Here is a 212,591-nt window from a genome sequence, read left to right on the forward strand (position 1 = left end):
GAACCTGTCTAGCCACATTCACAGAGATCACTTACCCTTGACTTATATATGACACATTAAACTTACCTCAGGAAAAGGTTATAATTCTCGCTTTTTGTCTCATTTCCAATGTTCCCTGTTTAGAAATTCTCTAGAGTGGGTAGAAGTCATGATGACAAGGCCACAGTTACTACCCAACGCCTACTCTTAGGAGTTTAGCGCTCAGTGGGGAAAAGCAGCTGCCAGGAAAGACTGACCACCTGAGTTTGATCCCCAGAGCCCATGTGGAGGGAGAGAACCCACCAATTCCACCATGTTGCCTCTAACCACCACAAATGCACAGCCAGGCACAATCCCATCACACACACATGCAATCAAGATAAATAAAATGCTTACATTTTAATTTGAAAAATAGTTTATGGCAATGGGCTGTTGAGACAGCTCAGCGTGTAAAACTGCTTCCTACCAGACCTGACAATCTGTGTTCAAACACTGGAACCCACAGGATGGAAGGAGAGAACTGACTCCCCCATAAGTTGCACTCTGACCTTGATATACAAGTGGAGAGCAACAACACGCCAGTTTGTGTACATGTGTGCATGCACACACGCAAATAAATAAATAAATACATACATACATGAAAAAGAAGGGTTAGCCGGGTGGTGGTGGTGGCACATGCCTTTAATCCCAGCACTCGGGAGGCAGAGGCAGGCAGACCTTTGTGAGTTTGAGGCCAGCCTGGTCTACAAGAACGAATTCCAGGACAGCCTCCAAAACAATACAGAGAAATCCTGTCTTGAAAAACCAAAAGAAAGCCGGGCATTGTTGCGCACGCCTTTAATCCCAGCACTCGGGAGGCAGAGGCAGGTGGATCTCTGTGAGTTCGAGGCCAGCCTGGTCTACAGAGCGAGGTCCAGGACAGCCTCCAAAGCCACAGAGAAACCCTGTCTCAAAAAACCAAAAAAAAAAAAAAAAAAAAAAAAAAAAAGAAAAACCAAAAGAAAAAGAAAGAAAGAAACCCAACAGTCTAAACTCTTATTTTCTAAAGAATACACTGTTATGGAATAATCTTTTTGTATATGGTGAAGATGTGTCTTTGCCAAAGTGCCTTCTCATTAGTTTTATAATAAAAGAGACAAAGAGCTAACTGGATGATTGTCGTAGAATATCTTTAATGTGTGTTGCTTTTGTTTATGCAGCATCAGTTTAACTCTTGAGAATCTCAAACATTCTTGTGCCAGGAAACACCCATGAAGTTATTCCAATAACAGCACAATTGATGTGACCCCAAATTGGAAAGCGTCCAGCTATTCTTCAGCAAGGTATGGATGAATGGGTTATAACAAGCAAAATAAATGACCTGCCTCTGTGTGCACCGACATGGCTGTTTTAGTCAGAGTTTCTATTGCTCTGATAAAACACCATGACCAAAAAGCAAGTTGGGGAGAAAAGGGTTTATTTGGCTTACACTTCAGCATTGCTGTTCATCACTGAAGGAAGTCAGGACAGGAACTCAAACAGGGCAGGATCCAGGAGGCAGAAGCTGCTTATTATTGGCTTGCTTCCCCTGGCTTGCTTTTGGTTTTTCAAGATAGGGGATAGGGTTTCTCTGTGACTTTGGAGGCTCTCCTGGAACTAGCTCTTGTAGACCAGGCTGGTCTCGAACTCACAGAGATCCAACTGCCTCTGCCTCCCGAGTGCTGGGATTAAAGGCGTGCGCCACCACCGCCTGGCAACCCACCTTCTTATAGAGACCCAGGATCACCATCCCAAGGATGGCATCACCCACCATGGGCTGGGGGCTGGGCCCTCCCCCATTGATCACCAACTGAGAAAATGCCTTACAGCTGGATCTTTTTTTTTTTAAAGGTTTGTTTATTTGTCTGCATGTGTCCTTGTGGGCCAGAAGAAGGCACCAGATCTGATGACAGATGGTTGTGAGCCACCACGTGGCTGCTGGGAATTGAACTCAGGACCTCTGGAAGAGCAGCCAGTGCTCTTACCCTCTGAGCCATCTCTCCAGCCCTACAGCTGGATCTTTTTTTTTAAGATTTATTTATTATGTATACAACATTCTGCCCCCCTGTACGTCTGCACACCAGAAGAGGGCACTAGATGGCTGTGAGCCACCATGTGGTTGCTGGGAATTGAACTCAGGACCTCTGGAAGAGCAGTCAGTCCTCTCTTAACCTCTGAGCCATCTCTCCAGCTCCTACAGCTGGATTTTATTGAGGCGTTTCCTCAACTGAGGTTCCTTCCTCTAAAGACTCTAACTTGTGTAAAGTCGACACATAAAACCACCAAGTATGATGGCTGACTCTTACAAGCAGAATGGAGAGCAGAAGACAGTAGAAAACAAGATTCTGCTTCATCCCTGGAATTCCAGTACTCAGGCTGAGGCAGAAGGATTACCTTGGTGGTGTATGTCTGTAATCCCAAAACTCAGGAGGCAGAGGCAGGTGGATCTTTGTGAGTTAAAGACTCGCCTAGCCTACAAAGCAAGTTCCAGGACAGCCAGAGCTGTTTTTTACACAGAGAAACCCTGTCTCAAAACACAAACAAGCAAGCAAACAAAGAAGACAAGGATTTTTTGAGTTTCTGGCCAGTCTAAACTACAGTGTAAAATCCTGTCTCAATGCACCACCCCCAACCAAAAAAGAGAAGTATTTACTGAGTACTACCAGGGTACAGGCAATTATTCTACAATGCATAGAGTGACAGCCCAGATAAGAAATGACTGTACGATGTGACTTTTTACTTGTTCAGGGAAGACGTATAGAGGATGCTAATTAGCACATGAGAAGATGCTCAGCGTCTCTACTCAGAGAAAACAAACACCAACAACAGTGGAGCCAGGCATGATGGCACATGCCTGTGATCCCAGCACTTAGGAAATAGAGGCAGAAGGATTGTGAATTCAAAGATACCCTGAACTCCTTAGACAAGTCGTATTTCAAAGACCAAACAAACCACAGCCCCTCGAGCCACCACAATAAGGTTCTGTAGGGTCCACCTTTCTATATCTGAAAGACAAGACTCTCCTTTCTTCTTCTAATCTGCCTTTTTCTCTCTTTGCTTATTATAGTTTGAGATAGGGTCTCTTTATATAGTACTGAGTGTCCTAGAGCTCCCTATGTAGACCAGGCTGGCCTCAAACACATAGAGATCTGCCTGCCTCTTCCTCCCAAATGCTGGGATTAAAGGTGTGTGTCACCATGCCTGGATTTTACCTTTGTCTTTTAGGTGCCAGCCAGAGTTTAAGTATGATCTCTGTGGTACTTCTGGGCTTTTCACTTCCTCTAAAGTTCCTCTCTCTGCCTTGTGGCTCTCTGTCCACTGTGTGACTATCCTCCATGCCATCTTAACTCAAAGGGCATGACTTTTTCTTTATCTCTCTACCTCCCTCCTTTTGGCAGCTGCTGACACTGACAGTTGCCTGCCCTGGTTTTTCTTTAAAACTCGAATGAAACTGTCCCCGATGTGAAAAAAAGAAAAAGAAAAAAATCTCGATAACAATGAATGAAATAGTAAAGTTGCTAACTCTAGTGCTGGAGAGATGACTCAGTGGTTAAGAGCCCCGGCTGCTCTTCTAGGGGACAAGTGTTCAATTCCCAGTACCCACATGGCAGCTTACAACTGCCTGTAACTCCAGTTCCAGGGCTTCTGATGCCCTGTTCTGGCCTCTGTGGGCAATAGGCATACACAAGCAAGCAGAAACACCTATACACATAAAGTAAAATAGCTTCATTGAGATGTAATTAATGTATGGTAAACTGCACACAGGCCTTGGAGTACAATAGTGCCCCGGAGATGGGGGCTGAGGATCTACCAGCTCAATGCCTACCTGGGATAGACAGAGTTACAAGGCCAGTCTGTGAAATTTCGCACCCTGTCTCAAAAACACAATGTGCACATAACCCAGTTGATAGACTGCTTCCTAGCATGCCCCAAATCCTGGGTTTGCTCTCTGACAACACATGAACTTGGTGTGGCAGTACAAACCTGTAATCCCAGCATTCAGAAAGTGGCAGCCAGGATGGGCAAGTCTATCTTGAGTTACACAAGGAATTCAAGAACAGGCTAGTATATATGATACCCTCACTAACTGAATCATCAATCAATCAATAAAACAAAATTACTAAAAAACGGGACTAGGAACAGATAGGCTAATGGCAGAGTGCTTTCTAGCCTGCACAAGGCCCCAGGTTCGATCTCTAGGACTAAGAAAAGGAAAACAAACAAAACAACAACAACAACAACAACAAAACTGACAAGCAAGCAAAACCCAAGCTGAACTGCACAGATGTCATTTGTGGAATTCAGTGAGTTTTACCACATGTGAACAGCCAGGAACCCATTAGCACCGCCAGGCTACATACATTGCGACTGGACCATGCCTGGATTTTGGGGATCCAAGCAGAGCCTCCTGCTTGGCAAGCACTTTACCGACTGAGCTATTTCTACAATCATTAGTCCACTTTCTCTCTCTCTCTGTCTCTGTCTCTCTCTCCATCTCTTGGTGGTTCTGAATCTATGGGAAAGGTTTTGTCAGAACAGAAATAGACTTGCTATTAGCAAACAAATAGTTCAGTAAATGTGTGAAATTGAAAGCTAAACCTATCCTACTCTCCATTGTATTCTCATGCAAATCCTCCCCTGAGGGCTCCATTATTTTTTTGTTATGTCGCAGGTGGAACACATACTTTACAGTACCCTAGTGCGCTTGGCCCAGGATCACGCGGTTAGAATATGACAGAAGCGAAGATCTGCCCAAGCACTCTGACTCCAAGTCCAAAATTCTCTCTCCTTTCTGATGGGACCTGGAGCGCATAAGCCTTATGCCTACTTGGAATTTTGCCTCCAATTCTCATTTTCTTGGCTGCCTTGTCGGAGAGGCTTTCCACGTGGCGACTGGGGAGAGAAGCAAGCTGCATGGAACAGTGGTCACTCTGGAGCGCCACCGCCCTGCAGTCGCCGTCCACGCGCTCAACACTTGTCCGACCGGTGGGCAGCATGGCCACGCACGCGCATGTGCACAATGGGCAGGTTCGCCCAGGATCCTAACACCGCCTGGGGGAGGGGAGGGGCCGGAAGTCAAACTATGTCTGTGTGTTGCTAAGAGACCGGGCTGCCACAAGCCTGGAGGAGGCGTTCTCCTGCCTCTTTTCGCTTTCTGGATCCGCTTCAGCATCTCCAAAAGTCGGGTGATCATGTCCGACGGCGAAGCTGATACCTTGCGAAGCACCTTTCCCTCTTACATGGCAGAGGGCGAGAGGTTGTATCTGTGCGGGGAGTATTCTAAGGCCGCCCAGAGCTTCAGCAACGTGAGTCGCGCTTGAACCTATCACTGCTTCGCCTTCTTCCTTCCTCATCCTCCTCTTCTCTCTGCCTCCTCCCCTTTTCCTCTCTTCCTCCTCCTATTCTTTTCTTTCTCCTCTGCCTCCTCTTACTCCTCCTCCTCCACCCTTTTTTTCTCTTCTTCCCCCTCTTCCTCCTCCCTCCCCTCCACTTTTGAGATAGGGTCTTGTTCTGTAGACCAGGGTGGTCCCAAACTTGCAACAGTCTTCTGCCTGCGTGATGATTGCGGGTGTGTGCCACCTTAGGAAGTTGGTACCCTTGTATACTCCAAAGGCCAACTCCTTATCGAGCAGTTGACCTATGGAGTGCTGGAATCCCACTACCTGGCTCAATACCTTTAAAAAAAGATTTGTGTGTGTGTGTGTGTGTGTGTGTGTGTGTGTGTGTGTGTGTGTTTGTGTGTGTGTGTGTGTGTGAGAGAGAGAGAGAGAGAGAGAGAGAGAGAGAACGCCAGTATATGCATATTTGTTTGTATGTATGCATATTACATGCATGCCTGGTGCCTGTGGAAGCCAGAAGAGGGCATTGAATTCCCTGGAACTGGAGTTACAGACCATTGTGTGCTATCATATAACTGCTGGGATCCAGACATGGGTCCTCTGCAAGAGTAGTAAGTGCTATTAACCATCACCATTTTAAAATATTTTTATGTGTATGGGTGTTTTGCCTGTATATATATGCATACATTGCTCTTGGAGGTCAGAAGAGGACATCACATCCTCTGGAACTAGAGTTATGGAGGGGCTGTGAGCTGCCATGTGGGTGCTGGGACTCGAACCTAGGTCCTCTGGAAGACAGCTAGTGTTCCTAACTGCTGAAACCATCTCCTGTCCCCACCCCATCACCATTTTCATCACCAGCAGTGTGAAGTACTGATGATGTCTGATACCCCATTTTGTGTCTAATATTCCTGGTTCCTGTGATACACCACTGTCATAAAAACCCTGAACTTTGCACTTTTTCCCATTTGTCACTTATGTCTGCCAGTTAGTGGCACTTAAATGTTTCATGATTACCTCTCTTGATAAACTCAGTTTCCCATCCGTAGCTGCAGATTGCTTGAGAGACTACATGTCAAGGCCACAAAGTCTCCGGCATAGGCTTCCTTGTAAGAAAGTACTCAGTGAAGTTAGTATATTGTGGTAATCTTACTAAAAATTGCACCATAGCACCCTAAAGGGATGGGAGTTGTTCTAGAATACTAGACAAACTGCTAAACGCAGTGCCCGTCTGTGTGTGTGTGGGGGGGGTTACTGTTGTCTCTCTGCTCTACTTTATAGATGAGGAAGTTGATATAGAAGTTAGGTAATACGCCCAAGGTCACTGCACTAAGCTAGCAGGTTGGGGGGGGGAATCCTCTGAGTGGAACATTCAGACTCCAGTTGCCTGAGGTGCCAACCTCCACGTTGTAAAATGTTCTTACAACCTTTTCCTTTTGCTGGAGACGTAGTTTAGTTGGCAAAGTGTTTACCTCCTATGCATGAAGCCCTGGTTTTGATCCTGCTTAAAACTGAGCACCTGTGGGCTGGGGAGATGCTCTTCCAGAGGTCCCAGATTCAATTCCCAGCTCCCAGAATCTCACAACTATCTGTAACTCCAGTTCCAGGGGATCCGACACCCTCACACAGACATACATGCAGACCAAACACCAATGCACATAAAAAATTAAAACAAAACAAAACAGAAAAACAAAAAACCAAAGCACCTGGCAGGCAGAGACAGGAAAAACAGAGATTTAAGGTCATCCATGGCTACTTAGCAAGTTCAAGGCCAGCCTAGAATACCAGAGACCCTGGCTCAAAAACAAATTAGCAAAATAACAATTTCCTTTGCTAGAAAGCATATACAGGCTGTGGTACCTGAACTCAAACCCTTCCACATGCTAGGCAACATGACCAGCCCATAACTTGTATCTAATTTCTTTTTGTTTGTTTTTCAAGAGAGGGTTTCTCTGTGTAGTCCTGGCCATCCTGGAACTTGCTCTGTAGACCAGGTTACCTCAAACTCAGAAATCCACTTGACTCTGCCTTCAGAGTGCTAGGATTAAAGGTGTGTGCCACCATACCTAACTCTACTTATTTTAAATGGCATAGCAGTAGGACATGGTGGTACTTGTCGTCTCAATACTCAGGAGACAGAGACAGGAGAATTTCAAGTTTGGAGCCAGCCTAGGCTACATAATGAATTCAAGACAAGCCTGGGCTAAATAGCAAAACTGTTTCAAAAGAACCAAATTAAAAAAAAACAAACAAAAACAAAGCAACCGCCAGGCAGTGGTAGCACACATCTTTAATCCTAGCACGTGGGAGGCAAAAGCAGGAGGAGCTCTGTGAATTCAAGGTGAGGCCAGCCTGGTCTACAAAGCAAGTTCCAGAACATCGAGAGTTGTTACAACCCTATTTTGAAAAACCAGAAAAACAAACAAAAACCCTTATATGGGGGCTAGAGAGATGGCTCTGTGGTTAAGAGCACTGGCTGCTCTTCCACAGGACCTGGGTTCAGTTCCCAGCACACACATGACAGCTCACAGCTGTCTGTAACTCCAGTTGCAGGGCATCCAGCATCCTCACATAGACATACATGCAGGCAAAACACCAATGCACATAAAATGAAAACGAAAATAAATCCATAAATAAATAAAACACTTAGAGTGTCAACCTACTAACTGAACCCAAGATTTCCATGAACTTGAGCTTCTCAGCTGTTCCCCAGTCCCTGCCTCTTCCCCTTTGTCACACTCTTCAAGAGAAAAGATGACCAGATAGGCAGATTGAGTTCAGGAGTCCTAACCCAGCCCATTCCCCTCTAGCCCCAGAGTTGTCTGATCCTGGAGCAACTGAAACAGAAAGCGAAGATGACCCCAAGGGCAAGTAGCTATGGAGAGAAGCCCTACCATTCTAGGAAAAATAGCAGCAGCTTCCTCTTCCTAGAAAAAAGAAGGAAGGTCTCAGCAAGGGCAGACACCATCTGAAGCCTAGGGGATGCCTGTCTGATACCCGCCTTTCCTAGAACGGGAGGTCTTCTCATACATAGCCACCCTCCCCTCGGGGCAATGTTCTCTTTCTGTCCTGGTTACTCCAAGACCAGAAGAGATATTCCCCACAGCTGCAATGGTCTCAATCAGAAGGAGAAGGACCTAGCTGGGTGTGATGATACACACTTGTAGACCTAGCTCTTGAGGACGGCTGAGGCAGGAGGATCAGGAGTACTGGGGCAGCCTCAGCTACATAATTACTTTGAAGCCATCCTGGACCATGAGAGGCCCTGTCTCAAGAGGCAAACGAAACTGGGTTGACAAAATGGCTCAGGGGATAAAGGTGCTTTTGGCCAAGCCTGAAGAGCTGAGTTTGATCCCATACCCACCTGGTAGAAGAGAACCAAGTCTCACAGATTGTTCTCTGACCTGCACATGCACACAAATTTAATTAAAAAATAAAAATAAAAAACAAAATATGCCAGGACATGGAGAGTGAGGGAAGGTGCCCGTCCTTACACTAGGGACCCCAGATGGCTTCTGTCTCCCTCATGTTTCCATCTTAGTTCCCCCAAAAAAGTGAGGTTGCCCCCCAAAAACAGAGGGCACAAACCAGGTGTGATGGCATGCATCTATAATCCCAGTTACTCAAAAGAGGCTACAGTAAGAGAAGAGCTGGGGATGGGGCACACGCTTTTATTCCAGCACCCACAAGGTAGAAGCCGGAAGATTGCAGAGTACTTAAAGGCTGGCCAGGTGCATCTACAGAGCAAGCTCCAGGCCAGTCAAGGCTACAGTTTGAAATCATCTCTCCAAACCAAACAACAACAACAAATCAACAAATGGGGGCTGGGGGAAGAGTGGGAGAGAAGACTTGAGCTAGGAGTACAATTTAAATGTGGAGAACTTGGCCGGGTGGTGGCGCACGCCTTTAATCCCAGCACTTGGGAGGCAGAGACAGGCAGATCTCTGTGAATTCGAGACTAGCCTGGTCTACGAGAACTAGTTCCAGGACAGCCTCTAAAGCCACAGAGAAACCCCGTCTCCAAAAACAAAACAACACAACAACAACAACAACAAAAAGGTGGAGGACACCCCAAGTTTCATGAAGTCCTCTCATACAAAGGCTAGTGGGTAAATAACCCAAGTTTTAGATGGTCCTAAAATCTATTTTATTTGCATTGGACTTTGACATTTACATTGCAAATAGTACACAGCCAACTGAGCTTTGCTACTGAGCTTGGTATATACAAACCATCTTGAAGTTGTATTGCTGGAATGAACTAGAAGAATTTGGCAGATAATCGTACATCCACAGCATAGCCGATTCCCACGTCTCAGCCAGTGCCTTCCTTAAGTAACCGAGATTCAGCTTTCTCCAGTATCAGCCAGCATGCAGATAGATGTTCATGTTCACTGAGCAAAGCCTGGGTTGGACTGCTTGTGTCTGATGAGACTCAGAGGCCGGTGTACCGACCTAAAGGGTCCTCTCGAAACTGCAGGAACTGTGGGCTGTCCTATCAGGTCAGGCTGCTGTCTTGCTCTTCCTGGCATCTGCCCATCAGAGCGCTTCCTTTGCCAGGCTCTTCACCTTCAAAGCGGAGATAAGAACTGTCTGGTTGCCCGCTCAAAGTGCTACCTGAAGATGGGAGACTTGGAGAAATCCTTGAATGATGCTGAGGCCTCACTCCAGAATGACCCAACTTTCTGCAAGGTGACAGACTGACTGCTGGGTGGGAGGACTCAGCCTTGCTTTCGCCATTTCCATTACAGTAGACTCTGGTTACTGGTAGTTGAAGAACCAGCTGGATTGCTTGCTGTCTGATGCCCTTTTCTCTTCAGTACTTGCCTGGCTCCCTGCCTCTTGTAGTCCAGCCTTCACCTCCAATCTAAGACCCTTCCATTCCACCGTACGAGCCCTTTGAGGTCTTCTTGTCTCTCCATCTGGATTTGACTGTCTTTCATTCCAGGGGATTTTACAGAAGGCTGAGACTCTGTACACCATGGGAGACTTTGAGTTTGCCTTGGTGTTCTATCATCGAGGCTACAAACTGAGACCTGATCGGGAATTCAAAGTTGGAATTCAGAAAGCCCAAGAAGCCATCAACAACTCAGTGGGAAGTGAGTGAGCAAGGGGCTGTGTCCTTATCCAGGAAGGTGTAGGGAAGGTCTGAGGTGCAGTGTGCAAGCAGCTACCACACTTGGATGTGACTGTTGCTGATGCCATGGAGTGACCTTCTAGCCGTGCTAAGAGGGTGGCTCTGAAGGTGTCCTTTGCAGAACCTGAAGTCTTACGCACACTAGACTAGGATCCTGAGTTCAGCTTTCCTGAGGCTGTCTCCTCCCTCATCGTATAAGTATCAGCGGCTGGCTGGTGTTTTTTTGGTGGGTTGGTTTGGTTTTTTGAGACAGAGTTTCTCTGTAGCTTTGGAGCCTGTCCTGGAGCTAGCTCTGTAGAGAAGGGCTGGCCTCAAACTCATAAAGATTCGCTTGCCTCTGCTTCCCAAGTGCTGGGATTAAAGGTGTTGGCCACCATCAGCCCAGCTTCAAGGGCTGGTTTTAATCTTTTAGCTCCACAGCAGAGAGAAGAGGGAGGTGAGGGAGAGCTTGTCCCTATGGATAACAGAGTGTGGAAATGGCGTGTGACAGTGTCTCCCTGAATCCCGGATCTCCCTTTATTTGGAAATCTGACTGCCATGGCCTTGGGCTAGTGGGGGTGCCAAGTGTCTAAGAGAGTGTTTCACCAAACACTGCACCATTTGTGTGTTAGGGTGGCTCAGAGCCAGCTCTGCCACAGCCTCCGCCATCTCCTTGCCAGAGGCAGCCATTTCCACAGAGAAGTATGTGATAGGTCATGCCTGAGAGGGTTGGCCCAGCTGAGTTACGGCCTCTGTTCTGCAGGTCCTTCTTCAATTAAGCTGGAGAACAAAGGAGATCTCTCCTTCTTAAGCAAACAAGCTGAGGTAAGGTGCCTCGTTCTGAGGGCCCCCGTGTGCTTTCCACACCCTACTGCCCGGGAGCATTTCATTTCTGCCCCTCATGGGCTGTCGTGAGATTCTGCCCAAGCTCCAGAGGTATCTTGGGAAATCCAGCTGTGCCCAACCAAGCACTCCTCATGCCTCACGGCTCTCAGCCCGTAGAGAGTCATGAAGAAGCAGGAGGGCGGAGTCTCGGACTCCCAGTCTTGTTGAGGCCCCGTTGGATATTGCTCCGTTTTCCAGAGTAAGAGAGCCCAACAGAAGCCTCTACCTGTGAAGCAACTCATATACAGCACCAAGCGCGAAAGCAAGCGAAAGGGCTCGCTCAAGAGTGAGAAGACGGTCCGGCAGCTGCTGGGGGAGCTGTACGTGGACAAGGAGTACCTGGAGAAGCTCCTCCTGGATGAAGGTCTCAGACCCGGTGTGGCCCCCAGGGCTGGGGCAGTGGAAGTCCTGGGTGGTTGCTTATGGCACAGCCTGTCTGGGAATGCAACTGACACAGACCTGTGGCTGTGTCTCATGGTGTTCTCACCTGACTCAAGTCCATGGGACTAGGCAACAGGACGGCTCAGGACTGAACCCAAGGAGTTCACATTTGGGGCCACTGCTTTTAAGTTTGTGGGCTCCTTTGCCAACTTTCCATGACTGTGACGGAACACCCAAGATAATCAGCCTGTAAGAAGGGAAAATATGGGTCTGACACGGTGGCTCATACCTTTAATAGCAGTAGCAACAGAGGCAAAGGCAGGTGGGTCTCTGAGTTTAAGGCCAGCCTGGTCTATGCAGCAACTTCCAGAACAGCCAGGGCTTTATAGTGAGACCCTGTTTCCAAAATAAATAAATAAATCATTTTGGCTTAAGTTTCAGAGATTCCATAGTCAGGTATTCGGGTAACTCTGTTGTTTTGGGGCCTGAGGTGAGGCGGAACGCTGTAGGGGGAGCACCTAAGTAGGACAGAGGTGGCCAGGAAGTAATGACAGAGGAAAAGGCAGAGATTCCCGTGTTCAGTTCCCTGTTCAAAGGCATGTACCCAACAGCCTACCTCCTAAAGGTTCTCCCACCACGCCCCAGTAGTACACGGGCTAGGAACCAAGCCTTCAATACAGGCGACCATTGAGGGAGGAGCATTCAAGATGCAAATCATAGCCACCGCTGTACTCTCAACAGCGTAAAGGAACCTGATGGACAGGCGCTGGGATCTGAGCACATTAGTACTGCATGCTCTGAAATGCCAGGTGGCTCATCCCTCATGTCACAGATAAGGAAATAGAATTCACTGAATGTCCAAGGTGACAAACAAGCCAATGGTGGTGTCGTCCCTCGGATCCCGTCCGTTATACTTCCCATCACACTGTGCTGACAGAGCCCACAGTTACCTGCCACTAACCTGGGGTGGGGGTACTGCTGAGCACGGGCAAGCCGAGCAGGGTTCGCCTGGGAAAGGAAGGCCTTCTCTCCAGAACTGGTTTCCTAAAGTCATCTGCAGGGCTTTCCTCAGGGTTGTGGCACACGGCTTTACCGCTGGCACATCTCCTTGGTAACAGGCCTGAAGGCTTCCTGCTCTCCAGAGCACCTGCTGTGGAGGGCAAGAGTGGCCTGAGCAGTGGCCCTGCATCACTGCAATTGGCTCTAATCTCTGGCCACACAGCAGACAGGATGAAGGCACTCCCCTACAGCTCCCAGCATGCACTAGCTTACTTGGCTCCTGGCTACTCAATGAGGACTGGCAACATGGTCCAAGTTTTACATTCAGACTCCCCTTTTTTTCTGAGACACAGCTTGAAAGGAGGGACCCCCTGAGAACAGGCTTCTCAGAGAGTTGTGCAGGCGACACCTCTTGTTCCTCCTACTTTGCCATGAAAGGCTTGTCCCAAAAATGTGCCTTTGATCTCTTCCTGGCTGAGAGACCCTTTCCATCCCACCCACATACTCCCTCTCCCCTCACTGTTACACAGCAGACAGAGGCCCTCACTGGGCCCTAGAGCAGGGACTCCAGTCCTAGAAAAGATGACCCCCTTACTTACATGTGTGACCTCAGTGACGCCCCCCTCAAACTCCTTCCCCATAGACCTCATCAAAGGCACCATCAAGGGTGGCCTGACCGTGGAGGACCTCATCATGAGTGGCATCAACTACCTGGACACCCGGAGCAACTTCTGGAGGCAGCAGAAGCCCATCTATGCCAGGGAACGGGACCGGAAGCTGATGCAAGAGAAGTGGCTGAGGGACCGGAAGCGCAGCCCCTCGCAGACAGCCCACTACATCCTCAAGAGCCTGGAAGACATTGACATGTGTGGGTGGTGTCCTCAGGGCAGGGGGAGGGAGCAACACCATAACCTGAGCTCTGGCCCCTGCGGACCCGCGGATGGACATCATCTGGGAGGAGAGGGGTCAGCCCATCCACAGTGAGGAGGCCGCCCTCACCTCCATGTCACCTCCTTCTCTTCCCAGTGTTGACCAGCGGCAGTGCTGAAGGGAGCCTGCAAAAGGCCGAGAAAGTACTTAAGAAGGTTCTGGAATGGAACAAAGACGAGGTGCCAAACAAGGATGAACTTGTTGGGAACTTGTACAGCTGCATAGGTAACGCCCAGATTGAGCTGGGGCAGATGGTGGCCGCCTTGCATAGCCACAGAAAGGACCTGGAGATCGCCAAGGAATAGTGAGTCCCCTAGGATGGCCAAGGTCCCTAGGCCTCTAAGAACCTTTGCCAGGGCTGCTCATAGCCTCGTTCCCGTTTTCTGTCCTGCAGCGCAGGGCTGAAGAAAGAAAGGAAACGTACGCTGGTAGCTTTATTTTTTTTTCTTTTGCCACACACTGGGGTACAATAGCTCAAAATTCCAATGAACTCCAAGTGGTCTGTCTCTTGGGGATTTTTTTTTAATTCTTGTACCAGGCCCAAGGCATATCAGATATTTCTAGCATTGGGAACATAGCAATGAACCGATATAGGTCTGGTTATCTGACAAAAAGTGGCCTAGCCTTTAAATTGCGATTGTGACCATGTTAAAAAGCACATTGGGGGCCGGGTGTTAGTGGTACACACCTTTAATCCCAACACTCAGGAGGCAGAGGCAGGCAGATCTCTGTGAGTTCGAGACCAGCCTGTTCTTACAAGAGCAAGTTGCAGAACAGCCTCCAAAGCCACAGAGAAACCCTGTCTCGAAAAACCAAAAAAAAAAAGAATGTCCCAGTGGCCTGCTTCCCCTGGTCAGATTCTGCCTCTCTCAGCAGCCCTCCCGAAAGAACCCGTCAGGGCTCCTGATGAATCTCTCCTCTCTAGTGCCATCAAGTGGGGACCCAGCTTTAACACACCAGCCCTTTGGGGAAGCACCCCATGTTCAAATTGGACCACCCCATTTTCACTCAGTGCCTCAGTTCTTAGCCACAGCTGCTGCTCTCCCTGTTTTGGTGGGCTCTCTCTTGCCATTCCCCCAGATTTCCAGAGCCCTTTGTCTGAGGACTGTCCTTCCCTACTGACCAACAGGGAACCACCATAACAGTACGGTCAACACATCCAGAGACGGGCTCTTCCCAAAACCCAAGGCTCCCCAGGACAACAGGCCGCTGCTTTCTGGGCCATAGCACGCACTGCCCGTAGTGCAACTCACAGCCTTGTGCATACTGGTCCCTGCCCTCTCCTCACCTAGTCACACCCTCAGAGCTGTCCACTCTGGGAGATTTCTTGTGTGTCTCCAAGGACCAAGGTGGAAGATCACATATTAGCCATTCTAGAATAGAGCAAGGGGTGGGGTGGACCCAGAGCTGGAGATAGCTATGTCCTTGGTTCCAAGCTCTGTCACTTAGAGATGTGTGGGGTTGAGTTGTTCAACCCCTCAGTTTCTTCATCTGTGTTGAATGTCTAATAATCACCACCTGACGGCCAGGCGGTGTTGGCGCACGCCTTTAATCCCAGCACTCGGGAGGCAGAGGCAGGTGGATCTCTGTGAGAATGAAGCCAGCCTGGTCTACAAAGCAAGTTCCCGGACAGGTTCCAAAGCTACACAGAGAAACCTGTCTTGAAAAACCAAAATAATAATAATAATAATAATAATAATAATAATAATAATAATAATAATAATGCCACCTAACAGGGGTCAAGATGGATAAATAAGGTGTGTGTGTTCTGAGTTTTTTTTATTTTTTTTATTTTATTTTATTTTATTTTTATTTATTTTTATTTTTTTTATTTTTTAAAAAACATTTACTTATTTATTATGCCTACTTGCCAGAAGAGGGCACCAGATCTCATTATATATGGTTGTGAGCCACCATGTGGTTGCTGGAAATTGAACTCAGAAACCTCTGAGCCATCTCTCCAGCCCTTGTTCTGAGTATCTTTTTTTTTTTTTTTTTTTTTTTTTGATTTTTCGAGACAGGGTTTCTCTGTGGCTTTGGAGGCTGTCCTGGAACTCGCTTGGTAGTCCAGACTGGTCTCGAACTCACAGAGATCCGCCTGCCTCTGCCTCCCGAGTGCTGGGATTAAAGGCGTGCGCCACCAACGCCCGGCTGTTCTGAGTATCTTAATCCCAGCACTTGGGAGGCAGAGGCAGGTGGATCTCTGTGGGTTCTAATCCTCTCAGGACGACCTAGTCAGACTGTCTCCAAAAGACAAAACTGTCTTACTTTTTCCCTACAAGGCCCAGACCTACACGTTTAACAGACTCCAAGGCACTACTCTTTGAGTGTTCTGTAGCGATCCCCCATTTAACCAGTTCCAGCCAGTCCCTTGAGTCTCTCCCACACATCTTGCTCCAGGAGTCCCTACTAAGCCTTAGGTAGCCACTCCCTCAAGGATGCCCAGGAGGCTCCTGGCCTTCTGGCCTGAGGTCAGAAGTGTCCCAGCTGTGGCTCCTTCAGCAAGGTGCCCCTTTCCTCAGAGCTTGCCGTGTCAAACCACCACCACTCAGTCTTCAGCTTTTAAACGAGGCTCTCACTCTAGAAAAGCCCTGGGCATTGAGAGGGGGTAGGGATGGGGAGAAGGGTACAGAAATCCCACCCCTGTTCCTCCCTGTGCCCTGGTGTCCTATCGGCCCTCTTAGACACTGGGCTTTGGAAGAGGGTCATTCTCTTGTCATCAGACCTTGTCATGTGCTAAGTGACTGGGTACACAGCAGTGTTCTTGACAATGTCCCTTCCCTTTTTATTTTTGTGTGTTTTGAGACAGGATTTCTATACGTAGCCCAGGCCGGCCTCCATCTCCTGATCCTCCTAACTCTCTCTCCCAGGAGCTGGGATTACAATTACAAGCACAGACCACTTGGCATGGCTAGTTTCTGCCTTTTCAGCATCCACAAACAGGGCCTTAGCTGGAAACCCTAGTCTAGGTGAGTTCTGTGTGTCCCCCCCCTCATTCCAGTCAGCCGCACAGGCTAGCCAGTGACTTGTCCAAGAGGCTTCCCAGTACTGCAGCCCTCATTCGTTTCTTGGGTGGATGGAGATGTGACTTGTGTGTCTTCTTGGTGCTGGTAGTTTGTGGTTGTTTGCATTGAGCTAGGGTTTCAAGATGCCCAGGTTAGCGTGAACTCACTAGATAGCTGAGGATAATTTTGAACTCCGTAACCTCCTGACAGTTGGGATTATGAAGGTGCACCATAATGCCAGGTTTCCATGGTGGCTGGGGATCAAATGCCAGGCTTGTGTATGTCCCCAGCCCTTGCTATTAGTTTTTATTACTTTTTAAATTTTTGATGGTACATGCCTTTAATCCCAGCACTCGGGAGGCAGAGGCAGGCGGATCTCTGTGAGTTCGAGGCCAGCCTGGTCTACAGAGTGAGTTCCAGGACAGCCTCCAAAGCCACAGAGAAACCCTGTCTCGAAAAACCAAAAAAAATTTTTTTGATGGTAGAGCTGGAACCCAGGCCTCATGCATACTAGCCAAGTACTCTAACACTGAGCTATATATATTTTCAGCTCACTACTGTGGACCAGGGTCTCACTATGTAGCCCTAGCTCACCTAGAACTCATTGTATAGCCCAATCTGGCTTCAAACTCAGATATCCACTTGCCTCTGGAGTTCTGGAATTAAAGACATAAAGGTATATACCACCACTCTTGGCATCTCACGTTAATATTAAGAATAAATTAAGAAAGCACAGCGTATTTATCTATCACACCCCCTCGTTTAACTGTTTGGTGGTGCTTGCTCAGGGTTAGTTAGGAGGGCCACTCTGAAGTCATGGGTTAGAGAAGGGTTCAGTCTGCAGTGCAAGCAGACACACAACAGGGTCGTATTTTTTCTTTTGTTTTGTTTTGCTTGGTTTTGTTTTTGAGACAGGGTCTCTCGTGTAGCCCAGGCTAACCTCTAGCAGCAGTCTAGCAGCAACAACTAGCTTTGAACTCCTGATCCTGCTGCCTCTTGAGTGCTAGGATTACGTGTGTGAGCCACTGTGATGGGCAGTTTTTGGTTTTTGTTTGTTTGTTTGTTTTGTTTTTTTGAGACAGGGTTTCTCTGTGGCTTTGGAGGCTGTCCTGGAACTCCCTTGGTAGTCCAGGCTGATCTCGAATTTACAGATATCTGCCTGCCACCAACGCCCGGCCAACGACCCAGTTTTAACTGGCAAGATAATAAAGTTTCTCTCTGTCTTAAACGACCCAGTTTTAAGCCGGGCATTAGTGGTGTACACCTTTAATCCCAGCACTTGGGAGGCAGATCTCTGTGAGTTCGAGGCCAGCCTGGTCTACAAGAGCTAGTTCCAGGACAGCCTCCAAAGCCACAGAGAAACCCTGTCTCGAAAAACCAAAAAAAAAAAAAAAAGAAAGAAAAAAAAAAAGAAAAAAAAGAAAGAAAAAAAAAAGAAAAACCAACAAAACAAAAGAACCCAGTTTTAATTGGCAAGATAATGAAGTTTCTCTCTGTCTTAAACCTTACATTAAAAAAAAAAACTAACAGGAAGTAACCTGATGTTAGCCCATCTTGTTTGTTTGTTTGTTTTTCATCTCTGTGTCTCAGCATTAGATGGAAAGTAATTTGGAAATGGCCATCCCCTTCCATTCCTCTCCATCCCCCTCCACCCCCTCCATCCCCCTCCACCCCCTCCACCCCCTCCACCCCCTCCATCCCCCTCCACCCCCTCCACCCCCTCCACCCCCTCCACCCCCTCCACCCCCTCCATCCCCCTCCACCCCTCCATCCCCTCCATCCCCCTCCACCCCCTCCATCCCCCTCCACCCCCTCCACCCCCTCCACCCCCTCCACCCCTCCACCCCCTCCACCCCCTCCACCCCCTCCACCCCCTCAACCCCCTCCATCTCCCTCCATCCCCCTCCATCCCTCCATCCCCCTCCACCCCCTCCATCCCCCTCCATCCCCCTCAACCCCCTCCATCTCCCTCCATCCCCCTCCACCCCTCCATCCCCCTCCATCCCTCCATCCCCCTCCACCCCCTCCATCCCCCTCCATCCCCCTCCACCCCCTCCATCCCCCTCCATCCCCCTCCACCCCCTCCATCTCCCTCCATCCCCCTCCACCCCCTCCACCCCTCCATCCCCCTCCACCCCCTCCACCCCCCTCCATCCCCCTCCACCCCCTCCATCCCCCTCCATCTCCCTCCATCCCCCTCCACCCCCTCCACCCCCCTCCACCCCCTCCACCCCCTCCATCTCCCTCCATCCCCCTCCACCCCTCCATCCCCCTCCATCCCTCCACCCCCTCCACCCCCTCCATCCCCCTCCATCCTCTTTGCTTGCTTGTCTGTGCTTTCTTTCTTTCTTCCCTCCCCCTCCCTCATCTTTCTCTCTGTCCCTCCCTCCCTCCCTCCCTTATTTATTTTTGGAACTTGTATTTTATTCATGGCCCACCAGTCTCCTTCCTGTCCTCCTGTCCAGGAGAGTGAGGTGAGAGGGGTGGGCTTTGGGGAGAGGAGTGCGGCTAGGACAGTGCAGACTGCAGCTGCCCCTTGTGGACGTACTCCAGCGCAGTGGCAACGACACACACGTCTCGCTCGCTGCTCCGAGGCCCGTTCTCCACATCCCCATTTTCCTCCCATTCTTGGTTGAACTTCTCCACCATTCCAATCCGCTGGCCTGTCTGCTTGACAGACTGGGCAGCCTGGGCCTGAAGGGTCTTCACTTCCTGCTCCAGCTTTCTCTGGTTTGAATAGGCCTGGGCCACACCCACATTGAGGCCATCCATCAAAGCTTCCATCAGGCAGGTTGCTGTATGATAACCTCTTGCCTCCTCTTCCGTCTCTCCTTGCATTCATTCAGCTTGGCCTGGTGTTCTCTGAGCAGGCAGGACAGCATGGCCCAGTCAGGCTGAGAATGGGCAGACAGGCCCCTCCCTGGGGCTGCAGGAGCTGGGCTGCACCTTGCTCACTGTCTGTGTTTTCTCGAGCCCCTCTCTAGTCATATACCCGCTCTTTCCAGTTCACTGAAATAATTTTTCTATCTTGTGGAATGAAGCCTTGCCAGATTCTAGAACAAAAATAAAGCTAATTAAGATCTTCAAGCTAGCCGGGCGTTGGTGGCGCACGCCTTTAATCCCAGCACTTGGGAGGCAGAGGCAGGTGGATCTCTGTGAGTTTGAGGACAGCCTGGTCTACAGAGTGAGTTCCAGGACAGCCTCCAAAGCCACAGAGAAACCCTGTCTCAAAAAACCAAAAAAAAAAAAGATCTTCAAGCTAAGTTTTAATTGTTCCTTTTGATGGCGAGAGGATTTTTAAAAAATTATTTCTGTATGTATTTGTGTCTATGTGATTGCATGTGTACATGTTTGGGGGTGCGCATTGAGGCCAGTGGAGGCCAGAGGGGGTGTTGGGCACCTACTAGCATTCTTCACCTATTCCTTTGACACCGTGTCTTTTCCTAAACCTGGGGCCTACTTTTCTTAGCTAAATGTCCTCTCTCTCTCTCTGTCTCCCTCCTTCCCTCCCTCTCTCTCTCTATGTGTTTGTGTGTGTATGTGTGTAAGCATGCATGTATATTCATTCCATGGAATGACCCACATAGACATTTTTCCCCTGTTACTGGGGAAAGCTCAGGGTCTTGCACACGCTAAGCAAGCACTGCATGACTGAACTACATCCCCAGCCCCTTGACTTTTTCACTTCATCCATACATCATAGCCTTTTTTTCATAATCTTGAGGTAAATTCTAGAAGGGAAAATTGTTGGACTGAAGGGACATCTTTGTAAACTGTCAACTCTGGAAAGATTCTTATGATACCCATCTCAGGCTAAGGCCTAGAAGCCAGCCTGGACATCTTCTGCCTGAAACCCTGAGTCCCTGGAGCGGGGCCCAGTGTTTGCTGTTTTCACTGTAATGTCTGTTTTCTACTTAATGCCTATTTTTGCTTCTCTATAGTGACCTTCCAGATGCAAAATCAAGAGCCCTTGACAATATTGGCAGAGTTTTTGCCAGAGTTGGGAAATTCCAGCAAGCCATTGACACGTGAGTAGCATCGACTGCCCTTCCCTACACGGGACTGGGATTTTCCTCCCTCATACTGGGATTCCAGTCTGGGGACATAAAGTCAGGCAAACAGGCACTAGTAGACCCTGCGTGGCAGTTCATGCCAGTAATCCTAGTTACTTAGGAGCCTGAGGCAGGAGCATTACCGGGGTTCTGCGCCAGATAGAGTCACTTACATAGCAAAATCCTATCTCAAGGCCAGGCAATGGTGGCAAATGCCTTTAATCCCAGCACTCAGGAGACAGAGGCAGGTAGATCTCTGTGAGTTTGAGGTCAGGCTGGTCTACAGATCGAGTTCCAGGACAGCCTCCAAAGCTACAGAGAAACCCTGTCTTGGAAAAAAAATCCTATCTCAAAAAAGAAGGATGAAGAAGAAGAGAAATGATGATGGAAGGAAGGAGGACCAGCCAACCTAGACTCCTGCTGGGTGAGAGCTGACTGACCTAGTCTTTGTTCTGTTTGGTGCTAGGGATTAAACCCATGGTATATAGCACACCGGTACTCCATCAGCATGCTACCTTGTCAACCTCAACCTCAACAAGTTCTTTTTTCCCCCATCACTGAGCCACCCCCCATCACTGACTGGCCATTTTTTTTCAAGACAGGGTTTCTCTGTATTGTGTTTTGGAGGCTGTCCTGGAACTTGCTCTGTAGACCAGGCTGGCCTCGAACTCACAGAGATCCGCCTGCCTCTGTCTCCTGAGTGCTGGGATTAAAGACGTGCAACACCACCGCCTGGCGAAGACACTTTTTAAAAATGTTTATTTATTATTATTGTGTGTGCAAGTTGTATGTGTGATGTGGGCTGGGGAGGAGGCATGTGTGTGTCCCACTAAGTACACACGGTGGCGAGAAGACAACTTTGTGGAGTCAAATCTTTCCTTCCTTATTCAGACTTGGGTCACCAGGCTTGTGTGGCAAGACCCGTCCCCCTGGGGGCGAGTCACCAGCTAGGAACTCATTTCTAGGTGAGTCTTTTATTTTTGGAGCTGGTAGACCAAGCAATCTGTGAGGCTCTTCTGTGACTCTGTGTGACTGTATGGGGTCTCTGGGGACAGTATCTCAACTCTCCAGATGGTCAATTTGAAATCTAACCCTGGGGTTGGTTATCTGCTCAGCGGGGTGGGTGTGCACAGCCCTAGGAAACCTCAGAGATAGACCAGACCTGGCAAGCCGGCTCGTTGGGTGCAGCCACCCTTTCTGGAGAAACACCTGTCCTTCAGACCTCTGATACTTGGTCACCAAACATCCTTCCACATCACATGCTGAGAGAGGAGTATGAGAGCCTGCCCACCCTCGGTGTTTTCTTGTAATAATGTGTTTCATAATAAATACATGCTGATTGTTACAATCCTAATTTAGAGAATAAAAGTCAAGGAAGAAAATTAGAACCACCACCCAAAGATAAAGATCTATTTTGTTTCACTTTATTTATTTGTTGTGATAGAAGCCTCACGTAGCCCAGGCTGGCCTCAGATTCTCTTTGTAGTGTGGAATGACCATGAGCCTTGGATCCCGTTGCATCTCTATAGATCCCGTTTCCTGTGTGGTGAGGCTGGCTGTACACAGGGCTTCATGCATGCTAGACAAGCGTCCTACCAACTGAGCCACATCTCCAGCACTGTGACTTTTGAGACAGGCTCTCACCATGCCACCCATGCTGGTCTCGAACTCACCTTGTAGCTGAGGCAGCCTCAAGTACTGGGATTATAGGAGTGAGCTACCACCTGGCTAGTCCTTTTTTTCATTCCAAACTTCTGTCTGTGTTGCTTTGTCTCTCATAGAATTTTAGTTAGGGTTCCCTCCCCCAGTACTAGAGCTTGAACTTAGGTCTTTATACATGCTAGGCAAGTGCACTGCTACTCACACATATCCCCAGCCTTCTTTTTATTTTGAAATGCAGCTTCTCTCGGTCATTTTGTCTGCTCTTGCACTCGTAATCTCTTGCCTTCTCCTTCTCCGTCCTTGGAATTATAGGTCTGTACCCCCATGCTTAGAATTACAGATCTGTACCATTGAGCCTAACCTAGTAATTCTGAAGCATTGCTTTTGTGTTCTTTCAGTTGCTTTGATTTTTAAAGGATTTTAGATTAACTTACTTATGGATTTTTATGTACATGAATGCTCTGTCTTTCTGCTCACCAGAAGAGGGCATCAGATCCCATTACAGATATTTGTGAGTCACCATGTGGTTGCTGGGAATGGAACTCAGGACCTTTGGAAGAGCAGCCAGTATTCTTTACCTCTGAGCCATCTCTCCAGTCCTGAATGCCTTACTGTTTGGTTTTTGTGACTCTGGAATTAGTCTAGGTTCTCACATGTACCAAGCAATTGCTCTATTGCTAAACTACACGGATGTTACCAAAATAGCTTTGGCACTTTGGAAATAGGTTGGTACTTACTAATCCCACTCTGGACCAGAAAGAATGAGTTTTATCTGCACCCACAGGAAGCCTGGGTCTGCTGTGGCTGAGTGCAGAGTTGGGAGGGAACTGATCCTGTTTCTTCTTTCCCCAGGTGGGAGGAGAAGATTCCTCTAGCCAAAACCACCCTAGAGAAAACCTGGCTGTTCCATGAGATCGGACGCTGTTACCTGGAGCTGGAACAGGCATGGCAGGCCCAGAGCTATGGTGAAAAGTCTCAGCAGTATGCCGAGGAGGAAGGGGACCTGGAATGGCAGCTGAATGCCAGTGTTCTGGTGGCACAGGCCCAAGGTATGGGCTCAGACAGTCCCACCCTACCTGTTTCTTCCAGCATCAAGCCTGGCTACTGCCTGTGGATGAGAGTCCCGGGGACCGAGCCTACTGTCTGTGTTTCCACTCTTACCTTAATTTTGAAGACAAGCCACTCCATTTTTTTGTTCACTTGCTTCTCTATTGTCTTGTTTTAGTTAATTAACTAATTTTCCTTTTTCAAGACAGGGTTTTTCTGTGTAGCTCTGGCTGTCCTGGCACTCACTCTAGACCATGCTGGCCTCCAGCTCACAGCAATCTGCCTGCCTCTTCCTCGAAAGTGCTGGGACTAAAGGCGTGCACCGCCACCACTGTCCGACAAAACTCTATTTTCTTGACATCATCCATCTGGCTCTTACAGTCTGTCTTCTCCCTATTCTGTGAAGATTCTCGAGACTTGGGATGATATGGCCATCCTACTTAGGCTGAGCACATGTTATTTGTAGTGTGTTATTCTGAGCACATGTTATATGCAGTGTGTTATTCTGAGCACATGTTATATGCAGTCTGTTATTCTGAGCACACGTTATATGCAGCCCATTACCCTCTTCAGGTTGACCAGTTGTGGGTCTCTGTGTTAACTGCCATTTGCTGCAAGAGGAAGCTTCTCTGATGAGAGCTGAGAGATGTGCTGAGTCATTAGGAGTCCGTTGAAAGCTCTGCTCATTTAGATTCTCTCCTAGGGCTTTATGGTTTTTCTGGCCACAGGTTCTTGGCTCCATTAACAGTGCCAGGTATTAAGCCGGGCGTTGGTGGCGCACGCCTTTAATCCCAGCACTTGGGAGGCAGAGGCAGGTGGATCTCTGTGAGTTCGAGGCCAGCCTGGTCTACAAAGTGAGTTCCAGGACAGCCTCCAAAGCCACAGAGAAACCCTGTCTCGAAAAACCAAAAAAGGAAAAGAAAACAGTGCCAGGTATTTGATTCCATCTTGTAGATTGGGCCTTAAATGCCCACCCCCTCAAAAAAAAAAGTGGTTGGTTACTCCCATAACTTTTCTGCCACTATGTAGCAGTGGGTGTGTCTTGCTAGGTCCGTCCTTATTGTTGCTTTGGGGGCTTACAGTTCGGTACGAGTGCTGATTACTTTTTTTCCTCTGGTAGTGTGCATCTCCGCTGAGCCCCATCTCCAGGCCCCACAATAGATCTCTTTTTAAGGGCACAGACCTTTCTCCCTGTCTCCAGTGAATCTGTCCAGTCTCAGCTCCAGCACTAGCTGGCTGGGATTGCTCTGCAGACCGCTTGTTCTCCATTCTACCAGAGGAGGGAAATGGAGGTTCCAGCAGCTGTCCGCAGCACACACCCACCTCTCCACATCACCTTTCTTTTATTTATTTTTTGTTTTGTTTTGTTTTTTTGAGACAGGGTTTCTCTGTGGCTTTGGAGGTTGCCCTGGAACCAGCTCTTGTAGACCAGGCTGGCCTCGAACTCACAGAGATCCTCCTGCCTCTGCCTCCCGAGTGCTGGGATTAAAGGCATGAGCCACTAACACCTGGCTCCATGATGTCACCTTTCTTTCCAGTGGGATTATTGTTGTTGCTGTTGCGATGCGCGTGTGTGCCCATGTACATGCACCTATGCACAAACATGCAAGGTCAGAGGAAGATATATGATGTCTTCCTCTCAGGGTCTCTCAGTGAACCAGAATCTCCCCATTTCATTTAGGTTGGCTGGCCAATGAACTCCTGGGATCTACCTGTATCTGCCTCCCAATGTTGGAGCTACAGGCATATGTAGTGCCTTTTCCATAAGTACTGAGGATTTGAACTCAGGTTCTCATGCTTGCATAGCAAGTGCTTTTACCCACTGAGCCATCCCTCCATCTCCCTATTTTGTTTTGCTTGTATAAAAAACAACAACAACGCCGGGCGGTGGTGACACATGCCTTTAATCACAGCACTGGGGGTGGGGGGGGGGCAGAGGCAGGTGGATCTCTGTGAGTTCGAGACCAAGCCTGGTCTACCTATCAAGTTCCAGGACAGGCTCCAAAACAATACAGAGAAACCCTGTCTCGAAAAAAAACCAAAACCAAAAAAAACAAAAACAAGAAAAAAACAACAACAACAAAAGCCTACAAACAAACAAAAAAACCTCCGGGCGGTGGTGGCGCACGCCTTTAATCACAGCACTGGGGGTGGGGGGGGGGCAGAGGCAGTCGGATCTCTGTGAGTTCGAGGCCAGCCTGGTCTACAGAGTGAGTTCCAGGACAGCCTCCAAAACAATACAGAGAAACCCAGTCTCGAAAAACCAAAAAAAAAAAAAAAAACCTGAGACAGGGTCTTTGTGTCCCAGGCTGGTCTTGAATTTGACATAGTCAATAAAGCTCTTACACTTCCCCTGCTTCAGCCTCCCTAGTGCTGGGAGTCCGTTTATGAAGTGCTAGGAGTCAGATCCAGGGCTTCATGCATGACATGTAGGTACTCTGCCATGTCCTCAGCCTTCTGTAGTATTTTCAAAACATCTAAAAACTATCTAAGAAGTATGGATTGCCTGTCTGGGAGCCGTTTCCACAGGGGTCACATTCCTCACTTTGGAGATACATGTTGTGTGCTCTGTCCCTATCCTAAAGCCTCTCCCCTCACTGACTCCTTTGCGGGGCCTGGGATCTCCAGTCTAGTCCGTGTTCCAGTCCTTAGCGCCACACAGACCAGGAACATGCTTCAGAGAATGGGCAGGGCAGCTCGGTGGTCACCTGAGGCTGATTCCAGCTCACACAAACTTGTAGTGGGTCCTGGGAGTGCTCAGGCAGAGCAGGGGCTCTGTCAGGCTGCAGAGTGGCTCAGTTTACTCTCCGCCTTCCCCTGTTCCTCTCCAGTGAAGCTCAGAGACTTCGAGTCAGCCGTGAACAACTTTGAGAAGGCCCTGGAGAGAGCCAAGCTGGTCCACAACAACGAGGCGCAGCAGGCCATCATCAGTGTGAGCCTTTGTCACTTGCTGGCCGGGGGACATGGAGTGGCAGTGGGTGGTTGGGCCCTCAGCTCCCCTCGCCTTCTCCAGCTGCTTGTTACCCACCTGTCGTCACAGGGCACATGCTGGCAGGGTCCTGGTTTTGGTCTTTGCCACTGCTGTCCATCTCCATAGCAGCTGATCCCAGTGATTTTATTGGAAACAAGCAAAAAAAAAAAAAACCGAAAAGAAACAAAGCGTTTACTAAACGTATTCTCCTCTTCCATATACTATGCACCCGGTCCCTCAACTATTATCTTCTTATATATTAATTAATTCGTTAGCACGAGGTCTCCTTACATTGCCCAGGCTGGTTTCAACCTCATAGACTCAAGTGGTCCTCCTGCCTCAGGCTCCAGAGTAGCTGGGAATATCAGACGATATTGCACTTTACATGTGGCTTTCCGGTTCTCTTTGTTTGGTGCTGATTGACATTCCTTCCTCCTCCTTTTCGTGTTTTCCCTGTGGTGCATGTGTGTGTGTGTACGTGTACTCGTGTGTACATGAGTGTGCATGTGTAGGCCCAAGATTGACATTGGCAGTCATCCTTGATGGCTCTTCCTCTTAATCATCGAGGCCAGGCCTCCCCAGCAAACCCAGAGCTGGCTGTTAGGACTAGTCTCACTAGCTGGGAGTCTTACTCAGTAGGATCCCCCATCTGGAATCCCAGGTTCTGGAATCCAAACTAGTTCCCAGGATTGTGCAGCAAGTGTACCAATTTTAGGACTTGCAGTTTGAAAACCCCTACCTCCTCCAGGGACAGCTAGAAGCATCCTGATTCCCTTTTTCTTGCATCAGCCCTGGTCTCTGGGAGAAGGCTCTGTGGGGCCATGAAGGCCTTTGGTAACCCCCTAGAGGGTTCTCCAGCATTCCAAAGCCCAGTTCCCTTTCCACCTCTAGCCAAAGATAGCTTCTGCCTTTTCCTGAGCAGACTGTCCTGTGCCTATAATCAAATGCTTTCATCTCTGTTTAGAATTTGCTAAGTCCTCCTGGGTTCGCCAACTCTAGGAGGTTCTCAGCTGACCCTTAAGTTTTGGCTTGGAAACCCTCTTTAAGAGGACCATCTTTGTCAGGTGGTGGTGGCTTAATACCTTCAACTTTTTTTTCTTTCTTTCTTTTTTTTTTTTTTTTTAAAGATTTATTTATTTATTACATATTCAGTGTTCTGCCTACATACCAGAAGAGGGCACCAGATTGAATTGTAGATGGTTGTGAGCCACCATGTGGTTGCTGGGAATTGAACTCAGGACCTCTGGAAGAGCAGTCAGTGCTCTTAACCTCTGAGCCATTTCTCCAGCCCTTTTTTCTGTTTTTCGAAACAGGGTTTCTCTGTATTGCTTTGGAGACTGTCCTGGAACTCGATCTGTAGACCAGGCTGGTCTAGAACTCACAGAGATCCGCCTGCCTCTGCCTCCTGAGTGCTGAGATTAAAGGCGTGCACCACCACCACTCGGCCTTTTTTCTTTTTCTTTTCTTTTCTTTCTTTTTTTTTTTTTTTTTTGAGATAGTTTCTCTGTAGCTTTGGAGCCTGTCCTGTACTTGATCTGTAGACCAGGCTGACCTTGAACTCACAGAGATCCACTTGCCTCTCAAATGCTGGTCTTAAAAGTGTGTGCCACCATTGCCTGGCTGGCTCATACCTTTAATCCCAGCAGAGGCAGGTGGATCTCTGGGAGTTCCAGGCCAGCCCTGGTCTCCAGAGCTAGCTGTAGGACAGCCAGAGCTACACAGAGAAATCCTGTCTGGAAAAACAAAAAACAGGCAAACAAACAAAAAAACGAGGACCTTCTCTGACCTAGTCCTGCTCAGGAGGCAGCTGCTAGCCTACTTAGGTTAAAGTGAACTAAAATTAGTAAGATGTAGAGTTCAGCCATGTTCCCTGCATCACCGTCTCCAGACACTAAAGCTGCGGGGGCCATAGAACCGTGCTGCAGAAGAGTAGTCATGCCTGGCGGGCATCCAGCCCATACACCCTGAAGCTGCAGGTGCTGTGCCCAGTGACAGCCTCTGAGACAACTGTGACAAAGATAGAACCTCCTCAAGACCCCACAGAAAGTGGGATCTGGGGGATGCTTGTAACCCCAGCTGAGGCAGAAGACTGTGAGCTGTAGGATGACCATGATTTTGGGGCCAGCTTGGGCTACATGATGAGATACTATTTCAAAACCAACCAGCCGGGTATAGTGGTACATGCTTGTGATCCCCGCATTTGGAAAGGGGAGGCAGGAGGATCAGGAATTTGAGACCAGCCAGGGATAGAAAGTTAGGCCCTGTCTCAAAAAAATAAAATAAAAGGTTCACCAGCTCCTCTGCCTTTCACAGGCCTTGGACGACGCCAATAAGGGCATCATCGACGAACTTAAGAAAACTAACTACAGGGAGATACTCAGGGAAAAGGCGGAGAAACGTGAGTCTCTGTAACCCCGACCTCCCCTGCCCTTCCCTCACAGTGGTCCTGCCTCACTTGTTGGTCCCTCCCAAGGCCAGGTTGGCACCGCCCCCCCCAGTCTGTCCACGTAGCTGCCAGCAGCAGCTTCATCCTTTCCCTGGGCGAGGACAGGGTTCAGTTCTCCTCAGCCTGGCTTTGTCCCTGGCCCAGCTGCCCTGTGAATCCATCCAGCTCTGTCTTCGGGTCATTTATGGAGTATTTATCAAGCACTTGCCAGGTGCCTGGTAGGTGTTGGATTCTCAGAAGACGGGGTTCTGGCCTGCAGGAACTCAAGGGGACGGCCACAGAGTGGCCGGCACTGGGCTCCACATGCAAGGGCTCAGCAGAGTGGACATGCGTTGTGTGAACACACAGGCTAGGGGTGGGGCAGTCAGGGACAGCCTCAGGGAGGAAGTTGTCTGCCTGTAGCTCCCAGGGACACCAAGCAGTTTTCCTGGTGAGAGGTGTAGGAGGGAGGGGGACCATTTCCAGCAGGACACAATGAGAGCAGACACTGGCTGGATGACAGGACCACACCCAGGGCCGCTACTGCCAGTCAGGTACAGGGTGACACACCTGTCCCTCCCATTCTGTCCTTGTACTAGTACTCGCTGGGAAGCTGAGTGAGGCTGGTGACTGCCATGTCACATGCTAGGGAGTGGCGTGCTGCCTGGCCACTCTCCCGGCTGGGCTGCCTGGTGTTGCTCATCTGGGACCTCTGCATCGCCTTTTTTCTTCACTCTAGACCTCCAGGGAGCAAAGGGGACCTTGACCCTTCAGGCTCTGCTTGCCCATGGAGAAGGTCTGAGGGAAAGAGGGTCAAATTATGGGCAAGCCCGGAAGAGCTGGTTTGAGGAGAGCAGAAGCTGATCTCCACTTGGTGCCCTGGTGCCAGACATCTAGGGGTGTGGTAGGCACTATCGCCTCCTCCCACTTCCAGGAACACTGTCAGAGTGCTCAGTTTTACTAAGGGGGGCACTGAGGCAGGGGACTTGGAAGTCCAGAGTGGCTTTCAGTCTGGCCATCTAGCTTTGGATCTGGGGCCTCAAATGTGATTCCACACTGGTTTTGATGATAGACAGTTTTCTCTGTGTAGCTTTGGAGCCTGTCCTGGAACTCACTCTGTATACCAGGCTGGCCTCGAACTCACAGAGATCCGCCTGCCTCTGTCTCCCAAGTGCTGTGATTAAAGGTGTGCACCACTGTCTGGCCAATAGCCCTTTCTTATTCAGTACCTGCTGTGAGGAAGCTGCTTCCCTTTTACACCACATGGAGCAGTTAAAAAGTCACTGGAGCAATAGATGTGAAAAAAGATGGCAGGAAAACTTCAGATGCTCCAAGCAGGCCCCCACTCATCTGGGCTGGCCACATGCTGGGCAAAGGTTCTTTCTGCCTTCTCATGGCGGCACTTCCTTCTCTGGACAGTAGAGGGCAGTGTTGTTCATCCTTTTTACTTTGCTGACTTCCACCGGAACAGCTTCTAGGAAGAGCATGAAGGATAGCCAGGAGGTGGTAGTGACTTTCCTGATATTATCAGAGACAAGGAGCAAGAACGCCTTCGGTCACAAACAGCACCTCTCCAGCAGCCCCTCCTGCTTACAGCCTGCTCATGTGTTGATTGCTCTCCGGGGACAAATACAATGGTGGCAGGATGGGGACACTTCCCAACACTTCGGCCATTTTTGTTAAGGGAGGGAGGATGCCTTTTGCATCACCGTGGGGAAGCTGTGGCAGCTGTGGGAGCAGCGTGGTATGCAGGAGCCTGTGGCAGTGGCTGCTCATGCGGCGTGGACCAAGAAACAAGCACCAGGGCCATTTCTTGTAGGGAAAAGTGCCTGTGCTTTTGGGCCAGACTGTCTTGGGTTCAAATCCTGGCTTTGCTCTTGCTTGGAGGGAGATGGTGGTGAATATCCTTTGTGTCAGTCTGGGGTTCCTGGGCAATTCCGTGATAACCGAGGGGTGTAGTATGTGCAGCATCTCACTGGAAGCCAGAGCAGGGCTGGCCTCAGGCGCTGAGTCATGACCAGGTCCATCCTTTTGGAGGCCTGTGTGGTCACACCGTTTGAAAGAGCTTGTGACACAGCGGCCACTCTCAGGGTTTTGCTCTCAGAAGCCCAGACCTCGAGGGGTCTCGTCACAGCAGATTTTCACCCTGCCCCCACCCTGTTGTGTTTTTCAGAGGAGGTCACTGCACTGGTGGAGTTGCCCGTAGCTGTCCCCGAGAAGGAGCCGAGGCGAGTGCGTGAGGTGGACAATGCGGTGAAACAGTGGGAAAGGGAGAGCGAGAGAGACACCACCGACGACGACGAGGGGCAGAAGCAGGCCCTGCAGAGGACAGAGGACAGCAGAAAAGTGCTGGAGGACAGTCGGTCGTCCAACGGCAGGCTCTCGGAAGAGGAAGACTCGGACCAGACAGCCTCGGACAGTGTGAGCCTAAGGGACCTAAAACTAGAGAAGAGAATGGAAGAAGAAGCCAGAAGGGAGGATGAAGGGCTGGAGAAGTCGGAGGAAGAGGAGGACTCAAAGACTGAAACGCTTACTTAACAAACGGGAAAGGAATGAAGGCTTGCCTAATAGGACTTAGGTTCAGGACAGTGTTCCCAGGTGAGACGTTTTTGGTAGGAAAAAAAAAAACCTGGGAGTCTGCCGCCTACAAGTCATCCCACCGCCCTGTTTTCTCATTAAATGTGTGTCTTAATTTTGCAAATCCTGAGTGAGTCATTGTGCCTCCCCCCTCCCCCTCATTCTCAGTAGGGAACTGATGGGATATATAAGGGGGGGGTGGCAGGCAGGTGAGCCCCACGGAGCCCGGATCTGCTCGAAGGAGAGGAAACAAAGCCTGGAGAACAGAGGCGTTTCTGCCTGCTTCTCCGCCATTGGCTCGCTTTCCGCAGGATGTTCTATGTGGAGAGTACAAGGTGGTGCGGGTGGGGTACACAGAAACCACATTAAACACACACACACACACACACACACACACACACACACATACACACACACACACACACACCTCAGCCAGAAGCATAACTACAGACGCCAAAAAGCAAGGTTGTACATTTAGGGACTTTTCCATAATACGGACTTTGATGGATTAGGTCTTTGTTTTTGTTTTGGCAGGTGGTGCTGCCTGGTCTCATGCCCTGAATGGCATGTCCACCAAGGTTTCATTTGTATTAGTCTAGGGGCCTGTTAGAGAAATGTAAAGGATTTGACTTTGCCACACGCACGCCTTTATTTCACTCATTTCCTCCTAACCTGCCTGGGGACGCGGGAAAGGCAACTGTTTCCTGTTTTAAGAGTTAATCTTTCTCCTCTAGAAGTGACCCGGCACTTAATCCCGGCACTCCCAGACAGGCAGAGACAGGCAGATCTCTGTGAGTACCAGGCCAGCCTGGTCTGCAGAGAAAGTTCTGTCTCCGAGGGGAAAGAAGTTAATCTTTAACTTTTAAGTGACAAAGAGGTGGCCGACTCTTGTGTCAGAGAGAGTCCAGGTGCGCCTTTGGGCTCAACCAAGGCTCAGACCGCTGCTTCCCAGTACCCTGGTTTCGATTCCCCGGGAGCGCGTGCGCAGAGGCTCGGGATAACCCCGCCCCTCCGCGCCCCGCCCCCCGGGCTATGAAAGGCGCCCGGCGTGGGGGTCCCGACACCCCAAGACGCCCGTGTCCCTCGCGCAGGCGGGCGGCCCCGGAGACATAGTGCCCGCAAAGGCGGTGACGGCTGTGCGCCCACTCATCATGGTGAGCGCAGCGCACGCGTGGGGGTCTGGGCGGGAGAGAGACTATATCAGTAAGCGACAGTCTTGGGGATGCTTGGGCAAAAGTGGCTTGCAAATGAAGGCCCCAGGCTTCGGAGTTGGAAGTCCAACTTCTGGGCCCTCCGGGGCAGCGCAAAGGCAGGGGGAGTGGGGAAGCTTGGCGGTGGGAGGTGTCTCAAAGCTTCCGGAGAAGAAAATCCCTAGGCTCCCTGGCGACACCAGCTGGCAAGTGGGTCTGGGCCCCCGGGGTACACCAGAGCTCAGGGGTACTGCACAGACCGCCCTGGGAGTTGGTTCTCAGCGCAGGGCCGTAAAGAAGCCATAAGCCAGCTAAATTTTCCGGTGTACACCAAAGGCGGAAGCCAGCGGGGGAGACAGTTGAAACGTGTTGCTTTTGTCAGAGAGGTATAGCTAACACACAGCAAAGAAGGGGGGCAGAAATTTCTGAATCCAGGTGCCCTGTGCCCCCTAGTCCTACAGACCACGGAGGGGGTACCGAGAGGGCAGAGGAGGAGGTGGCTGTGAATGAGGCCCTTTGTCCAATGCTCTCCTGCCCTGCCCCCCAACAGCCCTCTGTGGCACCATTGTCCCCCACACCCAGACAAGAGAGTATTATCTGTTGATGCCATTGTTGGGTGGAGGGAGGCGGTCTTTGGGTCACCCTCCTCTGCCCTCACCCTCCTCTGCACACTCAGAGAACCAGGGCAGCCGTGGCTTTGCCCATACATAGAGCCTCAGGCCTCCAAATAGGACATCCTTAAGAGGTGCCCAGAATATATAAGTTAGGGCCGGCGGGGAGCAACAGGCATTTGCTTCCCTTGCATGCACTGCTACCAAGGTGTTTTCTCCAAGGGACAGCAGAGAGCGATCCTCGGAGCCAGGGGGATAAGAGGTTAGGTAGTGTCACTGAGGTTCCCTCTACTCACCACAGCCCTGCTGCTGAAGATACTGAAGGACCAACTGGGAGGAAAAAAGCCACCAGTCCCTGCTGGAGAAAGCACCACCACCCAAGGTGCTTTAATTTAGGCCTGGGGATTCCTGAGCTGGCAACTGGTCCCTCTTTGGGAGAACTGGGCCAAAGAGGAGGGTTTGGTGCCTGTGGGCTGACTTTTCTTCCCTCCTGACACAGAACACAAGCTTTTCCCGAAGGAGCCACACATTCCTGCCCAAGATCTTCTTCCGAAAAATGTCATCCTCAGGAGCCAAGGACAAGCCAGAGCTGCAGTTCCCCTTCCTCCAGGATGAAGACACAGTGGCCACGCTGCATGAGTGCAAGACCCTGTTCATCCTGCGTGGCCTGCCAGGCAGCGGCAAGTCCACCCTGGCTCGCCTCATCGTGGATAAGTACCACAATGGGACCAAGGTGGTATCTGCCGATACTTACAAGATCAACCCTGGTTATCGAGCAGACTTCTCCGAGGAGTACAAGCGGCTGGACGAGGACCTGGCTGCCTACTGCCGCCGGGACATCAGGGTTCTTGTGCTTGATGACACCAACCATGAGCGGGAGCGACTGGATCAGCTCTTTGAAATGGCTGATCAGTACCAGTACCAGGTGGTGCTGGTGGAGCCCAAGACAGCATGGCGACTAGACTGTGCCCAGCTCAAGGAGAAGAGTCAGTGGCAGCTGTCGGCCGAAGAGCTGAAGAAGCTGAAGCCCGGGTTGGAGAAGGACTTCCTGCCACTCTACTTTGGCTGGTTCCTGACCAAAAAGAGTTCTGAGACCCTCCGCAAAGCTGGCCAGGTCTTCCTGGAGGAGCTGGGGAATCACAAGGCTTTCAAGAAGGAGCTCCGACACTGTAGGTGTTTGTGGGGAGGGAGCAGGGCCGCTAAATCCTTCTGTCTGCCTGGGTCAGAGAGCCCTCTCCCCTCCCCCGCCTTGCCAGGCATTGGGTGCTGTTGGGCTTCAGGGATGGGGTGGGGGGTGGAGGATACAGGTGGTGGCCTCCAGGATAGCCGGAAGCAAGGCTTTAGTGGTAGAAGCAGGAGACACTATGGAGAAGGCCTGTCCAAGGCAACTTTCTTGCCACCTTCCTCCTCTCAGTCCAGCCTGGATGTAGACCACCATCCCTGTCTTGGAGGTAGGAAAACTAAGTAACTCTCAGCATAGGAAATGACACCATATGCTGTGACCTCCGAGGGAGGCCCTGGTCAAGACTGTCAAACTCATTTTTAGCAGCAGAAAACATGTTTCCAAGTAAAATATGAGATGCCTCAGCTACCAATAGTAGTAAGATCAAGCCTGTTGTGACTTCCCTGGGGCTGGTTTGCAGGCCTTTGACTCCCCATGGTGCTGCCATGGCATTCCCAGCTAGAGAACTCAGCTTCATGCCTTCCAGAACATTCTCTCCACACAAGAGCCCAGAAAGGATATGAGTTGTTACCCATACCTGGGTAAGATCCAGCAGGGTTCTCTCCTGGCAAGGGTTATTGGCTCCAGTGAACGAGTAGTTTTGGGGTAGGGAAGTCTCCTAATTTACCAGTGTCCCACAGGCTGTCATCCCCTAGCCCTTCTGTGCCTTTAAGTCTTTGTTTTTTGAGACAGTCTCCCTCTGTAGTCTTCCATGACTGGTCTGGAACTCACTACATTCATCAGCCTGGCCTCTGACTTAGAGTAATCCTCCTGCCCCTGCCTTCCCTTTACCATGCCTGGTCTCCTTTAACTCGTTGTTAGTGTCTCAATTTTTGCTGCTCTGAAAACTTGAAATAACTGTTTTGTTGTTAGATCACTCAGAGGTCCTTTGTGCCCGTGTGAGTTCTCAGAAAACTTGTTCACTCTACAAGGAGGATGCTTACTGGGAGCCAGCCCACTTCCTGTACAGAGTGAGGGGCAACCCTAAGAGCCAGGGCTTCTGGCCAGAGCTGGTGATGCTGGCTTGGGCATGCTTGCTTGCTGCCTTTGACCATAAACACCAGAATGCTCTTCTGCTCAGGGTGTGGCAGGAGGCAGCAGAGGTGATAACAAGGCATGCTCAGAGTAGAATATCCTGGAAGGGTTGAGCTTTGGGAACAAATAGGCAAAGGCTAGAGACTGAATACAGCCACAAAGCTTGGAGTGTGGAAGATCAGCTTTGACATTCTAGTCCTTAGCCAGCTCGTCCCAGAGTACCCAGGACCCTTCCTGTTCCAGACCCTTGGTATGCTCAACAAGCATGCCTGCGGGGCATTGGAGGGTAATTGGTGAAATGGTTGCTGTAATCTCAGGCCCTGAGGAATTTGGGGTTATACAACTGAAACTTGCAGTGGACTGACAGGGGTCAACCATGTGTCCCATGTGGCTAGTAAGTGGCAAGATGTGTTTCATTTTCCCGTGTACCACCCTGCCATCCAGCTTTCCATTCCAGGTATGCTGCTAGTCCTTGGCTAGAATTGCCCAGCCTATTGCATGTCTTAGAACTCAGAGACGTAAAGATCTATATGGGGTAAAACCAGCATGGTTAGAGTTTAAAGTGTTCCCCCACCCAGCATTGACTCCAAGACCCTATGCATCTAGGTGAGCATCCCAACTCCCCCCTCCCCCAAGAACTAACTGGTCCTCTTGCATCTTCTTTCCCAATGCTAGGGATTCAACTCAGGTCATTGTGCACGCTAGGTCAGCACTCTGCCGACTGAGCTAGCTATACATCTCCAGCTAGCAAATGAGCGAAGCTCAGTGGACTGCCTGAGAACATCTTAGTGAAGGCCTCTGCCCCTCTGGGCTTGCAGTTTCTGTAGGTGTTGGTAGGCCCAGCTCACTGCTGTGACCAGATCTTCTCTTCTGCAGTTATTTCCGGAGATGAACCCAAGGAGAAACTTGAACTGGTCAGCTACTTTGGGAAGAGACCCCCAGGAGTGCTGCACTGTACAACCAAATTTTGTGACTACGGGAAGGCCACTGGGGCAGAAGAATATGCCCAACAGGATGTGAGTTCTCCCCAGGGATGACCCGGTGGAGGATGGGAGGGTGAGTGGGTTCAAGTATCTTCTGGAGCCGTGGCACGGGGCAGAGACATCACAGTGGCTGGAGAAGTATGGCCTCCTATCTTTGGCTTAGTCTCTGCTCTTGTTTCCCTCTTGGGGACTTACTAGTTCATCTGTCCCCAGAACCTGCTCAGGGGTCTTTTCCCTCAAGTAGATTCATGGAGAATACCAGGCAGCTGCAGGGTCCTACTCTGGCCTCTTGAACCCATGTTAAGTCCCAGAGTCCCAGGAGTCCATTTAAGTCCTGTATTCCATCCAGAGAGCCTGTGGCACTGGGCTCTAGTCTACCTCGAGGCCTTGCCTTGCTCCAGAGTGAAGGAGTAGCTCAGGATAGTGACACACTGATTCCTGAACCCTTAGCACACAGCACACAGCCAGCACAGCCGTCCCCCACTCCAGCCATGTCGCCCAGTTCCTAACTTGCTTTACCATTGCCTTCCCAGCAGCCATTTGCTGTAGCTCCCTTACTGGCCAATCCTTTCTGTTGTCCAGTTAGCAATGCCAGCCACGCACCCGTCACACTGTCAGGTATGGCCAGAGGTATAAGCAGATGGAAACCACAGTGCATTGGGTAGTTGTGAAATAATAGTAGTAGCTGATCTGGGCTCTTCACCCACAACTGTTAATCCTGTTTCCCCAAAGGTAGGCTCTAGTGTTACCCCTCTCTCACAAGGGAATAACCAAGGCAGAGAGGCTAGCTAGCAGCACACTCAGACAGAGCCTTGTGTCTGGTGCCTGAGAGCCTTTGCCCAACATTAGCTTGAATGGCTTATGTCTGTTTGATCTGCCTTTTAAAAAGACCCCTGCATAGCCACACTCACTTTCTTCTCTGGGGGTGGTCTACCCTTGCCAGCTGTCCCTCGAACTTGAACCCCCTCTCTCCATAGGTGGTGAAGAGATCTTACAGCAAGGCCTTCAAACTGTCCATCTCGGCCCTCTTTGTGACACCCAAGACGGCTGGGGCCCAGGTGGTGTTGAATGAGCAGCAGCTGCTCTTGTGGCCAAGTGACGTGGACAAGCCATCTTCCTCTGAGAGCCTGCCCCCAGGGAGCCGAGCTCACATCACCCTGGGTTGTGCAGCTGACGTGCAACCTGTGCAGACAGGCCTTGACCTCTTAGAGATTTTGCAGCAAGAGAAGGGGGGCAGCCGAGGTGAGGAGGTGGGCGAGATCTCCCGGGGCAAGCTCTATTCCTTGGGCAAAGGGCGTTGGATGCTGACCTTGGCTAAGAAGATAGAGGTCAAGGCCATCTTCACAGGGTACTATGGGAAGGGCAAACCTGTACCCACGCATGGTGGCCGGAAGGGGGGTGCCATGCAGGTTTGCACCATCATCTGAGGATTCACACCTCTCTATCCCTTCTGCTCTCCAGAAGAGAGAGGTGGACAGGGCGACATGCCTTCCACTTGACTTTTAAGATTTTGTTTTGTTTTTTATTCGAAGCTAACCTCTCTGTAACTTTTTAAGAGTCTGTAAAGTAACTGCCCAGTCCCTTCTTGCCCACCCTCTTCCCCTTAACACCCGAGCTCGCAACACAGGCAGGTGGGTAGACGAAGACACCATTCAGGAACCTGGACCAGTGGTGATAATAAAAGGCTGGAGCCACATCTGCCCTGCGTCCAGGAGCTGGTTAGCCCTCCTTTGGCCCCTGGCCAAATGCCCATCCTGAGCTGGGCACACCTCAGAGCTGCCACATCATGCTTAGGACAGTGCTACTGCCACAGGAAAACAGTGGTAGCTCAAGGGGTCGGATCCCTCGGTGCCAGTCTTGTTTTTAATCATTATAGTGCCTAGGAAGGCTTGTGCTATTTGCTGGTGACCTTTGGTCATTCCTAAGCCCCTGTCACCTCCTTCACACCGTGACTAGGTGAAGAGTGTGATCGCTAGGGGAGAAAGTGGAATTACCAGAAGCCACGATCTCTGGCTTCCCACTGGGCTTCCCCCCTTCACAGTAGTATGTTTCTGCTGTGTAGGCAAGAGACCAAGGACATGGCCTGAGAAGCTCCAGCTTGGCTTTCCACCAAGCCCATTCTGCATCCATGGTGCCTCTGGGCCTCCTCTAAAGGAGGGTGGTGGGTACCAAGAGCCAATGGAGGGGACCCTGAACTGGCAAGAGTATGCCCAATCTCCTGCTCTGGAGAAGTTGAACAAGGCCATGTGTTGTGGTCCCTGGAATCTCTCACTCTGCCTTTGCTCAGTAACAGGACCTTGCTAATTGATTGGGTTGTCACCCAAGTATCTGGGGTTTATGTTCCTACCCTGGTTTTGCCCACCTCAGCAACTTCTAAGACTGATACCGAAATAAATCACATTAATCCCAGCTGTGTGCAGTCACTCTTGGCCTTCTATGTCCAGCTCAGTCTTCCCTGGGGCCAGGGCTGGGTACATTAACACTAGCTTTGTCCCACAGCTTGGGGCCATCGGTCCTGTCTCCCTTCTGCTGACTGGGCACAGCTGTGATGAGGCTGGGCAGCGGAACAGTGCTAGCTTTCATGAAGCAGAAGGGCAAGGCTGGCTTCAGACTCATGCACAAGGTGGGGTTGGCTGGGAGCCAGGAACTAGAGCACAAAGCCTTTATCTGAAGCTAAGGCAACCATATGCAGGTGTCCTTGGTCCAATCAGAGACCTCTCGGCAGGGCCCAGAGTTTCCAGCGTGGGCTTTGTAGGGTCTCTGGGGAAGGCCACCTTAAGTTAGTGTTCTTCAAACACAAGAGAAGACCTACAGCAGCCCCTCCAGGCTCACGGGGGCCCTACCCTAACCATTCTGCCACTTGTTAGCACCTGCAGCCTAGCTTCAAAGCCACCCGAGTCTGCCCAGAACAGTAATTTGACTGAGCAGTGTGACAAGGCTACAAGTTCCTTCTCCACTTTGCCTCCTGTTAAGCAGGAAATGAGACCAGTCACACATTTGCAGAGAGTGTAATTTCCAATAGCATGGGCCTTAAGAGCCAGCGACCGGGCTCGAGCTCTGGAGCTGCCTGGCATGCTTTAAAAGAGCCTGGAGGTCAGGAGCAGAATCTTGTTTTCATGTCCATGTCCCTCAAGCCTACAGTGACAGTAAGAAATATAGAAGCATGCCGGTGTGGTGGCTCAAGCTGTAATCTTAGTACTGCAAAGGGCTGAGGCAGGAGGACTGCCCTGAGCTCCAGGACAGCCTAAGCCTACGTTGTGAGACCATGTAAAACACAGCAAAAGCAAAGCGCGCGCGCGCACGCACACTGGGCACCTATGCTCCTGCGTGAACTTCAGGTACACAGCAGTTACCACACACAGCTAAGGACCAAAAAAATGATCAAAACATTTTATTTTCTTTTTTAATAAAGTTAAACAATACAACAAAAATTCACAAGCTGCCTCCCTGTCTACCCCTGGCTTCCCTCCCCTCCCCAGTCCTCAGCGCTGGCTCCCTTTCCTTCACCCCACTCATACAGACACAGGGCACCCAACTGAGAAAACGAAACTGCTCTAAATACACGGGGACATGATGGAGGGGGTGAACCGTCCACACTCATGGGTAAACTGAGCAAGTCTGCATTTTCTGGGTTCTCAGTAGTTGCCCTTCATTAGCCAAACTGAAAGAAGAAATTCCCTGGGCCAGATGCTGAAAGGGAAAAGAAAGGCTTGTTAGTTGCTCTGTGGATTTTCTTAGGAAAACCACGGTTGTTATAGAAGTCTTCAAGGACAGCTTAATCCAAACACAGAGACTCCAAGGGTACCAACCAAACAGTCTGAGCCATGAGGGCAAGGACTAGCATGCAAGGTGCACCCTACCACTGGGCTGGAGTGCATTTTATGTGTAGCTTCTGAACACCTTTACTCTCGTGGAGAAGGCTTGCTATTAAGGGACTTGGTGAAGCTTCTCTGACCCCACCAAGTGCACTGAGAATGGCTCCAGACAAGATAAGCCTAAGCCTCGCCTCAGCCACACTAGAGTCCATACATGTCCTACTGAACAAGGGACCAGTGCTGGCTCATCACCTGGGAGCTCTCAAGAGCAACAGGCATACCCACCTTCAAAGCTGAAGCCCCCAGGGCCACCGAAGAATGCCTTGAAGATGTTGTTTGCATCAAAATCTGGTGAGAAGCATGGAAGGGACAAAAAAGGGGAAAGTCAGAAGGGTCTGAGGAACCAGATGCAGAAGAACTCTGAGTATCACTTCCCTTCCCATCACTGCAGCCTAGATGTTAGCAAACCTCTCCCCACCCCACCCCAGGCAGAGCCTGCTGCTGACCCCAGCCAGCCCTGGCATGTTCTCTGCCCTAGAGCTCGGGGCAGGTGCAGTCCAGAAGGAAAATCTTCTCTGCTCAACATGCTCTGCCTACTGTCTCCTTACTTAGAAATGTCATCTGCACTATGCTGCCTTCCTATAACACTGGGGCTGTTACTGAGAAGGCTCAGCTATCACCTGAGTGACAACAAAATCAACACAGCAGACCTGGAGATCCCAACCCCTGGAACTAGCATGTGCTCTTTTGCTCTTTTCTTCCAGACCACAGCAGTTCTGAAGGCTCCTGTCCTAGGTCATCTCTTTTTTTTTTTGACAGCCTATTAAATAGTCTTACATCACTGGCTGACCACTTACAGACTTCCCCTCTAGAATGTCCCAGTTCAGCTGCCCAGAGGACAGAAGCCTTGGCAACAACAACAGGGCCCTTTCTGGTGGTTTTTTTTTTGGGGGGGGGGGGGGGTTTGTAGGGACCATCCTCATTCCAGGTGCCCAAACCAACTCACCGCCCATATTCATGCCCTCCTCATCCAGGTCCTGTCCACTGTCATAACGAGTCTTTTTCTTGGGGTCAGAGAGGATGGTAAAGGCCTCTCCCACTTCCTTGAACTTCTTCTCCTCCTCCTTCTGAACCTCGGCACTGGCCCCACTGTGCCGATCTGGAGGATTCAGTGAAACCAGGGTCACACAAAAACAAAGTCCGTTTATGTCCAAGTCTGGCATGTGGCACATCCCACAATGTGTAGGACAGAGAGCTCAGCACCCCCTTCCCATGAAGAGAGTCTCCCAGGTGCCCACTGCATGCACCCGTGAGTTCTTCCTGCTGCACCTTCTGCAGCGCTCACCTGGATGGTGCATCAAGGCCCGTTTCCGGTACGCTTTCTTGATCTCATCCTCAGAGGCATTCTTGTCAACCCCCAGGATCTTGTAGTAGTCTTTCCTCTTGCTCTTCTTCAGCTCCAGCTGTGCACTCTTAAGCAGCTGTTTGTGTTCTGGAGGGAGACAGGCGGCATCAACAGACACATCCAACTGCTTCCCTTGCTGGGTCCCAGCCCAGCTGCCCAGAGGGTAGACGCCTTGGTAACCACAAAAGAGGCTTTTTTGGTGTTTTCTTCTGAAGACAGAGGAAGTGAAAATGACAGGATGGAGCTAGAACCAGAATACAGGTGCCTAAGCCCCCACCCAGGAACTGTTGATTGCCTAAGTGCTATATCAAATACTCTGACGTTTACATTTAGGACCCAGAAGACCACAGCTCCCTGAATCTGATGTCCCCGTGTTTTCATACCTTTAGTTTTCTCCGTCTGATACACTTTTTCATAGTCCCGCACAGCTTCTTCATACTGCTCTGTGTCCATGTAACTGAGAAGGAAGTACAGGGTAATACAGCATTCAGAGACAAAGAGCAATGGACTATGGGACCTTCTGGGGAGAAGGCATGGCTCACGTAAGAGATACATGCTTTCAGTAGGATGTTTCATCAAACAGTAGAATCCCGTATCTAAAAAATAAATTAACTTTCAGTTCCTCAAGGCAAAGAAGCCTCATGGCCTTTGCACCCAACCAGCAATCCTCTGCTAGAAGCACGCAGTGGCTAGGGAAGAAAGCTCTTGGTGACACAGCATTGCCGCCTCAGGAAAGGTATGTGAAGGCACCTACTTGACTACCCTGGACTGAAACATGAGAAAAATTGCTGTGAAGAGCTCTGAAATCTTCAGTGCCATAAACATGCAGGGCCAGCTCCAACCCAGGGTACAAGTGGGGTTAGTTGAGTCACAAAAGGATCAAGGTCAGGGTGGAAGCTGCTGCTGATTGCTTCCACTAAGATCAATCAGTCTCAGAGGTAGATGGGAGATAGGAGGGCCTCTCAACACAGTCTTGACTTGACTTCAAAAGCACAAAAGCAAAGAGGGATTCCTGGGCCAAAATGGGAGGACTGAGAGGAAAAGGCAGTATTAGGACTTTGAAAGTGTTTGAAAGTGTTGTTTCCCACAGAACTAAGTGGTATTCTTTTTTTTTTTTTTTTTTTTGGTTTTACGAGACAGGGTTTCTCTGTATTGTTTTGGAGACTATTGGTCCAGCCTGGCCTCGAACTCACAGAGATCTGCCTGCCTCTGCCTCCCTAGTGCTGGGATTAAAGGCATGCGCCACCACCGCCCGGCACTAAGTGGTATTCTTTTCCAAAAAAAATTACTTATATTTATTTTATGTGCATTGGTGTTTTTGCCTGCATGTATGTCTATGTGAGGGGTGTCAGATCTTGGAGTTACAGTTGTAAGCTGCCATGTGGGTGCTGGGAATTGAACCAGGGTCCTCTGAAAGAGCAACCAGTGCTCTTAACCACTGAACCACTTCTCCAGCCCATTAAGTTCTTATGACCTGATGTCACCAAGTCTGTCCTCTCCACCTAACAGACACAACATCTGCTAAGAATGGGAAGAGTTCACACAGCTGCTACACACCCAAGAGTCAGTTGACACCATCATGCCATCATTCCATTATACACAACAGCTTTGGAGGCCAGGCCAGGGAGACTGATACCACTGTGGCTGGCCAAAAAGAGATTTGGCATCTAAAGCATCTCTGAATTTCTGGAAACACATTCATCTATGACATTAAAAAACAAAAAAACCACAATGCCCTACAGACAGAGGGTACTAGGAAAACAGAGAAACAATTCACAGAACAAAGTGTCAGATAATCTGAAGTAAAATAATTTAACATTCATTGCTGGGTGGTGGTGGTGCACACCTTTAATCCCAGCACTCAGGAGGCAGAGGCAGGCAGCACTTTGAGGTCAGCCTGGTCTACAGAGTGAGTTCCAAAACAGCCAGAACTATAAAGAGAAACTCTGTCTCGAGAAACAAACAACAAATTTGATGCATGAGTAACCCTGAGATGAGCTCTAGGCCTGTGCATAATCTTTCTCATTTTCTAGATGGGCCGGCCTGGAACTTACTATGTAGCCCTAGCTGGCCCTGGCCCAGTCTTAGCCTCTGCAGTACTGGGATTACAGGAGTGAGTTGCCCATCAGGATCTGTATTATTTTGTACTTTCTAAATGTCAAAAATACCCTTCCAAGTCTCTCAAATGTTGAAGAAAAGGTAGAAAAACTAGGCTTTATGGGAAAGAGGAATCACTCTAGCTTGTGGCAAGAGGTGGCAAACAATCGTCATCTGCCCAACTTCAAGGCTGAGCTGAGCCCAACTGTACAGTGCCAGGCCTGTAGGAAGGCCACAGTTAATTGCTGGCAGCTACTACATTCTCAGACAACTATGCCAAAGTATCCACTGCCCCCCAACTCAGGTGGAGTTTCAGAGGCAAAGGCTCAAGGGCAGTTCTATCCATAACACAAAACAAGGACTTGTCAGATAGAGTAGACACTACAATTGAATAGACTCTACTGTTTTGCTGTTAGAGAGGTGGATCTCTGTGAGTTTAAGGCCAGCCTGGTCTGTCTACAGAGCCAGTTCCAGGACAGCCAGGGCTGTTACACAGAGAAACCCTGTCTCAACAAACAAACAAAATACATTTACTGTGTGCACTCTTGAATATGGATGGTTATGTGTAGGTCAGAGTTAATATTTCTTGGGAGTCAGTTCTCTGCTCCCACCATGTGGGTCCTGTGGATGGAGTTCAGGTTGTCCAGTATGGTGGTAGTCTCCTTTACCCAATGAGCCATCTCTGTAGCCCAGTCTTTAACTTTGATCCTCCTGCCCCAGCCTCTTGAGTGTTGGGATATAGGCACGTGACACCAAGCCCAATTTATACAGTGCCAGGGACTGAATCCAGGGCTCTGTGCATGGTAGGCAACCCTAATGACTTCATTTTTTTGTAGGGCAAGGAGCAGGGAGACATTAAACCCAAGGCTTCACACATGAGGGCAGCTCCATTTCTGTCTGATAGTAAGGTGTGAAGAAGGAATGAATAAGAGTTTCCCAGAATCAATAATACAATTCTTACAGTTCTCTTATCTCTGTGGTTTATTATAGTCAGGAATGAAATGGGCAATGGAGGAGTGATACCCAAGAGCTTCATTTTCCTTTATGAGCTTTAAAACCTGTGCCACTGTCCCAGGCTGAGATGGGGGAAAAAAATTGTAAGGCTGAGGATGTAGCTCAACTTGTATAGTGCTTTCCGAGCATGTCTAAAATTACATAAGAATGTGATGATGCAGGCCTGCAATCCCAGTACTTAGGAGTAGTGGGGACAGGAGGATCAGAAGTCTAAAGTCATCCTTGTTATATACATAAGTTTGAGACCAGCCTAGCCAATATTAAAGAGAAAAACAAAAACCACCACCACCAACAATAATAATAAAAATAAAAACCAAACCAAACCAACAACAATCAGGTGCCAGGTGTTAAACCTAGAGCTGTGGTATGTGCATGTTTCTGTGTGAACGCAGGCTCACACTCACCAAGGAACAACTAAGTGTTGGCCCTGCCTTCCACTTTGAGACAGGGTCTCTTGTTTACCATTCTATAATATGCCAGGCCAGCTGGCCCGTGAGCTGCTGGGGATTCACCTATATTCCCCTCCATCTCATTGTAGGAGTGCTGGAATTACAGACATCTGAATTTGTGTGGGTTCTGGAGATCTGATCCAGGTCCACACTGGCTGGCATCTCCCCATCCTTGTCCTATTTGTTTGAGACAAAGTCTTACACTGTAGCTCAGCCTGGTTTGGAATTAACTATGTAGCCCAAACTGGCTTTGTACTAACAGTGACTCTCCTGCCACAACCTCACCAGTGCTACAGTTATAGGCACATGCCTCCACACCTAGGCCAGAAGAAATACTTTTGAGAGATTCTGAATAAAATTCTCTGGGGGATGGATTCCAGAGTAAAATGAAGAAAAGGGCCGGGGAACACCTTGCATTGGGGGCAATATGGGTAGGCATGATTCTTGTCACTGAGCCCACCATGCTTGGAACACTTGGCATGGACTATTTATCCTGGGTCTATCAAAAGTATCAAAAGGATTTTTTCTATAGCTGCACCACTGAGCCAAGTGAAATGGCTTTCACCTGTACTTTCTCTACCCATGACAAACAGGCAGGTACAGCTCAACAGTCTCTAAACTCTTCCTCTTTCCTCTTCCAAGCATCATCCATCCATTCAATAAAACACTTACTGGGTGAGCACTGACTTGCCAAGCACTGCGCCAAGTTAGAGCGGAAGTGAACACCACAAAATAAAATCTCCAAAGGAAATGGACCACATGTTAACAAAAGGAATTTGGGTCAGGCATCAGAGAAAACTTACTGACCGTGAGGGGCGTTAGACACAGGCATGGGAGACTGAGGGAGCGTGTGCAATCTCCTCGGCTGGAGGTCTATAAAGATAGTCTAGGGCTGGAACAATCCCACCTAGAGGCAGGGGGAAGGACCAAATGACCTCACAATATCCCTGGGTCTGTTTCGTCAACCACAACGCAATTCCCCTAGTTGACCAGTGGCAACCCCATCCCCCACCCTCCAGAGGCACTCACCACTGAGCTCTTCTCAAGTAGGCTTTTATGTAGGTGTCATCTAGCTTCACCGCATTTGTACAGTCATCTATGGCATCATCTAGTTTTCTAAGCTTCAGGAGAGAGAGAGCAATCACACTTCACATCTTCACTGACACAGGGAGTCCAGAAACTGTGAACATGGCTAGATCCCTGTCTTACTCTGTTCTTGGTCACTAGGAAAGCCAGAGGACTAAGGACACCAAATTTCAAGCTGGTTTCTTTACTACGTGATAAAAGTCACAGCTACCAAAATAGCCAACAGAAGGGTGGGAGTGGGACCAGAAAGACTGCAATTTAACCACTAGGACTCTACAGAGCAGAAGTCTCATTTTCTTATGGTGCATAGGGTCACAGGACGACCCTGTCATTCTCAGCTGTACATGATGACCACCAGTTACTTGGGAATTAAAAAAGCCTGGTCAACACTGTCAATTTCCTCTACTCACTCCCAAAGAATAGACAAGGTAATCCTTGCTCAACAGGCACAAGAAGAGACAACAGAGGAGCAACAGTAGAGACAGTCTGCCAAGCTGCCCCTCAAGTTCTAAATGCCACACAAAAAAGGTGAATTAGCTTTTCACAAGACAGGGACAGCCCTCCCTCTTTTATCTGGTTTACTCTTGCTGAGCAGATCTCCAAAGACCTCTGACAACCCAGACCAAATGCTTACCTTGGAATTAACCGTACCCCGATTACAGTAGAGTTTAGCATTTGTTTTTATGTTGTTAGGGTCTATCCCCAAGGCTTCTGTGTACAGTTCATATGCTAGCTTGTAATTTCCTTCCTTAAACGCTTTATTCCCATCTTCTTTCTTGGCTTTAAGGGCTTTGGCATTCTAGAGAAAAAAGCAAGGGATGGTCAGTTCAATCCAGAAAGCCTCAGTTCACTCAACTGTGAGGACAGTATTCTCAATTTCTTCAATCCCAACAGTCTGGTAGGACATTGTCCCCCACCACCTAGACTACTCAGGGATGCTTCCAACAAACTGACAAGTGGAGCTGTCACATTCCTTTTGATTCTCAATTCTCCCAGTCTTCTCTTTTCCCACTTAGCTACCAGGGAAGGAACCCAGGGCCATGTATCACTTAGTCTCACTCTTAACTTAAGACATGACAGGAAGTTTTATGCCCACTCTGATTCTTCCGTTCATCACCATGATGAGAACTTACTCTACAGGCAACACAAGCCTTCTCGTGGTCAGGAGCCATCCTGAGAGCCTGCACAAAAAACTGAACTGCCTTCTCAATACAATCTTCATAATAAAGGCAAAGACCCCGGACATACAGAGCATCAGCATTGGTGGAATCCATTCGTAAAATGTCACTGCAATAAAAAGGACATACTCAGCTGTGGTTTGGAATGTCCTGACCATTTCTACCATCTGTGGTCAGACTGTTCCTTGATTAAAGCTCTAATATTCAAAGTATCCACAGGTAAACAGATTACCAAACCGTGTTAAGATAAACTACCTATAGCTATCCTCAAGAAAGTTTTCTTTCCTGATTCTCCCCACCTCCAGGAATGCCAGGGATTGAACCCAGGACTTGTACATGATAGGCAGGCACCTCACTGCTGAGCCAGTCTTTCTCCCCACCATCCCCACACATTTCTTGTGTCTCACAATCTTTTCTTTTGATTTTTTTCAAAACAGGCTTTCTCTGGTTAACAGTCCTAGCTGTCCTGGAACTCCCTCTGTAGACCAGGCTGGCCTCAAACTCACAGAGATCCACCAGCCTCTGCCTCCCGAGTGCTGGGATTAAAGGCGTGCGCCACCAACGCCCGGCTTATGTCTCACATCTTTTATTGGACTACAAGAGTGGGAAAACTACTGCCCACAGGGCTAAGTACTTCCTTTTACTATGTTTTATTCCTTTTCGTCTCATATTTTGGTGACAGGTTTTGGTAACAGTGACTGAACTTAAAGGCTTAGTGCAAACTAAGCACAAGTTCTACCAAAGAGCCACACACGCCACAATTTCTGCCATTGCCCCAGCACTGGGATTGAAGCCAGGCCACGAAGCTCTCTACCACTGTGCTATATCCCTAACCCTGCCACTGAATCACGTAAATAGAGCGATTACACCAACTCAGCTATTGTCTGTGGCCACCTGTGCGCTATAAAGGCAGAGGGTAGAGCTGAGCAGGCTCCATAGAAACCTGTAATGAATAAAATAGTTACTATATGTTTGAGGGTTTTTGTTTGTTTTACCACATAGGGTTTCTCTGTGTAGCTTTAGAGGCTCTCCTGGAACTCACTCTGAAGACCAGGTTGGCCTTGAACTCACAGAGATCCACCTGCCTCTGCTTCCCAAATGCTAGGATTAAAGGCGTGCGCCACCACTGCCTGGCAATAGTTACTATATGGATAGCTGAAGAGTTTCTTGGAAGAGAAAGGACTGTATCCAAGCAAACCAACCCAGGCCAGTGAGACTGCTCACTGGCTAAGAGCATTAGTTGCCAAGCCTGACCACCTAAATTCAATCCCCAAAACCTTCCAAAGGGTGGAAGAAAAGAACCAACTCCCAAAGATATTATCTGTCTATCCTAGATATACAAGAAAGTAAAGGTTAAAACCAACTCTGAACACTGATGAAATTCTTTCACATACTGCTCAAATACCTGCTCACCACTGTATCCTTCGTACCTTGTGGGTGTTGGACCTAACCCAGGAAGGTCTAAATAAGCCTAGCTGACACCCACAGCTCCCATGTAGAGAGTAGCTAGCCAGCCATCACCTGCAGTTCTATCTGCATCTCGGTGATGGATTGGCCAAACTGCATACCTGGCCACAAACTGTGCTTCTGGGTATCGACCCAGCATTGCTAAACATTCTGCTTTGAGGATTTTGAAGCGATGGCAGGCAGGGGCAAATTCTAGGGCACGGTCCATGCAGAAAACCACCTGAGGGAAAAGGAAAGCAAATAAGCTTTTCATCTTGAACTCTAGAAATGTCTTCACTTGAGTTCGGTCACAACAACAACAGACAGACTCAATGCTCAAAGACATTACCTGGGTTCACTGCTTAGTGGTAAAGTAATATCAATGTTTATACACATTCATTCAATGAAAACAATGAAATGAGAACAGCAGAGAGTCATATAATGACAGCTAACAGTAAGTACTTTATTAGCCCACAGAATTAATAAGTGATACCATTACCTATATTTTAGTGATTCGAAGACTAAGGAATAGAGAACCAAGCAAGGTTTTAGGTCACCCAAGTTCCACCTTAAATACAGCAGGTGTTTAGACCCCAGAGCCTCTAACCTTAACCAAGCTAAGCAGCCTGCATGGAGAACCCACAGTGACCATGGTCAAAGCTCATATTCTTCTCACAAACACTGTTATTTACCACTTTCATGGTTTGTTAGGCTTAACCTGGTAAGCAAGACAAGACTGGCAAGAGTAACCTGACAAAAAAAATCAGTGTTGCACACATTTTTTTGCTGTGTTTCTTCTTTTCCTGGGACTACAGCTTCACCTATTTAAAATATGAGGGGAGAGGGATGAGCCTGGAGAAATGGCTCAGTGGTTAAGAACACTAGCTGTTCATCCAGAAGTCCTGGGCTCATTTCCCAGAACCCACATGGGAACTCACAACTGTCTATAATTTAGCCCCAAGGGATCCAATGCTCTCTTCTGGTCTACATGGGTTCTAGGTATGCATACGGTTCACAGACATATATAGAGGCAAAACATTCATATACATTTTTGAAAACACTTAAAAAGACAGTTTCTTTGTATAGCTCTAGTTGGCCTGCAACTCACCAGGTAGATCAGGTTCTGCTTCTGCCTCTTGGGTGGTGGAATTAAAGCAGTTTGCCACCACATCTTACTATCAGGTTGGCCCTTATACTTATTTCAGTATAGAAATTCCACAGTGAAAGAGCCCATCTGGAAGGGTTCTAATGGCTGTCACATTACTACTCTCAACAGGCTGCTACATGTAAGTCCCAAGCCCCGTATCTCACGCATACCTTCCAAAGCTGCAGCGAGTTCACTCTTTCAGTCACACAGGTCTCCATGAATTCATTCCCCTTTCTTTTTTCACAACTTTCTTCTCTGAGCTTTCCTTCCTTATTTAGCTGCTATATCTGGAATATTCTCACTAAATTAAATCACATTCTCCCTAAGGATAATGACTAAAGGAGAAATCTGGAATTATAGGCACCTCTACCTCTAAGACTCTGAATATGAATCTAAAAGCAAGGAAAGATAACTCTCATCAATGTAGACTGCTATAATGGCATACTTTGTAACTCTAAAGTAGAATGCACAAGTGTTCCATGTACTACCGTGGAAAGACTTCCAAGGCCTATTCAGTGGGGGTGAAGAAGTACAGAATGTGAGCAGCACACTACCTTTCATGCGATCTGTATTTGATGCATGCACAACAATATGGCACAAGAAAACGGAAGGTACATGAACAGTGGCTAGGGCTGGAGAACAGTTCAGTGGGAGAGTTCTTGTCTACCATGCTGGACACTGAGCACCACTCAGCACAGGGGACAGGGAGAAGAGAGAAGAGTAAAAACGAGGCAGACCTAGGGCCTATTTGAAGGGACACTCATCACTAAACATTTTTTTCATACTTTTTTAGCTTTTGCACCATGATTAAGACCTATTCAAGAATTGAGATCAGCCTCCAAAGCCATAGAGAAACCCTGTCTCAAAAAAACAAACAAACAAAAATTGAGATTAAAAACAAAGCAAGATGGGTGCTGTGGGAAACAGATCCCCGTGAGTTCAAGGCCAGCCTGGTCTACAAGCAAGTTCTAGGAGAGTCAGTGCTATATATTGAGACCTTGACTCAAAATAGCCAGGTGGTGGTGGCACAAGTCTTTAGTCCCAGCACTCAGGAGGCAAAGGTAAGCATATCTCAGCCTGGTCTACAGATCAGGTTCCAGGACAGCCAGGGTTACACAGAGAAACCCTGTCTCGAAAACAAACAAACAAAAAGAAAATCCACAAGCAAGAAGTAAATACTGAGACACTGAGCTGTCGACTGAAACTTTTTGCACTGCCAGCACAGCAATGGTGCTCTTAGGTGGCACAGGCCCTGGATGTTCTAAGGACATAATGACTACTGAGGCATCATGTAGGTGGAGCTGTGATACTGATTTCTTGAAATAGAGAGAGAATGAGGAGGAGAGGAAAAAGCCAGTCAACATTTCAGCAGCCACACCCTTTGGCTCAAAGGACCACGTTCTATGCAGAGCTGGCTCTGCTCATCGTGAGGAGCATCAGTTGGAGGCTCAGGGCTGCATCTCCCACCCCCTACCACTCCCCAGTAGGGACAGCTGCAGGCAAAGAAGATCTTTGTTTCTTCCAAGTTCATCTGTTTCCCCTGCCAGGATCATAATTCTTCATTTGTGACATCACCATGAGCTACAGTGGGGGGGCTGGGGTGTCAGAAACAGAGGATTCTGTCACAAACTCAGGCTCCAGAAGAGGCAAGAGAAAAGAAATCCAAAAGATTGCTTTTCAAGACAAAGCTTTTGCCTATGTGAGCCTCAGAAAAAAAAAACGTGATGGTAGTTAGAACTGCTCTCCAAACAGACACACAGACATTCACACACATGCGTGCAACAAAAGCATGAATCACACTACAAAGACATTATGATTATCAAAGGCAATGAGCAGCAGGATGACTGTAAGTGCATACTGGGACTCTGCACAAGCTACTCAGATTGCATTAATTCCTGAATAAAGGCCCTCACAGTACAAGGGTTAAGAAAACATTTACTCAACACCTGCTGTGGAAAGCCCTGAGCAAACTTCTACATAAGAGGCAACAGCTCTATCCCTTGAACTGAAATCTCTGTCAAATGGATCCTACAAAAATCTCCTGAAAAGGATTTTTGATGTCTGCTGGCTTTCCACTTCCTGTTTTGATTCTTTACTGAAACTAGCTCTCTTTACCATCTTAAAACAAAACAAACAGACAGACCTATACTTTAGGCTTAACTCCAAGACCTAGAAAGATCCTGGAACTTTCATACTTGTTCCCTATTTCAGATATATCAGGCCCTTTAACTCAGATTGTCAAAAACTACCACACACTATAATGCTTACTAAAGTCGAACAGCAAGCTGGGTTTAGTTGCAGTAAGAGCACTGCCAAGTTTCAGGCAAGCCTGGACTACACAGCAAGACCTAAAATAACATCAAAAAGGGAGTGGTGGCTCATGTTGCAACCCAGCATTTCGGAGACTGAGGCTGGGAGATTGCTGCAAAAAGGTGGTGGTAACAGATTACACACCCTCTCCAAAACATAAAGTAAGGCTTCTGCATACTCTTCTTTATAGCATCTACTCCACAGAACAAAGAGTTTAGCTCTCATAATCAGACAGCATTTAAAATAAATAAAAATAGAGCATTTAACCTCTGTATTTATTTCCAACTGGTTTTTCCTTCATTAATCAGTCCAGTTCTGAAATACCACCATACATAATCAATGGGAATAAACAAGTTGATTTTTGCTTTTTATTAAAAAGCCAAATATAATTAAGAAAATAACTTAACAAAAAGTAAAAGCAGTTTTAAGAGAGAAAAAACCAAAAGCAAAATTCAAATGACAATGTACTATGCTTGCTGTCTCTGTATTATAACAGCACCGAGGAGGTCAGGCTCTATCACTTCTACCTTACCTTCCGGAAATCTCGTTTTTTCAAAATCCGATTCTGCTATTTTCTCATACTCCATGACTGCATTAGCATTCTTGAACTACACCGGAAAAAAAAATATAGTTTAGGTTGACCAATCACAAAAGTAAGACCTTGATGAATTTGTTCTTATAAGAATATCGCTTAGTGAGGAGGCCTCAGAAATATCTGGGGCCTTGGGTAGTAGATCAGTGTTCACCATGGCATACAAATGAACTTTAGGAGCCTATTCCACAGGGAGGGATGCTCTCTCAGCCTGGACACATGGGGAAGGGCCTAGGTCCTGCCCTGGATGAAATGACAGACTCTGGAGATCCCCCCAAGGAGGGCCTCACCCTCCCTAGGGAAAGATGTGGGGATTGGGGGTGGGGGTGGTGGAGGGAGAAGGGGGGAACTGGGATTGACATTTGAAGCATACATTTTTATTTATTTATTTATTTTTGGTTTTTCGAGACAGGGTTTCTCTGTGGCTTTGGAGGCTGTCCTGGAACTAGCTCTTGTAGACCAGGCTGGCCTCGAACTCACAGAGATCCGCCTGCCTCTGCTTCCCAAGTGCTGGGATTAAAGGCGTGTGCCACCAACGCCCGGCGAAGCATGCATATTTCTAATTTAAAGAAAAAAAAAAAAAGAATATCGCTGAGGCCAATGTGGTGGGAAAATCTGTAAACCCAGCACTGGGGAGGTAGAGGTAGGTGGATCTCTTGAGTTTGAGGCCAGCCAGAGCTACATAGTGAAACTGTTCCAACAAAAGCAACAAAACAACAACAAAATCACTGAAGCTGGGCATGGTGGCAGATGCCCTTAATCCCAGCACTTGAGAGACAAGAGGCAGGGAGGTTTCTGAGAGTGCGAGGCCAGTCAGAGCTCTACAGCTGCATAGTGAAACCCTATCTCAAAAAAGAAAGGAGGAAAAAGTCACACCCAAGAACCAGGCGTGGCGGTGTCTGTCTGTAAGACCAGCCCTAGGAGCTTGAGATACACAGACCACTTCTCAACAATCCAGTTAAAGGTAGGAGAGGCATGGGATGGGGCACAGGAGAGACGGTGCAGTGGTTAGGAGCTCTTGCTGCTCTTCCGTAGTACTGAGTTCAGTCTTAGCACCCTGTAGGGCAGCTCACAATTTGTAACTCCAGTTCTAGGGGCTTTGATGACCCCTTTTGGCTTCTGTAGGCCTGAGTATACAGGTGGCATATACATATAAATTAAAAAAAACAAAACAAAAAGTGGTTTAGGGAGATGACTATGTGTAAAAAACACTTGCCATGCAAGTGTGAAGCCCTGAGATCTAATCCCAGAACCCATGTTAAACCAGACATGGCTGTGTGTGTATGTAAACCTGGTGCTGCTACGGCAAGATGGGGTGGGAACAGTAGAATTCCCTAGTAGCTGGAGTGTCAGTTAGCCTGGAGTGAGTATGTAGCAAGCAAGAGACCGTCTAGCGGGGTGTGGTAGTGCACACTTTTAATCCCAACCTTGAGAGGCAAAGGGCAGCCTGGTCTATAGAGAGCAAGCTCCAGGTCAGTTAGGCATACATAGTGAGACCCCCATCGCAAACACAAAAACTGGAGACCCTGTTCTGATGGGGAAGTCCTGTGTATTTGTCAATAAAGCACTGTTGGCCAATAGGGAATCAAGATAGGTGGGACTAGGAGTCCAAGAGGACTCTGGGAAGGAGAAACACGGGAGTCAAGATGTAACGCCATGGGGTAGGAAGCCCGGAAACCTCTCCGGTAAGAGAAATACTTAGATTAACAATTATGGGATAAATACTTAAGTCAGAGCTAGCCAGTAAGAAACAAGCAAGGCCAACAGCTTCATAATTAATATAGCCTCCTGTGTGTTTATTTGGGACTGATGCAGCTCTGGAACCAGGCTGGTGGGAAGGCTTCTCTTTACACTGTTCCAAACAAGGTGGAAGGTGAGAACTGACCTTTAAGACAACATCCCAGACCTTCAGCATCATTGCCAAAGCCAGTACAAGCCTGCCCTCATACAAACAAGAACATGTACACACATAGGTTTAAAAACAAAACAAACCTACTGATTTCTAGCACACACATACCCCAAAAAAAGGGAAGGAAATTTGGAATTAAACATTACCTTAATAAGTTGGTGACAGTGAAGACCCTCCCAGCACTTGGGGGTAGGCAAGGGAGGGCGGGAGGAGGAGTGGGAGCAAGAACTTTGGTTGGCATGTAAAATGAAACTTAAAAAAAAAAAAAAAAGACCCTCCCAGCACTGAAAAGGATGAAGCCAGTTATTCTAGGCTACATGGAACACACTTTTGTTTAAGACAAGGTCTTATGTAGCCTGAGGTAGCCTTACACTTGCTATGTAACTGGGATTCCAAGTATGCACCACCACAAATGGTTTTATTGGGAATGGGGATCAAACCCAGGGCCTCATCCATGCTAGGCAAACCCTCTGCCTGCTGAGCTACATTCCCAGGCCGAGACTCTATCTTTTAAAAGAAAATAGAAGAGGGCAAGACCCGAAATTTATGTTTAATTTGAACGTCTTGTTAGGAAGACAGGAGACAAATGAGTTACACAAAATGCAGATGATGTATGTTAGGGGTTGGGCAGTTTTAAGATGTTCACTAAAATGCATGCTACCAACTTAAGCCAGAATTGAAGACACTGATTCTTCTTGACAGCACCTAGATCTGAACCCAGGAATCAGAGCATGCTAGACAAGTGCTCTCTAACTGAGCTACATCCCAGCCTTGATTTACTCAAGTACTTTACCTTTACTCAACTTAGTTCCTGGAAGCATCTGCACAGTCACTCAGGCATCTCAGAAACCTTCCACTTGTTACAGACTCAAAACCCACTTAGGAGTTAAGGAAACAGAGTTCCAGAGACTATGACACTTGCCTAAAGTCAGCTAAGTGTCGCTGCTGGGGAAGTGGACTGTCAGTCCTGCCTTTTGGGCCACCATCCCTTCCAGACACCACCATTTCTCATAATAGCAGATCAGACCTACCTCCTGCTGTGCCTGGGCATTTCTATGATCCAGTTCTAGGGCTCTCTGGAAACTGCGACACGCTGCCATTGCATTCCCAAGTGAGAGGTGGCATTTGCCTTCTCGGAGGTGACCCTACAAGGAAGAGCACAGAGGGAAGGAAAGGAATATGACTACTGAAGCAGAAAGAAATCAACACCAACAGCAAATACTCCATAAGCCAACATGTGGTGAAAAGGCTAGGGTAGCAGTTATCAATGGGGGCACTTGCTCTTCAGGGGACAGTTGACACAATTAGGAGATGCCTGTGGCTGTCACAATGAAAAGTGGAAGTATTCTTCCTGGTGGTTAGCAGCTACAGGGCAGAGATCTGCACTGCTCAGGACTGCACCCTAGAGAATGATCCACAGGCCTGGGAAATCCTGGACTAGAGGAACACAACTACAGACACTTAGCCTTCACCAAAGAGCCACATTACATACCCGAACAAAACTGTCATCCAGTCTCACTGACTGCTGCGCATCTCCAAGAGCTTCCCGGAACCGTCCAAGCATCATCAGTGTGGCTGCTCGATTACCATAATAGCTAGCATTTTTAGGACACATATCTATAGGAAAAGTAACAGAACACAAAAAAGTTCAGCACAGAGGGCTGGAGATGGCTCAGTGAATAAGAGCACTTGTTGCTCTTATAGAGGTCCTGAGTTCAACTCCCAGCACCCACGTGGTGGCTCATAAGCACCTGTAATGCCAGTTCCAAGGGATCTGATATGATACCCTCTTCTGGTTTTTGTGGATACCATGCACACACGTAGTAAGCAAATATACATGCAAAACACCCAAACACATAAAATTTAAAAATATAAAAATATGTTTTTAAAAAAAGTTCATTTAGCCAGGCATTGGTGGTGACGCCTTTAATCCCAGCACTCAGGAGGCAGAGGCAGGTGGATCTCTATGAGTTCGAATCCAGCCTGGTCTACAGAGTGAGCTCCAGGACAGGCTCCAAAGCAATACAAAGAAACCCTGTCTCGAAAAACCAAAAAGAAAAAACACTGAAACTATTTTGAGATACCTCCTCATTCCAGTCAAAATGACTATCATTAACAAACGTTGACAATATATGTTGGAGAGAATGTGGAGAAAGAACACTTATTCAATGTTGGTGGGGGCACAAATTAATATAGCTACTGTGGAAATCAATTTGGAGATTTCTGGATAAAAGATATAATTACCATATGAACCTGCAGTTTCTCTCCTGGGCATATATATACCCAGAGAACTCCATATCCTTCAATAGAGGTATCTGCACCCTCATGTTTACTGTTTATTCACCACTGAAATAAACCTAGATGCCCATCAATAGATGGGATTCTGTTCAGTTAAGGAAGATGCAATCATAAAATGTGCTGGAAATGGAGGGACTTAGAATGTGTAATATTAAGCTAGATCACATAATTTCAGTAAGAAAAAAAAACCACATGGTCTCCCTCATATGCAAATCCTAGCCTATAACTTCTATATACATGTAAACAAATGTAAGCATAGGCATAATATAACATGCAGAAAAGACAACAGGGTTAAACATTTGGGCATGAGTAAGAACTAAATGCAGATAGTGGACATGAGTTATAAAAGAGAATATAAACCTAATTGTTTTCCTAGTTCCAATTCTGTCACGTAGTTTTTTGGTTTTGGTGGTGGATAAGTGTATTAAAAATGTATTTGACACTAAACGTGTCAAATCTAGTGTAACACTCCACAGCTTCAAACTGTAGGGCCTGGTTAATTTAGGTATGTGATGTTTTTTATTTCCAAGTTTTGTTTTGTTTTTTTTTTAACGAGACAAGGTTTCTCTGTATTATTTTGGAGGCTGTCGGTCCAGCCCGGCCTCAAACTCACAGAGATCCGCCTCGAACTCACAGAGATCCGCCTGCCTCTGCCTCCCGAGTGTTGGGATTAAAGGCGTGCACCACCACCGCCCGGCCTATTTCCAAGTTTTTTACAAGTTAATTTAGAAAACAAACAGGAGGGCTAGAGAGATGATTCAGCCATTTGGCTAGGCTAACAACCAAAAATATAACAGTTCGGTTTCCAGCACCTACAGCTGTCTCCAGCTACCTTTTTGTCTTATGCCACACCAACAGGACAACATAAATAAAAACAACAATCTTAAGGGGGGGATTAAAAAAAAAAAAAAGAAAAAGAAAACAGGAGCCGGGCGTTGGTGGCGCACGTCTTTAATCCCAGCACTCGGGAGGCAGAGGCAGGCGGATCTCTGTGAGTTTGAGACCAGCCTGGTCTACAGAGCAAGTTCCAGGACAGCCTCCAAAGCCACAGAGAAACTCTGTCTCAAAAAAACAAAAACAAAACAAAACAAAATAAAAAAAAGCCAACAACAACAAAAACAGGGTCAGACTTAGCAAATAAAGGCACCCGTCAAGCTTCATGATTCCACATGTTCCACATGGCTGAGGAACGCATCAACTCCAGCAAGTACCATGGAAGCACATATACATATACGTGTGCATACACACTGATGATGATGATGATGATGATGATAGTAGTAGTAGTAGTAACTCTGAGGGGGTGAATGGGGAGTAGAGAGCAAGTAGAAACCCTGGACTGCATGTAACCTCTTCCCATGCTAACCCACTCTAAAGGTCACAGGCAAATTTCTATTGTAGGAGTGGAGAAGAGCAATGATGCATCCAATTTTAAAAGTTATGGCTTTAGGGGCTGGGCTGGCTTGTAGTACAAAGGTAGAGCCTTGACAGAGGCATTCAGAAAGATCTGATTTCATCCCCAGAACCTCAACGTGACACAACAAAACAAGAGCTCTTGCTGTATATGTTCAAGATCATCTTCAACTATAAGCAAGTTCAATGCTGGTTACATGAAGCTGAGATAAAAATAAATGAAATATGCTGACATGTTAAAGCATGGAGATAAAACTCGATTTCATCCTCAAAGGCCATTTCCTTAGAAAAGAAAGCACCAACAATCAGATGAATGCGCTGGGTATCTCAGCTGGAAAAAGCTACTAATCTCAATATGATTAAGTCATGAGTTTACCAGTTGCTTCTTTGGTGGAACCATTTACAACAGTGTCTCGCAAATAAATCAATGTATCTGGCAAATCAATTACCAGGTCCTTCTCACCTATGGCCTTTGTGTAATAGTTATAAGCTTCGTTGTAGTCCTTCTTAGCATAGTATGCATTCCCTTGTTCCTTGAAGGATTCTGCTTCCCTGAAAAGGAAAAGGAGAGTCACATAACTACTTCAGGGATAACCTCTATAACCTCACAGGAGCAGACTTAGGTCTACAGCCAAGCTTTTTTTTTTTTTTTTTTTTTTTTTTGGTTTTTTAAAACAGGGTTTCTCTGTATTTTGGAGGCTGCCCTGGAACTTAGAGCCAAGCTTTAAGTTAGGTGATACAGGAAGTGATTTATCCATCTGTCCAACAGGCCAATGGACCCAAAGGAGTCAAGGAAATAATCCAACCCATTAACATTCTATTCAGAGACACTCAAACAAAATCAGGAGAACTCCTTTCAGCTAAGCATGGTAGCTCACACCTGAAATTCCTCAATTTGGGGAGGCCCACCCAGAAGGACTGCTTTGAATTTGAGGCCAGCCTGTGCTATACAGTAAGTCCCAGGCAGTTATAGACTAAGATTGTCTCAAAAACACAACAATACAACAAAACAAAGTACACCAGGTATGACATCAAAAGCCTGTAATCCCAGCACTTAAGATGCAGACAGAGTCAGGGGCTGGAGAGATGGCTCAGAGGTTAAAAGCACTGACTGCTCTTCCAGGGGTCCTGAGTTCAATTCCCAGCAACCACATGGTGGCTCACAACCATCTACAATTCAATCTGGGGTCCTCTTCTGGCATGTAAGCAGAACACTGTATATGTAATAAATAAATAAATTTTAAAAAAAGATGCAGAGTCAGGAGATTAGAATTTCAAAGTCAAGCCTAGTTACATATCAAGTATGACGACAGCTGCATTATCTGAGATCTACTCTCAAAAAACCAAACCAGGGGCTGGAGAGATGACACAGTGGCTAAGAACAGTTCTTGCTCTTGCTTCCAGAGTACCTGGGTTCAGTTCCCAGCATCCAAATAGTAGCTCACAGCCGGGCGTTGGTGGCGCATGCCTTTAATCCCAGCACTCGGGAGGCAGAGGCAGGCGGATCTCTGTGAGTTCGAGACCAGCCTGGACTAACAAGCGAGTTCCAGGACAGCCTCCAAAGCCACAAAGAAACCCTGTCTCGAAAAACCAAAAAAAAAAAAAAAAAAAAAAAACACATAGTAGCTCACAACCATCTATGTAACTACAGCTGCAGGAGATCCAATGGCATCTTTGGACCTCTGAAAGCACCAGAACACAAGTGGTGCACATCCATACTTGCAGGCAAAATATTCACACCCGTTAAAAAAAAAAGTAAAAAAAAAACACACACACACACCAAAACTATAACAACAACACAAACAAAACTACTTCATGCATAGTCATTCATCTTGGTTGTTATTTCAGCCACAGGAGACATATAGACATTTCCTCATACAGCCGATTTTCCTTTTCCTCTCTGCTCTTAAGAGCACAATCCTCTAGGGCCTTGCTTTGCACACCACACAAGTGCTTTCTAAGTGAACCACTGAAGCTAACACTGAATTTTTCCAGTATGTTACAATTACTGCCTCTTTGGTTTTGTTTTTGAAAGGCTGGGTTTGAGAGAGTGTCTTAACATGTAGCCAGACTATCCTTGAATTTGTAGCAATTCTGCTATAGCCTCTCAAGTGCTAGCTCACAAGCCTGTGATACTTCTATATTTGCAAACTTCTAGGAAAAACATTTTCAGGTAATTCCACTGAGGGCAACTGACTTCTCAATATGAAACAGGGCACAGTCTTAAGAATCTTAAAATTTAGCCAGCACTCGAGAGGCAGAGGCAGGCAGATCTCTGAGTTAGAGGCAAACCTGGTCTACAGAGCGAGTGCTAGCATAGGCTCCAAAGCTACACAGAGAAACCCTGTCTTGAAAAACAAACAAAAACTTAATAATTTAGTCTCCTGAAAAGTGGTTTTCCCATTTGTCACTGGAAAACCAGTGGAAAGTATGTGAGAAGGAGTGGGAAGCACACTGGTGTGTGATCCGGAGGTGTGTGAGCCGGAGGTGTGTGAGCTGGGAGGTGGAGCTGGGAGGTGTGTGAGCCGGAGGTGTGTGAGCCGGAGGTGTGTGAGCGAGGTGTGTGAGCCGGGAGGTGTGTGAGCTGGGAGGTGTGTGAGCCGGGAGGTGTGTGAGCCGGGAGGTGTGTGAGCTGGGAGGTGTGTGAGCCGGAGGTGTGTGAGCGAGGTGTGTGAGCCGGGAGGTGTGTGAGCTGGGAGGTGGAGCTGGGAGGTGTGTGAGCGGGAGGTGTGTGAGCTGGGAGGTGGAGCTGGGAGGTGTGTGAGCCAGGAGGTGTGTGAGCTGGGAAGTGGAGCTGGGAGGTGTGTGAGCTGGGAGGTGTGTGAGCTGGGAGGTGTGTGAGCTGGGAGGTGTGTGAGCTGGGAGGTGTGTGAGCTGGGAGGTGGAGCTGAGTGATCAGACTCAAACGCTGGAGGGAGCAGCGTTTGCCTCCAGCGCGCTGGTCTCCTCACACCATGCTGACCTTTTCACCTTCTACCCACCAGCTAGGTTCAAATCAAGATACAACAAACAGCATTTGAAAAGAGCAAATTAGGGCTGGAGAGATGGCCTGGCAGTTAAGAGCACTGGTTGCTCTTCCAGAAGACTCAGGTTCAAATCTCAGCATCCACACAGCAGCTCATGACTGTCTGTAACTCCAGTTTCAGAGGATCCCACACCCTCACACAGACATGCATGCTGACAAAACACTGGTGCACATGAAATACAAATAAATAAAATTATTTTAAAAACAAAGAGCAAACTAGAAACCTCAAAGTATCCCAAAGCAGCCAGGTGTGGTGGTGCACATCTTGAATCCTAGCACTCAGGAGGCAGATCTCTGAAACCTGGTCTACAGAGAGTTCCAGGACAGCCTCCAAAGCTACAGAGAACCCCTGTCTCAAAAAACAAAACAACAACTAATCTGTACTACTGGGAACAAGGCAAGGACAGTAAATAAAAATTTCTTTAAACAAAGACACAAAACAGCTCTGTCCTGAAAAATCTGTCCTAGGAGATTTCTGTCCCTGAATTCCTGGACTTAATCAAGCTAAATCTCTAACTACAGTCACAGAGAGAGAGTGGGGCTCCTGTCTCTTTAAGATGTAAGACCCAGTGAACTGGACTTTGCCTTCCCCAAAAACACATTTCAATCTAGTAAATGGTGAGTAGATTCCATTCTAGAGCAAACAAAGCAAGTAATGTAGAGTCAGCCCACAGCAAAAAGAACAAGAATTGTGTTGTGACAAGTTGCCATGTTTTTAACCTCACATTACACATCAGGCCAGAATTAGCTATTGCCACAATATCATGAAAAGGACTTATTTTCATAGAAACATAGCTGATTAGCAGCTGCCTACACAACAGACTTAGGCACTTAGTGCTTTTGGGTCAAATGCTTATCTTTTGTACCCAGGTCCTTCGTAAGTGCAGCCTATTCTTATTTTGGACCTTCCCAAACACACAAGCCATAACCAATGGGCCTGACCCTTTGAGACCAGCAGAGGAAAAGGTGGACCTTTGGAACCTACCAGGACTGTATCAGGGATAATTCCAGAGCTAAATCATTCAAGTCTTGCCTTAGGAGTCTGAGAAAAGCTGCAACTGTTGAAGCTGCCCTTACAGAAAAGTGACTGAAGGATAAGGTGTCAAAGGCGTGGGACTGGAAAAGGGGAAGAGCTCGTTAACACTGGAATTGAGGGCAATCTGAAGGTGGCACCTGCCACTATTGCCAGGGTTTAGTAATTCATTTGATAACTAAATGAGGTTTCAATATGTACCTGCTAAAACATCAGTACTGAGAAAGGAAGAGTTGAGATTTTTCTGTGGATGTAAAATTGAATTTGCAACATTCAGGAGGCAAAGGTAGGTAGATCTCTATGAGTTTGAGGCTAACCTGGTCTACACACAGGAAGTTCCAAGTCAGTCAGGACTATCTAGTGAGATCTTGGCTCAAAAAGACAAACGGCAACTAGAACCCCCAATACTAAACCCTAAAAATACTAAACCCAGAACTGGCCTGACAGTGTTATGAACAACTGTAATACATCTTGTGCTTTTCATACTCTCAAGATGTGCACAGGCCTCCTAAAGCAATGCTGGGTGATCCTTCCATCTGTCTTCCAACTGAGGAAGCAGCAGGGATGTGCAGCAGTGACAGTGATGTCCTGCAGTGGTGCAGTGATGTATCACAGTGATTGCACACAGTGGTGCAGTGATGTACTGCAGTGGTGCACACAGTGTGCAGTGATGTACTGTCTTCCAACTTCTAGAAGCCTTCGTAGGTTCATTGTTTTCATTGGCTTCGTCTGGTTTTGCCCAGGCTGACCTCAAATTCACTACACAGCCAAGAATGACCGGAACTTCTGGTCTTCCTACCTCAGCCTCCTAAAGTGAGGAACTGCACACAGGTGCTACTGTTCTCAGCTTCATTTGTGCAGAGGACTGAACTCACTCTGCTCAGCCTATAGTTTTGGGTTTTTTGTTTTGTTTGGTCTGTCTTTGAAATTTTTACTTGTTAGACATTTTACTTTTTTCCTCCTGACATAACTATATATTTATGAGGTACAACATAGCATTTCAATACATGTATATATCATGCAATGACTATAAACTGCTTTGTTTTCTTATTGGGAACTAAAATATACTTATTGGAGTCAGGATCTCACTAAATTAATTGCTCAAGGTTGTTGGCCTTGAACTCACTGTAGCTCAGGTAGGCCTTGAACTCCTAACTCAGTTGCTCAAATCGCTTGAGATTACAGACCTGCATCACAGCTGGCTATATAAAATTAGTTTATCTAATTCCCCACCCAACCCTTGGGTCAACTCCAAACATCATAAGCACAGCAGCTGTGACTCAACAAGGACGCTGGGAATGATTCTGAATCACTAACAACCAATTCTTACAAAAATAGCTACAAACAAATAGGAAACAAAACACAGGCCAGCAAGATGGCTCACTGGCTGAAGATGCTTACTGCCAAGCTTAACTACCAAGTTCAATCCACACCATACATGTGAATATCTGTGTCTGAGCCTGCAGGTATTCTCTCTCTGAATCTACTGTTTATTCACTGCTGCTACTAATTACTACCACAAGTACTGCCAAGGAATCACTTAGCATTACACAGGTCTTAGCAGGATCATGTGATCAAATCACACAACTTGGGCTTATGATCCCCAGCCAACTTTGCACATTTACAGCTCATTAATTAAAAATACATTAAAACATCATAGTTGACACTGCAACAAATCCTAACTTAGACGGCCTATAAAAACGTCCATTTCTCTCTAAATACCTCCAAGATAAACACTTAAGCAAAGGTTTCTGCCTTAGACCAAATAGTTAACTTTTTAGCAATTACAGAGGCATCAAAAACTTTAGTCAGCCTCTGTCAGCCTCTAGATTCACTGGGTGGCAATTTTTAAAAACTTCCTTAGCTTAGCAGGATAGATAGGTCAGGGAATACAGGGGATAAAGGCACTTACCCACAAGCTTGGGTTTGATCTGAGACCCACATGGTGGAAAGAGAAAACAGATTCCCCAAAGTTTCCTCTGACTTCCACATATGTGCCAGAGTGCATACACACACAAAAATGTTTACATACATTCAAGACTAAGAGTCTTTTTAATTTAACAGATTATTTTTAAACATATAAAGGTGTTTTTTTTTTAAATCTGCATGGGTATCTATGCATCATTTATGTGTCTGGTGCCTTCAGAGGCCAGAAGAGGCCTCTGTACCCCCTGTAACTGGAGTTATAGGCACTTGTGAGCTATCATCTGGGTGCTGGGGATTGAACCTGAGTCCTCTGGAAACTCAGCTAGTGCTTTTTTGTTTGTTTTTTGTTTTTCGAGACAGGGTTTCTCTGTGGCTTTGGAGGCTGTCCTGGAACTAGTTCTTGTAGACCAGGCTGGTCTTGAACTCACAGAAATCCGCCTGCCTCTGCCTCCCGAGTACTGGGATTAAAGGTGTGCACCACCAGTGCCCAGCTCAACTAGTGCTTTTTAACCATTGAGTACTCTTAACCACTGAGCCATCTCTCCAGCCCCTTGGGGTAAGACTCCCCCAACCCACACACATACACAAAGGGAAGAAGGGAGGGAATCTACTGCAGCCATTGCTTGAAAATCACTGTGCAACATCTGTAACCCAGGAAATACTGGTTAGATTTCTGCATGACAACAACTGCAACACTGCTTTTACTTCAATTGTGTGTGTGTGTGTGTGAACTAGGGTTATCTGTGAAGAAGGAACCTTAACTGAGAAAATGCCTTTATAAGATGGCCCTGCAGGCAAGTTTGTGAGTGCTGCCACTGCCAGAAAGGTGGTGTTGGTTTTATTAAAAAGCAAAAAAGCCAGCTGAGTAAGCCAGTAAGCAGCTCACCTCTGTGGTTCTGCCCAAGTTTCTGCCCTGACTTCCTTCAGTGACAGTTCTAAGATGAAATAAACTCTTCCCTTTTGAAGTCAGGTATTTATCACATCAACAGGAAACAAACTAGGACAAACATTTTTTTAATCAAGTTGAACTTTTCCAATAGTATTAATAATAATTTAGTCAAGAGAGATATGATAGTTTCAATGAGGTGGAGTTCCTCATTTTTGACCTGCTTGTTTTTTGCATTCCTTGGTGTGTTTTCTATTCTTGTTAGATAGCTGAACAGGCATTTGCAAGTTTGGAGGTCGTTGAAGATGGGCCCTCTCCCTCATGATCAGCTTTGCCTCTCTTTAAAAATCAAAATACCAGCTGGGCGATGGTGGCACAGGCCTTTAATCCCAGCACTCAGGAGGCGGAGACAGGAGGATCTCTGTGAGTTCAAGTCGTTTGGTCTACAGAGCGAGTTCCAGTCTAAAGTTACAGAGAAACCCTGTCTCAAAAAACCAAACCAATAATAAATAAATAAATAAAATACTAAGTGAAGTTATCAGGGCTTAGAAGAAACTAATTAAAGGAAAACTACTTCCCCCCAGGTCAAAATAGAATTTTTGAGCTCTATCAAGATGTGACGTTTTCCCCCCTTTTTATGGTGTGAGACAGGGTTTCTCTGTGTAAATTCTGTCTGTCTGTCTGGGAACTCAATTTGTAGATCAGGTTGGCCTCAAACTCATAAAGATCCACTTTCCTTCACCTCCTGAGTGCTGGGATTAAAGGCCTACACTACCACCCAGCTAAAACATGACATTCTAAATTCCTACATTACACTGCTGTCCCTTCCCTTAAGAGTTAATCTAGGGCTGGAGAGATGGCTCAGCACCAGCTGCTCTCCCAGAGATCCTGAGTTCAATTCCCATCAACCACATGATGGCTCACAACCATCAATAGTGAGATCTAGTGCCCCCTTCTGGTATGCAGGCAGAATACTGTATACATAATAAATAAGCCTTAAAAAAAAAAGGAAAACATGAACTGTCTTTCCTGTCTAAAAAAAAAAAAAAGTTAATCTAACAGGGACTGCCAAGAGATCACTCCTCAAGAAAGCTGATTCATTTGAGTCCCCCTTATTTAAACAGTGTTTGTACCCTGGAAAGCCCCTTGCCAGGGCACTTGGGGATCTTAACTACTAAACCTGTCTGCTTTTCCTTTCTATGCCTCCTTTGGAAACTCGTCAAGTATCCCTGCCCTCACACTTTTTGGAAGACCCTCCACCCAATGCCATGCAGCTGCTTGCCATCAGCCACTGCCAAACTTACTGGCTGTTTTTGGACCTTAATTGAAAAGGCATGGCTTTCTCTTTTGCTCTTCCCTACCTCCTTCCTCCTGGCAGCTTCAGAGATTTCTGTTATCGTTTTCTTTTTTGAGACAGCTGTCAGTCCTAGAATTACAGGAAGAGGTAGACGAGGCTAGCCTCAGACTCAAGGTGTGCTCTACCACACCTAGCTAGCTTCAGAGATAAACCTTGCCCACTCTGGGTTTTCTGCCTGACCTATGGTTTCTCTCTCAAATAAAAGCTTTCCTCTGAGTTTGTTTTAAAATTCTCTATGAGATCAAAAACCAACAAAAGGAAATTTCAATTATCTGGTAACATTCTTAAGTAGAAAAAACTCCAGATGTGCTAATACTACAACCAAGTACAAAATGTTCTAATTTTCTTAGAGCAGAGGAGTGTTCTTTAAAAGGCTTTGATTTTAGAGGATTTTTTATCAGTGGGAAAAACTTAAGGGGAAAATCTTTTTCTTCTCCGAGTGGTTGTTGGGACTGCAGTGTGCATCACATACCTGGAAAATAGGAACCTCCATGTGTTTCCATTATGTTCACTGTCTCTACAACAGACCTTGCTCTAGACTATGTATGGCACCTCATTTCTTCTATTCAGTTAAATATTACTAGCTGCTTGTTGATTTAGAAATGCCTCCACCCTACAGAATTTATGAGATCTTGGCCAGTCTCAGAGTAGAAATTCTTTCCTCCTCCCCCTTCCCCAGACCTCTTGTCCCCAATGGCATGTCACAAGGCCTGTTTCATGTTGTACTCTCTCTGACCTTCATGAGGATAGAGTAAAAGGAGCTCAATAGCCTCATGTCTATCCCATTCTGCCAACAAGTAAGTCACTCCATTTTTTCTTAAAGTCATTAAAAAATTAAATAAATTCTAACCCACAAGCAAAATTTCAGTTAAGTGAAAGCATATGACTTATAAGTAGTGGAGTTCCTTTGAGGTACTGTGAGCTGAACGCTCTCTGATCATCTAGACTCAAGGAGAGTTGTAGCCACCGAAAAGCTACTGCTACCCAGTTCCTTTCACCCAGCAGCAGTCTACTTTCCTGTTAGCACCCCGCACCCATCCCAAGGTTCTTTACTGTGCTTTCCTCTCTGTCTGGGGACTTAACCCTAGTGTCTGAAATAATACAGATTCTTTCCAGGCTCAGGCCATGCACTGGGATGGATCTCAGGTGCCAGGCAACTGCCAGTGTGGGAGGCAGCCCCATTTTCACTCTAAAGCACAGTTAAAGCCCCTCAGCTGGAATTCCAGTACTCAGAAGGCTGAAGCAGAACTACAGAGTTCAAGGTCAGTCTGGACTATATAGTGCATTCTAGACCAGCCTGGGCTATGGTGTGCAATGCTGTCTCAAAAAATAAAAACTCGGGGCTGGAGAAAATGGCTCGGCTCAGCAGTTTGTATCACGTCTGCTCCTCTAGAGAACCCAGGTTCAATTCCCAACACCCACGTGGCAACTCACAGCTCACTAACTCCAGTTCTAGGGAATCTGACACCCTGATACAGACATACATGCAGGTAAAACACCAATGCATGTAAAATAAATAGTTAAATATCCATCAAAACAAAAACAAACAACTCATCTGCTACTTCCAAAAAGAGGAAAACAAAAATGACGAAAATTCCTTACTGGATGAGTCAAAAATGGACTCTGGACATCCAAGGGGAACCCTCCCCAGGGGCAGAAGCAGAGGGCGAGTGCACTAAGGGGAGCTGTGGGTGAAGTCTACACAAGGGGAACCCTCCCCAGGGGCAGAAGCAGAGGGCGAGTGCACTAAGGGGAGCTGTGGGTGAAGTCTACACAAGCCAGCAGCACACTCTACTGCTGGAGCAGGGAAGGACACCAGACTAAGTCTCTGGGGAAGCAGGGTTGTGATGTACCAACCAATCCTACCCCAATCTTCACAGGAATCCCCTCGCTGCAGGCATAATGAGAGTCACAGAAGCAGCTACCTCAACTGTAACTTTCGTGCCTTAACTAACAGGTATCAGTGTTCTGGCATTACTTATCCTGTGCTTACCCCTGGGAAGGAGACCAGACTATAAGGCTGCTTCTGAGTAACAAGCCTCTCTGAAGCTACCTGAGAGTACACGTCATTGGCTTTTCAGGGTTAATTCGAGGCTGACGTTCATATCATGGTCCATCTTTTTGGTTCTCCTTTCTAAGACGATGCAGCAGGCATCCTCAAAAGAAAAGGTTTTTGTTTTTTTTTTGTTCTTTGAGACAAGGTTTCTCTGTATAACAGCCCTGGCTATCCTGAAACTTGATTTGTAGTCCAGGCTGGCCTCAAACTCACAGAGATCCACCTGCCTCTGCCTCCTGAGTGCTGGGATTAAAGGGGTGCACCACCACCGGCTCCACAAGGATACTCTAAAGTGGGCGCTCCTCCTTTTGGTTATCAGACTATTTAGTGATACATGGTCCCACGGATTGGAATCCCCCCAGGAATCTTATGCTGTGGGAAGGAACAGGCTAAGGCCTAGTGTCAGCCAGAGAGGAACTTGTCTCTCAGAGGTCAGACTCCTTTGTAGGGAAAACTGGCGCCCAGACAGTGCTGGGCAAACTCTGGGAAGGCCCACACCTTTCTTTATCAGGACGGTTTAGCTATGCATACCTCGTGCCCTCCAGCTAAATAACCCTCAGACCACCACCTGACAGACTGAGGAAGGAAAGGAGCCACTGAACTTCTTTATCTGTCCCTCTTCCCAATGTGGCCACACTTTCTCTGCTCTTCACTGTGACTCGTCTCTTTATTGGCATACTGAAGATGGTGGCTGAGCTTAGCTACTAGCACTGCCAAGGGTCCAGGTTTAACCCTAACAGCTCTAGTGACATCTTTCATACTGATAGAGACAGTGGCACCCCTCAACAACTTAAAACTAAGGAACTACAATTAAGAAAAGACTGCTTTCAGGGCTGGCAAGATGTCTGGTTCAATGAGTAAAGACATTTGCTGCTGATCCTGAGAACCCGAGTTCCACCGCCAAACTCGCACTGTGGAAGAACAGAACTGACTACCCCAAGTTGTTTTCTGATCTCCACTTGCACACAGGCATCAACACACAGAGGCTCCTTCCTGATGTTTGGGAGGATATGGAGGGTAGATATGGAAACCAGAGTGCCAGTATGCACTCTCGGGTCCTGAATTTAACAGGTGGCTAACTGATCAAACTGCCCAAGCAGGAACTCTCAATCAGAAAACACAGCAGACTCCTGCTTGTCCCTCACACTGTCCTCAAAAGTAACAGATTCAGAAAAGATGGTCAACACTGCCTATCTGACAACCTAGTTCCCTACAAGTCACACACCAATAAAATAGGTCTTAAAACAAAACTGGAAAAGCCATGTCCACCACACAGCAAGCACTATTCTCAAAAGCCCATCCAGGCAGAGGCGCATCATGGTATAACATAAGAACTATGGTTTCTGTCTGGTTGGGGTGAGAAAGCAACTGTCACAATGGGAGAAAGAATGGCCCTGGGAAAAACCACTCTGATCCCTGTTCCTAATGATGAAACTCAGCTTCAAAGTATACCTGGTGCGTCGTCTACGTAACTTCCACATCATTCAATACTGGAGGATGAGGAGTAAGCATCAGTGAAAAGAAAAGACAAATGGATTGTCAACGGGACTTTGTATCAGGTGACAAGGTACCTGATACAAAGGCAGCAGCCAATCATTGTTCTCTAGTCCTAGAGGAAGAAACCAAAGGCAGGTGTCCAGTACTTTTCTTTTTAAAAACTAGCTTCAATGACTAAGCTAACCCCTTATTGGCTGGAATGTACAGTAAGGTTAGGCTTCAGGCCAATCAGAATTCCTGTTGTTGGCAAGTGACTAGGCACTACAGCAACTGCCACTCACTTGGCCTGATATTTCCCTAAAATTGCTGTTTACTCAACACTGCTCAAAATGAGTCTGAACTACATTAAGGAAAAGAGACTTCCTATATACTCATTCTGTTCCATTAATGACTATTTAACAAATTTCTATGTATTATTATCAGGGTTCAACTAATTCGCTATATTCAGGATGCTTTATTCCTAAATTTATCCCCTTCCTTAGCCATAACCCATTTCTCCTACCTCCTTTTTATCTTTACCTCTGAACGAAACTTAAAGCATACCAAATTGAAGTGTTTCTCATTAATTTGACTTTAAAAGTCGCACATAATTCCCATTCTGCTTTCAGACTACTGAAATGTCCAGCTGCTTGCCTTACCACTCCATGAGAAGGTGGACAAATTTGGGTGGGGGTTCCCATCAAGTCTGGTTAAGTAAAGCTACCAGGTTCAAAAAGCCTTAAAAAGCTGTAGTAAACAAACGATAACTACTGCAAAGCCTGGATATGGACTCAGCAATGTGGACAGGGAAATAAAAGACTAATTCCTAATTCCCAGAGGAATTTAAGATCCCTAGATAATAAGAGTCTAATAGGAATGGCTCATCCAATGCCAGCACTTGGGAGGCAGAGGCAGGCAGAACTCTGAGCTGGAAGCGAGCCTCATCTACAGAGCAAGTTTAAAGCCAGTCAAGTCTACAGTAACAAGGCCTTGTTGAAGAAGGAAGAGACCGGGAGAGGAAGAAAGGAAAGGGAAGGAAAGGGGAGAAGGGAGGGGAGGGAAGGGAGGTAGGGAGGCACTTTTATGAAAAACTGGCTCAGCAGGTGAAGCAGCTTTCCCCCAAGCCTGACAGTCTTTTAAGTTTGACCACTGGAACACATGTGGTAGCAGAGAACTGACTCCCACAGATTGTCTTCTGATACTCACACTGGTGAGCGTGTACGCACACTTGTGTGCATGCAAGCACGTGCATACACACATGCACGCGCACATGCATGTCCACACACAAAGTAAATGGAAAAAGAAAGAAATATCAAATCATTAGAGCTTATTGGTCTTACAAAGGACCTGGGTTCAGTTCCTTTCACCCATATGGTGGTTCATAACTGTAACTACAGTTCCAGGGATCCAATGCTCTCATCTGGCCTTCATGGACACATAAGTATATGCATGCAAAACACTCATTCATATAAAATAATTAAATCTAAAGAAAAGAAGTATCAACTCAGGGAAGCAGGCAAGGATGTCCTAGTTTCCAATTTGTGGCTCCTGATGCTTTTGGATCTCTACATCCTTCACAGCAGATACAAAATGAAATAAAGATATGCTTCCTCTTTAGTAAACTGCTTAAAATCCACCAATATGTCATAATAAAGGCTATCTACAGAGACCAAGCTGCCCCTGGAATCAGAGACCTTTAACTCACAATAGGCATTGCATATTAGGAAAAGTGGCCAGTATCTTCCCAGGAATATAAAGGCCTTAAGTTAGATGAACTATTAAAAAGTCTGAACTTTAGCTCTTTATAAGTGGCAGACGAGCCGGGCGTTGGTGGCGCACGCCTTTAATGCCAGCACTCGGGAGGCAGAGGCTGGCGGATCTCTGTGAGTTCGAGGCCAGCCTGGTCTACAAGAGCTAGTTCCAGAACAGCCTCCAAAACAATACAGAGAAACCCTGTCTTGAAAAAACCAAAAGTGGCAGACGAAGAAAAACAGTTTTGGGACCAGTGCTCAGCAGGTGTAAAGAAAGATGCTTGACACCAGGCCTGACAACCTGAGTTCAATCCCTGTAGCCCATAATCAATTCCCACAAGTTGTCAACCTCCAAAGTTCACACACACACACACACACACACACACACACACACACACACACACACACACAGAGAGAGAGAGAGAGAGAGAGAGAGAGAGAGAGAGAGAGAGAGAGAGAGAGAGAGAGAGAGCCCTCAATAGAAGCAATTTTCACTTACAAAATTCTATTTTGGAGTGTGTTAACATTCAGCTTAAACTACCAGGAATGATGTAGACAGGACTTCCATATTCAACACTGAAATAAGAGCACACAGTGAGATAATGGACAAACGGACTCTCAGTGGGATTTAAGAGTGTATATGGCCGGGCGTTGGTGGCGCACGCCTTTAATCCCAGCACTTGGGAGGCAGAGGCAGGCGGATCTCTGTGAGTTTGAGGCCAGCCTGGTCTACAAAGTGAGTTCCAGGACAGCCTCCAAAGCCACAGAGAAACCCTGTCTCGAAAAACCAAAAAAAAAAAAAAAAAAGTGTATATGCATGATGTGTTCATGTGTGGAGACACACATATGCACATGTGGGTGGATGGCCCTACACCTCTTCACTACATCTTTTACTTTAATTTCTTAGCTGCTGTGAGTAAAGACTTGTGGGAAGCTAACAGGTGCAAGCACCGAAGGTCTTTTTCTCTCTTGACACATTAAAGCTAAAGAAATAAGATATAGGCATAGAAAAGGTTGCAATCAAGAGGTCCTGAAGCTCCTCTCATCTTGTCCCCCTGTGGGATGGTGACAATTTAGCAGCAACAAGATCCCTTTAGAGCCAAGAAGCAAGTAAGGAAGGATTCCTGCTGGGCCTCACAAAACACCCCAAGGGACTCCTAGACCCATGTGTAGTAGAAGGAAGTAACCAGAGACAGGAACTTATTAGCCAGAGGGTTCTAACAATGCCAGGCAGTAAAGGGGCAAAGGGATGCCTTTCCTCATCACCGGTTATGGCTGCACAGGAGGATTCTAGGAAACAAGAAAAATATAAAGCCACCTTCCAAAACTTCCACGTCTCTACTCCATCTTCAATAATGGAAAAACTACACCTTTTCATACTAAAAGATCCTAATGCTTACTCTGCTTTTTTTTTTTTTTTTTGAGTCAGGGTCTCACTATGTAGCACTGGCTGGCCTCAAACCCACAGAGATCTGACCACCTCTGTCTCCCAAGTGCTGGGATTGAAGATGTGTGCCACCACAGCCACCTAATGCTTATTCTTCTGAGGATGCCTTACATAGAGGAGGTCAAAGTGATTTAAGTCCTTTCCTTTTTGGTTTATATACAGAACTGGCATATCATGAACATATAAAACTGAATAATCAGCTTCTGCATGTCTAAAATTTGAACTTCATAAATATATATAACATGTCTGTTTAAGGAAACATTTTTCGGGCTGGAGAGATGGTCCAGAGATAAAGAGCACTGGCTACTCTTCCAAAGGTTCTGAGTTCAAATTCCCAGCAACCACATGTGGCTCACAACCATCTGTAATGAGATCTGATACCCTCTTCTGACCCGCAGGGATATGTGCAGGCAGAACACTGTATACATAATAAATCTTAAAAAAAAATTTACCTTTATTTACAATTAAGTTGACTTGATGGTATGTTGTGGAATATTACTTTAGTTATGTTAGATGTGCTGCTGTTTTACCTTGCCTGCCTAAGGCACCTAATTGGTCTAGTAAAAAGCTGAATGGCCAATAGCCAGGCAGAAGAGGGATAGACAGGGCTGGCAGGCAGAGAATAAGTAGGAGGAGGAATCTAGGCTTGAGAGAGAATGAGGCAGAAAGGAGACGCCCAGAGCCAGCCAGCCAGCCAGCCAGCCAGGCAGCCACCAGTTAACCAAACATGGAGTAGCAAGACACACAGAAGAAAGATTAAAAAGCCCCGGGGCAAAGTGTAGATGAAGAGAAACAGGTGGAATTCAGTTATAAGAGCTAGTGGGACGAGCATAAGATAAAATGAGCATTCATAATTAATAATAAGTCTCCATGTCATGATCTGGGAGCTGGTTAGTAGCCCAAAAGAAAGCCTGCTACAGTGTTAAGATAACTATTTTATCAAGCTCGGTGGTGGTGTTGCACGTCTTTAATCCCAGCATTCAGGAGGCAGAGGCAGGCGGATCTCTGTGAGTTCCAGGCCAGCCTAGTCTATAGAGTGAGTTCCAGGACAGCCTCCAAAACAATACAGAGAAACCCTGTCTCGAAAAAACAAAACAAAACAAAAAAAAGATAACTATTTTATCAATGACATTAAATTCCACAAAAAAGGCAGTTAACCAAACACCATAGTGCACATGATGTTGTACCATCCCCACACCCACCAACACACACACCTGCACAAAGAATCCTAAATTAAGCAGGGCGTTGGTGGTGCACGCCTTTAATCCCAGCACTCGGGAGGCAGAGGCAGGCGGATCTCTGTGAGTTTGAGGCCAGCCTGGTCTACAGAGCGAGTTCCAGGACAGCCTCCAAAACAATACAGAGAAACACTGTCTCGAAAAACTAAAAAAAAAAAAAAAAAAAAAAAAAAAAATATCCTAACACCCTGTAGCTGTGTAGACCCGGTTTCCTTTGATCTTACAACAGTCTGCTTGCCTCTGCCTCCCAAGTGCTGGATTAAAGTGAGCATCACCAGTCTGGCTTGTTTTGTTTTAAGATAGACTCTTACTTTGAAATCCAGAATGATGAGTTCTGGTTCTTTCTGCCTCAGTCTCCTAAGTGCAGGGATTACAGATGTGCACCACCACAGCCAGTCTTCACATTTCTTGATATATCCCTCCGTGCTCATTTACTACCATTTCATGACAAAACACCTTCTAAAGCTATTTTGTTTGACTTTAAGGAAAGAATTTGCTTTAAAGAGGGGACGCAGAAGTGAAATCTAGCCAGGCATGATGGTGCACACCTTCCATCCCAGCACTTGGGTGGCAGATGCAGACAGATGGATCTCTGTGAGTTCAAGGCTGGTTGGTTTGCACAGACCCTGTCTAAAGTCCAAATGAGGGGCACTCCCTATAGATTTACACCAATTTTGATATATTCCTTGAATGACAAGGCCAAAGCCCCTATTTACATCAGTAAGAAGCACTAAATTCCTCCTAAATACAAGTAAAATAAACTTGAGCTGTCTGTGTTAGCGAAAGGCTTCCCTTCTCATTTTGCAATACCTTAAGAAAGGTCTGAGCTGATGGTGCTTAACTCCAAACACTGTAATGGTGTGGAAACTCAAAACGAAGACTAGACTAGACTGATATCTCAGGGATCAACTATGCTTTGTCAAGCCTCTCAGCTTCCAACCCATGCACCTGATAACTGCAATATTCACTGCCGCTCCACAGTACCCTCTCGTATTTCTAACTAGGATAGCAAAAAACCTCAGAATCCTGGTTTGCAGATCTCCTGATCAAATCCTCTCGTCATCTCAAATTATGCACACCGAAAACACACCCCGCAGGCTTAGTATGGAACATACGAAGCACATGGTAGGAAGACGGAGGGCACTGAAGTCCACCCTGAACAACAGGATGAAATTAATCAACTGCAACTGATAAGGCAATCCGTTCACCTTTGGTATCCGAGCAAGGACGCCTGCTCACGACTGTTCCAACCTCGCTTCAAAAACCTGTCCTTTAGCTGGTGCCAGAGTTCACAGAGTGCCCCTGAAAACCACTCACTCAGCAGCAAGCTCCCTAGGCTAGTCCAGACTGGCAATCTCGCGCTACTGCAGCTGCCCGGCAGTGCCAACTGCATCTAAACAGCTGTCCTCCTTGAGCTAAAGAGTGGTCTTGGGAGGACAGGTGAAGAAGCGTCTGACCCGGACAGTAGGAGACGAGGCCTCATTCGTCCTTCTGCCTATCCCATTTTAATTTCCACGTTAATCAGGGGGGCGACCAGGTCAACACCTGGAGGCATGCAATCTCCTGGGACCCCCGCTACTGAGGAAAAGGAGGTGGGGGGTAGAATGAAGACTTTGGAGACGCACAGTGAGGACAGACAACAATGCACACAAGTTAACCAGCAGAGCAGGCGGAGGTTGGGGCTCTGCTAAGGAAGTCGTCATTGACGCCGCGACGCCTCCCCCACCCTGCAGCCGACCTCTGAGATTCCACCCCGGCCTCTACAATGAGGACGACCTTCCTCCCCACGGCAGAACTAGGCCATGCCTCAGCTCCCCGCTAGGCGGAAGCAGGAGGGGAAGACCGACCCTGGGAAGGTGTCCCTTCAGGGGGTCTATGTCGACTCCAGCTCCAGTTCATATGGGGGGGGGAGCATTCTGCAGAAGGCGGGGTATCGTCTCCACATTTGGGGGCTGCCTCGCCACCGAGTCGACCTTCCCCGATCCATAGACCCCAAGCTGGCCTCCTCCACTATCCTACCACCTGGTTACCTCTTTGCTTCTTCGTCCTCCAGCAATTCAGGCTCGGTCCCCGCCATTACCACATCGCACTCCGCGGCAGCCGCCATCTTACCGCCGGGACCAGAGAGCCGAGTGGGAGGCAGGCGGTGAAGAGCACTTCCGGCGGGAGCGTCGAGCCGCTCAGCGGCGCCGCGCCCAGAGGGACTACCTCGAGCGCGTCTACCAACGAGAGGCTCCGCTTGGGGCCAGAGCGGCCGCCCATCCCTGGCGGTCCACGGTGGTCTCCGCCCTGGGGCGGGGGCCCAGGGACGGCTCCTGTGCGTAGGGGGCGCCACTTTACTCGCAGATAGGAGGACGGTACAGAAGAAGGATATTGCCTCTCTAGGCCTTGGCTTGCCTCAATAGCCCGACAGCCTGGTTGCCATAACAACTTGCAATCCTAGAGCGTCTCCTGTGAAGCTGTAGAGTCCCGGGTGGGTGGAGATGGGTCACCCAAGACTCTGGAGGTGAAAAGGCCCCGTACGACTACCTTCCCGACCTCGGAGTGTGTCCACGGCGTCCTCCCCGGAAAGGCATGAAGCGCTACTTTGAGCCCAGTCCCCCAGCTTTCATCGACGACTGGAAGCCCTGCCCAGCCAAGCCAGGGGAACGCAGGGCGTCTTCACCCTGCGCCTTTCATCCTCCTCGGATCTCCAAGCACCAAATGGTTCATCACCCTAATGACGCGAACCCTTTTATGAGGCCGCTTTCATGTCAACCGCTTGGGAGTGCCATCTCAGCATTAAGTCTAGAGAGGATGACATGGCGCCCCAGCCCCTGCCCCAGAGTTTATAAGGCAGCTCATGGGGTGAGGTCCCTTTTCCTCAGTGTCCCCTGTACTCCTGCGTCTCATAAACTCTACCCAGCACGCTTTGCCTGGCCCAATGCGGTCTGGATTGGGAAGACAGGCTAATCATTTTTGTAGTACCACGAGTACGCCCAACAGTATTTCTGGAGCTGAATTAAATGGGGGCCCTCTGAGGTTAAATGTTCGGAGGAGATGACTTAGAGGTACTTTAAAGGCAAAAGGAACGAAAATAAGGCAGTGGAATTTTAACAGTGTCTATGCCCCTTCCCTTAAGGAAAATTGCACTAAGGCCCCTAACCTGTTTTGGGGGAACTGACACCACGGGGCCCACAGAACTGGAGTTCAGTGGATTGAGAGTGGTCATTCAGCCTTTACCTGCACTGCTGGTTGGGGGTGGGATGGCAAAACCCTCACCACCCACACTGCCTGTCAGTGGCTCACCTCACAGTACGCAGTCTAATTAAAGACCAAGCTGGTTTTTTACTTCCAACTTTTTGTCATCTGCGGCTGAACTTACCCATCTACTCCAACAACCTTAGCTTCATCCCAACTTTCAATTCTTCCTGTTGCCTAGACATTTTAAAAATGATGTGCGTGTGCATGTGTCTTTGTGAGTGCACACCAGGTGTGTGCAGAGGCCAGAAGCAGGTTTCGGGTTCCCTGGAGCTAGGGTTAACAGGTAGTTGTGAGCAGCTCAACACATGCTGGGAGCGGTGTCCTCTAGCAGAGCAGCTAGTGCTCATAGCCACCAACCCTCTTCTCCAGCCCCCTCCTAGACTTTTTTCAGACTTCCACACTTCCCTAACCAATTATCTATTATCTCTTGGGCGTTTCAAAAGTTCCCAGAACTTAACCTATTTCTTAGTTTCTTTAGCGACAAGGTTTCATGTAGCCCAGTCTTTCCTCAAACTTGCTATGTAACCTTGAACTTCTGATTCTCCTGTCTCCATCTCCAGGATGGCAGGCGTCTGATTTCATGCCTGTTTTTATATGGTGCTGGAGATCAAACCCAGGGCTTCATACCTGCCAGGTCCTCTGCCAACTGAGCTACATCCCTTAATCCCTTCACCCATTTTGTTTGTTTGTTCTTTCGAGACAGGGTTTCTCTGTAGCTTTGGATCCTGTCCTGGAACTAGCTCTTCAGGATCAGACTGGTCTCAAACTCACAGAGATCCGCCTGCCTCGGCCTCCCAAGTGCTAGGACTAAAGGCGTGTACCACCACTACCCGCCTCTCACTTCAGCCATTTATTGAAGTTACTTTCACCCATTTCTCAACAACAGAAAAAAGGGCAAATTTTTATTCTTTCCTGAATTTCTTTTTCTTGTTTTTGTTTTTCGAGACAGAGTTTCTCTGTATTGTTTTAGAGGCTGTCTTGGAACTTGCTCTGTAGACCAGGCTGGCCTTGAACTCACAGAGATCCGCCTGCCTCTGCCTCCCGAGTGCTGGGATTAAAGGTGTGCACTACCAACGCCTGGTTTCTTTTATTATTTTTTTAAAGATTTATTTATTTAGTATGTATACAGTGATTTATCTGCATACGTGCCTGCATGCCATAAGAGGGCACCAGATCTCATTACAGATGGTTGTGAGCCACCATGTGGTTGCTGGGAATTGAACTCAGGACCTCTGGAAGAGCAGCCAGTGCTCTTAACCTCTGAGCCATCTCTGCAGCCTTTTCCTGAAATTTTTGTGCTGTATATTCATCTGTTCAACTGGCTCCCACATGGAACATGCGGCATGGAATGTGCTGCCTTCAGGGTTGTTCTTGACTTGCAATCTGTCATCAACACTTCTTTTTTTTTTGTTTGTTTTTCAAGACAGGGTTTCTCTGTAGCTTTGGAGACTGTCCTGGAACTCACTTTGTATACCAGGCTGGCCTCAAACTCACAGAGATCTGCCTGCCTCTGCCTCCCGAGTGCTGGGAATAAAGGCGTGGGCCACGAACGCCCGGCAACACTTCTTTTTTTTTAAAAATATTTATTTATTGTGTATACAGCCTTCTGCCTACAGGCCAGCAGAGGGTACCAGATCTCATTCAAGGTGGTTGTGAGCCACCATGTGGTTGCCGGGAATTGAACTCAGGACCTCTGGAAGGGCAGCCAGTGCTCTTAACCTCTGAGCCATCTCTCCAGGCCCAGTCGTCAACACTTTTTTTTTTTTTTTTTTTTTTTTTGGTTTTTTGAGACAGGGTTTCTCTGTGGCTTTGGAGGCTGTCCTGGAACTCTCTCTGTAGACCAGGCTGGTCTCGAATTCACAGAGATCCGCCTGCCTGTGCCTCCCAAGTGCTGGGATTAAAGGCGTGTGCCACCAACGCCCGGCCTGTCAACACTTCTTGATTCACCTGCTTCATGTCCAAAAATCTCTGTCATCCCCTAAGTGTCCCTCAGTCTCATCTCTGTCACGCCTGGGCTTTCTGTTGCTGTGAGTTTGGTCTCTGACCTACCACACATCTTTGTTATTTGGCTCCTCTTTGTGGTCAGTATTGAATGAACCCCCAGGGATTTGTGGCTCTAGAAATGTCATGGTTCTTGCTGTATTTCCTCTGCTTTAGTCCTTAGTCCTTTAAACCTGAGCATAGGCACGCCCTTCTCCTCCCTTTGGACTCTGTTGTCCCCAAGTTAAATGCCCCTCTGCTGTGCCCCTAGCATCCCACCTCAGTGACAGAATTCATCACAGTGTGTGATAATTTTTGGTCTGGATGTCTAAGTCTTTTTTTTTTTTTTTTTTTTTTGGTTTTTCTAGACAGGGTTTCTCTGTGGCTTTGGAGACTGTCCTGGAACTAGCTCTTGTAGACCAGGCTGGCCTCTAACTCATAGAGATCCACCTGCCTCTGCCTCCCAAGTGCTGGGATTAAAGGCGTGCACCACCAATGCCCGGCGATGTCTAATTCTATTAGTGGACTTATGGGCAGTCACCTTATCTAACTTCCTTTGCATATAGCCCCACACAAGGCATGGACAAGACAAAGTTGAGCTTTTTTTTTTTTTTTTGAAACAGGTTCTCTGTGTAGACTATGTTGTCTTTGAACTCAAAATCACCCCCACTTCATCCTCCAAGGGCTGGGATACAAATGTGAGACCCACTCCAGGTTAAAAAAATTTCAGGTTTAGCCAGGAGTGGTGGTGCACACCTTAAGTCCCAGCGTTTGAGAGGCAGAAAGGATCTCTGTGAGCTTGAGGCCAGCCTGGTCTATAGTGTGAATTCTCAGACAGCCAGGGCTACGAAAAGAAACATTGTCAAAATATATATATATATATTTCAAAAGAGCACTTACCTAGTATATGAAGAACCATTCATAGCACTGCCAAGAAAAGAAAAAACACGTATTGACTAAATGATAGAAGCTGGGCGGTGGTGGCCTATGTCTCTAATCCCTACACTTGGGAGGCAGAGGCTGGCGGATCTCTGAGAGCTCAAGGCCAGCCTGGTCTACAGAGTGAGTTCCAGGACAGGCTCCAAAGCAATACAGAGAAACCCTGTCTCGAAAAAACCAAACCAAACCAAACAAAAGATGATAGAATTAGCCGGGCGTTGGTGGCGCACGCCTTTAATCCCAGCACTCGGGAGACAGAGGCAGGCGCATCTCTGTGAGTTCGAGGCCAGCCTGGTCTACAGAGCGAGTTCCAGAACAGCCTCCAAAGCCACAGAGAAACCCTGTCTCGAAAAAGCAAAAAAAAAAATGATAGAATTAACGAAGAATTACTGTTCCGTAGAGAGAGAACATTTCGGTATCAGAGCATCAACTTGGTATCCACACACAACCACAAGTTCTGGCCGGCATTTCCCCGCCGGCTTCTGGGAGGCGCTGTGCGACCAGTGCTCGCTTTGCGCCGCCGGAAGTTGTCTTGAAGGCAGGTCGTTGGGGGCGGGGCTTCAGGGCAAGTACTTCCACCCAGAGGAAGAGGGGCGTCCTTACCGTCGAACTGCCCCTCCCATGGTCCGGCCCACTCCGGGGGGCACCTCAGCGGGAGTGCTGCGGGGACCCCGGAGGTATGGAGCTGGGAGGCGGGGCTCAGATCGTCCTTGGTCCCTGGTTCGCTTTGGTTGTCCTGTTGTGCCTCTGATAGTTTCTGAGGAGTGCCCTTCAGGGGAAGTCTGCGGCAGCGGCCTCTGGCAGCCTCTAGAGCCTCGTTTACTAAAACGCTCAGCCCATGGGGTGGAGATCGGTGTCAAGAGAATCTCCTGGAGAGGTTTTTGCTTGGGACCGCTTTGGGGCTGGATCTCTGCTTTCTGAGGGGGAGGGAGGGGAGATCACTGGAGTTTCCCAGGAGCCTGTGTTTGAGAGTGTCCCATGAGGAGACCTCTCTCTGGAGTTTGTAAGTCTGAGCTTTCCCTCCGTGCTTGTGAGTACCGGGCCGTCAAACCCTTTTCCGAAGCGTCTTTCCCGTGATTCGTGATTCCGTCACTCCTTTCTTGTCTGATGTTCTTTTTTTTTTTAACCTGTTGGATTTATTCTCACCCAGTTAGTCATTCCGGAAAGCAAGTTATTCTCTCTATTTGCACACACTCGTCAAGAAGCTGATTGGAGTCCAATCTTAGTTTTTCCTGGGGGTCATGGTTAAAGAGAGAAATCAGCCTGGTATGCACACGCCTCAACTATTTCATCAGCTGGAAGCCAGCTTGAATGACATGAGATCCTGTCTCCAAAACAAACACACAACAGAAAAGAGCAAGAGTGCCTGTGGAACTCCCTTCAGTAATTGGTGCCTTATACATCCTGTGCACCGGGAAGAACCTGGGCACCCGCTTTTGTTTTTTGTTTTTTCAAACCACTCTCTGGGCCTCTCCCTTTATGGGACCATTAATCCTACACCTGCGGTGTGCCAAATCCTGTGGCCACTCCTGGGACAAGTAGGTTAATTACAGTACAGCTCACTGCTCAGCAGTGCTTGTAAACACATCGGGGTACATCGGGGTAGTGCTTCCCGGGCTGCCATCGCTCTGGATTCCGACTTCCCTTAACCACACTACTCCTGTTCTTCAAGGGTGAAAGCTAAGCATGGGGAAGAGCTGCAAGGTGGTCGTGTGTGGCCAGGCATCTGTGGGCAAAACCTCAATTCTTGAGCAGCTCCTGTACGGGAACCACGTTGTGGGTGAGTGTTGCTGGGGCTGGCGGGCAGGTGGAAGATGTTGAATAATGCAGCAGGGTTTGATCACATTATGAACACAAAGGCTAATAGGGGCACCAGCTGCTTTTACACCCTCAAAATTGGGTCTGAGGGCATGGTTGACTGTTAGAGTACTGAACTAACATGGAGAAGGGCTTGGGTTTGAACCCCAGCAATGGAAAAAGAAAAGTCAAACATTGTGTCCCCCAGTTCCACACCATTGAACAAATCTAAAAGGGAGAAACCCAAAGCCAAGATAGGAAAAACAAAACCCCGCATAGCGCTTCTGTGCGATTGTGAGTGTGCATGTCTGTGCATGCATGCCCGTGTGTGCACACTGTGCACAGACCAGAGGTGGGTGTACAGTGTCCGCTTCTATCACTCTGCACATTTCTTGTTGTTATTGCTATTATCATCTTTGAGATAGCATCACCATATATACCAGGCTAGCCTGGAACTCACAAAGATCAACTTGCCTCTGTCCCTGCCCCTCCAAGGGCTACAATTGAAGGTGTGGGGCACCACACCCAGTTTTGTGTTGCACTCTTGCTTGGTGTGATAATGACGTGGCATTCATCCCTGTCCAACTCTCTCAAATCTGGCCTCTGAACCCCCACATTGCTTATGCTCCCCGTCTCGTCAGCTTGTTAGGATGTCCACCTCTCTCACATTTCCCATCCCCCTTCACTCTTAATCAAGTCTCATTTTAACCCAGGTTCTGAGATGATTGAGACCCAGGAAGACATCTATGTGGGCTCTATTGAGACAGACCGAGGGGTGCGGGAGCAGGTGCGTTTCTATGACACTCGGGGTCTCCGGGATGGGGCCGAGCTGCCCAGGCACTGCTTCTCCTGCACTGATGGCTACGTCCTGGTCTACAGCACAGACAGTCGAGAATCGTTTCAGCGAGTCGAGCTGCTCAAGAAGGAAATCGACAAGTCCAAAGACAAGAAGGAGGTACATGTACCGGACTTCTGCAGGGAGCCCAGTAGTAGGAGAGCGTGGCTCTCCTTGGCAGGCTGTGGGGTACTGGCATGATTCCAGTTGCGCTCATTTGCCAAGAGGTTATTTAGGAGTCAGAAGATCATGAAGGTCACTGGGGAGGATCTGCAACCCACACAAGAGGTGGCCGTATGATAGGACAATTCAAAGAGACTTGTTTGATTTAATAGGGTCCCTTCTATGTTTTTTTGTTTTGTTTTGTTTTTATGTGGCCTTGGAGGCTGTCCTGGAACTAGCTCTTGTAGACCAGGCTGGTCTCGAACTCACAGAGATCCACCTGCCTCTGCCTCCTGAGTGTTGGGATTAAAGGCGTGCACCACCACCAGCTAGCATAGGGTCCCTTCTAACACATGAGGCTCCCCCTAATCATTCTTCGCTGTGGTTTCATGCTCTTGCCAGTCCTCCAAAGTTCTGTAAGCTGTTGGCCTCTGGGAACTGCATCTTCCCCAGTTGTTGGCCAGAAACAGCTGACAGCTACTCCTGATCCTGAACCACGCATGGATGGATGGATGGATGTGTGTGTGTGTGTGTGTATTCTCTTTTTTCTTTTTTGAAACAAGGTCTCTTTGTATAACAGCTCTGGCTGTGCTGGAACTCACTCATAGACCAGGCTGGCCTCAAACTCAATGAGATCCTCCTGCCTCTGCCTCCCGAGTGCTGGGATTAAAGGTGTGTGCCAACCCCCTCCAGTCAGCCTCTACTCTTGTCTCTCTTCTCCAGGTCACCATCGTGGTCCTTGGCAACAAGTGTGATCTGCAGGAGCAGCGTCGTGTAGACCCCGACGTGGCCCAGCACTGGGCCAAGTCAGAGAAGGTGAAACTGTGGGAGGTGTCGGTGGCTGACCGCCGCTCCCTCCTGGAACCTTTCATCTACCTGGCCAGCAAGATGACCCAGCCCCAGAGCAAGTCTGCCTTCCCCCTCAGCCGCAAGAACAAGGGCAGTGGTTCCTTGGATGGCTGAAGAGCTGCCCTTCTTTCTTTACTGTCCCAGCACTATCCCAGCATGGGTCGAGGGCGCGGGGTGCAGAAGCAAGCTGCTCTTCCAATCAGTAAGGAGCAATCCTCTAGGCCAGGGAGCTGGGCTGGCCCAGGCCAGTGCCACTTTTGTCCCCTCCTGACTCCAAGAAATGCAAGTGAACGTGATTGCTGGCCCTCCCCCTCGACCCTTCCACGACAGTCCCCACCCCACCCCCAGCTCACATCACATTTTCTCCACTGTTACCTGGACACTTCTGGTACATAGTGTCCCCTCCATCTGCCTGGGGCAGGAAGCAGGGCAGGCATGCCTAAGTGCCCAGTCCAGGATCGGCTCCTATCAGGGATTCCAACTCTCTAAATTTCCTGCCAGTAACACAGCACCAACCTGGTCTTGAGAAAGTGACCAGGTATTGTGAGCCCAGAGTTCTATGTACTGATCTAGGGTTGGCTCCTCGTTCCTTACCCTGACCTTTCTCCTGACTTGTCCAAGGCTGGGAAAAGCCAGGCTCCTGGGATTGGTGTTTTCTGTTTGACCTCCACCCATCTCCCAGCTGTTTCACTTCCTCTTCCTGCTCTGGGAGTAGAGGCCTCATTGGTTGAGGTGGAGCAGAATGATGACTGGGCTGTCAATCACCCTATGACCTAGCAAGGTCAGTCTTCTCTAGGCGTCAGTTTTCTCATCTGTGAGGTGACAGGAGCTTGGATGATCACTTGCAGCCTTGGCAGCTCTGTGTTTTTCTAAAGCCAGTGGCTTGGGCCACCTGTGTCTGCCCCTGCTTCACCCTCTTCAAGGTGCTACACCTCCCAGCCCTGGAGGCTGGACAAGCCTCTCCTTCAACCACCAGGGGGCAGGAGTGCACTCTGCTCATTGGCACAGTCTTGGGACCTGCCCATAGTGGATGTCCATCCCTCCTGGTTGTTTTCAGCTAGTAGCTGGACTTATATTTATATTTTCTCTCTGTATTTCTACGCCTGCTACCCTGGCGAAGGTGGGATAAGCCGCTCCTCTAGCCCTTCTTACCTCAGATGCCTGAACAGAACCAGGCAGAGCAGTAGCAGCTTCCTAGGAGCTGACAGGCCTTGTGCCATCAAGTGAGCATACAACCCACACCTTCTGGTGCCTGCCTTGAGCTTTTGATGTGCACGCCTCACATGAGTTAGACACCACAGCCGGGCCACCTCCAACACCACCCCTTCTCCCCAGAACAGGCGGGAAGGGGCTGATGCCCAGGGCTGGGAAGGAAAGTTAAGGCATCAACAGGCTCAGGCTTGAAGTTCATTTATTAATGTGTTGGACACAATAAAACCACGACTGCTGTTATCAAAAAGTTTCCCTCCCCCGCCCCTTTTCTTGTCCCATTGGAAATATCTTTCCAGAAAAAAAAAAGATACAAGTAGATACTGGCAAAGTCCCATATTGAGTGGGGGAGCGACACTGGCTTTGGCAATGTGAAAGTGGATTTGATGGCATATAGGACTGTGTGCCAGCCCTGGGCTCCACAATTGGAAACAGTGGAGAGTCCCTAGGCTGAGGGAGACCCAGAGCCTCCCCCCGGGTGGAGTTCAAGCAGAAGTCACTGAAAGGTTCGAAGGACAGCTGTGATAAGACAGGTCACTTCTGTTAAAGCAAGGCCAGGGTCAGGCAGGGTGGTCCACACCTTTAATCTCGTCATTCAAGAAGCAGAGGCAAGTGGATCTCTTGAGTTTGCCTGGTCTACATAATTCCAGACCAGCCAGAGCTACACAGTCAGGTCCAGCCTGAAGAACACTCGCACCTTCTAGCCTCACCCCTACAGAGGAGATGGGACTTCCCCCCAACTCAGCCTCACTTTCACAGTACTTCTTTGAAGGATTTTGGGGGTCTCTTGTCTCTGTGGTTCTTTGCCATACCCCATGGTCAACTTCTGTTTTTGTTTTGAGACAGTATCTAGCTATATGGCCCAAACCGAACTGATCCAGATGCCAGGATAGGCATGCACCACCACACCTGGCTACCCCACGGTAAGCCTGTCTGATGGGTTGCAGCCCACATCAGTGTGAGATCCCTAGCTCCAGTGGTTGTTGAGAGGGCCCCAGAACACGCAGGAGAGGCTGGCTTGTAGGAGCTAAGAAGTGGAGTCAGCACTGTCTAAGTCTGCTTGGGGTGGGGGTATGAGAGCACCATGTGTCTGGGGCTGTGATTTTGCATAGATCTTTGGGATTCGTGGAGCCACAGATGCCGGGAGCCCAGGACTGGCCCAGTAAAAGAGGGTAGTAATGGTCCTCAGACCCAGGGGACTGGAAAAACCGCAGTCTGAGTGAAGAAAAGTTCCCCCTGGTTTCCCCCCGGAAACTGCAAAAGAGTCTCTGGGATGTGGAGACAAGGGCTTGCCAGGAAAATATAGGATGTGGCCAGCCTGGGACCACTAATAGGGAGCAAAAAGGATAGGTCCCGCAGCAGGACGGACAGCTCCTGCTGGAGTACGGAACAGAGCTGGGCCCAGGACGGGAGCTGGGAAGAGGGTAGCAGCTGCTGTTGTAGCAGGCCGGAGGGCCAGGGGCCCAGGCAGGGCACAGATGGCAGCAGCTGCGGTGGGCAGAGGACTGGGCAGGAAGCGGGCTGCCAGTGTCTTTGTGAGTTGCTTCTGCAAGGCCAATTTAGACTAAAAAAAAAAAAAAAACAGAGAGAGAGAAATGGACAGGGTCTCCAATACCAGAGAAACCCACCCCTCCCTGGGCCACATCCAGGAGCTTTTTTGCCTTAGGGACGTGACTCCTAGAGTTCCAAGTCTAACCACCTCCTTCCCACCCCCAGACAGCCATTCCAGAGGGCTTGCTGTGACACCTGTCTTCCTGCCCAGCAGATGGGCAACCTTAGGACAGGCAGAGCCAGGACACTGGGAGAGTAGGAAGAGACAGTCCCTAGAATAAGCACACCCACCCTGACTTTTGCCCCCCAGATTATAGCCATAGCCCACCCCACCCACTGGAAATTCCTCTGGGTTTAGCCCAACCCCAACCCTAACCCTGTTCCTGCCCAGGCAGCTGCAGGACCAGCACCTTCCTGCCACACCCCAAGTCTTTTAGCTGGCCCTTCCTCCTACTCTTTTCCCTAGTAGACTGTTGCCTAGAGACAGGTACCTTGAGGACATTCACAGCCAGTGCTGCCTGTTTCTGCAATTTGCTTTGCTGGCTGGAGGGCTTGGGGGGCTTCCCAGCCAGCCGGTCTTTGTGTCGCCGGCTGCTCATATGCTAACAGACAGACAGAAAGGGAGAGAGATGAGGAAGACTACAGAAGTCAAAATTATTGACTGTTGCCCAGACTGTCTTAGACTTCCTCTACCCGCAGATCTCACATTCAACACACATGATGGGTTCTCAGGATGGGGCAAACCTAGGCAGCCAGCTTGCCCTGCCATACCCATCCATCAGTGGGCATCAGCCCTTCCTCCCTTGCTCTGATGCCCACCCAATCCTGGCCCCTTCTCCTACCTGCTTGAGTTGGGTCTCTGAATTGACCTGGAGCTGACAGAGGGCACAATGGAAAGGAGGGCTGGGTCCCTGCCGGCCCCCATGATTTCCTATCACTCTCTTTGTCTTGTGTCCAACCACTGCCCGGTTGGACACAGGACGTCCCCGGCCCCTTCGGGGAGCCCCTTGATGACCTTCCACCATCCATCGGTGCTTAGCTCCTGGAAGGAAAGAAGACAGCTTGTCGGTACGGAAGGGAGGCCACAGCACTAAACTAGATTAGCTGACCGCCCCTTGCACACACACAGCTCCCCAGCCACCTGGGCTTCCCTTCCCAGCATCTCTGGCTTGTCTATGGCTTCCTGTGGACATCCCCCAAGGAAGAAGTTCTTCTTATAGGCATCTGGGCTAACATCCCCTTCCTTTCCTTTTCATCCAAGGGGAATGGAAGAGGGTACTCCTCTTTAGCAACCTTCAGTTCTGGTTGCTGAGACTTCTCTTTCCGGTGCCCCCTCCCTTGGGATCAAGATGAGGACCCAGAAATGCCTGCATAGTAACAGTGGGTGGCGTTCCTCTGTCCCCCAGCCATGGATGACATGGATCCTGGGAAAGCACTGACCTGTGTTGTGAGCCTGAAGCTGCGAGGCCGAGTTTACTGTCACTTTGCATGTAGGGCAGTAGAGGCACCCCTTTTCACTCCTGCCTTCCCCGTTCACTCCACTTCCCACAGCCACTTCTGCTGGCTCAAGCCCTGGGGCTTCTGTGCCAGGATCCAGGGAGCAGGGTGGGCAGGAAGAGGAAGAAGAGGAAGAGGAAGCAGCAGCATCCGAGAGGTCTGAGTGGGCTGGCTCTCTGGCTGCTGTGTCTGGGGTCGGTGATAGCTCAAGTGAAGGGCCTAGGGGAGGGGATGCAGGACCTGCAAGGAGATGGGACATTCGGGAGATTCCAGCCCCTGAGGCTCAGCAATGATGGTGGAGATAGAATGGGAGGGTGGAAGGCTTCCTGATGAAAGGAAAATTAGCACTGAATTCTAGGCTCACCTTCCCACCAAACTCTCTAGGCAAACTTGGGCCTCAGTTTCCCTATATAAAAACTCATAAAACTAGAAGGAGCGCTGGGCATTGGTGGTGCATGCCTTTAATCCCAGCACTCAGGAGGCAGAGGCAGGTGGATCTCTGTAAGTTCGAGACCAGCCTGGTCTACAGAGTGAGTTTCAGGACAGCCTCCAAGATAATACAGAGAAACCCTGTCATGAAAAACTAAAAACCAAACCAACCAACCAAACAAACAAACAAACAAAAAACTAGAAGGAGCAGAATGCCCTGACATTCTAGCACCTCAGTATTAACTAAGCAGAAGTCACAAAAGAGATGTGCTAGAATGTTTATAAAATGTTATTCATGATAGCATAAAACTGGAAATTGCAGAGTCCAACACACAGGAGTTATCAGAAAGGTGGTAGCTCCATGCACTAGAGTAACACTACTACATGTAAACTCATACACATAATGAATATTGGTGAGTTTTTGTTGTTGTTTATTTCGTTGTTTTTTTTTTTTTTTTGGTCAGGGTCTCATGTATTTCATTCTGGTCATGAACTCACTATGTAGCTGAGGATGCTTTTGAACTTCAAATTCTCCTCCCTCCACCTCCTCAGTGCTGTGATCATGGGTTTGTACCATTATGCCTGGTTTTGTGTTGGTGCTGGGATCAAACTCCAGATTTCCCATGTGGTATGTAAACACTCTACCCACTGAGCCACACAGCCAGTCTCCTGTCCTTCATTTTCTGAGACAGGGTCTTTTTTTTTTTTTTTTTTTTTTTGGCTTTTCGAGACAGGGTTTCTCTGCATTGTTTTGGAGGCTGTCCTGGAACTCACTCTGTAGACCAGGCTGGCCTTGAACTCACAGAGGTCCGCCTGCCTCTGCCTCCCGAGTGCTTGGATTAAAAGTGTGAGCCACCAACGCCCGGCGAGACAGGGTCTTATGTAACCTAGGCTAGCCTTGGATTCAATGCATAGCCCAGGCAGACCCAGAACTCTTAATTCTCCTTCCTTGATCTATAAGGAGTGTGGTAGACACTCGTGCCCACTAGCTAAGAAACGGGCTTCTCCCTCTGGCCCTCAGGAAAAAAAAAAAAACAAACATATCCACATTTGATTGAGGGGAAAATATGTTTCTACTGTTTCAGCCACCTACTTTGTACCCATTTGTTCTGCCAGGTTTAGGGAACTAACACAGGTAGTAGTTAGGAAGGATCCTAGTTCAGGCTAGGAGTGCTTGGCTGGGAGCATGTTCCCTGATCCAGACTGAGTCTGAGGATAGTCAGTGAGCAGTAGGAGTCTGCCCATACCCATATACAGAATAATTTCCCAGCAAGAAATATAGTGAAAAGCTAGAGAAATAGCTCAGCAGTTAAGAGTATTTGCAGCTCATGGAGCAGCTGGAGTTCAATCCCTAGCACCCACACAAGGCCACTCCCAACCACTCGTACTCCAGTTCCAGGGGATCTTACGCCCTCTTTTGTCCTCTGTGTTCCATGGGCACCCACACAGACAGACACACTCGCACGCATGCACACAAACAACACAACAACAACAAAAGCAGCCCAAGTTTTACAAAGGAAAAAAGAAAGATGGTGAAGAGCCAGAGTCACTCAAGCCAGGTCAGAAGCCAGCCTTGATGCGGGGACTTGAGTTCAGGACTGACCTTTGCTCTGTGGGCTTCCGGGGCCTCCGCTGGCTGGAGGTGAGGCTGAAGATGCCACTGTCCCATTTGGGGTCAGGTTTCGAGGCCTCTGCTTGCCCTTGGCAGCTTCTACAGCCTTGAGTTTTCTGGCATGTCTGTGGCCCTTGTAATGAGCTTCAGCCTGGTTCTGGGAAAGGGAGGGGAGGTCATATGCCTCGTCCAGGAATGAGGTTGAGCCGAGGGACAGGCCAGAGGGATACGGCATTAAAGGGGCACAAGGCATGGGCACAAGAGGTGAAGTCAGTGTCGTCAACGTCACCACATGCATCTGGTCCTGAGGTTTACAGGATATGTCCTCATAGGTGCTCCAGCACAGGCAGCCTCTGCCTTCAGAACGAAACTTGGCCGTTTATAAACTGTGCTTCTTTAGGTAAATCACAGCACCTCACTGAATTTCCTCGTGTGTGAGTGTGAGTGTGTGTGTGTGTGTGTGTGTGTGTGTGAATGATCTCCACTTGTGTTCCCAGATCCCAGGTACATTCACCAAGTGATTCCCTTGGTGTTTGCCTGTATATACAGAATATTCTGGAAATGGACTACTTAGGTCCAGGCTGGCTTTAAACTCATGATCCTCCTACCTCCCAAGGGCTGGCATCACAGGTGTGCACCACTGTGTCTGGTTTTAAGCTTTGTGACTGTCCAGGTTAAATGGGATATGAATTGTAAGCCAGTTTACAAAGTAGAGGCTCCTGAATGTTAAGGGGTACACATACGGAAAGCAAAGCAGTACTCATATTTTGGACTTATGTACTCCAAAAACATTTATCCTATTGTTCATTTTTTTAAAAATTGAGCATTTGCAATTGGCCCAGCCATTCTGCAAGGGTCTAGGTATGGAGACATGCTCCTTCCAGCAATTTCTTTGCCTGCTTTTTGTGGAATGATGTGACCTAAGCATCTGGAGAGAATACCACAGCTGAACTATAGGCATCCTCCCTGCTTCACTAAGAGTCTCTACTTGTGGTTTCTCAACTCCTATTTCCCAAAGGTGGGAAAGGCAAGCTTCCACAGCTCTCCTAGATCTCTTTGAGTACAGTCCACAGTAGTTTTAACATCTAACTCAAGGCCGGACGGTGGTGGTGCATGCCTTTAATCCCAGCACTCGGGAGGCAGAGGCAGGCGGATCTCTGTGAGTTCGAGGCCAGGCTGGATTGACAACCTCCTAAACAATACAGAGAAACCCTGTCTCGTAAAAACAAACAAACAAACAAAAAATCTAACCCAAACCCCACAGTAAAGATCCTTCTCTCCCAGGATAGGCTGCAGTAGGAGTATGCAGACCGCAGGGTCAGCCAGGACTGGGTTCAAATCCTAACAATGCTATTTCCCAGCTGTGTCTTCGGGCAAGCTATTTATCCACTCCTCAGAAAATTGGAGAGAGTAATTGTGCCTCTGTACTTCTCACAGATGCATCATGGGAGTCCACTAAGAAGACTAAGTGTAGTTGTGCACACCTTTAATCCCAGTACTAGGGAGGCAGAGGCAGGCCGATTTCTGTGAACTTGAGGCCAGCCTAGTCTACATAGTGAGTTCCAGGATAGCTAGAGCTACATAGTGAAACTCTGTCTTGACAACAACAACAAAATTCGCTGGAGCTGGGCATGGTGGTCCACATCTTTCATACCAGCACTAGGGAGGCAGTGGCAGGTAGATCTCTGTGAGTTTGAGGTCAGCCTAGTTTCTATAGCATGTTCCATCCCCTGCCAAAGATACTGGGGTTAATATATGCTGTAAATATCTCAGGTCAAGACCAGGAGCTCACTCACACTATGGCTTCTGGGACATCCAAAAGATGGGTGTGAAGCACAGGGGAGGTAAATGCAATCCCAGTATGCTACATGTGGGTGGGAGGGGTTATGAGAAGGGGAGGAGTCAGCAGGTGATGGGGTGTCAGAGCACAGCCTAAAGAGGCCCAGCTCCCTCCCACCCACATTTCCATGACTCCCCCTCACCGCTGAGTTGAACCTCAGGTGACAGATGTTACAGGAGATGAACAGCTTCTTCTTCAGCGGGGAGGGGACCCCAAACGTGTGGCTGATGACAGCTTTCTGGACTGGGTCCATCTGTGAGGGGGAATGATAGGGCTTAGTTCCTCCTGCATACTCCTGAAAGGTACAGTTCCAAATGTACTCAGCCTCCCAGACCTCTCCTGTCCTGTGTCTATAACCCAGACAAGGGCACAGCCTCTTCCTGGCAGACCCAGTTTGTCAGGCCACAAGGGGATGGCCAGGGTGACCTGACTCTGGAAGGATCACCTTGGCGTCTCTTGCTGCCCTTCTGGTCTTAATTCTTGGTTTTTGGCTTCTCCTTTTGAAGGGGCACAGTATTGGGACAAGGAGTTGAGCTCAGACTGTAACAGGGAAGGGACAAAGATTCTTTTGGTGGGATTTCCTTTTTCCCAGCCCAGCTTTTGTGTCTGGAGCTGCTGGTGGGAACAAGAAGCCCTGCTGCATCAGCCCTGCCACTGTCCTAGAGTCTGATGTCTGCTAAGGAGAGTGAAAGCCATGGCCAGGGAGGTGGGTGGCCAAGAAGGACAGCACAGGGAGGCCTTAGTCCCCGCACCCCCCCCAAGTAGCAGGATTGTCCCTTTAGAATATGAACTTGAATGTTTTGTTGTTTCCTAATTAAAGTTTCGGACAGTTTTTCTTTCTTTTTTTGTCTATTTATTTATTTTTTGAGGCAAGGTCTAATCTAGTTCAGGCTGGCCTTGGATGCCCTGTCTTCCTGCCTCTGCTTCCAAGTGTTGGATTATAGGTATGTAACATCAGGCAATTTTCTTTCTTTTGAGGATAGTCTCAAGTAGTCTAGGCTGGTCTTTATCTCACTTATAGCCGAGGATGACCTTAGATGTCCCTCCTGCCTCTACGTCCCACTCATTGGGATTAAAGGCATGTGCCATCACATCTGACTTATGCAGCCCTGAGAATCAAACCCAGAGCTTTGTGTGTGTGAGACAAGCACTTTGCCAACTGAACTATAGTCCAAGCCACTCCCACGTTTTTTTCTATTGTCTTTTCTCAGGGGTCTAAGTTTTGGGGTTTGTTTTTAAACAGAGTCTCACTTCATAGCTCAGGCTGGCCTTTAACTCACTGTGTAGCCCAGGTTGTCATTAATACACATTCCTTCTACCTTACTCTCCAGAACACTGGCATCAAAGGCAGGGCCACCATGCTGTGCTTTAGGGGCCTAGATTGTTGGATTCAAACCAGAAGTTGTCTGGTTTAGTCAAAAGGAACTTTCCAAACCTTCTCATGGGAAGAAACCAGAGGCAGAGAGGAGAACATGCTATGGTGACTGCCCTGAGAACAGAGGCTCCAACCTGGCCAGTGTCCAAGGTAGAGCAGCTCCTGTATCAGGACCTTAGAGGGAGGCCTTGGCACTGGGCCAACAGTGGTGTCACTTGCCTTTGAGCAGTGAACACCTCTGTAAATGACAGTAGGGATTGAAGCCCATAGGCCCATGCCCAAATGTGTCATACTCCTCAGGACCTGTGTTCAACCCTGGAGATGACAAAAGGGAGGGAGACTCCTACAGGTTAGTGGGAGTCTCCTGAGGATGGAGTGGAATTCATCCATGATTTCATTTGATTTTCAGAATTAAAAAGGATGCTGTTCCTCGCACCTCACAGAGTACTCCAACATTTTTCCTACACCCCCCACGCATGCACACGTGCACATACACACATACACACACACAGAGAGACAGAAATACACAGACATAAGCTTAGAGGGAGTTATAGACTCACAAGGAGAAAGACAATTTCTGACACACAGATACTATACAACCACGGGTGGACTCTCAGTCACTTAAAACACATACATACCCAGGACATAAGAGAAGACACAATGACATCCAAATCCTTCAGATTCACATACACACATATTACGCATAATCGTCTAAGCATACACACAAAAGTCTTCACAAACAATATACAAATTCATACCCACCCATAATACACAGACCTCCAGAGATACAAGTCCCAATGCAAAGATATAACTCAAGATCTGGAGTGACAACTCAACAGTTAAAAGCACTTGCTAGGCAATCATGAAAACTGGAATTCAGATCCCAACACCCACACAACGAACCAGGTGCCCTAGCAAGTCTGTGACAGCTCCAATAGGGCTAGAGGCAGGAGGATTGCTGGATCTTGGTGGTCTCCAGCCTTACTGAGAAAACAGAAGCTCCAGGTTCAGAGGGCATGCAACGGCCTGTCTGGCTGCTGCACATGCATGGGCATATGTACCCACACATGTGAACATATAGTCACTCAAGCACATAACTAAATAAAGAAATAATAAAATAATCTTTAACCCAAAAATCAAAGACACAACCCAAGTGCATACAGACACACCTGGATCATACACACACACACACACACACACACACACACACACACGCGCACACACACACACGCACACACAATCTCTGGGGAGTTGTGATGGTGGGGTGAGAACGACACACCTTCATCTCTAGCTAGGAGACAGCTGGGTTCTGGGTCCCTATTGGTAGCACCTAGAGTCAGCTGAGTCACCTTTGCCCACCCCACACCGGCATATGCCCTCGCCCTCCTTCCCAGCCCATACCGTGCTGAAGTTGGGGAAGAGACTGAGTGGGGTGGCGCCATTGAAGTGTAAGGCGAGCAAGTGCTTGAAGTCCAACGGAGTTTGCAGAGGCCGGGTGGGCAGGGTCAGGGAGGCCAGCAGGGGGCTGGGGGCGCTGGAGGCCAGGCCTGCTGCAGGAGGAAGAAGGGCAGGGTCTGAAATGAGGAGCCAGAGGCCTCTCCTACCTCTGCTGCCAGAAGGAAAGGCTGTTGTACAGCCAGGACAGGAACTCCTGGCCCCCTCTTTATAACTGCAGCCGAACCAAGTTGAGAAGCAGAGTCAGGGAGCTACAGTTCAAATCTCCCAGGCAGAAGAGTGGTCCTCTCTCATAGACACCCAAAGGGAGTTCAACCAAGAGAGGGGTCAGAGGAGTCAGGGTTAACATACACACATCCATGGTGACAGTATGATGTGCTGTGTTCCCACTTTATCCCAAAGCACCAAACTCAGGGAGTGTAGGGAAGGGACAACTCCCTTTCCTCCCACTAATTGTTCCTTCTCTCACTTCAGGTTTCACACCACTCACAGAAGGGATGAGAACAGACCCCACTGCATGGGGCTGGAGAGATGGCAGTGATTAAGAGTGCTAGTCATGGGCTGGAGAGATGGCTCGGAGGTTAAGAGCACTGACTGTTCTTCCAGAGGTCCTGAGTTCAATTCCCAGCAACCACATGGTGGCTCACAACCATCCGTAATGAGATCTGGTGCCCTCTCCTGGCTTGCAGACAAACATGGAGGCAGGATGTTGTATTCATAATAAACGAATAAATAAATCTTTAAAAAAAAAAAAGAGTGCTGGTCATTCTTCCACAGGACCTAGGTTTGATTCCCAGGACCCACATGGTAGCTCATAACTGTAACTTCAGTTCCAGTAGACCCGATGCCTGCTTCTGACCTCTGCAGGCATCAGACACACACATGGTACCCATACATATATGCATGCAAAGCATTCATTCATAGATATAAAATAAATCTTTAAAAAAACACCCACAAAATTAAAAAGAAAGAAAGAAAGCTACAGCATCCTCAAGGTTTGTGTCTCCAGTTCTGGTGAGACCCCAAACCAGTCCTAAGGATACCCAGGAACAACACTGTGGTTTTGCAGTCTTTGGTCTTAACTGTGTAAACCAAAGGCAGGAAAGGGCTGGGAACCAACGAACCAGATTTTAAGGAAGGGAAGAAAAAAAAAAAGCAGATATCAATCCAGGTTATTGGAAACTTTCTTAGGTCCTGTAATTGCAAAACCAGAAGAAGTCCTTTTCAATTCTTGGGTGTTAACCCTCTGAAATGTAAGATGGGTTTATTTAGCATCTGCAGATGTATGTCTGTAAACAGTCATGTACAGAAAAGCCCGCAGGCAGGGGGGAGGAGGAGGGAGGGCACCACTACCTCTCCTGAGGCATCAGTGTGTACTATTAGCTTGTGCACAGATAGCACTGCACTGTGGGTCAGAGACAAGCACTGGCATCTGGTTTACAATCTCTTAAGAAAAGAGACATGCTGGGCAGTGGTGGCACACGTCTTTAATCCCAGCAGGGGCAGGCGGATCTCTGTGATTTCGAGGCCGGGCTGGACCGACAGCCTCCAAAACAATACAGAGAAACCCTGTCTCCTAAAAAAAAAAAAAAAAAAAAAAAAGAGACACTGCAAAGCATGGGATGAGGAAACTCCCGGGTACCCCTTCTTCTTCAACTTTGTTCCCCTACTTCTAAAGCCCAACCTTCTTTCCTCCAACTGGAACCCGAGGGGAGCAAAAGCAAACTCTAGAAGGTCACAAGGGACCGGAACTGTCCAGAACCTAGCCAGCACCTCTACCAGTTGCCCAGGCTCCCCTTTCCTCATAGGCCAGGGGTCTGGCTTATGAACAGCACAGTTAGTAGGTCATGTTGAGTGTAGCAAGGTTAAGTGTGTCTGAGTTCCCTTCACTTTCCACTGCTGCCGGCTAAGGGGAGGCCGTCCTCAGGTGTCCCAGGAGTCCCTCCCCCATCTGCTTTCTAAGAACTCCACGACCAGTGCAAAATCAAACTCATGCGGGGAAGGGGGGACATCCACAACAATCTTCATCATGTGGTCGCCATGGCCAGCCCTGGACCCTGCTCTGTCCCCACCACTGCAGTTTGTGGTTGCAGCCCACCTTGTCCAGCAGCCCCGGGCGGGCAGCACCAAGGCTAGGGCGCCGAACTCAGAAAATAGCTTGTGGAGGTTGGATCGCGCACACACCAGCTTGACCACAGGGCCTGAGGGCAGAGACTCCCGAGGCTGGCCACCTTGAGCTGGAAGAACTCGAAGTCGCCCAGTGCGCTGGTGCACCAGTGCCCGGCAGCAGCACCCGCATAGCCCCTTGCCGTGCGCTCCTCCGGGGGTTTGAAGATCATCGCCAACGCGGCCACTGCATCCAGCGAGATTTCGGGGAAAGAACACCCCAGCGTGCGCGTGCATGGAGTCCAGGAAAGCTTCCTGGAGGCGCTCCAAACCTTGCAGCGAAGCCTCTAAGTAGCCCAGCAGCTCCACACCGTGGTCGCCACCCGCCACCCGAGTTGGGGTCGGACTCAGAGATCGCTAGCTCTGGCAGGAAGCCCTGGAGATGCGCACCCGGAGACAGCGCTGAGCTTGCAGCGAAGCTGCGGCAGCCATCACTACGGGCTGCAGGACCAGGTTCAACTCTTTTGAACTGCAGTATCAGGGCAAGCTTCTGCACCAAAGGCAGAGAGGGTGTGGAGCAGCTGATGAAGGCTCTGAGGCCAGTGCATCAGCCGTCCGAGAGGCCAGGACAGTGGCTCCCAAGGTGCTCACCAGGCAAGGCCAGGCCTCAGTCACTATTTCTGTAACAGGCAATGAGGAGGAACAATATACTGACCCGGAGGACAGTAACTGACGGAGTATTGACCTGCCAAGTCAATAGCTGCAAGGTTCGGGGCTGCCTGGAGCCCAGGGGCCATATCATGTGGGAACTGGGATCATGCAGACATAATAAGGCATCTAACATGCTCTCATAATCACCCAGATGTCAGACAGTGAGCAGAGGGCAAGAGGCTCTGAGCTAATACTCCCCAGTAGGTCACTGGGAAGGCTTGAACTGAGCCAGGCCAGTTTGGGTACAGATATGCCAAAAGCTTGTAGGCTATCCAGGAGCTGGCAAGGGATAGCCTCACCCGCCTGCAGCTCCACACTGCCTAAGTAAGTGGTAGCAGGCTGGCCATCACATGGGGACACCAAAGTGGCAAACAGGGACAGAGTACGGGACGCTGCCCAATCCCTGGTCTCTTCTAATACCAGTCTCACATCTGGGAATGCCTTTGGGTGCTGACAGGCCTCTTCGTGCAAGACGCTGGCACTGGTATCTGGTATAGCTGGGGGAAAGAAGGAAGGAAGAGGGAGGCTGTCCTCCAGGCTGGGGATGGTGGGTGGTGGCAGTAGGGAGGGAAGGAAGCAAGCAGGGCTGCTGGAAAGAAGCAGCTTGGGGCCAGACAGACTCTTACACTTATCGACTGGGCTACCCAGGGCAAGTCGCTTTACCTGTCTGAGTTCAGCTTTCTCAGCTCTAGTTCCTGCCTGCCCGCATCTCCCTAAAAGGCTACTGTGAGTTATACATGTAAATCTGCTATTGCGTTTATGAATGTAAAGTGATTTACCAACCATAAAGAATGCTTGGCCGGGCGGTGGTGACGCACGCCTTTAATCCCAGCACTCGGGAGGCAGAAGCAGGTGAATCTCTGTGAGTTCGAGACCAGCCTGGTCTACAGAGCAAGTTCCAGGATGGCCTCCAAAAGCCACAGAGAAATCCTGTCTCAAAAAAACAAGAAAGAGAAAAAAAAAAAAGGATGCTAAGAAGGATGAATTGTTGTGCTCTGTTGCTCTGTTTTTTCTGTTCTTTGCAGTCTTGCCCTAATCTGCTTTATTCCTGCAGGGGTGGGGCTCTCCCTTTAGTTGATAGCTCAGGGTCTCACTACTAGACATATTCACTAGCAATTCCTGGCCATCTCAAGGGTCCCAGCTACGTGCTGTAGTATTCACAACTCTTGGGGCCACATGCGTGGTTTATAGCTTGAAGGGAGGCCAGGGATAAAAGTGGAAAATTTATGGAGAGTCCAGGATCTGCCCTGATCTGGAAGCAGGAAGATTTCCAGCAGATATCACAAAGCCAAATCTTTACCATCTCTGGATTTATTTTTTAAATGTATCCAGACAGGCCTCAAGTTCGCTGTGTAGCTAAAGATAACCTTTAATTTCTTTTTTGTTTGTTTGCTTTGTTTTTGTTTTTGTGAGACAGATTTCCTCTGTGTAGCTTTGGAGACCAAACTGGCTTCAATACACCTGCCTCTGCCTCCAGAGTGCTGGGATTAAAGGCATGTGCCACCACACCTAGCTAAATTTTTAAAATTGAAACTAAATCGAGTTTTTCAAAATGCAATGAAAAACTCATCAAACCCAACAATAAGTCAATCATGGACCCAGATGACCAGTTTACAACCTCTGACCCAGGGAGTGAGAAGTGTGACTGTGTTCACCCAGTGACAGGGCCCAGGTCTGGCTTCTTCACCATTGTACTCAATGTGGCTGACCCAGTGCCAGCCACGTAGGCAGCCCTTGGTGAAGATTTGACCAGTGGAGGTTTGAATGAAGTACATTGGTTCCTATCCAGGGCCCTGGCATACTGGAGCCTTTCCCAGATGGCTCAGTGCCTCCCCCCTTGGTCCTCCCCTTACCTCTGGCTGTCACCCACCTGCATGTCCCTCACCCTCCTGGGACTGTAGTATTCGCCATGCTCTGTGCCCAACAGTGCCTGACACAGGTTGAACCTCTGCAGCTCGACCAGAGCAGAGCATTGGTTATCAAGCACACCCCAGGGGTCAGCATAGCACAGGTCTGCCTCCACCTTGGTGGCCCTGGAGGTGGGAGTGACTGTCAGTGATTGTAGGTCCCTTCACCCTCAGCGGCCCTTCCAGAGCAAGATGACCCCGGTTGACTGCCGGAGCCTGGTGGGGAGCTCCTGAGGTGACATGATACAGCAGGGCACGTTGTTGGAAGTGTCTGTGCCCTGTGTGATGGCATTCCCGGCTTTGCCATGCTTGCATGTTAGCTTCCGCTTGCTGAAGCAGCAGCAGCAACTACAGGGGAAGCTGAGCCAGACCCTGGGTTAAGACCCTACAGGACTCCCCAAAGAGACCAAGATTGTTGCTGTCTGTGGGTGGGGAACCGAGACACTGGATTAAGTCACTCCCCAAGGTTTTTCAAGCCGCAAGCAGCTTTGGTACAGTCAGAACACTCACCTTCCTGCTGCCATAGACTGCACTGCAAATGGTAGGCTGCGCAGCCTCTCACCCAGCAGCCCTGCCTAGGCCAGGTCAGGCTGGCTCCCTCTTGCACTGGTTGGTCCCCGGAGGAGCCTCTGATTCTGCACTGTTCCCCTATAGTCAGACAACAGCCGGTTCAGCTGATCCAGCTGTGGAGCTCCCTTGCTTTTGCCTCTTCAATGGGACCGGAATACATAAGTCAAGCACTTTGCCAAGAGCCAGCGAAGACTTCCCCAGCCTCTGAACGTTTCTGTTCTTAGTACTCCTGTCTGCCCAACCACCTCCAAAAAGACTTTTTCATAAAGCTGCTGAAGTTGTTACTGTGTTCCATCTCTCTATCTCTCTGGAGACTGAATCCAGGTCCCCTGAACACTCTAGGCACCTTCGTCTCCCCCACCCCCCAGTAACTTCTCTTCTCCAGGCTAGAATTCCCATTCTTTTCTTCTTGATCAGACTCCCACACACTCCTTGAGACGATCTCAGACATCCCCTCTGCTACCCCAATCCCCACAGCTGGGCTGGCATCTGGTCTCTTATCTGAGGCAATTTCGTGTGTGCAGGAGTCCTCTGTGTGTGTGCAACTGCCTTTACCCAGGAAGTGCCACCATTTTCCATCACTGCCCCTGCCTGTCCCCTCCAGCCCACCCCTCCATGTTTCTGGCTCTGTTGCTTCACACCAGTCCCTCCATGTTTTCCTTCCCTCCTGCATGTTCCCCAAGGGCAGGAGAGACAGCCAGTTTCTCTTTTTTCTCTCTTTGAGACAGGGTCTCACGTCTAGACCAAGCTGACCTCAGACATGCTACAAAAAGGGTGACCTTGAACTACTTATTTGCCTACCTCCAGTCCCTGATTACACTACATCCAGCTCTATGCATTCTGGAGCTCAAAACCAGGTCTCCCTGCATGTTAGGCAAGCGCTCTACAAGCTGAGTCACATCCCCAGGCCAATAGCTTCTTCATGTGTGAACCCTGGATAGGGCAATAGTACGTGACTTCTAAACATGTGTCACAAAATCTGGAGAAAAATTTGTAAAAAGAAATCTGAGTGTGTGTGTGTGTGTGTGTGAGAGAGAGAGAGAGACAGAGAGAGAGACAGAGAGACAGAGAGACAGAGACAGAGACAGAGAGAGAGACAGAGAGAGAGAACATGCTCTCTCAAGCACACACACATATGCATGCAAGCGTGCACACACGCACAGCAGATTGACCTTGGGCACCTGCTAAGGGGTTAAAATAGCTTCCTTTCTCATCTTTTTCTTCCACTAGCCTGCGATTCCAGCACCCAAAAGATGGGAGAATGGGAGACAAATACAAGACAAAGATCAGGTGACAGAGCCTTCCTACATTCCTAGAACCCGACTGTCCCACTCGTCCTGCAGCAGAGTAAAATAAATACACTAAAACAAAAACACTAAGATGTTTTCAAGTAAAGATTGTATGTGGAATCTGGCAGGTGAAGGTCATATTGTCACTGTTCCAGACAGCAGTCTGGGGGTGTTTCATCAGAATTCAGGGCCAGGAGAGCAGGCATCTTATGGAATAACATCACCTTGACTGCAACCCAACAGATAGGGTCCAAGGAAACCATAGGCACCCACACGGATAGTGCTAGACAGATGCCAGGCACATATGTACATACATCTCCCCATGGTTAAACCAAGTCTAATGTCTAGTACATGATGCTCGTGCAATGACACATATCCCCGCAGGAGCCCAGTGTGAGCCTGCATGAACACACAGATGAGCATGATCAACAGATCAGTGGACACAGACCCTACAGATGTCTCTAGATCACTGGGAACCATCAGCATGAGCTGAGCGGAGCACTGTCTGGGCAAAGAAAGATGCAAACACACTGAGATTGATACCCAGTGCATGCACAGGCTTCCTTACAATCAGAGGCATCTGACTCATGAGATCACAGGACCAAACAGTCCCCCTTTTCCTCTAAGCCACAGGGCATAGGCGGAGACCTCCCAGAGGCACACACTTACACATATAAAATAACGATGGCAGCCGGGCGTTGGTGGTGCACGCCTTTAATCCCAGCACTCGGGAGGCAGAGGCAGGCGGATCACTGTGAGTTCGAGACCAGCCTGGTCTACCGAGCGAGTTCCAGTACAGCCTCCAAAGCCACAGGGAAACCCTGTCTCGAAAAACCAAAAAAAAAAAAAAAAAAAAAAAACAAACAAAAAAAACGACGGCATTTCTATCACAAACAGAATAAAAACTCGGGGGGAGGGGCTCATGAGGTCCCACCCTCCCTGGGGGGTCTACAAGCAGTTAGCACTTCCTAGGGGAGGGAGAGGCATTTTCTGTAGTGGCTAGCCATGGGTGAGGCACCCACAGTTCTGTAAACAACCTCTCCTATGTGCATGCTCCAGCAAGCAACCTTAATAAAACTCACCAAGAAAGAAAAGAACAAAACTCGGAAGTAGAAGGGGGCTTATTTGGGAAGAAGGACAGGATCCGCAGGAGCAGACAACAGACAAGGGGCTGGGGATGATGGGGAAAGAATCAGCACACAGTATATTGCAAGTATGAAAATGTCACAATGAAACCCATTGGCATGCATGATTAATATACGCTAACAATCTTTTTAATCTGCAAAGAAAAATGGAATTCAGAGGGAGGGCCGAAGGTGGGGTGGGGGTAGAGACGGGCAATGAGGGGGGTGCAGATTGATCTGAGACCCAACACTTGCCCACTCCACTCCCCAGTAGAATTCTAAGTGTGGCCAAGGTTCCTCCTCACACTCACCAGAACCTCTCTCTCGCTCACTTCTGGGATGTCTGGAGTGTGCTGATGCTTCAGACCCTGTCCAAGCTAGAGAAACTCCAGAGGCCAGCAGCTAAAAACCTCCACTATTCCCCCTTAGACCCACTGCCTCCAGACCCTTGTCCCTGGAAGAGGTTTCCAGAAACCTTCGACAGCTGTCGCCCTCAAAAAATGCCTTGCAAGCCTGATGGTTTATAGCCATCCTAGGCTACAGAGTAAGTTCAAAACCAGCCTGGGTGGCAGCAAGAGTTTGTGGGCAGGGAAGGAGGTAGACAGTGGGAAGAGACACAAAGACAAAGGCCTGATAAGACCCTTGTGGGAAGGCAAGTAGGGGGTAGAGACACAGGTAGGGCAGGATGTGGGGGGTGTGGGGATGCTGTCTGTCTCTCAGCTAGGAGCTTTCTGCCCCTGTCTTGTCTTCTCTGTCTTTCTCCACAGAGGAGGGAACAGCTCTTCAGACCCATCCAAGGCCTCCCCTCCCTGGTCCCTCAGAGGAGGTGAAGGTAAGATTTCCTACAAGGAGTCTGCAGCTCAGGTTCCCAGCACACATCTACCCAGATGTGCAGCACCCTTGAGTCCTCAGGCCAGCTCCAACTGTCCCCTCCTCTTCTTCAACCTTTGTTCTCAGCCACAGTCCAGGCTAGGTAGGACTGGGGGCAGGCAGGGGAGTCTACTGACTTTGGGTCCCCAGCAGACAACCTCTGGGAGCCAACAGGAGCGGGGAAAGGGTAGGGTGAGGTCGGGGAGGTGACCCCCCTTTCCCGGAATCTTCTGAGCTTTGTCCCCACTCCCCAGCCCAGGTGACCTCAGCACTCACCCAAGAGCATCCTCTCAGCCTTTGGAGACACCACAGGGCAGAGCTCCGAACAGGAGCAAATGAAATCCAGCCGAGTGACAGAGGGACGTGAGGGACAGGAGGGGAGGGCTTGAGGGAGGGACTCCCCATTAGGCTGGAGAGCCCTGTTCCCCTTTGCTGGAAAAGGGGTGCCCACTCCCTGATTTCTGAGTCCCAACCACAGGGGACCGACTGAACAGAGTGCCAGGCTGCAAGTGTGTGAGGGAATAACCAGGGACGGAGGAGCGAGCGTCCTACTCACCCGCCTCCTGTGCCCCAGGGTCCCTGCCCGGTGCCTCTTGTGCTGAAACAAAAGGCTGATTTTGTCCACAGAAACCTCCAGGGGCAAGAGGTACTACCCACCCCCACCCCCACCTCACCCCTGCCCCGCCGGAAGGCTCGCCTGCTCCTGGACTTGCTAAAGCCCCTCTTCAGATCCGTTCTTCCTCTCTTGGCCAACACCTTACATTTACCTGCTTTTACTGAAGGGAAAATGAGAAGTGTCACAGAGGGTTGCCACTGAGGTAGGGAGGGAGCCCAGGTTAGCCTCTTAGATCTGTTACTTCTGCAATGTCAGGAAGGAAATGGGGAGTAGTCTGCCAGATCAGCTAGGCCTTCTGACACCTGGCCAGGATTCCCATCCCTCCTTTCTGCCGCCTCTCCTTCCTCCCCCTCTAGGTGCTGACAGCTGGCTCTCTTCCTCATCTGAGCACCTGGTGGCTATGTGCCAGCGGTGGGGTGGGGGGATGGTGGCCGGGTGGAGGTAGGGGGATGGGGTGCCGGTCAGGGGTGGGAGGGTTGGAAAAGTGGAGACAGTCAGGTCATAGCTGGGATCCAGTCTCAAATTCCAAACCTGTCTGTGCCCAGTGCAGGGGAGTGGGGGCACCCATTCAGCATCCTGTCTCCATCAAGACAATGATCAGACAAAAACTAGTAATCTCAGGGCAGCCAATACCTGCCCCACAAAGCAAGCCTAGGGAAGATCTGACCTCCGCTGCTTTTTGTTAGGAAGGGGCTCTGAGGGGAAGGAGCTGTTTGTGTGGGAAAAGAAAAGAAATTGAAGCCCAAAGTTAATGAACCCACCCAGACGCACGGAAGTTCTGCCTTCGCTAAGCCCCTAATTCTCTACCCAGACAGCCTCATCTCTCTGGGTGGCCGGGCTGGGAGGGGGGGTGCAGACCTCACCTGGGGGAAGAGGATGTTTTGGCTGTCTCAGGAGGATGAAGGACATTTCTGTCACCTGTCACCAAAGAAGGATGCAGTAGGAGGCACCGGCTGTGCTCAGTGGTCTGGGGGTGGGGTGGGGGAGGCCTCAGGATGATGGGGGTGGGAATGGGGAGGGTGGTACCTCAGTGAGGAGGAATCAGCAACCCAGAGAGATGGGAGGGACGGGGGTGTGTGCTTCTGGAGCCTCCTGGGGGGACTGAAATTAATCCGTCTGTGGGGAACAGTGGGCAAGGAGCTCATCAAGCCAGTGACAAGCGCATCTTTGATGTCCAGGGCTCAGGGTACAGCCAGAGGCCTCAAAGACCAAAGTTGGAGAGGAGAAAGAGGGTTGGGGGGGCTCCAGGGTGTTGGGAGGGGCAGAAGACGCCACTCTGTCACAACTGCTGTCATCTTAATCTGACCAGCCTCTGCTTGCCTGTCTCTCCAGGGGTGCTCTAGCCACTTCTGAAAGCCAGAGCTTAAGGCATTTCTGAAGTCCCCTCCTGTTCCTTCAGGTTCCTGTTACAATGTGCCCGGTGGATGATGAGGGAAGGGGTCTGGGCTCATTCTAAATTAGACAGTGCCTCTGTATCCAGAGTCAGTCAGAGAGGACGTGGCTGGCGTTAGGAAGTTACTCTTCCTTAGGCATCTAGAGGTTCTCCTTCCTTCCTGTCTCCCACCTTCCTCCTCCCTCCCTCCTTTCTTTGTTTTTCTTTCTTTTATTCATTTATTTTTAGACAAGGTCTCACTGTGTAGCCCTAGTTGGCCTAGACCAGGCTGGCCTTGAACTCACAGAGAGATTCACCTGCCTCTGCCTCCAGAGTGCTGGCATTAAAGGCGTGTATGACCATAATGCTTGGCCTGGTTCCCACTTTAAGTTGAGGAAACAGAACAGAGGCGTGGCCTGAGGTCATGAGCACCTGCATAATCTGGACCTACTTTCTCAGGGCAACCCCCTTTCCCATTCTCTCTCTCTCTCTCTCTCTCTCTCTCTCTCTCTCTCTCTCTCTCTCTCTCTCTCTCTCTCTCAACAAGGTTTTACTATATAGCCCTGGCAGTGGAAGGCCACAGCTCCTCATGTAGGTATCCCAAATCACTGTGCTGCACCAACATCTGGATTGGAGCCAGGAAGCTGCGCCTACACCTGCATGTCTGCAGATGTTGAAGAATAAACCCAAGTGCTTTAGGGTGGTGTCTGTGTGTGGTGAGCAGGGCCACTGGCTTCAGCCTCGCTGCTGGAGGTTCCTGGTGCCCACATCCCTGTCCCCTGAGAGTAGGGTAAGGGAGTAAAGGACGCCCCAAGACACATTCCCACAGACTGAAAGGGCTTTCTGGGTGGCAGACCGGTTCCGGGGCGGCAGATATGGAGCCTTGTGGGGAGCAGCAAGAGGTGGAGATGGAGATGTGTAACCCAGGTTACACATCTGTGAGACCTAAGGAAGGAGGAGGCCTCTGACCTGAGCCAGGGAGGAAGCTCGAGGAGAGAAAGTCCACGCCTACCTCTATAGCTCCTCCTCCACACCGCCTCAGGAAGGAGAGCAAGAGAGCTTCCTGGCTTCACTGCCTGTGACTGCTGTCACTGGGGAAGCCTCTAGCCCCAGAGGACCCTAATCAAAGTGACAGCGGTGACTACAAGAGACGAGGACCTCGGGTCTCCTCTTGTGGTGCGGCATCTCAGACAGTGAGTGTGAGGAATTTAGCAGCTTGTTGAGGGTTCCTTGCATACCGCCCCCACTCCAGCCTCCCTGAACAAAGCGGGGACTTCTCCATGTCCCTAGGGAGCTCCAGCAGCCCCAGTCTCGTTCCACACCAGGCTGGAACCAGTTTTCAGCAGGACTCAAAGCCCTGTGGCTCTTCTTCTCCCAACTGACTTCCACCTTGGGCAGCTGCTAACTAGTACCTGCCTATCCAGGGAAATATACCTAAGACCATGGCCCGGTGAAGGCCCAGAATTAACCACCAGAGCTTCCAAATAACAGGGTTACTAGAAATCCGAGACCTCAGTCCTGGCCCTAAGCACAGCCCTTCTACTCCCAAGATGCTGGTCATACCTCTTAGCATGGCCAATGGGAAGGTCTGGTTCCACATCTGCCTCCCTGCCCAGCTGTAAGTACCCAGAGGTCAGCACCAAGCATCCCTCTGAGAGTATCTCAGCATCTTGCATCAGACCGGCATAGGGCCTCTGATTTCTTTTTTTAAAAAACAATTTATTTAATTTTATTTTATGTGTATTGGTATGAGGGTGTCAGATTCCCTGGAACTGACTTAGAGACAGTTGTGAGCTGCCATGTGGGTGCTGGGAATTGAACCCCGGGGTCCTTCCAGAGGGCAGTCAGTGCTCTTAACCACTGAACCATCTTTCCAGCCCCAGGGCCTCTGATTTCTTAACCTTGGATACATGGTGACTTAACTGACCTAAATTTAACAGTCTGGAGTGGGGTGCTAGGCATCTCACTTATTGGTGACTTCTAATTTGGTGATCTCCCAGCCCCTCCCTACCAACACTGGCTCTCTTCCCCTCTTGGTACCTCTTTCTAACAACTTGAACTGCCCTACTCTCCCCCAAGAGCCTGCCTAGCTGACGTCATCCATGCCTCTTCCCTTCCCCTGCTCCTTACAGCCCATCAGTCGCCAAACCTTGATGGTTCTCCTACACAAAAGCCTATCGAAACTGTTTTCCTACTCGATCTCTTTCTCTCTACCATGTATCTCTCAGTTTCACTCTTAGCCTTCACTGGAGACATTTGAAACAGTCACTACTCCAGCCCACAGTGCTGCTGTTGACTCTGAAGCAAAGGCCAAAGGCTGACCTGGTGGGAAGACCCTGCAGGGGTTACCAGCTTACCTCAGCCAAGCTCAGCCTGTACCCTGCACAAGGCCTCCACTGGCCGCTGCCCAGCAAGGCCAGGACCTGTTGGTGCCTGTACCAACTCTAGCTGTGATTCTACTTGTGAGACCCTTTCTCCTCCAGGAGCCAACGTGAGTGTCATGGTGCCTGAGCTCCCCACATCAGCTGACTCACTGGTCTCTCCTCTGTTATCTTCCCCTGGCCCCTTTGCTTTTTTCCCTCTGGTACCCAGGGATTGGACTCACAGCCTCATGCAGGCTAGGCAAGTGCTCTACCTGTGAACTATATCCCTAACCTTCGTTACTTTTAATATGGAGACAGGATCTCACTAAGTTGCCCAGGCTAGGCAAGTGCTCTACCTCTGAATTATATCCCTAACCTTCGTTACTTTTAATATGGAGACAGGATCTCACTAAGTTGCCCAGGCTGTTTTTGAACTCACTCTCTAGTGCAGGCTAGCCTTGAACTTGAGATCCTCTTGCCTCTGCCTTTCAAATAACTGGGACCACTGGCCTGTGTCAACAGGCTTGACTTTCTCCTGGGTTCTCTTGACACTCTCTTCACTCACCTCTACAAGACCTAGTACTACCTAAGAGTAAACTCATCTTTATGTAGAGTGATTTATACAGCTTTTTTTCTCTTTTTTTTTTTTGGCAGATTTGAAAGTCTTAAAAATGTGAGCCACTCCCCCGAAACTGGGTGATAATGGTGCATACCTTTAATCCCAGTACTAAGGAAACAGAGGCAGTCAGATCTCTGAGTTCAAGTCCGGCCTGGTCTACAAAGCGAGTTCCAGGACAGCCAGGGCTACACAGAGAAGACTTTGTCTTGAACAACAACAAAAAATGTGAGCTCCCTGAAGAGCAGCTTGAACCTCCATAGATAAATAAACGTATTTGATGAATAAATATTTGATAACTAAATGTATGACTTTAAAAAAAACAATCTTGCTATGTAATCCAGGCTGCCCTTGGATTTACATCCATCCTGCTGCTTCAGCATCCTGATTACAGATGTGTACCACTCGCCCATCTTAAATGAATGACCTTTGAACCCCAGTCCTACATGCTTCAGAAGTATGGGTCCGTCAGATTGCTCAGTCATGGCCTTGAGAGTCCAACTCTAAGTGCCTACTTGGAGGAGTTAATCCCCGCTATCACAGTCTTCCTGTTACTCGCTGTGGATCCGACCTCTGCCTGAAATGCCCCTCACCTGTCATGCTCATCAACCTCTTCCTCCAAGGTCTTTGTGCCCCTGGAGATGTGTCTCAACTCCCATCATGCTAAGGGGCACTGTGTAAACATCACCCAATGATTAGGAGCTCTCAAAGTTCAAGGTAGCCTCTGGCAAAACCACCCAGCTGGGCTGCAGGGTGGGTTTCTCCAAGCCACCTTCAGGATCTGGGGTACCAATGCCCCCTGCCTCTCCCTCCTAGGCCTGTGTGTGGATCTGTCTTCCCTGCCAGCCTGCAGCTCGTGACCCCCATGTGCCTGTCAACAGGCATCACTCTCACAGAAGCACTCACCCATCTCCCCCAGAACACTGCATGGCAGCCAGCTGCCCCTCCAGCATTGGCAGCTAAACCCCTGCAAAGTCACCCCAGCTAGGGAGAGGCAGAAATCCTGGCTGGGAGTCCAGCTGCCACGGGAAGAGCAGCTCCTGATGTTCCTTGATTGGAGTGCTATGTGCCACGCTGACCCCAACCAGAAAAGCAGGAGTTTGGAACACTCTGAAGGTGAGGTCGCTGTCTGGAAGACTGTCCCTGGGAGGATGCTCCAGACTGGAGAAATGTTATGAATGTCCTAACCATCCACAGGGAGAGCTTCTAGAACTGAAGAGAACTCAAGAGGAAACTTCAAGACTCCCACATCCCAAGAGATCCCATGGAAAGCTGTCCAGAAGCAAAACAAAGCTTTCAACTTTCTTCGGTTTTACGGAGCTGAACTCACAGCACATGAGGGGGTAGATGCCATGCCACTGAGCTATAACCTCAGCTCTGTAAATCAAACCTGACAGTATCGGGGAAGCCACAGACCCAGGACCCCTTAAAGGGACCCGGATTATAGAAAGGGTGCTAAGCTCAGCACCACTCCACACTGACCTGGCCCTGTGGAGGTCTTGCCCAGGCTGAGCTGCCGAAGCCTCCGCTGGTGGGCGCGTCCCCCGCAGTGCACCTGGGCCTGGGCAGCAGAGTTCAGCTGGATGTTGCAGACATCGCAGAGCGTGTAGGAAGGCTGCTTCCTTTCCCTCTTAGGCTTCGATGATTCTGGAGAGTGAGGGGGACACTCAGATGCTGCAGTTGTGGGGGGCTCCTTCTCACTTGAGGGGGATGGGCTCAGTGGCCGTTTCATACCTGAGCAGAGAGAGTGAGACAAGTTTGTGATGGCTGAGTGCCTGTGAACACAGAGAACAGGAGAGGTTTGAGATCTGGAGATGCCAGGTGACCCCACTTGACTTTCAAAGACACCCCTCACCAAAATGTCCAGAGGAAACACGATGGGTGGTCTGTTTTAGGCAGAGTAGTTAAAATGGCTGCACACAGCCGGGCGTTGGTGGTGCACGCCTTTAATCCCAGCACTCGAGAGGCAGAGGCAGGCAGATCTCTGTGAGTTCGAGGCCAGCCTGGTCTACCGATCCAGTTCCAGGACAGCCTCCAAAGTCACAGAGAAACCCTGTCTCGTAAAAAAAAAAAAACAAAAAACAAAAAACCAAGCCGGGCGTTGGTGGCACACGCTTTTAATCCCAGCACTCGGGAGGCAGAGGCAGGTGGATCTCTGTAAATTCGAGACCAGCCTGGACTACCAAGCGAGTTCCAGGACAGCCTCCAAAGCCACAGAGAAACCCTGTCTCGAAAAACCAAAAACAAACAAACAAACAAACAAAAACAAAACAAAACAAAAAAAGGCTGAACCATGGGAGGCTGGTGGCACACAGGGTCTCAGGGACAGAGAGCAAATCTCAGAGAAGAGGGGGTCTTGGTGACAAAGTGGCATTGGATAAACAGCAGCAGACCAGCACAGTCTTATTTTGGGAAGCCATTGTCCTGTTCTCAGCCTGGAGGCAGGAACTGAATCCTATGACAGGCAGGCGTGTGGCACCTACTGGAGACACTACAGCCCTCTGGCCAGAAACGCAACCACCCTGTGCCCTATACCTAGCAGGGTGACTTTCACCAATAGTGACAGCCTGAAGAGACATCCCGACCCCTGTCCCACATGGCTTGAGATGCCCCTACTATCTTGGCTACCTGAGCTGAGGACACCGTTGGCCGTTCGGTTGAGACCTGGGTCTGCTGAACACAGCATTCATACCCTGCCCTGGACCAGGACTTTCATGGCCTCCCCTCAGGCCATTATCCCCATTTTTCAGATAACCTCTCCCTCCTAACTCATTTCTCAGTGCTCTCTCTCACTTGGCTGCTTCTGTTTCTACTCAGGATCCAGATGCCAAATTCCCTTTCTCAGACAGAACTTGTAACATTCACTTCCTTCCTGGTGTGTGTATGTGCATGTTTACAATATGTGTGTGTGCATAAGCATGTGTGTACATTTACACATTGTGCACCTGTGCATATGTGTGTGTACCAATACATAGGTGTGTGTATATGTGCATGTGCATATGTGTGTGCATGTGTGTATGTGTATGTATCTGTGCGTTATGTGTGTGTGGGTACCTATGCATAGGTGTATGTGTGCATGCGCTTATGTGTGTGTATATACATATGTGATTATTTCCTGCTTTAGCCTCACTGGGAGACTTCCTGATGTCAGTCCTGTTCCCCTCAGACTTGAGCAACCCCAAGGTTTGGGAAAGCATGGCTGAGCCCACCTCTCTAGTTACAGATGAACTGTACAACCCTTTTCCATCCATGTTGAAGCCCTAACCTTAAGTATACCAGAATGTGACTGCATTTGGATAAAAGTTTTTTTTTTTCTAGATAGGGATTCTCCTGGAACTCTGTAGACCAAGCTAGCCTTGAATTCAGAGATCCACCTACCTCTACCTCCTGAGTGCTGGGATTAAAGCTGTGCGCCATCACTGCCTGGCTCAAATACTGTCTTTATAAGGCAAAGAAATTTGAACAAGGCTATTTCAGAAGAATCAACCCTGAGCCTGGGTGTAACACACACCTGTTATCCCAGCCTTAGTGGAAGCTTAGGCAGGAGATCAGGAGCTGGAAGCCAGCCTGAGCTACACAGCGAAATGTTGTCTTAAAAACAAAACAAAACAAACAAACAAAAAAGAGAGTAGAATGTTGGTCTGTAGCTCAGTTGATAGAATTGCTTGCCCACCACGAGGGAAGTCCTAGGTTCAGTCCCCAACACTACATAGACCCAACATCGGTGGCACATGCCTGTTATCGGTGGCACTTGGAGGGGTGAGAAGTTCAAGATTATTCTTAGCTACATAGTTTGAGGACAAACCTAGGGTACACCAGACCCTGTGTATGAATTAATTAATTAAAGAAAATCATAAGTAAGAAGAGAAGGCACCACTGCTACGGCCAACCCTATGACACCCTGATCACTCAGGCCTTCAGCTCCAGAACTAAGATACAACACATTTCCGCTGTTTAAGCTCCTGTCTTGCAGCGCTTTGTGAGGGCAGCTGGAGAAAGCTAACACTTCTCCCTCAAGGTCACATCCTGCATCTTTAGTCTCGCTGTGCACAGCAGCTCAGTCAAGAAATACCACAAGGTTCTCCCAGGAGCACACATCCAGTGGGCTCCACATCTGAAGAGGAACTTGATTACCCAAGTGCAAGTCCATGCACATGAACCTGCGTACATTTCCTTAACGTTCTCCGAGAGCTGTTTGGTGTTTTTGTGGACGGCGGTCCATGTGATACGTGTCTGTCATTACTCATGTGGGGACCTCGGGTAGGTGGAAGAGTGGCTTGGCTTAGACTGGGTGTTCCCTGATGGTTCACACCTCCAGTCTCAGCTCTGGCCTGCTTGTCAGCTGTGATGTGTCAGGTCACCGAAAATGTCTCTGTTCATGAAGGGTGGCTGAGGTGAACCCATCTCACTCCCCCAGTGTGCACGTCACAGAGGAGCGCCATCACAGTGTAATTGCCATTGTGCTCATGTCGCCACTACTGTTGAATGTCCCAGACTTCCCGTGTGTTACAGGTTAAATCGTGTCTCTGTCCCCACATTTGATGTGTTGGGAAGCAATCGTGTTTGGAGCTAAGGTGACTGGAAAAGACTGGGCCAGGGTAGGGTGTGTTCTGTAGTAATTTCCTTTGAATCAAAATACTCCCTCCTAGAGGGGAGAAAGAGGCTGGCTCATGGGACACAGAAAGATGACAAAACTTGGGCTTGAGAGATGGCTCAGAGGTTATAAGCATTGACTGCTCTTCCAGAGGTCCTGAGTTCAATTCCCAGCAACCACATCATGGTGGCTCACAATCATCTCTAGTAGGGTCTGATTCCCTCTTATGGCGTGCAGGCAAACATGCAGACAGCTCACTGTATACCTAATAAATAAAAATAAAAACCTTTAAAAAATTGACAAAACATACAAGGCTCAGAAAACTTCTAAAACTCCCAAGATTCACCAGGCTTCCCCCAAAGTTGTAGAAGCCGTAGCAGCCCTGGGAAGAGGACACTCTCCCATCAGCCCATGGGACACAGTTTTCCTGAGCCACACCATGCTGAGACTGGCCATCTCGGTGATGCAGCTGCCCATGCTTCTGTAAGTAACTCCAGTAACCTCACTGGTTCACTCAGCTACACTTGGGTAGAATAATGTCTTTGGTCTGCCTTTGATTGGTGCCCTATCCAAGGTGAGCAGACATTTGTTTATGTCTCTCTAGGAATGATCACACAACAGGTGAACCCGGAACATGAGGGGTGTGGTATCACAGTCGGGCACATAGGTTCACGTGAGGATGGATAGAGTCACGCAATGCACCTACAAGCTGAGGGATGCCAAAGATTACCAGATATCCTCTGCGGTTTAGGGGAATGACATGTGTCAGAGCCCCTTCACAGTCCTCAAAGGCACCGGCCTTGAGAAGCCAGATCTGTGAGACAATTTCTGTTGTCCATTTTGTATTCTTCTATTATCCCTACTCTACCAAACTAATACACTGTGGGTTTGAACCTCATATAGCTACAGGTACCTGAGAATTTTGAACCTCCCATTCTGGGTGCAGGGTGGTGGCCCTGGGTACCAGCAATGGCTTTCATGTGGTCCAGTGGGCATCTATCAGGAAGATGAGATGTGGCTACCCTGAACAGGGCCACACCACTTTTCTAAATGAAGGAGGCATCAAAGTTGTCCCCTTGCAGCTTTGCCAGGAACTCGGAACACTGCCCTCCCCCCAGAAGACACCTTGAAGGTCACTCTCATCACTTTGTGAGAAGGTCCCCAGTGCTACATGGAGTCTTCCACTAATATTTAACCATCTTTTTCCCATGGATGGCAGCCCCTATAGCTCTTCCGCCTTCTCCAACTGTTCCATCACTCTCTAACAGTAGATAGGAAGGAGGTCCCAGTTGCCAGAGTTAGAAGAGGTGGCCCAGGTGTCAAGGGCCAGGTGGGGACCTCAAAGGAATGAGACTTTCTTAGCTGTCCAGGAAGAGCTCAAGGGGACAGGGATATTTTGAAATCTCCATTCAATTTATGACAGACCAGACAGGCACATGGCTCAAGAGAGGAGACAACTATGTGCCACACTGCTGGTTAAACCTCTGTGATATACAGCCTCTGGGCTCACAGAACTGCTGGATTCTGTGCAAATGTGTGTCCCCTGCCAGGATGTTAGGCCTGTCCTGCTTGACCCAGCCCAGCTGTCCCCTCCTGAGCTACATTGTTCCAGCTAAACCAGGGCTGTCAGTCATATGGAGGCATGGGCAAAATGTGGGTATGCACTCAGCTTATCTAACTCCAAATGTGAACATTACAGGCACACACACACAGACACACAGACACACAGACACACAGACACACACACACACACCACTAGCCATATTCACCACCACCATGACTCACTCTCCTGTGACCTCCACTTGAGTCTTAGTGATGTGCCAAGAGAAGAAAATTGAGTCCAAGGGCAAGGTAGTGGACTTGCATCAAAGACCATGGAAAACCAGGTTGGAAACTGGAAAAAAAGTTCCAGAAACTTCTCTGGACCCAGGCTATAGCCCAGTTGGTATTGTTGCCTGCCTAGAATGCATAAACTTCTGAATTTGATCCCTAGCAGCATACAAAGCCTAGTGTGGTGTTATAATGCCTATAGTTCTATACTCCCAACATTTGGGAGAGGCAGGAGGATCAGAAGTTCAGAGTCAGCCTTGGATACATAGAGAGTCCAAGGTCAGCCTAAGCTGTGTGAGATCCTATCTCTCCTCCTCCTCTTCTTCTTCTACCTCCTTTTTGATTTTTGCTTGTATTTTGAGACAGGGTTTCTCTGTGTAACCCTGGCTGTCCCAGGCTGGCTTCTAAAACAGAGATCTGCCTGTTTCTTTCTTTTTTTTTAATTATTATTTTTTAAAATTTATGTGTGATTGTTCACGAGTGAGAGTGTGTGTGTGTGTGTGTGTGTGTGTGTGTGTGTGTGGTATATGCCACATGTGTGGCCACAAAGGCCCGAAGAGGGTGTCAGATCCCTAGAACTGGAATGAGTTGCTCTGTGGGTGCTGGGAACTGAACTTGAGACCTCTGGAAGAGCAGCAGCAAGTGCTCCTAATTGCTGAGCCATCTCTCCAGCCACAGATCCTGTCTTTCTAATGACAAATTTCATTTAGTGAAGGCTCACTGCGGGCCAGGCATCCTGCACATACGGTCTTTTTAAAACTCTACAATAACCTCAAGAGGTAGACACAGTTAGCAACCTGCTGCACACCTCCACAGATTAGAGAACTCAAGGTTGCCAGCTAGTCCTGAACTGTACTTGTCTGACTCAGAGCCCTTAAACACTATCCTGTCCCACCTCTCTTGACTGAACAGCCTGGGATGGGGGAGGGGCTGTCCACAGACTCTTGGGTGAGTGCTGAGGTCACCTGGGCTGGGGAGTGGGGACAAAGCTCAGAAGATTCCGGGAAAGGGGGGTCACCTCCCCGACCTCACCCTACCCTTTCCCCGCTCCTGTTGGCCCCCAGAGGTTGTCTGCTGGGGACCCAAAGTCAGTAGACTGCCCTGCCTGCCCCCAGTCCTACCTAGCCTGGACTGTGGCTGAGAACAAAGGTTGAAGAAGAGGAGGGGACAGTTGGAGCTGGCCTGAGGACTCAAGGGTGCTGCACATCTGGATAGATGTGTGCTGGGAACCTGAGCTGCAGACTCCTTGTAGGAAATCTTACCTTCACCTCCTCTGAGGGACCAGGGAGGGGAGGCCTTGGATGGGTCTGAAGAGCTGTTCCCTCCTCTGTGGAGAGAGACAGAGAAGACAAGATGGGGGCAGAAAGCTCCTAGCTGGGAGGCAGCCTGGACACTGGGGCCAGGCAGGGAAGTGCCACACTCTGGGTGGGAGGAGATAGGGCCAGAGCCAAGGAAGCCAGATGGAAGGACAAGATGACATAGAAAGACCATGAGTCCAGTGTACCCAGGAATGGGGGACATCTCCCTGTTCCCACCTTCCCTGAGAGAGGGCCTAAGGCTGAAGCAGACAGAAGGGGTGCGACCATGATAGGGGGTCAGCCTCTGAAGGAGCTGATAGAGGCTTCCGTCTAGTCTGTTCACATGGAGCTGAGGGGTGAGTGGGGGTGCACTCAGACACAGCTCCCAGGCCCCCCACTGCTCTGGATGGATGAAGAATGCACTTCGAACCCTAGCTTTTCGTGGCCCCCTCAGCTACTGCTCTCCAGTGAGATCCTCTGCTTGCCTTTGCAGAGGACGGCAGGGAAAGGGCTCAAAGGCCACGGCAGGCAGAGGAGGGGATTGCCTCCCAGAAGACCAGGAAAGATGTCTGCTTCCAAAGGGGTAACTGGAGGAGAAATTTCTAGGCCTGCTCCCAACTTTAGCTGGGCATGGATACTCCCTCAGCAAACACTTAATGAGCCCAATTACACGCTGGCATTTCCCCCACGTCTGCCAACAGCCATCCTTGTATCTCTCCCAGCTAGGTCTCAGACCCTGAGAAGGGGGCCTGGCGAGCCCGCCAACCTCAGCTGGTCCCTGCCCATCTGGCCTCTGGTTTCCTGGTCTCTAAGGAGAGAGGACTAGGTTGAACATGATCTCTTGGGACCTTTACAGGCAGAGCTACAGTGGTAACTCAGTGAGAGCAGCCGTGTAGAGGGGGCGACCAGGCCAGGCTGTGGGACCCCTATCTTAGCTGCATAAAAGGAGCTGCTGGGTGGGCGAGTGCCCACCACCTCAAGCCACAGTAGGAAGACACCCGCCAAACGCTCCACCATGCCCCAGGACACTCAGCAGGTTTTGCAGGCTCAGAGTAGAAGGGGCAAGTGAACTGGGCTAGGTCCCCCCACATACACCCCCAGAACTGTCATACACAGTCAAGCAATCATCTCAGTCTTGTGGCTACGGGCAAAGTGGGAGGAGGCCACCCTACCATGGACCCAGTCACACAAGGAAGTTTCTAGAAGAGGAGAAACCTCCTAATGCTCCTGTCCAAATGGAGCCAGAGCCCCTTCAGTGAGTTGGAGGAACTGCCATCAAGTTTTGTGGCCTCTCTGCCATCTCTGCCACCTCCCTACCGCCATCTCCCAGGGTGAGCAAAGAAAACAGCTCCTGAGCACATGCAATCAATGGTTCCTAGCCAAGTCGGCTGGGATCCAGGGAGCCGATGGAGGCTTCTGTCCAGCCTGTACTGTTCATATGGAGCTGAGGGATGGGATGGGGGAGCACGGGGGTACAGCTCCCAAGGTCCCCTCTCCATCAATCTGGACAGATAATAAACACATTTCAGAACCCTAAACGCGTTTCAGAACCCTTGGTATCAGTAGGGTTCTCAGCTACCATTCTCTTGTGAAGCCCTCTGCCTGCCCATGCAGAGCATGGGACGGAAAGGGACCAAAGGCCATGGCATGTAGGGTAGAGGGTCTTCTCGTGACTCAGACTCCACAGGAGCCAGAGGCCCCTACCTAGAGGACCGAGATGGGTGGTCAGCCCTGCCAGCTCCCCAGTTCCATACAGCAGGATGCTTGGAGTTGGGCCCAGGAAGCAGAGGCCAGGCCTGAGGTTCCACGGGACAAATGCCAGACAGCCATGCCTGTCTCCTATCTCAAGTAGTGACAACAGAAACCTGTTTCCTCCCTGGGGACTCGTGGTGCTCAGGACTGGGAGTGAGCTGGCCAAGAGTTTTGGAAAGTCAGGATTCCGTCCAGCTCCAAGGAAGGGTGAGAGGGCAGAGGAGGTGAGGGAGTGATATGTACGGTAGGACCACAGCCTCTCTCTCCCCAAGCCCTGCCCTGTCCTCACCTGAGCACTAAGACTCCTCTAAAAGACCCACAGTCCTCTCAGGGGTAAGGAGGTCCTCCTTACTATCTAGCTTGCATCTCTCCTTGCATGGTCCTCAATGGTAATTCAGAAGAACTACCTCTCATGTAGGGGAAGGGAGTGCTAGCCTCAGTACCTTTTCTCTTCCCTTTACTGGGGTGCAGGGGAGGAACCCTAACTTGTGGGAGTAAGTGCTCTATGCCCTGTAACCTCTCCCGGGCCCCTGGGCCTGTATCCTGGCAGAGTTTGCCCTGATCCTACCTCTTCTCCTAACCCTGCTTCTTTTTTTTTTGGTTTTTCGAGACAGGGTTTCTCTGTGGCTTTGGAGGCTGTCCTGGAACTCGCTTTGTAGACCAGGCTGGCCTCGAACTCACAGAGATCCACCTGCCTCTGCTTCCTGAGTGCTGGGATTAAAGGCGTGCACCACCAACGCCCGGCCCTAACCCTGCTTCTTAAAGTGCCAAGAAGAACAGCACACCAAAACCCACTCTCTGCCCACCACAGCCCCACAAGTCAACATCCTCAGAGTCAGAGGGTCCTGGGAGTCAGGACGAGGGGGGGCCTGGAGGATCCAGGGATGGCTTTAGGGGAGGAATGTGGGTGGATCAAACTAGGAGGACAGCCTCTTTTTGTGTGTGTGTGGTTTTTTGAGACAGGGTTTCTCTGTATTGTTTTGGAGGTTGTCCTGGGACTTGCTCTGTAGACCAGGCTGGCCTCGAAGTCACAGAGATCTGGCTGCCTCTGCCTCCCGAGTGCTGGGATTAAAGGCGTGTGCCACCACCGCCCAGCTGAGGACACCCTTTTTGTTGAGATGAGGCCCTGGGTTTGGTGGAGGGGACAGGACAAGACAGCGAGTGATGCTTGAGAAGGCCACAGATAGAAATTCCCCTTGCACCCCCAAAACACCCGGTATTGCCCCCTCTCCTCCATTTTAGAGCCCACCTGGGAGCTGATGGACTAGCTGGACTTTGGGATCCTATGAACTCTTGAGGAAAAGGAATGGGCCATTTGATAGAGCCCTTGTTCCCAAAGGCAAACCTCTAGCTGCCAAATGATCCCAACCTATCTGCCCTTCATGTCAAGCTATAGCTACAGCCATAATCACCCAGGCTGTCCCTTTTCCCAACCTCAGCTTCAGGCTTAGTTGAATATAGCTAGGTCACAAGGCGAGGCAGGGACCTCACAGCTGCCCCCAACCCCACTAAGCCACCCTGCTGAGCTTGCCAACCGCCCCCCCCACCTAGCCTCATCTGTTTGTGCAGGGAACCGGGAGTCTGGCGCCCCCGCCTACCTGAACAGGGCCAGGGACGCACCCCGCTGAGCTGCACCAGGGAGACTGTGATCTCAGTTGCAGCTGGCCAGTCCCTGTCCTGCTCCTTCTCCGAGCCCGCCCCTGCACGGCCTGTGCCTGCCCGAGTAGTTGCCAGGAACCGCCCTAGCCAAGATCTGGAGAAACCGGCAGAGAGGGGCTCGTTCTCCTTGCTGAAGAGCTGGGCCAGGGCAGCGGACCTGTCTTCCTCCTGGACCGTTTTTGGGAAGCACAGATGCTGCCGTTCAAGGCACACTCCTAGATGCCAGGAGATATCCACTCTGCCCAGATTGGCTGTGGCCCCGCTTCAGAGAGCAGGAAAGATCCGGGTCCAAAGTCACTCAGGAAGTGAGTACCTAAAACTTCAGACTGGCCTAGGACTGTCCAGAGATGAGGGGAAGGAGGTCAGACTGCTGGGGAGGCTATGGCTAGAGAGAGGATCTGACACAGGCCAACGGACAGATGCAGGGGCTGGTGTCATGACCTCCTGTTAATCCTGCCGCTATGCTTTGGGGAAGCGATCACCGGGTAAGAAGGCAAAAGCTATAGAAAGGGTCACAGGTGGCTTTTGCGTGCTGCCCACCCCTTCTTGACCCAAGGTGAATGAACCCTTAGTGAACAGACCACCTAAAGAGAAAGTGTCACAGAGTCTTGGGGATGCCTGGCCCACCGGACAGGGCACTGGATGGCCACCCAGGCTCCTAGCCGGTCTTGGCCTTCAAATCTACCCACTGACTCCAGCCCCAAGGGCTTTGCTATTCATTGGCCTGGAACATTCCTTTGACCCTCACTATCTAATTGTCACTGGCTCAGATGTCACCTCCCCTTCGCCCACACTTTCCCCAGATCTTTTCTGCTCTGTCTCGGCCATCTCCCGCATCTCCCAGGTGACTGTCCTTTTGACTGAACACTCACCTGTCTTCCCCACGGAGGCAGGACCTTTATTTCCCAGGAATCCAAGTCACCAACACAAAGCTTGATGAACACTTAGGAGATTCTCCATAAAGAGTCCTGAAGGGACAAGTTCGTATCCACTTTGAAGTCCATATACCAGGCGGATGGTACGGAACATGGATTACATCTTAATGAGAGAGTTGCCTGTTTTTTTTAAAGGAAACCCAGGAAAGGGATGGCAGCTACCATCCACCCTGTGTACACGACACCCCACGGGACACTCACCCTCCTTCCAGACCCAGTCACACTGCCTTCCCGAAGTCCACACCCCACGTCTGTCAGTGGCAAATACAGTTGCTCAGACTTGGAAGGGACCTTAGAGGTCACCCTGTCCCTTTTACACTATCCCTGACCAGTTACCCTCTGTCCTAAGCTTGAACATGCCCATGACAGAGACCCCAGGACCCCACAGAATGCCCCATCCCATTGCTGGCTAGCTCATCTCTGGGCTAGGTAGCCTTTTTTCAGTGACACCCATATCCTGGTCCTCCATCTGTTCCACACGACATAAAACACGGAGCCTTTCCCCCCAGTCAAGGCAACCCTGAAGCTTTGTGTCCTGCTGAGTATCTGACCCATTACCCCAGCTCCATCTCTCCCCAACTGACTTGGGCTTTCCCCCTTTTGAACACAACAATGAGCAAATCTCCTTCTGCATCAATCCCGTTCTCTACTAATGATACCATCCCTTAACTCTCCTGCAGTCTGGAGAGGCCTGTGAAATCCCCAGACCTGCTTCATGGGATGTAGCTGTGGGTGATTTCATCTCCATTTTTAACCCCCTAATGAGTGACTCCTCTTTTTTATTTTTGGGGTGCTTGGAATCAAACGCATAGCATCACACATGCCTGGAAAACACTATTACTGAGCTATGGCAAGTCCCCAAGCACTTTCTGGATAGATGAACAGCACACCAAATGTTTATGCTGTTTGCCCTCCCATCTGCCAGGCCTGTAGCATCACTCAGCAGGGCCACAGGTGCCAGCTCTGGGCCATCACAAAGACGTGGCTTGGCCTAGATACTCACTAATAAAACACATCCCTAAAAGCAACCCTGTCCATTGACAAAACATTGCCCTCTGTGGCTGGCCCTGTCTTCCAGACCCCACAGCTTTAGCAACCCATTGGCTCTGATGATCCGCAAAAGATCAGTAGGACTCTCATTCTGCAGCCATTGATGGAGGGACTCTGAGAGGTTAGCTTACCTGTCCCAGGCCACACAGCAAAACAGAAGTGGAGTTAGGGTCTGAACCCCATCTGGCTGGCTCTGCAGTCTAGGCTATTTCTTTTCTCTGTTCGAAACGGCTTCTAAGGGCCTATTCCAACATGCTGGGTGACTTTTGCCATGTAAAGGTGGGATGGGCCAGGTGGGAAGGTGGCATGTCTGAGAGCCCTGCACTCTGGAGGCTGAGGAAAAAGGATCATGAATCTGAGGCCAACCTAGGCTACATAGACAGTTTTAGTCTTGCCTGGACTACATTAAAAACAAAACCCAATTAACTGGGAGGGGTAAAGAAGGAAGAAAAAGAAACTCTTTGTAATTATGGTACCAGCTAAGCTAGCTTTCTCCTGTCCATCTTCCACTCACCCAGGGAGGGATCCAGTCCGCCTAGCTCTTGTTCTCCTCCAGCCAGAAAAAAAATGACCCATGGTCTAAATAAAGACATCAAGTCTCCAGCTTGGCTGTCCTGGGACTCACCAGTGCCGGCTTCACCCATCTCCTCTTCCTCTCTCTACATCTGTCATGAATCCCCAGGCATTGGTCAGCACACACATTCGCAGAATGAACAAAATGACTCACAGTGAGTTTTAGAAAAACAGACCAGGCACCTTGCTCTGGCTGTGTGAGCTTGGGCAAGTCACTTTCCCTCTCTGAGCTTATAAAAGAAGGCATAGTGTTAGGTATTGTGAGATCATGTTTGCCGGGCCTTGGTGGCGCATGCCTTTAATCCCAGCACTCGGGAGGCAGAGGCAGGCGGATCTCTGTGAGTTCAGAGGCCATCCTGGTCTACAGAGAAAGTTCCAGGACAGCCTCCAAAACAATACAGGAAACCCTGTCTCGAAAAACCAAAACAAAAAACAAACAAACAAACAAAAGGTCATATTGCAGAGTCCCAGACAAAACAGATGCCCAGTTAACAGCATGGGCACCACCAATTAGGCATGCCTGGTGCCCGCCTTGGAGATGGGAATACTATCATCCAACTTGGAAGTAGTTGGAGAACAGGGGCACTGGAAAGCCTAGTTATAAGGCTGTCCCCCTTGCTCCTCACCAGGGACCTTCCCTGAGAGTCGAATAAATTTAATTTTCTGTTTTCCTTCCTTTTGAGTCAGGGTCTCATGCAGTCAGGCTGGCAGAAAATGACCTTGAACTTCTGGTCCTCCTGCCTCTACTTCCCGGGTGCTGGGGTTACAGGCCTGTGCCCAGTTTCATTCCTGCTGAAGATTAAACTCTGGGCTTTGTGTTCGTATGCTTGGCAGGCATTCTACCAACTCAACTACATCTCTAGCCTCTTGATAAGTGCAAGCTTGGCTATAAATACACGCAACTGGTATAGTAATTTCCTTTTGTAAAAGCAGTAAGAACTCGGGTGGGAGCATGGTCCAGGCCATGGGGTTCAGGCTAAGAGCCTCATCCCTCCCCAGCCGCTCCTCCATCTTGTCCATTGTCCGCATGGGGTCAGGCTGCCCTGTCTTAGTTCTGGGTCCATGGGTTCCAGAAGGAAAGCTGGAGGGAACCCTAGTCTTGGGTCTGCATCCTCCCCTATCCATCCTGGGTTCTTTATGCTCCTACTGGTGGGACAGAACCATCAGCCCCTCCCCCCACCTCCTCTTAAAATAGCTCTGAGCCACCATCTGGCCAGGGCAGCTCCCCACCAGCCACAAATCCCCCTGAAATCAAATCCCCATCCTGCCCCAAGCAGGATGGCACCACCTCCTGCCACCACCGGGCTAAGCACTGGCCAGGCTCCCCCGATGGAAACCCGGACAGTTGTCCTTGACAGTGACCGAGACAATCATAAATCCCCAAATAATGAGACAGGCGATGGGAACACAGAGTCAGACAGGGTGCTAATTGGGTGGCTTCTGAGCAGGGATGCCTTGGGGACAACAGCTGGCCTCAGTTTCCCAGCCAGGACATTGGGATGGGGCAGCAGAATGGCCTCTGAGTCCCTGATTGTGTTGTTTCTAGCCTCTCCCATCACCCTCCCAGTCAGGTGAGCCAGGAGCACCAATGTGGAACATTCTATAGGCCAGCATAGAAGAGAAACCCCGCCCCCACCCCACCCCATCCAGGTCTCAAATCGGGAAGCCTGACTCATTTCCAGCAGTATCTGGTAATTGTGTCTTAGAGCTAAAGAACAAACAGATCCCTCCCAGCATGCAGAGGGGCAAGGAGGCAGATTGCCCAGTACAGACACCGAGCTTGCTCCTCCTGTGAGGTCCCTAATGGATTCTTGGATGAACCCAGGGAGGCCCTTGGTGTGCAGCAAGCAGGCAGAGATTATCACATTATATGTTCAAAGGCTTTGCCACGAAGGAGCACAGCAGCTGAAACCCTGACTCCCCAACTCTACCACCCTCTTCTCCTGGGCCTTGGGCACAGGAGCTGAATATACACTGGTCAGGGATAGAGGCAGGGGGATGGTTAGGAAGACCTCTCTAGGACTAAGCCCTTTGGCATTGATGAGATGGGGGAGGGAGGACATGTGGAGAGGGGTGTGTCTCTGGGTGTAATTTGAGGAGTTCACGTGAGGTTATGTGTGACTGCATCAGGCCAATACATTTGTGTATTACAACTTAGTCACTTATTAGCCATGAGGTTGGGAACATGTCCCTTCTCAGCAATTCGGATAACAACACCAAGCATCCTGCAAACCGTAAAGTCCCGTCCATGAGGAGGATGAAATCATTAGTTACAGCAGATGCAACTAGGATTAGACCTCAGAAAGAACTTCCTCACAGCTGTGCTTTAGAACCAATGGTTCAAAAGTAGTAGGAAGGACAAGCAGGCCTAGGTAGAATGTCAGAAAGCCTCAGGGTGCCCTCTCCCAAACGATGGGTGCCCAAACTCATATCTAGATTGACCCCCTCCCTGACTTGTTCATCATCTTGTGTCCCCAGAACTGCCAGCCTAGCCTCAATCTTCCCCAGATCAGAGCTGAATCCTCCTTGCAGTTAATGTTAAAGCAATGGGAATTGTCTTGACCTCCTCACCCAGCTTGGCAGAGCTGTCTAGGGAGTGTAGAGAGGCCAGAGCAAAAGAGGAGGAGGATGGAGAGCTTGAATAACCACCGGCCAGCAGGGACAGCCCCCTCTCTGATATGAGAGGCACTAAGAGCAGTCTAGAAGGTAGGCAGCTCATGGGAGGACTTCATGGGAGTCACTGCTTGGAAGGGAACATAAAGAACATAAAGGGTTGGAGTCCCCCGGGGACAACCTTGGCTCCCTTCCTCTTACTTCAAGAGAGGCATTCAGAAGATGCCCACAGGAGCCCTGACTATAAGCCAGGGCCAACCCTGCGGAAATTAAGATCTCGAGGCTCCTGACCCACCCTTCATTTCCTGTACCCTTTATTTAAGGAGTTAGCTGAGCAGGATCCTCCCCCCAAGTCCACCCCATAACCCATAGTTGGTCCTTGGTGTGACCTAACCCATCCGAACTCAGGGTGGCTCTCCAAGCCTATTGGCTGAAAGAGCCAGTGGTATGGAGTTGCCAGAGCCCCATTTGGTCAACAAGGGAGCAGCTGACCACATCCTCGAATCCTCCTCTGGTGACCTGTGGCATAGACCACTAAGAATCTCTCTCTCTCTCTCTCTCTCTCTCTCTCTCTCTCTCTCTCTCTCTCTCTCTCTCTCTCTCTCTCTCTCTCTCTCTCTCTCCCTCCCTCCCTCTCTCCCTTCCTCCCTCCCTCCCTTCCTTTCTTCCCAAACAAGGTCACATTATGTATCCCTGCCCGGGTTTGAAAGTGTACACCATCATGATTCCAGGAAATACCCTGAGATACTCAAAGGCCTCAGCTACAGAGGGCCCAGGACATAGCCTGGCTGTGGAGCAAAACTTCATCTCTCTGCTCGTTCAAACACACCTCACAGGATCCCGGGTCAAACGAGACATGAGGATAATGTCTCCCAGTCTGTCTGACAAGTGGGACAGGCCCACTGGAGAGGTCCCTGACTCTGTGTACTTACTTACCTGAACCAAAACCAGAACCACCAACAACTTGGAGAACTTCTAATGTCCAAGCCCCTTGTGGGCTCTGATGGGCTCAGCTTGTGTTGCGGCTTAAAAACTTTGAACTTCTGGCCAGGTGATTCTGAGGTGCAGCTAAGGGCTAGAATCTTGTGTCCATCGGCCTTCCAAAGACATGCTTGGCCTTGGAAGTATTTCCTGGGGAGCTTGGCAGTGTCCTCCCCAGCTCCCATACCATGGCCTCAGATTCAGGAACCTGGGGTAAATAGTTTTGTTGTTGTTGTTGAAGATTTCTTTGCATGGTAGTTTGAATAAGAATGGCACCCACAAGGCATTAGTGGCACATGCCTTTAAGGAAGGCAGAGGCAGGCGGATCTCCATGAGTTCGAGGCCAGCCTGGTCTACAAGAGCTAGTTCCAGGACAGCCTCTACAGGGAAACCCTGTATCAAAAAACCAAAAAAAGAAAAAAGGAAAAAAAAGTAGGTTGAGCAAGCCATGGGGTGGCCTCTGCATCAGCTCCTGCCTCCAGGGTCCTGCCCTGCTTGAATTCCTGTCCTGACTTCCTTCAGTGATGAACAGCAATGCTGAAGTGTGAGCCGGACAAAACCTTTTCTCCCCAACTTGCTTTTTGGTCATGGTGTTTCATCGCAGCCATAGAAACTCTAATTAAGACACTCTATTTTGTTTTGTTAAATATTTATTTATTATTGTTGTTGTTTGAGACAGGGTCTGAACATATAGTTCAGGGTCTCAAACTCCAGATTCTCCTACCTCAGCCTCCCTCTTGCTGGTATTTACAGCCTGTGCCACCATGCTTATCTGTGGCTGCTTTTTCAACTGCACCCAGGCAGTTCTGAGGAGCAGCTGAACACAGATGCTAGTAAGAAAAGCTATCTGAGGCCGAGGCTTGGCTTTGGAGTCCTCATCCACCTGGCCCAGTGACACTGCTTGCAGCTTCCCATGCTACCTACCCATCCCCCATGCCATCTCAGCCTGCTGCTCACCACACTCCTAGGCTGTCCTCCATCTTCAGGCCTGGGCTGTGGTCCCCATGCCATGCTTTGTGTTCTAGTAGACATCAGCATCTAGGGAATGGGGTCTGCTTGTTCTCAGCACATGACCCCAGCTGGGCACCTCTCAGGGTATAACTCAACCTTGTTGAAAGAATACAGTCTAGGCCGGGTGGTGGTGGCGCACACCTTTAATCCCAGCACTCGGGAGGCAGAGGCAGGTGGATCTCTGTGAGTTGGAGACCAAGCCTGGTCTACCGAGCAAGTTCCAGGACAGGCTCCAAAACTACAGAGAAACCCTGTCTTGAAAAAAAACAACAACAAAAAACAAAACAAACAAAAAAAAAGAATACAGTCTAGATCAGCTTCCATCTGGGACAGCAGCTTCCACAGCTGGGCTCTGGGCAGCAGGGTTGTGACAAGGGTCCTCCTGATTTCTGCTCTGTCCTACCCTGGATTTCCACTGCTCCCAAAAGTGTAAATTCCATCCTCTTATGTAGTGATATATTATTTATGATTTAATAAAACTTTCCTGAAGGCTCAGAATGCAAAGCTCACCACAGCCATAAAAGCTGGGCAGTGGTGGCGCACACCTTTAATCCCAGGACTCAAGAGACAGAGGCAGACGGATCTCTGAGTCTAAGACCACCCTGGGCTACACAAGAGTGAATCAATCTAAAAGAGAAACAGAGATCACACCTTTTAAAACCAGCACTAGAGAGGTATATAAGGAGCTCAGGGTCAGTGGCAGTCAGTCTTAGGCATTCATTCAGTTTCCAGACACACTGAGGATTCATGGAGCCAGGATCATCTTCCCCTCCCCCATCTGAGGTAGAGGTAAGAGTTAGTGGCTGACTGCTTTGCTTTCCTGATCTTCAGCTTGAACCCCAGTATCAGGCTCTGTTTTTTTGTTTGTTTTTTGAGACAGGGTTTCTCTGTGTAGCATCCCTAGTTGTCCTGGAACTAGCTCTGTAGACCAGGGTAGCCTCAAATTCACAGAGATTCACTGGCCTCTGCCTCCTGAGTGCTGGGATCAAAGGCATGTGCCACCACTGTCCTGCCTGGTTCTGGGTTTTTAACTATTTGTGCTACACTCTTACTGTTCCTTGGTGCAGGGACAATGTGTAGTTCTATCCACTAAGATACACATAGTCTGGGAAACATCCTCCCTTGAAGGACCCACATGTCTTTTGAGGCACCTGACCTAAGGAATGCCCACCTTGCTTTCCAGAAGTAAGAGTATGTATGTAGCTATAGAACCTGGGTTCAGATCTTGCCTCTGAGCCTCAGTTTCCCCTATGTGTAATTTAAGGATAAATACTAACAGTACTTACTTAGTGGGTCTCTGTAGGGGTCAAACGAGTCAATTAGATGTAAAGTGCTCAGCAAATATGCACATGAGAACACTGTGTGTATGTGTTAAATGTCACTTAAAGGTCATGGAGCCAGTCAACAAGTGGTGCTGATCTTGTGCCAGGTCTAAGCTGGGGTCTAGATCCCCATCTTACAGGCGAGGAAGTGGCTCAGCCCCTGTGACACTCAACCTCAGGTGTGTGCCACCTCAACGTTCCTCCCTTCAGTACTCTCGGGCCACTTCCTCACTCCTCAGGCGCCTGGTCTGGTCCAGGTGGGCACAGTGCCCCACACTCACAGAGGCCCCTTTGTACCCTCGCCCAGGGTCACACCCTGAGCTCCGAGCCACAGCAGGACAAGCACCCAGTGTCTGAGTCTGTTTCAGGGCCAGGTCTGTGGCCAGTGGTTGTTCCAGTCATGTGACTCTGGGTGGGTGGGGTCTTGCATCCCCTCCCCAGCTTGCATTCAGGGGCAGACACGATTGGTTCCTACCCTCCACAAAGTGTGGGGCCAGACACTTGTTTCTGAGCTGTTTTTAATATCAGGAGGAAAGGAGGTGTGGGAGGCCTTGACAGGATCCTAGGGAGTTCTTACCTCTGCTGTCTTGCTAAATCCCCAATCCTCTTATTCCTCCTGCCTAAAGGGGAATAGTGACCACCTTACCTGGTTGCTCTGTATGTACCCCCTCTTCCTCCTCCTCCTAAATATTCTCTGCACACAGCCAGAACACAGGGTTAGGTGGGGGAAGCTAAGAGGTAGATCATCCACCTAGCATGGGAAGACCCTGGGTTCTATCCTCAGCACCACCACAACAAACAAACAAACAAATAAATAAATGAGCAAGTTCTGAGCACACCATCTGTTTATGAGCACTCGGGGCCAGTGAGATGATGGGGGTGGGGAGGTGGGGAGTGCGGTTGAGGGGACAGCTCTTTCTGCCATGCCTGATGACTTAAATTAGACCCCTGGAATCCACATGATGGAAGGAGAGAGTTGGCTCCCATGAGTTATCTTCAGACCCTCATATAAGCACTGCGCGCGTGCGAAGACACACACACACAGACACACACACACACACACACACACACACACACACACACACAAATAATTTTCAATGGTAAAGCATTCAGGAGACCAAGATAGCTGAGTTGCTGTGAGTTCAAGACCAGCTGGCTACACAGTGATACCAGGCAAGCCTGGGATACAAAGTGGGACCCTGCCACAAACAAAGAAACTAACAAAAGCTCCAAAAGTTCCTTTCCTCTTTGGGAAAATCCTCACCCCAGCCAGAAGGTGCATATTGGTACCACGCGTGTCCTGCCTTTTAATATTGCAATATCACCATTGCCATCTGCAAAGTTCACACTCAAGAAACTTGCAAATGAATTACAAAAGAAGAAGAAAAAGGAGTTATAACTCCAGCTCCAGCGAGCCAATGTCCTCTTCTGGCCTCTCCAGGCACCTGCACACATGTGGCATAAACCCACACAGATGCATACACACACATATACATAAATAAAAATAACCTTCAAAAATAATAAAATAAATCTGGTTGGTTTTTTTCTATTCTTTTTTTGAGAGGGGGGACTTCGAGACAGGATTTCTCTGTGGCTTTGGAGGTTGTCATGGAACTAGCTCTTGTAGACCAGGCTAGTCTGGAACTCACAGATGTCTGCCTGATTCTGCCTCCTGAGTGCTGGGATTAAAGGTGTGTGCCACCATCGCCTAGACTCTCATAATGCTTTTTTTTATGTAAGTTTACAGTTTTGCACTGGACCACATTTCATAGTTTTCCATAGCCTGGTGTGATCTGCAAACTTTGGGTTGGATGGCTGGGCCCTTCTTGGCCTCTTTCAAGTCTTTCTCCCTTCTCCCAGCACCCTGTCCACTCTGCCCCACCCACAGATTAACTGAGATATAAATACTACTTGCTGACTAAAAATATTCCTGGTAGAAGTAACAATGTGATTACTAGAAACTGACTAGGAAAAAAAATCATTCTTGACTGAAACTGACAAAGCAGTATAATCTTGTTTTACATTCTGATCTTCCCGAACTACATGGGGTTACCTAGTCACACTCACAGTGTCAGAGCCTGGTGCTGAGAGTCTGAACTCCCAGAACAATCAAATCCCAGTGGCAGCATACACGAGAAGTTGATGTCGATGAAAAGAGTTTTGTTGAAATTAAAATGGAATGAAAAGCATGGATATTTATCTGGTCCACTGTAGGACATTGATTTGTTCCTCCATAGGGAGGAAAATCAAGAAAAAAAAATCTCATCAAGGGATGAATAGAGTTCAAAGTGGAAAATATCTACCCAGTGTGTTGGCATCTTTTAGTTTAGAATGTTTGTATTCAAAACATCCTTGGGGTTAAAATATCCAGGTCAAAATCGTCAGTGCCTACCCCATCTATTTCCACCATCTCCATATGAGGGATAGATACTGCAACCACACTGGGGTCTTTCTGTCCCTGGAGTCTATCATGCCTTTCTCCCCAAACCTGGGCTTTTTGCTTTGTGTACTCCTTAGTTCTGGGCTCCTCTACGAGAAACTTCCTCATAGCCCTCTCTAAAATGGATTTTCTGTCTTGTCTCCTTTAAAAAATTAGATAGATCCAGGTGTTGGTGGGGGTGGGGGCGGGCAGAGGCAGGTGAATCTCTGTGAGTTCGAGGCCAGCCTGGTCTACAGAGGGAGTTTCAGGACAGCCTCCAAAGCAATACAAAGAAACCCTGTGTCGAAAAAAAAAATTAGATAGATAATTAAAGCTATAGGTGTGTGTGTGTGTGTGTGTGTGAGTGTGAGCAGTGGCCTCACTCACCCATGTGGAAGTCAAAGGAGAATTTATAGGGTTTAGTTTAGTTCTCTCCTTCTACCACATGGGTCCTAGAAATAGTACTTGGGCCATCAGGGTTAGTGGAAAGTGCATTTACCTGATGAACTGTCATTTCTGTATTTTATCGGCAAGTTCTCATATCCCCTAGACAGGACTGTCACTTTGGAATGTAGCAGACAACGGACTTGAATTTCTGATCTTCCTGCCTCCACCTCCTCAGTGCCAGGATCACAGATGGGGATCGAACTCAGGCCAACCCAGCTACATCCTTAACTGCCTGTCTGTCTCCTCTTAGTCCCTTCTCTTTTTATTCTCTTGTTCTCTCTTGAATTCCCAAGGCAGATCCCAGGGTAGGCACTCAAGAATTGTTGAGAGGATCAATGTCCATGGGACAAGGATGGGGAAGAGGGATGGGACTCCCAGGGCTCTGGAATAAAAGAGGGACAGTGTATAGTCATATCCCTCCAGAGAAGCTCATATGAGCAGGAGAGTAAAGAGACCTACCAGGATGGCTTTATTCCTCACCCCCACCCAGGCCCATCTTCCCACATATGCCAACAGCTGCCTCAATCTGGACTGTCCCTTCATTCCTGGCTCCTACATTTGGCTGCTGGCAAGGCTGTCCAGGAAAACCTTGTGATCTCTACTCTGGCTTCTTCACCCCTAACACACACCTCAACCTGAAGAGCCTGGTTAGATGCCCTTAGCCTTAAGCAAGGGCTATTCAAATTCCCAATTAGCACTCAGCTGGTTAAAAGCCTTTTCTAAAAGCTTTCCCTTTCCCCCACAGGAAGCTGCTAACTAGGGCATCGAGTCTCAGAATGAGGTCATAGGAATACTATCTACCCCTAGTCTACCTTCCCAGCCAGAGACACAGGTCCAGGATGAGGAATCCTGGGTGGGAGGTCCTCCAGGAGGTAGGTCAAAGATTAGAGTAGGAAAGCCAGAGGCTATCTGGATGGTGGTGGCACACACCCTTAATCCTAGCACTTGGGAGTCAGAGGCAGGTGGATCTTTGTGAGTTTGAGGTTAGACTGGTCTACAGAGCTAGTTCCAGGACACCCAAGGCTACACAAAGAAACCACCCAGTCTTAAAGAACAAAACAGGCAAACCCCAAAACCAAACAAAACAACAACAAAAGGAAAACCAGAAGCTACTGCACCCTGTGAGTCTCTTTGTCCAAGGAGACCTGGGTTCAAGGTTGCACTCGGATGAAGACTGACAGGTAGCCTTGACCTCTGCACCTGCCTATCACTTGCACAAGGGACTTTTACTTCACAGGGCAGAGCCAGACACTTCTGGACTGACTGTGCAAAATCAAGAGCTTGGAAGACCCTGAGGTTCCAGGGATATTCCTCCTGCAGAGATCCTAGGAGGGACCATGGGATGGGCCCTCTTATCAGTTTGATGGGATTTAGACTCACCATGGAAACATGGTGATTATCCGGGTTAATGGTACGTGTGGGCAGTACCATTCATTGGGCTGGGGTCCCCAATAAAATAAAGAGGAACTGAGCACCTGAATTCATCTTTTTGCTACCTGGCTTCGGATGCAAGTGTCTAAGCTGCCTCCTATTCCTGCCTCACTTGGCCTGAGGGGCTGGACCTTCCTACTGTGGGCCAAAACGAACTCCCTTCCCAAAGCTGCCTTTGTCAGGGATTTTGTCACAGCGATGACACAACTGTCCCAAGCCCAGGACAGAATCCTTCCTCTCTCAAGTGTCACTGAGTGGCTAGCTCAAGCTCAGCCGAGGAGTTCTAAAGTTCATGCCCCACACCCTATGATTCTCTGGGACCCCTAGAGAACGCAGAAGTTCTGGTTTCTAACGCTCCTCCTAATAGCCCCCTTCTAGAATTCTCAAAGCAGGACAGGGCTCACATCATGTAGGAATCGGCAAAGTGAGGCCAGGAGGGTGGGGAGTAGAGGAGCTAGGCCCTGGAGGCCAATGAGGGAGGTAGGGCAGCTGACATGTGGCCAGGCCTCTCCATGGGCATCTTGGGTTCGGGAGGGTCTGTGGATCTGGCTCTCACCACACCCAAGGAAACCTTAGGCAAATAAACAAGCAGCCAACACAGCAAGGCCTGTGCAGGAGCTGTGGCCATGGTGTAGCCAGCAGCAGGGAGAGGAGAGGCCAGAGACTGTTTAAAGAGGCCCCGCAGCCACAGTGGCGGAAGGCTGGAACAGGGTGGGGGCACACCGGCGGTTTGGAGCAGGAAACTGGGAAACATGGGTTGAACTTGGCTGCTTCAAGGTAAAAAGAAAGGTGTTGATTCAGGCCTGCTTTTGTCCACACTTCTTCTGAGGGAGGTTCCAAGTCCTTACCTTCCACTTAAGGTCAAACTACTCAACAAGACAGACAAGGGGCTGCCCCTCCATCACTCTGAACCCCTAGTTCTGCTTCCAGGCCTATGACTCTGTGCCTTGTCATTGAAGAAAATTCCAAGCCGGGCATTGGTGGTGCATGCCTTTAATCACAGCTCTTGGGAGGCAGAGGCAGGCGGATCTCTGTGAATTCAAGACCAGCCTGATCTATAAGAGCTAGTTCTGGGACAGTCTCCAAAGCCACAGAGAAATCCTGTATCGAAACAACAACAACAAAATATTCCATTTCTAAAGCCAGAGCTCTCAACAGGGGCAGGGACAGAGGAACCAACACTGACCTTTTTTGTCTGCAGGTCTTGATAATCCTCATTTGCTTGGAGGAGGAGTCCAGAGGTGACAGTAGTGCCCCCAAGATGCTTTGCTACTTTCTGTGACCCAGAGACACTCATCCATACTGTTTCCCTGCGCTTCCTCAAGACAATGAGTCCCAGAGATACAAACCAACACACCTAGGCTGAGAGGTAGAGACATGCAACTGGGGGGTGGGTGGGTTGGCTCATATCTGCAACCCCAGCACTAAGGAGGCTAAAGAAAGAGGATTGCTGTGAGTTGGAAGCCAACCTGGCCTACACGGTGAGTTCCAAGCCAACCTGAGCTATAGATTAAGATCTTGTCATCAAAATAAAACAATACAGACACAGAGACAGAAGTACAGAGCCATGTAACCAGAGAGAAGTGTGTGTGTGTGTGTGTGTGTGTGTGTGTGTGTGAGAGAGAGAGACAGAGACAGAGACAGAGACAGAGAGGTGGGAGAGGAGAGAAGACAGAACAGTGATGGGGATACAGGGGAGACAGGGGAGACAGGGATGGAGCACACAGCACGGAGAGGACAAACGTATTCTTAGACTGAAGCAGAAGGAGGCCCCCAAAACCACACAGACAGGCAGATCTAGAGATTCAGGTCCCCTAGTCACTTCTGGAGACGAGATGCTGAACACCAAGTCCCTCCAGGCTTGAGGGAGTCCCAGGAAGGTGGCGCTACTGCCTCCTGTCTCCAACACTGAGGCACTGCAAGTACCTGAACTCCAGCCACCAAGTAAGTCAACCATTGGCCACTTGGTGATCACCCAAGGCGAATGAAAAGGTGCTGAAGAGGGAAGGGAGGCTGTGAGTGTGGGAAGGCCGTAGGGTGCACACTGTAGGGCATCAGGGTCGGTATGCAAGGGATGGTTTGTGAGCCGGGTAGCATGCTGGGTGAGTGAGCACATGTATAGGTAGTGTGTCTATTTCTTTAAAAATACCTTGCAGCATTAAGGAGGCCAGAGTGGCAGGTTGGTCCCCAAACAGTCCAGTGAGAATCATGACTGAGCGGAACTGGTCTCTAAAGAGGTGGCATGCCTTTGCTTTCTAAACAGACAGTATGTCTAGGTGTCACAGGCCACTCCACAGCAGCCTAGACCAGCATGCCATGTATTTCCATCAGGGATGCTCCCAGCTACAGACTCCTGAAGAAGCCGCTCTTCCCTGGCTGTGGGTGTGAGCAGGCAGAGCGGGATGGAGTGAGGGGCACAGGAGGCATGGAGATCCATCCTTGCCTTCCTCTGATCTAGTTTCCTTCCCTCTTGTTGCTGCATACAAGCTTATTTCTGTCCTTGCTCCTTGGGAGCAGAAAGCGCCACATTCTTGCCACGCTGGGAAGAAAAGCAAGCTCTCGTCCCCATACCTTCCCACTCAAGAATCATAGGACATTTTAAAAAAATTGTCCCAATTTTTAGTTAGAGAATGAGGTCAGGAAACCCAAGGGGGGATTGCTTATTGGTGACAACTGACAATTTTCATTTCACCTTGAAACTCCCTCCTTGTCTACACATGTGTGGCCCAAGCCCAGCTTTATGGTCCCTCTGCTAGAGGAGAGGCTTAGGGATGGAGTTAACCAAATGGCTCGTGGGGCCACAGATTCAGCCAGGTCCCCTGTCACCTTTGCAGGCCATGGAGCAAGAAGACCACTGGTGGTCCACACAGGTCTAAATATCTTAAAGTTCTAATTGTATGGTGGCACAGGTCTGTAATCCCAGTTACCTGAGAAGCTGAGGCAGGGGGGTTGCCTCAAGTTTAAGACTAGCCTGAATAACTTTGTCAGACCCTATCCCCAAATTAAAACAAAACAAAACAAAACGAAAAAGGCTGGGATATGACTCCACGGTAGAGCACTTGCCTAGCACAAACAAAACCCTGGGCTTGATCCCCAGTACTGCAAAACAACAACAATAATATATATTTTAAAGTTACAGGTCTTGTGAATGAAATGTCATATATATATGTATATATTGTCATATATATATATGCATACATATATATATGTATATATATTGCTTTTTCGAGACAGGGTTTCTCTGTATTGTTTTGGAGGCTGACCTGGAACTCGATCTGTAGATCAGGCTGACCTTGAACTCACAGAGATCCGCCTGCCTCTGCCTCCCAAGTGCTGGGATTAAAGGCATACGCCACCAAGACCTGGCAAAATGTCCCATATTTTTTAGATAAAGTTGCATGTATACCAGGCTAGCCTCAAACTCTAACCCCACCCCCTTGTTTATCTGAATCAGATAAATTTCTGATCCCCCTGATTCTATCTCCCACGTTTTGGGATTACAGGCAGGTCCCCACACCTGGTTTTATGCAGGGTTCTATCTCCCAGGTTTTGGGATTACAGGCATGTTCCCCCACACCTGGTTTTATGCAGGGTTCTATCTCCCAGGTTTTGGGATTACAGGCATGTTCCCCCACACCTGGTTTTATGCAGGGTTCTATCTCCCAGGTTTTGGGATTACAGGCATGTTCCCCCACACCTGGTTTTATGCAGGGTTCTATCTCCCAGGTTTTGGGATTACAGGCATGTCCCCCACACCTGGTTTTATGCAGGGTTCTATCTCCCAGGTTTTGGGATTACAGGCATGTTCCCCACACCTGGTTTTATGCAGGGTTCTATCTCCCAGGTTTTGGGATTACAGGCATGTCCCCCACACCTGGTTTTATGCAGGGTTCTATCTCCCAGGTTTTGGGATTACAGGCATGTCCCCCACACCTGGTTTTATGCAGGGTTCTATCTCCCAGGTTTTGGGATTACAGGCATGTTCCCACACCTGGTTTTATGCAGTGCTGGGGACAGAAGCTAGGGCCTTGTGCATGCTTGGCTACCATTCTACCAACTGAGCTACACCCCAGACCCATGTTCAATAACTATTTTCCATCCCCTATCCTGACAGATATACCACCACAGCTCCCTAGGAGACCAGGCTTAAATTCAGGTTTTTCTGCTTCCTGTGAGATGAGTCTCACACCAGGATGACATCACTGTACAGAGAGATGGCTTCATCCTCACCCTGGCTCCAGCCATCCCTGCCCTTGCTACAGTCCTGAGGCCAGGTCGTCTCTGCACCACAAGGGCCAGCCATACAGACACCTGGCCTCAGTCTACTTCTGGCCACAGGCCCTGTCAACTAATGTGCTAGGCAAGCACTTTCCCAACTGGTCTCTGGGTCCTGAGACTGGTCCTGATGCAGCCAGAACAGAGCACTTGGAAGCACCCGGACTGGAGCATGTGGATTGCCTCTCTTGCCCAGAATTTCAGGGTGCTCAGGGATTGCTCTTCTTTGGGGGCCACCAGAGCTACAGCCAGGACTTAAAGCTCTCACTCCTCCACTGGAGGGCAGCTCCGGCAATCCCCAGGCAGGATTATTTGTCTTCCTGGAAAAACCCAGCCCAGTTTGATCTCAACTAGTGGATTTCTGGAGGCGGGGATGGGAGGTGACGCCAAAAGGGAACTTTTGTCAAGTTGAGTCTCCAAACCAGGGCTTCTTCCATCTAGGCACAGCCCCAAGCAGCCCCTACAGCTCCCTTGATCCTGCCTCACCCTGTGGATAAAAGGCAGTCCAAACACGGTGGCAGAGCCAGAAGGAGGTAAGGGGTTCTGGACAGAGATGGGAACCAGCAGGGGGCAGGGGCTGGTCGGGGAGGAGTGCAGGGCATCTCTCTTTCTGGACAAGCTTTAAAAATTTTCCACCCCACCTCCACCCCCTGCAGATCGGCTTTGCTGTCCTACCCAGGAGGGGACACTTAGACCTGTTGAGCCTTCACCAGGCGCCAGGACTGTGCTAAAGGCTCTTCATGTGTATTCTCATTAAATCCCTGCAACCACCCTATGAGGCAGGCTCTATCCTTATCCCCACTTTCAAGTTCAGAGGTAGAGGTGATCGGACTCAGTGCTAACCCACCCAGAAGGTCCTCTTTCCTATAACTAACCCCCTGCCTCCCAGAAGCAAGAAGCTAGCTATCCCAGAAGCAGAAATGATGGTCAGAAATGAGAAATGATAGTCAGAAATGAGCAAGAAGGGCTCATGAGATGGCTTAGCAGGTATGGGCACTTGCTGCCAATCCCAATGATCTGAGTTCAATTCTCCAGCACCTACATACATGGTGGGAAGCAAGCAAGAACTCCAGAAAGGCTGGGCGTTGGTGGCGCACGCCTTTAATTCCAGCACTCGGGAGGCAGAGGCAGGCGGATCTCTGTGAGTTCGAGGCCAGCCTGGTCTACAGAGCGAGTTCCAGGACAACCTCCAAAGCTACACAGAGAAATCCTGTCTCAAAAAACAAAAACAAACAAAAAAACTCCAGAAAGTTGTCCTCTAACCTCCACACACATGCCAACGTATGTGGCACACGTGCACACACAAACACAAGAATTGAGGAAAAGTTTACTGACGATGGTGTATGGGGAGGAGACCATGGAATGAAGAAATCTAGATGGTCATGAAAAATCCTCCCCCCTAGTCATCACTTCAGTGTATCTGAAGGCTTGTGATGGTCTCTGGAAGGTTCCTGGAGTCTTGGCTGAGACCAGGTAGCAGCACCCTTAACTCCCTCGGGTCCACACCCCAGGGCTCTTTGCTTTACTTAAGTGAACCGCGAGGTCCCAAGTTGCCTCTCCTTTATGGGTTAGAGAGCCCAGCATCACAGCTGAGATAGCTCAGACTGCCTCTTCCAGAAAACCTTCCCTGAAACCCAGGGAGACAGAGTGCCCCCTAAAGTCAAATCCCACATGAGGGGGCATGGACATCCCATGCCTGCCTTCATCTCCGTAGCCTGACCCAGGACATGACACAGAGTGGACCTGCTGAGCTTGGGCAGGTACTTCCTCACACACACCTCCATCCTGCATCTGTACCCAGGTGCAAATGATGCACCCGGGGTCACCAGAAAACCCAGGTTCCGCTCAAGCAGGCAGCAGCTGTCATCTCACTTGCCCCCAGAACAGAAACCTTTCAGTTCATCCCATCACTCCAAACCGCTGTGAAAGATACTACCCTGGGTCTCATACAGGGCACTTGGGGTGACGAAGCACCCCCGCCACACACCTACTGCCCGATGCTGCGTTCCCCAGCCCTCGGACCCAGGCAGCATCACCACAGCCAGTGGGTCCTTCCAATTTCCTGGTAGTTTAGTCACATGCTCACCGAGCGCAGACAGAGAATGTCTCTGGGGGGTCCCCTAGGACGCGGGCAGGGGACAGGACAAGGAGTTGCCTCACCCTCCCGAGCTGCCCTCAAGGTCCTCAGTGTGGACCTGCCAGCATTGCTTGTCTTACCTGCAGGGAAGAGACTGAGCCGGCAGTGGCCACCTGCTCTCGCCTGGTTTGCTTCGCAGAGGCTCTGGGCTCACCGGCCGGGACTTGGCTGGCCGGGGGCGGGGCCGAGGCAGGAGGGGCGGGGTCTTCTGTCCCACCCCAGTTCTGGCAGTGAGGAGTCTGTAGGCACTTTGAGGTTGGCAAGTAGGGCCAAGAACAGGACCACTGGGAGTTCTGGTTTCTTTTCTTCTCCCCTACCCCCCTTTAAAACAGGCTCTTACATAGTGCAGGCTACCTTGAGTTCTTGGTCCTCCAGCCTCCTCCCTCCAAATGCTAGGGTTGTGTGTGTGTGTGTGTGTGTGTGTGTGTGTGTGTGTGTGTGTGTGTGTGTGTGCATGCCACTATTCATGCTTGCCTAAGCTCTGTTTCCTCCCTACCCCCTTTCCTTTTCTCTTTCCTTCCTTCTTATTCCTCGTCTTTCTCCTCTTCTTTTTCTTTTTCTTAAGGAAAGGTTGCACTCAGGCCAGGCTGGCCTTGAACTAGTCAACTAACACCAGTTCTTCCTCAGCCTCCCAAGGGCCAGGGCTGCAGGCAATGAACCACTACACTGAGGGCTAGAACACTTGGGTCCTTCTGACCCTATCAAATTCCCTCTTTCAGAAAGCCTGGTCCAGATGCTCACAAACCCGGCTCCATCAGAAGACCCCAACCCAAAGCAGCAGCAAGAACAGACTTGCCTCAGCCTCCCTCCCCCCAGTCTGACGCTCTCACGAAATTGAAGGTAGATGGGGCTAGACCCCCTCCCGTAAAGGTCAGTTCCCAGCCCAGGCCTGCGGAGGCATGTTAGGTGCCCATCTTTTCCTCTCTCCTTGCAACACGGTCTGCGCCCACCCCAAACACCCTCGCAGTTCCCTCAGCTGTCACTGTTTAGCGCTGGAATGACAGGCGTCCAGATTCCGTGAGTCCAGCCACATTCAAGGCCACTGAGCTTAGCACTTTCTGCCCCTCCCCCCCAGTCGCTAATTTTATTGACCTGTAAAAGGCACGTTCCTGGGCTGGGGAAAGGGGCGCTAACTCAGGGCACGGTGTGGAGCGCTCACGCAGAAGGCACCCACGAGGAAGGAGATCGACTCCCAAAGGGGCCAAGGACGCCTGGAGGGGACCAAGGGCTCTGAGAGAGGTTTCCTCAGAGTAAGATGGGTGCCCAAAAGAGTGGAAGAGAAATTTTAGCCCTCGGCCAGAAAAGACTGGGAGAAGAGAGAACGAACTATTTTCCATCCACTCTGAGTCACAGAAAGAATGAAGCAGGAGAGATGAAGGTTGGATAGCAGGAAGAACTGTCACCCTCCTGTCACATCTCTACCCTAGCCCTTTCCTCCCCCCTTGAAGGTGACTCCTGCCTGCTGGGTCTCTCACTACAGAAATAGCCCTTTCCCTGAAGAATCAACCTAGATCCTGACTCTCTTAAAATGAGAACAAAAAATTTAGGCCTTTGCAATTCTGTGTGTTCCATGCCTACCTCATCCCAGCCCTCAAATCATCAGGCTCTCTTCACCCAGGTAAGAAGGGGAGATAAGAGGGTACAGGGGGGTTAGAAGCTGTCACGGCAGAGAGGGGACACAATGGCCTTACATTCTTTTTTTTCTTTTCTTTTTGGAGACAGGGTTTCTCTGTAGCTTTGGAGGCTGTCCTGGAACTCGCTCTTGTAGACCAGGCTGGCCTCAGACTCACAGAGATCCGAGTGCTGGGATTAAAGGTATGTGCCACCAGCCCGGCTGGCCTTACATTCTTGAAGGGCCTCAGATTTAGGCTTGGTAAATCTGGGAATGGAACCCGGGGCCTCTTTTGTGCTAGGCATGTTCTCTGCCTGCGAATCCGGTCTTTGACACCTCAGATTTATCCTGCTGATAACCTACATGAGGTTTAGACACCGAAGACTTTTTATTTTTTAGACTGGATCTCATGCAGCCCATGCTGGCCTCGAACTCACTATGTATCCCTTGCCCTTACTGTACAGTTATTTATTTGTTGTGTGTGCTCATGAGTGTACAAGTTGGCAGGAACGGTTCTCTCCTCCCACGGGGACGGAACTCAATAAGGATTGGAGGCAATGCTGTACCCAGTGAGCCATCTCACCAGACCATCCTCTCCTACCTCTCCAGTGCCAAGATTCACGGCAGGCACTCCCCATGCTGGCCTATTCCGTTCTAGGGATCAAGTCCTGGGCTCTGTGCATGGTAGGCACTCTAACAACTGAACATCATGTCCAGTCCTGAGGGGAGTATTTTAACATTAAAAATGACCACCAAGTGGGTAAGCGTAGGGAGAGGGGTAGAAAACAGGGCTGACAATGGGAACAAAGTCAATTGTGAAGGTGTGCTTATATCTTGATTAGAGGAGGCACGTGTGGTGAAAATGTATTGAATTACACATTATTAACATGAGGTTTATTATACTTCAAAAATAAAAATGACTAACCATTTTCTATCTCATTTTAACATTTTTAATTTTGAAGGGCCTCAAAAAGAAAAAATGAAAAACCCAGAAGTTGCCTGGGCAAGGGAAGGACACTGTGATGCCTAGTGCAGAGCACAGCTTGTCAATTCTCCTGCATCAGTTTTCCAACTCCATCCAATGTATATAAAGAGTATCTGGGACAGAATAATGGGTAGCCCACTTCCCGTGACTAGAGTACCACCCAGAGGGATAAGAATGGCTTGCTGGACTATCCTGCCCCCTGCAGCCTGAGCTAGGTACTACAGACACAAGGGGTCAGTCTAGAGAGAGATCAGACAGACTCTGGGCGCAGTCCTGCAGGATGTCAAAGTCAGGTACCGAGAAGGGCACCCGGGACCACTTTTTGGACTGGATTCTCCCGTGAGGGGTCTCCAGGAGCATGCTTCGGATTTTGAGCACCGGCAAGGTCACCGATTTGTAGATCATCTGCAAGCCCCAGACCTGTCGGTGGAACAAATGGCAACATCTGAGTTTCTGTCCTTGAGCTGGACTTCTGTGATGACCAGGCCTGTGTCTACCACCTGAGGCCATCATGCAGTCAGCTCCCTAGGACTAGAGCACAGACTGAGGGTCTCCCACAGAGGGCTACTTGACACTCTGGGTGAGGGTCTCCCAGAGAAGGAGGGTCTCTGGAGTCTGGGGTGAGGGCTCTTTGACCTGGGCTACAGGTCCTCACTTACCTCTCCACAGTTACTGCAGCTAATGGTTCCCCCAGGCCTCCAGTCCTTGAAGACCTTGTTAATGACCACAGGCTTCTGGGAGACAGTATAATAGACCCTAGAGGGGATGAAGCAGACAGAGCCCTCTGGAGTCCTGTCCCCTAGACTACATGCCCTGTAGCTGGCTGAGCCCCTGCCATGGCATCAGGCTTTTCTGCCTGTCAAGATACAGAATGTCCCAGAACCAAGAGACCTCAGAGGGTCTCCCTGCCCTGTCTGCAACATATTCCCACACCCAAGCTTGGGAACTTTTTGACTCCCACATGAGTGATTTCAAGTTTCCTCATGGATCTCCTTCTTCATCCTTATTTCCAAACTCCAAGCCTGATAGAGTGTCCTAGAAACATTCATTCCTCCTGATGTTCCCTGACTCAGAATGCACTCGTGGCTCCTCACTGCTTCCTGGATACAGGTTTAACTTTCAGGCCCAGCCTTTGAGAAGCTCCATGACCTGGTCTGTCTTCATCCAGAATCCTGTCACTCCCTGTCCTTCCCCTAAGGGTAACTGCGCTCTCTCACCTCTGCCTAGACTTATCTTCCCGTGTTCAAACCCTGCCACTCTTCAAAATTCTCCCTCAAATGGAACCCGTATGAAGAACCTTGGTGCCATGGCCTGACACATGGGAGGAGTCTAATAAACAGTCACTTAATGAATGTTGTAAGCAGAAGTAAGGTAGGATGGGGGGGATGGCTCACGAGAGCGAGAGCCAGAGCTGTGTGATTCTAGTATGTGTAGAATGGATCAGGAAGCGGTTTGTGTGCCACCAAGCCCCTGCGGAGATCCAGAAGGTAACTTTTGGGAGTCTCTCCCTGTACCGTGGGATCTGGTACTCAAGCTCAGATCATCTGGATTTTGAGACAAGGTCTTATGTAGTCCAAGATGGCCTCCAACTCGCCATGTAGCTGAGGGTTACCTTGACCTGCTGATCCTACTCCATCTCCAGAGTGCTGGGTCACAGGTGTGTACTACCACACCCATCGAACCCACAGGAATATGTGCACTTTGGGTTAGCATTCTACAGAGCTATAATCCCAGCTTCCCTCCCCCCACCCTTTTCTTTTTCTTTTTTTCTTCTTTCATTTATTTATCTTTCGAGACAGGGTCTCGCTACGTAACCATGACTAACCTGAAAATCACTATAAAGACCAGGACCCTTCTCTTCTTGAGTCCACCTTGACTGGGGACTCTGCGTAGCCAAGGATGACACCTTGCACACTTCTCTCTCAGTACTGGAACTACAAGAGTGCACCATTCCCAAATTCTTTTTTCTTTTGAGATGGAGACCTTTCTGTTGTCTGGGCTAACTCTGAACTCCTAGACTCAAGTAATTCTCCTGCCTCTGCCTTCTGAGTAGTATAGACAGGCCGCCTCAACTGACAGTCCTGTCTTCAGTGTCCTGAAAGTGGGTAGGACCAAGGAGTTATTTTGTACCTAAATTCTTTGTATCCTAAATCCCAGTTCTCTTTCAATCACATAATGGCTACAGGCACTTAAGCCAGACACCATACCTCTGCTCCTCACTTGTGGGACCGTGTGGTGGACAAAACCTGCTTGCTAAAATGCTTTTTTTTTGAACAGGGTCTCTCTGTGGCTTTGGAGGCTGTCCTGCTTGTAGACCAGGCTGGCCTCAAACTCACAGACCCGCCTGCCTCTGCCTTCCGAGTGCTGGGATTAAAGGCGTGCGCCACCACTGCCCGGCCTGCTAAAATGCTCCTTCGCTTCCTACATCCTGCAAAAGTCCTTCCCTCCTCCTGCCAGCCCTCCCATGGCTCTCACGAGAAGTTGGGGTTCACGTTGACGTAGTGGGTGCCCTCCACCTTCCGCAGGTCACTCCCGTAGCCCATAGCCACCATGCAGTTGATGCAGAGGAGTTGCACCTGCTCTCCCTGGAACTGCTTCTGCTGACTCTCCCGCTGCGCCGTGCGTGCTGCCCGCTTAGCTAGCGCTGCCAGCTGCAGGTCCTGGATCTGGGGGGGGGGCAGTGGGGAGGAGACATGACTCAGACATGGGCAACAAGAGAGCCAACCTCAGGAAAGCTCCCAGGGCTCCCAGAGACCATTTGACATTTGAAGGGACTTGGCTTTGTTCTTTTGCTTTGTTTTTGAGACAAGGTCTCTTGCTGACCTGGAGCTCTCTGACCCAGCTAAACTGGCTGGCCAGCAAGCTGAGAGATTCCCCCGTCTCAGGCTTCCCAGAGCTGAGATCACAGGACCTCTTTGCTGTCCCCAGGTGCTGGGAATCTGCATTCAGGTCCTTGTTTTTGTGTGGCACCTTACCCTCCAGTTCCCATGAATTCTGAAGCTTTGTTAACAAAACTATGGGGACAGTCAACAAGATGATGGGACAGACTTAGTAGACTTCCTACAGCAGGCCTTACCCTCTCTGAGAAGCAGATGGGAGGTGGGGGGGGACAGTGGGAGGAGAGGAGGGAGGGGGAACTGGCATTAGAATGTCAAAAATAAATTTTTTAAATGTTAAAAATAAGGCCGGGCAGTGGTGGCGCACGCCTTTAATCCCAGCACTCGGGAGGCAGAGGCAGGCGGATCTCTGTGAGTTCGAGGCCAGGCTGGACCGACAGCCTCCAAAACAATGCAGAGAAACCCTGTCTGGAAAAACCAAAAAAAAATGTTAAAAATATATGGGGGCAGGGGACAGCCTTTGTGCTGAATCCATGTTCTCCCCTTGGGAAATGTCATGCAAAGCTTTATTTTTAATCTGTCATGGGACATCATTATGCTGGGACAACAGGAGTAAAGAGGACAACTTGGACACTGCTTCAGAGATTAGCACAGTGTCCCAATCTTATCATCTGTCTGTGTCTTTGTTTCCTTTCTATTTCCAGAAGGGCTCTCACAAATACACAAAGTATCTGTCCCTGGCCCCACACCTTTTTTTTTTTGAGACAGTTTCGTCCTGGCTGTCCTAGAACTCACTTTGTAGACCAGACTGGCTTCAAACTCAGAGACCAATCTGCCTCTGCCTCCCGAGGTGCTCAAATTAAAGGCATGCACCACTACTGTCCACCCTGCCCCCTCTTTTAAAGACAGATTCTGACAAATCTCAGGCTGACTTCGAACTTGCTGTGGTAACCAAGGTTAAGGGCAAATCTAGGACAAGGCCTGTTTCTAAGGCTATGTGGAGGACAGGCACTACCCTCTCTGGCAACATTACCCTGGCCTTGATCTTTCTCTGCATGGTATAAAAGTTCCCAGGGTGAGCCAGGAGGAGACCCCAAAAGTGTGTGGATGCAGTCAGAGCCTCAGGCTCTCACAGGCTGCAGCAGACTGCCTGCTGACCTTGGCCTTGAACTCTGTGGGATCCATCTTCTGTACTGTATTCACTGCCTGCTCCATCAGCACCTCCAGAGCCTCATTGGTCAGCTCCCGCCGCAGCTCCCGGCTGCCCTCTGTTGCCACAAAGGAGTACACACTCTGACCAGCTCGAGCACGGCCCCTGGCCTGGGAAGAAAGTGAAGCAGAAGCAGGCTGCAGGTCCCCATGGGATCCTTCCAGGGCTGTTGTGGTGGGGAGGAGGGTGTTAGAGTACCTGCACCATGGAGATCTCATTGGTCAGGAGCCCATAGCGCACCACCACATTGCACTGGGCAATATCCAGCCCCTCCTCTGCCACACTTGTGGCCACTAGCAGGTTTAGAATACCATCCCTGAACTCCTGGATCACCTCTTGCTGGTCTTTCTGTTGAAGGATTTGGGGAGGAGGAAAAGGTTTATGTGAACTCAGAGTCCCAGCTCTGTCTCCAGGTATCCTGCCCATCTTAGTGACACCAATCCCTAGGGACACACATTCCCCCCTGCCCTACCTTCCTCCCTTTAAAAGACAGATTCACATGTATCTCAGACTGGCCTTGAACTTGCTGTTATAGCCAAGAATGACCTTGAGATTCTAAATTCTAGTCTCTATCATCTATCTTCTGAGTTATGTCTTTGTTAGGCAAAGATCCTACCAACTGAGCTGTAGCAGTAGCCCTTTCCCTAGTGACTTCTAAATGTTCCTGCCTAGCCTCTATTCTCCCACAAGGGATCCTATATTCCTGACCCTCAGCCCTGAGAAGCCACAGCACCCACTCTTTTTTCCTCATACTCCTGGACCCCCTGCTGCTCCATTTCCTGGGACCTTCAGTCTGGGGATAGGGGTGGTCTCTGTCTACCCCAGCTCTCTGGTCTGCTGCCTGGGAAGATCCAATTTCTCCATCCCCAGAGCCTTCCTGCTATCACTGTGCCGGTGACCCTGTTCCCCCTTCTCCCCTCTGAAACACCTCTAGCCAAAAATAAACACCTGGGTCATGTGTGTGCTCTGGCTGTTATTCCCTGCTCCAATCAGCATCTGGGCTTTGATGTTCACATTCTGTAGGCCAGGCTGCTGCCAAAGCCAGAGCAGGAGGGAGTAAGCACTCTGGCGGGTTCGGGTGAAGATGATGCCCCGAGGGTGGTTGGGACTCCCAAACTGCTTCAGTAGGATCCCTTCCAGCATCTCCAACTTTGGGTTCTCAGGTCCATGAACTGCTAATTGGGCCAGTGCATTCTTATGGTCTGAGAACACAGAGGCAGAGGCAAGGGGCTCAGGCCTGGGTGTTGAAAGGTGCTCACTCACAAGGACAGGGCTGTAGGAGAGGACATCTGATTCCTGTTCATTCTCTGAGCTGTCCCAAAAGCACACTTAAGGACACATTTGCACTTCCTCCAATGCCAGCCTTACATGAGACACTCAGTATAGAAGTCATGCTCACTACCCTCACCGTCACTCCTCCAATCTGCCCTAGGACCATTTATGTTTGTTTTGTTTTGTTTTTTGAGACAGGGTTTCTCTGTGTAGGCATGGCTGTCCTAGAACTTGCTCTGTAGATCAGACTGGCCTCAAACTCAAGAGATCCACCTGCCTCCTGAGTGCTGGGATTAAAGGGATGTGTCACTACCATTTGGCCTTTGAGACTTTTAAACATCTGATACCAGGATAACTTCAAGTCAGACTTTTCAGTACTACGTGTGTGTGTGTGTGTGTGTGTGTGTGTGTGTGTGTGTGTGTGTGTTGCACGTGCCAGAGGTCCACGTCAGGTGTCTTCTAGCACTCTCAAACCTTATTTTTAAATTTTTATTTTTTATTGTCATGTATGTCCATGGGTATGTGCACCATGGCACATGTGTAGAGAGTGCAGATTCCATTCTTCCCTCCTCCACACACATGAGTTTGAGAGATCAAAAGTTTGTACAGCAAGAACATTTACCCACTAAGCCATTTACCTTATTATTATTACTATTATTATGGTTTTTTTTTTGAGACAGGGTTTCTCTGTATTGCTTTGGAGCCTGTCCTGGAACTCGCTTTGTAGACCAGGCTGGCCTCAAACTCACAGAGATCCTCCTGTCTCTGCCTCCAAGTGCTGGGATTGAAGGTGTGCGTCACCAACACCTGACTATTATCATTATTGTTGTTGTTAATTGTGACAGGGTCACCTCCTGTAACCAGAGTTCACCTGGCAGGCCCCCAGGGATACGGTGTCCCCACTGCCCAGGTGCTGAGATGACAAGTCTGCTGCGCCTGGTCTTAAGTGGGTTGTAAACCCAGGTCCACACCTGCATGGGAAGCTCTTTACCTATGGAGCCTAAGTGGTTGTTAAAATATCTTTGAATATTTTAGCTGCAAGATGGCTCAGAGAGAAAACTACTAAGTCTGACAACCTGAGTTCAATCCCTGAGACCCACATTAGGAGGAGAGAATAAACTTGGGCAAGTTGTCCTCTGACCTCCACGAGTGTCCTCCTTTGTCACAAGAACCCACATGAATATACCTTCCTCTCCCCACGAAATAATTAAATGTAATAAGAAATTAAAATAAAACCTGAGTTAGTTTTACTGGTTTGCAAACTATCATACTTGAGGAAACAAGTCTGTCATACCAGCAGCCTTGGGTAGGAAAATAAAGAGTCCCAGCCTCAACTGACCTTGAGCTCTCAAGCAGTTCTAACCCCGTTATGCCTCACCATCGAACAGCTCCAGCAGCCAGTGCTCAGCATGCAGCATCTGGGTTTTCGTGGTGCGCTCTCTGAGGTAGAAATCTTGCAACATGTCAAGAGCGTCCCGTGCACGGACAGTGTCGTGGATCAACAGTGCATCATTGTAGCGTCGCAGATGCAGCGCATACACCCGCCTTTGTAGGAGCCCAGCCTCCGCCGCTGAAGGCAGGGGGTGTAGAGTTAAAGTTACTAGACAATTCTGCTCCTAAAGGTTCCGCCCCGACAGGCCCTGCCTGTAGAAGCTCCGCCCCCAAAGGCTCTACTTAAGGCCGGCCCTCCCAAGCTGCTTCTCTCACCAGCCTTGCTCAACTCCACCACCTGCTGCTCATACGTCTGTGTTCCAAATTGCTGGCTCAGCTCAGGCATTTCTAGTTGCTGATGGATTTTGTTCATAAGCTTTTTTAGCAAGTCTCCAAAAGGGTCCTGAGCAAGAAGGAGTACGGGGATTAAGGAATTCCCAAACACATGGTACCACGCAGGACTCCGAACATTTCCCTTGAGTGTCAGAACATCCGAGGGCTGGCCTGTTTGGCGTGAAGCATCATGGCCAGAGACTTTCTGCTGCCTCACTCACTTTATACCTTTGCCGTGTAGCCTGGACACAGTGATGTCAAGCCCAGGTTCAGCCCTGTCCCAGACATCAGCCAGTGTCATTACTGAAGAGAATTGGTCCAGCCTTGACACCAAGTAGCCCAGCTTCATGGCTTGGCAGTACCATGAGCCAGTTTGAGCAGTAGCCCTGGGCTGCATGTGCCTCAGAGCACAGGAAGGACAGGCGGAGTCACAGAGGCATAGGCAAGAGGCCTGAAGTGACAAGACCCGGGGAAGCTGGAGTCAGGGCCCGTAGGTTCCCTAACACTGCACCAGAAGCCAGCTGGTCCTCGGACCCCTCACGCACCTCTCTGCGCCTTTGGCAGAGGTCATACTGCTTGCAGGGCTTCGGGTTGTGCTCCAGCAGCTGGGAGTGGCAATTCTCCGGGGACATGATGCGCCACGCATCCAAGTTGGCACAGAGCTGGAGGCAACAGAGACAGCACAGGAAAGAGGAGTCAGGCAGAATGTTGAGGGGGGTGGGGTCCTGGCTAAGAACGGGAGGGCCTAAGGCAGGGCACACTGGAGTTGGGATTTGTTTCTTCAATAAGTTGGAATGTATGACTGCAATTACTACTACTCTAGGCACAGGTGACAGAGAGGAACTTAGATGGGGACAAGCATGAAGGAAAGAATCCATTATTGGAACACATCAGGTAGTATGAATAAACTCCAAAACTGGTGCTATCACAGAGCATTGGGGATAGCCAGGGGAGACTGTGACGATGACAGAGCTGTTCACTGAATGGCAGGGAGGAATCAGATGGGAGAGGTTAAAAAACAAGGGTATTCCAGGCAAAAGGCTAGTAAGTTCAAAGGTTGCCGTAAGCACAGTACTCAAGATGCTGGAAGAGATGGGTGTTGCTTGGTGGGCCTGGGGAGAGGCCAGGTAGGCAAGGGGGTTCCTCGTGGATCTATGGGGGGGGAAAGGGGCTCGCTGACCTGTAGGATGTGGTCAATGGCACCTTGGAGCTTGGTGGCCCTGCCAGTGCCCGGGGAGGCCGTGAGACCCAGCACCTGCGGGAGGCGCTTTGCTTTCTGCAGCTTTAGCTCTAGGTACCGGCTCAGGATGATGTTGTAGACCGTGTCCTTGTGGGTGTGGTGACACTCGTCCACCACAATCAGCGAGAACTCTGGGGGCACGTGAGGGACAGTTGTAAGCCTCAGCTGGTACCTCTTCCTTCCAACAGTGTTAGTTTTAAGAAGTTCCCCACCCTTGTCGGAAAACTCCCCCTCCCTTCCCAACTTAGGGCCGGATCCCAGATGAGGAGCAGGCAGGGATGATCTCCTAATGTACAGATTAGGAGACTGGGGCTCAGCTGGGGAAGGGGCTTGTCGGCCCAGAAGCATGTTTTTATAACCCAAATTCGGCTTTGGCAATGGGGCCCACTCACTCCCACGCTGACCGGAGGTCTCAGGTGTTCACAGAGCCCCTGCCTTCACCTGTGAGCTCCACGTGTTCCTCTTCTTCTGGGCTGGCCATTGCCAGCTGCAACAGCTCTGCTGTGCAGATGAGCAGGTCATGGCTCCGGGCCATTAGGCCAAAGCCAGCTCGTGGTCCCATGTCCCCACTCAGGGTTGCCATGGTCCAGTGTTTATCCAACATGCGCCTGAACTCCTCAGCGTGCTGGTTCACCAAGTGCACCTGGGAGGGAAGAATAACGAAGGGAGGGAGCCTGAATTGCGGTGTGTGTGGGGAATGGCAGTTGTTGGAGGTTGGGGTGGTGAAAGCTGGGGAGTAAGGTGACCCTTCAGGACATCGGAGGGTCCTGAGTCAACGTGAGACCTGGCGGCATCGTAGTTTAGAAGAGACCCAGAACTGCCGGGAAGAGCCAAAAGCCTGCTATGGGAAGGGCAGACCACTCACCCTGTTGACCAATACCACCACTTTGGCTCCGTCTACTGTCTCTAGATGCCTCTTGGCCACAAACGCAGCTGCCCGGGTCTTCCCAGCGCCCGTGGGCAGCCATATAATGATATTCTTGCCCTCTAGGGCAGGCAAGATCACTTCCCACTGGTAAGGTCGCAGCTCCATTCTGGAATGGCAGAGGGATCAGAACCCCTGCCTTCTAACCCCTCCCCCTCCCTGCCAGCCCAATCAGCTGCAGAAGCTGCCCTTTGCTTGGAACGCCAAGCCTCTCGTGGAGGTGGAGCAGCGCACCATAGAAACCCACCTGGAACCTGCTGTGGCCAGGATTGGGGTGAGGTTGGGGGCAGAGTAGCTGATCAGCCGGCTCTCTGCTGAGTCTTCTGAAGTTCGGGAAAGCCCGGGCTGGCAGCTCAGTGATTAGAAATGAAACCGAAACGAGGGGGAGGAGCCAGATGAGCTAACCCCGCCCATCCCAGTCATATATATATATAAAAGAAAAAGCTTGCGGTGGGATTTATTTACAGACAGCATCGCGCTTTGTTGCTCTACTTGTTCAGCTTTTTTCTCCCAGCCAGCAATAACCCTGGCCACTCAGGTTAAGCTTAAGGCATGGAGGTTGTGACCTCGCCTGCCTGGATCAGGATCATCCTGGAGTCAGGGGATGGGCAGGCATTAAGGGCAAGCTCTTGCTCTCCCTTAGCAGGTGAGACAGACTGGAAGCCATTGGAGAAGAGGTGGGGACTGCAGACAGGCAGGTCCTTCAGCCCACTATGAACCAGCAGCCCTGGTGTAGTCTCAAGTTGGGCTTCCAAGTTGCAGGGAAGAGTGAATGAAGGTCAGTCTACTAAGTCTGAAGCTACACCCACCCCAAAAAACAACCACACAGGAAAAAAAAAAAAGCTTTATTGTTCCCTCCAAGGGATTAATGCCAAGGAATGAATGGTCCTCATGCCCCCAGCCCTGGGGGACAGATGGACAAAACAGTGTAGGATGAGCCACAGCCCCTCCTAGCTCCTCCAGTCTGAGCTGTTTCCATCCCAAGGCTAATCACTGAATAGCCCTGACCCTGGGAAACAGGCACCTGGATCAGGCTCAGAACTCCCAGCCTCAATGGCTCTCTCTGGATCAGGGCTGAGCAGCTCATCTCCCGGCCACAAGACATTCAACAGGGGCTGGTCCCAGACCAGGCATCTCCCCAAGGTCGGATGGGATGCGATGAACCCAGGAACAGAGCTGCAGGTTTGGGATTGCCGGCCGACTGAAAAGTCTGCAAGATTGGGGCCCATGGTGGAGTTTCTCCTGCTGGGTCAGGGAGAGATGGCCAGAAACACACCCACATGGGTCAGATGAGACCGAGGTGGACAGCGACCGCGAGCCCAGCTGGGAACTACTTGTCAATGAGCCCTCCCTCCTTGAGCTTGAAGTAGAAGAACTTCTCCAGGGCACTGGCACAGCGACAATATTCACTGTCTGGGGGATTGTACTCCCGGCAGTTGGCGATGACTCGCTGCAGGTCAGCTACAAAGAGCTTCCGGGTCACGTAGTAGCGACTGCGCAACCGTTCTGTCATGGTCTTCAGGTCTGGGTCGCAGGGGAGAAGAGATATGCCTTTAAGAGGTGATGGAATGTAGCTGGGGTTGCCCACCACAGTGGGTCCTGGAGGGGTACCTGACTCAGCATAGGTAGGAGCAGATGTGGGGGCACAGCTGGGCACGTGAAGGGAGGAGGGTCCTTACCAATGGGGAAGCGGATAACCTCATAGTAGTCGGGGGCCTCTGATTTCTTCACAGGTTCCATGAAGGGCCAGGCACTGGGGTGTGACTGGAGAGAAGAGCTGAGTTGGGGACAGGCTCACGGTGCCAACTTGTCCAACCCAAGACTGCCACCCACTTCAATTACCCCTACAAGAGAACCTGGCCCTCACCTTGATCTGAGCCAGCAGGTTTTTGAGGGTTGTGTATAGCTGATCAGGGTCCTTCAGTTCCTTGCTGGAATAGGAGATGCCAAGTCTGAGGGTCTGAGTCCTTCTGCCCCCCAACTCCACCCCACCCCACGCTCATTCCCCTCAACTACTCACCCCTTCTCCTTTCCCAAGGGCTTCCAGCCTGTCTCTCCTGCAAAGGGGGAGAGAGCATCCCTAAGAATGCCCACCCAGGCCCGAGAATGCCCTCCTGCCCTTTCAGCCAAAGCCCCTGCTCACGAATGCCGGGGACGCTCTCCACAGGAATCTGTCTCACTCCCTCCTTGAAGCAGCTGAGCCCAGGGTAGACCTTTCGGATCTGTGCCTGTTTACGCTCAATCAATTTCTTGATGATCTGAGGAAGCAAGGGGTCTGAGGGGGCCTACTCAGGTCCAGTCACCCTTGGCCAAGGCCATGATCAGTAAGTGGTAACATTTGCTTTTGACTTCTCCTGAGGCAGGGCAAGAACCAAGACCAGGCCTGTCTCCTCCACATAAACACGTGCACGATACATGACTCTGCCCATTTACTCCCAAGCAACGCACACTCCCAAAACCCCTATGGATACATGCACACACCTCCTTTTGTTTCTTGATGATGTGGGACAGCTCTGTGTAGGGAATCCGGGGATTCAGTTCACACTCCATCAGTGTCGCTCCTTCATAGTCCTTGATGTAACCCAGGTATCTGCTCTTGGGCACCTTGATGTCCTTGGAGAAGCCCTTGGTGAGTGAAGAGTTAGACCCAATCCATCAGCAAGGACTCTCCAACTTTCAGTCACTTCTTCAGGAGCATTTGAGAAGGTAGCACATGGCACGTTTCCCCTTACACCTCTAAACACGCCTGTGGCGGTGTGAGAACTCTACCTGCCCCTGGAAAGGCTCCAAGGTGGCTGTTCCTACCTCCTTCAGTCCCCAAAAGGACCTTCTGGTTCCTGGTCCCATTCACTGAGTGGCAAGAGGTGGAGAGGAGATAGAAAGGGAGAGCCCTCCTCACTGGTGACAGGTGTAACAGGGACAAGAAGGCCTCACTACTGTGGAAAATTATTCTAAGGTGTGTCACATTTGTTTACACTGCGGAACATTTGTTTTAATGACGCAAAGATGTGTTGCATTCTTTTATGTTGCATTTGTTTAACTCTGTGAAGCTGTGTTACTCTGCCTGTCTAAAACACCTGATGGGGGCTGGAGAGATAGCTCAGAGGTTAAGAGTGCACAGACTGCTCTTCCAGGGGTCCTGAGTTCAACTCCCAGCAACCACATGGTGGCTCACAACCATCTACAATTCAATCTAGTGTCCTCTTCTGGCATGTAGGCAGAACACTGTACATGTAATAAATAAATAAATCTTTAGGCCCCCCAAAAGAACAAAGAGCCAAAGAGTAAAAATCAACAACACTCTACTGGAAGTCATGCACCCAAACTGGGTCCCAGGCAGCAGGTGTGGCGAGGCCCAGGCTCACCTGCTTTTTGAAGTAGCCGATGGCATATTCGTCAGCATAGGTGAGGAAGTAAAGGATGCTGTGTTTGATGTGGTACTCCTTTAGGTGATTCATCAGATGTGTGCCATAACCCTGTGTGGGAAGATGGAACAGGCTGGGAAGGAGAAGGGGCAGGCAAGGCAGGGAGGACAGGCGGCCAGCAGAGGGTAGTTTACTGAGGAAAAGCGAAGGATTGCTAGATGATTGCTCTGGGCCAGATTCAGCACTTGATTCTTCGCCAGTTAGCCCAATAGTAGGTATTAAAAGCCCCATTTCATAAGCAAAACAAAAACCCCCAAAACTGGGCTGGGAGGTGGTGGTGCATGCCTTTAATCCCAGCATTCAGGAGGCAGAGGCAGGTGGATCTCTGTGAGTTCAAGGCCAGCCTGGTCTACAAGAGCTAGTTCCAGGACAGCTATGTTTACACAGAGAAAACCTGTCTTGAAAAACCGAAAATAAATAAAATTAAAACTCCCCAAAGCCCCTGAAATCCAGCTACACAAATAACAGTCTGAGGTCAGTTGACCACAGACACAGCAGGGCTGGGTTCCAATCCAACTTAGCCTGTTGGCCCCAGTCCTAGGGCTTTAGAACAAAGGAGAAAGAACAGAAGGGGTGACAGGGGCCTGTTCATGACAGCATCTGAACCCCGAACTCACATGTCACGATCACACAGATATGTATATAAAACAGGAGGAGAGAAGCCCAGAATAGTTTGCTGTGAAAAGATAGAAGCTGGGACTATTAGCTCTAAGTAACTAACAGTTATCAACTCCCCAAGGTATGTACATTTTCCTGTGAAGAAACCACAGTTCTCTTAAAAAGTGTCTGTCCAGGGGTATGGAGTGGAGAGGTGCCTTGGTCCTGCCCCATGAGATGATGGGACAGACTTAGTAGACTTCCTAGGGGAGACCGTACTCTCTCCGAGGAGCAGACGGGAGGTGGGGGGAGTAGAGAGAGCAGGAGGAGGGGGGACTGGGATTGGAATGTAAAAAAGAAAAAGAAGCATTGTTGTGTCGGGGTGTAGCTCAGTTAGCAGAGTGCTTGCTCAGCACAAAGACCTCGGTACAGTCCCCAGCACTGAGTAAAACCCAGCGTGGTGGTACACACCTGTGATCCCAGCACTCTGGAAGCAGAGGGGAGAGGATCAGAAGTTTAAGATCCCCTGGATTACAGTTTTTAAGGCCAGACTGGGACACATGAGACCCTTTCTGAAACACAAAGTCCCCAAAGATTCACTTAAAAATACTGCTTGTTAGCCGGGCGTTGGTGGGGCACGCCTTTAATCCCAGCACACGGGAGGCAGAGGCAGGTGGATCTCTGTGAGTTCAAGGCCAGCCTGGTCTACAGAACAAGTTCTTGAGTTCCAGGGCAAGCAAGGTTACACAGAGAAATCCTGTCTTGAAATACTCCTGTTGGGGTCATAACTCAGTACTAAAGTTTTGGCCTAGTGTGCACAAAGTCCTGTGTTCCATCCTAACACCAGAAAAGAACAGGAAAAAAAAATCATTGCTGATTTGGGTACTCTCTTTTTTCTTCTTTTTTTGTTTTTCGAGAGAGGGTTTCTCTGTGGCTTTGGAGGCTGTCCTGGAACTAGCTCTTGTAGACCAGGCTGGCCTCAAACTCACAAAGATCCACCTACCTCTGCCTCCCAAGTGCTGGGATTAAAGGCATGCACCACCAACGCCTGGCTTTTTTTTTTTTTTAAAGACAGGTTTTCTCTGTGTAGCCCTGTTGTCCTGGAACACACTGTATAGACCAGGCTGGCCTTGAACTCACAGAGATCCTTCTGCCTCTATCTCTCTAGTGGTGGTTGGTTTAAAGGCATGGGCCACCAAGCCCTACTTTTGGGTACTTTTTTTTTAAACAGGTGTTTCCTGAATGATCAATTATGAAGGCAGAACTGCCACCTTGTGGAAATGTCTGGTTATTACAAGAGGTGCTGGGGCTTAGTCATTCTGCCTTGGTCCAAATTCAGAAGCAGGCGATGGGATGCTCACCTTGACCTGCTCATTTGAGGTGACAGCACAGAAGACGATTTCTGTGAAGCCCTGAGTGGGGAACATGCGGAAGCAAATCCCGCCAATGACACGCCCATCCTTGATCAAGGCCAGCGTCTTATGCTTCCTAAGAGAGAAGGGGCATGTCATGGGATTTACCTGTCCTTTCCGTGCTCCCCAGGTCCCTCAACCCTGAAAGAGGGAAGTGTCATCAGGGATAGGATCAGAGGAAACGGAACCCTGAAAGGTTGAGCCTTGGCACTGGGAGAGTGTCCAGTGTGGAAGGACCGGGAATTCACGGTGCTCTGGGGCTGAGGGATCCCAGGGACTCACGGGTCAAAGACGAGGCGGGCAATGTATTCCTTGGGCATTCGTGGCAGCTGGTGGGAAAAGACATTCTGCAGCCCCACAAGCCAGAGCAGCACTCTCCGGTTGGCCTTGGGCGTCAGAGAGTTGCCAATGACGTGGAATTCAATAATGCCTCGCCGCTCCTCCAGACGAGCTGTTTCATCTCGGGCTGCGTTGGCTGACAGTAGGCTCGTCTAGGCAGAAGAGGGGTGGTGAGCAAGAGCCTCGGGTAGGTGAGGGTCCCTCCCTGATAGGCCAGCAGGTCAAGCTGCCTACCTCAGGCCCTAGCATGGCAGCAGGGTCAGTGATGGTCAGCATGACCTCATTGACCAGCTCCATGGGGATGTCACCCATTACACGAAGCCGCTTAGCATCCTCCAGCGTGAGGTTCTCAGGAAGCTTCCTCTTCTCTCCTACTGGGGAGGATGACAAGGTCACCCAGCGATAGCAGGAAATGTGGAAGGAAGGGTGAATGGGGTGAGAGGTCAGGGGTCCAGTACCCACCAGGCATGGGCTCAGCCCCTGTAGAATCCAGGCTCAGGGAGCTGTTGCTGCCTCCACCCATGGTGGGACTAAAGATGGGGGTGCTGGGAACAACCGCTGCACTGACTGTTGCTACAAGAGAGAAGAAATCAAGGACCGGGAGTGGAGGCTATGGCAGGGTCTTCAAAAGGAGCTGGCCCTTCAGCCCTATCTGAGCCCCCAGGTCTCTCCCTACTGCTACCACACCCCACCACTCTGTTACCCCAGGGGCAGCAGACCAGCCAGGGTGACCAAGCAGACCCTGCAGTGCTATTGTGCAACATACCTGGCCGGGGCACCAGCTGGGTCCCCTCTGAGGGTGGCATGGTGAAGCCAGACTCCCAGATGGGAGAATTTGCCCCGTAGATCTCCTCCTCAAGCATGGACAGGAACCTGTGGGGAGGGAACAACTGTCCCACGACTCCAGCCTTCAACCCCAGAGGGATGAGAGGCCAGCCAGCCAGACCCTGTTCTCAGTGAGTGGGAGCCTGTCAGAGGGGAGGACAGCTCCTGCTGTCTGGGAAGGCCTAGTACGTAAAGGGAGGTCAGTTCCCTGCCTGCTGAGGCCCTCAGAGAACATAGAAGGACAGGACACAGCCAGGAGAGAGGTTAGCGACCCAGTTTTGTCATGATGTATGGCATAGGAGAAGGGGTCTGAGCTGATGCCACCCTGTGCTGTGTGGCCAGGCAGGGAACCCAGTCACCTGAATTCCCTTACTCCACATCTGTATCAAAATGGTTTGGGAATCACCTGATCTTGCCACCTCTTGCTGTCACATGCTTGTTCCTGGCAAAGGTTTTTGATTAGGGAGCTACGACCCACACTCAAATGGGAGGAAAATGAGGCGCAACAGAGGTAAATGTATATAGAAAGGAGCAGAGCAAGGATGGGAAACAATTTCACTGCAAACTCTGACTTCTTGGAGCTCTGTGGAGGGAAGGGTTCTGAGGCTATATCCAGGTGCCCAATAGGAAACTATTAGTAACAATCTACCAGGGGATTGGGAGGGGGTAGCGTTAGCTCGGGCCATGTACCTGCCATCCCCAGACTAGCACATACTAGCAAGTAGCTTCTGGGCCATGGGTAAATCTGCCAGGTAGACACCCAGATCCCAGAAGGCCCATGGAGGGAGAGGAGGGACCAATCCAGGAAGCCTTCCTGGAAAAAAGGGGACATCAGCGAGGACATGAATTTGGGGCAAAATCCCAACAGGCCAGACCGAGCCTTACTTGGGGAAGTGAGTGAGGATAAGAGTCCTCTTCTCAGGCACCAGCTTGTCCTTCTCCACTCGGAATTTTTCCAGTAGCTGCCGGCGGGTGACCGTGAAAATGGATCGAAGAAGGCTTCGGCCAAAGACATGGGTGGTCTCGTATCGGGGGAGGCTGTCACAGCTCTGAGGCACATGGCAGTAACAGAGCCATCTGGGGGAGGCAGAGTGATAGGTGAGGGTGGAAACCACCCTCGGGTCTTATAAGCCTCCTCTCTGAGGCCCTGCCTGGACTCACCTGGTATAATTGACCTTGTAGGTAGCCACATCCTCAGACTGGGACCGCTGCCGGAACTGAGCAGGTGTCTCCAGTTTCCAGTAGTTAAGGCAGAGCAGGAACATCTTGGAGAGCTCAAACATTGTCTGCCGCTCTCGGGGGGCAAGGTGGCTAAATTTGTACTGCACAAAGTTAAGTACACCCTGAGAAGGAGGGAGGGGGACAAAAGCAGAAGGGCTGCTTGAACGGCCAGCAGAGGTATGTCAAACACAAGCCAAGGCCCTCCCCTGTCTGGGAAATCCTGCCGCTTCCAACTTCTACACCCACCCTGAGGCAGCAAGCACTCTCCTCCTTTCTTTGAACTTCTGCTCTCAAGAACACTTTTCACCCCTATGCTGCCCCTCAGCTCTGCTCGTACAAGCCGTCCTACCTGCTCAATGTTGGGCTTCTCAAATGGGGGGCTGCCTAGGGATCCCTCCACCACTGGTCGAGTCATCTGCAGGATGCACTTCCGCAAAAGCTGTAAGAGAAATGGGGAGAAACGGGTAGCAGAGCTCAGGGAGCCAGATAGCAAACACACCCAAATGTCCCGTCACCTTCACTCTTTCACGCCATGAAAGCTCACCTTGAAAAGGTAGAAATAGACCTGTTTGGTGTCCGTGTCCTCCTCCTTGTGAACAGACATGAACAGATTTTCTACATCCACTACCATTCCCAAGAGCCGGTTAATCTCATCCTCTGACACATTCTCCAGGTGGGACACATGGTCGGCTGCAAGATGGTTACATCAGGGTTAAGAGGAATAGATAGACGAGATCCACAGGGCTTGATTCCTGAACCACCTCCTGAGTCCTTAAAGGTCAGGGAGACCCAATGTTGTCAGTTCCCACATCAGCCCTTTGGTAGCTCCCTGCTTCTTCTGGGAGGCAAACTTCCTTTTTCCTTCCTTGGGACAGACACATACATTCCCAACCCAATCTGTCCTTAGGAAGTCTCTCTGGTTTCCCTAAGAGGCTTTATAATACTTATGTCACCCTATCCAAACAGGACCTAGCACCTGCCCTCCGCCTCCCTACCCCCGTCCCAAAGATGCTGCCTGCCTTACCCAAGGGGTGCTCACAGCTCCGGCACAGCTCGCTCAGGTTGGCAGCTGGCTGCTGAAGGTCCATGCGAGGTGCAGTAGGGGGTTTGGGGTTTTTCCAGCCATTACATTTGCAGGTTTCATTGGCCTGGAGGCGGAAGGATAAGTCAGTTGATGCTGTACCCCAAGCGCCGGGGCTAGAGCTTCGCCCCGAATTCCCACCCGAGCCCTTGGATGCCCCAAGCCCCGCCCCTTTCACCTAGGCCCCGCCCCCACCTTGCAAGCTGAGAAGACCCCTAGTTTCTCAAGCTTCTTGGCACGCGGCAGCCCCCGGACTTGCGCCTTCCTCTGGCTAGCGCGCTGCTGCTGACTCAGGCCAGGCCGAGCCGGATCACCCCCACTCCCCGGTCCCCCACTTCCTACCCCGGCCCCCCCAGTCCCCGTGCTCCCGGCTGGAGCTGCAGCTGGGACAGGGGCTGGTGCCGAAGTAGGAGCCGGAGTGGGGGCTGAAGCCGGGCTGGGCGCAGGAGTCGGAGTTGGGGCAGGGGTTGGGGACTGAAGGGGCCGAGGTTGCGCGGCTGGGGCCGGGTTTGGGGCCTGGGAAGGTTCCGCCATGGCCTCCCCCGCAGCGGAGCGGCGCCGCGCTCCCAGCCCTAGGGCCGCATGGGCAACCGGTGCATAGTGCGCAGGCGTCGCTGCCCCGGCGCACTATGGGAATCGTAGTCTTCCCTTGCCGCTCCCTATGCCTTGGCCTTCCAGACTTTTCTGTCCTGTTTCTTGGTTACAGACAGCTAAATGTCGCTCGATTGAGCACCCTAGGTTGATCGCTACTTTATTCCAATATTCCTTAAACCATCCGGGATAATGACAATTGCTGTCCTCTTGGGGACAAGAGAAACCCGAGAACACAGGCAGTCTAGAGGATTTCTGGGTTCTACCTTTCTAAAATCCATAGGAATTTAGAACAAGCCTGGACCTGGGGTTGGCTCCCATACTGCCCCGTATGACTGCAGACTCAGAATTGCAGGTACAATAGAGATGGGATGTAGCATTGATTCTACATCTTGTGCTGTGTGGTGCTGACACAGATGAATTAAGTGATTCGGCATTTTCTGTGCTTCAGGTTAAACTGTTAAACAGGAACAGTTTATTTTTAAAAGAACAGAGGCATAGTTGTGGGCCATGCTGAGATAGAGAATGAAGCTCAACCCCAGCCTACGGCAAGGGTGTGTGAGTGAAATAGAGATAGAGACAGAGACTGAAATACTGAGATTGTGTGTAAAGGAGCGAATTTTAAAAACCGAAAGTGGCCGGGCGTTGGTGGCACACGCCTTTAATCCCAGCTCCAGGGAGTTCGAGGCCAGCCTGGTCTCCATAGTGAGTTCAGGACAGCCACCAAAGCCACGGGGGAAACCCTGTCTTTGTAAAACAAAAACAAAAAACAAAACAAAAAACAAAACCAGCCTGCAGGTACGGAAGGCTGGAAAGGTACTGATTTCTGCTCTATGAATAGGCAAATATGACTCGCCCTGCTTTAAAGCTGAACGAAGATCTCTGCATGCCCTTCCTCTCCTCTCTTCATCTTGTCCTTGACCTTCCCCTCCCCCCCCCCCCGCCCGTGGGGGGGATGTAAAAAAAAAAAAGTCAGAGAAATACCCATTTTCTTTTGGGGGAGGGGTCGAGACAGGATTTCTCTGTGGTTTTGGAGGCTGTCCTGGAATTCGCTCTTGTAGACCAGTCTGGTCTCGAACTCACAGAGATCCACCTGCCTCCCCTCCCGAGTGCTGGGATTAAAGGCGTGTGCCACCACCGCCCAGCATGAAATACCCATTTTCTTTTCCATGTCTTAGTTCAGGACTCCGAAAGGTCATGGGGACACTACTGTTCTTCCAGAAGACCTGTAAGGTCCCCTGTTCTGGCTCAGTCCAAGGAACAATTTTCCTTGCCCCAGGCCTGATTTTTAAGAAGGGCAGGGCAAGGCAGGGCAGACCTCTTCAACCTTGTTGCTCAATCCCATCTGGGGTGGGGGAGCTGGAATCACGCATCTTCAGGTGATTCAATTCCCACACAGCCGCCCGCGCTGTGACGTAGATCGAGAAGGACCCACAGAGGACCATGGTCCCAGACAAAAGCAGCAGCAGGAGACTTGGTCACTAACAACCTGGTGTTTGCAAGGAAGGACAAAGCTGACATGATCTCTGCCCCTGTTTGCCCCTCCGAACGTGAAGAGTGGGCGGGTCCTTCCTCTGCGCATTCTCCCAGAGGATGGGGGAGGGGCTCTCGTGCCCCTCGTAGCAGTTGCTCTCTCGGATGCAACGGGTAGGAGGCAGTCACTCCACTGGGCAGCAAGAGCCGGGGGAGAACCGGGTGGCACCCCGATGTCCCAGCGTGGCTTTGACTGAAAGAGATCAAGTGACCACACTACCCGTGAGGCTGCTCAAGAATGATCTGGGTCTGGTGCCGGGCAATAGCTGTGTGGATGCAAGTTTCCAGATGAAGATGGATGCCCAAGGCTTTGCTCCGGAGGATCTGATGGTGCGGGTGGATGGCCAGAACCTGACAGTGACTGGTCAGCGGCAACAGGAATCGAATGACCGGGCCAAGGGCGGTTACCGCATAGAGCAGACAGTACACCGGCAAATGCAGCTCCCACCCAACTTAGATCTTGCAGCCATGACCTGCAGCCTGACACCCTCTGGCCATCTGTGGGTCCTGGGACAAAACAGGCCACTACCTCCTCCTGAAGCCCCAAAAGGCCAGGCCCCGAGACTCAAGAGCCGGGGACATAAGGGCTCCAAGTGATCCTGACCCATTAAACAATCGAGTTGTGCAACAGCCTTAGGAGTCCCTCAGCGTTTTTCCTAGGGGTGGAGGGTTGGAGCTGCAGGGAAGAGGTGGCCAGGGTAGGCATCTCAGCTGGTAGCAAGTAAATCAGGCTTCTGGCCCTGAGATAAACTGGAGGGGAGTGTGGACTTAGCTCCAGCAGGGAGCAGCAGAGGGCTGGGATGACCTATGTCAACTTTCGGAATCAATGGATGGTCCTGAACCAAGATGGACAGCGTTGAGCCTGGCCAGGGTGCTGTGGAGGACAGGCGGTGAAGGACTACAGCACTGGCCTTCTGATCAGTCCTCAGTGTTCCTCTTCAGGGAGAGGACAGAGATGGGTGTCCAATCCTAATGCAGTCCTACCCAGAAAAACAGAAACAAAACCCCTGGAGGTCACTACAGACAGCAACAATGTTGAAATACAGGTTGCATATCCTTTAATGTAAGTGAGGGGAGCCAGGGTCAGCCCCAGGCCAGGCCCATCCTACACCATCAGAGCTGCCAGCAGCAGGGCCTCTTTCTTTCGGTTACCATGACCATGACCACGTCTCACGCATAGAGGGCAGAGCCATTTAATCAGACTGGATGATTCATTTATATTAACTTCAGGAAAAATAGAAAGTATATGTGTGGCCTGACAAACTGCCAGAGAAAGACGAGGAAGACAAGTGTGAGGTCGATCGATCGGCTGACTATATTGACAAGATACTGATTGGTTACATGTTGAAGAAAACATACAATACAAAATACAGAAAAAGTTGGTTCCATCCCCTCCCACTCCCCCCTTTACCCACCCATCCCCAAATACTCATCATCGTGATTTGGTCAGAACAGGGCTCAGAGCCAGAGGTCAGGGTGACCGAGGGTGGAGGGGTCCTGGGCCATGGGTGTGTGGCTGTCACAGATGATGCTTATGTAATGCAGCGATCTCTCTCCCAGCTGGGAGTCAGATAGGGAGGGTCTGCAGCCTGAGGACAGCCAAATGAGGGAAGAGCTGCCTGTCCCTTCCCCAGCCCAGAGCCTGCCTACCACCCGGGGACCAAGACCACTCCCAGCAAGGTAAGATGTGGGTGTTCTCTCCAGCAAGAAGGAAAGAAAGGGTAACTGCTCCAACCCTGTCCCCACAGACCAGGGGCACAGAAGTGTGGCTTCTACCAGCAAAGGGCAAGTGGGGGAGCAGTCGAAAGGGGGCTGGGAAGAGCAGAAGATCATATATATTAAAAAGTGACTTAAGACTTAAAATCGAATTAGTATTTGTACAGAAAGGTGCAGGTGGAATAACTCCCTCCGGCCTAGGATCAAAGTTACGTGGAGATTCATGATGGACCCCTCCCCTGCCCCCAGTGGTGGCCCGAGTCGTTAAGTGCGATTGGTTAGAGTGGATTCCAGTCGGGTCATTCTGGTGGAGGAGTGGGGGGCAGTGGCAGGCAGGGGGCTCAGTTGCTGCAGCACTGGCTCCGGCTGGCTGGGTTGCTCTCCTGCAGATCCACACCTCTGTTCCGGCCTGGAGCACCAGCCGCATTCTGGGGCTCGTTCTTGGGAAGCTTCTTAGCTGTTTGGGAGAGAAGGGAAATGCACCTGTGGGGACACCCCAACATTCTCCCCTAATCAGTGACAACCAGAATCCTGGAGGGCTTGTGAGCTAGGTAAACCGGAAACTGGAGTACAGAGGTTAAGAACCTGTCTAAAACTAGAGTGACACTTTTCACTGCCAGGATTTGAACCCAGGCAGAATGACTCCTGAGGCAAATGAGCTAAGGTCCTATGGGGGAAGGGATGGCAATGGACGGCTCTGACATGGGCAGGGAGTATAACATTGAGACTTTGGCCCAGGCTTTAGAAACGTGTGCATCTGAGAGTCAGCTAGACGACAGTTTTATCAGATAGTTTAAAATGGTGAAAGTTCTGTTAGTGAAGGCCCACAGACCCACAGACCCACCAGCACTCAGGGTTCTACTCTGCTTGGGAGGTCAGGGAGAGGTGATTTACCTATTGCCATGAAAATTTCATTCACATTCATTGCAGTCTTCGCTGATGTCTCCATGAACAGCAAACTGTTGTCATCTGCATAGGCTTGTGCTTCCTGATTCAGGAAAGGGAGGAAGAGTGTGGGAGTTGAATGTTGGCAGACGGCAGGGGCCAGGGCCCAGGATAAAATCTTCCCTGGTCTGGGACCTTATAAAACCAATTGACTGGGCAAATGCAGGGGTTTCAGGCTTAGGGCTCCCTTGTTCTGGATTTTCCCAAATACTAGCATCACCTATCCCCACTCACACTGTACCTCCCAGTTCACAAATACTGGCAGATTCTTATTCAGCTTCCCGCTGGGCAGTGGTGATGCACGCCTTTAATCCCAGCACTCGGGAGGCAGAGGCAGGAGGATCTCTGTGAGTTTGAGGCCAGCCTGGTCTACAGAGTGAGTTCCAGAACAGCCTCCAAAGCCACAGAGAAACCCTGTCTCGAAAAACAAACAAAAAACAAAACAGCTTCCCTAGGTCCACTTTGCTTGCTCTTCAGAATTACTAGGCAAGATATTCTTCTAGAAAGAGATCCTGCAAATATACTTGCACATCTGGGCAAAAGCATGCGAGTACATGAATGCTGCCTGCAGCACTGTTTCTAGCCCTCAACTGTTACAAACAGCCTAGGAGGCCATCAGTTAGGTAAAGGATGTGGTGTGTGGTGGCTCACAATTGTAATCCCAGCACTTGGGAGGTGGAAGAACAAGGTACAGGAGTTCAAAGCCTGCAGCTGAGGCTATATGCTTCAAGAGATACTTCCTTCCCTACTCCCTCCCCCACAAACACATGACACTAACATACAGTACATGTAATACACAGCATATTCCCATCCATCTGTGTAAAGAAAAGGATTCATAAATGTATACATTTGCCGGGCAGTGGTGGCACACACTTTATTCCTAGAACTTGGGAGGCAGAGGCAGGAGGATCTCTGTGAGTTTGAGGTCAGCCTGGTCTGCAGCGTGAGTTCCAGGACATCCAGGACTGTTTCACAGAGAAAGCCTGTCTCAAAAAACCATATAAATAAATGTGTGCATTTTTGGTAAAACAAACTGGGAATTCTGGGTAAGAGATGCTGAGTTTCTAGGATTAAAGAGGCTAAACTCATTCTCTGTATCTTGGACTATTTAAATTTTACTAGATACATGCATTGCCTAAAGAGTACTTCTGGGGCTGGAGAGATGGCTCAGCACTGGCTGCTCTTCCAGAGGACCAGGGTTCAATTCCCAGCACCCACATGGCAGCTCACAATTGTCTATAACTCACAGTTTAGTGAATTTTATACCCTCACACAATGCACATAAGTTAAAAAAAAAGTACTTCAGTTTTAGTCCATTTAGTTTATAAGGTAAAATGTGCAGAAGTGTCACCTGCCCACCCCACCCACAGAAGAGCACCGTAAAGACAGTTCCTTTGTGGCACATGCTTGAGTCACAAGAGGGCAGCAGAAGAAAGTTGCTGCCGCCTGCCACCTTACAGGACCTGAGTGGCCTGGGGAAACCTCCCTCATTGAGATGGCTCACCCTTCCCAAGCTCTGTCATCTCCTCACCTGAAACTCCACGGCTCTCTTGCTGGCCAGGTCTGCCTTATTACCTGCGAGTGCAATGACGATGTTGGGGCTGGCCTGCCTCTGTAACTCCTTCACCCAATTCTTAGCCCGTGCAAATGTATCCTGAAGAGACAGGATCACAGTGTCAAAGGGACAGAGGAGATTTTTACTCTGAGTCACTAGCAAAAAAACTGGCCCAGCCAAAGGCATCTGATAAATCATCTCTACAGATTCTTGTGAGAGCACCCAATGATCAGGAGATCTGCCTATATTCCACTCGGGAATAGAAGACCAAGTGAGAGGGAGGCCTGAAATGAGGCTTTTATAACCCAATTCTTGGGGCTTTATAGAAATGAAGGGCAAAGAGTAAAGGAAGGAAAATCTTTACTGTGTTGGTGATGTCATAGACCACGATGGCTGCTTGGGCCCCCCGGTAGTACATGGGGGCCAGGCTGTGATATCGCTCCTGTCCAGCTGTGTCCCAGATCTCAAACTTGACCGTGGTATCGTCTAAGCAGACAGTCTGTGTGAGGAAAGCCGCTGTAAGAGAAAGGTGGTGTCATTAGGCCAGGGGGAACTGGAAACCACCTGGCTCACTTCGTGTTGCTGCTTCTGGCATGTAGAAGCCTGTCCACACAGGGCAGGTGAGGCTTGGGCTCCTGTGTTGTCTGGGAAGTGCCTGCACTTCCAGAACCATTTGAGAACCACCCTGCAAAGCACAGCAAGGGTCAGATAAGGGAGGCCCAGGCGAACCCTGAGGGCAAGCCCCAAAGGGTAAGACCCCATCTCCTTCTGCTGCCCTTCACAGACCTACTTCAGCTCAATGGCGACTGTGACCTTCAGTATTGGGAAGGCATTCTCACTGGGAAATATACACTGTCACACTGGCAGGCGGTGACTGGGTGACTGGGTGACTGGCTTTCCAACCACTCTTGCCACCTGCCAGCATTCCAGCTAGCCACCATCCCTACTGTGACTGGCCAGCCTGTGGTGAGAACACAGGGTACTGAAGTGAGCATGCTCTGAAGGAGAAACCTGCAGCTGGCACAGACAGGGAGCATGCCCACACACCGGACCCAGCATAGGGTTATAACAGTGCTGTGAGGAGCCTGGGCGCCACCTCACTTCCCCTCTATAGCTCCTGACAGTGCTGAGGAGGCAAGGGGAAGACTGCTGACACGGCCCATTCTGTTTCCAGCTGCCTGGAAACCTTCTACCAAGACAGCAGAGAAGAATGACTCAGGTCCAGGGTGGCCCTGGCCTCTCGAGGTTCACACTGACTACGGATGTGAGAGGCTGAGCCCAGACCCTTACATCCTAAATGCTGACCAATGGGGAATCAGTGACACATTCTGAGCTCCAGAAAGGGTAAAGGTCAGCAGGAGAGGACAGGAAACTCACACTGCCCTGCAGAACAAACAGGACCCTCTGAGAAGCCCTCCCGATGCCAGGTTAGTGGACAGGGTAGTCGTATCCACACAAATAACAAAGAGGCTAAACCAGAACAGGAAGCTGGTTTTCTTCTCTTTTTCTTTCTTCTTTTTTTTTTTTTTTTTTTTTTTTTTTGGTTTTTGATTTTTTTGAGACAAGTTTTCTCTGTAGCTTTGGAGCCTGTCCTGGAACTCACTCTGTAGACCAGGCTGACCTTGAACTCACAGAGATCCACCTGCCTCTGCCTCCCGAATGCTGAGATTAAAGGCGTGCGTCACCACTGCCTGGCCAGGAAGCCAGTTTTCAATCCCTAGCTAATTTTTAGCAGTCATGTTTTTTGAATGAAGCATGAAGACTGACTGCCCATTGAGGAGAAGGTCCTCCTGGACCAGACAGATTTAGTCTGCACAGACAGCTTTCTTTCCCCCTCAAGGCGCCCCCGGCCTCCCAACTCCCTCGTGCTCACTCACCTCCAATTGTGCTCTCCTGGTACTCGTGGAATTGTCCCTTGACAAAGCGGAGGACAAGGCTGGATTTGCCCACTGCAGACTCCCCCAAGAGGACCAGCTTAAACTGACAGATCTTGTTCCCAGCAGCTGGTCCATTGGGTCGCGCTGCACCTCCCCGACCCGCCATGGCCCGATGCTTGGTAGCAGTACCAGTGAGCGTGGGGGTGGGGCCGGTGCTATGCAAAGAGGCACTTAACTGGGAGGGAGGCCTCCAACTGCAGGGGAGAAATAAGAAGTAGGGGGTTAGAATGAGACTGTCAAAGGTGCCCTCCCTCGACCACAAGTATTCCCCCTTGTCCTCCCTGGGTCGATTGATCTTGTGCCTGAACTCCCAGCCCTCCCCACAAGGGTTGAGCTGAAGCCTTCACAAGACTGAACTACCACCTCCTTGATCTACAACTGGCAAAGAGGTACAGGGCCAAGTGGTTTCCCAACTTTAGGCTCATGGGTCCTAAGAAAACACTTGGACTTGCCTCTCTCAAATACATACATTCACTTACAAAATCCACGAGGAATGAATAGATGCCAGCATGAGTCAACAGGCTCTTAGGGTTCCACCCCTGCCCCCCAAAAACAGCCCAGAAAGACACTAGGATTTAGGTCAACAAACAATCAGCTTGTAGTCTTGTGCTAGGACCACAGCCTGCTCCGGGCAGAAGCAGAGTGTGTGGGGAGGTGGGTGAAGGCACAGCGAGTCCTGGCAGCAAGCGCCTCTGATAAGATGCTTATGGGCACACAGTGACCAAGGCCCCGCCAGATCAAGTTGTTATCAAAATAACTAGGCTTGTACCACACAGAAGAACTGACTTTGTTGGTCTGAGGCTGGACTGTATGTACCAGTATCAAAGCAATGTTCTCTCACTCGTCTTCAGCCTCTTTCCCCAGTCTTCTCATTTTGGATGGGCCAGGAGTCTCACACACATTAAAAAACAAACCACACAGAAAAACAAACATGCTCTGAAGCCAGAGCTCTGCTCCCAGTCTCTGCTGCCAACTCTCTCTTTTAATAGAGACCTCGCTTCCATTCTCTACTGGCAGAGCCAGGGGTGACACAAAGAAAGCTTAAGGGAGAGGCAGGGTGGAGGCAAACATGAGACACTGAGACCTGCAGTCCTTCCACTGGTGCTCCAGCCCTCATTTTACCACTCAGCTTCAGAGGCTCAAGCTTTTTGGAAGCTTCAACACTGCACAGAAGGGTGAGAAGCCTCTAGGAAACACAGAGCAAAAACAACAGAACACACACAGGGAGAGCTGCCGTGCCCGAGCAGGACAGTGCATCCCTACAGTCAAGGGACAGCAGTGTGATGAACAGAGCGCCTGTGGGAAGCCAGTGCTCTGTGCCCTGCAGAAGCTGACAGCAAAGGGCCTGCTTTGTTCAGCTCAAACCCTTTTTCACATCCAGGGTCTCCCAGCAACTCATTTAAAAAGTGAGCTTCAGGAAGAATGATTCACTAACCAGGAACAACGGTTTCCTTTCTGGGCAGCACCAAAGGAAAAAAGCTTTGAAATGGGGGCCACCTCTTCCCCAAAAGTACAAGGAAGGAAGTAGGAGGGGGCAGTCTTCAAGTTGATTACTAACCAGAAATGTCATTTAAAGACGCCATAGGTAAGATCTTTCTCATCCACCCTGAACAAGTCAGACAAGGCCTGTGCAATTTCATCAGGACTTCCTCACAATGCTCATGTGTGTTCTAGGAACTCAGAGTGCTTAACTCAGGAAATCATTCTGAAAGACAGCTAGCATTCATGGAGAGATTGCACTATTATCTTTTTTGAGCTTTAATGCAACCTTCCATTCTTACAGGGACTTGCTCAAGGCTACCCAGTAAACAAGTGACAGAGCCTGGATACAACTTGGGTTTCTACACATAAGCTCATTTGTTATTAGGCCAGTCTCCCTGCTGGGGAAGAACAATGGGGGCCACACCCACCCCTGGTGTTTGGTTTTGGGTAGTTGCAGCAGTTTTGTGGGCTCTGCAAGGTCTGGTTCTGGCAAAAATGGCCCTGATCCTGTAGTCCTTGAGTACACCCCCAAGTGTGCAAGGGACTACCCCACACGAGGCAAAGCTTCAGCCACAGAGGGAAAACCACAATGGAAATACAAGTTGGTGATCATCCTGAGTGTACATGACGTAGGGCAAACTCTTCGGCTGGAGTGCAAGAGAAGAATGAGGGAGTGGGGCAGGGAACAGACAAGACCCTGGCTGAAAACAAAACAAACAAAGGCAAAGCATCTGGGGAAGAAAGACACCTACGAGCACGGGCAACAACCCTCACCTTCTAGCTGAGAAAAACAGAGGTAGCCAAGTCTAGTCCCTACCAAACCCACAGCTTTGCAAATCTACCCAGGCAGAATGTGATAATTTTTTTTTCTCTCAAGTCCACTCTCACCTAGCAGTTCTCAACCTTGTCTCTGTGTAGAAGCCATCTGTGTGGCTGGGCTGGAGCTCGTCCAGGCTCAGGACAGAGCAGTTGGTATCTGCAGGTGCCACCGAAGCACAATCAGGGGTAGAACAGCTAGAATGGAGCAAATGAGCAGACACCAGACTGTGGTGCCATGCGTGTGGCTGTCTCCTCCCACAAGCCACTTGAGTCAAGTCAAACCTGGACTACTAATGAAGTGGCACATCAGGGTTAATGCCAGTGTTACCCAGAGTGCAATATTCTCCACAGATACTGGTAAGCAGACCCTGGCTTCCCTAGTCACTCAAACAAGTTCTACCCAGCTGGCCTAAACTAGCTGCTGTCACATCCTTTCTGATCACTGGTCCTGCCTCCAGAACACCTGAGCAGGTGCTCACAGCACTTTTTATGGTCTGCTGCCTTGTGGTTTTCCTGGCCTCAAAAAGGGATCACATGAGCAGGAATTCATGTCTGACCTTTCAGTCAATAAAGCACTAAGCAAGACAATTTTTGTCATTAAGTAATACAGAGATATGAGCATGTCTCGGATAGGTAAAGGCCACACCCAGGTTCCCAAGAAAGCTTACACCTTCCTCTCCCAAGACTGGAAAACCAGAAGACATATACCTGGCAGGTGGTAATACTGAATGAATTCATGGTCTGAGTTGTCCTGGAGTGTGTGTGTGTTGCAAAAATATACTGTATTTTAGAACAAGTGATGGAATAAATTTAAGTTGTCTTAGAGTCAAACATCCAGTCCTGCTTAAGAGCCAGTCACCATCAAAGTTGCCTGTAGGAGACAGAATGAATCAACAATCTTTTCCCCTGAGTGTTTGGCAATGGTGGAGCTTCAGGCCCATGGCAAAGGACACTTAAGACCCACTTCCCAAGCTTCTAAATAAGAATCCTGGCTCGTTCAGACTATCAAGAATGGGCACCAGCCCCAACTTCATGCCTTCCATGGGAAAGGACTGGGGGGCACTCTGTTCAGTATGTCTTGTCCCATATGGCATACAAAAGGGCAGAGAGAACCAGGCCCCTGAACACTCCAGGCCAAGAAAGGACAAGAAACAGGAAGAGCTGAACGCCACTCTACCCTGTGCTGGCCTGATTGTATGTGCTCTGGGTGCCAGCCACAGGTCTGTGGCCACTTTAATCATCAGAAGCCACATTAGACCAACTACATCAGAATCTCTAGAGGTTTTAAAATAAGCTCCCCAGTTGGGTGCAGAGGAACACACCTTTCATCCCAGCACTGGGAGGCAGAGGCAGGAGGAGTTCTGTGAGGTCAGAGGCCAGCCAGGGCTACACAGTGAGACACTGTCCAAACAGACAGTAGCTGACTAAACACAAGAGTGACCGCTGATAAGGGAAGGTTTGCAGATCTATTCTATGCTCAGACGGGTCATCGAGCTAGGGCAGGGGCCTCGCTTTACTAAGCTGAAGACTTCATGACACCAAGTGCTGTGGCAAAGCTGTCCCTCCCCAGTCCCCGTGACACATATCAGGCTTCTCTTCTCTAATGCACACACTGGCTTCACACTGCTGTCCTTGCTGGCTTCGTAAAGGCCTACCAACTCCAGCTGGTGGGTGTCTCTGGTGCTTCCTGTTTGCTTTAGAGACTTCCTCTAGCTGCAAGTGAGCACAGCCTGGATTGGGAGCAGATTAGAGAAACCAGACTGTAGGCCAGAAAGTGGGTGGAGATGCAGTCACTTAAGGTTAGCTGCTGGGTGAGGGGGTGGGAATAGAACTAGAACCAAGTGGCCCTACCCAGAGCTCCAGGGAGATGGTGGAGCCAGATACTTCAGCTATCCTTTACTCTTGTGGAAAAAAGTAAGAGCTGAGCTGGGAAGGCACAGTCGCCCCCTGAAACTTGTTAGTTTAAGGATGCATTGGCCTGAGCAGGAGAGGGAACTGGGCTCAAAGGCTAAGGGGGCAGACACTAAAAGGAAGTCAAATGGAGCCAAGAATCACTTCAGAGACCTCTGGAAGCTGAGGTGACGACTGACCCATAGCCTCAAGAGCACAGTTCATCCTTCCAGGGAAACCACCGCGAAGGCACACTAGAACCCAGGACAGCTCTTGGCAGAACTGCCAGGCTGCAGAGCCAGAAGAAAGAAGAACAAGGTGACAGCAGCTGCCTGAAGCCCCCTATTCCTATCACCCAACCTCAGCATGACAGGTTAGGGCTCAGAGAGGGGCACTGGTTCCAGCTTTGGTCAGCTGGTTAGTTCTGTGACCTTGGCAAAGTCACACAAGCGGTCATTGTCAGCTTTAGTTCCTTATCTACAAAATGGTATTATTTAATGCTAATTGCATTGGGTTGCTGTAAAGGTTAAGTAAACATAGGGTATCCAACATAGAATTAAGGGAAAGGTAAGGTTCCAAGTGTCATGTTTATTAAACTACAAGCTAGCTACTTAATTAAATCTGACTCCTTGGTTGTCAGAGTTTAAAGGGCCATCTATACCTAATCCTAACTATGTCAATTCAGAGAAGAAACATGAGGTAAGGTGAGGTGACTTGCCCAGAGAGACACAGCAAGGTGATGGCAGAACCCAAACCCATGATTCATAATTTAGGAAAGGCTAAGATATGAAGAAAAACCAAGATTACCAACATACTCATATCTACTAAGGATAACAAGGAGTCAGGTTTCAGTATGTGGCTTGCACTTATTTATTCACCATGAATGTGTGTATATGTCCCACTGCATATAAGTGGAGGTCAAAGAACAACCTTCAGGAGTCAGTTCTCTCCCTCCACCATGTGGATTCTGGGGACTGAACTTAGGTCAGCAGGCATGGCAAAAAGTGTTTTTACCTGTGGAGTCATCTCTACAGTCCTAAGTATGCTCAATAGAATAATGGCTTTTAGTAGGGAAACACTTTTTAAAATTAGTTTAAAATTTTAGCTAATTGTAAACTTTAGATTTGCAAACTTAACTAGGTATATAAATTTATTTGTACAGGAAAGTTACAAGTTAACAAACAGACAAAATACTTATGGTATAGGATTTGCATAAAACAAAAGCTTATAAATAGGGCTGGAGAGATGGCTCAGAGGTTAAGAGCACCGACTGCTCTTCCAGAGGTCCTGAGTTCAATTCCCAGCAACCACATGGTGGCTCACAACCATCCATAATGAGATCTGGTGCCCTCTTCTAGTGTGCAGACATACATGGAGGCAGGATGTTGTATTCATAATAAATAAAATCTTTTTTTAAAAAAGCTTATAAATAATATGTAAGCTGGGAGTGGTAGCATACACTTTAATCCTAGCACTTGGAAAGCATTTTCCTGTGAATTTGAGTCCAGCCTCATCTATACAGTGAGTTCCAGGCCTACATAGTGAAGCCAAAAAATGAAAAAAAAAACAAAATATATATATGGAACTAATTACCTCTCCTGTATACAAACCATTTTTAGCTTCTCTCTAGTATGAAAATATTCAGAACACTAATACAGTAAAAAAAAAATATTGTCTATATTGGAAAATGATCAAGAGAACAAAGACACCCAAATGTTAATAAGGTACAGGATAAGCTTTTATATAAAAATATAATTGTTCAATGTATGTTAAATCTATATTTTCTATCTAGACTTAACGATGAGCTAGAGAATTGTGAAACTGAAATATTCCTGAAAGCAAGAAGCCAGCATATTTTTACCGAGGAGAAAGAGGTTACAGTGGTATGATGCTCTATAATCCCACCAGCCCAGGTAGAGGGAAACAGTTTGGGTGTCAGGGGACAAGAACTCAGGGTCATGTCTCACCTGCAGAGTAAACAGAAAAGCTTGGCTCTGACGCCAGGCACTCTACAGTCCAGGTTGAGCTCTGGGAAGGGCTTTTATGGAAAGCCATTAAGCAACTGAAGGGAATTGTAGGAAATGAAGGGGTGCTTCTGTTACACAGCTACAGAAGATGGCTTGGAACCATGTGAACACTCTAGAGGTGTGCTCAGAGCCAGACAGAACCCTCTACGTGTCCAGGCCACCCAAGTCTCTTATCTGGAATTAAGTCTCAATGCATTCCCCAATCTGGAAGACCACAGTGAAGCCTCATGGAGTCCCTAAGAGCTCCAGCCCAGGGTCCTAACTCTGGCAACTCCAGCAAGGAGGGTTTTTGTTTTGTTTTGTTTTAAAGATTTATTTATTTATTATGCACACAGTATTCTGCCTGCATGTATGCCTGCAGGCCAGAAGAGAATACCAGATCCCATTATACATAGTCGTAAGCTACCATGTGGTTGCTGGTAATTAAACTCAGGACCTCTGGAAGAGGTCTTAACTGCTGAGCCCAGCAAAGAGATTTAAACATCACTGGATAACCAAGTTGAACTTTTTGTCAAGAATTAGCCAGGAAAGAGCAATGGTGAGCTCCCTAATCCCTTTTCCTCTGCTGGGTAGAACTGAGGACAGATGCCAAGACAAATCAGATTGTTGCCATCTTTTAAGAGGCAGACCCCCAGCTTCTAGAGTCTTATCCAAGAAAGAATAAGAAATTCTTATGGCTTAGTGTAGGTAAAGGTTCTTGGCACCAAGCCTGACAACCTGAATTCGATTCCCAGGACTCCAAAAGTAGAAGTGTCTAATGTGTCTAATTGTCTAATGACATCCACATGCGCGCAAATACACGCACACACACCCTACTAAAAAAATAGAAAAGAAAGAAGAAATCCTTCCTGATCACCAAGCTGCTTTCTCAGCTCTCCATCGCAGGTACGTCCCCCAGAGGCCAGAGGAAGCACAGTCAGCGCTAAATCTCAGGCAAAGATGGGAACCTTCAGTGACGTTTGTTCCCTCTCCTTCCTGTACCCACAGGGAGGAAAAGGCATAATGTACGTAATGTTCAAGGATTCCATGACTGATGGGCAACTAGAAGAGTTTCAGTCACCATCCCTGTGTACCAAGAGATAGGAGGCTACCTAGGGCTACATCCAACAAGGTTCATCCTGCCTAGTGATGCAACAGAAGTGGGACCTGGCCACCAAAGCAGCACTTGTCAATCAGACTGTGGCAGATTCTCAGCTCCCAGCTAAAGTCCAACTTGATGTGTGGTGCTTTCTGTAGCACACATGCTCAGTACAGGGACTGGGAGTTGAGGCCACAGCTGAACAGTGGCTCACTCCCCTTCCCATGCCTGTGCAAGGTAGGATGTTAAAAAGATAGCCAACCCAGCTGGGCGTTGGTGGCACACGCCTTTAATCCCAGCACTCGGGAGGCAGAGGCAGGCGGATCACTGTGAGTTCGAGACCAGCCTGGTCTACCGAGTGAGTTCCAGGACAGGCTCCAGAACAATACAGAGAAACGCTGTCTCGAAAAAAAAAAAAAAAAGATAGCCAACCCGCATGCTTCAGCCAGCATCTGCTGCTGCTCCTGCGTGGAACATAGGCTTTCCTGACAGCAGGTAGAAAGGATATGAGATTCCCATTGGCCCACAACCCTCCTACTACTCTGTAGGTAAATATAGCTTGGTTTGGGGATTTGGAGTTTTTGCTTGTTTGTTTTTGTTTTTCATTTTTGTGGAGACAGTTTCACCAGTCTGGAGTTTAGACTCTTCCTGCCTCAACCTCCCAAGAACTGAGGTCACAGGTGAACACCACCATGTTGGTGTTTGTGCAGTTATAAACTTATGTAGGATGTTACTAACTGGAATCTCATCAATGCAGGGCTTGTCTCCCTCTCTGTCTCCCGACAGAATCTACAGGGGACAGGAGTGTGAAGCAGGACAGCTGCCACTTCTGCTGCCCCCACACCCAGCAGGACTGCAAGTCAGGGTCACCGAGGGCACCTGGTCTCTCAGGCACTCACACCAAATGACACGTCTCACAAACCCTTCTGTCTTTACAAACAACAGACACAAGAAAAGCACTAAATCACCGGCCTCTTTGTTCACCCTTAGCTCCCAAGCAGCCAGCAGAGGTGGCATCTAAGGGGAGGGCAGGAGGGAATCAGACAGCAGTAAGCCAAATAATGCCTCCTGGCCAGACACCACATGCACACTGTGGTCAGAAACTGCCCAGCTAGCAAGAACAAGGTCAAAGTTCTCACCATGAGATCTAAGGGACAATGGCTCTTGGAAGCCAGAAAACAGTATTTGGACAAAACTCTTCTTTCTTAATTTTTGCTGAACAAAGCATATAATGATGTAATCTGAAGAAGGGGTCCGTCCAATCGGACAATGAATGGGCCCAAGGTCCAAACAAATTTCAATAAATTAAGCCCATTCTGCTTCCACAGGCCCACACTCTACAAAAACTACTTACTGTAGGAGGCTGGAGAACTTGGGAGTTTGAGTGTTGAGAATGAGAAGGCAAGAGGACCCAAGGCATTGTCGCAGATGAAAGGGACCATCTTACAAAACTCCCAAAGGCCGGACTGTAGTTTTCCTGTGCTTTAAGCTCAAGCCTGACAAACCACAAGGGGTCATAAATATGGTGAAGTGAACATGTGATACAGGTCAGCCTGGCTAAGTTTGGCAAAACAGATGGGGACAGCTGAGAGCTCACACTCACAGTCATCTTCCAGATGACTTGGACCCCACCCCAAGAGCACTCTAGGCCAGACTTCTGACAGGACTTCTCAGGTCCCCTGCATGGCCATCACTTAGGCTAGCCTTCTGCTGTGTCCTAAATGAATCCCCAAGCCTGTTAAGAGGGAGAGACTAGCACCTGCATCCAGGACAGCTGGAAAGATGATGCGGAAGAGCTCCAGAAACACCCAGTAATACAAGTGGGGCAGGGTTTGCCCCCATGAAACCTCTTCTGAAGCAAGTGGATCCTCAACCTTGTGCCCACACACCCTGCACCCCAGCTTCTCTGAACCTCACCCTCCAATGTCCCTCATTTGAAAGAGGAAGCCTTTCACTAGTTTCCTGGAAGAAAGGCTAGTTTCCTAGAAGACTCATGATGTACCGTTAACAGCCCCAACTTTGAATTCTCTGGAGCTGGTCCTGATGCCACTAACAGAAAGAACCATCACCATCCAATAATCTTCCCCCACCAAAACAAATCACAACCCCTTCAAAAGCAACAACAATAAAAGGGTGACTCGTCTTTGAGAAGCCCACATCCACGCTGTTGTTGTTATTGCTGTTTGTGCTTTTCCTCAGCATTGCTTTTAATCCTCATGCTTAAAGTTTACATTAAAATACCTTTAACAAACCCTAAGTCTGCTTCATTAAGTTAAATTAAAGATAACTATAAGATGAAGCATCTTGAAGGCCTTATTTCCTTGCTTCCTTCAAAACCTCTCTCAGGAAAGGGAAGAAGTGATTCAGCTGCAGGGAGAAGGGGCAAGAACAAGGCTGCTGACGACAAAACCAGAGTTGAGTTCCTTTTAAAAATCAGGCTGCAAATGCTAGAGGTTTGCAAATTGGCATCATTCATGACCACAGGTCTGAGCAGTTCAGAGAGCAATGTGATGACTAGCAGAGCAGCCAGGGTGAGGGAGGCCACCCACAGCCTCAAGCCTGTGATGCTTCACAGAGCCACCTGAAGGGGACACACACAGACCTATGAACAGAGGTAAACGGCAGGTGCAGGGCTCAAGTTACAGATTTTCAGAGGGTGATTGCAACTGAAAGATTTAAGTTAGTCAATGATTCAGGATCACAGCTCCAAGTGATATCTGCCTTGAGCCTGCCTAGAGCCACAAAGGCTACAACACAAGTCTTCCCAAAAGAGAGATCTGTTTATGAATGACAGAAAAAGAGGCGTGACTAGACCACCTGGGATTTCATGGATTCTCAGCCCAGAGTCCAGCAAGGCTTGCCTGGAGAACTCAATGCCTCTCTACACAGTAAACTCAAGAGTAAATACCAAATGTGACTACTGCTCAGTTCAGGTGCAAGCATCAGGAGATGGGGACTATGAATTGGGAAGCAGAGGGCAGCAACCTGCGCGAGGAACAGGTGCCAGGACTGGAGGGGCTCCTCACCACATGCTACCTTACCCAGCTGTGGGCTGCACCCACTCCCACCACCACAAGGGACAACCTGAACTCATCCTTTAACTCCAAATTAGGGCACTACACAGAAAACGTCTGCTGAACAGGCTCAGGCTGGAAATACACAAATAGCACCCTGTGCCAAAAAGTAAGGAAATGCTCAAAAAACAAAATCAGAAAACCTCACAATGACAGGAGTAGGTCAAAGGGAGCTGAAAGAGCAGCCTACAGTCAAAGACAAAACAATGTGAGGAAGAAGCGTAAATTACAAACCAAAATGGCAAAATTAAGTATCTGTGAGCCAATACCAACAGATAAATAATTGAATGAATAAGTGAGAGAATAAGCAGATCTCTTGCATTAGGGAACTTAATAATTCATGGAGCTACTCCACCCTCCAAGGGGGGGGGCTTGACCTGCTACTCTTCAGTGTCGACAACACATAGTGATATTCTTCCAAAGAGAACTAATGAAACGGGACAAGTTTATAGTGAAGAGACCTCAGCCTGTGGTCAGGCTGACACCGACAATGGTAAACCCTACTGATCATGTGTGCCTTGATACAACAGGACACAAATGGTACTTTCTATCAAAGTCTTCCCCCTAATCCCTAACCCTCCTAACCCAGTCTACTCATGAGAAAAATGCCCAGCATTCCATAAAACACCTGGCTGGTGACCTCAAGCCATCAAGGTCACTGAAGACAAGTGCAGCCCATCAAACCACCCACCTACAATAGTCAATGCGAGTGGGACAGCCAAATGCAGCCTGGGCTCTTGCCACAGAGATAGGACAACCAGGGAAATCCATACAAATGTGGGTGGAGCATGCACTTTCATGCATTAACACTACCGTAACAGACATAACAAGGGCTGAGGCTTGGGAGAAAACTGTACTACTCTCATAATTTTTCTAAGACTATTTGGAAAAGTTCCCTAATGGGAGAGTGGGGGTGGGAAGGGACCAGTCAGAGGCTCATCCTGAAAGATGAGATTTGGGGCCTGCTATTATTACAAATTTACAGGGAGCAGGGAGAAAAGGAGCTAGGGGAAGTCAGACCAACAGTCCCAGGTGAGAGAAGTATAGCCCAAATCGGTAGGCTAAGACTGGAGCAGGGAGTTTAAAGGTCACACTGGTAGGATGCTGATGGCAGGGCTGCCCTTGCTACTGCATGTGTGTGTGGGTGAGATACAGAGAGAGAGAGAGACAGAGACAGAGACAGAGAGAAAGAGTGTGTGAGAGACAGAAAGAGGGAAAAGAACCAGAGTCTCAGAGAGAGAGAGACAGAGAGGGAAAAGAACCAGAGTCTCAGAGAGAGAGAGACAGAGAGGGAAAAGAACCAGAGTCTCAAAAATGCAAGGTAAGTACTCAACTACTGAGCTATACCCCAGAACCTAGGGCTGAAGGCCAACATCAGTCTGTGCAGACATGTAAAATAGCACCTACTGACCAGAGGAAGATTCAACCTCACTGATCCCCGCTAAGTGCTGCCTGGGTGGATACTGTCTCATCACACACAACTACAGAAAGAGTAGAATAGTCTTTCCTGCTACCAGATTTACTTACTCTGCAGAAGCAGGTAGGGTAGGGGGGTGCTCTGCAGACAGACAGGTCACACCCACCTTCTACTAAAGCCTTCACATGAAACAGAAGATTGGAGAGTTCTACCCTCTGGAAATTGGTTTGTACGATCTGCATTATCTGTCCGGTAGTAACTATTCTGCTTACCTGTTTGCTCTTCTATCTGTGTGTAACCACCTGAAGACAGGGCTCAAGCTTGGAAATGAGCTGGGGCTAGGTTCAGATCCCAGCTTTACCTGGACAAGCTCTAAGTTTAGGCAGGAGAGAGTGTTAAGGAAGCAGGTAGGCTGGTACTTCAGGGCAAGTGCCATGTCTGTACTTTCCTTTAGCAGCTGCAGTGAGGAACCTATTATGCTGGACATGATCTGCGGCCTGAGGTGCTCATCTGTATGAGTTAGGAAGAGCAGGGAGCCAGGACGAGGCCCTCTTCAGGCTAAAGGGAAGCCTCAAAGAAAGTGACCTGCGACAGGTAGTAATGGCACATGCTTTTAATCCCCGCACTTGGGAGGCAGAGGCAGGTGGATCTCAGTGAGTTCAAGGCCAGCCTGGTCTACAAAGTGAGTTCCAGGACAGCTAGGACTGTTACACAGAGAAACCCTGTCTCGAACCCCCCATGTCTCCCCAGAAAAGAAAGAAAAAGTGACCTGCAAGTCAAGTCTCGAAAGAAAACAGGGAAAGCAGCTTCCGGGCAGATGAGGTGGACACAAGTATTCTAGGCAAAGGGACCAGTACACACTTAGCCAAGGGAAGAGAAGCTATGCTGCATAATGAGGATATTATCCATAACGACCAATGAGCACAAACTCCTGCCTGCCCTGCCACTCAGAGCATCATTCCTCACTGTAACATGGGCCTCCCTCCAGTGGGGTGAGGATGAAATTAAGTATGCTCAGAGCTCAGAAGAGTGCTTGGAATGTCAGCAAAACTCAGTAAGTCGAGCTTTTAGCTGGGAGTGGTGGCACATGTCTTTAACCACAGCACCTGGAGGCAAGGACAGGTGGATCTCTGAGTTCAAGGCCAGCCTGGTCTACAGAGTGAGTTATAGGATGGCCAGTGCTACACAGAGAAACCTTGTCTCAAAAAACAAAACAGAAAAACAAGTTGCACTTTAACTGGTATCACTACCCCTGTGTACAAGAGATGCAGTAGTTTGAAAACCAATCAAACTTTTTTTCTATGCCATGCTCTCAACACAGAGAATGCCCTTAAAGATTATTCCAAGGTTCTTTTTGTTTTGTTTGAGATAGGGTTTTGCTACGTGGCCCAAGCTGCTCTCAAACTCATGATTCTCCTTCCCAAGTGATAGATGAAGAACCTCCTCATCTCATGCATAGTAGGCAAGAGATCTACAACTGAGCTGCAGAGCCTTAGCTCATGTTTTGTTTGTTTGTTGGGTTTGTTTGTTTGTTTTTTGTTTTTCGAGGCAGGGTTTCTCTGTGGCTTTGGAGGCTGTCCTGGAACTAGGTCTTGTAGGCCAGGCTGGTCTCGAACTCACAGTGATCCGCCTGCCTCTGCCTCCCGAGTGTTCAGCTCATGTTTTATAGTTAGACAAGGTCTAACTAAGTTATTCAGGCTGGTCTCCAACATGCTGTGTAATCCAGGCAGGCCCTGAACTCAGGATCCTACTTCCTTAGTCTCCCAAGTTGTCAGGATTACACTGGGCTCTGCCAAGATCCTGAAAGCATTATAACCTACATTTTGGGACATCCTAGTCTATAAACGCTGCCCACAACAAATGGCTCTGATGAAGCACGGACTCCGCCATGACAGATCAGTAACACTGTGCTCACCTCCAGGAAAGTAGTCCTGGGCTCAATTTAAAAAAAAAAAAAGTACAACAGCAGGTCTGATGGTGCACATCTTTAGTTCTAGCATTTAAGGCAGAGGCAGGCTGATCTCTCCCAATCAAGGCCAGCCTGGTCTATGTAGTGAGTTACAGGACAGACAGAGCCAAGTAGAAAGACCCTGCCTCGAAACTAAATAAATGGGACAATGGACAATCATGGTGACTGCCTTAGCAGTTTCTTCTGTTTGTTTTGTCTTTTTTTTTTTTTTTTTGAGTCAGGGTTTCACTATGACCCACACTACCCTTGAACTCATAAAGATCCTCCTGCCTCGGCCTCCCAGGTGCTGGGATTAAAAACATGAGCTGCCATGTCCAGCACTCCTTCTGTAAAAAGAGCTACAACCTGTGTCAATTCTGCTCAGTAAGTATGAAATGAGAGAACATGTGACATCATCCAAACACCAGGCACCACAACAGATATTTGACATTTAAAACTGAATCAGAATCTAGAGATGAATTATAATAAACTTTCAAAACCCCACTTGCCCACCAGAGGCCATTTTGTGAGGATCTGTTCTGTCCTCGGCACTGAAGCTAGTATTCCAATTTTATGAAAGAAACAGGTTCAGTGAGCCCAGGTCACCCAACTGGTAAGCAAGGGACTGAGGATGGGAACTCAAGTCCTTGAGTCTAAGCCTTTAATGCCCTTCTATCTACACTGCCCTTCTGATTGCTGAGCAATAGTTACAAAGAGTCAGAGTCTCGTGTAACCCAGGCTGGCTTCCAACTTCCTACGTAGCGGCGGATGACTCTAAACTCTGACCCTCCAGCTTCCATCTCCCAAGTGCTGGAACCACAGATGTGCCTACAAGCCTGGTTTATACAGTGCAGAGATGGGTCTCATGCATGCCAAGCAAGCCTCACCAACAAAGCTATGTGCTCAACCCACTAAGAAGGCTCTTTCTGGGCTGGTGAGGTGACTCTTTGGCAGCCAGAGGTACATGCCACCAAGTCTGAAGACCTGAGTTTGATCCCAGGACCCACATGGTGGAAGTGAGAACTGACTCCCACAGGGGGTCCTCTCGATGTGTGTCCACATACACAGACAGAAAATAAATGAATGCTTGCTTGGGGGAACTCGGTTTGAATTTGTGAGTTTGAAACTGGGCATAATGTTGAACATCTTTAATTCCAGCACCTGAGAGGCAGAGACAAGTGGATCTCTGTGAGTTCAAGGCTAGCCTGGTCTACAAAAGCAGTTCCAGGCCAGCCAAGGACTATACAATGAGACTCTGTGTCAAAATCAGCAGGCAACATCAAAGGGGAATCAGAAGGCACAACCCTTCAATCCTGTCTAAGGGGACCCTGAAGTTTTCAGTTCACCACTTTTACTTTCATTTTCTAGTCATTTTGAGTTAAGTTCTGAAGAAATTAATGACACACAGACATTAGGAAACTCTTGGGCCCTGAAGAATACAGGCTTGGGACTCTTAACTGTCATGGTCTCCACAGCAAAGAAGGGAGTGAAAAAAGAGGGTAGAACGTTGGGAAAGAGAGGGAAGCCAAAGAGGAAGGCCATGATGAGGAAGGCCAAGAGCCTGCACTCACACCCCCGCTCACTATTTCTGCAAGTTCATTCATTTACAAGCACAGCAGGCTAGGAGGAGAGCCTGCTTTAGAAAAGATAAGGTTACATTTGAGCCCAAGCTCCGAACACTGGGTCTGAACACTTCTAACTGTATGGTCCTATGGAAGAATGGTAAACAAGGTGGGAACACAAATACACGATCTCCAGGACACTTGTGAGGAACACGTATGGGAAGAACTCTGGCTCTCTGTATCTTATAAATGAGATACACACGTATGCTTTCAGACTCCTCCTAGAGTGAACAGGAAGAAAGGCCAACTAGGTGTGAGAAGTAAGAGGGGAGGCAAAGAGCAAACTCCCAGGGGAGGGGCTCCCTCTCACTGCTGCTCTCCTTCTCCCGCAGAGTAGCCACACGCTTCAGCTCAGAGGGCTCGCCTGCCTCAGCCAGGGCCCCAGGAATCACAATCCACTCCTGAGCAGGTCAGTCTAGCAGAGACCAATCCCCTTGAGCAGAAACGGTTCACTGGTTCTCCTCTCAGGAGCCCATGCTGAACACGAGAGAGTCTAGGCCGGCTGAGGGAGTCCCCAAAGAGCCCACACAGAAAAGAGTGTCTCATCTAGCTGTTGACCCTAATAAGGAAGGAATTTCTTGTTGTCCAATAAGAAGTGAAATACATACATCACAGAATTAGCTTAAAATGTTGTACTAACAGGACACTGGCAACTGTCCAGAAGGAGATCAGAAAGATGTCAAAGCAAACTTAGCTTTTGTGTGGTAAGCGTCTTAAGGTGGTCAGGAATGCCCAAGGACTGAATGGCTTCCCCAATCTTCCTCCACAGCAGACAGTAAGGGTCAGTTGTGTGGCCTCAGAATCCGGCTACTCCTCAGGAAGGTAGTCTCTGGCCTGTACTTTGGCCACTTAACAAAACAACTTTCCAGCTTGGTCAGAGACAGCAGCCATTCATTTCACACAGTTCAGTCCCAAGGAAAACACAAGAATCCTGCGTCAATACAGTTGGGGGAACTGGCACTTTCTGGCACATAAAGCAATTCCTTCACCGACAAAAACTAGAGCTGCCACTGTGTTCTGGACTAGCTGCTTTGTGGTAAATCCAAGCCAAGAAGAGAGTGGAGACTCTGGCGAAGCCTGGACCTGTTGCTCAGGTGTATAGTGTTGTGTGACTGGGAGTGGACTGGTCCTTATCTTCCTCCCTAGGGAACAGCAGACAGCAAGCAGTCCCTCTAAGGAAACCACTCACATGCTCTGGAAGGACAGGGCTAACCCTGGAGAGGGGGAAGGAGGAGGGGAGAAAGAAGATAATGAATGGGCAGATCCTCCCTGATCTGTCGCTAGGATTGAGCAAAGCTCAGCTAAATTCTCCAGAGGCAGGAAGACACACACTGAGAGAACACAGACAGGGTTGGGGGCCTGACTAGCAGCACAGGGAGAGGGCTGCCGATTCCCTGTAAGTGACCCAGAAATCAAACTCGAGAGGAAGTAAGGAACTGTAAGAGCGCAAACACACTTCTGTGCGTGTGGAACCTTCTTATTCAGACACCCACCATCCCCGCGCACACTAGAGGAAATCTAGATAAAAATTCTGTCAGGGGTGCAGGGGACAACTGTGGGTTTTTTGGGGGGGTGGGATTTTTGGGGAGACACAGGAAAGAAAACCAGGAGAGACAGCACTCCCTGCCACTTCTAAAAGGGAAGGGAGACAGGTGCCTTCACACCTGGCAAAGACTCTGATTCTGAAAGCGAGGGGGTGGGGAGCGGAACTTAGGGTCCCTCTCTCCCACAACTGGACTGGACAGGCCAGAGGAGAGCTTAGAGGACTTCTGAAGGCTCCCGAAGGGCAGGTAAGAGAAGGAAAGAGGGGCTCCCACTTTGGCCCGACGCCCTAGGAAGCCCCTGAGAGGGGGGCTACGGGTCGGGGGAGGGGTCAGTGTCCCCCTAAGCTAAGGTTGGGCAGAAGGAAAAGGCACCCCAGGGAGGCTTCCACGCAGGCGAGAGACTGGCCCTGAGACAGGCACACTCACCGCGGCTCCGGGGCGGCAGCGTTACTTGGGCCGGGGCTCCTACAGACTCCGCTCCTCTCCCCCCCGGCGGTGTCCCAGGCTCCGGCCTCCACTTCCGCCTTTCAGCCGCTCCGGATCCGGATCTCCGGCTCTGCCCCGCCTCTCTATAGTCCCAAGTGACTGACAGAAAGGACAGGCCAATGGGAAGCACTCTGATCCTACCCACAATTAACGCGGGAAAGGAGGGAGAGTGCGCGCGAGGAATGGCGGGACTTGTAGTTCTCAGCTCAGGAGGAGCCGGAGGCTGCCGGGCACTTGGGTTTAGGGAGGAACCCGCTGCTGATGGGGCGGAGCTGGTCCAGGCCTGCTTATCGCGTCACTGCCAGTTCCAGGTGCCGCGAGGAAAGGCGTGTGGCGGAGCTTTGCAAGAGGGCAGAGAACTCTGTGTTTGCAGAATTGAGAAACGAGAAATATGATGCTCAATGAGGCCGCGTAGACGGTGTGCACTCGGCAACTTAGAGAAGCCCCTGTCCACACTTTGCGGCCAAGACAGGCTGATTGCTGAGGACGATGGAGCCCAGTGTGGTGGCTCACTCTGAAGGCAGAGGCTAGCTGATGTCTGTGGGTGTTACTTAGTAAGACCCTGGCTCAAAAAAAAGAACAGATGGAGCGGGAGAAAGGTGAAGTCCTGTAGAAACGGCTCCATAGGGACTAGAGAACTAGAGAAATGGCTAGTCCGTGGGTAAGGGTGCTTGGCGCCAAGCCTGACTGAGCTCCATCCCTAGGATGAGGAGAGAACAGACTCCCACAAGTTGTTCTTTGACATCTACATGTGTGCCATAGCATGTAAGAGCCCACCCACCCTCCCCTCAAGTAAGTGAAGAAATGTAATTTTTAAAAAGGAGGGCTTCTTTGGAGGATCCTAGTTGGGATCAAAAGGAGAACTTCTGCTGACTGTCATAGGCTCCCACCCTCCCTTTCTTCCTTCCTTTCGCTTAGGTTTTTCTCTATGTAGCCCTGATTGACCTGGAACTTGCCGTGTAGACTAGGCTGCCTTCAGCTCACAGAGATCCTCTTGCCTCTGCTTCTAGAGTGTTGAGATTAAAGGTGTGTGCGACACCATTACAGACTAAGCTTTCTTTATTAGGCTCAGTTCCCAAACACACCAGGGCTACCTCCACTCCCAATTAGAATTAACTCTTAAACAACGACCTCTGCCTGGTTTCTCTCCACCTATCACTGTAGACAACACCACCCCACCCCCACCCCAGCCCCACTCCAGCCAATATGGGTCAGTCCTATTTCTGTTTCTTCTAATTCCTTCTGTATGAATTAGGATCACTTCTGCTTCTGCTCAGTCCCAACCTCCAACAGTGGTCAGCATCCATTCTTTCTGCATCTCTCTCTCTCTCTCTCTCTCTCTCTCTCTCTCTCTCTCTCTCTCTCTCTCTCTCTCTCTCTCGGACACTATTAAAAGCCTATACGAAACCAAAGCCCACCCCAGAGATCATGTGGCCATTGTGCCTACGGCACCAGTCACACCCTGAAATCTTGAGTCTGTCTGGAACAACCTGCCACAATGCTGTACGCACATCTAATTTCATCTTGTCATCAAGGCACCAGTTTCTCACAACATATATACCATAGGACATGCACAGATCTTCATAGAAATGATGTCAGCTGAGAGAAGTCATTCTTAGCAGGTTCTTGACTGGAGATAAGTTCTTCCCTCCAGCTACCTGCCCACGATAATGCACTCTACCTAGCTCAACACCAAATACCTGGGGAGAAGAGTTCTTTATTCAGGAGGGCAGGGCAACTCCTGGGGCTATCTTTCTAAGTCTAGAGATTAGCTTGGTATCTCCCACATACTGTGTATTTATGGTTGTAACTGGGTGGTGGGGAGGAAGGAGTGTAACAAGTCCTTAGTGACTCATTAAGGTTTCTCCCTTATCCCAGGAGTCCCTGGTGGCGTGAACATGGCGCCAAGTGGATTGGCTGGCGCCTTTGCCCTTCTTAGAGACAGTAACAGGGCCCTGGAGTATGGTGGGGTGTGTCTGCTTGTGTTGGCTCTTTCAAAGCCCTGGGGCTCTCAGATCAACCCCCAGAAACAGAGTCAAGGTGTACAAAAATAAAAATTTATTTCCTATCCAAAAGCGAGCCTGGGGTGTTGAGTGGGAAAGGAAAGCTGGAAGCCAGGGCAGGGTCTGAGCTACCCAGACCCTCAGTTGAGACCATGTTGGAAGGGAGAGGAGCCAGATTTGGCTGGGGTTTGGAGGTGGGGATGGCAAAAGGGTGATGCCAGAGAAGCTTTGAGCTGCTGACAGTAGAAGAGACCACCTTGCATGACAGCCTGCAGAGAGACAGAAACAGAAATATTGATAGGCTCAAGCCCAAGACATTCCTAAGACCCCCCTGGAGTCCACTCTAAGGCAGGGATTGCAAATTGCAATAACACAGGGACCTAACAAATAAGGGAAGCTAATTGGGCATCAGGAAATGATGAACAAACAGGAGGCTGTGAAGAAATGGGGACTATTTCTCAGCCACCCAAGACCAGGTGATTACTGATTTGGCCAGATGAATGTTGACTCTTGGTAGCTGCCTTGTTTTTCTCTCGAGAAGTTAGAGTACTGAATATTTTGTGACTATTATCTGGAGTTTGATGTTGATAACTAATTAAAAAAACTAATTGGGAAAAAATGTTCTTAGAGTCAAAGACACATCTCATGCCATTAGTTTGTTTTCTGTGTGTGCTGTAGGATGAAGTGAGCCCCTCCAGTTTGGTGCTAATAGGAGGCCTAAGATGTCTTGGGTTTCTCAAATAACAGTTAGCATCTAACACACTCCTTTCAAGGTGACACTGTTCTCAGGATCTTTGGCAAGGGACCCAGATTCTGGGACGGAAGAGCTCCATAACACTATCTGTCCCTCTCACTATCGCCCTGCCCGGTCTAATCACAGCCTTTATTTTCTAGGCTAGACCCTTGCTCTTGACCATCCTTTTGTTCCCAGTCTATACCTGCCTCCAAGTCTTGGGAAGAAAGTAGGACATCTCATCTGCCCAGCCCAGCAGGGCACCACGGTCCATTTCATGCCTGCTGGATCCCATGGCCTCAGGTGGTGGCTCCCCTCACAGAAGAGGAGGATGGGGGGTGGTTTAGAAAATGGAACAGGGTTAGACGTGGCCACTCTTTGTTAAAAAGTCCAGAGAATCCAGAGCCACCCAGACCAGCTGATGGCTGCTGACCCCAAGGCAAGAGGCCAAAGAGCCCAGCTCCTCCCTGGATGGCAGGTTGGTGATACCCACCCCCAGACAGGCCTGGGCCTATGGCCAGGGTCAGTGGAACGTGTCTGACCCAGACTGGAAGCTGTGTCTCATGGGGCTTGGGGTCAGGGGAGAAGCCTCTGGCACTGGAGAGGGTCCGAGAGGATCAGGTTCTGAGGGGTAGGGTGCCACCGTGGAAGGTCTCAGCTCTGAGGGGGCGGCCCCTATCTCCACTGTCCCCACACTGGCTGGAGAGTGAACCACAGCCAGTGTAGTATCCTGGAGACCCGGTGGGGGTCCAGACACATGAGGAGAGATGCATGGTGGCCTCTGGTAGGGACAAGGAAGGTCTGGGGCCCTAGCTGAGTCAGATGAGTGGCTTGGGGGACCCAGCCTGGCCTGTAGGAGGCCCATCACTTGCCGCAGCTCCCGGCTCAGCTGAGACACTTCCTGATTGAGGCGGGAGATCTGTTGAAAACATAGCAAAGTGTCTTGAGGATGCCATAACAATAACCAGGCTCACTTCCCATCCCCACACTATGGTTTACAAACTTCTTTAACCACTGTCTTCCCACAACCACCTGGGGAGAAGGAGCGGGGGCTGTAACAGGTAAAGTGCCCCAGTTGATTTCCAAATGCATTTGCAGCAGCAGACACTACTCTCCCTGCTCCCTCTTTTTATGCATTTAGTGTGTGTGTGTGTGTGTGTGTGTGTGTGTGTGTGTGTGTGTGTGTACTTGAGTGCAGGTGTCCCTCTAGAGCAGAGGTCATCATCGGATAGCTTCCTCTTATCGGTCTCTATGTTTTTGTTGTTTTGTTTTTTTGAGGCAGAGTCTCTCCCTGAATCTGGAGCTCACCAATCAGCTAGACTAGCTGCCCAGTATGGCCCTGCCTGCACACCTTTCCCAGTGGTGGTGCTAAAGACATGCATCACCATGACTAGCTTTTATGTGTGCACTGGATATCAGAGCTCAGATCTTTATACTGGCATGGCAGGCACTTTACCAATTCGGCCATCTCTTTGAGACTGTCTCAGATAGCTCAGGCTGGCCTCAAACTTGCCATATAACCATGAATGGTCCTGAACTCTTGATCCGCCTTGCCACTATCACCCAAGTTCAGGGGTTACAGGCACAAGCCACTACACTTGGCTTCCCATGCCTTTTTATAACATAAAGAGAAATACATTCCGTCATAGCCTTGTTCTTAGCCTATCACACAAGCTCAAGGGTCTTTGTGTTTTTCAAACTTTAATGAGTGCAGAATCCATTGAGAAACTTGTCAGAAATGCAGAGCTCTCGGCCCCACCCCAGACATTCCAAACTAGTTAAGCCCCTAGGAACCTGTATTTTAAAGGGTAGTTCTGATTCAAAGTCAGATATGAAAATCACTGGCCTAGAAATGAGGGCAGCCTGAGACAGGGAGCAGAAGCAGGGTTTGCCATTAGCCTTGTGAACTGTAGATAGCTCTACAGGTGCCACCTCTCTGAGCTGCCAGCTGTTTATGAGAACAGAGGCAAGGTGACTCCCAGGGGCTGGGCTTGGTAGCTATGTGTCGACAATACTGAGATCCCTTGGGAAAGAAGTAGAGGCAGTATCTAGCCTAGGCATATAGCATCTGGGCTTTTGCTGACCAAGACTCAGCCATACGCGCACAGGTCCTCTAAGCTTAAAAACCTCTCAGCTTCCCTGTCCGCTGACCCTTCCCCAACACACACACACACACACACACACACACACACACACACACACACACACACACACATCCCAGGTCCCAGGACTGGGTAAAGGTAAAAAGGGAAAGGTCTTGAGCCTTCCTTGAGCATCAGACTTGGTGCTTGGTTGGCTGTAAACGGAGACAGTTGTGGGATGAGGAGATGTCATTGAGTACCTGAGATGCAGAGGGAGTGGACCAGACACATGTGCACTCTTGTCTCATCCTCACGCTCTGGGAAGGACACTTTACTTATTTATTTATTTAGGTTTTTTGAAACAGGATTCTCTGTTTAGCCCTGGTTGTCCTGGAACTCACTCTGTAGAGCAGCCTGGCCTCTGCCTCCTAAGAGTGCTGGGATTGAAGGCATGTGTGACATATTATTTTTCCAACTTGTAGGTGAGGAAATAAGCCCAGCATGACTGTGGGACTCACCCAGGGTCACTTAGCTAGTGCGACTAACTGAACACAGGACTCTGGCTAGCTCCAGAACATGACATGCTTCTCTCAGACCCCAAGACCACATTCTCTGGGGTTGGCAGGGAAGAGCCAAACCATACCCACCTCCTGGTTCAGCCTGCACACCTTTTCCTTCACCTCTTCTGCTGCCTCTGCAGCCAGTTCCCCGCCGGGCCTGGAGCCTGCAGGCAGAACAGGGTGAAAAGATGCAGGTGAGCTCATGGAGCATGACTGCCCAAGTCCTCACTCCTCTCTATTGCCTGACAAGCAGGGAGCAAGGAATAGAAAGCTCTGGCATCAGAGAGATGGGGAAACCAAGCCCAGAAGCTGATTGTGAGGCCCAGCCTTGGCTCTTCCTCCAAGCCCACCCCCACCCCCAGCTGTAGGCACAGGGCATTTTGGCATCCAAACACTGTGTAGTGTCTCTTCTGTGTATGCCTTTATATGTTGGCAGAGTTGTTCCACTTCTCCAAAGGGCTATGCTCTTTCTTTTTAATTACACTTGCTTACTTATAGTTGTGTGTCCTGTGCCCCACAGTGCTCGTGTAGAAATCAGATGACAACTTTCAGAAGTCGGTTCCCTCCTCCCAGTATATAGGCACTAGGGATCAAACTCAACTCATCCAGCTTTACCTTTACCATTGAACCGTGTCACTGACTCCTTACAGCCCATTTAGGAAGTAACCAAAGCATCCCCTCCATTCCTACCACAAACTCTGTTTTCTTTTCTCATTTGTAGAACTTAGCACATAATTATAATTCTAGAATTGTTATCTGTGTATACAGGTGTTGCCCCAACCCCCCACCCCATGCTAAAATGTTGGCAGGATCTGGTTTGACTGTATAGTTCTAGGATCATATGTAACACACATGTCATGGGTGGGTGGGTGGATGGACGGACGGACGGACGGATGGATGGATGGGTATGTGAATGGATAGATGGGTTGATGGCGGCAGATAGATGGCTGGTGAGTAGATGGATGGTAGATGGGTGGGTGGATGATGGATAGATGGACAGATGAATGACTGTGAGTTGAAGTCACTGTGTTTCCTTACCTGAAGGGGGAGCCTGTGAGCGAGTTCTGGTAGACTCTGGCCTCCTGCTGAATCGGAATGTAGAGGCCTCAGCTGTGTTACTGGAGTCTTCAATGCCATCCACTATCCTAGGGGTAGAATAGTGCTCATCAGCACCATGGGGAGGGTCCAGGGCCCGAACAGAGCAGGCAGAAGGTAAATGAGGGAAGCAGAGCCAGGAAACTGGGGAAGAACAGTGGTCAAAGCAGAATGGGATTGCGAGCTGTGATTGGAAAGGCAGGGTTGGCAAATGGGGCAGAGACAGTAAGGAGCACTGGTTGGAACGCTGGGAATGGAGCCCAAAGAAGGTTCTGGAAGCCAGCAGGGATATGAGAAAGGCAAGGAAGGCTGGCATCTCACCGGGGACTGAGGTCCGGAGGTCCAAATGTTCCCAGTGGGGGAATGAGGAGCTGGGGGGGCTTCCAGGCAGCAGAGCCCCTGGGGGGGCTGTGCAGGGAGGGACTCTGGCCCCGGCCAGCCAGGGCAGGGGAAGGAGATGGGGACAGGGAAGGAGAGGAGACAAGGGCTGAGAATGGGGGCAGCTCCTCGCCCAAAAGGCTGACCAGGGACCCCCGAGGTCGTGCTGGACTGAGGTTGGGCAGCAGGAGGGGCCGACGGGGCTTGGGACCAGCCCCAGGCTCCATGCCACCCTCGGTTTCTGTGATGGATGGCAGAGTCTTGTCTGAGGAAGAACCAAGAGTGTCGGAGCGTGGCTGTGGGAAGAGGGAGCAGCAGATATGACCGGACGATGGACAATAGGACCCTTCATTGGGGTGCAACCCTCAGCACCATGCACTGCTCAGAGGAGCCAAGGGATGTCGCCCCCCTCCCAGCCTCTCCACAGAACAAGTTCACCGCACCCAGAAGTTGAGTATTACCTGGGAGAGGCGAGGAGAGCGTGAGAAGCGGCTGAGGCCCTGTGAGGACAGAGCGGGGTTAAGCTGACTCTCACCTCTCCAGTCTCCTGGTACAGCCCCTCTTCACTCCACCTAACAGTGTTAGGAGACCGAGCACACAGGGCCTTCTCATGAGATTGAGCCCGACACCACCAACTCTAACTCCGGAATTCAGAGTGACAAAGTGAGCACCCAAAGTAACAAAAGACAAGCCCTAAGGTATGGACTATCAGCCTAAAACAGAGTGGGAAACATTGGGACGAGCATGGAGGAGAGGAACTCAGTGTGTGTGGGGTGTGGAAGAGTCCAGAGAGGGGCTTCACGAAGCTAGAGTGAGGCTGAGAGGCACTCAGCAATTGAAGGTTGTAAGAGATTGTCAAGGGGCTGGGCGAGGCCCATGAGCTGTGGGCTGGGAAGATGCTAAGTGTATATGAAGAAACAGAAGAAGGAAGTTGGAGTTAGAGGTGATGTTTTTAGGGAGGAGAGAGATGCAAGAGGCTCTCTGGGGCCAGGTGGTGGTAGTACAAGCCTTTAACCCCAGTACTTGGGAGGTAGAGTCAGGTTAATCTCTGTGAGTTCAGGGCCAGCCTGGTTTACTACAGAGTGAGTTCCAGGACAGCCAGGACTGTTACACAGAGAAACCCTGTCTCGCGGTGGGGGGGGGGAGAAGGGAGGGAGGTTTCTCTGGGACTGGAGGAGGTCTGTTCTGAAGGAAGGTACTTTGGTGGTGGTAACAGCCACACAGTATCTACATACACTGTTTTCAGAGCCTTGGCGCAGGTTGAAGGTTAGGTCCCGGGGTAGGCCAGCCCGAAAGGCAGCACCATACTCTGGATACAGCTGCAGGACCTCAGCCAGCCCTCGGCTGCTCAGCTGCTGCAGGTCACAGTAAGTCAGTGCTTTCACATCCGCGCTGGTCTTCAGCACGCAGCCTGCCCCTGACCAAGGCTCCTGCCCCAACTCAGGGATGTCTGCCCCAATCAAGTCCCCCTTCCCTAAGAGCAAAGGAAGGGACGGTCAGCTTGGATGAAGGGAACGCTGTACATCAGTGGGAGGTGGTTCATATATCTGAGAGATGGTCAGTGTACCTAAGGGTGGTTGAGGGAGAGTTAATAAAGGGCGCTGGAAAGAGGCCATCAGGGAACTCAGATAAGGCCCATGGAGAATGGCTGGTGAAGCTGGGCAACAACAGCTAGTGGGATATGTCAGTCGTGCTGGAGAAATGGACAATAGAATTGGAGGATCAATAAAGAATGGCCAGAAGGGTCAGTTCAAGGGTAAAGGTCAGTGGGTTTTAGAGTCACTGGGGAAGCAACAATGGAACTGGAAGACGATGCAAAGGAATAGGATGAATTGACCAAATGACAGCCATTGGTGAGGGGCCAGTGGGTTAAGGGGGGGGCAAAAAGGGGAGAATAGGGGGAATGGCCAAAGGGGAACTGTACTGGATGAAGGGATCAAGGAAGAATACTCCTCTGTAGGCATTCTAGGTATTCACTAGGGGTCTCCCCAGGAGAGTCTCAAGTCCTCTGGGGAAGGTCTTAGGATGGGCAGTGTGTGGTGGTAGGGTTCTCACCAAGGATGGCCAGCACCATGTTGTCTCGGAGCACCTCAAGCGAGCCAGAGCAGACATAGTAGTGAGCCTGGAGGGCATCCCCACGGCGTAACAGGTACTCCCCAGGAGCACAGAATGAGGTCTTGATGTGCAGGGAGAGGGCCCGAAGGCAGCCCCTGCTAGCTGCTCCAAACAACGGCAGCTGCAGGATCTCCCGATTCAGGTGCATAGCAATGTCAGCTCGAAGCTCGTCTGGGAAGTCACGCAGTAACTGCATAAGAGGCAGAGGTCATTCTGGCCATCCCCCTGCAGTCACTTCTCAAATCAGTAAATGAGTTGGGCTTTTGCCAAGGCTCCTTGCATAGTCCATCCCCTCAATCACTTCTTACTTCTACATTCTCCTACATCATGGCAACCAGCCCCTCTTCCCCACTACTCATGCCTGAAAGCCTAACAATGGCTTCACATGTGTATTTACAACCAGCTGATGGGACAACCTCCACCCCATTCTCCCACAGACTCTGCATATGGCTGATGGCCAAGCCCTAGACCCTCACCTTCATCCATAAGCCTAGTCTTCTCCTGGGGTGCCTTCATCTCATCCCTTGACCCCAAGTCAGTCCTAGGCATCACTGTGAGCTGCTCTCTTGCAACCAACTGGAAATTGCCTGCTCTTGTGGATGCTATCCAGTCAAGACTACCATCCGCTTCATCCTCCACCCTCTGCCACACCCCATTCTAGCATCCAGCAGAATAAAACTGCAAACTCAAGACTATTCACTCTCTGGGACTGCAGCTGCCCCAGCCCCAGCTCTGGCGCTGGCACCTCCCAGTACAACCTCCTCTTCTCCAAGGCTCACTCAACAACTTTCAGATCCTTGGACCCATTCACTCAGCTTCACCAGCACTCACGAACCTAGGTTGCTATTGCTCTTTTTTGCCTGGAATGGTCTTCCCTAGACAGACTGATTCTTGACCATGCTGTACCACTTTCTCTGCCATCTTCCTTGTCTCTTCTGGACTCAGACACAATGAGGGCCCTACTGCAGGCATGTCACTGCTGTATGGTTCCATTCACTGTGTGTTTCTTTGCACCTGTCTACCTCTCTCTCTTTTCTTGGCGTCTCCTTGAGGGCAGAAGCTGTGGTGTGTAAACACCTCTAGCGCCCCATCCCCCACCATGTTCAGGATATGGAGAATGAATGGAAAATGGTAGCTTGGCCCACCACAGGCTGGGAGGAAACTGTGATGCCTACCATGATGGAGAGTCTGAAGCCCAGAGAGGGCAAGGTGTCCGTCTACATCCAGACTCAAGCATTCTACTTCCTTTCAACCTCCATGTTTAAGCACCAAAGGAAGGGATTTGGATTTGGCTGGGTGCACATCCTTGCTAAGAGCCCCATGTCTCTGTACGCACTGATTCCCTCCATTCCAATCCTGGAGGTGCAGTAGCCCTTCCCCACCGCACTGCCTCGCGACCGGACAGGGCTCCTGCTCACACTACCTCATTGGCATCGATGCCGCTGTTAACAGCCCATGTAGTCTGGAAGTACTCCAGCATGCGCTGCTTGAGTGGGCGGGGCAGGCGATGCACTCGGATGAAGTCCTTGAGGTCCTTCATGCGGCTGTGGTAGAGCGAGCGTCGGGAGTACATGCGCTGGATGATGGCTGTGACATTCCCGAACACCACTGCGTGCATCAGTGCTGCGTAGGTGGCAACCCGCAGTGTATCAGTGGCAATCACCCCTCCATTTGCTCCTTGTACTCCCAGAATCACCCTCCCTCGGATGGGTCTCAGAGGTTCTGGGGAGGCGCACAGGAGAGCTAGCGGGTTCCTGTGAGCACATCTAGCAATCAGAGGCGGGGAAAGTCGGTGGCAATCCATAGATGGGGCAACCTGTACTCTCCTATCTCATCACCTCTTTAGGTCATGACCTCGGGTGTCTCACCTCTGGAAAGAGGTCACAGTTCATGCTTACGGGTACAGTCATGAACAATGAAGAAAGCTCTATGAAGGAACACGTGACTGGGTGGACTTGGGGGGGGCACCTTGCTTTCACCGGGCCTCAGTTTCCCTAGGCACACGCCTGTATTTACAGGGCTCCCCGGGTGTGGTGGGTGATGGCCTCACCGCCTATGAGCATCGTGCAGATGGAGAAGATCTTCTCAGCATCGGTGTTGGCACACACGTTGCCGAAGCCCACACTGGTGAGGCTGCTCAGCGTGAAGTACAGCGCGGCAATGTAGGCGCTGCGTCGAGACGGTCCGCCTGCTGAGCCATTGACATAGGGCTCCTCCAGCCGCTTGCCCAACTCATGCAACCAGCCTGTGGTATGGAGGGAAGAAGGAAATCATGGCTGACTACACAAGCATTGGAGAAAGCATTGTCCTGATCCGCCTGTCTGGATTCATAGTTACAAAGGAGAGGGACAGTTTGTGCTGAGACAGGAACGGTGCGGAGCTGCTGCTACTGGGCCTGGAGGCCATGAACTGGCCACAGCTGTACTCCGAGGCTGCCCACTCCTTTGACTGTTGACCTTCAACCCCCTAGTATGTTACAGTGTGTTTCCTGTGTGTGTTGGAGGGAGGGTGCTGAGATCTGACCCAGCCAGGCCTGTCCCCGCTATCATCTGTAAACAGTGTCAAGGAGAAAAGAAAAACTATGTCAGGCGGGAGGCAAGCTACTAAAGTAGAGTGTGTTAGAAACCATAAGGTTAGGGGAGCCAAGATGGATCCTAGGGACATGGTTCTCTTAGGACATTTTAGTTGAAGCTCAGGGTATAGAAAATTCATCATGGGGAAGGATGGGGCTTCCCAGGGAGGAAAACATGTACAAAACCCAGAGTGAGAAAGCAGCCAGTCAGGTCCAGGAGGTCAGTCAGTGTCCACAGGCTGTACAGGAAGTAGAGTCGTGGGAATATTGAGCCGCCTGGGACACTGGACCACCAAGCATGGACTTCAGTTTGGGAGCAGTGGAGACCTAGTGTAAGGGTTCAGGTAGGAGCTGAGAGAGGGTATCTATGTTTTTAAAAATTATTATAGATACATTTATTTTATTTTTAATGTGTATGAGTGTTTGCCAACACATTATGTATTTTTACCATGTGTGTCCGGCGCTTGCAAGGTCAGAAGAGGTCATTAGGTCCCCTGTGAGCTACCTATCATATGGGTGTTAGGAACTGAACCCAGGTCCTCCGCAAGGTCAACAAGTGCTCTTAACTCTCCAGTCTTTGTAGCCATCTCTCCAGGCCTCCAGTGTTGACTCATGGGAGACCAATTTGGCTGCAGCAAGGAAAGTGTTCGAGGGGTGAGGACAAGAAGACAAGGAAAACAGTGGAGCCCATTAGTCCTTTGTAGGAGTCACTAAGAGAGGAAGGTGGGCAGAATGGACAAGGGAGTAGAGATTGGAGAGAAGATGCCAGACCCAAGTGGTGGGTCAGGTATGGGCTGAAGGAGAGGAAGGTGTCAAGAACAGTGCCTAGGACCTGACCTACTTTCCAAGGAAACACTGAGGGCTTGGGGCTGCCTCCTGGCCAGCGGCCCCATTAACTGTGGCTAAGGAGGAATTAACAATGGCAGAGAGTCCACGAATCGCTTCTGAGCCTTTCCACACACTGCTTCCTCGGTCCAAAATACTCTCTCTCCATCAGCCTGCTTCCCCTATTGTTGTCTGATCTTGGTCTCCTTCCCAGCCAGGCTAGCAGTTTCCCCCAAGCAGAGCCCTTCTCTTCAAACTGGTGTCCCACACTTGATCCAGAACGAGCACAGGGCATTTTATAGGGTGGTTCGAGGTCTCTGGGATGGGGAGGTGTTAAGTCCTGGTGGCATCAGTGTGGGGACAGGACAGGTGGAGAGGCAGCAAGTGAAAGTCTGGGACTGGTGGCTCACCAATGTCCCAGAGCAGCGGGTCATTGGCCTCCATCTCCCGGCGCCCGATGACATACCAGACGCAGGCCATCCAATGGGCAAGGAGAGCAAAGACGGACATGAGCAGCGTGAGCACCACTGCGCTGCACTGCGAGTACCGCTCCAGCTTCTGCAGCAGCCGCAGCAACCGCAGGAGCCGTACTGTTTTCAGCAGGTGTACCAGTGAGGTCTGCGGGTGGGCAGGAGGGAGACTGTCACCAGGTGCAACTCCCCAGAGCCCTTACATGGCACCCTCCCACCCTCCACCCCCCACCAGACACCCTGGGGCCAGGGGAGGCTGCAAAAAACTGTCACTGTTGTCCTGAGAAAGTGACTGTAGAATGAATACGTCAGGAAAGAATAATTAGCTACCGAGGACCACTGTGCTAGGCATATGTAATCCTCATTAACACAAACAAAACAACATTCAAGCCGGTGGTCCAGTTATCATCCCAGGTCCCGATTTGTTGATGGTGAATGTGAGCCAAGGTCACAGACCAAGGAAATAATGGAGATGCAACTCAAGTCCAAGATGATGGGCACCAAGTCTGTTTGGGATTAAGCTGCCTCATAGAACTATGGGGTGATTCAGAAGCAAGCCCTGGAGGCAGAGGCAGGCGGATCTCTGTGAGTTCGAGGCCAGCCTGGTCTACAAGAGCTAGTTCCAGGACAGCCTCCAAAGCCACAGAGAAACCCTGTCTCGAAAAACCAAAAAAAAAAAAAAAAAAAAAAAAAAAAAGAAGCAAGCCCTGGTCAGAGCTGGGGGAGAGGGGGGGTAGACTGAACGATCTATTGAAGATTCCTGTTCAAAGCTCCAGTGTCCTAGGAACAATCGGAGTGGAGTTGGCAACGGACGTGGAAAAGTGGGATGAATGGGATGGGAACAAACAAGGAGCCTGAGGACCATCAGAGGCTAAGGGCTTTCCCCCTCGTGGCCAGCTACAGGTGAGAAGGAACGCATGGCTTGAGGGCACCTGCTTTGAGCTAGAGACTGGTGGAGCCATACTGTCCAGCAAAGACCCTGGAAACATGTTAATTTTACGTCTATGGGGAAAGGAATATAGGGATCAAAGCCAGGACCTTATACATTCTAGACAAGTTTTCTTTCTTTCTTTCTTTTTTAAAGGCATGAAGCCATATCCCCAAATGTGCTGTTTTTTGTTATAATTATTAACACTTCCAGAAGACCTTCTAATATGGCAGACAAGGAGTGGGTTGGAGGGGTTATATGTGCATAGGAGCAGCTAAGCAGCTAGAGCTGTAGGCTCGAGGGACCTAGACAAAGCCCTCACCATACTTTCGGGGAGCAGGGAAGCAGCATATCACAAAGGCTTGGTACTGCTCCAGAACCACCTCGTGTATCTCTAATGTTAAGTGAAGGGGCTAGGAAGGAGGTGGCCCTGGTTCTTCAATAGGAACCCTTGTAAGCCTTTACTAAAGTCTTAAGATGTAACCCAACTGCCTCCAGCCCCAGAACATCGGCTCCCAAACGTGAACACTTCAGAGCCCCCCGAAGTCACTTGTTTCTATGTCCCACACCCTCAGGGACCTTTCTTGTCATCGTTCCTTTGGATAGAGTATCATTGGCACGGCCCCTCTGACTCTATAACTCTGGTCAGTGTCTGCACCTCGGCTTCAGTGCGAGCTCTCTCGGGCTGTCCAGCGTTGCTCCTCACCCTCCCTAAGCCATACATCTGGAGATCCTGACTACCTGGGAAGCAGGTTGTTTTTTTTGTTTTGTTTTGTTTTTTGTTTGTTTGTTTGTTTTTTGGTTTTTTTCGAGACAGGGTTTCTCTGTGGCTTTGGAGGCTGTCCTGGAACTAGCTCTATAGACCAGGCTGGCCTCGAACTCACAGAGATCCGCCTGCCTCTGCCTCCCAAGTGCTGGGATTAAAGGCGTGCGCCACCAACACCCGGCGGGAAGCAGGTTGTATATGGGAAAGATTATCTAGGACTCTGGAGACCTCCTTCTGACTGAGCTTCCATATCAACATTTAAAAAAGAGTGGAGAACCTTCCCCGAAGGGTTCCACATGATGACATGTGTGAAAATAGGTGTGTGAAATCTTACAGATCTGTAAAGCACTCCCAAAGGTACCAGACAAGAGGGGACAGCGGGAGAGGAGGGACTGGTGGCTCTCTGTAGCAGCCCTCTCTTGCAAGGACAGCTGTATGGCAGGCTGACACTAGTTGGTGGGCATAGAGGCATGGCTACAGGACTGAGGACAGTCAGGAAGCCCTTTTCTGAATGGTCAGGACCTCAGGGCAGACTTACACACACGCACACATGCACGTGTGTAGGAGCGTGCACATACATGTGCACAGCCAGTAGAAGGGGCCCACAGCCCGTTGGCGGCTAGTTAAATCCGGCTTCGTGTAGGTGGTTTCCTGCTATAGCTGAGTGCAGCAGGGAGAGCACACAGGAAAACTGCTCTCCACCTCTCCTCTCCCACAATGGCGAGGGGGCTCGGGGACACAAGGCAAGACTGCCTCACCTTGGACTAGAGAAGACTTACTGTCTGGTTCCATCCTGACCACCCAGGGCTTTTCCAAACAGTCCCCAGTGAAAACACAGGCCCAGGTACACTCCTTCGGCTCTGATTCGCTGCCTTGACTTTCTCTGGCATCTCATCCTTTGCTAGCCAAATCCTGTTCACTCTTAGAGGCTTAGCTCTGCTCCTGCCTCCTCCAGGAACAGTTCCTTCCCAGACCACCTCAGCCCCTGCCCAACTGGGATGCTTCTGCCCCCGGGTGCTGGCCTGATTTCAGAACGTTTTTGCATATGCTGGCATTCTAGCCTAGATCTCCAAGGCCAGTCCAGACTTCATGCAGCTACTGCCCACTCCCATTCATCAACTCTGTGGCTGATGTCCTCCTTCCATTATTCTCGTCTGCCTCACCAATCTGAGGGGGGCTTTGAGTGCCAGCTCCTTGTCTCTTTCTACCATAGTGACCAGGCCCCCCATATAGTGTTTTGCAGACAGCTAAATGCTCATCAGTTGTTTGTGAAATAAAAAATGTGAAAAGTACCACTCATCTGGCATCGCACCAACGCCGCCTTGGTAGTCATAGTTAGCTTTTCGTTTGTCTCAGCTTCCCTCAAAGACTGTGAGCTGAGTTCTCCAAGAGCATAGACCCTTTGGGCTCCTTCCCAGTGCCTGGCTCAGGGCTGTGCCCATGGCAGAGTCAGAGAGGCATCTATCTGCATATGAACTGATAGGAAGGACTGTGGCTGGATTTGTGGTTGCCTCTCTAATGGGAGATGCCAGGTTGGAGTTCAGATGCTAGGATGCATGGTGGGATGGGGGGTCACTCACCACGGTGATGTTGAAGACATACAGCAGGTCAAAGGGCAAAGCAGCAATAAGGTCCACGAAGAACCAGGTGGCCAGGTAGTGGAGGCCAATGGAACGAGGAGCAGAGATCACCTGACCCGATTGGGACACATAGGTGGTGCGGAAGTTCAAGATGATATCTGAGGAATGCAAGAGGCTGTTACTAGGGACCATGGCCTGGACTCTCAGGTCAGGTAGCTAATAAACAGAGCAAGCTGTGAAGGAACACTGGAAACCCAGAATGGAAAAGCTGGGACTCTTGGCTGATCTATAGGGAGGAAAGGCCACAGAGTGAAGGCTGCAGGGCACTAGGCTCTATAGGACTCACAGGGTCTACGGAGGAAGTGTTAGCCTCTTCCCCCTCTGAGGGCATGCTCACCCCTCATTAGGCCCTAGAACTCAGAAAGAACTACAAGGAGAAGGTAAGACCCTTCAAGCTAGGGAAGGGGTCCTGCAGGCCCAGCAGGGGAGAAGGCTTGTCAGGGTGGGTCCCCATAGCCCACCCTCCAGGTTAGTAGGGAAGAGGTCTGACCCAGGATGAAGAGCATCTCCACGGCGATGTCGCTGACAAGGGTGTGTCGGGAAGTGATGGGGGTGTCCTCATCACCGGAGAAGCAGACGTTGTAGGGGACTGTGACCGCAACGTAGAATGTGGCAAGGAGGATGAGGCCATCCCAGACAGCCTTGGGGATGCTGTAGTGGAGGAGGAGGCAGCGGGAGCCCCCTACGGAGGCCACCTTGTACTCAGGCACTGATGGCTTGGGCTCAAACACGTTCTAAAGGGAGAGTGGTGGTGGTTGGGGACACTTGGGGAAAAGAAAAGTTGAGGCTGGGGGAAGGGAGAGTCAGGGGGTAGGGAAAGGGGAAAGGTGGGCATTGAAAGGGTAGCCAGAAAGGGGATGAGAGGTGGGGGAGGAATTCTCATGTTGGCACCTGACGCTTCTGTCTCTGTACCAAGCTATTGTTCAGGGTTTGTTTTGTAATTCTTTCTTGTTACTTCTTTCTTTCCTTTCTTGTGCTAGGGACTGAACCCATGGGACTTGTTCTTGCAAGGCAGGCACTCTATCGCTCAGTTAAACCTCCACAAAACACCCTCAGGACCCTTCTGGAGAAATCAGGTTTTATCAGCTGTGTTTACATGGATTGACCCTTGCCCTCCACAAAAAGATTATAGCAACCAGGCAAATGTCCTAGCCTGAAGGGTCATACCTTCTTTGTAGTTCTTTCTGAGTTCTAGGGACCTAGTGAGGGGTGAGTATGCCCTGAGGGAGGAAGTTTCCCCTGCTGATCCAGAGCCTATAGCCTTAACTGACTGCAGAAGTGGGTGAGAGCCGGGCGTTGGTGGCGCACGCCTTTAATCCCAGCACTCGGGAGGCAGAGGCAGGCGGATCTCTGTGAGTTCGAGACCAGCCTGGACTACCAAGCGAGTTCCAGGACAGGCTCCAAAGCCACAGAGAAACCCTGTCTCGAAAAACCAAAAAAAAAAAAAAAAAAAAAAAAAAAAAGAAGTGGGTGAGAGGCTCCACCCCTTGGCTTTGTCAGGGTCCTTGGGGGGTGGGACATAGGGTGGGGTGCTGGGTCCACAACAGGGGCTTTCTTCCTAAGGTCACAGCAGCTTGTGAGTTCATCCCTCAAGATACAACCCTTATATTTAGGGAGAGGATTACTGCTAGAGCCCCCATGCCCTGAGACATTCCCAGAGCAATGTCAGTCACCTACTGAAGAAAAGGAAATGGGGATGGGGGAGGGGGTTGGGAGCATATGTGACAAAGCAGAAAGTAGCATATGGGAAATGGATGGACAGAGGGACAAACTAACAGAGGGAGACTGGGCAGGCGGGGAAAGAGGGAGAAGATAGCGGGGAGTTGGGCCGGAGGACTTGGAAATACCAGTTGGGAGTGGAACTCACATTATTTGCCTTCACGCTTCCCTGGCCCCGGCGACCAAAATGGCCAGTCAACCGGTGTAGGACAGTCCGGTTCTGCCTCCTGGTGGACCGAAGTTTTGAGCTAGTTCCTTTCCTCCCAAGGGAGTTTTCTATTAGGGAAAAAAGAGACAGAGATAACTTGGGGTGCATCCTAAGACGCTGTGTGTGGAGCAGTCTATTGTGACCCAGACTTATAATTACCATGATTATTGTCCCCATGGAGTCCCGGTGAGCCAAGTCCTGGGCCTCCGCTTTGAGTGATGTCCTTGAAAGAAAATAGGAAAAGCACAACCTCCCCCATCTCGTTCTTGATGGGCATCATGTCCAGGAGACACCAAAAGGCTGAGCCTGTGGGCACAGAGAGAGGGCAGAGGTGTCTGAGCAGTCTTGTGTATGCTTTTGGTTCTCTGTGTTTTCTCGATGTAGTCAAAGGATTTGGTAAATGTTTAGACTGGGAGACACCCAGAGATTTGTCATCTGGTTCCTTCATTTACAAATGGACAGACCAAAGCCCAGAAAAGATAAGGGATGAACTTAGTCCTGCAGCCTGCTTGTAGTCATGCAAAATAAGCCCCAAAGCTCTTCTGTGCCCAGCAGACTCTGGACGAGACCTGGGACTTGGGCAGATGTTAAGCCAGGTCAGGCTCCTCACCATCCTTTCGGTAAAAGCAGATTTCAGCTCGGTGCTCCTGGTGGCCCTCCAGGGCTTTTTGCAGCCGTTGCAGGGCGGGCTCACTGGTCTCTGGGCCATAAAGGAACCGACAGCTACAGGTTTTCTGCATGACTTCAGTGCGGCCGTAGCCTGTGAGCTCACAGAAGCCGTCAGAGCAGTAGACGATGGGAAAGCCACGTGGGCCCTGTGCATTGGCCAGAAGGAAGTTGCTGTCTACAGGAGGGAGAAGTCAGGGTCAGGCCAAAAGAGGAGCTAACTTCCAGATGAGCAACAGTTCCCACAAGTTGTGGGCAGAGATCAGAGAGCTAGAAGCTTCTAGATGGTTCCTAAGGGAGCTCAGGGATGCTCTGAAATGAGGGCAAGGACCCGAGGGTGGCCTGGAGCCTGTCGGAGGACTAGAGAAGGAATCCTATAAGGCCATGTGGTTCATGCTCCTGCCTTCAAGCTGGGGAGCTGTGACCTCAGAGAGCAACACAGAATGGTACTGGCAGGGGCTCCAGCACTCACTCCTGTCTGGGCAAGTTAACTACGGCTCCTGTGCCAAAGCTTCCTTATCTGCAAACTGGGACACAATGTGCCTTTCCCTGGTGGCTGTGGGTTGCATCAGGTAACTTGGGAAGAAGGCTTCTTGGCACTTAGTAAATGCTATTCTGAGAAAGGTAAAAGACCCCCTCCCAGCCACTCAATTCTGGAAGCACATCCTTGGATACTAACTACCGTGGCATCCTCTTGTAACGAGCAAGACAAAGATTCTGATGACATCATACTCTTATTGTTAAACCAAAAGGCAGACAATTTCCAAACTCACAAATGTGCTTAAAGGGGGGGGGAAAGACAGTGGGAGACACATCCTCTTTCTTGCCTTCCAGGAAATGGCCGCTTTTTGATATTTTAAACTAGTTTCAGGGGATCTGTTCCCGGTGCTCAAAGTCAAACTGGAGAAGACATTGAGGTGTGAGCTGCAGCCACCCCCAGCACCAGAGCCTGAGTTGGCTCCCTCTAGCTTCAGTGGATTAGAGGCCCGGGGGTGGGAGGGCACCCAGGGACAGGCTCGGTTGATGGGATATGAGACACAAACAGTACAGGGACCCTAGGAGAGGTTACTGTCAGGGTATGGGGTGGCTGATCAGGACACTTAGTGTGCCTAGGAAGCACTGGGTCCTGGGATCAGCCTACTTCTTCCATCCCAGGGCCCGTTGCCTCGGTGATTGGCGCTATGGAAACAAGGGAGGTGCGGGGGGGGGGGGTTGGAGTGGGGGGTGGGTAGGGCCCTGGTGGCTCGGTTTCCGCCCTCGGCTACCGCTCCCTCACCCTCCTAATGCCCGCTAGGGTTTTGGAGATGGACAAAGGAAGACATGGGGGTTCCAGAGTTGGGAGAGGGAATGGCGGGAGAAGAGGCCGGGAAGGAGCTTTGTGGCTGTCCAGGGTGCTGAACTTGGGAATCACGCTCAGGGCTCAGGTGGGCTAGCAGAGAGTTCCCTTGGCCTCAAGTACTTGCCCCCGCTTTGCCTCACCCACCTCACACGCAGATATCTCACAATTTGGGGGCGCGTGACCTTAATACAGAGCAAGTCTTGCCTAAGTCTGATCTCTCTCTCTCTCTCTCTCTCTCTCTCTCTCTCTCTCTCTCTCTCTCTCTCTGTCTCTCCTGGGGCAGGGGCATCTGGAGTCATCAGACCACTTTGTCCCATCTCCACGTCTCAGATACCTCTATGTACACCCCCAGCATTGCTCTGCCCCGGAGGGGTGGCTCCCAAGCCCCCCCCCGCCGTCTCATGGCACAAAGAGCCTCTTTTGCTTTGAGTCACACCCCCTAACCTTGTCCGCCCCCCCCTCCGCCGCCCCGGTCTCTTGATCTTCTACTCTACGGGGCTCTGCACCCTGCTTCTTTGCCACGATTTTAGGAGTTCCTGCACCCCATTCTCTCTCTCCTGATCACACCAGATCTAGGATACCCACCCTGTCCCAAGGAGACTTGACCCAGCCCCCACCCAACTCACGCGTGCCGTCAAAGCGGGTGGCTATGGTGTCCAAAAAGGTGTTTTGAGGGGCCAGCAACCCCTTCATGACCGGCATGGCCCCGGGTACGGATTCGAGGCGTTGCGCGGGCTGCGTTCAGCGCGGCCTGGCCGGAGGGGGCGCGCTACCGGCAGGGCCGGGGCGCCCCATGCGCCGGCCTGCCTCCTCCCCTCCTCTCGCCGCCGCTGCCTCTCTGCTCTGAACCTGGTAGATCTGAGCTCTTCCCCACAGCACTTCGAGAGCCACCCCCCCAACACCTCCCCACGGGTCAGGTTCTTCCCGGAGGGCTCGGCCCGCGCCCACCACGTGGCTCCGCACCGGGAGGGGCCGCTAGAGACACCCGCACCTCTCCTTTGCGGCCCTCCTCCCAGAGGGGAGCGGCCCACGCGTGTCTCTTGGGGAGAGACTCGGAGACACGCCCACTATCGAGGCTCGAGGTGATGAGGTGGGGCTCGGATGGTGGCCACGCCCTTCTTTCCAGGGTGATCACGCCCCTACGCGTGGTTCCCTGGCTGCTCTGGGTAGCTCCACCCCACGGGTTTCCCCGCGCGACCCACGCTGGAACTGGTGTCTGCTTGATAGTGCCGCCTGCTGGAGTTGGGATGTTTCTTTCTTTCTTCTCAAAAAAGGATTGTTTCATTTATTTATTTATTTATTTATTTAGTGTGGGGGGGGTGCGTACATGTGCCTATGCCATAGCACAGGGTGTTTCCGCAGTCGGTTCTCACCTTTCTTGTAGGTCCCCAGGATCGAACTCAGTTCTTCAGTCTTGGCAGTAAGGGCCTTTATCCACCGAGCCGTCTTGCCAACCCTTATGTCTCTACTTTTGAATTTTATATTACTGTCTTAGGGCTATAGCAAAGTGACACAGAGTGGATGGTTTAAACAATTCTGGGGCCGGGCGTTGGCGGCGCACGCCTTTAATCCCAGCACTCGGGAGGCAGAGGCAGGCGGATCTCTGTGAGTTCGAGACCAGCCTGGTCTACAGAGCGAGTTCCAGAACAGCCTCCAAAGCCACAGAGAAACCCTGTCTCGAAAAACCAAAAAAAAAAAAAAAAAAATTCTGGGATCTAGAAATCCGAGCTCAAGGTTAGAATCCGAACTCAGGGCTTAGATCCCTCTGAAGGCTGTAAAGAATTTTCCATGCTAGCCTCCAGCTTCTAAGAGGGTTGCTGGTGACTTGTGGGTGCATTGTCCTGGTCTTTATTTCCATGTTCATTTAAGTTCCTCCTAAGTCTCTGTGTGTAAGCCAATCCCCCTTTTTATGCGTGCAGTACTCATGCTAGATTAGAGGTCTGCCACACTCCAATCTTATCCTACTTGACTGCATCAGCAAGGCCACTTCCTAAATGTTGAGGGGTTAAGACCTCAGCATGTGAATTTGGGGGAAGCACACTTCAACCTACAGCAGGCATCTTTTTTTTTTTTTTTTTTTTTTTTTTTGGTTTTTCCAGACAGGGTTTCTCTGTATTGTTTTGGAGGCTGTCCTGGAACTCGCTCTGTAGATGAGGCTGGATCAAACTCACAGAGATCTGCCCAACAGGCATCTTTTGCGGGAGTCGCAGAAAGAAATCTTAGCTGGGCGTAGGTGGTGCACGCCTTTAATCCCAGCACTCAGGAGGCAGAGGCAGGCAGCTCTCTGTGAGTTCCAGGTCAGCCTGGTTTACAGAGCGAGTTCCAGGACAGCCTCCAAAACAATACAGAGAAGCCCTGTCTTGAAAAAACAAAACAAAACAAAACAAACAAACAAAAAAAAACCACAAAACTTGCCCCATATCCCAGACTTCCATTTGGTGAACATCTGGTCATATGCAATGGCTTCGCAGCCTCGCCCACCGGCCTTCCAGTACGACATTGCTCACATTCCACAGTACACGACACCACTTTGGAAGGCTCATCGTGCAAACTCATTTGCCTTGCCTTTTGGGCAACCTTACATCCAGTCTTTGCAAGTCAGACTCTGTTCCCTTGTGCAGCTTCCCTGAGCCTCTCTATGCAGGTCCCTACTACAAAACAGTAGGAACTGAGGTTGTAGCTCAGAGGGTAGAGTGCTTGCTTAATATACTCCAAGTTCATTCAGTCCCCAATACTGCATAAGACAGGTGTAGTAGCTGGGCGTTGGTGGCGCATACCTTTAATCCCAGCACTCAGGAGGCAGAGGCAGGCGGATCTCTGTGAGTTTGAGGCCAGGCTGGACCGACAGCCTCCAAAACAGAGAAACCCTGTCTCCTAAAACAAAAAAACAAAAAAACAAAACAAAAAAAAAAAAAGATAGGTGTGGTGGAGCACACGGGCAATTTCAACAGTACTGGGGAGGTAGAGGGAGTAGGATCATTCATGGTTTAAGGGTCATTTAAGTTTAAGGTCATTCTGGCCATTGAGGACAACCTGAAATACATAAGACCCAGGCTTTCGGGTTGGTTGGTGTGTGTGTGTGTGTGTGTGTGTGTGTGTGTGTGTGTTTTGTTTTGTTTTGTTTCTCGACACAGGGTTTCTCTGTGTAGCTTTGGAGCCTATCCTGGCACTCACTCTGTAGATCAGGCTGGTCTTGAACTCACAGAGCCTGCTGGGATTAAAAGCAAGCGCCACCACTACCTGGCCAAGACCCAGTTTTAAAAGAAATAAACAAATAAAGTAGATATCAGAACAACGTGGGACCCATCGGTACCTCACTTTCACTCCACTGCCCCAAGCATGCACCTCAGGACTCGTCAATGCTCCTCGCACTGGATTCTTCCCGACCAAGTATTTGAGACAAGAAACACAAGCTCCTTCTGGGGCCCTAGAGACTTCATAGTTCTCAAGATGCTTTCCCGCCCCCTGGAGGCCTGAACTTGACACACAGGAACAAAGATTAGCCACACCAACAGAGACTGGTTTTTATTGCCGTTTTCCTAGAGAGTAACACAATAGAGCAGAGGGGAGAAGATAGGGCTAGGACAGAGAGTGAATTCGGGTTCAGACTCCGGACCCGCCCCGGGGTGCTAAAGCAGTGGCGGTTGTGGTCAGACAGCGGCGACCAGGGCAGGGATGTGGATCTAGCTCTGCGTCTGCCCGACGGCCCATGGTCAGGATGCCCGCAGCGTGGTTGCCGTTGGCCTGCAGAAGGCGCTGCAGCCGGCCCTGAAGGCCTGGGGGTCCAGGCCGCCGCTTTCCCAGAGTCAGGATGCCCGCCGCATGGTTGCCAGCGCCGTGCAACAGTTCATAGAGGCGGCAAGAGCAGGTCTTCTGGCGACAGCAGTCGGGCAGAGGCTGTGCGTCCACCCCGAGGGACAGCAGCGCTGGCGGCAGCAGCAGTAGCAACAGCAGCATCATGGCAGCCCAGGGAATCTAAGGGGACAAGAGACAAAGTGCAAATAGGTTTCAGTCCATTCTCAGTCAGCTGGGAAACCTCTCTTTGCCGGAAATTGTGCCTGGCTGTCACTGAGTTTCCTGCATCTGGCTCCTTCTTCAACTCATCCTTCAATCTACAGGCGAGCCATCTGTAGGAAATCCTCATAGACTTCTGCCAGCAGAATAAGTTTGTCCCCTGTAAACATATTTAAAGGCTTACTCCTCCACCTGCAGACAGGTGTGTCTGAGTCTGTCTGAAAGAAACAGGTAAGCTTAAGAAACAAAGGATTTGCCGGGCGTTGGTGTCGCACGCCTTTAATCCCAGCACTCGGGAGGCAGAGGCAAGCGGATCTCTGTGAGTTCGAGGCCAGCCTGGTCTACAAAGTGAGTTCCAGGCCAGCCTCCAAAGCCACAGAGAAACCCTGTCTCGAAAAACAAAAAAAAAAAAAAAAAGGTTTATTTAGTGTAGTCCTTCCCTGTACACACACGGCCGGCCTTTGCCTTTGCCTTTGCTGGGAAAAACTGAACACTGTGGCTTTGGACCAGTTTCTCACCCTCTTGGGACAGCTCTTTCTCACTTACAAAGTAGGCATTGAGCCATCCCTACTACCTGAGGCTGTTGAGTGGAAGATATAAACTGACAAGCGCAAAAGCTCTGTAAACACGATCCTTTAAGACAATGAATGGCATGCCTAGTGTTAAGCAAGCAGGCTGCCTCCTGCCAAGATCCCACCCAGACTCCTGCCTCAGTGCTACATGAGAAAGATCGTCCTGGGTGCAGCCCCTGGGCAAGCACTCTAGTGACCTGGTTTGATGAGGTTCAGCCCTCCTCCTAGCTCTTTACCTTAGTAGAAGGAAGATTCATGGTGTCTGGAGCTCAGGGCAGGGGATTCTGGAAAGATGGTCCCCAAGAAGTCTGAAGCCGTGGTCCACTGTGGCCTGCTTCCAGGGGCCAGGGGTTTATAGTGCTCTGAGGTGTGTGTGGGGAGGGGGGCGGGGGAGACGTGTGCATTTACGTCCACTTTAAACCAGACAGAGGCATGTCTAAGATTAGCAGCTTGCAGTGGAGCCGTCTCCAGGTTGGGCCCAAAGAATGACTGCTCTGCTCTTGGTGCCCCCGCTTGTCTGTCTGCCTGTTCCTTGGAGATGGGGCGGTCTCCGGGTACTAATGAGGCTACCTTGTACCCAGGAATCTTGAGTTCACAAAAGAGGCGGTGGCTGGGGCACTGGCCAGAGACAATGGGGGAGGGGGTGGTTACTAATTAGAGGCAGAAAAAGTGGCAGCCTGAGAATCATTGTCCAAGGTATGTAGAGGGTGGGGGAATAGGGAGGATACCTGGGTAGAATTCAGTCTCCCCACCCCAGCTCCTTGTCACTGATTCTGGGGTCCATCAGGTTCCAGGGCCTTTCCCTCCATGGAAACAGCTCTTGAACTGCCCTCCCTGCCCCACCCCGCAGATCTCCATTTCCTCTGTCCCTTTCACCAAACTCCTCCATGGAAAGTCTTGGAGACTTTCTGTGGGCAATGGGTAAGAGAGCAGCCAAGCCTGGTTTCTAGAAACTGGTGAAGAGCACTGTCTCCTGGGCCACACAAGAAGAGGATATTGTAGTCTTACTCTGCCATTTCCAGGATTGAACCAACATAGAACAAGGCCTGAGGGTCATGGGTATGGGATGGGGCAAATCGACTCATGCCACTTGCAGACCAAGTAAGTTCTCCATCAAGGCCTGGTTAAGTATCTCTTGATGGAGATCAGTTCCGCATGGGTACAGTGACAGCAGTGTGCCTAGGATGTGACCTTATTTCCTTCCTTCCTTCCTTCCCCTTCCTCCCTCCCTCCCTCTTTCTTTCTCTCTTTCTTTCTGCCTTTTAAGACAGCATTTCTCTGTGTAGCCCTGACTGTCCTGGAACTCGCTCTGTAGACCAGGCTGGTCTCTAACTTAGAGATCTGCCTGCCTCTACCATCCCAATGCTGAGATTAAAGGTGTGCACCACCACTGCCTGTGACCCCATTTTCTTAGCAGTTAAGTGCTCTTATAGAGCCATCTCCCCAGCCACAGCCACCATGTCCCCACTTTCAAGAAGCACACAAGTCTTGGGGGGGTGAGGGTGGCATCTGGGTCCAAGGATAGTTCAATGCAGGGAAAGAACTACTCGGAACCAGCAAAGATTGGACAGTCACTTCCTTCTGGGTGGGACATGGGTTGGGGGCTCAAAGGTAGCTTCTGCTAGGTAGGTAAGGGAACAGAGTATGTATAAGAAGAGACAAAGTGGCCAGGCGTTGGTGGCGCACGCCTTTAATCCCAGCAGAGGCAGGCGGATCTCTGTGAGTTCGAGGCCAGCCTGGTCTACAGAGTGAGTTCCAGGACAGCCTCCAAAGCCACAGAGAAACCTTGTCTCGAAAAACCAAAAAAAAAAAAAAAAAAAAAGAAAAAAAAGAAAAAAGAAAAGAAAAAGTGAAGAAAGGCTTGGATGTGACAGTACTTGGCTCACACGGCATGGGGTGAGATCCTCATAGTTTCTATGGAACTAAAGGGAGAGGTAAGTTGGGTAATGTTTACCTGTCAGGCTGGGCAGTCATTATAGGAGGACTTTAAAAGGCTGATGGGGAGTGGCTTCGGAAGAAGGCAGAGCCCACAGGCGGGACATAGGAGGAGAGAGAAATGATTCAGAGAACTGAAAGTTG

The 212,591-nt window shown here is 49.7% G+C and overlaps 11 protein-coding genes, 1 long non-coding RNA gene and 1 pseudogene across 19 annotated transcripts; 5 read left to right on the top strand and 8 right to left on the bottom strand.

Annotated features, from left to right (window-relative positions):
* The first annotated feature begins 5,075 nt into the window (after positions 1-5,075).
* Odad4 (outer dynein arm docking complex subunit 4) lies at positions 5,076-31,507 on the top strand. The gene is made up of 12 exons (XM_040749698.1): positions 5,076-5,303; positions 9,894-10,025; positions 10,282-10,432; positions 11,213-11,274; positions 11,533-11,698; positions 13,358-13,582; positions 13,741-13,948; positions 20,591-20,677; positions 23,216-23,412; positions 26,242-26,342; positions 28,695-28,779; positions 30,980-31,507. The coding sequence occupies exons 1-12, from the start codon at positions 5,190-5,192 to the stop codon at positions 31,342-31,344; spliced, it is 1,893 nt and encodes a 630-aa protein (XP_040605632.1). The 5' UTR covers positions 5,076-5,189; the 3' UTR covers positions 31,345-31,507.
* LOC101837228 lies at positions 19,158-19,540 on the bottom strand (annotated as a pseudogene).
* Positions 31,508-32,379: 872 nt separating the features above from the next.
* Positions 32,380-38,833, top strand: LOC101830936 (2',3'-cyclic nucleotide 3' phosphodiesterase). 2 transcript variants are annotated; one of them, XM_005087385.4, is made up of 4 exons: positions 32,380-32,537; positions 33,684-34,353; positions 36,318-36,457; positions 37,402-38,833. In XM_005087385.4, exons 1-4 carry the CDS (start codon positions 32,535-32,537, stop codon positions 37,849-37,851), a joined length of 1,263 nt encoding a protein of 420 aa, XP_005087442.1. In that variant the 5' UTR covers positions 32,380-32,534; the 3' UTR covers positions 37,852-38,833. The 2 variants fall into 2 exon arrangements, with proteins under 2 accessions (XP_005087442.1, XP_012981663.1); XM_013126209.3 differs by lacking the exon at positions 32,380-32,537 and adding an exon at positions 33,250-33,566.
* Positions 38,834-39,787: 954 nt separating this feature from the next.
* Positions 39,788-76,959, bottom strand: Dnajc7 (DnaJ heat shock protein family (Hsp40) member C7). The gene is given in 15 exon segments (XM_005087386.4): positions 39,788-40,114; positions 40,525-40,587; positions 41,246-41,398; positions 41,585-41,731; positions 42,028-42,101; positions 46,234-46,325; positions 46,925-47,089; positions 47,424-47,577; positions 49,037-49,155; positions 52,904-52,921; positions 52,923-52,979; positions 55,904-56,017; positions 56,365-56,489; positions 59,044-59,132; positions 76,806-76,959. Coding segments are annotated over 15 exon segments (1,485 nt in total). The 5' UTR covers positions 76,883-76,959; the 3' UTR covers positions 39,788-40,076.
* A 4,504-nt stretch (positions 76,960-81,463) lies between these two features.
* Positions 81,464-86,039, top strand: Nkiras2 (NFKB inhibitor interacting Ras like 2). Of its 2 annotated transcripts, none has more exons than XM_013126197.3 (4): positions 81,464-81,614; positions 82,610-82,717; positions 83,448-83,689; positions 84,455-86,039. In XM_013126197.3, exons 2-4 carry the CDS (start codon positions 82,624-82,626, stop codon positions 84,692-84,694), a joined length of 576 nt encoding a protein of 191 aa, XP_012981651.1. In that variant the 5' UTR covers positions 81,464-81,614; positions 82,610-82,623; the 3' UTR covers positions 84,695-86,039. The 2 variants fall into 2 exon arrangements, with proteins under 2 accessions (XP_012981651.1, XP_012981652.1); XM_013126198.3 differs by lacking the exon at positions 81,464-81,614 and adding an exon at positions 81,642-81,814.
* Positions 85,975-139,588, bottom strand: Znf385c (zinc finger protein 385C). 4 transcript variants are annotated; one of them, XM_040749702.1, is made up of 9 exons: positions 139,500-139,588; positions 110,575-110,826; positions 95,495-95,643; positions 92,861-92,971; positions 90,870-91,035; positions 88,781-89,077; positions 88,183-88,382; positions 87,832-87,942; positions 85,975-87,353 (listed from the first exon to the last, which is right to left on the bottom strand). In XM_040749702.1, the coding sequence occupies exons 2-9, from the start codon at positions 110,822-110,824 to the stop codon at positions 87,117-87,119; spliced, it is 1,521 nt and encodes a 506-aa protein (XP_040605636.1). In that variant the 5' UTR covers positions 110,825-110,826; positions 139,500-139,588; the 3' UTR covers positions 85,975-87,116. The 4 variants fall into 4 exon arrangements, with proteins under 4 accessions (XP_040605636.1, XP_040605637.1, XP_040605635.1 ...); XM_040749703.1 differs by lacking the exon at positions 139,500-139,588 and adding an exon at positions 121,098-121,371 and having other exon boundaries at positions 95,495-95,640; XM_040749701.1 differs by lacking the exon at positions 139,500-139,588 and adding an exon at positions 121,098-121,371.
* Positions 137,655-141,970, top strand: LOC121141511. The gene is made up of 2 exons (XR_005878444.1): positions 137,655-137,815; positions 140,139-141,970. It is a non-coding gene; the product is annotated as an uncharacterized LOC121141511 (long non-coding RNA).
* Dhx58 (DExH-box helicase 58) lies at positions 141,968-151,664 on the bottom strand. The gene is made up of 13 exons (XM_005087391.4): positions 151,512-151,664; positions 151,205-151,373; positions 150,781-150,982; positions 150,280-150,470; positions 149,645-149,761; positions 149,043-149,169; positions 148,714-148,905; positions 147,012-147,265; positions 146,262-146,411; positions 146,012-146,173; positions 144,492-144,682; positions 142,676-142,772; positions 141,968-142,436 (listed from the first exon to the last, which is right to left on the bottom strand). The coding sequence occupies exons 2-13, from the start codon at positions 151,370-151,372 to the stop codon at positions 142,251-142,253; spliced, it is 2,037 nt and encodes a 678-aa protein (XP_005087448.1). The 5' UTR covers position 151,373; positions 151,512-151,664; the 3' UTR covers positions 141,968-142,250.
* A 430-nt stretch (positions 151,665-152,094) lies between these two features.
* On the bottom strand, positions 152,095-160,747 carry Kat2a (lysine acetyltransferase 2A). Of its 2 annotated transcripts, none has more exons than XM_005087393.4 (18): positions 160,360-160,747; positions 160,108-160,231; positions 159,628-159,773; positions 159,433-159,522; positions 159,024-159,205; positions 158,748-158,939; positions 157,804-157,910; positions 157,500-157,610; positions 157,272-157,408; positions 156,981-157,189; positions 156,648-156,774; positions 154,630-154,740; positions 153,746-153,889; positions 153,408-153,522; positions 153,285-153,321; positions 153,132-153,195; positions 152,944-153,028; positions 152,095-152,788 (listed from the first exon to the last, which is right to left on the bottom strand). In XM_005087393.4, the coding sequence occupies exons 1-18, from the start codon at positions 160,696-160,698 to the stop codon at positions 152,595-152,597; spliced, it is 2,514 nt and encodes an 837-aa protein (XP_005087450.1). In that variant the 5' UTR covers positions 160,699-160,747; the 3' UTR covers positions 152,095-152,594. The 2 variants fall into 2 exon arrangements, with proteins under 2 accessions (XP_005087450.1, XP_005087449.1); XM_005087392.4 differs by having other exon boundaries at positions 157,272-157,411.
* Positions 160,748-162,351: 1,604 nt separating this feature from the next.
* Positions 162,352-162,918, top strand: Hspb9 (heat shock protein family B (small) member 9). The gene has a single exon (XM_040749705.1). It carries the CDS (start codon positions 162,394-162,396, stop codon positions 162,883-162,885), a length of 492 nt encoding a protein of 163 aa, XP_040605639.1. The 5' UTR covers positions 162,352-162,393; the 3' UTR covers positions 162,886-162,918.
* Positions 162,919-163,465: 547 nt separating this feature from the next.
* On the bottom strand, positions 163,466-185,919 carry Rab5c (RAB5C, member RAS oncogene family). Its single transcript, XM_005087394.4, has 6 exons — positions 185,769-185,919; positions 168,382-168,635; positions 166,869-167,020; positions 166,481-166,603; positions 164,899-164,992; positions 163,466-164,461 (listed from the first exon to the last, which is right to left on the bottom strand). Exons 2-6 carry the CDS (start codon positions 168,545-168,547, stop codon positions 164,346-164,348), a joined length of 651 nt encoding a protein of 216 aa, XP_005087451.1. The 5' UTR covers positions 168,548-168,635; positions 185,769-185,919; the 3' UTR covers positions 163,466-164,345.
* Positions 185,920-187,871: 1,952 nt separating this feature from the next.
* Kcnh4 (potassium voltage-gated channel subfamily H member 4) lies at positions 187,872-206,973 on the bottom strand. Of its 2 annotated transcripts, none has more exons than XM_040749706.1 (17): positions 206,553-206,973; positions 204,532-204,761; positions 204,081-204,227; positions 203,862-203,989; positions 202,485-202,728; positions 201,935-202,092; positions 198,601-198,808; positions 196,844-197,038; positions 196,217-196,416; positions 194,734-194,983; positions 193,914-194,152; positions 193,140-193,178; positions 192,622-192,974; positions 192,244-192,350; positions 191,293-191,369; positions 188,770-189,483; positions 187,872-188,100 (listed from the first exon to the last, which is right to left on the bottom strand). In XM_040749706.1, exons 2-16 carry the CDS (start codon positions 204,659-204,661, stop codon positions 189,088-189,090), a joined length of 2,871 nt encoding a protein of 956 aa, XP_040605640.1. In that variant the 5' UTR covers positions 204,662-204,761; positions 206,553-206,973; the 3' UTR covers positions 187,872-188,100; positions 188,770-189,087. The 2 variants fall into 2 exon arrangements, with proteins under 2 accessions (XP_040605640.1, XP_005087452.1); XM_005087395.4 differs by having other exon boundaries at positions 204,532-204,765.
* Positions 206,974-209,425: 2,452 nt separating this feature from the next.
* Positions 209,426-210,863, bottom strand: Hcrt (hypocretin neuropeptide precursor). The gene is made up of 2 exons (XM_005087396.4): positions 210,749-210,863; positions 209,426-209,901 (listed from the first exon to the last, which is right to left on the bottom strand). Exons 1-2 carry the CDS (start codon positions 210,767-210,769, stop codon positions 209,530-209,532), a joined length of 393 nt encoding a protein of 130 aa, XP_005087453.1. The 5' UTR covers positions 210,770-210,863; the 3' UTR covers positions 209,426-209,529.
* Between the last annotated feature and the right edge of the window lie 1,728 nt (positions 210,864-212,591).

This window comes from Mesocricetus auratus, unplaced genomic scaffold, assembly GCF_017639785.1.
Source record: "Mesocricetus auratus isolate SY011 unplaced genomic scaffold, BCM_Maur_2.0 Super-Scaffold_100007, whole genome shotgun sequence".
NCBI classification, from domain to species: domain Eukaryota; kingdom Metazoa; phylum Chordata; class Mammalia; order Rodentia; family Cricetidae; genus Mesocricetus; species Mesocricetus auratus.

Bases quoted from the DNA above. Each gene is read 5' to 3' on its own strand.
- Odad4 (XM_040749698.1), top strand. From the start codon at position 5,190: ATGTCCGACGGCGAAGCTGATACCTTGCGAAGCACCTTTCCCTCTTAC. The intron at 5,304-9,893 runs GTGAGTCGCGCT...TTCCTTTGCCAG, and splicing joins CCGCCCAGAGCTTCAGCAAC to GCTCTTCACCTTCAAAGCGG. The intron at 23,413-26,241 runs GTATGGGCTCAG...GTTCCTCTCCAG, and splicing joins TCTGGTGGCACAGGCCCAAG to TGAAGCTCAGAGACTTCGAG.
- LOC101830936 (XM_005087385.4), top strand. The intron at 34,354-36,317 runs GTAGGTGTTTGT...TCTCTTCTGCAG, and splicing joins CAAGAAGGAGCTCCGACACT to TTATTTCCGGAGATGAACCC. The intron at 36,458-37,401 runs GTGAGTTCTCCC...CTCTCTCCATAG, and splicing joins AAGAATATGCCCAACAGGAT to GTGGTGAAGAGATCTTACAG.
- Nkiras2 (XM_013126197.3), top strand. From the start codon at position 82,624: ATGGGGAAGAGCTGCAAGGTGGTCGTGTGTGGCCAGGCATCTGTGGGC. The intron at 82,718-83,447 runs GTGAGTGTTGCT...ATTTTAACCCAG, and splicing joins GTACGGGAACCACGTTGTGG to GTTCTGAGATGATTGAGACC. The intron at 83,690-84,454 runs GTACATGTACCG...TCTCTTCTCCAG, and splicing joins AGTCCAAAGACAAGAAGGAG to GTCACCATCGTGGTCCTTGG.
- Znf385c (XM_040749702.1), bottom strand. From the start codon at position 110,824: ATGAAACGGCCACTGAGCCCATCCCCCTCAAGTGAGAAGGAGCCCCCC. The intron at 88,383-88,780 runs GTCAGTGCTTTC...CTTTCCTTCCAG, and splicing joins GCTTCAGGCTCACAACACAG to GAGCTAAGCACCGATGGATG. The intron at 87,943-88,182 runs GTAGGAGAAGGG...TCTGTCTGTTAG, and splicing joins CAGAGACCCAACTCAAGCAG to CATATGAGCAGCCGGCGACA.
- Dhx58 (XM_005087391.4), bottom strand. From the start codon at position 151,372: ATGGAGCTGCGACCTTACCAGTGGGAAGTGATCTTGCCTGCCCTAGAG. The intron at 150,471-150,780 runs GTGAAGGCAGGG...ACGTGCCCCCAG, and splicing joins GGAACACGTGGAGCTCACAG to AGTTCTCGCTGATTGTGGTG. The intron at 142,773-144,491 runs GTGAGAGCCATG...CATCCCCTCTAG, and splicing joins AACGTGAACCCCAACTTCTC to GGTCTATTATACTGTCTCCC.
- Kat2a (XM_005087392.4), bottom strand. From the start codon at position 160,698: ATGGCGGAACCTTCCCAGGCCCCAAACCCGGCCCCAGCCGCGCAACCT. The intron at 159,523-159,627 runs GTGAGCTTTCAT...TTTCTCTTACAG, and splicing joins TCTATTTCTACCTTTTCAAG to CTTTTGCGGAAGTGCATCCT. The intron at 152,789-152,943 runs GTAAGGACCCTC...CCTGCGACCCAG, and splicing joins GGTTATCCGCTTCCCCATTG to ACCTGAAGACCATGACAGAA.
- Hspb9 (XM_040749705.1), top strand. From the start codon at position 162,394: ATGCAACGGGTAGGAGGCAGTCACTCCACTGGGCAGCAAGAGCCGGGG.
- Rab5c (XM_005087394.4), bottom strand. From the start codon at position 168,547: ATGGCGGGTCGGGGAGGTGCAGCGCGACCCAATGGACCAGCTGCTGGG. The intron at 167,021-168,381 runs GTGAGTGAGCAC...TTTCTCTTACAG, and splicing joins CCAGGAGAGCACAATTGGAG to CGGCTTTCCTCACACAGACT. The intron at 166,604-166,868 runs GTAAAGATTTTC...CTGTCTCTTCAG, and splicing joins TCTATGACATCACCAACACA to GATACATTTGCACGGGCTAA.
- Kcnh4 (XM_005087395.4), bottom strand. From the start codon at position 206,628: ATGCCGGTCATGAAGGGGTTGCTGGCCCCTCAAAACACCTTTTTGGAC. The intron at 197,039-198,600 runs GTGAGCCACCAG...TCCATACCACAG, and splicing joins CCCGCTGCTCTGGGACATTG to GCTGGTTGCATGAGTTGGGC. The intron at 189,484-191,292 runs GTGGGTATGGTT...TGTTTTCAACAG, and splicing joins TGTGCAGGCTGAACCAGGAG to ATCTCCCGCCTCAATCAGGA.
- Hcrt (XM_005087396.4), bottom strand. From the start codon at position 210,769: ATGAATCTTCCTTCTACTAAG. The intron at 209,902-210,748 runs GTAAAGAGCTAG...TTGTCCCCTTAG, and splicing joins TGAATCTTCCTTCTACTAAG to ATTCCCTGGGCTGCCATGAT.